The sequence below is a fragment of the Acanthochromis polyacanthus genome, chromosome 16 (assembly GCF_021347895.1).
Source record: "Acanthochromis polyacanthus isolate Apoly-LR-REF ecotype Palm Island chromosome 16, KAUST_Apoly_ChrSc, whole genome shotgun sequence".
NCBI classification, from domain to species: domain Eukaryota; kingdom Metazoa; phylum Chordata; class Actinopteri; family Pomacentridae; genus Acanthochromis; species Acanthochromis polyacanthus.
In genome coordinates, this window is record NC_067128.1 from 32,024,481 (window position 1) to 32,312,838 (window position 288,358).

Here is a 288,358-nt window from a genome sequence, read left to right on the forward strand (position 1 = left end):
CAGGTACAAAACTAAAGCTAAAAAAGTTAAAAAATACAAAAAGACAAAAACTAATTACAAAACTGTCAAAGCGACATTAAATAATTCATATGCAGATTTTTTGTGATATAACTTATTGCATCATCCTTATACATATTAATTTATTCATCATTTTTATGCTTTCAATACTTTACAATTGCAATGTGATGATTTTAAAGAAGAAATCTGATAAACAGGTGGATAAAACACCCCCCTCAGATTTATCTTGTCAGGTGTGTTTTACAGTCACACATTACCTCCAGTTGTTTGATGTAAAGTGCAAAACAAATTAAAGTGACAAACAGTTAGGATCTTTATGATGTTTTATTCCAGCACAAGTTTTTTGTGTTGTAAAATGGCTGTGTAGCTAGGAATTAAAGGAGAAGTACAAAATGGAAAATTACAGACAGTTCTAGTATAATTTAAATCCCTATTGTGTTTATTTCCTAAAACCACATCTAGGAAAACATTATTTCCCTGCCTTCTTTGGAAATATGGTCAAAAAAAAAAAAGAAATAGAAAAGGTGGAAAAAAAATATGAAGCTTCATTTCAAGTCACTCTCACAATGGAGGGGAATCTGAAAGGGCCGCGGGATGAAACACATTTACAGTCTGATTAAAATGTTTTAACCTACCTAGTCAGGTAGCCCTTTTTTATTTGCATTTCACACAGTTTTTACCAACAGAGGGCAGCCAGCACTACTAAAATGCACCTTTTATGCATTAGTTTATGACAATGATAATTACTGCTCCTCTATAATTTTCATAGTTAAAGCAGGCTAAGCAAATTACAGATAACCGACCTCAAAACCACGACACGAGTACATTCGAGAGACAACAGCTGCGCCACTGCAGGGCCCTGCCAGTTTCCCTCAGAAGTGACGAGTGATTCCCTCACATCCTTACAGCGAGAAGGGAATGCGAAGAAACAGCATCGTTTTGGGATTATGGTCAACCAGGATGTCCAGTAAGGCTTGATAGTTTTCTCCACTAAATCCCGCAGATTCAAAAAATAGAAAAAGGTACAAGTTTGAAACTGGGCCCGTGGTGTCGCCGTGCAGCGTGGACCGACAGCAGCTCATGAAGCACATGTTGAACCGGCTGGTCAAAACAAACACAGGGTAACACTGAGAAATGAAGGGAAAATCCGTTCTCTCTTCTTCTGTTTTTTTTTTTTGCTTTTTTTTTTTAAACATTCATATTTAAAATAAAATTCTCTGAAATTGTCACGGACCAAAAACACGCTGAAGTCATTTCCGACAACTCTTCCTCAGCTTATGTACAAGATTGAAAACGAACTGTGACATGAGGACAAGAACAGTTCATGTGACTTAAAATGAATTAAATTTGACCACTTGGAGGTGAAACTCTGACGTCACAGAGCAACACGACATGAATCGTATATATCAAAAATGGGAGAGGAGGAGGAGGGGAGAGACAACCACACACACTCACTTAGGCAGGTTATGCTGTAAATTACAGTAATGACACCTATAGTTCTGTAAGCCAAATCTCTATGTAGAATGCTGAACATTAGGGTAGCTTCCTATAAAATCATGTCTTTTTTTTCCCCCACCCCGACGACACTAAGCATATGGCTTAAATATTTGTAAAACTATGTAGTCCAATGGGGGAAGAAGAGTCTCTGCCTTCTCAGTCTGTCGTGTCGAGACGATCCTCCGGACAGATTCTGCCGTGTAGCTGCACATGGTTGTGTGTGTGCGCATGTTTGTGTTGGAGAGCAGAGGGTGAAAAAGGGGGAAAATCCACAAAGAAGTAGTTTTTTTTTCCTTTCTAGGTGATCAAACTGCAAATCTTGCCCTGCGTCGCCACATGATTTTTTTTCCTTTTAAATACGGCACATCTTCTCTTCCTCCTTTCAGTTCTGTCACGGAAAAAAAAACAACTAAAAATAAAAAAATAAATCCTTAATCAAGCGCCACGTCACAGTCGCCATCCCTTTAGGCTTTCAGCAGGGCCGCCAGTGTAAACATGATCCCCCTTTTCTCAGCGAGCTCACAATACTGACTCAACAGACAGGCGGACACTGGGAAAAGAAAAACAACAAAGAAGTCCCGACAACGACAGCAACAACAAAAAAAATGAGACGTCAACAACAAATACGATGGCCGTTGTTCTTGTGAAGATATGCGGGTTAAAGGGGGAGAGAAAGTAAAAGAAATCAAAACATCGACAGCTACCGTTCAGGAGTATTTCCTGGGGCAGGGGGCAGTTAGGGCAGTATGGATCCTTTAGTGCAATGAAGGCCAGAGGAGCGTCCGGCCTCAACGTTCATACGGCCGCTCGCTCTGGAAGGTGCAGCCGGCCGACGGGGCAGCAGGCTGAAAGAGAGGTCCAGTGGACTTCGACTCTCGCCAGGAAGAAGAATAAGGGCAGACATTATGCTTCTAGTCACGTATATTCGCTCACACGCACGCTCACATCCATACATACGTACTTTATACTCTGTAAAACTACTACGGCTAAAGCCTAGGAGGGGAGAGAGTCCGGTCCAGAGCATCTTCTGGAGGAGTCCTGAGCCTCGTTTCGTTAACTCCGAATAAAAACTCATGTACGTGTGAGTGTCTACGTGTATGAGGACGTGTAAACATCAAAATGTGAGTCGTGACGAGTGTGAAGAGATTATTCTGCTAGGCCGCTGCAGCGAGTGTGTGGCGTTAGGGTCGTGTGCGAGTTAACTATGCCTGTGACCAGTTCTGCTATTGTATGGGTTTCTCTGTAATTCTGTGTGTCGGTGTAGTTTGTCTTCATATGTTTTTTTCCTTTTTCATTTTTTTTGTTTCCTATTAAGTCTCTCCACGGTTGCAAATGTACATTCATCCATCATAAGGGGGGGCAAGTATGACGCTGGGCCACACACCAACTGATCCTGAGGCTTTTCCAGTGGTCCGATGAAGACCTCGTCAGCGGGCTCAAAATAAACAGCAGTAGAGGTACTGGAGGACGCTGTACCACATGTAGCCGGAGGCGAAAGCGAACGACTGGATGATGCACAGCCACAAGGGATCGAGGATCATCTGCCGGGAAGCTGCCTCCTTCTGTCCTTCCAGAGGAGGGAATGATTCTGTTAAGAGACGGACAAATACAGACTCGTCACAAAGATTGTCTTGGTTTGTTGCTGTAGATCATTTTAGTTCAGGTTCCACATTCAGCCCAATTTGAGCTCAAGTGACCAATAAAATCACAGCATCATAACTACAACTCCAAAGATGTTCCTTTGTTTCAGTGCAAAACAGTACATTTTAAAAATATTCAGAACTACTACTTTACAAAACATTATAACCAACCTGAATTTTTTAAAGAAAAATTAGTTCAATTTCAACATTATGATGCCTCAGTTTGTCATTTACACCTTATAGATCAGTGTCTCTACAAATACACAAAACATTTAGTCGCAGCTATCTGGAAATGAACAATATCGTATTTTACAACTCATCAAGATCTACAAATCATTTTCATTTTACACTCATTTCCACATCTGTGTAGTCATCCTGACACTACAGCACACAAACTAAAGTGGAAACTAATAAGGAGAAAGTGAAGTTGTCCGCCTGCCTTGTAAATGTATAAAATTTATACATACAAATGCATAAAAGTTGTGGCAGGGCATCAAACCAAACCAAACTCTGTCGTACTGAAGCTGCTGACTGACATTATATTGCACAACGTGTCTTTAAATATCTTCACAGTAAGCATTCAATTTCATCGCTGTAATTTTTACACTTTGCAAAGTCATGGGCCGGATTGGACCCTCTGGCTGTCTGGATGGTGCCAAACTCGGTTTCAAGTCAGTGTACGAGTACTTCATACTTGCCATATTTAACAGGTTTACTACAATATCTTCATAAATAACTTTCAATTTTTTTCTCAATTGTATATATAATATTTCGAAGATTTTTGGCCTGAAAACAGCAAAAATGTCAACTATGATACCTGTCAACTGCTACAAAAAGTCACAATTATATACTGACCCTTATGCTAATGTGAGTGAGCTAAGCTAACTATGCTATGACTTTTTTTTCCCCTCTTTCTATCACCAAGCAGCGTTCTGGTATTTGTTCCCCACCTAGTCACATTTTTATTCATTTTTCACCTCTTTGGAAACAACACAAGCATGGATGGAACTCAAAAATGTTTTAGCAAAGTTCTATAAATCATAAAAAATTAAAAAAAAAACTTAAGGTGAGTTTATGTGATTTTACAAAAATAGAAAAAAAAATGTGGAAACAGCATGTACATTTCTTATATTCCCACAGGTTTCACAAATACTGGAAAACCCTTATTTGTTTCTATACCTGTCTCTTATCTGCTCTGTTTGAACACAGCACAGCCACATGGATGCAGAATTTTGTCATATTTCTTTTAAGTTCAATATTGTGCCAAGAAGAATTTTATTTTTTTACTGGTTTCTGGCTACGGCATTGTTTTTATATGAGAAATGGAGAACGAAACGCTTTAGATGAAGCATTCTACTCCCAGAAACGGCACATCATTAGATCAAGGATCGCCTCAAACTTGAAAAATCCAATGATTCTTCACATTTTTTTTTGTTTCTGGCTCTGATAAATGGAGCAATTTTGGCTTTTTTAAAAATGATAACATACCTTTAAAGCCCACTGGTGGGTTTGGGGTGTGAACGGTTAATGCCGTAATGTGGCAGGTATTTTAAATGATTGGTGGTTTTTATAAACAACGCTGTGTGTGCTTGTTGAAAAAGGCTTAAAAACATTTAAAGGTTATACAGCATTATGTGTCTCCTAGCAACAAGTGCTCTCACATGTCAGTCAACTGTTGCCATGGGAAACATGCGAGGGCTTCGCTGGTTCTGTGTTTTTCGTTTTACCAATATCCTCAGTGTTGCTGAACACCCTTTGGGGCGATGTCACGATCACGTCAGCTTGTGTTCTGGCCACCGGCTTCAATTTTTCCAGCTTTGCTTCTGAGAAATCCTGTTTTCTCCGTCCTTTTGGCAGCTTTTAAAACTACAATGCCCATGAGCCTCTGTTGCGGTTTCCATGGAGAACAAGCCAGCCAGAGGTATGAATCTGAGCAGGAACTGAAAACACTTTAGGCGCGTCACCATTCAGAGGCTGCATCCTTTGAAGGCTGATTTAGACGAATGTGCTTTTCTTCACCACGGCTACGAAGGATGCATCAGGTGGATCCTTCGTAGTCCAACAATCTCCCAAGATTAATTGGTGACGATTCGATCAACAGCTGGAGTTTTAACTGCTCCCAGCCGACAAATGATGTGGAGGATTCCACTTTGAAATAATAAGCATTGTGCTGCAGCTCACCCAACAGCGAACATTTACATTTACAAATGTTAAAAGCCTGAAAATTTGCTTTAAATAATCGATTAAGTTACGTGACGTCATTTATGTGAGCCGCTGCATTTTACAACTTTCCAGTTGTACAGCTTCAGTGTTAATGTAGCATTTTATAGATATTTGTGCGTTGTATATTTAATCCTTATTTAACCCGTTGCGCTTCAGTGTTCTGCCTGCGGAACACTTTGAGATCTGCATAAGCATTTCCTTAAATGTCTGAAGCTGCAAATGCGATTAGATAAACACTATACGCCGATGGAAAGCTTAGATTCTCATGAATCCGCCGGTATAAACCACTTTCAGATGTGATTACCACAGCGGGTGAGAAAAACACATTTGTCCGACAAACAACGAATATCCATCCATCCGTTCTCTATACACGGCTTCAACGTACACAGCGCGACTCACATTTCCGGGTTCATTATTACACACAGATGAAAATATTCCACAAAAAACGGCCATAATCCAACCTTGGACATCCAGACGAAACAAGCCAGTAAACTATTTTGTCCAAAACATGTCTTGAAGTCGGTATATAATCTACGAATAGGTCGTTTTCAAGGAAATGCACCTCGCGATGCACGTCCAACATTCCCTGTATTTCTCGTCATATTTTTATTTACAAATAAAATATTAGCAATTTTTTGTACTGAAAATGGCTGGAATTGACTGCACCTTATAGGGCTATATTGTTCTATGGAGAAGAAGCAAAATGGTTACAAAATGCTGCTGGAGCTTTCACTGCTGGTAATTCTCATGCTTTCCTTAGTTTAGCTCCATCAAATCATCTGATAACATATTTAAAATGAACTATATTTGACTTCTGCTACGACTGCATGTATATTTTGAGCGTCAAACACATTTTTTTCCTCATCAGAAACACTCAACCCAAAGATTGTGGCAATTTATAATATCTGAAGCTCATATTAGCGTGAACAAATCTAAGCAAGCCATAAACACTTTTTCAGACAGTTTCGTTAAAACGGTACAAGCATCTCAAGTTTTACAAGTATACAAAAAACATTAAGAACCAAAAAAATAAATCACAATGTCGGGATCAATGTTAGTCAAAAAATTTGGTAAAATTACATCGTGTTATCCTTCTCTTTGGGATAAAAATTGAGCTGTAATCGGCTAAAGGGCGAGACGAGACTACAAAACGTCTGCTGTAGGTTTAGACCGCCTCATTTAATCAGGCCACGGCTTTTGTTTTTGGGGAAATCAGAATCATTATGTATATCTACAAGCATGTGCTTTGATATATTTAAATACAGTTTTGACATATACACGAAAGGCCAAAAGTTTGAAAACAAGATCAAACTTGTACAAAAAAGGATCATAGCTTCATTGACAAAAAAAATAAACGTGATTATTTTCTAAAGAGTCACTCATCAGAATAGATTTTTACTCTAATTATCAGGAATTTGTATCTGTACTCTTGTTTCTTTACTCAGCTGTTTCTTTCTACACATTTCTGTGGCAGCTGGACACAGGAAAATGGTGCATATCAATGAAAGCAAAGTCTGATCCTGTAGTAAGTACATCCCAGAATCCATCAAAATCCATACTGGTTTTTAAGACAGACATTGTGAACAAAAACTTGAAGCTGCTTCCAAACATTTGTCCTGCAGTGAAGAGAATTTTAAGCCGATGCAAGCCATAGACGTTCTCCACATATAATACATGAATCATTTCCTTTGGGGAAAAATGAATGGGACTTTTCCCTTCGAAGCACAGATACTAAAAATAGCTCCTACTGCTTTGCATCTGAATGTGTTTACAATCAAATACATCTTCAATCTCTTTTAAAAAGAAAAAAAAAATCATCACAGCATTTCAGTTTGACTTCATCAGACTGACACGGACCTGTCTTGTAGAAGTGGGCCAGCAGCTCTTCTTTCTCCACAAACCTCTGATACAGCCAGTCAGTCAGGGCCTCGGCCTCCACAGGAACCTCTTTTATTGGGTACATCCTGAAAAAGAAGAGAGAGACGGGCAGACAGGGAGAGAGATGAAACACAAAAAAGGATTACTGAAGTCTCACTCAGCCGAAAAGAAAAAAAAGAAAAACGTCGGCATTGATCTGTCGTGGAAGCTGCAGTCCAAACCCAGGGAGTCGGCCGCGGTCCCTGAGCGGAGCAGTCTATTTCAAACCGGAGTCTATTACAGCGGTCTGTGTTTGCTGTAGCTTCAGCCTGTTCTGGGGATTCATTAGCTGGCAGACTCATCAGAGTGTCACAGGGAGACAGAAGTGCTGAGGGGAGCTCTGACGGCAGACAGACGAGCTCCACAAAATGTCTCGTTTGGAAGCGAGTGGGAGGACAAAGTCAAACCGCACACTTTAAGTCAGTTTTAGCCATCAAGAAAGTGGGAAGCAGCGCTGTTGGATCTTTGTGTCATCCCAGACCTTGACACACAACTAATCTGCTATGTCAGAAACTAGTTGGGCTGGCGATAATTTATGTCTATTATCAATCAAACTATCTAGTCCAGGGGGGTCCTCGGTTTATGATGTCCTCGACCTACGGCGTTTCGTCAGAACTGGTTATGTGGAACTAGTTGGCGAGCAGAGCGGATGAATACGTCATCATGTGGCGCCATAAGACGGCTTTGTTTACATTCGCCGGTTGTACACCACCTTGAATTGTGCTACATTCACTAACTTTTTGCCCTTCAAGCACAAGTCAGACTCTTCTGATGGCAGTGCTTTGAAGAAAAGGAAAGCCATCTCCATGGAAGAGAAATTAGTTCCAATAAAACGCTCAAGTTGTAAGAACAATGCAACATATTCTATTATTTTCTTGTAAAATGATTCATACATGCATGAAAGTCAGGTATTCATGACTTTTCCAAAGAATTGATCGATGTCGTGATGCACGTAACGGCTTTGTTCACATTTTCACCGGAGTTACGACTTACGGCAAAAATCGACTTGCATGGATCGTAGGAAGGGAACTCCGACAAAGTCCAGGATGTCCTGCATTACGATTTTTTTTGGGTGAATTTTGTTTTATATCTATGTAAACCAGGAGTGTCAAACTCATCTTAGTTCAGGGGTCCCATTCAGCCCAATTTGATCTCAAGTGACCAGTAAAATCACTGCATAGTAGCCTATAAAAAACTAATGTTTCCCTTTGTTTTAGTGCAAAAATGTATATTCTGAAAATGTTCACATTTAGTGAACCACCTTTTTAAGATTTACTGTCATTAAACAAAGTGCACAATGAAATTCTGGATGACTTTCTCCCTTGTAAACATACAAGGTAAATAAGTTAAGAAAATAAATCATCTAAAAAATAACTTATTAGTGGAGTAAAGACAAAGAATAGAAATTTGTATATCAAAAACTGTGCAAGGGGCAGCATATATCTAAAGAACAGAGCATTGCAAAAGTGATACAGTAGAAAATATGACATTTTCTAAGAAAAGTAATTTTAAAAAGTTCAGTTTCAGTATCAGCTCATCATATTTGCATTTGGGTATTAAACGACTGCTAGACAACACAAGACATCTGATAATAGAGCTGCAATGATTAATTAATGGATGGATTAGTGGTCAATTATTAAACTATTTGATAAATAGACTAATCAGTTTGGGAAATAAATTATTCAATAGAGTTACAAATTATCTGATTCCACATTGTTACATATTCATATTTCTTGTTTCTTTATTCCTATGTGACTGTAAACTGAATATCTTTGGATTGAGGACACAGAACATTTTTTTTTAAACCTTTTTTTCGACATTTTACACAATCAATTGATCGAGGAAATAACCTGTCAGAATACTTGAGAGTAAAAATAGCTGTTTGTTGTAGCCCCTTATTGGTCATTTGTTTTGTTTTGGGATTTGATTATAACCACAGGTACTCGGTGAAATGTGATAAATCAATGATTAATTCAGGTATCGCTAAATAACACAACTAAGATATGGATTTCTATTGAAGCAGGCCTGAATCTTGCAACACTCCAAAATCCCTTAAAATATTACCGTTTCCCATCATAGAAGTTTTACATACTCAACTGGTTGTCATAGTTATTACTGATTATTCTGGCAGGACTAACATTTAGCTGTCAATCGTCTGGTTCATTTCCTCAATTATCCCCTTCTAGACTTTTTTTTTTTTTTGCAAAAAACTAACAAGAAATGCCTTCTTAAATGCAGCGCGGAGACTGAATCAGCGGCTGACACTGCAGAAACAGTAGGCGGCTGATGAAAAAGGGTCACTTCTACAAGGCAGGACGACAGCGCTGATGAAATCTTGTCTGTAGCCAGAAGGGGTCTCTAGTAGGCTGCACTCCCACACTGGCAGCTCCTGGTCACCTTCAAATAGAGGTTACAGTCTCCTCCCTCAGACCAGCATTTCCTCTGCACTCAACATTTGCTCAGTATTCCTAACCGGATAATAATGATCACAGCCAAAGTACACGTGTGGCAATAAGGAAAGCTTCTGCAGGAGGAGGGAAGTATGGATCGCTGCAGTGATCGATACATTATATATTAAAAAGCAATCTGCTGTCAGGAGGACGTCTGTCTTTTCTGTACAGTCTGAGACGACAGGCTTGATTCTCACGGTCTGCTGCAGGCATCATGACGATCATCTGTGCTTACAGTGACAGCAGCTAAAAACATCAATATTACAAAAACAGGAAATAATGAGAAGCGGGACTAATGTGTTAATTTATGACAGCAAGGCGTTTTTGTTCCAATTATTAGTCGTCAAACTGGACAAATTTATATAGAGAATGAATCTAATGCGCTGATCATTTCACAAGCAAAATGAGCCAAACAATCTTTGATTTCAGCCGCTTAAATTTGAGGTTTTGTGGCTTTTCTCGGTCATTAATGACAGGAACTCAATGGTGCCAGTTTGCCGAGATGTCTGCCTCAAATGAAGGGTTTGGAAGCACCACTTTCTGCAGTTGAGAAAAATGGCTTCAAAGTTGTGCATGTTCAAGAATAGTCTAATTTAGAGAACCATACACTATTCATATAGTCAAGTTATATTAGTTATATTACAAGAAATAGAATAAATAATTAAAATAGAAATATTTTAAATACTGCACTAATATTAAAAGCAGGCTAGTAAGTCAAGTTAGGTGTAAGTTGATAATTACATTATTTTACAAGTAAAAGAATACGCAAAACCTTGAAAAATGACTGAAAATGCTGAAAAATTAGCTCCATCAGGTTACATTTCAGCTTTGTGTTAATTTATGACAGCGAGGCGTTTTTGTTCCGATTATTAGCTGTCAAACTGTTCTAAAAGGGCAAATTTATGTAGAAAATTAATGTAAAGCGGTGATCATTTCTCAAGCAAAACGAACCAAATCTTTGATTTCAGCTGCTCAAATATGAGGTTTTGCTGCTTTTCTTAGTCATTATTGAGAGTAACTCCACAGTCATAGTCGGCCAAGGTGTCTGCCTCAAATGAAGGGTTTGGAAGCACCATTTTCTGTAGTTTTTAAGAAAAATGGCTTCATGGTGACAAATATTTCAAATATTGCACTAATATTAAAAGCAGGCTAGTAAGTTGAGTTAGGTGTAAGTTGATAATTACATTATTTTACGTTAAGTACAGCAAAACCTTGAAAAATTACCGTGAAAATGCTGGAAAATTAGCTCCATCAGTTTACATTTCAGCTTCACACAATAAAAATGAACACAAACTGTTTGTACCAACCAATGAAGGGTTTGAAAGCAGAGTGGTCTAACTCACTTTTTGTTGTTTTTGAAAAGAAAAAAAAAAGAAACGGCGTCAAAGTTTTGCGTTTTCAAGAATGTTCTAATATTGGAAGTGTCGCTGTAACACTGTATTTGGATTGTGGGTCACACCATTTTGCCACTAAAATATTGCAGAAATTGTGGATTTGACCAATTTCTCTTCTAATCCCCTCAATTTGTCCCCAAACTCATAAATCATTGAATCAAGAAAAAAAAGTGATTATTGATGAAGTAATTGTCAGTGGAGCCCTAATTTCCACAAAAGCTTGAACACGATGCTCTAAATTAAACTAAAAATGTAATAAAAATGAATCCTAATGAGCCTTCCTTGAGTTTAAATCATTTTGATTACACAGTAAGGAGTATAGTTGAAGCATTTTCTTCTTCTCGCTGACTTCGTACTCTGAGAATGATTGGTCGGAAAGCTTCAGGGTAAAAGACAGACTGATAGAAAGACGGACATTGATTGCAGGAAAGGCTTTGAACTGAAGAAGTCAGGAAAAGGCTGGACCTGCTCGTTCCACAGATCAGAAGAGCAGGAGCCAGTGATTCAGCACACACACCTCTTGATTCAGTTCCAATATTTTAGGTGCAAATCTACGGACACTTCTGCTCATTATCCAGCAGTTCACTGTCTGGGTGTTGCTCCGTGGCAAGTCTGAACGAGACCCGTCTAAGAAGAGCAAGTTCCATGTCCTTGGAATTAAATTTAAGATGGAGCCGACAAAAATCTACCACTTTCGGCTGTTAGAGGATCCCATAAAGCTGAAGTTTTGAAGATAAAAAGGCTTTTGACCAACAGTAACACAACACTGGGCTGCAAAGTTGAGCTAAGCTGCTGTGGCCGCCTGATGGAGTGATTAGAGGCTGAGGCAAGACGTGCCGTGAAGCTTCTCCTCTGTTTGCAGGTATCGGGTGTCTTTCCTGTTACATGCACACGAGATTCAAGATTCAAGACCTTTATTTGTCTCAAACGTAATTTCACACAGCAAAGGTGCAGTGAAATGTACTGAGCACCTACTCCAGACCAAAACAATAAGAATAAAGAATAAGAATAAAGAATAAAAACACACAATGAATAAATACATATATAGAAATAAGCAAAATAAGTCAAAGTGACAAACAACCAGGACATGACATGATGAAGGCTGTGCTAAAAGTTAAATAATAATTAAAAAAAAGCTTTAAGAGCTGGAGCAGGACGCAGAACGATGGACCCGAGCCTATAATCAATAAATTATATGGAGATTTTAAATTTGATGGGACACTTCCGTTTTAAAAGGTGCAGCTTTTCTAGTGTTTACAGTGTTGGTACAGCAGATCAGAGGCTGAACTATGAAGACAGTGTGATATAGTCAGACTTTCTTTGTGCGATTCAGATTGACAAAAACTAAAACCTCAGAGTTAACAGGTATGAAGGTGGTTTTCAACTTTCTTTGTGAGCTCAGACTTTCTGCTTCAAACTCGTCACACAAACAGGAGCGTTTAACCATCATTTGACTCATTTTCTGCACAAAATCAACAGATGGTGTTCAACTGTTTCAGTCAACAGGTTGTTACAATGGAGAGCAATGAGGAACATAAAAAATTCTGATGGTGAAAAGCTGCAACTGGATATTATGTAAGACAGGAATGCTGGCAGAAATGCAGCTGATTATTTCTAACAGACGGCTGCACAATAAAATGATCAAACTTCATATATTAAAAACATGATATTGTGTTGAAGTGCATGTAGGTCTGACACTGTCTCATAATGAAGGAAATCATTTTAATTTGTGGCCAAATCAAAGTGAAACTACTGTTACTGATTGACTAATAAACTGATCAGTTTTCTTATTTGTGTTCTATCAGCTGCAGTAGCAGAAGTGTAAACAGACCAAACATAAAAACAGATTTATGTGATTTCTGCATCACCAACTAATACATGTGGGGTTCCCATGGCTTTAGTTTTAGTTAAATACCCCTGTACTATACTATACATGTACAATACCCCTGTACTACACTACATATACTGTGTATTTTGTCTGCACCTGTAGCTCCATTAAAAGTCTATTTTTTGTGAGGTAAATTTAAATTGATTAACAGTGGTGTCCTTAAATGTAAGTGAATGAATGATTAAACGTGTGATCTAATGTAACACGTGTGAGAACACCTGCTCCACCACACTATGTCTTCCAAGGGCCCTCTTTGCGCCAAAATGTAAACCGATAGCGCCGTAAGAGGATAACCTAAGCCGACTCAGGCCACTTAACGGAGGTATCGAGCATTTAGGGTCTTCTGCCACGGCGCTTTGCCGCAGCTGAAATATTCATGCACAAAAATCAGGAACTCTTTTGGCGTTCAGAGCAGCTGCACAAGCCGTGGAGAACAGCTGAGGTTGAAGGAGGAGCTGCTGATTCGGCTCCAGAGAAACAACAACGATATGCTTAGATTCTTCTCCGTAGCAGCTGATTACGCTGCTTTATCAGTAAGATTTGTTTTGAGAACGCTGTCTGTAGCCACATGTGCAGACGTGGAGTCAGATTAGCCACTTAGCACCAAAATCAACCAAGAAGGGGGAAGGTCGCCGGGTTCAAATCAAGAACAACCGGTTCTGCATGTTAGGACATTTTAGGTAAGAAGTACTAAGAATAATTTAGAATGCTGCAACAAACATTTCTTTTCACTGTTTAAAAAATCTGTTATTTCCAGCTTGTCTGACTTTTAGTAATGGGGATTGAATGGAACATAGAATAAAGTTTAGGCTGAATTTGTAAGAGCGACTAAAAGTCCAGCAGCTTTTATCTCTAAACTTGGTGTTGCTCAGCTGTTTCTGAAAACCATTAAGGCTAACTTACCTAAAACTGAGTGCAAGATCTCCTTAAGATGTATATTTATCCAATAAAAAACCCAGAAACACTTTAAAATATACTATTAGTAGCTTGAAAGTACGCAAAAAGTGTGCAAAAGAGTGGAAGGTACTGTTATGACGTCGTCTTATATCGTAGCAACATCAATTACTAACCTAAAAAACAAACAATAAAAAAAAAAAACTAGATGTATAATAATTTGCTGGCTTAAACATTATGAAAACTAGACAAAGACACATGTCCCCAAATCATTCCAAAATAATTCATTCTTTCCATATAGAGCAGGGCTGTCAAACATACGATGACTTTTCCTGGTATTTTAAATTTGCCCGATGCACTGTTACAACTTTTATGAATTTAATATCTACACATTTAATATATTTACAAGTCAGGGGGACAACTTAATCTTTTCCTGAATAGTTCCCACTTCAGCATTGGTGTCAGGATTACTACACAGATGTGGAAATGAAGGTAAATTCAAAATATTTTCTAGATCTTGACAAGTTGTTTTGATCATAAAATAAAATACTAGATTGCTCAGATAATGTTTTGCTTGTTTTGTAGATACTGTTACTTGTAAATAATAAACTGAGGCATAATGTTGCCGAAATGTTACTTATTTTTTGCACTAAAAGAAAAAGTTGGAGTTGTTATTTATAGGTTATTATTCTCTTATTTTACTGGTCATTTTGCTCAGAAACTACGGAAAGTGAGTTAGACCATTCTGCTTCAAAACCCTTATTGTAAAAGAGGCTTAAAAATTATCCAAAATAAATCAAAATGTGTCCAAAATGACTTGAAAATATTTCCAGAAATGATCATAAGGGATGAAAATTTCTTTAGAACAACATGGAAATAGTCTAAAATGACTGGAAAATGATCCAGAATCAGTCAGAATATCTGATGATTAGAAGTGATGCAGAATGACTGAAACTTTGTGAATGACACAGAATTTGTCCAAGAAGCTTTAAAAAGCATCCAAAATGACTCAAAATTTGTCTAAAATGACTTGAATGATCCAAAACTGCAGTACAATTGTCCAGCATCACACAAAAGTTATCATATGACAAAAATCTTTCTAAATTGACTTCAAAATGTACAAAATGACTCAAAACGGTTAAAAATGACTTAAGACAAATTTAACATCCCAATGTCAGTTTGTTATTAGACCTTACACAAAAGTACAGGTGGCTGTGACCTCTGAAAGACCTTAAAATGTAGGTGAGAAGTTATTTGTCAGTGTGTCGCTGCCCTGGAGAGGAGGCACATCTGCCAGGACTCTATTGACTGCTGAAGTGCAACAGATCATGCTAAAGTTCAGGCTGCGGCCACCACCGGTGGTCTTGTTTTCCCTCAGACTCTGACCGGCATTGGAGCCTCGCGGTCTGCAACAATGCTCTGCTGTGATTTTGTTTGCTCTGGTGTGAGAAATGAAACGCTGCTCTACCGTGTCAATATTGTGCTGAGTGAGAAGCAGACTTTCAGCAGCATGTGTCACAGCGTACAATAGCGGTGGTGAGGAACTGGTGGTGGTGGTGTGCTGGCCCGGGGCCACGGCAGCGCTCTCATTTCCACCCTAACCCACTTGGCACCGGGCTGCTTGTTAACCTGACACCCTGGCGAACAGACAGATAGCTGGGGGAGAGCTGCAGTTTCTCCTGTCAATAACCTTCAGGGTTTTACCACGCGTCCACTGCCGCTAACACACGATGTACGTCTTCGCTTACAAATGACCAAGGACGCCCCGACTTCTGTGGACGACACGTGCATAGATGAAGATATATCTACTCCTTAGGATTGTTGGGCGATGTGTTTACTCATTTTAAAAAAAACACAAACGAGGCTGATAAACAGCATAAATAAGAAGCTTTATGTCAATTTATATTTACTGCCACGTTTGAGCCGTTTAGCTTCTGTGCAGCTCTTACTCTTGCGATATTGTTTCCACTCTGAACTGGTCTAAGGAAGCTAATTAAATTTGTATCGCGGCTGTAGAAGTCTGTCCACTCAACAAGCCTCTTTGGAGGGAAGCCAGTCATTGTTTGGGGACTCTGTAAGGTCCTAAATCTGTGGCTGTGAAATCTGGAGAAACAAAGAAGTGCCCTGGGAGACCTGCTCTCTGGCACGACGTTGAAAAAGGTGAATATTGAGATTAGTGGCCAGTGTGGCTCTGGGACTAAAGAGAAGTCTCCTGTCCGGCTCACTGTCTCTTTCTAGTTGAGATAAGAGTTTCCCCGAGTGCAACGAAGCTCCACACTGCTGTCTTTGAGTTCCTCCTATGGGTCAGTTGTATGAGAGGACAATCAACTGATGTAAATTCACACATAGATCTCCATTATACTTATATTGTGCTGCATCAACAGACACGTGACTTCCTGGAGGATGGAGATCCCTGAGCAAACCACACACTCTCCGTGACTCTTAAGGGCCCTCCCTTGCAGAATGCCAAGAAGCCCTTATCTGCAATCAGAGAGAAGTTGAGGGACGGCTGGAGTCCGCTCGTTAATTGCTCCATTTGGTCTTTAATCTGCTTCCTCTCTGTCTCGAGGCTGCCTGTGTTCCAGGAAATGGTGCGGTGTGGAACGGCAGAAACCAGCAACGGCAGAGAGGGCCGGACCAGCGAGAGGAAAGTTGAGAAAAATCCCAACATGCCACAATGAAAGTTTACTTTTTGTTCATGTATTTACAAAAGGGCAATACTTTTAATTTAGCTTCTTCTGACCATTAATTTTGTCAAGGTATTCTAGCGTCACAGATTGCTACCTCAAGAGAACTCCACACAGTGTTGCCAACTTCTCAGTAAGGAAAATAGCTTTTGGCTGTCCTAAAAGTCGCTAAATAACACCATCGTCTGATTTGCTTAATTCTCCATTTGCATGTAATGGACGCTGTAGGAGAGAGGAATAATGCTTTGTGAGAGACAGAAGGTGAATAAAAAAAAAAAAAAACACCCTTAATATGTCTGGGACTAAAAAATGAACTTTCTTCTGTTGATTCTTGGTTTGTTGTCATTAAATAGGCCATCGCTGCTCAAAATCACTTTATGACTAATACTTGGTCTACACTGACATTACACGAACCAATTTTGTCCTGTATTGTTAAATGTTAGAATATCAAATTTAATCAAAAGACTGTTACATGGGGTGGAATTGCTAGCTCTACATCCAACCGTCCTCCTTTATCAGGGCTTGAGATCAGCAAAGAGACACTCTGACATAGGTACTAAAGCTTTTTCTCAAGTTTTCTTAAGTTTGGTTTAGTTTTTAACCTCATACGTATTCGATGCAATAGAAAAACTGTCAATGGCAATGTGAGAAAGTTATGGTAACTATTCTTGATTAGACAGACAGTGGACGAGGTGAGGAAGTGAAAAGCAGCGATTTATTTCAGTGTGACAGTGAAGAAACATTTACATCCCGCTCTGCAAGTCAGGACGGGATCAGCAGCAGCTTTGAAACTATTCATTTGTCGTCTGGACGCGGAGTGGTGTGGGTCTCCTCCATAGACGGTATAATATGTAATATATGTAATTACATATTATACAGCCTATGGTCTCCTCTAATCTGACTGCAGCTGGGAATGCTGTGAGGTTACTGGGACCATCTGTGAGTGCTTCGGCTGCTCGTTGAGGACAGAAACTGCGGAACGATACGTGCTTTCATGTCAGTCTCCAAATCTACAGAAACAGTCACTAGATTTGTCGCTAGTGACTAAAAAAAAAAAAAAAAGCTGCCAGGAGGATTTGGAAAGTCGCCAGATTCAGCGAGAAAGTTGCCAAGATGAAGATGCAGGTTCAGTAAACTTCCAGTTAGCAGTCATCAGAATTTGATTTCCCCACCAAAACTGTCTCGTGTCTAATTAGTTTACACCTTTTGGAATTAAACACTGGTTGTGCTAATTTTTCTCCTCGTCTAGGCAAACTGAAGCCATAAATTCTGACCCGATTGCACGGCATTTTCTAGCACGTATTCACCCCCTCTTTGATCGTTGTGCCTACATGGCAGGAGCAAAGTTTCGCCTTGTATGACAGGGTGTTGCTGTTTTCAGCGTACAGCAGTGACGATGTAGAAGTGAATAACAGCCGAGAAGCGGAGCGTCGACCTGTTATCAGTGCAGAAGTCAGGGGCAAGGGGCAATAAAACCACCCCGCCACAGGTGTGTTGGAGCTATGTGGCCTGAACAGACTGATGTCAGAACATCCTGCTGCTTATTAGGGTTCATGGTCGAGGTTATTTAAAGCGGACGCTCCACCCAAAGACAAACAGCAGGAACATTTGCTCAAGTAATGTACTTTACCCTCCGGACACTGCTCTCTACTCCTGTCACTTCTCTTTACTCAGAGTATTCTCATTATTCACACGGCCATTACTAGAAGTACAAAAATGTCTTTTGTGCAAAAAGAATAAACACAAGTTGAATTTCTTCGATCATTAGTTTCACAAACAAAAAAGTGGCTCGGCATACCACAGATATTTCACATGGCTGATTTCTTTCTACGCTCGTCTCCGGTCAGCTTTATGTAAACACCGCCGTCAGTTCAGCTGGAAAATCTCTGCATTTTTGTCACATGAGTCACTAATGGCTTCACAGCTGTACCAAGGAGCTCAGGGTGTCTTGACTTTTACAGAATCTGGTTAATGCAAACAGATTACTTTTGGCCAACTTTTAAATGAGACACGTGGAATAAATTAATTCAGATGAAATTTCATGAGATCTGGTTAAAATTCACACAATTAGTTGAAAGACTGTTGGAAAGTCTGGCAACTCTTACTTTCACAGTTTTGGGCTCTGGTACATGTTGTAATTTCAGTGATTATTTTTCACCACATACCTGTCAAACCCACTGGTAAGTGTTATGATTAAAGGCGTTTTTACATTATACCACTTTATCTTTCTACTCCACTACATTTTAGATGACAATATTGTCCTTCATAAATGACAGCATCATCACTTCCATGTTTTATTTGGCATATAATGAGCCTCAAAAACATGTCTGCATTGGTTCTGGGGGAAAAAAATTCTTGGACTACTCGATAGGATGCAAAATCTTGGAGGTGATCTCAGTTTATGATGGCAACAGAATATAATAAAAGAAGATAATCAGTAATAAGCTGCATGGTCCTGCCTACAGGAGAACAGTTCAAAAGGCTGCACGGATTGTGGGTGTCTGACAGCAGAAGGGAGGAGTGACTGGTTTATTACTGACTGGTCAACAGTGCATTCTTAATTACAGGGAGCGACCGGCCTATCCCTCCCAAACTAATCAATCCGCTGACCCCTCCCCAAACAAAGTGACCTGGCGACTAACAGTGTTTACAACTGGCATACCAGATGAGCCGAGCTAACACTGTTTGACAGCATGAAACAGCCAGAGTACTGCACGATTACCAGACCGTCATTAATAAGGACATTAACACATCCACAAAGACTAGAAGTCACCAGTCTCTCTAATCTGGCAAACGGTAAAAAACACGACTCGGCCAAATAAGCAAGAACAAATGTCACAGATATATGCAGAACTCAGCTTTTACACAGCATATCATGGAGCTAAAATAGAGCAACAAACAACAGAAACACATGTGAGTCAGGTGCACTGTAGTCCACAGCATCTAGAGCAGCAGAGAGGAGGAATCAGACACAGCAACTCAGAGCAGATGGTCACCGACCTGCGATGATATGCAGAATTACACTACAAGCCATGAGTTTGGAGGCAAGATAAAATTTGTCAGATTACAGTTTCATTGGTGTACTTTGCAAAATGAACCTGATTATAATATACAGAGTCACTCATCTGAATAGATTTTTACTTTCTACACATTTCTGTGGTTGTTATAGAGATATGGACACACTTGAGATTCATTGGGATTTTGAATGCCAAGTCTCAAAAGTCAAACAGCTAAAGCGAATAATGCAAACAGATTTTTGTTTATTTTTTCCTGAAATCTTCTCAACCCTAAAACTAAGCACTTCTTTTCTTTTGTTAACATTTATTCAACAATTGTCTGGTAACATCAATGTATAGCTGAAGGGAAATGAAGGAAAATGGTGCATATTAATGAAAGCAAAGTCTGATCATACAGTAAATACATCTTAAAATTCACAGAATTCATACTGGTTTTTGTTATTTTTACCTTTTCAAGAAAGACACTTAAGCTTGAAGTTGCTTCCAAACTTTTGACCTGTAGTGTATGTGCGGGGAAAAAGCAAATCTACATCCATATATACTCCTGACAAACGCTACAGCCACCAATAACAATGTTTACTTGCACTTGACAAAACTATGGTTTCACTCTGGAGCCCTGTTGGGTATGAAAGTGAGGCCCTTAAACTTTAATTTTCATATAAAAAGCACAACTAAAATCTGCACCACTCCAACTTCTTCTGTCTTGACGTTGGGTCAGATAACTCTGTTGATACAGAGTACCGATTAAATACCATTGCACTCCTTTATGCAGATTTACAAGTTGTACTGCACAGCATGACACCAGAAATGACCTGCAGAAAAAGAAAGAATGCAACTGGCAGAGGAAACCTTGACTTTTTACACCGACGAAGACAAGAGATGCTGTATTTACTATGCATGTGTTTTATCAAACGGACACCTGGTGTGCTCATTAATGCCATTATTTGCCCTGATACTAATTCAGCGTATCGGATCTGTGTGTCCCTACAATAGGTTGAAATATTTCAACCTATTTTCAATGCAGCTTTTCAGAGAAATCTCTTTTTGCAGATTAAACAGTCAAACAACGAATTGAAAAGTTCAAATCAGCCTCATCTCGACAGACTGCATATACTAGCTTTGCAAAAGAGGTTTTATTACTTTATTTGTTGCATTATATTCATGCACTTAAGAGTGCTATTCCTCTTTGTTTTGAGTTAGCTCATCATCTGTTTTACTGTCTATTTTGATTCATATTTTTGTGTTCATTAGCCCCAAATTGTCTGATTAGCTTGTCAGTCAATCAACAAAGCTGAATCCTGCCTTTTGGCATAACAAGCACTTTTACTTTTGTTACTTCAAGTACATTTAGCTGGTATAAATATACATCTGTTACTGGGAAATGAGTACTTTTACATTAAAGATAGTTCTACTGAATTATCTAAATCTCTGGATGATGAGCTCTGGAGGAAGGTCCATCAAAAGAAGGGATGATGACGCCTATAATGGGTTTCTGCGGGGAACACACACAAAAAAAGAAGAAAAAAGCTTCCGCTCATTCATTATCTCGTCTCTAATCATCAAGACGGTCATTACAATCATGAGTAGGACAAGAGAGATATTGATCCAAGGTGAAATGTTGGGAACCTCAATTAGCAAAAAAAATGAGTCAAACAGGTAGGAAATGTAGTGTTTGATTTAAATCTCACCGAGTACAAATGTTTTTGTGCAGAGTGGTGTGAGAAGGAAAAAAAGCTGCCTCACATCTAACAAAGCAGCACACACGACCGCAAGCTCAACAATTCTGCGTGTACGGCCAACAGAAAGCCAGGTGTGCAGCTCAAAAGCATCCGTGTGATGACCAGGCAGACTCCATAAATCATGTCACCTCTCAGATATTTTCCAACAGCAGCTTTCAGAAACACACGCAGCAGCAAAATAATAATAAAAAAAAACAGAGGAGAAGGTGCATTTAAAAGAAAAGGATTTCAACGTATTTAACACCCACTACTGCCCTCGCTCGGCCTCTGTACACCCACCTAGCTCTCCCATCTGCCATTCACAGAGGGCTTATGATGCTGCAATCTGGGAGGCTGAGATTATATGGGGAGAGGGCAAAAGACAGCTAGGGAGGGAGGGGGGAAGCCAAGGGGTGAGGACTGGAGGAGGAAGGTGGAAGGATTTAAAAAAGTGCAGAGCGCTCAGCGTGGATTCATCTAGAATATTACTCAATACTCAGCTGCCTGTTGTGAAGCCGAGGCTCAGGCACAGTCGTAATCTATACAGCCTCATGAAACGATAACGTGGGAGGAGGAGGGTGGCCCGCTATCAAGGTCAGCGTACACAGAGCCGTCCGGTGTGGCGCCCTGACGCGACTTGAACGCACCACGACACGTAGATGAACAAACTAGTCAGCAGTCTGTAGTAATCATCCAAACAGACAGAGCATCCAAACAGTTTTTATGCTTTTGTAAATCTGCTGGACAGGTTTTCTTTTTGTAGGAACACAAAAGGTTACAACCACCGTAAACGGGTGAAATTATTCTTTTTTTTTTTACTAAGTAATAAACCAGTCAGCTCTCTCACTGACCGACTTCCTCCACTTATAGATTCAACATACTGAATCACCCATAGGGTCCATCAGCTTGGTGACGTTCGAGGAATGACTTTTTGGTATGTTTTCTAAACAGCACAACAACTTTATGAGTATTGTCGAAGAGGTTTCTGAGGCATTATAAAGCATTTTAACTTCACCGACAGCAGGAATTCTGGAAAAGACACAGAAGCCACGTCTCTGGTGCTGAGAATTTAAAATACCCAACCTTGACTGTACCGAACGCACCCTCGGACATTAAAATACCATGACCTACAACATCAATAATGTCTTTTTAATGATGGATTAGTTTTATATTATTTAAGTTATGTTGTTGATTTTATTTTTTTTTAAACTTTACTTCGGCTGTCAACTACGTTTTCGGAGCAAAGCGTACAGCACCGTGTATTTTCTTTAAAGTGCAGCGTACTTTTCTGTAAATCTTCAAAATGACATATGTAATTAATTTTTATTATTTATGGGAATGATGGTGAACTAACGGTGCACTCGCTGTAAGAATTGTCTTTAACTGACACAGCAGAAATACAGTTGTAGGGCGGCACACTTGTCTAGCCTCCTCTCCCATCTGCATCACCAAAGTGCATCGCGTTGCTCACTCCCCCACAGTGTTCCCTTGATCAGCAGGCAGATTAATCCTCTTGTTGACTCTGCACCTGTACTGGCATGGGTCTAACTTCTCTATGATCAGCACTGTCTACACGGCTTGACCTGAGCGTGCACGCTTGTAACGGGACCAGCTGTGGCCGGTGCCTCCCCGTCCGTCCCCAGGCTGCAGAGCTGCTGACCAAGCGAGGGAGGCCGACTGTATTGATGGCTGATTAGAGAGTCCCGGAGGTGGGCTGGGACTGGAGCATCTTCTGCTCGTCTAATTACAGACTTAATGAGTCCTTAGCTTTGGTCCAAGTAGGCAGAGAAGCCTCCGGAGAGGAGGCGGCAAGCCAGGGTTCATAAATCACCTTTTACTTTGCCGTATCCCACCCTGCACCCTGAGGTGCAAACGCACACATGAGCTGTGTCAGGAGGTCACTAAAGGTCACGATGTCTACTACCTGGTGACTACAACCTGGATTCATTCTTTTTGATTTACCCCATCAAGACAACACACACAGGATTACATTCATCTTGAACCGAATCTGCAGAACCTCTAATCCTGGCCCACTTTCACCAGTCTCAAGTGGATGGATATGAGGAGAATCTGGAGGGCAGAAACTATGGAGGGGCAACTGCCCCTGCTTTGTAGAACAGCAGTGATATTCTTAGATACAGAATATAAGGTAGTGATTGCTTACATTTATCATGTCGGATTTTTTTCAACCTGTTATACTACAAGACACTCAACATGTCTTTTGACCCCCAATAATCCTCTAATACTATATTCAGTTCAACTAAACCCTCTTGACTGTTTGATTTACACAAAACAACCACAAAAGCACCATCAAGAGTCATACCAAAAACAGGCTCAAAACGATGACAATCAGAAACAAAACAACCAAGAAGAACTACAAAGACAGGCAAAAGAACCCCCATGAATCACTAAAAAACACACAAGTCACAAAACCACCCCTAAGAAAAACAATACCATTAAAAAACAGACACAAAGTAACATAAAAAACACAAAAAAGAACCACTTTAGCCCTCTTTAGACAAGGAACATGGAACGTAGCCCGCTTTGAAAACACAAAGTCACCACAAAGGTGTAAAAAAGAAATACAAAAGTCTGCACGGTCTAGTATTTGCACACCAGCAGTCCAACCATCAAATCATCAGAGACACTTAAAAAAGTTTAAAACTCAGGTGGCAGTCTACAGTTCGACTGGTCCACCCGTTGGTCAATATGTTCTCACTCAACCAAAGTGCTATTTTTCATGAGTTTTTACAACTTTGAACTCGCAAAACCTACTAGAGACTGCTAGCTTCACCTTTTTTTTTAACAATTACTGAAGGTTTGCTCTTATTTGGCCCCAAACTAATTGACAGTACATCAAAACGGTTGTCAGTGTGGCTGCATTCTGTCAAAACAGGCGAAAAAAGTCCAGAGCAAACTTTGCCAACAGCAGTTTGCATAACCTGACTGTTATATTCCTCAATATTTTTTTGTAGTACTTCCTGTTTTGTTGATCACCACTCGACATAGTTCTTTTTTCACAAATCAACAGCGGCAAGCACACGCTGGTCTGCTCTAAGTCTGCTGTAGCATAAAATAAACAGATTAATTTAATTTAACACGCTGCAAATGCTATTTATGTTTATTTATAATTCATTTCAGCTGATAGAGCTAGCAGATGGAGTGCACTTTGTTCATCTAATGCCAAAGTGAAGATATTTTTTCCCTTTCCTCGGCCAATAAATTGATTACGAGTTGGTATGATATCAGTGGACCCAGATTTTCTGTGGTTAACTACAGATATAGCAACATAAATTGGTTGCAATTAACAAATGCAAGAGTTAGAAGCAGAGTGGTCAAACCCACAATAAAATGAGTTCTAAATAATTTTTATTATATTCTATGTCCAACCCACAACCCTGATATAGCGTTACAGTAGCATCACACCATTCTTGAAAACACAAAACTTTGAACTAATTTTTCTCAAAACTACAGAAAGTGGGTTAACCACTCTGCTTCCAAACCTTTTAAGTACTCCATCACTAAATGGTTTGTACAGTTTTACTAGTTGTTTCACTTGCTTGTAAAAAGGATGGCTGCCACGATTTCCCTGTGGCACAGATGACACCTTCAAATGACTTACTGCTCCAAATAACAGTTTGAAACACTAAAACATTTAGATAATCGTCATATAAGACAAAAAAGCCTAAGGTCTGTGGGTTGAGCACCATCATCTAAACAATATTCTCTTCATGTATCAACAGGAACTATAATGACCAAGTCTGTTTTTTGCCAAGTCAGTTAACTGTCAAAAAACTCCTTTGCAGGACTTACATCGGAGTTACATTCCTACAGTGCAACAGAAGTTGGTTTTCATCGTAAGTCGGAACTCCGGCGAAAATGTAAACAAAGCCATTATGTGCATCAAGACATCGATCAGTTATTCGGACGGAAAATTCATGAATACCAATAACTTTCACACATTTCTGAATCATTTTACAAGAAGACAAAACAATATCTTGCACTGTTTTTACAACTTGATCTAATAATGTCCCTTTGTGCGTTTTTCTGAAGCCGATGATCGTTGAGACAGTTGTGCAACTTAGGCCAGGCAAACGACTGATGTTTGTCGGTGTTTCGTCCTGTTTTGTGTGTTTAATTATATCTAATTTCACTTCCATGGAGATGGCTTTCCTTTTCTTTGAAGCACTGCCATCAGAAGAGTCTGACTTACGCTTGGGAGCCATAAAGGACAAAAAGTTGGCGAATGCAGCACAATCCAAGGTGGTGTACAATGAGAGAATGCAAACAAACCCGTCCTTAGCGCTGTGCGACGATGTATTCTTCCGCTTCGCTCACCAACTACTTTCACAGTTCTGACGTATGGATGAAACATTGCAGGTCTAGGATGTCGTAAACCGAGGACCCCCTGTACTTACTAGATCTGAAGTCTGCCATGAGCACGTTTCACGTTTCTATAATGTCAGGCGTGTTCTCTCCACTCACTGACTATGAAATGTGGCAAACTTTCTGCAGAGTCTGTGTTATTGGCGGCTGGACTTAAAAGTGAATTCTGAGGCCTCCCGGCACCACCATGATTAAAACGATGTGCTTCACTTTTCTGCTGCTTCAAACTTAAAGTTACAGAATTCTTAAAACGAGTTCAGCAACATCAGCACTTAATGATTAATTGTAATAAGGCTGCTATTTATTCTCTGATTTAGAGTTCTGATTGGGCTTAAGTTTTTGAAATCTCCTTTCTGGTGATAAAGATAAGGAGGCTTATTGCACCACAAAAATTCTCACAAGGGCTTTATCTTCAGAGGTTGTTTATTTTGGCTGTACAACCGAGAAGCTGCTACTAACTTAAGTTTGTTTTGCTTTTCTTCAGGTGTAAATTTAAAAAATAATGTGTGTACCAGACCTAAGTGACTTTAAATGTATAATTCTCTCTTGAGTGCTGGTAAGACACAAAAACAAAGAGGGCTACATGTACCAAGCCAGTCTTTCTATTTCAAAATTAACACCATTTATTACTTTTGCCATTTTTATTTATTGTGGTGCATTTTCACATGGCATAGGTTTTTGCATAGCACATTTGCATGGTAAAGTACTATGGCCCCAGCTTTTTTCTCATGCAGATGACAAACGATCCCTTGCACATGAGTTTGAACAAAAGTGAGAAGCAGAACGTCATGAACAACACCTGATTCTTACCTGTAGTGTACATGTGTGACTGTAGGAGGCCTGTATCCAAAGATCCAAGTCTGGATATCCATGGGTCTTGCTTTAGGGTACGCTATGGTCACATCTATTACCCACTGCAGGCCTTTACGTTTATTAGCTGTAACAGAAAAAATACAAACACAGGAAGTAAGTTTGCAAGAAGACGACACATGGACAAGTGGCTAAAATAAACTCAAGCGTTACGGTGTATTTTAGGCTTGCCATACAGAGCATGTGAGCATGTTCTCATTTGCATTCAACCAAAAAAAGATCAACCGCAGTCTCGCAGCTGACAGCGATTCAGTGATACTCCTATAGATCGGATCACCGTGGTCCTCCAGCTTTAGGACGGTGTCTCTAACCAGCAGGCGTTCCTGGAGAAATTTATATAACAACAAAGCAGGCTGGTTACCTGCCAAAATGACTGGTGGAATGTCAGCTGAAGTCTAAACTTAACAGAATTTGGCTGGAAGCTACATGTATGAGTCACGGTAAAGAAAGAAACATTTTCACTTTAGATCATCTTTTATAGCGTGTTATTCTACCGACAAATAACTGCAAACTCTCACCGTCTTGTCACCTTTAATTGAAAAAGAAAACTGGGGTGAATCAAGCAGTGAGATGGGAAGGGGAGGGATGACAGATGGGAGCGGGAATGCCACACGTGATTAAATTTGGAAGTCAGCTGCAGGGTGCATGTGTGCGAGCATTTAGCTGCATTTGGCAGGGTCAGCTCTGTACTCACCTGCACTTAATCACCAGTACATTAAAATGAATGTCTGATAAGAGTGATGCACCTCGTCTCCATGCTGTATCCTATTAACCCTCTGAACTTCAAGAAGTTTGAGTGTTTATTTTTGCTCCAGTCACATTTTTACTCACTGTGCACTCATTTTTCAAGGCAAAGTAAAATAATTTACCTCTATGGAAACAGTAGAACTAAAGTTAGAATAAAGAAAATTTTTAAAAAATGTCTTGTGAGTTTCAATGCCAGATATCCTAAAAAATGAATACAAAGATACATTTGTCTGAGTATATATCTTTAAAAAATTGAAAAAAAGCAAAATCAATATGTACAATTTTATTCAAAATGCCTTCAGGTGTTGGAGAATAATAAAACAATTTGTCTCTACTTCATACAGATATTTTATGACTTACATTTTTCACCTGTCCCTGAATTTTTCTCATGTGATTCACAGCTGAATCACAGATTTCTTATTACAGAATCTGTTCAAAGCATAAAGTGATTTTAACAAAATACTACAATTTCTTTCTGACAATTCTTTGTGTTTCTTCTGTTTGTATTGTAGCTATAATAAATGATAAATGGTGCCTTTCAGACCAACTGGTAGGTTTTGGAGTTCAGAGGGTTAAAGAACTAAATTTATCTCAAACATTACTCAAGTGTGAAGTATTCTGTGGCTTTAAAAAAAAAAAAAAAAAACACACTAGGGCTGTCGAAAGAATGCCACAGTGTGTCATTCCAAGAAGTGAGGTGCTATCACCAAACAATCTAGTCTCAACATGTTTTAGATCCGCCCTGCTTGTGGATGCACAAGAATGAAAGCTGGGACCAACCTGAACACCCGACTGAGGGCACTGACTAAATGCTGGACTGTGCCTTTAAGCTGAGCACTCTGCACACGCTTGTCAAATGTAAAACAGAGAACGCCAGCAACCTCCGTCAGCGCAGACAGCTCTGAAATGAGCCTGATGTGAAGCAGTGCAGCATATTTGACTGCCTGGCTAATGTCACAGCCCAATCTGCTGCGCTGTTGCTGTGCAGCGAGCACTTCCCTCTCCGACTACACTAGTTTCTTTATGCAAGCAAACCTGTTGTGTGACAAAGCGGAGCTCGATTTTACAACTGATGGGCCTCATCGCTTTACACTGTCAGCAGCAGTAAAACATGAAATGTCGCGAGTAAGTTACAATTTCAACCCGTTCACAGGCGTAAAATATAGACAACTGAGGGCAGAGGGTTGAAGAGACTTCGCCAGAGTAGTTCAGAGTCATTCAGATACATGAAGTACATTCCAGTTAGTACAGATCAATAAGGTGGCCTTGTCAGTTCATCTCAAAACAAAAAACTGCTGCATTTCATTTGAATAATTAAGTGATTTTTTAAGTTATATTTTTGTTCTTTTTGCCTTTTATTAGATAGGTGCAGTGGAAACGGACAGGAAAGGAGGGAGAAGAGCGGGAAGACATGCAGCAAAGGGCCATAGGTGGGAATCGAATCCAGGCCACCAGCTCCTGTACATGGGTCGCCCACTTTACTACAGGTTACAGAGTCTGGTTAATACAAACAGTTTACTTTTGGTGATATTTTTCAATGAGGCACGTAATATAAAGTGACTTTGATAAAGATTACAATTGTAAGCTCATGTTTGATCACTGTGTCCAGTGGAATGACACGTCACGCTTCAGATGAGTATTAAAATTAACAGCAGGGAGTACTGTCTCGGTCCTTTTTCCATTTCTTTAAATGATATTCCTCATGTTACTACAACACAAAAACATGAACCTCTCCCGAATCATTTGACATGCTTTAGGCTTACGGTTGTATCATTTTGTCTTTGTTTCTTAGAAACCATGTTTGTCTATGTCAGGTGGTTCTTATTCAACCATTACAATCGAGGAGTGTACAACTTGTCTTTTACTCCTTCCTCTTGAGAACTTCACTGAGGGCTTTAAGTTGATCTTTCTTTGGGATATTTATTTTCTTTCTGGCACGAGGAATAGAAATACAACAATTATTTGCCTTTTCAGCTACTTCCTTAATTGACAACTATTTTAATAATCAAGTAATTAGCTTTAGTAATAATAAATGAAAGAAAGTCTCTATTTACTTATTCCAGCTGCTTCAATGTGAATATTCTCTGGTTTCTTTCCTCCTCTGTGACAGTAAACTGAATGTTTTGGGCTTTGGATAAAACAAGACATTTGTCATCTTGGGTTTCTTGAGACACTGATCAACATTCTTCACACAATTATTCATATTTCATAGACCAAAAATTCAGTCGATCAATTGAGAAATGTTGAAAAACTGACGTGACAGCTGGTTTCTACTAGGCATGGGCCGGTTACCGGTTTTAAGGTATACCACGGTATGAAAAAGTCAAGGTTTCAAAACCACTAAAATTTTGCGTCATACCATTCCTGCGGTATGAGCGTTTTTTTTAATGTGACGTCTCATCAGGGAGAAAGTAGAGGTCCCTCACGCTGTGTGAAGCTGCAGCCTAAAGCGCCCCTCCGCCCGCTCACCTGCGTTTGTTGTGAGTGACAAGCAGGCAGCTCTGCAGGCTGTGTGATGGCTGAAGGAGGCGAGCCCCCGGAACTTTTTCCGCCGTCCAAGCGGACTAAGTCGGCTGTTTGGGAATACTTCGGCTACTGTAAAAAGCCAGACGGCCACGGCTTGGAGGAAGAAGGTCGCCCGACGTGCAAAACGTGCTTGAGGACAGTGGCAGCCCGAGGAGGCAATACATCGAATATGATAGCGCATCTACGGGAGCACCACCCATCGCTGTATGCTAAATTAAAGGTGCTGTCTTGAAATGAACGAGCGTATTAGCATCTGACATTAGTGAAATGAGCTTGTTACCGAGGCAGATATGGTAACTACCATATCTTATCTTTTCTTCATCTCTATCTTTTAGTAACTTTTTTTATATTTTAACTGAGGCAGATACGGTAACTAGCTTGCTAAGGATTTATCTTAGCATGCTAGTTACCATATCTGCCTTCGTAAAAAAAAAAAAAGATAAAGTTATCCACAACTTTTTTCTTTCATCAATCTTTATTGCTAAGATGGATAACAACAGCTAGTTTACGCTAACATTTTAGAGCTGCAATCATAATACCGTGAAACCGTGATATTTTTGCCTAAGGTTATCATACCGTCAGAATCTCATACCGGCCCATGCCTAGTTTCTACGGTCATGAATCTATTTTGCTTGTTAATCACCATCACTGGATTTGTTGTGCTCTGAGGTTTTTCACTGGCTGTAGCCGCCTCACCCACCACTGTGAACTGTATGCTAAAGCTGGCATGCCTTCCTTGAATGTAAGGCAATATACGCTTTGGATGACTCTGGTTTATCAGGCTCTTCTTGGCTTGGATCCTACTTGTTTATGCTTTCTTCTTCAGAGAACTGGAGGCCGTTATGCCCTACAATCACATGACATTTTGTATTTCTCTGCTCCTCGTATTCGACCTGAAAAGGGTAAAAAAGCTTTCAGTTACTCTGCCCGCTCTGCTTGTAATGCCCTCCAATCTGAACTAAAATTGTCAAAGTGTGTATCATTGTAAACCTTCCACTCTATATTAAGATATTGACAACGCAAATCCTTTGAACAGAATCTGTGTTCTTAAATTGCTACTGTACAAATAACTCGTGTATTCTATGTATGCAGGTGCTTGCATTTAATATTTTAATGTTTGTTGTTATTGTTATCCGTCTGTTTTTTGTATACTTTGATATTTACTGCTGCCTCTCTTGGCCAGGTCACCCTTGTGAAAAAGGTCTCCATCTCAATGGGTCTTTTATCTGGTTAAATAAAAGCCAAATAAATTTTTAAAAAAAGTTTCAGTTCAACAATTATTTCTACTTAAGACTCCAAAGGCCAACTTGCGTTCAACCTTTATTGGAAATGTGTTAAACTCACAGGATAGCTGTGTACTTGCATGCATAGTAATGTCTGACCTTTAAGAATGCACAGCTGTTTATCTAACATGTCTGTCTCCAAAGTCTCCACCTGAAAGAGACCATTCAGAAAGAAGCAGTGTAGGAACACGCAGGCTGATTTATACCAACGTCACAGTGACTTGATAGGAATATTTAGGTATTGATGTGAATGGCTAATGACAGTTATCCCTGTGTGGGTAACTGGATCCAGATCTCTGTCCAAGTGTGCTGAAAGGCACTCCTGTGAGTAGTCGGCCAAAGAACAGGGCTCTGAGCCAAGGTATCGCTGTGCCCTATACGTCGTGACAAACAATACCGTAACAGCAGCAGCCGTGGTAATTTAAAATGACATCAGATATGCCCTGCCCTTCTGTAAACGGTTAGAGGAAGGAAACACACTGGCAGATATCTGGCTCTCCATCAGGCCACTCTGCAGGCCAATTACAACACTTGAAGCCCACACCTGTCCCTCCTACTGACTGAAGCGTGGAGAAAAATTGCCTCCGATTGGCTGGTGTTATCAAACGCGTCTACCTGTGGGTCATATGGAGCTCCATTCCCACCCTAAATGACTCACAGCGGTGAACTTTGCTTACTCGACAACTGTAAATATGGTTTTATAACACATAAACCTTATCAGTCTTATCAGCCGCAGTGGTGACCAGTGACCCATGTGGTCTGCGTTTGCACTGAGCAGCGCATTTAGCCCGGGTGACATTGCATGGCTGATACACAGCGGCACACACATTTACATCAAATCCTATTTTCTCCAAGTGGCCCATTTGTCTCTGAGTGAGTCAGCAAGCTCTGGGCACCTCTGCAGAGCATCAGGGAGGGTCAGAGGGAGACGGAGCTGTGCCTTTGATCACGCACACACAGCAGACACACTGCAACAGCACAGGACAGTGAGGGACACAGCGCTCTGGTGGCTATGTGTGTTTTCTTGCCCTAGGTTTTAATGCCATTAGCGAGATTCAAGTGGAAGGACAAGCCCTACTGCAGCAACCAGCCTCCCCTCCTCCTGAGCTGCCGGAACAGAAGAAAGGACAGAAAGCGATAAGACAGAACTCGGATATGAACTGGATGCACAGCTTACAATAGCAGGGACAAATACAATTCCCATAATGTTTAAAAATCTCTTACATGCCAGGAGTTGTACACACACACTCTGCTATCGCTTTGTGTTTGTTGACATTGACAAGGTTGGATGAATACTGCAAAACAAAAGCCTGCGTATACACGGATCTGAGGTCATCTTCATTTAAATTTTATAATCATTATTTCCTCTTTGGTTTGACAGTCTGTCCTGCACAGAGATGAACAAACGGCATCTTGCTGTTAGAGACACAGAGCTGTGTTAGCAAAAGGCTAAAGTCTCTGATTCTTAATGATGCTGGACCAAAGTCTCTCCAATTTACTATTAACACAGCACAACCTCAAAATGGATTTTGAACGAAAGCCAAAAGAGTCCACTGGGCAAACCGAGTGTGCACAGGCATGGGGGACTCATCCAAACTGTGCGTTTATGGCCGTTTTAACGCTGCGCTTTTTGCTGAGCGCTGCTCCGAAGAGAAGGTTTCCCGAGTTATCTGGATCATTTTGCTGAGTTAAAAACCTAACATGTAATTTAGCATTAGTTCACAACTTAAGGAGGTACTAGCATCCCTCAGGAAAAAAAGGACTTGATCCAGGCTGCATGGAAAAAATGCACATTTTTGATCTACAATTTCAGCTAAAACTAATTACAAGCATCATCCATCCACATATCTTCTGGTCATGTCATTAGCGTATTCTAGGAGGACACATATTTAGGCTTCAATCACATTTTTGGTTTGATCACTGAGGCCAGGAAGACACTGCATCTTGGAGGGACTAAAGTAGAAGTAGTACGGTATTTGGAAAAAATGAAAACACCTGGGGTTAGAGAGGACACAGTCGTGAGTGCATTTGAGGTGAAAATCTGACATTTGTGGCGGAAAAACTGAGTCATTTCTTAGAAAATGGGAGAAATGGACTACATGCACTGCAAAAAAAGGATAACACCACCATGTGCATCTAGATATATTGAAATTTAATAAAGATATAAAGACTTTCAGCTTTGTTAATGCCGCTTTGTCTTTTTTTTTTTGCAAATTTGTTCAAATTGGACAAATTTTAAAAAGAAGTGGAAAAATTTTTTCTCACTGGAATCTCATTAATTGTGGCTTTACCTTCCTGACAATCGGCTGTATTTAGGGCTGGTCTCTAGACAGAAAAATTACTCTCCTGCAAATCACCGCTGGGGTTTTCAGGAACACTGATGCAATTTCTGGCACCTCTGCGCATGTCTCCCCTTTCCTCTCCCGGCAATCTTTACCACCAGTCGCTTTTCATTTAAAACAGGACTCCCAGAGGACGGTGAGACACAGAGGTGATGATTTAATGATTCATGTGTGAAGAATGCTTCAGTTTTTTTTTTTTTTTTTTTTAAATTCTGTCACTTCCCTGTCTCGCTCTCCCCTGTACACGGTTTACTGTAGCTCTTGATCAAACATGGTTTTATGTGTAACTACAGTACACAGCGTGCAGGGGAGGAGTTCACAGAGATTGCTAAGTAAAGAGGAAGATTTTTTTTTGTTAAGACTCCCCCAAAAATAGCTCGCTACTTTTTGAGACCCAGAAACAATCCTGAATCGTTCTTTGCAGTCGCTTCATTTGTGCTTAGTGAACGAAGCGTCGGTATACGAGGTCAAATTAGCTGCTTGATTTGTCTCTAACTTGAAGGCTGTGTGTGTTTTGGTCACCTGTCTGGTTCAGGGTCCCAGTGTCGCTGCCCACGCTGCCGTTCTCCTGCTGGGCTGACAGGGTTTTCAGGATAATGTGGGTGGCCCCGAGACGAGGCAGTGTGACATGGGTCAGGTGGGGGAGAGAGTTCTTCTTGGCAAACAACTGGCTGGTTTCCCGCCTCTTGCGAAGGAAGCCGCCCTCGGGGAACAGGACTATCCACTTCCTGTCACGGCTGTGGTAGTATTTGTCTAGGTGATCCTTCAGGTAGACCAGCTGCTTATCTCGGTGAGCTTTACCCTGAAAGAAAACAGAAAGCAGGGAGAAAATGAACACTGCAACGGGGTAACTGCAACGGAGTCAGAGAACGCAGTACTCCGCCAGGCTGCTCAGTCATTCGATTTCCGACGGATGAAATCTTTAAACAATTTGTGGTCTGCAGTAATCGATTTGTAGTAGGACCACAATCATGTGACGGTCAGCAGGCAGCTGATGTAGTGTTCACTTGTTGTCATAGTTACAGTGACGCCGTGCTGCTATCTCTCAATGATACAGAAATCTTTAACAAATCCTTGGATCCAGACTATAAGCTGCATGACTGCCAAAACCTCATCACTTGGTCCTTGTGTCATTTCTGACCTTCACTGAATATTTCATCCAAACCCGTTATTCCGGTTTTGAGTTATGTTGCTAACAGACAGACAGATAAACCAACGCTGATTGTCACATAACTCTGCTGCGTTTCTTGGCAGAGCAATAATGCAAGTTATGAATGGTGTACGAGAGGGTTCTAGTCAAGAAATTACTACATTTTTTTAAGTTTTCTTTAAAGAAATCACCGAAATTACACCATTTATCAGAATCTGAAACCATAGAATAGAAAGACTGTTGGGTTTTCAACTTTCAGAAGGTCCCTGACACACTGTTCCACTTGAAAACTTCACCAAATCTAAGCATAAGCGATATTTCATGAAAATCCCCCCAAAATAGACAATATATCCAGACCAGATTCAGTTAAAAACAAAAACTTCTGTGCTCCTCAGTGCAACCATGAAACCATTAGTGGCTCAGTGGCAACTAACAGACACGAGACATAAATTCAGGGACTTTTTAGGTAAACTGGGCTGAACTGCAGGCGGTGTTTACACAGAGCAGAGGTGACAAGTGTGACAATGAATCTAAAATGTTTATGATGAATTATCTACAGTGTGTAGAGCCATCACCCCACCCCCCCCCACCCCCAGTACTGGTTAAACATTGTAATTCTAATTTCTTTCTTAGGATTAATGATTTTTCTAATATATTCTAAGCTTGTTTTTCGGCACAAAAGATATTTAACTATACTTCTAGCCATGGTTGTGCCATTTTACTAGAAGTGAAGGACTTTAAGTTAAAAAATGAGCCCACAGTGAGGAAAAATGTAAGAAAAAAAATGCACAGATACTGCTTTGAAAGGTTAAAACAACTGCAATTATCTTGCCCTGAAGAAGCTAAACAATGAAGGATAAACGAATTAACTCGATAACATAGAGAGTACTGTGGTCAGTAAACAAACACAAATTATAAGATAGCTGCAGTAACGCCGTCAAGCACTCAGAGCTGCATTAACGGCACAACTGAAATGGATGCAAAAACATGACGGCCTTGACAACATTAAGTGCATTAGCAGGGATAGGATGAGGAGGAGCGGGATTGATTTTTAGTTAGGCCTGGTCAAAAGTCATTTTAAATGTATTAGTACAGTCAGGCTGGTCTCTGGGAGGGTCACGTGAGCACACGTGTTTATTCATGCAGCTGCTACACTTGAACAGGAACAGTTAAAACGAAACAATTACTTTGCCAAAATAAATATCGGTGAAGAACTATTTTTAGCCAAAGCGTCTTTGATTTGCAGATGTGAATCAGGAGCTTCAACACATCACAAACCCATACATGACCTTGAGAGTGTAGTTGCACTGCGGATATAAGAGCCTCGTGAACTAAAGAAAGTGTACTTCACATTGTCTGTGCAGTGGGGAGAAGGAGAGCACTTCTCCTGCTTTCCCAATGTCAAAGCTTTTTTTTTTAATTTTCTTTTTTAAAAAAAGAAAAACTTGGGATTTGATTTGACTGAATCATCAGCTGGTTTATCCACAGCTGAAGGTCTCTGATCTCAGGCCATCTGTCTCTGAAGTGAACAACCTGCTCAGCCCCGTTGCAGCCACGCTTCCACATGCTTTAGTCAGTCGGAACCGAGGATATTCACTCAGCCGTCAGCTCATTAGGTCCACCGAGGCAAAACTAATGCAGTCTAATAATACAGTCCTGTAATAAGGCCTATCTTTATGAAGTTTTTCTGTTGAAATTGTTGTTGAGAAGACTTGGTTCAACATGTTCTAACTAGGACTGGACTCGAACATCCGAATATTCCGTCGTGACAATTGATGCTGGAATCCGGTTATTTATTTTGAGCTCAGAATATTCGGATCTCAAAATAAATATTTGTATGAAAAACGAGTGAATGACACTCACTGAACTACGATCTGCTTGAGATAAAGAACACCATTATATTGACTCAATACTGACTGAAATGGTGTGTAATGGAGTTAATGAGATATAAATTTCTGAGGGGGATTATTTTTAAATTTCTGCCATTTTTAGATAATTAAACATCCATCCATTCTCTATATACCGCTTTACATGTTGCATGTAAAATTGACCCAGGAACATCAGTGCTGTTTCTGAGACATGAACCTAACGGAGGGTTAAAGGGACAATGCAACGTCGCCAGGAAAAATTTCACACAACATCCCTCTTGAAATTAAAGAAACACTGGCATTCTCTGTACTGAGTATGTCGAGAAAAATAAAAGGTTTTGCATAAGAGGAAATACTCCACTGATCAAGGGATCAGTTACTGTAGGCTGATACAGTTCTGAATTATCTGACACTGAAATGAACTGTAATGGTACTGCAACTGAATGAAATATTGACACAAGTTAAAGGAACACAACTCACCACCACCACAAACTGCAGCTTCTAAAATGACAACACCTTCCTTTAAAGTGTGATATAACTAAAAAGCTGTAGCACAGTGAGGCATAGCTAATAACCTGATAAATATATCTAGATACACACAAATAAAAGCTGCTCAAAGTACCTGCATTCGTGAATGATTGAAGGAGTAATCATTGTGAATATTTAAAGGATTTAAGGAAGGGTGCTCAATTTGTTAAGCAAATGACATGATGAGGTCAAGAGTTCACACGGCTGTAAAAGTACTGATCATGTACGGGAAATGTTTGTTAAAGTACGTCTACAAATAACCATCTGGGTGTGACTTTATATAAAAGTAACCTCTGGGGCGACCTTTTCTTTATCTACTGTGATTCTAGCCTGGCTGTTAATGCTAATTAAGATTAACCCTGGGCTCCTTTTGCCTCGTCTCGGTCACAGTTTTTACTCATCAGAACATCCTGCTCCTCTGTGGAAACAGCACAACCACGACTGTAAGTTGAGAAAACTCATAAAGGTCTCCAAAAAAACAACAACCCTGATGTCATAAATCATTAAAGCTTTAAATACAAAAGTTATATTTCTGCAATTATTTCACAGAAATTGGGGAAAAAAAAAAAACTTGCATCAACATGTACAGCCATTTACAAGAGTACACAGATTTGTTATGAATTTTGAAAAATAAAAAAGGCGACTCTAGACACTATAAATATTTAACTGCTTACATTTTCATTATTGTCTCCAATATGCTTGGTAAAAACACAGCCCAATGTAGCTGAAAAGTCCCAATTTTTTGCTACATGACTGTTGATAGTAGCAGGGCTTCTAACTGCTTCCCAGCTGCAACGAGAAGCTACAAACTATTTTAAAAAAACTTCAATTAAACCTCGTGAGTTTAAACTTAGATTTACTGAAGCTGTCATAGATGAGTAGTTCAAGGACCATCAGAAAGTTTAAAATTGAATGATTTTGCTCTGGTTTTACAGTTTCTGATAGTAAATTGGGGATTTAAAAAAAAAAAAAAACTAAGATAAGGTAATGATATATCATTTTCAAACCTGAAGCCATGTGTAGAAAAAAAAAATATTGGTGTCACCTTACTCATTAAATTCGCTGACAGAAAACACCAAATCTAACAGTGAGTGATGTGCGCTATCTGAGTGTATGCGGAACATATCTTTATATTAAAAACACGGAAAAACTGCTTTAACCTTTAGATGCAAAAGTGAGTCAAAAACAACCCGGTGAGGTCATTTTATTGCAAAATATTTGTAATGAATAGTTTTTATCATTTCATTTTCCAGCTATTCCTCAAAAAACATGTTTTGATACCATTCTATTAAAATTTCTAAGTTACCTATTATACTTTTAAAGACACTGTAATGTCTGTGTTACTGTCCAAGCTCTTTATCACTGAAAACATCGTATAAGAAGTGACAAACAAACTTGGAGTGATGGAGAGCAGCATGATGGAAGGAAGGAGTGGAAAAATGTCAAAATGGATGTTGACATTCTTCTACTGCTGTTCTGTGTAATATTCTTCTTTTTCAATTATCAAAACGTTCAAAGTCTGGGTGAAAATCAAACACATTTCAAACATGAAATCATTCTTGTGTGGACAAAAATAATACAAAATATTATTCTTAACCAAAATGAAAAAATGACAGATTGATTCATTTAACTGATAATTTTTGACCCACTTATGAAACAGTGTAGGGTCCAATCACTCGTGCATCGAAGGGTTAAGGCATGCTTCTCGTCTAAAAGTTGTCCTGATGACAAAACGAAGTAAAGAGACCTAACTGCCATCAAAACGTGGCGCACAGAGTTGTGCATAATGGTGCTGGACACATGGCTGCCAGCCTCACTGGACAGCAGATGCTTTGGTGGCCGGGGCAGCTGCTTGCAGCGCTGTGTGGATGTGTGAAGTATTTCTGAGGAGGGACGTCAAGAATGCACTCGCAAGAATGCCAGAGGGGATCACGGGGAAAGAGGAGGACGGCAGAAATGACCGAACCCACTCAGACTTTCCACTATAGCCCGTCTGTCTGTCAGTAGGCTCAGGGTGCTTCACCCTCGGCACAGTGCCTGATGCGAAATTCCATGGCAAACCATTTCCATGACCTAAAAAATTTCATTCCCTCTTGCCATGCTGCTTCAGCAACTAAAAAAAATTAAAAATAAAGTAAGAGATGGGTTTGCGGGCCTTTTCCCTTAATTTTCCTGACAAAACAAATGCAGACAAACACATTTTGTTATCAGCAGAGACAGCCCCACCCTTTCATTTCATTTGAAATTAAGCAATAACATTCTGAAGTTTTTGCCCAGTTGGAGCCACTGCCAGTGAGTCCTGTTTAGCATCACAGGGAAAGTATGGCTGATGGGAAAAACATCCATCCATTATCTGATGGATAACCTCAGCATGTTTTTGGACTGTGGGAGGAAGTGGGAGTACTCTGAGAAGCGGGGAAAACATGCAAACTCCATGCAGAAGGATCCCAGGTCCAGGTCGGGATGCAGACTGGGATCTTCTAGCTGCAAGGCAACAGTGCTGATCACTGACCCACTGTGCAGCCCCTGCGAAAAACATATCCACTCAATTCCAACATTTAAGGTAACGAATAAAACAGCATTTGAATAAAATACGGATTCTGATGTACAGAAGTAGGACTGGGTAATCGCTCAAAATTTTAATGTTTTGTTTCAGCGTTGGGCTATACAGTGGGTCAGTGGTTAGCACTGTCACCTCACAGCTAGAAGATCCCTGGTCTGCCCTTCTGGGATCTTTCTGCATGGAGTTTGCATGTTCTCCCTGTGCATACGTGGGTTTTCTCCAGGTACTCCAGCTTCCTCCTGCAGTCCAAAAACATGCTGAGGTTAACTGGTAACTCTGAATTGTCCCTAGGTGTGAATGTGAGTGTGATTGTTTGTTTCTGTGTGTAGTCCTGTGATAGACTGGTGACCTGTCCAAGTGTCCCTTGCTTTCACCTTAAGTCAGGTGGGATAGGCTCCAGCCTCCCTGCGACCCTAATGAGGATAAAGCAGTGCATAGATAATGTATAGATGGATGTTTCAGCACTACGTAAACAGCCTACATTTATCTTCAGTCAAAGAAACGCAGATACATTAGCCGTCTTGATTCACAGCAGTCTTCTAAACTGTGAGCAGTGACTGCACATTTGCACCTGCCAGACACTGTTGTGAGTCCCGGTGTTCCCGACTCCAGATGGCGGGGTGCATGTTGTCTTTGCGTTTCTCCCTTTTGTTAATTGTTTCCCTGTCCTACACATGTAAGTTGTGTGTTTGAGGGTTGTCCCTTGTGTGTGTCTGAAGTCTATCCTCTATGCGGGCCTTTACGGTGGTGAGGAAGTCATGTGGATCAAGTCCTGCATGTCTGACAAAACCTGGAAGTTGCTTGAAGTCCTCATTGATCATATTGTCCGTATGCATGGTGCATGTATTTTTAATTCTGGATGTCTATAGTGTAAATCTACGACTTAGTAGTTTGTAATACTAACGTCTATTAGACATCCATCTGTCCCCTTGCAAAGGGTCCCCTAATCAATAGCTCTTCTTGAGGTATTTTCTGTTCTTTTTAACTCACTTCACACAGTCAAACTTTTGTCACGTGAAATGCATCATTCATGGCTTCTCAAATACACCGAGGATTACAGAATCTGGTTTAAGCTGAGGTTTTATTTTTGGCACAGATATGTCGAATAAAGTGATTTTCAACACATATCATGATTATGAGCTTAGATTTGATTGTTTCTCCAAATGAAACTTAAAGCTTACTGGATTAGTTTAAGAACAGTTCAGCAATTCTTTTAGTTTTTAGACTTTCTTGCTATAATAAATGGCGTAATTTTGACCATTTTTGAAAGAAAAAAAAGTAGCATGCCTGTCAAGTTTAGATTGATTTGATCATACTTCTTTATTTAAATCAGGAATGTAAGGTGCTGTATATTGTACACATTGGAGGTGTATTTGTGATGTGTAATACTGTGGGACTTATTCTTGTGAGGCCTGTGCAGCTGAAGTCCAACAAAATATTGTTTCAATCACATTGGTAGGCAGTCTAGTTACAGAGGAGGTGTCACATTAGTTTCTTGTGAGTGCATCCACACAGCTTTGTAAATTTCTACAATGAATCCAACATGAATCAGCGATCTTGGCCTCTCATTAACCTCCAGAAACTTGCATGGTTCTTTCAGGAATTCCTCGACCAGCAGGAGCTCTGTTGGCTCCATGTGTAGGCCTGTCAGAGGTCAGCTTCAGCTGCTCCCACAACAAAAGGGCCTCAGTCTGACCCAGCGGGGACCAGTAGTCCTCCCACACTACTGTCCACTACAGTTAGCCTCCTCGGGATGCCGTGGCTGCAGGAAACCTAACGTATATCTGCTATCCAGCTGAGACAAGCAGATGGGTAGCAACCCCACTTTTGGAGAGCGCAGGAAAATCAGGCCACTAGTAGCTGGGGTTGAATGAGTTGGCTAATAGCCTGAAGGACTGTAGCTTTAATCCTCAGACCTTCAGGGAAAAAACAAAGTGTTGACAAGTGAGGGAAAATAGTCTTTTATCCTCCAGCGGGAAGTGCTGCTGTAGCCTTTGAGGCCAATATGTGGGCAAAAAAAGGGGCTGGGCAGCTTAGGAATGTGAAGGAGAGACATGCTAATGGCTAAATATGGCGTGTGTTAAGAAGCAAACGTACTAAACGATGCAAAAAGTAAACCTTTGGTGTCCACTCTGAGTCTCTTACCTGTCTGATGAAGAAGTCCCCATGGATCAGGGACACTAGGCCAAAGTTGGTGTATTTGAACACATGGTCCATTAACCACATCATTCTTTGTACCACCTGAAAAAAAGGCAGCAGAAAAACACAATAAACATCTGTTAAAAAACAAAACACACACCTCATAATTGTGCCCAGTTGCACGTTTTCCTCTGAGCACAAGCACAAGACTTTGGCTGTGGTGTCAGTGCCCCAAACTGATACCGCCCCTCTGAGCATTTCCACCCTCATGACCTGTGCCGATGCAGCTTTGGCTTACTGTCCTTTCAGTGCTAAGAGGATAAACTGGGCCAGGGATGCAGTTGTTGAGGCGGATCATGTCATCATGTTTGTGCACTGCAGCTCGGCAGCTCCGGTGCAGAGCCAGCCTCGGCCAAAAAAACCCCAAAACAAAAACAACAAACACACAACAACACAGCTGCCCCCTGATCTGTATTCACGTTCATGTTGCCAAACAGCTGTAGAAGTTCCTCAAGAACACATGGGGCATCTTTTCCTGTCAAATCTGTGTTGACCACCTTAACAAACACGCCACTGAAACAGAGCTGTGACGTTTGGACACGTTTCTCTTCCCTGCCTTTTCACAATGACCGGCGTCAAAGAATGCAAAGCAGCTGCCACTTGACTCTTTGCACAGACGCTGTTGGCTTCCCTAGAACTCGGCAGCAGAAAAGTCAAACTCACATTTTCAAATTTGAATGCAGCAAACCACAGCACTGTTTTGCGCTGGTGTACGTCTCTACTAGTGCCTCAGCTGTTTTGACTTGAAAAGCATCACCGCAGTGTCATCCCATCACTGAGGATCTTTCCTGAACTACACACCAAAAACACCACCAACAATAATAAAATAATAAAAAACAGACACACACACACACACTATGGACAGTCAGAAAATGAACATATTAAATGGACAAGGCAAACTGGACATCAACTGAGTGGAAGAGAGAATCATAAAAACACTGAATCCTGGAATTTAAACGTTATGTGATGACTAAAAACTGACCTTTTTGTGATCTATTCATCCAACACTTTTCTTTCTGTCCAGCTATCAATGGGATAAACAAACCGACAGCTTAAACACTGGCTGGCCTTTGACAAATAATTTAAAAGGATAATTAACCTGCTGTATTTATTTTTAATGTGGCTACTGTGGCTGTATGCATGAAGCTAACTCTTTACCTCCTTTACAAAGATTCAGTTAAACAATGATTTGCACAAAACAGCACGTGAACGGCGTATATTAGAGCGAGTTGCATGAGCTCCCTGCAGTAGCAGTTTTCAAAATGGGATTTAAAAGGCACCTAATTTCTGCGTTTGCTTTCGGTCAAAGTCAAAAACAAACTTGCTGTGGTCACCCTGACATATGCAATTTTGTGCAATTCACCTTTTCCCAGAATTTCTACAACAGAAGAGCAGAGTGCAAAGTTGGTACGACCCACAGAGGAACAAATCAACCAGAATTATCCTTTAAAACAAACATATTAACCTTAGGCGGAAACTGTTTTTAGAACAATGTTTGCAGTTCTACAGGAGCTCCTTATTTCCAGTGACAAAGCGACAAGTTTTGCTTCTACAGAGTGCAGCACAGTCTACAGGTTCAAACTTCTGCGCCGCTTTTTATTTACTCTGATGTCACCAGAGCAACCAGAACACTCCTACAAGAGGTAAACAAACATATTCCTGCCTCTTCTTACCGTGCCCTTGTCTTGCAGACACATCATGAGCGTGCACACGTCTCCTGTGGATTGGTGGTTGACGATGACCATGGCTTCTTCTTCAGAGATGGGCCGCACGTCGTCCCCCCACTCCGTTACTGCGAGGCAAAAACAAACACAGGGACACATTTTGATTAAACACGCCGTGAAAATAACTCGCTCCGAACGTGCTCTGCGCCGTTTCCATTTGCAAACAAGGTGTCTATTTGCATTCAGTGTTTGCTGCTAAAATTCATTATGTGTACGCTGAAGTTTGAAGCAAGCAGTTTCTGAGGGTTTGTTTTTCTTCTGCTGTCACAGTTTTAATCACCGTGGGATCATTTTTCATTGCAATATAAAACCCTGCATCTCTATGGAAACAGCACTACCACGGCTAGAAGGAGAAACAACTCAGAAATACCTTCTGTGGTATGTGACATGTCTATATTGCCACAAATCATAACAAAACAACTGAAGTTTATTTGATAAAAAAAATGTAAATAGCGGGAATCAACATGTACAACATTTTTCTGTGTGATTTTATGCTCATCCTGAAAAAAAAAAAAGGTGGCTCTACTCACAAGAGACATTTAACAAATTACATTTTTATTTTATTTTTTCAAACTTGTTTCCTGTCTGCTCTGTTCAGCCTGAATTTTGGTCACATGGCTCTTGGTCGCAACTGAGTTCTGGCTTCTCAGTTGCATCTTGTAAGGCAGAATTTTTGGGTTATGTACAGAATCTGGTTATTGTAAACCGTTTAATACTAATTATTTTTTAAATTAAGTGATTCTGATGAAATAAGCTTTTGGTAATAGGTAACAAAAGTTATTTTGGTTAATTTTTCACACAGACCCTTCAGTCACACATGATTATTTCAGTCTTTTTGTGTTTTTTCCCCTAATTTCTGGCTCTGATGAACTTTTTTTGTTTTTAATACAACATGCCTTTCAAACCCACCTATGGGTTTAGGGGTTCAAAGGGCATAACGACCATATTAAATATATTTTCCTACTGATTAAGGCCATGGCTTGCTGGTTTCACAGTGAAGTACATATTGAAGAATAATTAAACAACTTAATCTAATAATATAGACTGCTGCCACGGTTTTGACCTCTTCACACTTCTCTTATCTCTCTCTACAACTTGGAACTCTGAGTGGATTTTTTAGCTCCTGTAACATTGGCTGGGATGAGTTTTAAAAGATATGCCGTTTACATCAAATGTCCGTCATTAAATCTGTGTAAAACTATTAAAGGAACCCGCATGCTTCTCACTGCTCCATTGCGCTACCACTGGATCAAACAATATACACAGAACTACACAGAAACGTCTAAGACAACACATACTTCTGCCAAAGATGCAAACTTGAGAGTAGTTCTCTAACAGCTCTAATGTGCATTTATATCTGGATCACAACATTCAGCTTCTCGATACTTTAATTCAAGTGCAACTGTTTAAGGGATAATAAAAAATGCTCATAAACATCTTATGTTATGAAAGCCTTTCCATCAAAAATCCCTGAACAGTTAAGTGTGGTTTAAAAGGTATTACACTCAGAAAGAAGCATACAGCAGGACAGTTTTAAACAGAGAGACAGACAGGTGTGCCTCATTTTATCAACTGAATTAAAATGGAGTGAGCTACGGCGTCTCTAGGATACACAGTGAAATCCACTTTATCTCTGTCAACAGTTGCATCCCTGTAAACTGACAATATGGCCCTCGATGTTTCCTTTTCCTAATTCCACAAGTGTCCCGACACCCTGAAGACAAACTGCCAGAACCTGTCTGATCTGCATATCCTTCCTGCCTGGATCAGACAGTCTGTTTCCATGTGCCTACATCCTAAGTGGGTTGTATAAACAATCACACTTTGCTGCTCATGTGGCCAAATGAGTCTCAGATCACATCCAGAGGTGGTTGGGATGATTACATCATGTACAGTGGGATTTCATGCATTTTGCTGAACTGGATTAGTCATCACCAAACATGCATACTAATCCATGCTGAAAGTGAATGACAAAATGTTGGCCTGTGGTTTTAAATGAAAAAGGAGAAGTGAGTTTCAGGAAATGGTATCCTCATCACTTTCACTATTGACCAAAGCAGAGGAAATAGTTCAAGCAAAAAAAAAAAAAAAAAGATCTGTAACCGTAGACTTTCAAATTTTAATTTGCAGACTAAAATGTGTTCTGTGGATTATGTTACAGCCATGACGTATAGGAGAATTCTGTAAAGAAATACAGAAACTCCCAGTGCATTATAACCAACTTATTTACTGGTATTTTATTACATTCTGTCAATTATATCAGCTGCTGTTTCTGTTTCTATAGACTCACATTTTCCCCACAACAGTTAGAAAGTGTGCCAGACTTATTAATCTCACAGGATATAAAGCATTAGCATAATCACGTATATTTAGCATCAGAAGTCACACTTGTGCACAAATTTCTCTCTTTAAAAGAAAAACATTTTTGTAGGAAGCATTATTATATTTTTAGTGAAGAGCGCAGCAGGGCCTCAGACAGCACAGTCTGAACATCCTTCAGTTTGAAGCTGTAATCTTTAGGCTTTGTGTCAACACACAACGCTATTAGCAGACTTGTTGGTATGGGAGCTCCCTGACTGAAATAACATTTTTCATTTGGATATGCACAGCGCTAGGTCGACTTTCTGCGACAACAGGAGATGAGGCTTATTTGCATGTCCATAAATATTGTCTCCCTGCTCGGTGAAACCACACAGAGCATCCATGTTCGTCCGAGAACGGTGATAAAAATAATACGAAGCAAAATATAGCCGTGAGCTGCAGTTCTTTGGGCCCGGTACAGGCACATCAAGCTGGGTACACTGCACACAGGTACATCAAGGTCTTGTCTGCCCACAGAACAATTTTGATCATGATCCGACGAAATGCTGCCGAGATATGACTAATTTCCTGTTTTAGGACACTGCAGCCAGCTTCATTCAAATGTCACAGCCAGACAGTTTGCATTGATAAAATTACGGTGAAACAGTGATGCAGACACCAAATCAGCCAGGTATTGTTCATTCATGTGTATCAGAGCTTAAGATCTAGTGTACATAGCAGGAAGCATGCACTTGTAATGATTGAGCCGACAGCTCTACCAGGTGATTCAGTCACAGCATACAGCAGCAGCAAAACACAAGAAATGGGATATCCAAAGTGCTGCAGTCTTGTAAAGGATCTGGCTTAATATCAAGACTTAAATATTTACCACTAAAATGAGTGTACATAAAAATCATATCTTTCTTTTTTCTCAAATAATACCTGAACATATCTAACTATTTATGTCACTACAACAACAACAAGAACACGTGTTTGACACTAACGTGTCTATGTCCCCTGCCGAAGACATGGATTTGAAAGTACAGTCAACAAACACTTGGTGTGACCTTGAAAATTATGCGAAGGTTACCCAAATCCTAATACATGTTGACATCAAGTTTGACGAAGATCCGACAATTCCTTCATGAGATATCGCGCAGACAAGGATGCGGGATGTACGGACGGACGGACGGAGGCGAATACTCGGTCCCCCTCTTCGCGCGTTCGTGTGGCGGGGGACAACAACAAATAAAGTGTATAATATGCAATCTGCAGAAAGTCAGGCAATCAATCAATTCAGCTGTCATCAAATTAATTTTCCAAGAAACTGTGTGCTTGGTCCTGTGTGACAGACACCAATCATCAACCCTTTTTCACTGATCTGCATTCTGACTACACTTTCATGCTAAAACAATGCAAATGTCAAGACAAAGCCAATGCAATGTGCACAACTGTCTGAAATCTATATGTATATACTGCATCTATAACTGTTAGATACTCATTTAAGATAGAGAGGTTTTGATGGTAAAGTCACAGGTCAGAGCTTTTGCCACATAACACTGGAAAATTAAGATGAACCAAAAGAGAAAAAAAACAAGCTTCCCATCTGAATAGATCATTTAAACACAGTTCAGGAAATATGCACTTCGTTTAAGGGTGTAATAAATTATCAACACATACGAAAGTCACTAACCAAATCCAAATTATCAGCCACTGGGTTCAACAACTTTAACTGCAGTGGAGTAGCAGAAATCCACATAAGCACAAAAACAGACACGGGATATATCACAAAAGTACAACAAAAATCTTTACTCTTTTTTTAAGTAACAGCACACCTAAAACAAACACAAGATTGACTTTAAAGCATAACCAGAGCCACCGGACAGAATCTGAATGATAGGGGGTTCTTGGTTTACGACATCCTCGACCTACAGTGTTTTGTTTTTAAGTCGGAACTGGTTACGTGGAACTTGCCGGCGAGCGGAGCGGGCAAATTTGTCGTCATGCAGCGCTATAAGACGGCTTTGTTTACATTCGCTGGTGTACGCCTTCTTGGATTGTGCTACATTCACTAACTTTTTGCCCTTCATTATGACTCCCAAGCAAAAGTCAGACCCTTCCAATTACAGTGCTTTGAAGGAAATTAAAGCCATCTCCACGGAAGTGAAATTAGATAAGATAAACAAAACGTTCAAGTTGTAAAAACAGTGCAACATATTCCGTTATCTTCTTGTAAAATGACTCCTACATGCATGAAAGTCATTGGTATTCATGATTTTTTCCAAAGAACTGATTGATATCGTGACGCAGTAACAGCTTTTTCATTTTCGCAGGAGTTTCGACGTACAGCGAAAATGGACATACGTCTGAGTCCCGTTCCTACGGATCCCCTGTAGTTAATTATCCGTTTCAGTAAACGAAAGATTATTCGACTCATTAAAAGCAGCCCTGATTTTAGGCATTTTTATATAAATATATTGAAATTTAAGAACAAAAAAATGACAAAAACCTAAGAAATCATGACTTAGTCTTTTGATTTGCAGTCCTTCTGTATAAGATCATGTACGCCATCTCAGTAGGAGAAATTTATGCTTGTAATGATTAGGGATAATTGGCTTCTAATAGACCTTTACTATGTGGTAAATTAACAGACCTTTTCTACTGTTTGCAAGCGATACGGTGAGTGTACTTGACAAACGCTTTCAACATGACAATAACCAGTGTCTGTCCACCCCGACAGGAGTGGATCTCCTTTGCTTTCTTTCCCTGATTTACATTGTCAGGCGTCTATTCAGAGCATGCGGGCTTCTTCACCACCCCTTCACCTGTATCTGCTTGTTGACGGGATACACATGGGAGCTGCAACAAAGCAGGAAACACGGCTCATTTGAGACGAGGGGTGACAATGGCAACAATGGCCCTCCAGGGGAACAGCACGAGGCTCCTTTGCAAATCAAAACGCAGCACGATGGCCTTGTGTTTTAATGGAGAACCATGAAGTTGAAAAGATTCATCTCCATAGTTCTGGGCGGGTCGACTTCCAGTTCTGTGCAATGCAAATGTTGCATCAGTCAGGGCTTAAGGGTGCAGAGTGACTGAGCGCTTCTTCCCCACATTTAGCATGACAACTGTAAATCGTTTTCCTACACAGAGTTTAGCATCTTAATTAATCACGAGCATGACACCAGCGCAATAAAGCACAGCTGCAAGATACAGAACTGGCATATTTGGTGCATGACAAATTGTCAAAGGGACTAAATTGTTTTCCCAGCGACAGAATGAATTTTAAAACACCAACAGTGACTTTTAAAAAGCTCCAAGCATAAAACACGCCTTCTTTGGGGCTATTCTGTTCTTGGATGTTCCCTGTTAAATGGTGGATTTAATCTGTGGACACGACATGACGTCACCTTGTGATGCAAGATGATAACCGTCAGGTTTTCAATGTAAAGTTTACCAGCAGAGAGAAATTAAACATAACAGAAGCTGAGATCACAATTTCTCCGCAGACTGGAACGCTATGCAGTTCAAGAAGTGAAGCTTTTACCTTTCCTTGACCCTGAAAACTAGCAGTCTTGCTCTTACCACTGTTCTGTCTTAATACAGAAAAGTATCGAGGTCACGCACACTTTTCAGGGTTACAGTAAAACCATTCAGGGAAATGAAGCAAGTACAGAGAGTACACAAAAAAGGCAGTGTGAAACCAAAAGCACACATTGCAATATTCACCGAGTGTGCCCTTTTTTTTTTTTTTTTTTTTTTTAACCTTTCCTGTTTGCAGTTCTATGTGGTGTTGTGGGGTAATCTAGTGTACCAAATGCTCGGAGTCATTAGCAAGGCAGAATATGACAAGTGCACATTGAGAACACAGACTGAAACACTCCGTCCCAAATTAAGTGGAAGGAATCCGCCTGTATTCCTGGCAGCACAACACAAATGGGATGCTAAAGAGTCAAAGAACCCGAAAACTGATAAACAGCCTTAAGAGCATTATTCTGACCACACTGCTGTGGGAAATGCAGCCTTAAAGTTACACGAGTATGAGCAGAACGGTAATTTCTGAATAAAAATGTGTGGCGAGTGTCACTGCAAACATCTCCTCCTGAATATCATCGAGTCAGTTCTGTCCATATTTTTATACTTGTAAAGATCCATGAATACATGTAGCTAAAATAAAATAACAGAATTTATTTTTTGTCTATTCCTGTACTAAGTTTAATGTACTGTCAACTAAGACTATCTTCCCACTGTGGATGTTTTATTTGCCTTGTTACAAATGTCAGTGTAGTTATCTTACAAGACAATGCAAACTTTCCAGATTTACTTCAGCTTTCTATTGTCAGGTCTTTGCTGTCAGAATCTCAGGGGTCTTCAGCTTTGCCCAACACCAGATGATAAGCTAATGCTAGCCTTCACCGACTGCTCTAGTTTAATAAAATGATCAACAGGATATAAAAACATTCTTACTTGAGACGTACGATTCCAGCCTCAGTTTACTCCATCAAATAAGAAGGTTCCAGACATAGAACGGCTCATTGTGTCAATTACATACCAGGCAGATATCCAAAAACAGCAGGTCTTTTAGGTGAAAAAGTGAGCAATTATATGTTCATGTAGACTCTGAATGAAAAGTAAGATCTGCCGTCGTGACCCCAGGACAAAGCCAACCTGTCAGCATTAACCATATCTGCATGACTCACATTTAAAGGATAAATTATTTCCCTGACAGGATCATTTATGGTGAAGGTTGTTAGTTAGTCTCAGTGCACCTTGAAATCCAACCCACAGCTTACTATTTAGCAGTTTCTACGCCTGCAAACATGAACAACTGCAAGACGCATTCTCTTGGCTTTTTCTTGTACTACTCTTTAGCTTCTTAAATGTTTGCTATAAGCAACAACAATCGCCTTCTTCAACACACCGTGCAGCATTATTTTTAATTCTTTCATTATCAAACATCCCCACAAGGAGATCTCACTTACATTTATGTCAAAAAGAAGATTTTGATGAAAGAAGATGGATGGAGACAAGTTATTGGCGTTTTCAATTTAGGCCTCTGTCTCACCTCCTGTCGTCCAAAGAATAAAATCAATTCTCATGGGCGCAGGAATCAAGAGCACACTTGGGAGAAAAAAAACGACACATCTGTGACACTTGGACAGGGGTGTGTGGGGTGTTCGTACCCTGAAGGCAATGTCATTTCATAAGGAGCATGCCGTCGCGCTTGCTGAAGTCCCCATTGTTGCGGGAGAAGAGCGTAAATGATATCACAGAGATGGGTCATCTGTCAGATAGAATACATTAGGGAAATTGTCTTTGAGAGATGACACAGTTAGCGCAGCAGGATGACAGCCACGCTGCAGGCACAGTGTCTAATCCGGTATCTGTGGTCAGCTAAACGGTGTACCGCTGACCTTGCCGCCCATCTCTGTACTTCCTCGTGTTCCTCAAGAGGAGAGAGAATTGGCAAGACATCGTGACATCTCCTTCACAGAGGTGGACGTACACCCGAGAGTGGCCGAGGAGGAAACGGTCTCGCAGATGGAGTAATTTGACATTGGCAGTTTAAGGTTTTTGGTCTCAACTTGATGACAAGTGCTGATTCACATAGAGGTAAATTACTACAGTACACATCAGCAGCCACAGTTTAGAGGTTTTGCTGCTTTTGCAAAAAAAAAAAAAAAACCTGGTCTGTAGTAGTGAAACATCAGTAGTTACCAGAAAGCAGAAAAGGTTTGTCAGCAGGGGTGAAATAAAAGCATAGTCGAAGAAACTAAAGACACAGTCAAAAGTAATTATCACAGATGTATTTCTAATAAAGATAAATTTTATTTGGTTGCAACTGCCTGACAGAAATTCTAAAGAGCATCACAATCACAGGTCATCAGAGAGCATCTTAACTTAATGTCAAACCTTGGGCAGAATTCATGTAAATAAGGTGTGTGTGATGTATTTGTGAATTAATTCACACTAGTCAGCTCACTGTAAAGACAAATTATTGGTTGATCAGTGATCAAAAACAAGACAAACATCAACACCCAGCTGCATAGCAATTACAAGTGCAGCAAATAATGAGCGTAGGCCGACAAAAATCGATGACCAAATGTGCTGTCGGCCAATTCAATTGTCAATAAGTTGGTGATGTCATGGCGTGTGTTTTTGGGCTGACTCAGAATGGTTTTACATGCAGACATTACTGCTTACAGAAGTGAAGTGTATCACTACACGATGTGAGTCATTGTCTGAAGTGATTGTATTAAAGCATGGATAACCTTCTCACAGTCTGGGGACATATGGACCAAGTTCACTGCTGATCTCAGTGCAGGAGAACTGGGGGGCAAAACCAACACGCCAAAAATAAACAAAATCTGGGTTTTCACCACTGAATCACCACCCACTGATTTTACAATAGATGGGCCATAATGGTTGGAATCAACACGGGTCCACAGAGTGTAGCTTGCTACCACTTCATCCGCAGCAAGTCACAGAAGCTATACAAGAGAAACCCAATGCTGTCATCAATCTGTTGCTGGTACGTGCCACTCCCCCGAGTCAAAATGACACTTAGCTGCAGTAATGCATCAGCCACTGGATCATCAAGACATTCATTTATCCCCTCCATCTGTCTCTTTACCTGCCCTCTCCGTGAGCTGATCAGCAGGGTTGCCTGATGCCAGATGCACCAACTTTCAGCAAAATGTAGCCCGATAAAGCCAAATAAATTGTCCTTATTGTGACTGCGCACAATCTAAAGGGTTCATTTAAACTAGGGCAATCTAGTCCAAACTGGCAACCTGTTAGAGGAAGTCTCATTAAGCAACCAAGATCTTCAACTTTAACTTTGTAATTTGTCCCTTGAAGGGCGATTTGTTTTGCAGCAGTAACACAAGCGTTCACAATAAACAAACAACAGAAACAAGAAAAAAACGCAAGAAACGCACGAAGAGAGTACACAGTACTCTGCTAAGGCTACTCAGTTGCTGTATGATTTCCGATGCGTGAAATCCTTAAAAATTTGTGGTCCACAGCAGTCAATTTGTAGTAGGATCGCATTGTCATGTGATGGTCAGCAGGCAGCTGACGTAGTGTTCACGTGTTGTCATGGTTACAGTGATGTCATGCCGCTATCTTGCAATGATATAGAAATCTATAACAAATCCGTGGATCCAGACTATAAGCCACATGACTGCCAAACTCGAATCACTTGGTCTTTGTGTCATTTCTGGCCTTCCCTGAAAATCCCCCCCCACCCCCCAATCTGTTTTTGAGTAATGTTGGTAACGAACAGATGGATGGACAGACAAATCAACGTCACCTAACTCCGCTGCGTTCCTTGGCGGAATAACAATTAAACATCACAGAAAACATAAAATAGACAGGGGCATCTCATCTATTTTTTCTGCAGCATTCATCCCTCAAGGACTGTGAACGTCGGTACAAAATTAGCACCAATTAAGAGAACAGTTGTAAATGCTGCCAGCGGTTCTACATAGAAAGTCAGAGGGTCACCAAACCCTTGACGATTTATCCACTGGAAACCTCAAATCTGTCCAAAATGTCCTGGCTCTTCTGGTTGAAATAGAAAAGTCTGTCATCGAACAAGATTCAATTAACAACATCCATGTCTGCTCAGATTGATAATATACTGTTATGTAGTGACTTTGAAAGTGAAAACTAACAGAAAACAATAAAAAGACTTGAGTCAAAGTCCTTCTATAAGACTACAGTATCTGAATGGGCAATAAAGCTGACTGACTAGAGACAAAGATGTAGAAGAATAAAATTAAGAATAAAATGTATAACACAATGATCACAACCACAGTCAGACAATACAGGAGTAGATTACATTAGTACATTAAGTGTCGACCTTTAACAAACTACAGAATACGCTACTTAGTAGATCCAACTTGGTTTAGTTATTACATCTCATGAATTGCTGTTAATTTCTTACCCACACTGTGAGCTAAAAGCCAGTTTGATCTCATCCACTTGTTTTTAAAGTTTGCTGTATCAATTACATCTCGACACGTCAACATTAAAATATGGATTTACATAATGTGCTGTTCATCCACATCATTACCCCCACAGGCTTCCTGCACACCAGGGAATTAAACATCAGCCTCCACTTATGCAAACATGTTTCAGGGCTTCAGAACAAAAGAGATGTTAATTCCCATTCATGCTATCGCCCTCTCGAATGAACCTGAGCTGCCAGACCATTATTCCACTCTGGTTCACTCCTTCGCTTGTGCTATAAGACACAACTGCATCTATCTCAACCTACAGTATGTTCTCATGCGCTTTAAATACACATTAAACTTTAAAGTCTCTAGACAAGACACCAAAAGTATCCTTTCCCTAAATAAAAGCTTTCAAAAGTGCACACAGCTACTGCTTTTAGTGGATACTATTATAATATACACGTTTGCATCTTCTCCTTGAATTACACCATCACAAAGATCCTGCTAGCAAGCACTCAAATAACTAGTAGTGTTCTGGTCAAACAGGACACAAAATGGCAAAGATCCTAAATACATTAGGTTAAGTTGGCCATTTATAGGAAAGAATCAAGGCAGTAAAAACGATCACCCGAACAGGAGCAGCACAGATAATTCAGGACAGTCAGGGAAGCGTCAATCAAAACTGATCTGTACACACCCACACAGTCCAGAGAATAAGTCTAATCAGCCAAGTAACTGGTAGCACGTCTGTGGGTGTACGGAGCCTCTGACAAATGAAAAGCAGTTTCTGTTATAGCTTCAAAGTGAGTGAGATGATCCACAGTGAATTCACTTCAGCCCTGCACTACCTACTGCTTGGCTAATCTGAAATCTGATCGTCCTCATGCCGTAACAGTTACAGGAACACTGAAATCAAAGCTGTGATTAGGGTTTGTAATCTTATGTAAAGCAGATATACTCAGAGATGTCGACGAGACTTTCTCCAACCTCTCCTTGTTGTGAGTTAGTTGGCATATATAAAATAAAAAGGGACAGCATAGCACCTGATACCACACGCAAAATTCTCTGAATCGAGGCTCTGTTTAATCGAGTACATACTAGACTCCAGGTCACAAACTGGCAGACCGCGGTTCGAGTCCAGACCCACACTTCATCCTATACAAACTTATAATCAGTAAATTATAAGGCTTTTTCGAATTTGACAGGAGGCTTCTATTTTAACTGACACAGCTTTTCTAGAATTCACATCATTTAGCAGATCAGTTTGACATAGTCAGACTTTCTTTGTGTAATTTGCTCGACAAAAGCTAAAACCTCAGTCAGAGTCAACAGGTAGGAAAGTGATTATCAACTTTCTTTAAGTCAGACTTTCTGCTTCAAACTCGTCACACAAACAGGAGCGTGCAGCGCATCATTTGACTCATTTTCTGCATATGTTGAAGCGATGGTGTTCAGTCAACAGGACGTTTTAATGGAGAACAATGACAAACATAAAAATAAGCTGCAACTGGATATTATGCAAGACAGGGATGCTGGTAGAAAACTGGTAAACATGCATACTGTAATGTATTTATTTCTCAGAGAGTTGCACAAAAAACTATCAAACCTCATATATTCAAGCATGATATTGTATTGAACTGCATGTAGGTCTGATGCTGTCTTACAATGAAGGAAATCACTTTAATTTGTGACCAAATCAAAGTGAAACTGATGTTACTGATCAGATATTCGCTGTAACAAATACTAATAAACTGATCAGTTTTCTTATTTGTGTTCCATCAGGTGTAGTACCAGAAGTGTAAACAGACCAAACATAAAAACAGATTTATGTGATTTCTGCATCACCAATTAAATACATGTGGGGTTCCCGTGGCTTTGAGTTTTAGTTGAATACCCCTGTACTATACTATATATATATATATATATATATATATATATATATATATATATATATGTAAAATACACCACAGATGTCCACCCGTGCTCCACCACGATGGTTATTTCTGTTACACAGCGCGCTCACTTCCATGCCAACCGTGGAATCTGATTACTCAATCACCAGAATAAACAATAGAATACTCGATTACTAAAATATTCGGTAGCTGCAGCCCTAGTTAAAAGTAATAAGTTTTCTCCTTCACCGCCTCAGTCTTGTTGACAATCCATTTAGCTGTAACCGTCTTTCAGAAATGTAGCCGTCTGGAGCTGATTTTTTAAAAGAACAAAATAAGGAGATGGAGAGGAGGAGGCTGGTGCAGAGAAAGAGGTCTCGACTCAGACACACCTGATGATAAAGAAGGCAGGTGCAGGCAGAAAGACACCGGCTGAGTCAGTGAAGAAAAAGCACTGCACTCAATCACAGTGACTAAAGCAGCACAGGGACTGCAAAATTAAACCAGTACTAATCAGAATTTGGGCTTCCTACAATTAAATGAACATAATCAACTGTGATATCGATTATTAAAATGCTTTCCGCAAAGTGAAAACTGACATTACAACATTGTATTTTATTTATTTTAACATAATTTTTGGTCACCTGTCTGACTTTCTGCACTAAACTGGGTGGAGAAGATAATATGGTCAAATTGGACACGTCTTTTTGGTGTAAAAACTACATTCTACACCAAAAAAACTGCATTGCAATTAAAACAATGCACATTAATCATTTTGCAAAAATCATGAAAATATAACTACAGTCAGGGGTTTCCCACTTAGCTAGCTTGTGCCATAGCCTGCGCATGAGGCGTTTAGGAACATCGGTAAGTTGTAGTTAAAAATCAATAAGCAGATGTTTCGCAAGTGAGAAGTTTAGCCTGTTAGCAGTTTATAGAAGGGATATCAGATATTATTTAATGAAAACGAGGGGAAAACATGAAAAGTACTCCGTCAAGGCTGCTCAGTCATACCATTTCCAGTGGATGAAATCTTTAACAAAAAAATAATTACTTTCCGCTGAGCACAGGCGTGTGCTGTGCATCTGTACGTCACGTACGGATACCAAATCATGTGACCTAAATATTCAATTCAATATACTTTATTGTCCCACTTGGGGAAATTGTCTTTGACTCAAAAGCTGTGCCATCAAAGCAACTACAAAACAGTATTGCACATATCCCAAAGGTCACACATAACACAAACATACACCACAGTAAAAAAAAAGCTGTAAGAAATAATTGCACAATCTTTGGCCTAAGCAGCATTGTTCAGGAATTTGATGGAAGTGGGAAACAAATGAATTCTTAAAACAGTTGAGTCTGAAATTGGGGACTCTGTATCATCTGCCCGAGGGTATGTAGCAGGAATACAAAACATAGAAATTAAGAAACGTACCCAGATAAACTAAAAACAGTAGGGGAAAAATGAAATAAACACATTAAGAAAAAAGAAACATAACTTTCCATTTTTGTCATGTGCCTTCATTGTAGTGAGGGCTATTGTTTTATCACCTCAGCCTTGCTGAAGGGACTCATTTTTGTTCATCTACTAAATGATTAACTGAAGATTACTCAGTATAAAGACAAAAAAATGCTCAGACATCAAGGTGATGCGAGTGACAAAGATCAGAAGTCTGGATAATGTTATATTCTTATACACATGAAGGTAAATCACTCCAGTTACAGCGCTTCGTGTAAACATCACATTTCTAATATGATCAAAGACTAGAAAGTGCAACCTATAACTGAGAATCAAGTGTGCAATGTCTGCATGTTCAGCCAGTGGCTTTGATCTCTTCACAAGTCCGACAGACCACCCACTCATGCGACATGCAACGATAACTTAATCCTGCTGGCTTTAGAGCACCTGTTTGTGCCCACTGTTGTGTGTGTGACAGTCTCATCAGGCCAAATGCAGCCGCAATGCTTCTGACAACAACAGTGAAAAGGGGGTCAGGTTGACTGACAATACATCTTAGCACATAACAGTAATTCCACCAAACACAAGACTGCTTCCTGTGAAATGTTCATACGTTGGTGGTTTTCTGAGGTAACCTGGGTAACTAATTTTTTTTTTTTTTTTTTTAATATCAGGATGATTCATATTTGACGCAAGAAGCCGACAGTTCTTAGCAATATACTTTTCAAATATTCAAAAGATATGAAATGAATTACCGTTCTTTGTTGGACCGATGGCACAGAGCAGCACTGAATCAACATATTAAAAAAGGCTTAAGGTTCAAGTGTGAAACCGACAGGAGCATCAGTGTGACACAAAAACGTTCAATAAAAAAAAAACACAACACACGATGTCTGTTGATATTCAGCAACCTTTTTTCTATGTTTACATACAGATATAGGTCTTGATGTCACAGCAACATGTACTACTGTTCAAAAGTTTGGACTCATCCAGGCAATTTAAAGTTTTCCATGAAAACTCACACTTCGATTCATGTGCTAACATAACTCCACAAGGGTTTTCTAATCATCAATGAGCCTTTCAACACCATTAGCTAACACAATGTAGCATTAGAACACAGGAGTGATGGTTGCTGGAAATGTTCCTCTGCTATGGAGATATTCTGTTAAAAATCAGCCCTTTCCAGCTAGAATAGTCATTTACCACATTAATGTCTAGACCAGGGGTGTCAAACATGTGGCCCACAGGCCAAAACCGGCCCTCCAGAGGGTCCAATCCGGCCTGCAGGACGACTTTGTAAAGAGTAAAAATTAACTGCAAATTGTAAACTTGTAAAATTGTACATTTTGAATCATTCCTAGGACTTGACAAGTTGCTTTGATCATAAAGTAAAATACTATATAGCTCATTGTTCTTGTCATCGTCTCATTTTTGTAATATTTTGTCTTGTTTTTGTCATTTTGTTTCCTTTGTGTTTTTGTGCAATTGTTGCCATTTTGTGTTTTGCTTTACTCATTGTTTTGTGTCTTTTTGTGCCACACCTTTGTAATTTTTTGACTCGTTTGTGTCATTTGTTAATTTTTTTGTCGCTTTGTAGCCTTTTTGCTCTAAGTTTCAGCCTCTTTTTTGTTTTCCTTCTTGTCATATCTTGTCCTGTTTTTGTTATTTTATTGTCTTTTTTAAAGAAAAATACTAGATTACTGATTATTGATACCTGTGACTAAATGTTTTGTGCCTTTGTAGAAACACTCATCTATGAGTTCTAATGTGTAAATGATAAACCGAGACTGAATGTTGCTGAAATTAAATTCATTTTTCGTAACATATTTCAGGTTGTTCATGATGTTTTGCAAAAAGATAATTCCTTAAATGGGAACATTTTCAGAAGGCACTTTTTTGCACCAAAGCAAATGAAAAAATTAGAAGTTGTGGTTATTTATCGGTTATTTTGCTGCGATTTTACTGGTCCGGCCCACTTGAGATCAAATTGGGCTGAATGTGGCTCCTGAACTAAAATGAGTTTGATTCCCCTTGTCTAGACTGTATTTCTGATCTTTATTGAAAAGAATAAGGATTTCTTTCAAAAATAAGGACATTTCTAAGAGACCCCAAACTTTCGAACGGTAGTGTAGCTTTTCCATGAAACGCAGCATCAGGAATGACATGCGAGTATCTGTTAGCTGACATTACAATGCCATTAGCGTACATAATAAAATAAAATAAAACACACTGCGGGCCTGGGAAGGGGTTTACAATGCACTAAGTGGAGCCATGAAGTCAGCAGCAGCGGTTAAGCAATGTTTGCTTGGCAAGGGTCAGCCCGCTCCTCAGTAAAATGAGTATCTTCCAAAGGATGAGGCTCATTTGTTTTAGTTACGGATGAATGATTTAAACACATATCTCCGTGTAGAGCATCGACCTCACTTTCACTTCCAGCGTTGTCATTTTTACATTTCCAGAAGAATAATGGGATGAATATCAGAGCGTAGACGGCTTCTCAAAACCTCTGCGGCCAACATTTCTATTTTAATGTCTGCTACATGAAAACGGGTAATTACTTTTCACAAGTTAACAGTTTGCAAAGTGGCTGAGGCTCCTTTTCTTAAATACTGCAACCTGTCTTCTTTAAAAATCCACACCCAAAGAGCCGGCCTTGTCTCTTTGGTGCAACATAAAAACTTTCTTATTCCCACCACTGTGCATTTAATTAGGAGAAAGTGCAGGAGGCAGCTCTTGCTCGAAGTTAACAGTTCAGGAAACATTTAATGATAAACACGAGAGCCGAGGAGAGCGCCTTCACCTCCTGCAACCACAACTATCGAGCAACCTTCATCTTTTGCTTAATGAATCAAACTAATTCTCTGTGAAATGCTTGAGAAGATCTCCTGAAATAATGTGGCACGTATAAACTATCACGTTCACGAAGATTGTGCAGTTTATGGCAGCGTTTGGTGCTGATAAAATGATGTATGAGATCTACAAAGCACCACTGTTCTGCTTCTCCAGTGGAGGTGATGCAACATCCCTCACGTCTGATAGTTAACCAAAGCTCATCTTTCAGGCTGCAGAGTATCAAGCTGCGAGCGAGTATTCCCTGACACACATCTCGCATTTCTTGACTGCAAGTACAGCCTGAACAGGGCTCCGAAGTAAAACCTGTCACCAAAATGGCATATTTGTCTACATGCATGTCATAAATAAAACATACACGTTAGTAGGAAGAGTCTGTTCATCTTTAATCTATTTAGGACTGCAATTGAGTGATTTTTTTTAAAGCTTGATCAAAAATAAAATCATACAAATATGCAGCTGAAATACTAGAAATGTCTTGTTTTTGTGTGTTTTTCTGCTTCTCTTTGATTTTTAGACCAACTTCGACTGCAATATAAACTCCTGCACCTCTATGAAAACAGCAAAATCATGGCTAGAAGAGGAAATGAACTGGAAAAAAAAATACACATTCAGCCTCCAGGTGTTACCAACACTGGAAACACATTCTCTACATAGCTTTCATATTTAATCATCATTAAAGTATCTTTGAACTCTGTATTTTTCACACTATTCACTACACATTAACTTTAATAATAAAACAACAATTCAATATGCTGAACGCATATTCCAACACCTTGCTGACAACTTGCTCCTCTGTGTCTTGCTTTTGAGCCATGATGGTTTTATTTCATTGCTTAAGTATACAGGGGGTCCTCGGTTTATGACGTTCTCGACCTACGGCATTTTATTATGTCCGAACGTTGGAACTGGTTCAGGGCGGGTCCTCAGTTTACAACGTACGGAGTGTCTGCGCAACTGGTTACGTGGAATTAGCTGGTGATCGGAGCGGACAAATAAGTCATGACATCACCTTGTGCATCACTTTGGATTGTGTGACATTTGCTAAGATTTTGCCCTTCATTACGGCTCCCAAGCCTAAGTCAGACTCTTCTGATGGCAGTGCTTTGAAGAAAAGGAAAGCCATCCCAATGGAAGTGAAATAAGCTGTAACAAAACGCTCAAGTTGTAAAAACAGTGCAACATATTCTGTTATCTTCTTGTCAAATTATACATGCATGAAAGTGATTTGTATGCATAACTTTTCTAAAGAAGTGATCGATAACATGATGCACGTAATGGCTTTATTTACGTTTTCGCCAGAGTTTCGACTTTTACGTCGATCTGTTGGAACTGAACTTCCATGTAAGTCGAGGTCATCCTGTACTTTACTTTGCTCTGAATCTGTAATTACGCTTCGTACTCGTTCTTCCTCTCTTCCCGAGTAGAACAGCTCTTTATTTTATAGGATCTGGTGTTTACAGATTATTTTTGGCAATTTTTGTTAAATGAGAAATGTAGAATCAAGCGATTTTGCTGAAATATTACAATTTTAATTACTTAATTTTCCCAGTGGAACTACACATTACACACAATTGTTCTAGGAGTTTTTACAGTTACTGGTTCTGAGGAAGATGTCACAGTTTTGTTTTTTACAGTGTTAATAGGATAAAACCAAGAAAAGCAGAAGCACATGTTCCCATTTAAGAAGCAAAAAGTAAACAATTTCCATTCAACTCCCAGCAGAATTTTTGCAAACTGAAAAATGCACAAACATTTCAGGGAATATTAAATTGAGAGAATGAGTGCCGTACAACAAGGTCAATCTAAAATCTATGCGCTCCCTATCTAGCTTTAATCATGGGGAACTGTCTGCCTTTAAAGCAAATACAACAACCCCTACACGGTGCAAACATAATTTGCAAACGTTACTTAAAATATTTCAGAAAAATGATGCACCATAAATGTCACAGTAAAGCCGTGACCTTGGACGAAAACTGATGTGTTGGAGTAATAAGTGTCTTCTACACTGAAACGCCCTTCATACGGTGCAGGGGACTGGTGGTTACACAAGTCTGCCTCATGAAGGAAAGGTAACGGGGTTAATCGACCCATCCTCGTCCCAGTGCCCTTGAGCGCAGGTCACAACGCTGATAATCACACATACAAGAGGACAACCGCCACAGCGTGCTCACCTGTCAGCAGAAACAGTTTCTCTAATGTTATTTCCCAGCCGTGATGGTTTCATACTGATTTACTGCTCACATCTCTTCAGACGTACACTGCATCACAGCTGGACTCTCACAGGCCGACATTCATCTCATAACAATCACTGTGGCTTCTCTTCAGCTCATAACACGTCTAACTTTACAACTCTATGGCACCATTCAGAAATCACCTTATTTGCATACATCACATGACTTTTACTGCATAGAGCTGCTGTTCAAAATGATTACGTGGCATCATATCTTGCTGCTTTTCAAAAACTGATCAGAAAAGGTGAATATGCACCAATTATGACACAACTGTCCAGACTAAGGCCACATCAGCTCAGCAAATACGAGACATTAAAAGCAGCTTTTTCAGCTCGGACTGTAGCAAAAGTGGATTTCTGGCACTTTTTTAAAAAAAGAAATTTCAGGATTTTCATGATGTTTTGCAACAACGTGAACATTTTCAGAAAGCGCTTTTTTGCACTAAAACATCAGTTACTTACAGGTTATTATGCTGTGATTTTATTAGTCACTCGAGATCAAACTGGGCTACGTGTGGCCCCCGAACTAAAATGAGTTCGACAGCCCTGTAGCAAATGATCATGTAGGTTTTTTTGTTTGTTTTTTTTAACCCTCCTGTTACGCTAGTTTCTCAGGAACACCAACGACGTCAATTTAAGCCAATGTTTAATCATCCAAAAATGATTCATTATCAACTCATTATCAATCTCATTATCAACTCAATTACTAATAATATTATAATATTCGGATACCAATATTAATATCCGGATACCGCCGTAGCGAATGAATATTCGGGATACTCGGGTCCAGCCCTAGCTCTTTGCCTCTCACAGATCATGGTTCAGTGAAGATAATTCACTTGTTTTTCAAGAAAAATGCATGTTTGTAAATCTACATTGGAAAGACCAGCATATAAAATACAACAGTTTTACATGACACTGATTTAAAAAAAAAAAAAGTTTTTACATTTTGAAATAGGGCCACATTAGCTCAGCAAATAGGAGACATTAAAAGCAGCTTTTTCAGCTCACACTGCAACAAACGTAGATTCCTGTCATACATGTAGAAAAAAAAAACTAGAACCTTTTGATTTTATGCCTCCAACATTCAGTCAAGTTGCAGTTTGAACTTCACTGCTGAAGTGAGTGACAAAAGTACCAGCGCAGCACGAATGCTGCTATCAGGGTAATAAAGTTAGGAAACCTCGATTAGCAGAATAGTTGCTCAAAGTTGTGTCATGGAACAGAAAACAGAAATACAGTCTCTGTTCACAAAGTCTTCCTGTCTTCTTTACAGCAGCGATTCCAAAACTCCGCTTGTAAATGTTATCAGCAGAAACACGGAGTCGGATGAAGCAATACTAACAGTAGCGACAGTGGTTGCCTTTATGGTTTTTATTAAATTAAGGTGTTTCGTAATCAAGCAGCTCAGCAATGACCGAGCAGGATAACAGAACAAATGCTGGAGTCATGGTTTATTAGGATAAATGCATCAGGAGATAGAAAACACTGGTGTCGACAGAGAGCGGTAGATAACCAGTCCTGAAAGTACACTGTCTCAGCCTTTGCTCTGCTGTCTGGACTATAATTGGGGAGATGAAGAACTTCTCTCGAGCATTAGCTTTGGAGCTAATCTGTGAAGCTCACTCTGCTATGCTAACAACTGTTCATACACTAGCAGGAGAGTGATTTAGTTGGATTAGGTTCGTTTTGTCGTTGTATACTATACAACTCTTTTCGAATTGTCGGTTTAAATAAGTAAAACTATTGTATAGGAGAGTAATTTGTTTAGGAATCAATAACTACATAAACAAAACTATGGAGCCATCCATTCAATTTCATGTTTTCCATGAAAACTCACACTTTCATTCATGTGCTAACATAACTGCACAAGGGTTTTCTAATCATCAATGAGCCTTTCAACACCATTAGCTAACACAATGTAACATTAGAACACAGGAGTGATGGTTGCTGGAAATGTTCCTCTGTAGCCCTATGGAGATATTCCATTAAAAATCAGCCGTTTCTGGTTAGAATAGTCATTTAGCACATTAACAATGTCTAGACTGTAATGTTATCTTCATTGAAAAAAATGATTTTATTTCAAAAATAAGGGCATTTTTAAGTGACCCCTAACTTTTGAACAGCAGTGTATATAATTACATATTACAAACTTCACATTCTAAGCATTCGCTATATCTGTAAACTTATCTGCACCTTCCATGTCACTTGCACACTCATTTGTACATTTCTGTATCACTTTTGTATATGCTGTCAATTTTATTTTATTTCACCTCCACTTTCCTTGTGTTGTCACTTTTATTCTATTAGATATTGTGTCAAATCTGGTCATAATTAGCATAAGAATTCTTCAGGTCAACCCCCTTTGGCCTTTAACTTCATTGCTTTAATTCAAGTCAATGTTCGAGTCAAATACGAAGATACTCCCTCAGGCATTTGAGAGGAATAACGTGCGATGGATGGGCAACCCAATACATAATGCCACATTAGAGATATAAAAAGCAAAATTTGACCAAAAGTTTGGAAGCAGGATCAAACTGGTACACAAAAAGGATCATAGTCTGCAACAAAATAAACATGATTATGATAGAGTCACTCATCAGAATTGATTTCTACTATGATTATCAGGTATTTGTATGCTTTTCTCTTTATTCGGCTGTTTCCTTCGAGACATTTCTATGGACACAGTTGAGAATTATTGAGATTTTTGTCTGCAAACTGTCAAAAGCCAAAGGGCTAAAGCGGATAATGCAAACTGTGATGTGTTTTTTTAATATTTTTGCACTGAAGTTGTGACTCCTGCAACTCTTCCCAACTCTAAAACTAAGCCCTTCTTTTGTTAACATTTATTCAGCAATTGTCCGGTAACATCAATGGTGCACATCAATGAAGGCAAAGTCTGATCATGCAGCAAATACATCCCAAAATCCACAGAATTTATGCTGTTCTTTTGAAAAATTTCTCCCTTCTAAGAAAGACATTGTGAACAGAAACTTGAAGTTGCTTCCAAACTTTTGATCTGTAGCGCATGTGCAGTTTGATTGAAGCATAACGCAGCTAAATACAGCGTCTGAACCCAATATGAGGTGTGTTACATCTGATAGCTTCAATTAAACTTCAGCCTCCATTCACATGACACAGCTAAGTTGCATCGTACTTCCTAACAACGTCAATCAAAGTCTAGCAGCGCACATCGCTCGACGCAAGACCAGGTGTTCTATAGGCTGAAAGCTTTGAATTATTAATCGGAGCACCTTGTTGCTACCCACGTTCACCGCTTAGCAATTTGTAAGCATTTTGCTCGCAGCTCTGTGCAACCAAACACCGCTGTAGCCCGAGTCGCTTCAAGGTGTTCGACCAGCCGGCTGAGAGGAAGCAAACGAGCCCGAGTGACATCCTGCTGGTGTCAGGTGTTTGTTGTTCGATCTGTGTCCCGGTATTACACAACACCATTCCTGCGCTTAGTAAATCGCATACATGGGGACGCCACCGACAGTTACCTGCATTAGAAATTAATCTGTCAGTGAACTAAAATGTCAAAAAAAAAAAGCAGTAAATCCTCACATTTGAGAATCAAAAACTGGCAATTCTCTGGATTTTTCTGTTAAAAATCGGAACACATACACATTTATCAAATAATTACAGAATAAACACTCCCCGTCTGCAAATATTTACATGTGTGGCTGCACAAACAAGAACAGTCCAAGCAATGCATCTTTAAGATAAGGACGTTCTCATAGAATCACAGTTATAAAAGCAAGTAATTCGGATTTATTTTTTTTGCTCTACTACAAGTGGCACAACTTCAGATTGAAAACAAATATAAGCTTTCTTTTATTTATTTTTTTCCTTCAACTGTCTCATTTTTATTCAACTGTCTGCCCGAGGCCCATTAGTGACTTATTTCCAATTCAGGAGGAGACACTTTAATACTGTCGTGGTTATCGTCTGTAGAGAAACCAGTCCCAGTTTGTGCATCTCATCCCAGTTGCAGAGAGCGAGCGATAGTTTCTCTGAAGAAACATGCGTCTGATGTTAAAAGACTGGCTCAAGTTGCAAAGACGTGTCGTTTTTATGTTCTCCAGCGTCGCTCAAATTAGCTGGAAATTGAAAACGGACTCAGAAAACAGAAAATCAGGAGTGTCAAACATACGGCCATATTAAATGAAATTATAAATTTCTCCACTGCCACAACTTTTATGTATTTTTTACGGATAAATTTTATGCATTTACAAGGCGGGGGGGGGGGCAACTTAACCTTCCTCCTTAATAGTGTCAGTTCAGGTGGTCAGGATTACTACGCAGATGTGGAAATTTCTAGATCTCAGGTTGATTATAAAGTAAAACGTTAGATTGTTCAGTGAATGTTTTGTGCATTTGTAAATACTCTGATCTGTAAGTTGCAATGTGTAAATGATAAACTGAGGCATAATATCGCTGGAATTGCACTTATTTTTCTTAAGAAATTTCAGGTTGTTCATGACGTTTTGCAAAAACGTGAACATTTTCAGAATGTACTTTTTTTGCACTAAAACAAAGGGAAACACTAGTTATTTTGTAGGTTATTATGTTGCGATTTTACTGATCACTTGAGATCTAAATAAGGCCTGAAAACCATACTGTTCAGGGCAGCTTTCCGTTTTGTCTTTAACACTTTCATAATCTTAATGTCTACTTGTATGTTTTATTTCTATGATTTAATGTACGCTACCATTGAAAACCTTTGAATCACCCAGGCAATTTCATGTCTTCCATGAAAACTCACACTTATCCATGTACTAACATAACTGCACAAGGGTTTTCTAATCATCAATGAGCCTTTCAACACCATTAGCTAACACAATGTAGCATTAGAACACAGGAGTGATGGTTGCTGGAAATGTTCCTCTGTACCCCTATGGAGATATTCCATTAAAAATTTCCAGCTAGAATAGTCATTTAGCACATAAACAATGTCTAGACTGTATTTCTGATTCATTTACTGTTATCTTCATGGCGAAAAAAAAATGCTTTTCTTTCAAAAATAAGAACATTTCTAGCTGACTCCAAGCTGTTGAATGGTAGTGTCTGTCTACCTTGAAATCCCTTCTCTGAATACATTTCTTTGCCATTGTAAAGCACCTTAAATTGTCTTGCGTGTCAACTGTACTGTACAAATAAACTTGCCTCGCCTATTACAATTGCTCACCTTTCAGCAGAAACAGTTTATCTGATGTTATATCCCCAGCTGTGACGGTTTCATACTGATTTACTGCTCACATCTCTTCAGACATACACTGCATCACAGCTGGACTCTCACAGGCCGACATGCATCTCATAACAATCACTGCGGCTTCTCTTCAGCTCATTTGAACACACCTAACTTTGAAATTTATTCAGAAATCACCTTAATTTGTATTCAAATTCCAAATAATATTTTCAACATTGTTTATTTTTTCACTTCCTAAATGACAAGAACGAGAGGGTTAAACATCTCAAGTGATGTGCTTTGCAGCAAAAGAGGACACTGTGGGTGATATGGAAATACATGGAGCGCAAACAGGTTTTGGAGCAACGCCGTGCACCAGTAAGCGGTCACAAATATCCATCCATCCATTATCTATACACTATTTAATCCTCTGTAGGGTGAATAACTTTCCAAGTGATCATTTCCAGCAAATATTAAAGATGGATTTAGTGAAAAAAATGCCCCTGCAAGCTGCTCTTTAAGAACTCAGAGTCTTATTTAACCACTTTTATCAGAATTTATCAAACGGTTAAAATCATTTGCAGCTTTTTCCACAATCCTTCTACTACTCACCTGTCTTGTCAGAAAATGTAACCGAATCTAATCTTAAAATCGGGACATTTCATTTCAATTATTGTATTCTACATGTCTGGGTTAAAGGTTTGCTAACAATAAAGAGTTTGCTCTGTCTAGATTGTGTTAAAAAAGCCTAAACATTTCAGCCGTTAATGATTCAGCTGCAACCAACACTCACATCTCAAAACTTCAGGAGCTTTATGGGATAAACTGCATTCAAAATGTGCATTCATTGATTATCTACACACCGCCTAATCCTCTGTAGGGTCATGGGACAGGGGCTGGAGTCTATCTTAGTTGACTTAAGGGACACCTGGGCAGGTAACAGTCTATCACAGGGCTACACAGAGAGAAACACTCACATTCAAACCTACAGACAATTTAGAGTTATCAATTAGCACGTTTTTGGACTGTGGAAGCCGAAAAACTCAGAAAAGCCACACATGCACAGGAAGAACATGCAAACACCATGCAGAAAGATCCCGAGAAGACCAGACGTGAACCAGGGGTCTTCTAGCTGCACAAACATCTCCACAGCACTGAATGGCTCTCACCTGTGTAACCTGCGACCCAGCCCCATGAAGACACCATGGCCAGCAACCATTTGAACATGATTCCCTCGATGTGCCAGAAAGTGGTTCTGTCCCATATTCTCAGAGGCTGGAGCAGCAGCAAGTACAGGCAGTAGGATGGGATGGCTACACAGTTGTTGAGGAACATGAACGCGAAACGGAGCACAGACTTGAGGAGAACCCAGCCCAGTTTGCCGGCCCCGTCCAAGAGCCGTGCCATCCTGATACACGCCTTCTGCAACAGACACACACACACACAGCAGCTGTTAGCATCTTATTTGACGGGGAAACAAATGCATGTTACATAATCTTACTGTACACAAAACTATCTGACAAATCCGCAAAATGAGCCAACGCTGAGCCACACACCGAGGAAACCCTGGAGGAGGAGCGGGTCCGCCGCTAGCCAGCCGAGGGTGAGGCTATTACACGGAGTATAGATGCAACACGCTGTCTTCTGATAATTATTCAGGAGGATTTATTCCGGGATGTGGCCGTTTGTTATTCGTGACCGTCTGCTAGCTAGCTGCCAAGCCGTAACAGTAATACATGCAAAGACAGGACCATAAAAGGACCGAGCACTTCTTCATGACATGCTAGCTAGCAGAAGAGTGAGTTAGCACAACGGGGGGACAGATGTTAAGGAACATGTCAGCCGGGGTCAGTCGGGACATTATTGCGAAACGACCCGGCAGAGGCAGCTCATGGGGCTGTTTTATGAGACAATGCCAAACGTTAACTCGGAGGCTTACACGTCTGGAGGCTGGTGCAGAGCGCAGTGCCCGCTGTGTGGCTCATCCAGAATATAGCCCGACCCTAAAATGTAGTAGTAAAAGTCCGGTAGCTCGTGATACTCACCCAATTAACGTCACTGAAGCATCCAAGGACGGCCAGGGGTGTAGCTAATTGCTGGAGCGAGATAAATCGTGTCACGTGTGGCTAACCTAAACGGTTAAGTTAGCAATTTCTGCTAGTTGGCATGGTGGGTGTCTATGAAATCTGCGGGCAGAGGTGGAAACGTGTGGTAACGTTACAGCAAACCCTGCGCGACGACGCTGCACCCATTTAGCTAACGTTATCCGGCTGTGCTCCGGTACACGGAATCCCGGCGGGCACCGTCAGCTAGCTAGCTAGCTAGCAAGCAACTCCGGTCGAGCGTCGCTGGCTCCATCTCAGTTGGAGACGCCGGGATAATTCCTCTGATGCATCACTATCAGCGGCCAGTCAGCTAGCTACCGAGCTGCCGCCGGAGAACGGGGACGAGAGGCGGCTTGGCCGGGGCCCGGGATTCGGCGCTGCTCGTTAAGAAAACGCGACACAAAATACACACGACATGTGCGCATCAAATACGAAGAACAGCGATTTTTCGTTTGTGGCTGCAGGACCCGTTATCTGTCTCCAGATCCACACAGTCAAGCCAGCCGGTACACGAGCACGGCAACGACGCTTCCGCCGTGTCTCCACAATAAAAGCCTCGGTAGCAAATGAAATCACAGCAAGCATAGATAGATAGATAGATAGATAGATAGATAGATAGATTCTTTATTAATCCCCAAGGAAATTGAAGTATTCAGCAGCTTACATACATGCAACAACAAAAAACCCAAAAAGTCAAAACATTAAAGGTCAATACTACAAACAAAACACTTCTAATTTTAAAAACTTTTAGAAATACTAATTGTATTAAAAGTCATTATACAGTATTTACACATTTCGAGGCACAATAATTTAACGTGATTTTGACAGGTAATAAGAAATCAGTCATAGTAAACTACATGAGCGCTGAATGTTGACTTTATTTATTTACACAGCGCCTTATCACATACAGAGGTTAGTTTAACCCTCCTGTTATGTTGCGGGTCAAACTGATCCATTTTAAAGTAAATAAGTCTAAAAAAAAAGTTCAAAGTATTTTTTGGTGTAAAACTTCTGCTTGGTTTAAAAAGTGCAAACAACATACAAAATGAAAATGGTTCATATTTGCAAACCCACCCTGAACAGAAGAGGTGTCCATGAAAAGAAAAAAAATCAAAATGTGAAATAAATATTTAAAAAATCAATGTTGTGTTAAACTGTTGTATTTTATCTGTAGGTCATTCCAATGTACATCAAGTTGCATTTTTTGATGAAAAACAAGTGAATTATCCATAATCGTGAGAGGTAAAGAACACCACTGAAATAAATAGTGATGGAATGGCTAGTAACTGAGATAATAATGAGATACAGACAATGTTTATTGGGAGTTTTTGATTTTTGACATTTTTGGATAATTAAACACACACAGGAACATTACTGTTGTTCCTGAGAAACTAGCATAAACATGTAAAACATGTAAAACATTGCAATCTACAAAGGATGCAATTACATACATTTTACTAAATTTAAATAATGCAGACAACTTAAATAAAGTTCAGAAATTTATCACAGAATTCTTAAAACTGAGCTTCATGTTCAGTAGTTGCTGTGCTAAAGCTTAAAGCTTGATGTTTTATGAAAAAATTCTTTTCATTTCTATTTTTTTAACAAATCACCCTTTTTATTGTTAAATGTGAATAATAAAATGTTGTAAAGGATGATGCAAAGGTGAGAAAATTTTAAAGAAAAAAAAGCAGCTTATTTATAATAGAATAGAAAATATTTTACTCATCCCTGAGGGGAAATTTGGTTGTTACAGCAGAAAGAGTACAGTTCCTTCCACCATAAATGCAGATAATTAAGCAACAATGTACAGCAAATAGAAATTAAGAAAAAGAACTTTTGAAATGCAAAATGTTCGGTGTAAAGAACGTACAAATGTTCATGTGTCTTATGTGTAGTGCTAATAGTGTGCTAGAGTAAACTAAACAGTGTGCAATTTCAATTTTACATTTAAGACGTTCATTATTTGGTTCAATTTCAATAGTTCGATTAGCACTTGCTTTTGAATAACACATTCTCGAAGACATAATTGTTTAATCAAATGTATAAATAAGATTACCTTCAAGTCAACTAGGAATGTATAATTTGTGATGCAGCATTGGAAATCAAATGATAAATCAAAGCGTGTGAGCATAACCAGAAGAATTTATACTGTAGAATAAGAAATGTAGCTTTTAATATCAAACTAATGAAAGGACTGTTCCATTAGTAATTTACTTTATTTTGAAACCCACCAGCGGATGTCTTGTTGTATATTTCTGCTAACTTGACGCTTCTGTGCTGCCTGACGCCAATTTCTAGCCTGAGTGCGCATACTCTGATGTCAAGTAGCGATGGTTCCAGTGTCTAGGAACAAGAAACTGCTTTTTTCACATTTAAAAAAAAATAAAAAAAAAAATGTGACCAGATCTTATGTCTTCAGCTTCAGTCATGTGGGCCCATTCACAGCTGCAAAATATTTCCAGATTATATCATCATCAGTGTGGGAGCATCAGTGTATTTGCTTCACTTTATGTCCGAATTAAGGATTTTTAAGCAAAACTGTGGGTGCAAAGCTTTCATTCATATTTAAAAAGAATATATAATCTATTCATATATAGTTCAGATTCTAATTGTCTTAAATTTAGCTGAAAATGGCATAAAAATGTGTTTATGGTCTAAAAAGATTATTTAAAAAGTAAACTGTATCTAATCCAAAAGTCTTAAATGCAGATAATTTCGCAGTGACAGGTCTGGAATTGACCCCAGAGACATCTGAGGACCCCCTCAGATACACTGTTCAGTTAATGACTCTGGTCTGCCCCCTGATGGCTCTCTGAGTTACTGCATTCATGTAGAAACGATGACATGTAAATCCAAGGACACCGAGTTCTAAACTGTCCTACAGATTACTGCGTGCACGAAATAGTGCTGGATTGGGAATATTAATGGAAAATAAAACAGAATTTTGCATTTTCTGGTGACTGACGGCCAATAATGTGATTAAATGTGTTCATGAATTTAACTGTCGTGTTATATCTTCATAATGACAACACAGGATGAAGAGCGTTAAAATGAAATACAGTCTTTTAATCACTGGAAAAATATGTACACAATCAGTTTTTCTACAAACAAATCAAGCATACAAACTGTAAACAGAGGGGGAATTTGCTAGAAGCGAGCGTAGGCCCCCCTCTGTGGCGCCGCCTGAGCTCCACCCTGCTGCAGCTGGTGGCGGAGCTGCTGGGAATAAGGGTCCTCCAGAGATTTGACCGACACCGTCGTCTTGGGGCCCGTCTTCCACTCGATGCCGCTCTCGTCCACCACGGAGGCCTCCACGGTGACGGCGTGAGTTCCCAGGACGGAGAAGTTCAACACGAACTGGGTGCTGAAGTAGTCGTTGTGCGGCTCCACGCGCTGCTCGATCTCATTGGTTTTGGCATCGAGTGGAATCTGAAAGGCAAAAAGTAAAAATTTAGAGCTGCAGCTGTCGAATATTTTAGTAATCAAGTATTCTATCGATTATTCTGGTGATTAATCGAGTAACAGGATTCCCCACTTGGTGTTACAGCATCAAAAGTGGTACATACAGTATATAGTATAGCACAGGAGCATTGTACATATATAGTGTAGTACAGGTGTATTGTACATTAATAGCATAGTACAGGGGTATTGTACATATATAGTAGACAGTAGATGAAGTCTGGGTCAACCAGTTAGTGACCTGTTGTCTAGTACGTAGTGGAGTAAATGAAGCCCCAAATCAGAGAATTTTGCTTCGAGGAATTCTGGTAATTGATTGCTCCAATAACTCAATGACTTGTTTAAGCCCAAATCAGGTTAAATTCCTCCATTACAGTTACAATAAATGATAGAATGGATTAAATATATTCATAAGAGGACAGTAATTTTTGCAAATCATCTGATCAATAAATAAAGTCACCTTGTAGTCCGGCCCCGTCTTGCTCTGGAGGACTGACGTGACGTTGAGGCAGACGGATTGGATCTTTCTGAAGAGTCCTGGAGTGGAACCGTGTTGCACGACGCCCTCCACCTTCAGGGTCAGCTGCTGGGTGTTCTGCACTGGGATTGGCTCGCTCGGTGTCCGTGGCGACGGAGAGAGGGCGAGCTGGAAGGACACAACGCAGCCGGATAAACCTCACAAGCTGTGGCTCGTTTTATCTTCATAGGTGCGACTGCTCCGCTTTCCATCAGCTAAATACACCCAATACCAAAGTGTACACGGTGTTTTATATGTTTGCTGTTGTCAGTTAACGATGGATACTCACTCGTCTTAATGTCACTGAATTAGTTTGTATTGTGCTGAGGAGATCGTGACCAATAATGTGATAACTTGACATCTAAGAAATGCACATTTTTCACTGCATAGAAGAAGCTTGATAGCAGAAAAGATGTTTACTGATCTGAAGATTTTTATATTCTTTTGTGTTTGTTGGTTTTAAGGCCCAGCTTTTATCGGTTGTTCCAATATTGACGGGATAAAACTGAATATAATGATTTGACTGACTGAGGCCAATTTTCCAGGTGGCGCTATGGAGGCATTTTGAGACACATTTAAGCAATTCCCCCAAAATATCAAAATTTTCACTGGTTCTGAAGTAAAATAAAGCCTCGCGTTTCAAGAGGAACCGTTGGTGCTCGGACCCTAAATATTCAAATTTAAGAAGCTAGATTCAGAAAATGTGAGCTTTTTTTCTTAAAAATGACACCAATCAATCGATTATTAAATCAGCTGGTAATTATAATAACACCTGACAACTAATTGAGTCACTGATTGCTCGTTGCAGCTCTACATACCGGTTTTGTGTGCTTTTTTTAATATTTGCTGGACTATTTCTTGGCCCAGCACACTGACTTCCTTGATGTCCTGCCAAGAAACAGTCCAGTGCATCATCTCCATGAAACTAATAACAGTTATTTTTACATAAGCTGTTAATTAGCGAGCTTTAGAAGTGCCGGTATGTAAATCGTTCCTCGTTTCCTGTGTTTATGTTAAGCTGAACTCACCGTCTACCTGCATTAACTGGATACCTAACCATCAGTCTGCTCAGAATTAAATAACTCAATGTATAATAATAAAGTTGAAGTGGTCCTGTGAGCTCCACGACACATTGGTTGAGGTTGACCACTCTTTCTGTTGTGCTTTTCTATTCAAAGAGAGTAAAACGGTTACCTTGATGCTGGTTGACTGGAGCTTTTGGAAGAAATATCTCTGGAAAGACAGCGGCACCTTCAGCAAAGCTATGACGGCGTCACAGAGGCAACCAGTATGCTGAAAAATAAACAAAAAACAATACATTTATACCGCTGACATTCATTAGTCGCAACTTTTTTTGGTCAGTTTCCTTTATTAAACCATCTTACATTACTAGAGAGGGTAGCTTTAAAGTGTTACTACCAGCACTAACATGTACACCATTGTTCAAAAGTTTGGGGTCACTCAGACAATTTCATGTTTTAAATGAAAGCTCACACTTTTATTAATGTGCTAAAACAACTGCACAAGGGGTTTCTAATCATCAATTAGCATTTCAACACCATCAGCTAGCACAGTGTATTAATTAATACGTTAATAATAACTCGTTAACCATCCAGCCCTGGTTATTACACTAGTGATGACAAACTTAGTAGAAAACCACTGACATGAACACAACATCAATATTAGCATCACCATTTAGAGGAGTAGATAATGTCCAATTAAGCCTGAGGCAGAGTCAGTAACATCTTTTAAATCATCATTTATGTGCAGTTTACTTTTAGCTTCATTTAGCTTTAGGGTTTTATTCATCTCTCTAATTATTTAATTCTCTCTAATTATTCTTTAATTTTCAAACTGCCTAGTTCCCTTGTTTGATTTGCATGCTAATCTAATTATTCATTTAACTTGTCATTTTTACTATTTATTTTAACTGACTGCTCTGACTTGTCTCCTAATTCTTGCTTGAGTGTCTGTGTTGCATCTTTTGACTCTCAAAGCATTTTGTGAAAGCTGTTCTTAAGAGTGCTCTATAAATGAAGCTATTATTATTATATTATTATAAGATATATGCACAGGTTGCACAGTGGTTAGCACTGTTGCCTTGCAGCAAGAAGATTAACCGGTTCGCGTCCCGGCCTTCCTGTGATCTTTCTGCATGGAGTTTGCATGTCCTCCCTGCGCATGCGTGGTTCTCTGGCTTCCTCCAACAGTCCAAAAATATGCTGAGGTTAATTGGTAATTCTAAATTGTCCGTAGGTGTGAATGTGAGTGTGATTGTTTGTCTCCATATGTAGCCCTGTGACAGACTGGTGGCCTTCATCCTAAGTCAGCCGGGACAGACTTCAGCCACCAGCAAACCTAATGAGGATTAAGCGGTGTATAAATAACGGGTGGATAGAGTTTCCCCAAACAAGTTAAATTAAACTTAAATCTAAAAAGAGAAGGAGGATATCAAATTCAACCTCACCAGGTGTGACACAGGAGGGTGTTTCTTGGTGAGGCCCTCCACTTCCTCCAGGACACGATTGAAGACCGACATCATCCGTCGCTCGTATTCGCTCTCGGTCTGGACCGACCCCAGAGTGCCGTACTCCTGAAAACTAGATTAGAGAGACAGCGAGAGGCGATACGTTACGAACGTCTGCCAGGAGGATGCCTCCGGGGGATGTGTGTAATAGCGAGGCACTTTCAATAAAAAACATTCAAGTACACGGTACAGCGGAGAAGCTTTTTATCAAATTAAATAAGGCGCATTTATTTTCATTACAGTGTCATATCCCTAAAGGGCGCAGCGTACAAGAAGACACATGCACATGTCGACTTCTACTCATGAGAAGGTACTCTGAGCTGTTCTGCTGCACGGCCGTGTTCCCAGAGGTTAGGAAATAAAACAACAGAATTTAAGATAAACAACTCCTCCACCTTGGCTGACAGTGACAGCAGCTCTCACCTGGCTGCCTGTGGATCCAGTATCAGAGCTTCAATTACGTGGGAGACAAGCAGACAGCTCTGTTGCTGTCTGGACGGACGGTTAAAGAAAACTACATCACAGCAGAGAAAACAGTAAACGAGACAGGAAGTGTGATGGGACTGAGGCTGGTGTAAGGATACAGCTCCACATTGCGAAGGGTGGCGTAATCAGCGTCAAACGACGACTGGTGTAAGTCAGCGTAACGAGCGGCAAGGCTTCTGAACTCATCCATGCACACCTTCATCTGGGAAAAAGAGAAAATAAAGTAGGGTGCATTTATTCCTCAAGCAACAGTGAACTACAGGGTTTGTGAGTGGTTTTTAAAGAACGTTTGCTTTATAGAACACAGAATCATGTCTGAGAGGATGTGAAAAGCAAAAACTGACCTACTGCTGCCAGAATAAAAATAATGACATAACTAAATGGTTGTATTTATATAGCGCTTTTATCCAAAGCGGTTTACATGATATGTCACATTTACCCATTCATACACTGATGGCGGAAGCTGCCATGCAAGGCGCTGACCACGACCCACCAGGAGCAATTACGGGTTCGGTGTCTTGCTCAGGGACACCTCGACATGAGCACGATGGGCTGAGGATCGAACCGGCAACCTTCCAGTTACAAGACGGCCACTCTACCCACTGAGCCATGCCGCCCCCATGCTGTTTCACTCATTTCTAATCACAACTTGGTAGAATTTACATCATATGTGATGGGTTCGGCTAATCACGCTGCTTTTTCTTGTTCGATTGTGAATCAGCTGCTGTGTGTAACTCGACGGTTTTGTCGTTATAATGTTCATTACCGTTCAAAAGTTTAGGCTCACCCAGACAACTTCACGTTTTCCGTGAAAACTCACACTTTCATTCATGTGCAAACATAACTGCACAAGGGTTTTCTAATCATCAATGAGCCTTTCAACACCATTAGCTAACACAATGTAGCATTAGAACACAGGAGTGATGGTTGCTGGAAATGTTCCTCTGTACCCCATGGAGATATTCCATTAAAAATCAGCTGTTTCCGGCTAGAACAGTAATTTACCACATCAACAATATTGTTTGATTAATTTAACGCTATCTTCAATGAAAAAAATTCTTTTCTTTGAAAAATAAGGAGTTTTCTAATCAAACATTTTTGTTTCAAACCTGCAATCAGCGACAGAAGTAAAACATTTAATTCCTGCTAATGCATCACAGAATGTTTCCCTCAACAGTCCCTGATATTTATCTCTTTAAGTTCATCAATACCGAGTGACAAAACAGACTTCTGGCAGAGCATGATGATATTTTCTGTCTACACAGCTATAATAAGTTAAAAAAAATCTAAATATACCTATAATATCTGAAATAATCCATACAATGTAATGCTTCAATCTCTCTGTATGTTCTGTTATGTTGAGTGAACTCTGAAAGGGAAAAAAACGGCCTGTTAAGAAGCAGCAGTAGCTACTATCTAAAGTTCTGTATATAAACTCTAACACAAAGCTCTCGCCTGTACAAACACCTACGACATTAATTAATCCCTGTGGCAGAACTTCAGCATCTTACCTGCATCGAGATGCGTCCACAGCGCTGCAGGTCGTTGCCCGAGGTGAGGGCAATGGTGGTGGCGATGGCAGGAGGAGGGCTGGTCTTCAGGCTGTTGCAGGTACAGATGAGCTGTGATAAGGCTTGCAGGGTGTCGATCCGCAGCTTAATGAACTCACACTGGAATGTAAGTGGGCTGTGAGGGGTGCTGGCAGCCTGCAAGGGAGGTATTAATCAGATAAATCTACATAGACACTACAATGAAATGCTTACACGGGTTTTGTTGAGTTGACTTAATGAGATCGGTCGATGCTAGGTGAGTTAAATTAGTAGTCATTTGAGAGACTGTGATAGAAACTCTAGCGGCTTGATTGACATCCAGCAGCTCTAAGCGTCCTGTCACTGGTGGAAGAAGCACAGTATTAATGTTTTTTGACAAGCAGATGCCTGGCGGTAGACTGACCGTGAGGGAGGCGATGCCCTTTTGGTAGGAGCGCAGGGCCTCGGCGATGGCGGTCATGGCTCCGCTGTAGTCACCGTCCTCAACGTGACTCAGGCACTGCTCGGCTTGGGAAAACTCCTTCAGGCTGTTCAGCCAGAAGTAGAAGTGCTCCGATGCCACACGGGTCCGCAGACTCTGGTAGAGCTCGCTGGAGAACTCATGGCATCCCTGCAGACAGACAATATGAACGTTAGAATCTTGTTTTGGATGTGTCACGGTGAATTTTTTTCTTTTTTTATCTATTCCAGACGGGCAGCACACATAAAGCTTGGTGTTTAGCACTGTCGTCTTGCAGCCAGAAAATTCCCGGCCTTCCCGGAATCTTTCTGCATGGAGTTTGCATGTTCTCCCTGTGCATGTGTGGGTTTTCTCCGGGTACTCCGGCTTCCTCCCACAGTCCAAAAACACGCTCAGGCTAACTGGTAACTAAATTTTCCATAGGTGTGAATGTGAGTGTGATTGTTTGTCTGTATATGTAGCGCTGTGACAGACTGTTACCTGTCCAGGGTGTCCCCTACCTTTACCCTAAGTCAACTGGGATAGACTCTAGCCCTCCCACAACCCTAGAGAGGATTAAGCAGTGTATAGATAATGGATGGATCTATTCCAGATTTGACTACTGCAATGTACTTTATTCCAAACTCAGCAAATGAAACATCCACAAACTTAACTTAATCCAAAATGCTGCTGCCAGACTTTAAACACTCACTAAGGGAGGGGTCCACATCACACCAGTCACTGCTGCTCTTCATTGGCTGCCTCTGAGATTTGGAATTGATTCTAAGATTTTATTGCTTGTTTTAAGCTTTAAGAAACTATTAATTCCTGAATGCAGCCTGAGATTAACTGATGGGGCTTCCTGAAGGTTCCCAAGTCCTGCTCGGTCACTAGAGGTGACCAAGTGTTTGCAGTTTGGGACCCCAAGCTCTGGAAGTTTCTTCTTTTAAGCTCGTTTAGCCTTTTCTTAACTGCTGCTTTTATTTACTACTGTATTACAGTGTTCTTTTAGGCTCTTGATGTTTCTGAAATATTTCTTTTTGTTTTACTGTAAAGCTTTGGACCTGTGTGTTTTGAAAGGTTCTACACAAATAAAGTTATGATTACTATTAGAGCTGAAACGAGTCCTCAAGTTATTCGATTACTAGAATTTGTCAAAGCAAAATTCTCTGAATGGAGGCTTCGTTGAATCCACTACATAAGTAGATCACAGGTCACTAACTGGATCCAGACTTCATCCTACATGGTCTAGGACCTATAACCAATAGATCTAATATGCTATACATGTACACTACACTGCAGATGTTCCATCAGGACGGTTATTTCTGTTGCACAGCGCGTTCACTTCCGCTTTTGCTGCTGTAACACACACATGCTGAGCGTGGAATCCCATTACTTGATTAGTCACTAAGATAACTGACAGAATGCTCGATTACTAAAATAACTGATAGCCGCAGCCCTAATGATTATTACTTCATTACTTGTGACACAACTGACTGTGCTCACCATTCGTGAAGCCTGCCGTGCGATGCGATACACTGTCCAGCCATTTGCCACGTTCTCCAGCTGCTGTTTGATCACAGTCTTCACTTCGGCCGACAGAGACGACTGGCTGGCGACAAAAATCACTGTTGCCAAGGAAACCTGCAGCAATCAAAGCAGAGGGAGGGTCAAGAATGAAACCTCCAAAATCAGTGATGCACAAGGCACAAAGACGAGGCAGCGTGTAATCTATTCTGATCCATTTCTAATAAAATAAAAAAGAAGAAGAGCTTTTGCATATGCAGGCTGCTTTTCTGACAGAAAGTGGATATAATACGAGTACAATTTGTCAGATCTTCAAACACAAAAGACACATTCAACTGCTGTGAGCTCTAATTTACTGCCTGAACACCAGCTGACGTGTGACTCGTGCACGGTCTCTCACCAGAAGTTCCTGCTGCTTGTCAGTGGAGGAGTGGCTGGCCACTCGGTAGAGGTCCACCAGGTCCCCCAGCATCCCGTCTCCCAGCACGGGCAGGTGGGTGGCGATGGCTGCCAGGGCGTGGCACATGAGGACGCGAGAGGAGTCGCAGGAAAGGTGGAGCTGGCCGAGCAGGAATTCGACCGCTGGCTGGCTGAGATGGGGTCGACTTTTCAGGAGCTTGACCAAAGAGGTGAGGGCCGTCTGCAGCCGAAATAGAGGGGAAGTAGAAAGCTAGATGAGGGTGGTTTGATGGTGGAGAATAATCTGATCAGTAGGCATCATGACACACTTTTTCATGATACGGACAGCAGGGGAGTTGTGATAATTGAGCTTAAATGCACAATAAATTTGGCCTCCTCAGTTTATGTCATTGCTTTGGCTCAAATAACACGGCATGGTTTAACCCTTTAAGCTTCAGTCAATTCCAGCCATTTTCAGTACAAAAAATCGCTAATATTCTATTTTTAAATTAAAAAAATTACGAAAAATACGGGGAATATTGGACGCGCATCGGGAGGTGCATTTCCTTGAAAACGACCGATTCGGGGATTTTATACCGACTTCAGGACATGTTTTGGACAAAATAGTTTACTGGCTTGTGTCATCTGATGTAAAAGGTTGGATTATGGCCGTTTTTTGTGGAATCTTTTTTTTTGTGTGTAATAATAAACCCGGAAATGTGAGTCGCGCTGTGTGCTTTGAAGCCGTGTATAGAGAACGGATGGATGAATATTTGTTTTTGTCGGACAAATGTGTTTTTCTCACCCGCTGTGGTAATCGCATCTGAAAGTGTTTTATACCGGCGGATTCATGAGAATCTAAGCTTTCCATCGGTGTATAGTGTTTGTATAATCGCGTTTGCACCCGTCGGACATTCTTGAAATTCCTATGCAAATTAGTAGGTGTACCGCCGGCGGTACACTGAAGCTTAAAGGGTTAACTCGAATCTGTATTTTCAAAGCTATTATCAATTCAAAGCAGTTTCACGGACAAAATGCTCAGCCGTGATGTTGATTGCTTATTTTACTGATTAACTATTTATGTCAACAAGCAATTGAAGCGATCTGCCTAATAAAGTGGCTGCTGGGAGTACACCCTGAGTGTGAGCAGTTACTAACTTTGATTTCTATAAATTTTTTGATGGAAAAAAACAACAACATTTTAGCGTCTTTAATTCTGTAAATCACACAATTCATAGAACAACTTTGCTGAGATAAGCTACAATTGAAAAGTGTCTGAATTCTGATTGAAGCATAGACTGACAAACGATTTCCAAACAAAACAGTGTTTTATGCTGTATGCTAGAAATATTCCCCCATTTCCAAGCCGTGCTCTCCATTTTGTGTCAACGACGTCGTCTTACTTTGAGTGTGGCCTGTGAACTGGGGCTGCTGTCCTGACTGCAGAGCATCAGAAGGGACTCTACTCCCAAAACTGTGTCCTGCTCCAATTGTACGATATCTGAGGAAGGGAAAAACACACAGCAGCTCTCAGCGATGGCAAACGAGTGCAAATGAAAGGCATGAATCTGAAGTACAAGCACTGATTGACAAGTGGCACCACAAGGAGCCCAAAAACAGGCTGTTGTCCGCTGAAACTAACCTTTCTCTGGACAGGAAATGGAAATGTTGGAGAGCACGATGACCCCGTGTGCGGCCACTGCCAGGTTGCTGTGGTAACAGCATTCCTGTGCCAGTTTAACCAGGTCAGTGAGCCGTGGGGGAACCGCAGTGCCACCTGAGAAGAAAGTTTGACAGAATCCACATCAGTTTGAAGCTGTTTTCCTTTTCAGAAGTGGAAGTACACATAAAAAGCAGCAATTTAAAAGTAAGCATTACCTGCCATGTTACTGAAATACTGTTTGATCGCAATAGTTCCAGAGAGGGTGGAGAGAACAGCCAACATTCCCAGCTTTAAACTGTTATAAGGGACGGCCAACGCGCACTCACACAGAGTCTGCAGAGATAAAAAAAAAAACAACATTAAATTACACAGACTTTAAACCAACTTCAGACAATCCTGCAATGCAATGTTACCTGAGTGTTTTCTCTGATCCACAGGTGAGGAGCCTTTTTAGCTAGCAGCTTCAGGTCATTAACTGCGAGCCTCTTGACAGCTTTTCTTGGATCATCTTTCAGGTACTGAAGGAGGAGCTGTAACTACACGGAAACCAAAAGTCCATCATGTTGAGTTTTCTAAAGGTGCCAGAGTGTGAACCTCATTTCAAAGTCTCTTAACAGGACAAAACCCTACAGGTAGGGCTGCAGCTATCGATTATTTTAGTAATCGAGTATTCTATTGATTATTCTGCTGATTAATTGGATTCAGTAGTATAGTACAGGGGTATTGTACATATATAGTATAGTAGAGGGGTATTCAACTAAAACTAAAGCCATGGGAACCCCACATGTATTTAGTTGGTGATGCAGAAATCACATAAATCTGTTTTTATGTTTGGTCTGTTTACACTTTTACTACTACAGCTGATAGAACACAAATAGGAAAACTGATCAGTTTCTTAGTATTTACTACAGAGAATATTCAATAAGTAACTTCAGTTTCATTTTGATTTGGCCAAAAATTTAAGTGATTTCTTTCATTATGAGACAGTGTCAGACCTACATACACTTCAATACAATATCATGCTTGAATATATGAAGTTTGAAAGTTTTATTGTGCAGCCGTCTGTTAGAAATAATCAGCTGCATTGATCGGTAAAATAAATACATTACAAACGTTTAACAGTGTTCTACCAGCATTTCTGCCTTACATCATTTGCAGTTGTAGCTTTTTACCATCATAATTTTTATCTTCCTCATTGTTCTCCATTAAAACAACCTGTTGACTGAAGCAGTTGAACGAGTCAAATGATGGTTAAACGCTCCTGTTTGTGTGACGAGTTTAAAGCAGAAAGTCTGAGTTAACAAAGAAAGTTAAAAAATTATTTTTGTCGAGTCGACTTAAACAAAGAAAGTCTGACTTTATCAAACTAGCTTCATAGTTCAGCCTCTGATCTGATAAACGCCATAAACACTAGAAAAGCTGCGCCGGTTACAATAGAAGCGTCACGCTAAATTTAAAATCGTCTTGTATTTTATTGATTATAGGTCGGGGTCTGTCAGGGATGAAGTCTGGGTCCAGACCAGTTAGTGACCTGTGGTCTAGTATGTAGTGGATTAAACAAAGCCTCGATTCATAGAATTTCGAGGAAATTTAGTAATCGAATTACTCTAGGAATCGTTACAGCCCTACCTACAGCAAGTACTTATCACCACAAATCAATAACAATGGAGTACGGCTCTATGGGAGACACGGGGATACCTGCTTGGGGATATCGATGAGGGAGGAGGCAGCCAGCTGGGTGAAGGTGTGCAGCGAGACGATGACCATGGGGGTGGAGGGGTAAGAGTTGACCAGGTGCTGCAGGAGCTCTCTGCTGCTGGAGGCCAAGCTGGCGTCATGATGCATGTGCTGCAGCATCGGGATCAGCTTCAGCTTCAGCTCCACCGGAGTGTCCAAACCTGTGGTCGAAGTGGAGATCACACAGGAACGGAAACAAATGATGAATACTATCAAAATCACAGTTTGGTAATTGCAATGTTCAGTTCGCAGAAGTTGCACATTTTTGATAAAGGTCACATGTGTCATAACATCCCGTTATAAATGTGGTGCTACTAAGATGTCCTATCCAACAAATCATATTCTAAGGACTTTTAGGAACATGCTTTCTTGGTACAGCAAACATTGCATCACAATTTTAAAATTAGTTTTAGTGGTAAATAAGGCAGAAGTTACAATTCCCATTGGGGTAGTGGCTCATATTGAAACCACATAATATATCAAAATAATTTCATTATTAGTTTTTCTTTGCCCTAAAGCAAATTGCATGTAAACACTGATGTACAGATACCCAGATGTTCTGGGACAATGGTAAAGGAGGTGATAAAATGTGTATTTATGATGCTTGTTTTCTTCTTTCTTTCCTTTTCTTAATAATTTCAGTATTGCACATTTGATTAGCAACTTGAACAATGAACACATCTTAATGGCTACATTTAGCTCCTTAAGGAAACTAGCTAAATATGCAAACAAATGGACTCTGCAGACACATTGATCCGCTCAGCCATTTCAGGCCTTCTATTGTGTATTATTTACTGGATATTAACGTTAATAAGCTATGAAATCTGTTGTTATTTCTAAATTCGATTTGTGACATTTTTAATACAGAATAAAACATTTCACCTTGAATCATCTCGCTGACTTTGTTGCAAATTCCGGCTGCAAAGTCTCTGAAAATCAAAAACAAACATCAAATTTACATAATAATGCAAAAACATCATCTGATTATTATCCATTTTAGTGATAACCTTCCTTACTTTGACTGAGCAGAGAAGCTTGCAGCAGCAAAGATGGCAGCCTCCACTTCCACGTTGTCATGGGAATCGAGGCTCTGGCGAATGCTGTGGTGGGCGTTCTTCCTCTCTGGGATGATGGAGGCCAAACTACCGAGCATCCTGACCGGAAGAAACAACCAAATTTCAGAATCTCAGATGACTTACCAGAACTGGCAGCCACGTCTCCCTAATTTACTCTAATGTTGTAGCACAAATCCTGCAACATTTTTATTGCGTGTTGTTACCTGAGAGTGATGGCTCTGGCCACGGGGTCGTTGCTGTGGATGACGGAAAAAACCCGTTTAACAAACTCGTCTACGTTCAGAATCTTCTCCAAGTGTTTCTCACTCTGTTGGGTTACTTTCAGCACGCAGAGTCGCAGAAAGTTGTTGCTGAAAAAGAAGAGAAAGACTTCTATAAACAAAGATGTCCCTGGCACAGTGAAATTTATTTTAGAAAGTGCTCATCTGATAATTATCTAAGAAGCTTGAGCTATTGTTTATCATATATCACCAGAGTAGGACTGAAAAAATCATCTGTTTAAAATTAAAATCACAAGCTAAAGTAACACAATTAGTGAATCACAAAGGCTGTGTTTGTCATATATAAACATATATTTATGCTGCTCTTTCTCTTTTTTAATCAAATCTCTTCGGCAGAGAATATTAAACTTTGCTTTGCCTTTAAAAAAACATACATACTAAAATCAAATCACAATCATATTACAGTCAGAAAAAAAAGAGCTTCTTAGATATTTTATCCAGATTAGTCAGCTGTAATGTCTTCACCATAAAAAAATCTAATTATAATCAGATAAACTGCGCAAAAGCAAGCAGCTGTAACTGGTAAAAAGAATGTAGTTTTACCCACATAACCTCAGCAGACAGTTTATTAGGTAAACCTGGAGAAAAGCGATGTCTGGTGAACTTGCAACGCCAGTTTCATTTGTCTAACAGAAAGCATTATGGCTCATGTAAATGAAGAGACTTGACGTGATTAGCGGGCCAACAAACTGCGATTTTATTGTCATCTTGTCAAAGGCTACATCTGTGTTAGCTAACTGAGCCAGAACATGGGACAATTGGGGAAATGACAGTAACAAAAGCAGTTATTGAAGATTAAAAGCTGACAACCATACCCAAGTCTGAAAATGTCTGCTAGTTTGAGGAAGGCAGAGTTAATGAGGATGGGAAATGGGTACTTCTGGAAGAGTTTGGGGAACAACACCACAGCTTCACACTGCTCCCCCAGTTTCCCCGACCGGAGTCCTGAAAATAAAACAAATTTCATCAGTTACAACAAAGCAGCGAACTTCCATGCAATCACAAACATCCACCGAGTGTTTATTTACAGCCTGTCAATGGGAAATATCAACATTCAGAGGACAGAACAGAACACACAGATCAATTAGCCACATGCTAACTGGTTAGCCGGCTAGCTAACGCACCTTTGTCCAGCTCCATGAGAGCAGAATTAGCGTCCAGTTCTTGTTCGCCATAACAGGCCTCCGACAGGAAGGACCGAGCTGTTGAAAGCGACATTATTGTTTAGTTTTTTTTATATTACTATTTTTTAAAATTTAAACTTAATGCCTCCCATGAACCGTTAGCATTTCGCCGCTCGGACGACTTTAAACCAAACACACTGGATGATCAGTTATACTACTTCCTGACTTCATTTTTCAAAATAAAATGACACTTGTAATAGTGCACAACATATCTATGGTTTACAATTTCCATTGCCGTAACATCAAAATGTAAAAAAGAAAACACATCGAAGCAAACTTTTTTTGATGAAAAGTTAAGTGTATTTGCAGTGGTTTAAAATTATAGACGGATGTAAATGCACCAAAAATATTATTCATAAAACTATTGTATTTTTTTATTATTACTTGTTCTATAATTTACAGACAAACAGTTTTATGTATATTTTTGCACAGCACAGTTTGCATTTTAATGCACCAGTTGTAGAAAATATCCAGTATTACAATTATTTATCAATATCAGCGATCTTTCAGCATTAATTCTATTTTGAAAATTTTGTCTGTTTTGCTACAATACCTCTGTATTTTTACTTCAGTAAAATTTTTGTAATGCAGATCGTTTAATTAGTTAAATTATTAAATGTCCTTATAGTGCAATATTGCTATTTTCACATACAGGTTAGCCGAAAACATATAAAAATGCCACTAAGATACACACCTAAATAAAAGATTTTTCAATCCTCTTTTTTCATTGAAAAATAATTCATAATTTTGGAATATGCAAATATTTATCTTTTTAAATGTCTAATTGTATTTGGGTACTGGGTATTTGGGTACCCTCAATATGTGGTGTGTATTATTATATGTCATATTTTGCTTTGAAACATCACAGGAAAATTGGACTTATTTTTTCTTTAAATTAATGTAAAAATATTCCATTATCCAAATTATCTAAATGCACAGATGTTGTTTTTTTCTTTTCAAATGAGAATATTTATACATGATTATTTAGATAAGCTAGGTTTTGTTCATGACATGTGGCTCTAAAATGAACCCAATCAAGGGAAGTTAAAGGATTCTTTTCAGATTAAAAAAAGAAAAAAAAATGATAATAGGATAATTAAACTGCAACATCTCTTTTTACAAACACACTGGACATTGGTTTTGTGTACAATCAATCACCACCACCACTGCAACAACAACAACAACAACAACAACAATTATTATTATCAACTGTTATATTATTATTATTATTATTATAAACAATAATGATAATGTAACAGGAAGAAGAGTACTAAGAAAAAGAATTATTATTATTGTAAATTATTATATAAGCAATACCATAAGGGGAAAAATTAAAAAATTGTATGAAACATTAAAAAGCTAACTTTACGCAAGAAATTCAATGTGACGTGCATCTGAAAAGAGCATTTCCTATTTCAGTGACAGACATTTTGCGCAAATATTGACCAAGCTGTCAAAAATTAATCGTGTTTAAGGAGGTTATCCATCATATTGTGATTTCATCGGCAATCCGGATTCTTCCTAGTCTGACCCACAGAAAATCTACCCAGGAATTAGTTCGATTCTTCGACCCTGTGAGCATTTACAACCCTATTGTAATTGTCATTCCAAATCTGGACCAGACACAACACCTAACCTTTAACCTATGGATTAACTTACTATGCACAATGCAAGAACACAAAAACACAGAAAGCGGCATTCAATAACATTCAATTAAAAAAAAATATAAAGTTGTTATTGCTATTTTTATTTACTAAAGAAAAAACCGCCCTCATTTTTGCTGTCTAATGGCAAGGGTTTCGCACAAATCTAATTTGATCTCTTGCATTTGGTAATGACATTTTTTTAGGTCATTATTTTTGCGTCAGAGGAGGTTTTTCTGCTTTTTCCTGCCGAACTTTATAGAAACCGCGGCACAAAGAAACCGGAAGGGGAGGATCTATTGGGCGGAAGTGGCCGTTTCCACCAATAGCAGCAGCCTCCCCGGCTTTAGCGGGGGATTCGGTCCATCTGTGGGGAGACCTGTTCGCGGGAAAGAAGAAGAGCAGCAGAAACCGCCAGCTAAAGATCTGATAATTTCCTCAGAGGTACAAAGAGATATTTTCAACCTGCTGTAGAGTCGGGATGTTGTTCCGCTCGATCGTGGACAGAGGAGTGGGCCGACGGAGACAGAACGGTGAGGCCGGGGACTGTTCGATACTGGGGTGTGTTTTCTGGGGTATTGTGGTGCCTCTGCGGCCCTCCGGTGGGTTTCATTTCGGGTTCCATGGAGGAAAATATAACCTAACTTTTCTATTTTCTGCAAATCCTTCACGGTTACAGTGTGATCTTTGATTTTGATGCACTTCTGTTGACATGACAGTAGAATTTAAGGTTCCACATTAGCTTAAATTAAAGTTAGCTCGCGTCCTCCATGTTCTCTTCTTATTTTCCGCAACCTTTTTATATTTCCTGCTTTTGGTGGTGATGATAAAACTAGATCAGTACATAGAAGAATGTGATCTAATTATAAAAGTCTAATTCAATCATTAGAAGTTGAGATATGAACTTTTTTGCAGTAAAAACCCACCAGTGGCCACATTGCTTGATCAAGTTCATCATATTAGGGCTGCGACTAACGATAATTTCCATTGCCTGACTAATATATAAGTTGTTTGGTTTATAAAATGTCAAAAAATGAAAAGAAGAATGACGATTAGTGTTTCCCAAAGCGGACAAATGTCTTGTTTTGTCCACAACCCAAAGATATTAATTTCACTGTCAAAAAGAAAGCAGAAAAACTTCATATTTAAGAAGCTGGGGTTGGATAATTTAGAGTCTTTAAAATAACAAAACAATTAATCAATTATCAAGATAGTAGGGAATTCATTAAAGAGTTGACAGCTTTGACTAATAGACTAATTGTTTTGGTCTATAAAATGTTGATCAGTGTTCCCCAATGTCCAAGATGACAGATGAGTAGTTTTACATGAAGGGCTGAAATCAGAGAATTCAGACTTTTCACCTTAAAAAGATACTTAAACTGATTAATCAATTAATTATTGCTTCTAAAAGATATCAGAATATGGAGAGAAAAAGTCTAAAAAACTTAATATGACATTTTCAAATATGTGGTTTTGTCCAAAGATCTTCAGTTTAATGTCACAGAGAAGGAAAGAAACCAGAGAATATTGACATTTTAGAAGCTGAGATCAGAGAAAATAGATTCTCTTAAATAAAAAATAATACTCAGACAGATTCATTGATTAGTTGCTGGGTCTATGAAATATCAGAAAATCATGAAAAATGTTCCAAAAAAGCAAACATCATCTTTGAGTGTCTTGTAGTCAGGTAATATCTTAACTGAGAGCGCAGTGGAATAAAATCACAAGTGGTATCTCAGACTACAGAGTCTAAATGACTAAATGTGCCTCTTTCCTCTGATGCTTCTGTCATCCAGCCCTCCCTGCAGATCCGTGGTCCAGGTATCCTCTGAGCTCTCTGCTGGAGGGCTACCAGTGCGTCCGACATGATGAGCACATCTCCTACGGGAACCTTGGGACAACTGTGCCACCGTTTGGATTAGCGTTCTCCTCTGGTAATCCATTTGTGTATGTTGTTATATCTGCAGAGAGCAGAACCACGCTGACGTTCACCGTCCTGACTCTGTTCTCTCACCTCTTAAAAGCAGGAGCTCTACAGAACGTCCTCGCTGCAGCTAATGAAGAAGGCATTGTGAGGATCTACAACACAGAGAGCCGTGACAGCCCACTTCTGAAAGGTTTTTTTGGTTCAGATTTCTTTGTTCACAGTTCCATTGGTAGAAAATATAGAACAGAATATCCTTTTTAGAACTCGCACAAGGGGAATTTTGCAAAGTGACAGTGAGCAAAGCAAGAAGACACAGCTTTAAGTTAAAGAGGGGTGATATACACACTATATATGCAATATAAATAAGGAAAACAGAAGAACACAGATTTATGAATATTTACACGACCATTCAAAAGTTTGGGGTCATCCAGACAATTTCATGTTTTCCATGAAAACTCACACTTTTATTTACATGCTAACATAACTGCACAAGGGTTTTCTAATCATCAATGAGCCTTTCAACAGCATTAGCTAACACAATGTAGCATTAGAACACAGGAGTGATGGTTGCTGGAAATGTTCCTCTGTACCCCTATGGCGATATTCCATTAAAAATCAGCTGTTTCCAGCTAGAATAGTCATTTACCACATTAACAATGTCTAGACTGTATTTCTGATTCATTTAATGTTATTTTCATTGAAAAAGGCAGCTTTTCTTTCAAAAATAAGGAAATTTCTAAGTGACCCCAAACTTTTGAATGCTGGTGTACGTGAATTAATGTTGCTCTACATTACTTAAAGTTGCTCCATAATGAATTAAAGTTGCTCTATACTAGCTAAAGTTGCTCTTAATGAGTGAGAGTTGTTCCATATTATTTAAAGTTGCTCAAAATAAGTTAAAGTTGCTCAAAAATGAATTAAAATACCTATATATTAATTAAAGTTTAAAGTTGCTCTATATTAACCATTTCATATGCAACATGGATCAAAATTGACCCAAATCCAGTGGAAAATGGATATCTCCTGACTCACACAGCACATCAAAGGATTAAAATTGCTTTGCATTAGTTAAAGTTGCTCTAACTGAGTTAAAACTGGTCCATATTAGTTAAAGCTGCTCTTACTGAGTGGCTGATTTGTGTTTCAGAATGGCTGGCTCACGAGAACGCCGTCTTCGACATCGCCTGGGTTCCTGGGGAGCCTCAGTTAGTAAGTAAACAGAAAACTCCTCATGACCTCTTTATTTCTTTACAATTAAAGGCTTGTCTTACGATGCGTGTCGTCCTCAGGTGACTGCAGCAGGCGACCAAACCGCCAGGCTGTGGGACGTGAAGACCGGGGAGCTGCTGGGAAGCTTCAAGGGTCATCTCTGCAGCCTCAAGTCTGTCGCTTTCGCCCCACAGGAGAAAGGTAGAGTCAGACTGACTGAATGCTGTTTTTGTGCAGGTTTTGTGTTACAAGTAACAAGAAAACATTGTGTTGATGTCGGTGCTTTAGTGAAATGCTCTGGACTTGTTGAATCCTACTTTAAAAAGAGACAGCAGTAACTTTTAGCTGCTGTTTTTAAGACATTCGATGCTGGTTGATGAATTTTGTTTTGTTTTAACAGCTGTTTTCTCCACTGGGGCCAGAGATGGAAATATTATGGTCTGGGACACCAGGTGCAGCAAAAAAGGTATCAGTTATAGATTGTAATTACAAGATGTGTATTTTATCAGTGCATTTTATTTATTTTTTTGTCTTTATTGCTGATTTTTAAATTCTATTTAGCTATATTACCATTTTACTTGTTTGTGATATTCAATTTGATGTAAGTCTTTATAGCTTCTAATATGTGTTTCTGCGTATTTAATTCTTCTAAATGTAATCTGTTTACCTACAATCAATTTTGGACATTCTGTGTTTTTTTTATCCGATTATTTTACTAATATTAGATTAGGGATTGTATAATACTTGTTGAATGTATATGTCTGTTTGGGTGTGTCTGTAATGTGTGTTTTTTAAAAGTATATATTTTATATTCTGTGAGATTTATTGCGTTTTGTGTTTCCATCTTCCTGTCAGACGGTTGCTACAGACAGGTGAGACAGATCAGCGGTGCTCACAACAAAGCAGAGACAAACCCTCCCTCAAAGACAAAGAAGAAGCGCAGCAACATGCGTGGCATGGCTCCCAGCGTGGTGAGTTTTATCAACGACCGTCTGATGAAGTGAAGAGTCGTATGGTTCAGACTGAATAAATATGAAATAAAGCATCAGGACACAGTTTACATGTTAATGCACCAGTAGTAAAATATATCACTATCATGGATCATTCTGCATAAGGTCCTCAAACGACCACATGGTCTCTGCCCGGATCTCATCATGCCTTGCAGAGTTCTTGGCATGGATGAAAAAAACCATCTTCAGCTCAACTGCTCCAAGACTGAGCTCCTTGACATCCCAGCCAGTCTCTTTATACAAGAAGAAATAAACATCCAGCTTGAATCAACCCAACTCAAACCCACAAAGTCTGCCAGAAACTCGGGTGTCGTTATCAATGACTAACTAACCTTCAAGGTTCATTTGTCCTCTGTTGCTCGGTCGTGTCGTTTCGTCCTGTACAACATCAGGAAGATCAGACCCTTCCTGTGTGAACAAGCAGCACAACTCCAGATACAGGCTCTCGTAATATCATGCATCAACTACTGCAACTCCTTACTGGCAGGCCTCCCTTACATGCACGATCAAACCTCTGCAGATGATCCAGAATGCAGCAGCACGTCTGGTTTTCAACCAGCCAAAAACCGCTCATGTCACCACACTGTTCAGATCGCTTCACTGGCCTCCAGTTGCTGTCCGCACAACATTCAAAACTCTGACACTTGTGTTTAAAACTAAAATGAAAACGGCTCCTTCCTACCTGAACTCTCTCATTCAGATCTACTCTCCCGCCCTTTCACTCCGCTCGGCCAACAAAAGGCGCCTGATCCAAGCACCGGAACAGGGCAGGTCGATGACTAGACCTCTGTGGTTCCCCGCTGGTGGAACGAGTTACTAAACTCTGTTCCATCTGCAGAGTCCCTCCCTGTCTTTAGTCTTTTTCAGCTCTTCACTGAACACCTTTGCACTTGACAGAGTGCAAAAAACAAAACCAAAAAAGCCCTGTTACATCTGCATTGCCTGTTGGCACCACAGGCCTATTGTCACACTTGAACTTGTTTTATGGCGCTCATCCAGGTTGTTTTCTCCTGATTAGATCCTTGCTTGTGTTCCATCTACCGTCAGATGTATGTAGCTTTGGATAAAAATGTCTGTTAAATGAAACTGTAGAATTGTAAGTCCACTTTGGATGGGTTTTTTTTTTTTTACTTAAAAAGGTTTTTAATGTAGGGCTTTAACTTATAGTTGAGTCTCCTTAGTGTAATGTTGCTATTTTCACTTACAGGTCAGCTCAAAACATAAAAATGCCACTAAGATGCACACCTAAATGAAAAATAATCTTTAAAGACACTTGATTCCTCCTCTTTCATTGGAAAAACAACTCTGAATTTTGGAATATGCAAATATTTTTCATTTTAAATGTCTAACTGTTGCATTGAGGTATTTGGGTATTGGCCTTCAATATGTGGTGTGTCTTACTGGATGCAATATTTTCCTTTGAAACTTCACAGCAAAGTTATCTTCCTATATTGCTTCATTCAAATTACCAAAAGGCACATATTTAGATTTTTTTAATGAAATAATCGGTCTTGATTGTTGATACATTGATTGAAGGCTGATCTTTGGGTGTTTTTTCTGGTGTTTGTTTGCAGGACAACAAGCAGAGTGTCACGGTGGTTTTGTTCCGTGATGAGCAAACCCTCATCTCTTCGGGGGCCGTCGATGGGTAAAGACAACACCTCAGCTCATCAGTATAAAATGACTCCAACCAGAATTGCGTGCTCGTTTTCAATTAAATTATCATTTCAATTCCCCTCGTCAGAGTCGTCAAGATGTGGGATCTGAGGAAGACCTACACCGCCCACCATCAGGACCCTGCACCGCTGCAGACGTACCCGTACCCCGGCTCCTGCATGCGCATGCGACTGGGTTAGTCCTCTGCTGTTCTGACCGCCGTGTTTAACTGAGCTGTGTAAATGACCACAGGCGAGCTGAAGTGCTTCTGCATGTGTTGCAGGTTATTCCGGACTCGTTCTGGACTCGTCAAGATCCAACGTCATGTGTAACTGCACGGACGACAGCATCTACATGTTCAATGTCTGCGGAGTAAAAACCTCTCCAGGTGAACGAGCACTTTATTCTGGCTACACATGGGTCATTCCAGAAGTGGAGGACATTTGGGATTCAGCATTTTTGAAAAATAAACCTCTTTTACATTTTTCTGCTACATATTCATCAGTAATATGTAATAAACTATCAAAGGCTTGATTGGCTCAGCTTACACATCAATGGTACCATTTTTATTCCATGTTTTATGTGTTGTTTGCTAACCCTACTCTAATCACAGTAACAGGGTTGCTAATCCATGCTAATGTTAGCTTTTTCTCAGCAGTAGAAGCTAGATATTTAGCTGGCTGTTACTGCTGACCAAGAGGACAAACTGACTGATGGAAAAAAGTGGAAACAATTAGTCTGATCCTAATAAAATGAGGTAGAGTGAGATATTCAATCACAGCTCACAATGTTATGAAAATCTGAAAAATAGAAGCGAGGACATAGCTTTGCTCTACTCTTTCTTTTGGTGATGATGTTAATTCCAGTGTATCATGAGATTCACTGTTTTCTTCTTCTGCTACCAGCTAAAAAGGTTTTGCTGACAGGGCCGTTGTGGGACACGTGTTCCTTGTGTAATAACTGTTATTTGAAGTACTATGTTGATTAAACAATATTCCAACAATGATAAGAAAAACAAACTAACAATGAGATTTAAATTTCATTTTATCTCATCAGGGGGATGGCACAAGAGAAAAACTGCATTTTAGTGGGCAAACCAGAATTATTTGGTTGTTTTAGAAATATTTTCAAACATTCTTTTTTGCTATTCTAGATTTGGTCTCAGAATAAGTACATTTACAGAACAATTGCATGTTTCAGTAGTTCGTACTTGGGTTGTTTTAAGTGGGATGAGTGCAAAATGTCCTCCAATTCTGGAATGACCCACATGTTGTACACACCGATCAGGTATAACATTATGACTACCTGCCTAATATTGTGTTGGTCCCCTTTGTGCTGCTAAACTCCTCTGACCAGTGGGACATGGACACAGGACCTCTGGGGACGTCCTGTGATACTGGTGAATTCTGTTGGTCCTGTGGGTTGCAGGGTGGGACCGAGATGCTCAGTAAGATTTGGATCTGGGGGTGTGGAACCCCTGTGAACGCCTTAGCTCTGTCGTGTTCCCCGGGCCAATCCTGAGCAGTTTTTGTGGTGTGTCGGGGTGCATTGTCCTGCTGAGGGTGGAAACTGGCATCAAGGACTGCTGTTAGATAGATTATTAGGTTTGCAGTTTGTGCAAAGAAGCTGTTCTGCATCCTGCTACTCCTGCAGATGATGCTCCTGTACTTATTACCAGATGGTAGGAGGGAGAACAGGCCCTGAGAGGAGTGATGGGGGGTCTTTAATGATGGAGGTTGCTCTGCGTGTACAGCGCTGTTGGTAGATCTCTGCCAGAAATGGAAGAGGAGCACCAATAATTTTGCTGGCAGTCTTTACAATCCTCCAGAGCTGTCATTTGTCCTGGGCTCTGCAGCTGCCAAACCACGATGTGAAGCTGTGAGTCTAGGTGTTTTCAGTTGAGGTGAAGTGCAGGGAGTAATGCTTTTCTGAGTCTCCAGGGGGAGTAACGATGCTTTTGTGTCTCTTGTTGGTGAAGGACAGATCATTATGGAGGTGCACTCTTGAGCCGCTCCATGGTGGCACCGTTTGTTGCGAGTTTTCTGTGGGGATCGTTGTCAGACCTCCTGAAATCAGTCCCCATTTCTTGTTGCCGTGGGGTGTGGGGGTTTCTTGACCTGCAGTGTTTTAGTTGGTGGTACATGTCAAACATCCACATGAATATCAGAACTCAAGGTTTCCCAGCAGAACGTTGCATTAGAACAACATGATCGATGTGATTCACTTCACCTGTCAGTGGTCATAAGGTTGTGGCTGTTCGGTGTGTTGAAGTCAAAATGGGCCTTTCCCAGCTTATCACTAATACATCACTAGATGGGGCTAATGTCATCTGTCTCAACTGTAGGAGGGAGGAGAGCGTGAAGCAACAGGGCCCTGTTAAAACAAATGAAAAGTACTGTGGAGATGTTCTGTGTGCTTGTTTAAGTTTAATCTAAACTGATTCGGACTCCAAATGTGCTGTTCTTGACCTGACGTCCCAAATAGCAGCGAATCATGTGGTTAATGACGACACCCTGCAGGACAGGCAGCCATTTTGGAACACATCATGACACATCACAGTACAAAAAGGAAAGATGGTGTCACCAGAGTTACCGACTGATTCACTAAATGCCCTGGAACTAAAGGAAAGTTTTGGTCCTACATATGATGCATGTCTGTGGTTCGTATGGCAGCTGTTTGTTACCCTGTTCCTTTTCCTTATTTAAGTGTCTTGACTTTTCATGTCCTCCACATTGAGGCTTAATTTAGTGACCTTATGATATGTTTTCTTCAACAGTGGCAGTCTTCAGTGGCCACCAGAACTCCTCGTTTTATGTCAAGTCTACTATCAGCCCTGATGAGCAATTCTTAGCCAGTGGATCAAGCGACAACCACACATACATCTGGAAGGTACGTTTTCTATTGAGTGTTGCCTTTATATAATATCTAATGGAAAAAAAGTTGCATTTATGTTTGCTTGTTTTACACAAATAGTTTTGGGTTTTTTTCATATTTTAGATCTCCGATCCTCAACATCCTCCCATGATGCTTCAGGGCCACAGTGAGGAGGTCACATCTGTTGTGTGGTGTCCAACAGACTTCACTAAGGTAGGACCGCAAATCTTCTTCTTTCCTTCATCTTCTGCACTTTTTATCAGGTGTAGTAGTCTCACTGTCAATATCATCATTGTCAAGTGCAAAATTGCTGTTTACTTTCAATTCACTTTGTTTATGTGTTGTTATTTAGTTTACAGTTTATATTTTGTACTTCTGTTTTTTTAATTTATTTTTTTGACACTATTCCTTAGCATCAACTTGGATACTTTGCACACTTTGCCTTTTGTACACTGTGTTCTTTTTTTCTCTTTAATTACTAACTCTCTGTAATTGTGTGTATTTCATCAACTTATTAATTCCTTTCCTCTGGAATGAATAATATTCTATCCTATCTCCATCTTTTCCTATCTCCTCTCCTCTCCTCTCCTCTCCTCTCCTCTCCTCTCCTCTCCTCTCCTCTCCTCTCCTCTCCTCTCCTACCCTGTCTCCTATCCCCTATCCTATCATATCTCCTCTCCTATCCTGTCTGAGTTTACCAACTCCTGCCATAAAACAGTTTCTCAATTTTCTGTCTACCAGGTTGAAAAACTCCTTTGCTTACAGTTTATTCTGCAGGATAAACAGGATCATTGTGTTCTCAAATGAGATTTTTGTGTTGTAAAATTTTGCTCATATGTTTGTTAATGCAGTTTGTGGTATGATGTTTCTACATGAGCATGGCTGGACAAGGGTCACGTGTGAATTATGGTAGAAACTGTTAAACTCGGAGTTGGCTCTGAGGATGCAAAATCATTCCAGTATAAGGTGACAGTAAAGTAGCATCATATCATGTTGGATACAGAGGGGTTTTTTCTTTCTTTTCCCTGCTGTGAAGCTGAGCAGTTTTAATGAGCCTCTGTGTATAAACCCCACTGCTCTGTTGGCAGATCGCTTCCTGTTCTGATGATCACACTATACGGATCTGGCGGCTTCACCGGGACATAGATGGAGCAGAATCATCAGTGGGAGAAGCTAACAGAGTAGGATGGGCTCATCCAGTGTCTGCCTCAAGTGAGTATTTCACGGAACATAGCTTACATAGATTACCTTTCAGCTGCACTGTAAAATATTAGTGCTTTACAGCAGGTTTTACCTGTTTTGTTTTCACAGCTTACTGTTTTACAGAATTTTCTCTGCTTGTTTTAAAATTACAGATAGTAAATAGTGAAATCACACAAAAAATATTCATTTAGATGTTGACTGTAAAAAAAACAAACAGGCCAAATCTATATTTTTTCTAATGGTAATTGGTTCTCTTATAATGTCTGACCATGAAATTACACTGTTTTTTACTGTATTAAAATCAGCAAAAATATAAAAATTGAAGAGCTGTTTGCAGTTGCTTGAAAGAAACGCTGTGTATATTGAGCATTTATAAATCCTAAGTCAATTATTTTCCAGATTCTCTGTGTTGGTGAAAGTTACAAGTAATAGCGAGTTAAATTGAAGAGAAAAATATTTATTTACACTACCAGTCAAATGTTTGGACACACCTTTTAATTCAGTGTTTTTTATTCAGTTATGTCTTATACTGAAGACATCAAAACTATGAAAGAATACACATGGACTTATGTTGTAATAAAAGTGTTAATCTTCAGTATTAATCTGCAATTTAGAAAATAATGCAAAAAATAAATAAAAAGCATTGAATGAGAAGGCGTGTCCAAACTTTTGACTGGTAGTGTACATGTTGACTTTAAAAACTGCAAAAAAACAAGCCAAACCTGTACATAACGCCCATATCAAGAATTAGATTTTTACAAAATAATTTAGCAAAATTTACTGTATTTAAAATCTAAATGTAATTATTGTACTTCCAGTATTTTCCATGTTTTTAAAATAACTTTTCACCCTTTTCTGTTGCAGATTTTGTTTTTACAGTGTACTTTTTAGCCACATAAACACATATTCTACTCACATTATTAAAACTAACATTCTGGGTGTGTTTCACGCCATGTGGCTACCTAAGAATGTGAAATAAGGAAGTGCTCCTTAAATCACTGCTGCCCTCCAGAATTTGTCGCCACGTACGATGTCACATCTGATTAATGTTGACTTGTTCTTTTCAGGGCCTTCAGTCAGGGCTGAGACGACCCCCGCTAAGACCCAGAGGACGGAGGGTTTTGGTGGCTTATCCTCACCCCAGCTTGCTGCCTGCCCTCCCAGTGGAGCTGCCCTGCCTTTTCCTTCCAGCACCTCGTCGCCCGTCCACTCTAAGGATGCCAAGGCGGCCGCTGCTCAGCAGAGAACACCTCTGTCCATCAAACAGTGGTTATCCCCGATCCACGGATCTCCCAGTCAGCACCGCCGGGTGCCGACCCTGTGTCCCCAGAGCCCAGCGAGCAGCACCTCTCCCACAGAACGACGGGCCAAACGGAGGCTGGAAACCAGCGACAGTTCGTCTGCAAGCTGCGAGGGCACCCAACAGTGTCGCTGCGTCGCTGAACTTTACCCTGAAGCCAAGAGAAGCTGCCTCCTGGCTGGTGTCTGCTGCCCTGCCCAGGAGAGCTCAGGACAAACAGACTGCCACACGGAGGACAGCAAACAGGCTTCCTCTGCATGGACTGGCAAGGAGAACTGTTCTCCCAGAGGAGTCAACTGGTTGTCAGAGATGGGCCAAAAGATGAAGAAATGTCATGGAAGCCCCAGTACCTCCAGAAGCCCCAGCAGCTCGAAGAAGCAAGAAAGGAAGACACCAGCTTCACCAGTAAGTACACAACTCCTATTTTTGGCAGTGACCTCTACCTTTTCTCAGTTATCAGCCGTCACCGTTTAACCCTCATGTCATGTGCGGGTCAAATTGACCTGTTTTAAAGTTTGAAAATGTGAAAAAAATATATTTTCACACTGAAACTTCTGATGTCCACATTTGAAATATTTTTGGGAAATTTTTGAACATTTTTTTGGTGGAAAAAAGAAATGCTAAAAAATTTTTTCTTAAGAACATTCACAAAAAAAACAACCGAAATCCAGCGAAATGTTCTTAAAGAAAATATTAGACATTTTACTCATATATATTTATAATCACTTTAGATATTTTTAGGATTTTTTTGGGAAGATTTTTACTTTTTTTAAAAAAATATTTGCAATAATTGTCTTGCCAAATTTGGGGGATTTTTTTTAAAAATTAAACTTTTAAGAGAAACTTTTTTCTTCCTGAAGGTTTTGCAAATTTCCTGAAATTTTGGGAAATCTTTTGCTGAATTTTTGGATATTCTTAGACAAGGAAACAATATTTTTGGTGCCTGTAAATGAGGACAACACGAGGGTTCACTGGTGGCTTTGTTTTTACCGTACAAGTCGAAAACTGCTCTTGAAGCAAACTTCAACTTTATCTTGGAAGCACCAATAATATTTCTGTCCTTCATTGGTGTCTCTCCTTATCAGTGCTGATGTTTCCATATGTGCATGTTTTTAAGAAAGAAGATTATTGCCTTCGACTCATCATTTTTCCTTTTTGTTTTCCAGACCATCCACTCAGCACAAACCATGAAGAAAATCTCCATGTATTTTACAAAAAGGCCTCTGGAGTGAGTCACTTGAATCAATTAAATGCTTCTGTTTAAGATGCTGTGTTTTTATTTGGGATATTTTTAAGTGGGACCCTCAGACGATAAGCCTCTAAGAGCTGATTTATAACCAAATGACAGGCGCACATGAACCTCAGCTGCATCAAGAAGGACTTAACAGCCATTCTGAATATTTGATGCTGTAGTTTTGACATTTAATGACCACATTTTTTTTTTTGTTAAATAATTGCCTCATAGGTTTTGCAGTCACCTTCTGCACAATTTTCTGGTGCTGTGCACAATTTCTATCTGAGAGGAAATCTTTCAATTTATTTCTCAGAACTTTATAAAATGCTTCAGCATTTAACACAAAAGCACTCATTATATACATTGTTCATGAGGCTGACTTGCTGTAAATCCTCCAGTGTAAAGAAAAATATTCTGCTAAAAAATGATTTGGTGAACATGTTTGAACCCTTTTATGAACGTCACTAATATGAAACGGGGAGCCACTCAGACCATTTCATTTTGTAAGCAAAGTCATTTATATCTTTATCTCTTTATCTGTTTGGGGGCTTTTTTATGTCAGTGTTACACAAACAATTTGTCTGTTTTTTTGTTTGTTTTTTACTTTTTTTTTTCTTGAGGAGATGCTTAAATTGTTTATATGTCCAAAATAACCACTGAATGATTTATTTGTATTTAAATGGCACACCTTTGTTGTGGTCAAATGCTATTAAATTTAACATAGTTTTCAGTCTGTGTGACTTATTAATGACTGCATCCTGTCAGTGTGATCCTTGTGTTTGCGTGATAAAGACGGTGGGGAGTGAGACACAAGCGGTAGTAATGCATTCATACAACATCAAACCCTTCTAGGTTTTTGCAGAAAACTACTTTGTCATAGCAACTAAAATTGCAATCAAGAACCCACATGTACCACTGAGCATGCAATCTTTTGAGCACAAGACTATTTTCTCAGTGAGGAATTGAAAGTATTTGTAACATAATGTGCAGAACGAAAAGACGTAGAAAAATCTACAATGTAAAAACGGTGTGAAAATAACTTGCCAGTGAGCATATCAAAAACCTTAACAGCAGAGAAATATCTATATAAATATGTGGAACAGTACTGGAAGATATGACATGAACAGAAATAAGCATTTGAACCTACACATGCATTAAGAGGTAGAATGATCCAGCAGCTCAGGAAGAGAATTTTAAGATTGGAAAAGGATGTACAGTATACACTTAATTTGGTGTAGCTGGAATATATTTACTCTGCTTCTTTCTGCCCAAGGTGAGAGCTATATTCTTCAATTCTCTGCAGATTTAAGTTGAAGTTGGTAGAATGTTGTTGTATTGTCCCAGTTATTTTACTCTATATTTCCAATTCTCTACCACAGGTTGGACAAAACATGAAGGTTTTGTTCAAATTACTTCTGATTTTATTGAACTCGATGTGTGACAGCAGATGTTTGGTGTCCCCCAAGAGATGCACAGAAGAGGCAGAAGTTACCAACCAAAAATACACTACCTGTCAGACGTTTTAGAACGGCACAATTTTTCCATTGTATTTATTGAAATTTAAGTAGTTCAAGTCCAATGAAAAGCTTAAAATGGTATAAAGGTATGCCGTAGAGTAGGACAAAGGATGGTTCCTCAGTGTGTGACATCAACATGGAGGAGGAAGTGTGATTGTTCCGGGGCTGTTTTGCTGGATCCAGTGTCGGTGACTTGAACGGCGTGAGAGGAATCCTGAAACTAAATGACTGCCACAGCATTCTGCAGCTCCATGCAGTACCCTCTGGTATGTTTGTAGTTGGGCAGGGGTTCATCCTACAGCAAGATAATGACCCAAAACATAAGTCCAAACTCTGCCAGAACTACCTTAGGAAAAAAGAACAAGATGGTAAGCTTGAAAGCATGGAGTGGCAGCACAGTCTCCAGACGTGGTTTGGGATGAACTGGACAGAAGAGTGAAAGCAAAGCAACCTAGAAGTGTCCTAAATTTATGGTAATTTCCATTGTGGAAAGAATGCCACGAGTGTGTTCATGTGTGTGTTATATCTGCCAAAGGTAGCTACTTTGATGAGTCAAAAGTTTAGAATACTTTTTAAACTTAATTTGTTTATTTGTTCTACGCTTTCATTCATTTCAGAGTACAATGAGACATTAACATGCATAATTTCCAATAAAAAGCAGGAACAATTGGGGTGTCCTCAAACTTTTGACCGGTAGTGTATGCTGTATGTATTATATCTGAAGAGACAACTATGTGAGATGTGCAAAACAGCAGTAAAAACATGCTTAGAAGCTGTGGACTTCGAGTGGAGATCATAAATACCCAGTACAGCTGCCTGCCAGCCCTCATTCAACTCTACAACGTCACCTATTTGTTTTCACATGTCACATGGTCAGGACCCGCCTTCTCCGCGTCTCGATTGGCTAAAAAAGTTTCCATTTTAAAAATCTCCTATCGTGATTGGTTGTTAGGAACGTCCATCCGTGACGCACACCTGTCAGCGCTCCGCAGTCCACACAGCAGCGCACAGACGGACAGCGACGGAAAGGCTGCTGCGCTGGGAGTGTTTATGGCTGCCTGCTCCGCTCGACGGCCACCAGTTTGTTGTATTTCAGAAAACTCGGTCTTTTTTTAGAGGCCTGCCGCACTGTTTTCCGGAGAGAAAAGCGGCTGAGACGAGGTCACCGTTGCGTCGACGCGGCTAACTTTTCAGCGCCGCTGAAGCGAAATTTAACTTCGTCGCTCGCGGAGTTCTTGACACATTCAACGGAAGAAGTCTAACTGGGATTAAAAACGCAACCTGAAGACGCAGACCTGGTGTTTTAACGAGGGACGACGTGAATTTCATGGGGCGACCGTCTTCTGCAACTTTTTTCCACCTTTCAAAGGCGATGCAAGTTGTTGTAGAGCTGTAAATTAACGGTGGCTAATTTTAGCAGGCTAGCTAGGTGCGTTAGCTGTCAGCCTCGCCGTGTAATTCAGGGAACTTTTTTTTAATGACAATGTCCTTCGTACCTTTTGCAACAGGTAGACCTCTTTCAAACACGAAGAAGCAGCAAAAACAGCCCGAATTGTAGAAACTTGATCACTATTCGTCTTATGGTGTAAACTCCGGGTTGTAAGTGCGGGCGGCGTCGTGAGCGTTAGTTTGGTTTTATGATTTTGAACATTGTTCTCGGAAAAAAGAAAAAAACAAGCTAATGATGCAGCGTTTGGACACGGTCTAACCCCTCGAAACCGACCCACCGACCATGTTGGATCATACAGAATAGGACCCGGACAGGAGACGACCTCCAGCGCAAGCAGTTTTGCTCCGTAATTAAGCGCTGATGTGAAACGGTAGGAACCACAGGAGGAGGAAACCTTTCATTTGACCCAGGGATACAACCACCCGTCTGATACACTTAGTCAGTTTGTGCACCAAAATGTCGGCCATCTCCGCATGCGAGAAAGTGGACGGGTTTACGAGGAAGTCCATGAGGAAGGCGCAGAAACAGAGGAAATCCCAAGGCTCGTCTCAGTACCGCACTCAGAGCGCTCCGGTCGAGCTCTCCCCGCTGCCGCAGCTCAAAGGTACGGTAAGAGGATGAAGGGGTCTGCCGCTTAAAATAGTCTCTCATAACCACTGTGTTGTTTGCACGGCTGGATTTGTAGCAGATACACTCCACATGCAACCCATGACCAGAATTACAGTCGACACAATTGAAGTGACAAATATTTTGTGCAGTGCTGTTCTTTGCAGTGGTCCAAACTTTCCCTTCACTTATTTGCTTTTTCCTCTATGCAAGCAGCTTGTAAGACTTGACCACGGGGCATTGGAAAAGATTACAGGACTGTCTGCCAAAGTGCATTACATTGGAGAGTTTTGTCAGCAGTGCTCTTCGTGTTCCTCCCGGTGTTTTATAAAAGCCCATCATAGCCTCACCTAATGTTTGCTCCTAATTTATTTGACATGCAGGGCACAATTGCAGAGGGATGTATGCTTAGACATCATGATGTTGGTGAGGGTACACTCAGAGCCTCAATATCTCCACCATCTCCACACCTCCACGAAGAGATGACTGCAGGTTGGAGGTGTCCAGATATGATGTCTTAAGCCGCAAGACCTGCGACAGTCAGAATGAGCCGTGTTGTTGTTTTGTCTGTCCCTTGTGTGTTGATGCTGGTGGAGGCTGTTGATAGTGATGACAAGTTTTAGAAAGTTGAAGAACAGCTCTGTAATCATCTTTTGTCCGCAGCTTTGCAAGTTGAGGTATTGCGAGGATTTAAAGAAATTTTCCAGCGCAAACATGCAGACTTAGAGACAGAATTGCTGAAACTCAGGCGTAGTTCATTTTCATTCACGAGCCAAATCTGATGCTAACACTCACTGTACTCAATTGTGCATTCCATGATATTTCACAAGAATGAAAGGAACAGAGAATATGAGAACCACCTGTTGCATACTAGGTAGTTGTTTTTTGACTTTATTAGTTTTTCAGTCCTGAAATGATGTGTGTACCCTTCTAATGTCAATGGAAACTAGCACTGTGCAGTAGAGAATGCAGGACTGCAGAAATGCGACACTGTGGGTTCATGTGGGTGGCCGGTATCGAACCTTGCACAGTCTGTTGTCAGTTGATGCACAACTGTGTGTTTTAGGAAGAGACAGGCATGTGGGGTGGAGGCCTGGTGAGGTTTGGTATGTGACCTGCTTGTAGCACGAGGAAGTCTGTAATTAAATAATTATCTGTTAAATTGTGTTTTTTAAAATGGTTTTGTAACCACAAATAATGTCTATAAACGAGATGCGCAGTGATATTGGTATGTGACCTGCTTGTAGCACTAGAAAGTCTGTAATTAAATAATTATCTGTTAAACTGCGTTTTTCTAAATGTTTTTGTAGCCACAAATAACGTCTATGAACAACCTACGATAAACATCAACATGTAGGTAATGCCTGTCACATGAAAAGTTTACAGTTGTGCTTACAAATGTTATACAAAAGTAGATATGGCACGTTTTATGTGTACATATGAATAGCATTGCACTTTATGCCTGCCACTGGGAGATCATTTAGCATCATAATGTTAATTTCTTTCCAGGAGAGAGTTCTCATTCTGTGCAATTAAGTGGAAAAATATGAGCATTTATCAGTATCGGCAATCAGCTCTATAGAGTTCCAAAAAAGTCCAGTAGCATGTGTTTAATATTTATTACAATTGAGAAGTAAAGTCTGTGTATACTTTACGAACTTTCCAGTGTTTTCTGCAAGTTTGCCATTTGTTTCTCTGGTGTGGAGTTATGCTTGTGTCCTGCTTGTTTCAACACACCATGATATGTGTCAACTCAAATGCTGTTTTTCCTAGACACAGTCATGTGTGCTCACTGTCATCCCACACTTTTGCTAGTGAGCAGCAGTTAAAGGACTACCAGATTCATGCATTTTGTAATGAATTTAGACCAAAATTGGACTCACATGGACCAACTGTTGCCGTTTTGGATGTCATACACAACAACAGTCTTGTATCTTTTTCTGACAAAAAACTGCTAACGTGATCTAAGTAAGCCTGCACCCAGCTAGATATCTGTCAGTTGTCTTCCTTTAGCCTGCGGTCAAATCTAATCCTGCTGAGCCTGCTAACAACTGAGTGTGCAGTTTCACTGTCACTCCAACGTGCTTTCACAAATGACTTTGCTATAGTGAAACATGCGTCTTGTATTGTTTACATTAAATAAGCATTGTACAGAAGTATGGAAATTATCTACAGTATATTTGAGATATAACACAATGAAGCTAATATCACAAATACATACAGTGTGACAGTACATTATATATATGTTGCATAATGTTAAATATGCCAATACTGTGAGAAATATTGAACATTATTGTGACCTACAGTAAAATTAAGAATAGAACAACTTGATTAAATCGGATGAACGGACTTTAATTTCCAAAATTCTCTCACGTATAACTAAGACAAGTCTCAACAGCTTAACAGCTGCGTTGATGTCACAGCGAATAGCAGCGCTGAAGTAAAGACTTGCCTGGTCAGGTAGTCAGAACATGATGCAACTTCTCCAAGCCTGAAGACGAGATGTGTCACAAATGAGTGTCAACAGTGACTGCTATCGCGTAACTGGAGAGGGCTGTAGAAATCCTGTCCTTTCATATTATATTGGGAACCTTGTATGATGCATAGAGAGTTTGGATATTTAAAAGTGGCACAGCTTTTTGGCATTTGAAACACTGATTGGCATGATTTTCCCAAACTAGAGCACTGCACCACAGCAACGGCCAAAACTGACTTGAAACAGCATGGCAGCTCCTTTCTTGACAAGGATGAATGTGACAGGCAAATTATCCCACTTTCTTTCACTGAAAGCTTGAGGGTGATTTGTGTTTCGTCTTGGTGGCTGAAATTGCTGGTAGAGACGGATTCAAAGCTGTATATGTATTAGTTATTATTGTTAGTAGTAGTATGGAATAGTGTGTCTCAGCACAGATTGATGAAGGCAATTTGGCTGTTCTTCTGTAGCAGTGGAACAGATTTGTGAATGATCATCTCAAGGCCTTGAAGATTGAGTTCAGTTGTCCTTCTCAGTGTGAACTTTATGTAGAGAAATGCTCACTCACCTTGTAAAGACAGCCGACTGCAATCAGGATGTCCTTATGTGATTTTATAAATTATACTAGAATAAGAGCATACACAGATCAGACACAACATTAAAACCACCCACCTGATATTATGTAGGTCCCCTTCATGCAGCCAAAAGGATTTTGAATCATTGGGGCATGGACACCAGACCTAAGGTGTATCACTGTGATATTTAGTGCCAGGATGCTGGCAGCAGATTATTTTGGTCTTATGGGTTACAGGGTGGTGCCTCTCGAGATCAGGCATGTTTTGGCACATCAGGCAGATGCCCGATTAGAGTGGGATCATACAGGGTGTGCTTGGTCTGCAGTAATTAGGTGGGTGGTATAACATCCACATGAAATCCAGGACCTGAGATTTTCCAGCAGAGCACTGGGTTGCAACAAGATGATCAGTGGGTGTAATGTTTGGCGCTAAATTTGATATCTAAATGTTTGATAAGTAGAGTTTGTGTCTGATGTTAATTTGTTTAATGAAATTCAGTACGACATGTTCTCTGGTTAACCAAGTGTGTATGAGCCACTCTCACAAATGTATGTTAAGGTAGCACAGGTGACAAAATAGTCTTGACTCACCTGATGGTATCAGAGGGGTGTTTTCTCAGTTCACACTAAACTCAAACTTTCTGTTATTCTGAGAATTTCAAGTAAATCTCATTAATGATTAAGTCAGTGTAATGGATACCAGTTTAAAAATAAAAAATCCAAAATAAATTTCTCTTTTTATACCTAGATTTTTACCTTATCTTCAGGTTTGCAGAATTAGTCACAAATGCTAATGACTAGTACCACACAGTTGTCTGAGTCACGACATTAGTCTGGTGTCACAAGCAAGCAACATGCACAGGTCTTGGTGTCCATATTTACTGTATATTTAGGTGTTAATTTTTTGAAATGATTCAAATTGTTGTCTATATATGTTTGTACAGCAACTTGCACCATATCTAAGAATCTCTGCAAACATGCAGCAGTCTCAAGTATACTTGAGATACGTGGTAGACTGAGATAACTGGTAGAACTGTTTCTGTCAGTTGCTCCAATGCAAAAAGTAATGAGAGTGAAATGCTAACATGCAACAATAGCCCTTTTATTAACTTAAATTAATAACTCTAATGTGATTTTTCCAAATTTGAGACCATGCCTAACTTGCTTACTTTAACTGAGTTACAACCTGTAATTCATCTGCACTGTTCCTGCCTCCTAGAATAGCCAGACTAAGAATGGAAATATCTGCAGCCAGCTTTTTCAGGTGCTAAAAGATAGTAGCCAGCAAAACGCTTCTTCCCTCCTGCAGTGGAGAGGCTGAAGTGCTTACAGCTCCTGTTGTGTGATAGACACTGAAAAGATGAGTCATTCAGAGACCAACATTGTTGCCATGGCAGCCAGAAGCCTTGAGAGCAAGCCAGGGAAATGTTTTACTTTCCAAATACAGACAGGCTTCATTTGGGTTGATATTTCTGTCACTGGAGCGAAATTTTCGGCTCAGCCATTCCTAACTGATCAGAGCTCACGTTTGGGTGGTGTTGTGGTTTATTGTCGGTAGCTTAAATACAGCACAACCACAGTGTCCGTCAAGGAGTGCATTGATTTTATTTTCCAAGACTTGTTCCTACACAGAAAATCTGTTGTGCATTGTATCTTTTCTCTTCTTTTTGCTGTTCTTCTTGAATCTGTTGCTTGACAGCTGCCTCATTCCCTCCAATAACACCGTCAGGTTCAAGATGGACGAAATATGTTAAACCAAGAGGGGGTTGCTCCAATTTTTAGCAGCCAAAGTAAATAGCATTTTGACAGTGCACATGTCATTAAAAACTTAGCAGAAGTCACATTCCAGCTCTAAAATCCAGCTGTGCTGTCGTCATTAGCTCTATTGACAGTGTGCTATTTTTGCCATTCTTTTCAACTTTTCTGTATCGTCATCATCATGGATCATGCATAAAATTAGGCTGTTATTGATGTGTGATTCATGCACGGGGGTGATTAATCACTGATTCACTTAACGATGCTGGCATACATGGTGGCATAGTATCATAAGCTTTTCACTCATAACTCAAAGATGAGAAGAAAGAACTGTTTTTGTAAAACTACTGCTGGAAAATTAAAACAGATGAACACATCTGAACCTCCGTGGGAGTAAGAACGAGTGGTAGCTGCTGCTTTTTTGTTTTCTCATTATTAATCCTTTTAATAGTAGGGGAAAATGTAAAAGCTAAATCTATTGCTTTCTAAAAAGTCTGTCATTTCCGATTTTGAAAAGGTAAAAAAGAATGTGCATCTGTTTCTGCTTACTTTGCATGCTTCATCCTGTTGTTGTGCCTTATGAATGTTTAAAGTTTGCAAACCTAATTTTCCCAGCAAACTCTTGGACACACCAAGAGCAGTACATTCAACTCAGGACATTCCTGTTTTTCGCAATATTTCATCCATGTGAACTGCGTGAGTCATTCCTATTGAAAGGAGTAGGTCTGCTGATTCCATGTTTGAGTTGTCCTTATCAGAAATTTGGGACTATAGCGCCACAGGAGGGTCTGAATGATCTTTTATTTTTTTTAAAAATGAATGGCTAGTTTGTGTCATTGTCACTAAAGGGCCAAGTGAGAGTGCTTACAGACCGGGCATAGGTAGATGACATCCCGTGCAGAATTGTTCCCGTCCCACATTGTGATAACGAGAGCCTTGTGTTAGCTCTCCACTCCAATCAATCACCCTCATTCTCTCTCCCTCCTGGTGGTGATACACTGATGATCAAGCAGAGATGAGGAGTGGCCTACAGAGGACCAGCAAGCTCAACAAGAATCTCCGCTGTGTGACGTCTTTATCACACTTCACACAGCTTTCTCTGGGGCCACAGACAGTTTTGTACATTATTCACATCTGCAACAGGACTCCCCAACTCATGTAAACACTCTTTAATGTGTAAAATTAATACACTTCCCCTTTCAGCCACCTTCTCGGCTGAATTAGTGTTTTATCAGTTCACTCTAAAATCTAAGTAGCTGCTGAACTTTTAACTAACCCTTACTTAAAGCTCTAACCTACACTTAATAAAGGTAATCAATTTTCACCATCCCTGTTGCAATCGGATTCGCTGCACCTGTATGGTTGGCTTTCCACCTCCAGACACTGATGCCAACATCTCATTACAGTCTTTTCCATCATCAAATCTGATATCCATCTAGATTTGGAGCAGTTATGAATAGAAGGCTCACTAGTTTTACTGCTTATTGGCTACTGATGACCAGATGCACTATAGGCTAACCCTGAATGAATTATATCTGTAACCGAGAACAGTATTGTACATAAGTAGGTTTTCATTTCATTTTGGTCTTGCTCATATTTGGTCCCTTTTGCCCTACAATGCAATGCAAATTATACATAAATTTGGAACCTGAGCCTGTGCACTAAAACATAGCTGATTAAATGATTACTCAATGGATGGAAATTATATTGACAAAAATATAAATGTCTGAGTAATCACTTATGTAAATGTTTAGATCAACACCAAGCTTCCCATGGTTCACACTCAAATGTAAGAATTTGCTGCTTTTCTCCGTTTATAACTATGTTATTGTAAATGGAATATCTTTGGATGTCTGGACTTCTGCTCGAACCAAGCAAGTAAAGACATCATTTGGAAATTTGGGATTATGATAAATGTTTAGCATGTTTTGTGGCATAAATAAAAAATATAATCAGGTGATCAATTAAAAATTAATATAGTTGTTTGTGGCACAACAAGTAGCCGAGTTTGACAGTTTTGAGGACAGAATCCTTTAGATATGTTTCATCAGTGCCCGGTAATGAAAAACATGTTCCCTCTATTGGCCTATTGATTGACAATCGTGTCCCACACAGGCTGTTTCCATCGTGTCTGCCAGCAGCTAGCAAATCGATAAATAATTTTCTAGGAAACAGAAGACCACATCTTTTCTGTGTGTGTTGTTATGTCTGTGTGATCTTTAAAATCTGTTTAAAAAAAACAAAACTTTATTTTTTAAAGGCGATCTGCTGGTTAACGATTTTCAATGGTTGCGCTTCTGTGCCTAACATCGTTATTTCAATATACGAACATGCGCCTTACACATTGGTAATTTCTTACATGTAATGTAAATGATTGTGAAGGGAAATAAGTGCAGATATATTCTGTACATGTAACCTAATCTTATTCATAAAGATGAACTATGACTGCACAGGTAAACAGAGGAAACTCTGCTTTGACTGTACAGTGGTCCATAACCACGTCACGGTTCATTTTTCACGATCTCACTGTATTGCAGATTTTTGAATTGCATTTGGTATTGCGGATTTTTTGCTATATTGCGGGATTTTGCCTTATGTAATTATATATATTTTTATATATTATTGTGGCGAGCTGCGTTGCAGAACAACACCGAGCAAAAATATACTTTAATGCACTATTTAACTGGCAGCTGTTTATATTTTGACACACACAGACACCGCAATGTAGAAAATGTGGCAGGAAATCATCAAACACACTGCACTTTTTAAAAAAAAAAATTTCATTATCTTTACTGCTTTCAATTTGCAATGTCAATGCTTCGACAGCAAAAGCATTGCTCCTTGCTATGCTTTGGACGTACTCTTTGAAATGAACACTACAAAATGATGAGTTATTTAATAAATCTACTGTGTTTCCCACAAGTTGAAATTTTACCTGTGGTGGTTAGTGGTATGGCGTGACTGATGTGCATGTAGGGACAGATGTAGTTTATGGGGAATAGTGTAACCCAGGTTGCTCTCTGATGTTAGCTGGCTTTACAAATTCCCCTGTAACGCCTCACGTGAATTTTCAGCAGACACTGCAGTTTACCTGTGGTTTCCTCAACACATCACGTGCATCAGTAGATGCTGCCTTTAATCATACGATGATTAAAATAAACAAGCAGTGCTAAATTATAGTTGTGAACACTTGACATAAAGTCTTGCAGCACATAAGAACTCCTTATGAACACCAACCACCAACCTCTCTGGCTACAGCTACATAAAATAGGGTTTGGCTCATTGAGAAAGTTTATTTACGCTGTCTCTACTAGAAACATCACCCTCTCCAGCACCTGTTATCCATTCACCTTGTGGCTGTTCTCCATTTCCTTAAATACAACAGTAACTGCTGTGCTGGCAGCTTGAACAGAGGAATAGTGTGAACGTGCCCTTATGGGACCATTTGAAATTGACGATCCAGTGACGTGAAAGCAGACCGCGATGTGTTGAAATCTACTAGCCGAGGCAGAAATTGGAATGTGCTCGGCATCCGGCCCGCTAGTTTTGTTCATCCGTTCTCCATGCACAGCCCTGACCTCTTTCAGCCGGATCATCTGACATTCATCATTCTCAGCAACCATAACACATGCTCAAGTTTCAGGGTAACCCACAGATGTAGTGAAGAGGTAGTAAAGCAGCACTTGTAGATTGGATTACTGCTCATAGTAAGTACAGTGTAAAGACTGAAATAGAACCAAACTTGTCATGCATGGATTGAGAAGAGTTTTGGCTTCGAACGCTGGATGCTGTCGATGGTGTTGGATGTACCTGTAATGAGAAACTGTTACTCAGTGAACCTAAGAAGTGGACACTTTGTTTTCACTGGCTTGGTCTTGAAGTCAACACCTTATAAAACATGCTTTCTGAATAACTAAAATTGGGTAAGAGTCCTGAGTCTTACCAGCCAGTTTTCACTCTTGTCTAGTTAATCAAGATTTAGAAACACCCCTGAATGATGGCTGATTTAAGTGCTGAAGTTGGGTAAACAAAACCATTAGCTTCAGCTGTTACTTATTACTGTTCTGCTGGTGGCTTATTGGCTGACGACAGCATTCAGTATCCTGTCTTGATTGCCTGCCTGTCTAATGTTCCATACTGTGTGCTTTGATTACACTTCAGCAATTGACCATTCATGCAAGTGTTGAGCTCAGGGTTGGGTGCATAATTATTACTGCTTGCCGTGTTACTCCCCAACCGTTCACCCTAGATAGGAGTCGATATTGGAGGGATTGATAGTTTTCAAACATAATTTTCTCATTTTGTTTCACTAATAACCACTTTAATCAGAGATAATCATTGCTATATCTGTACTCTCATTTCTGAGCAGCAACTTTCATACGCGTCGCTATAGATGCTTGAGATCATGTTGGAGAAACTCTTAATAGCCCTCAGTGCTTTAGCTGCTTTCCATCGGGCATAATAAATAATAGCTGCCTAGCTTGGCTGTGGTGACAGCTACAAGCGTTTCAGTTTGTCAGCTGCATGTGTAATTGATTGGTTAGAGCTGATTCATGTTTCCAGTAAAGATGTTCAAGGTAGTGTAGAGTTTATTTTAATAGGCAGTGTTTAGATTACCTGTGTCTGTCTTATCTCAGCTATTGGGACTCGGTATTGTCATCTGTTGCAGCTTTCCCTGAAATTGCCCGTTGTGTTCAAGTTTTACAAAGTTCTGCTGATCAAATTAATATTTACTAGTAAATTGGAGTAAAAACTAACTAAATGAAAATGCTATTTAACAAAGTAGTTGAATGGCAAAAAATTAATTTGAAAGCTTCAGCTAAATATTTAATTTACTTTCAAGCAGAAATGTTCAGACATTTTCTGGCTCCACCTCCTTAAATGGAAATATCTGCAGGTTTTTTTTTTGTTTGTTTCATATAATTGTAAATTAAATCTCTCTGAGTTCAGGACTGTTATTTCTAAAACACAAATCATTGTAAGACATCACTTTGAGCTCTGGGAAACTGAGATAGACATTTTACACAATTATAAAGCGTTTTATAGACAAATCAAGAAGTCATCAACAGATTAATTGTAGGATGAATGAGAATAATTATTTGCAACCCAGCTGCACAACAGTAAATGCAGACCAGTCATTGCATTGAATATAATTTAGAATCATCACCAGGATGGCTGTCTCAGTTAAATGTCTGATGTTCATCAGTGCAAAATCTATTTTTTAATTATATTTTTTAGCTCGTACTCTTCACACTTTTATTAATGTGGCTTAGTAGTGTTTTAGGACATGTTTTGACCACATGTACTTATATACACACTTCTTGTAAGCTAAAAGAAAAAGCAAACTATTTTTTTATTGGGAATGACAAGTTAGAAAAATATTGGTGTCTAGTGTGAAATCAATGTAGAACAGTTGTGCTTTTACTTTTTCATTGCATTGTTTTAATGTCTCGCTTCAGTGATCTACTCTTGCTCTCCAAGGGAAGAAATATTTTAATAATTATTAACTTGTCGGACAGATACAGTACCTGTTTAAAATTAATTGCTCTCGTGTAACATATTACCTTGTTGAACTTGTATAAAGCCTTTTACATTATAGTGAAATGCTGATTTATTGCACTTTCTGTGTATTTGTTTCTTTGTCTTTTCTCAGTATGAGTCCTCATGTGGATTCTTTGCATTCAGCCTGCATTGTGTAGCTTTGTGGTTACACAGCAGCTCATGTTAAACTGCCAGTTACATTTCTTTACCGCTGATGTTTTCATTTTATATTGAAACTGTTTTGAAGACTCTTTAAACTATCTTTTGGTTACATATGGCGCTAGCATTATTTTAACATGCAGTCTAAACAAATGTGGAGTCTCTAATTCATATTGTACATGTGGTTTCGTCCTACCCAACCAGTTCAGCAGCTGCTGTGTGACCTGCAAGGCATCACTCCTGTCATACATTAACAACCACATTTAGCCTGCAGTAGACAGTCACACTACTTTTTTTTCTCCATAGCTCATGTTCTGTACACATTGAGGCACTTGATAATAATATATATTTTCTTGTGCTGTGATACAAAGATGACTGAGTTTTTTTTCCTTCTGTCTTTTGCTTTGCTGTAACAGACAGGAATGCAGTCAAGTGAAGTCAGTACTCTGCTCATTACAGGAGCACCTGCAGATGTGCAAACTCAAGGGTTTTTACTGTCACCTCCTACTGTGAATTGTTTGCTGACTCTCTGAAAGGTACAGCCAAATATGAGACTATTAGTTGGAATTTACTATGTTTTTCACATGAAATGTATAAAATATTTCGGCCTAGATAGTTTTAAATCTCCTGGGTTTCCATGCGTCAGTATGCAGCATGCCAAAACTGTTTTATATTTTGTTTTAAAAACAGTCTCAATGTCTCTATTTGCAGGATTGGCAGACAACTTTTAAAAAATCAGTTAATATTATGTAATTATTTGACAATTTTACTTAGACAGTATACATAAGTAATTCTAAACAGCTTTTTCTTTCTGGCTTTAACTCTGTTTTAGTAGATGTTGAGCTATAGCTATAGAGATGTTGAATAGTTTGTATCTTAAAAGCAGTCTACACTTTATTGTTATTGCATAGCAGCTGTTTTTTAACTTTTGATGGAGTGCAGGTAAATATAAGGTCCCATGTCATAACTGCAGGATTAGTCTGCTGCTGTTCAGAGGTCACCTGACCTGCATACTTTCCCTCAGTTTGTTTTGGTCTCTTTCAGCTTGACTGTAGTTCTGTGAACTGTTGATGGCCACCAAAAGGCCAGGCATTAGTGTAAGTTGTCTAGGGTTTCTGAGATATGGTATAAATATGTTTGTTGTATATTTAGCAGTGAGTAGGTCAAGACCCCCAGTGTTTCTACCATCATGTTGATTAATGTTCCCTGTTCATGCTGAAAATGTGTCCTTATATTTTTTCTAAAGCACTGGAGCCAAAATGCAACTTAAAAGGCTTAATACATTTCAAAATTTTAATCTAAAAGCAGAGATTTGATATGTTCACCTACAGTTTCCAGTAGGATTATATTTGAGGTAGTAGGATCTGTTTAACCACAATTTGGATTTTAAAGGAGATACCAAGTGCTCCTGCTGCAAAACGGTGGTTTAAAATGCAAATGGAGGTCAAATTCTTGAATCTACATGCCTATGTTCAAACTATCATTGCTCTGAAAAATATCTCTGAAGCACGTTGTTGATGGAAAATATTTTGTTATTGCAAATGTATGTCTCAGCTTTATATTTGATGCAAATCTAGCACTGATCTTGCAATACGTTGTGTTCAGTGAAAATTGCTAGTAGTCAGACACTGCATTGTCCGAACACTCCCTTTGAATACTGCATGTCTGTTTTCCTGTTGGACTGTTGCCCTCTGCTGCAGTTGAAAGCAGCAGAACACCATTCATCAAGGGCACAACACATCAGTCACTGGGGCAATGAAACATGGGATACTAAAATGGAAACTGATTGTGTCACTGCAACATCATCATATAAAATGCTGCTACTTGTCCCAACAATGATAATATTATCATTTATTTAAACATTCTGTTTAGAAAAGTGACCATTGTTTCAACGCTACGACATTTCTGAACAAATAGAGTAGTGGCCAAGTTATATTCATAAATCATCAATGCATGTTACATTCAGCATCTAGATTTGTGCACAGTCTTCTATGTCTTTCTAATATTAGAGACGTCGGCCTATGTGGGACTGAGTTTGGCTGATGAACAGGAAAAGCGTTGGTTCCAAAATGTTTCTGTCTGGCATTGATTGATCCTGGGAAATAAAAGCAGTTTTTTATATTCCTAGATCCTTTCCTATGTACTTTATGACCCTACTTAGGAAGAGTTGTCCTTTCTACCTTTTACCACTTTTCTAGAAATACAGTCGTTCTTCCTTTATGACTTGCAACGACAACTATACGCGGTATATTGTGATATGTAAACAGCCTGTTTAATATAGCATTGATTCGCCACAACTAATATCTATACTATTCCTACTACAAGATGCAGTCTGTGGCAAAAGTATTGCAGCCTAGTCCACTTACTGTGTTCTCTGTTGTTTTAAAAGCTTGAGATCTCTCATCGAGGTCCCAAGCAATCAACACTTCGCTCGTGATGCTCTTATTTGTGCAATCATTCGGGAAGAATACTGTTTACAAACACTGAATTTTCAGTAGTAGGAAGTTCTCAATGAAACAATAGTAAGACGGTCAAACTTATGTAGCGCTGCACTGTCCGACTGTTGTATTTTGTTTTTCATACAGCTCTTGGATGGCAACTAGAGGAAAATATGTGCATGGTAGTGTCACATATTGCTTGTCAAGTGACCAGATAATGTCTTTCGCAAGATGAAAAGGGCACCAGTGATTTCTGTCATTAGAAAGCTTTCTCATGTGGTTTAACATTGCTAAAGGCATCCAGCATGTTTTGATTTAGATAACACTCAGATCTGGCTTTGCACTGACTACGATGAGCTTTGTGGTGACAATTTAAATGGTGAAACAAAATTAAACATATTGTCTCATGTAGACAGACAGACTTCTCTCATAGATTTGTCATGGAAAACAGAAAAAAAAAGTTGTACTTGGGTAAATTTGCATTACTTCAAATTGTGCTTCCTATGATATGACTGCTTCATATGTGCACAAGGCAGTGTTAACGTTGAAACAGTACATTATATATCTGTACTTTCTGCATCTTGATAGACAATTAGACTCCATCCAAACTAGTAGCAGTAATAATGCTCATCTTTCGTATTGCACAAATAAACCAGTCCTCAGTCTCACGATTCCTGACTTCCCAGCGTGCACATTAGGTGTTAACATATTGCATTAACCGTCTGATATAACACAAGTAAGTTGAGAAATTCTTTGTTTGGAGCAGGCTGCTGGAGTTTTTGTGCATATGAAAGAATATAAGATTGATGCCCAGCGTGTATATTAATGAGCATGCTTATAAAACACAGGATAATTATGTAGTTTTAGCTGGAGGGGATGTGTCTCTCATGGAATACTAAACTTGGTCACCCATCACTTGCAGTAATTTGTGCAATTTTAGGCACAATACTTCCTCTTTAACCTCTGTCATTGTAGTTCCTGTGCATTACATATGCAGCACTGTGCACAACATTTAGGCAACTGAAATTAAATGAAGATAATGTGGACCATTAAAACCGTTCAGTGACCCCTCATGCCCCGTGTGGCAGCATGTCTATTCAAATAACCATGCCTGCCATCGAAGAGCTAAGATCATGCAGTGTTTCCTCTTTTACCATCAAATCTGTCTGGTCTGGTTGTTGACAGGAAATCTAAATTGTTCAGGCAAAACCTGATTTATTCCAGTTTTTCTGGTCCTGTACTTGTGTACAGTTTAAAGGTGTAAAATATAAAGAAAATAAATTAAATTGATCTGTAAATATAAAATATAACGGCACAAAACTGCAGTTCTAAGCCCAGGCAGTATAAAGTGGCATTTCATTTGCAGTAAAAAATAATTCCCTCATTGGTTCAGTTTTGCAAATCTTCTGGATAATAGGATTTGTAAATAACAGCATAGTACATTGTGCTGCACTCTAAACTTGCTTTGTTCTGTAAGGGTGGTACTCAACAGTCCTCAACATGGTATTTGCCTCAGAGTGACAACTCAATGCGGCATTCACCCATTTACAGTAGGCAGAAAACATTAAATGGAACCCAGAAAATATTATTACTAAATAGCTTGTGCAACATGCGGTTGCTTCATGACAGCGGTTGGCAACATTTAAAATCTGTTGTTGCTAAATTTGGTGCAGATGAGCCGCTGTGTTTCTCTAGTTTCCGGGTTTTTCAACAGAACGAGCTGCAGTAAATTGTAGTACTTGCTGTAGTGTGATTCTTCCTAGAAATGGTGCGTGACAGACTTGATTTGAGTGATTGTTTGTCACAAAACTGTGCAGGAAACGTTAAGTGTTTTGTTAAAATTTACTAGTACTGTTATCTGATCACATCTGGTCTTGTGGTGTTTGAATGTAATGATGCTCCCTGTGTCTGTGATTTGAGCTTATACCATTATTATTTGGCAATTGTAAAGGTCAGTAATGAATCTCAAAATGTTTTATCAGGTGTTTTTGTTTTAAAGCCTCACCGTAGAGGCATTTATAGTCAGATATAGCAGTTCATCTCCAGGACACCAATGCCTGCTGAGATCAGCAGACACTTTTAAGACAATCTGTGAATTATTCACTGGGCAACTAAAATGATTCTGAGGCGTAATTATATATCTTGTGCTGTATCTGTCTTTCCTTTTAACCCTGAGCCGCTTTCTGACTCATGTCCATGTGTGGTTATAAAATTGCATGTTATTGCATCCAGATAGTAGTGTAAGTGATTCCTGGAGCTTTCTGTGAGATTCAGCCTTCAGAATATACTGCACAGGGAGATTTCTTTGGTTAAATGTGGTGTCTCATCTTACTTCCAATGTTGGCTCCACTGTAGTTGTGATTTCAAGATGAAACATTTCTCTCGGGAGTAATACATACTTCAGATTACCAGCAAGATTTGTTGCTCAGGTGGAAAAATCCGTGTGCTTCTTTATTTTGATTAATTCGGAATTTCTATCTGATGTCTTGGATGCTTTCTTGTTCTTTGTTCTTGTTTATAGCTTCTTGGTTCTAATGGAAATATTTCCCTTTTTTTCCTGAGCACCCTGAGGAATTTGTGCACTAATGCATCTGTATGCGAAAGGCAAAAATAGCCTCACAATGGGGAAAGCATCTACATGTCAGACTGTATCTAACAGACCCTGCTATTTTTCCTCTCAGGGTATAAAGACAATCCTCATGAAGAAATAAAAGGAATTTTACATACTGTACTTGCCAAGGAAGCTTACAGAAAATATATTCTGAAAGTGTGAAAACCCACTTAAAATGTTTCCCTTGTTTCCATGAAGCAGAGACAAGAGGTTTGTCATGTTATGCATGAATTATCATAAAGGAATTGTAAGGCATGCTTCAGGCAGAAAAATATTAAAGATTTGCATTTTTAACTTTCCAACAGTCCTCCAACTCGTCAGGTGACTTTCAGTTTTGCCTGGAAAAATGACCAAATCTAAACTAATCATTGGGATATAATTTTTAATTCATTTCATGCTATGTGCCCCATTCGAAGATTAGCCAAAAATTTAAAAAATTGTGTAGTAGCCAGATTTTGTAAAAGACTGACAATTCTGTGCTTCTCTGCATATCCATAACAAAAAAAATAATAATTGTTTTTTATGATTGTACTGAAGATATTTTTTATTTCTCTTGGCTTCTAGCCTGTGTAGGACTTTGTTGCAATGAAAAATGAGCCCACAGTAAGTAAGATTTTGACAGGAGTAAAAAAAATGCCTAGAAACTGCTCGATGTTCAGATGGTTAAATAAATTAAATTCAATGTATAAATTAATGGGACTTGGATATGCTAGTAAGTGAATTTTTTGTTACCTTTGGACAATGCTCTTTCCTTGTTTCCAGTCTTTGTGCTAAGCTAACTGTCTGCTAGCTGCAGTTTCATATTTACCATTAATTCAGGAATGAGCATCAGTCTTCTCATCTCACTCTCAGCAAAAAACCAAACAAGTGTAATTCACATACTGTCAAACTGTTCCTGTAGGGTGCAGTCACACGGCTATATTGCTGTGTCTGAGAAAACACTGAATGCTTGACTGTAGCATTCCTGTCCACAATGATGGCACCCAGCCCTATGCATGTCTACCACATACCACTTACAGGGAAGAAATGTGAGCTATCCGTGTGTCACGTTAGCAACAGCACATTCAGGCTGCAGGGGCATCTCGGCCCTTTTATGTGTCTTGCTCCAGTTCGGTATTCAGTCTGCCCTTTTCAGTATGGAATCCTTTGAGATTCGATACTTTGGAAAATTGGCATTAAGGCAAAGTAGTGCGTTAACAAGTCGGCTTGGTACACTGACACTCCCATATTGAGTTCACTCTGAACAGCAGCCAGTGGTCTGACCTGCAGAGTTCAGTTGCATAAGTACTTCGTCAGCTGTCAACGCCACTGGAACATTTCACTACGTGTGAAGCTCATTGTAAATTTTCTTTCTGTGCCTGACTGTGAGATCTCCTCTGTCCATTTTATAGGGTAATGCCTGTTCAGTCCAGTTCACGCTTGTCACTCTGACTCCTCTCTTGGTTAAAAACACTCCCTGTGTGTTTTAGCAGTGCAATAAACTGTTAATGTCGTGATTAAGTACGTAGTCTATTATCCAAACATTTTTTCCTGAAAAATGGCAGAAAATTTCAAATACCAGATCCCAAAGTGACAAGCAGCTAATTCTAACAGTAAATGTCTGGCTTTAAAATAACTCATGGCATTAATTAATCACCGATTCATATATTTAATTAATCATTTAATTGTTTTAGCTTCTGTGTATTGAGATAGTAATTCATATAAATAGGCATTTAAAGACTGTGACTAGTTACTGTCAGTATATTGATTAATCTAATGCATCTAACCCAGATTCTGTTAGAGATGAGCTAGAGTAGGAACTGACAAGATAACTCATAATGTGTTTAATTTTATGTAACTTTATAAAATAACTTTTTTTAAACTTAATGCTAGTTTGGATTAGACATTTATTTTAATGAAGACATATGCATATACCTCACTGTCAACTGTTGTCATGGACAGGATCTGGATTTGCATAACCCCCCAAACCTTTAGGGTATCCAGTTGTTGAGCAGTTGTAAATCAGATCTACAGTGTGGCTCCACTGATGCTGGAACATGCTTCTGCTGTTACAGAATAAGTGCAGTGTCTGCAGCGATGAGATGCCGCTGTGCTGGAACAGAACATCACTGTACAGTGTGTCACTGCATGTCTGGACAGCTGCCAAATGCTGTTTATAGCTTAGCTGGGGTCAAGTTTGACAGCTCTAATAACCCTGCAGGCACTCACCGCCTAATCCATAAAAGGCTTTGCAATCAAAGCCGAGAATGACTGGGTTGCCTCTGTGTGGCAAATACATAAGGTGTATTGTATGTGTCTGGATGTTTGTCTTCTTACAGTTTAGTTAGTACTATTATGCAATAAAAAAGATCATTAGAAGTTTTTTTTGTTATGACTACATATCTTCAGACCTGCTCAGACAGGTTTAGAATTAGCCACTGATGCCAAAAACTAAAATCCACTTGACAGCAGGGAACTTGTTGTTCATAACTAGGCTTCTTCATTAATGTGGGTGACTATGACTGAATATGGAAAATACAAATAGGAGTGAGTAAATTATCTCCTCTGTGTATGTGGGATCGACTGAGATTAGTCAGTTTGTCTCCTGCACTACTTCTGTTTTCTTAATCTTTTACTGCTCTGTAACTTTTATTGCCCACTAAGGTCCATGTCCTAAAGCATTATTCATTATTTTTTTCTTGTTCAGTTGTTGCAGTCTCTGCCTGAGACATTTCTGAGACCAGAGTGACTACAGACACAGAGAGGTTGCTGCATTAGACCTGAAGCAGTGCATTTAATTTATCAATTAGTGGTCCATCAAAAATACTGATACAGATGATCGGAAAAATGCCAAATGTTGTATACGGTAATTGTCCTGTCCCTAAATGTCAGAATGCACAATCCCATTTTTTGTTCTGTACAAGCAAGTCACACACACCAGAGAACTGCAGCTACCATCCCTGCCTGTCTCATCTGTAATCTGTTACATTAGATCATGTTTTCCGGTGTAGATCAGTAGTAAATCAGTGTTTTGTTTTTTTTTTCTCCTCCTGTGTGATTCCAGATGCCCCCTCCACGGAGCAGCAGGAACTGTTCGCTCAGAAGCTCCAGCAGTGCTGCGTGCTCTTCGACTTTGACGACTCAGTGACAGACCTGAAAAGCAAGGAGATCAAGAGGGCCACGCTGAATGAGCTGGTGGACTTTGTCTCCACGAACAGAGGTGTGCTGGTGGAGTCGGCATACCCAGAGATCACTAACATGGTGAGGATGCAGTCATTTAAGTTAATTTGTCCTTCTCTAAATGTCTTTGGCCTTTATAGAGAATAAACTCATGCAGTGCCCAGAGCAACGACCGGAGCAATTAGTTCCCAAGTGTTAAATTATGTACTGTTAGCAGTGTGTATTATTTAACAGCTAAGAGGGGATTCTCTCTGTGTCACTGTGTAAGATTCTGTGCACTTGAGCAGGATTAAAAAATGGAGGCTGATTGTGCGTCTAGACAGGTCATGTCAGCGACACGTGAGGTACACTTTACTGTCCTCGTGCAAAATCTGTTACCGAACTGATTCCATTTTAACCACAAAGAGCACATTGTAATCACAGGAAGAGCCTAATAATCTTGGATTCATTTAATGGGTTGGATTTTTGTTCATCCCTTCCTCTACTTCTCCTTTGCTCTCCAGTGAAATGCATGTTGAGCTCAGTTTTAATGAAACTACAAATTATACTGAAACACTGAATGTTGTTTGTCATTATTTTGGTTCTATTCTCCCTCTTTCTCTCAGTATTCTTTAATAATATATTCAAGTCTAAGAGTGATATGTGTTTTCTGTCGGTTTTTCTTCCATTGTCAGCTAGTGGCAGCTGCTGTTGAAAGTTTGAATGATTACGCACGCACATACAATTCCAATAATCCAGGCAACAGTACAGATAAGATGGTGCTGCCCGTTGTGTTTGTTCGAGGATTATTACAGCAAATGTCTGAAGCTTCACCAAACAAATTCACTGTGTGCAATTTGTCCACTGACTTAAGATTCTGACAAACTTGTTCTCTCAGTTAAAACCAAATTGACCTTTACTAAGCTAATGACAGTGAATATCACACAAGACTTCTGTGAACAGGAGTGATTTACTCAGATTAGTCCTAATGCATTTTCCGAAACTACAGGTTGCACGAAATTCAGGGTAATACCTGTACTGTTTTCATTTTCCATCATTTTTTTATCCGGTATTATAGCGGAAATAGTAGAATGAAGAAGAACACACCTAGTTGTTGAGTTTGTGAGTCACGGTCACACTAGGCAGTGAATCAACAGAATACCTAAATATAAAGCTACACTTTCAATGCTTTATTTCAATTATTAAGGTCTGTAAAGAAAGGACAAAATTATTTAATGTCTTTTTAATCAATGTGTGAAAAACAAATGCGCAAAATGAAGTTGACAGTAGTTAAAAGTCCTAAGTATTCTAAGAAATTGTTCAGCCTAAATAAATCGGACTAAGGAAACTTTGTTGACAGCCATCTTTTTCATTTCAGCATTAATTTGAGAATTTTCAAGTCATAAATGTGCTTTTCATCCTCGTGTGATGTGATTGCTATGAGAGTTCTGACGGTATGAATCATATGATTTCAGAAATGTTGGAAAAGATTAAATCAAATTAGTGAATCCTCTTCGAGAAATACTTGAACTGTCATACAAAAGTATAATTGTCAGAGTGTGGCACCGGCTGAGCAGAGGTCTTGGTCCAGCGATTAGCACACTGACTGTCGCAAGAGGCGTTACACAATAATGTGTTCAACAGCCAATCCAAAGTAAGAATCTTTCCCAACATGGTATAGATTTGTGTCCATAGCAGGTGCCCTGAGCAGCCTAGTTTCCTCCCACAGTACGATAATGACTCATGTGCAGCAGTTATAACACAACAGTCAGTCCTGTTGTCAGTCCTGCAGTGATTCACTCCACACTGCAGATTATCATGATGGATACCAGTGAGCACATTCACAGCTGAGTCAAGGAGTCTTCAGATTACTAATGGACTGTAGGCTGTAATTCATGTCATGCCGTACAGCTATTGATTTAGGATTTGCCTTGTCTCTTGAATTTCGGGTGTTGCGTAGTTCAATGTAATTAACTTATTAGAGCAAAGACGAGAGCAAAATTAGATTGATTGGAGGAATTTTGACGTTGTTAGTCGGTGGAAATGGAGTCCGATATCTCAGTTGGATGATATTTTTGGTGAATATTGGTTGCCACAAAGAAATAGCCGTCAGCATATTGGTTGTCGAATATGCATCCATATGAAAACACAATGCAGAAAAAAGATGCTTAGGGTAATTTAGAAAGAGTGCCGTCACGTTGATTGTTCACCCACAAAGAGATTTAAGGCAGCCCTCTCTATAAAGAGCTTACTCGGTGGCAAATGAGAAGAATTGAAAATGTAAAAAACAACAACATCAAATATTTAATTGGGGTTTCATTTGAAGAGTTTGGAAGCAGAGTGGTCTAACTCACTTTCTGTAGTTTTTGTAGTTTTTTTTCAAGAATGATATATATTTGGATGTGGGTTGGACCACTTCACCCCTGAAATCTAGACCACAATATATTACAGAACTTGTATAGAACTTGGTTGAGATTTTTTGTGGGATAGACCATTCTGCTTCTAACTCCTCATTTAATCAGGCATATTAGACACTTTTGCATATCAAATGGTTAGAAATAACAGGAAAACGCACAAGTTTTTGATAAATAAGGGATCACAGGCTCACATTGCTTTACATGCGTGCAAGGCTGATCATGCTTACTGTCATGCAAAGTCTTCCCCAAAGGCTCTGTCTGAACCAGAAAACAACATGACATGTAGCAGACAGTGGTGTGGAGTCAAATGGTGTCTCTGCAGTGTAGTTAAATGGTTTGTGAAATACATTGCTGCAACGTTACGAAGCAATGGGCCCCAGTACTTTAGCTTTACAGCTAGTATGCTCTTTGTATATGTACTCCCTTGGCATTTGCTTCAGAAATCCAGCTTTAGTTAGCGACTCGGCAAAAAACAGAAACTTTGAGCTGTTTTTCTATGTATCATTTAGAGATGAGATGCGTTGTTTAAGTTCATGCTCATTCATGCACTATCATTTGTACTAGAAAAAGGAGGAAGTTAATCATGTTTATGCCTTGAATTTCTTTTAAATGTGATTGACATGACTCCTAAAGATGCATCTTTGTGTTTCAAATTGCGTATTTCTGAGTTTTTTTACTGTTAAAATTATATTTTCCTAACTTAGTATGGCCCAGATATAAATCTAAAGTTCACCAGCTCACCTACAGCTTTGCTTAAGCACTGTAGAACTACTTCCATGTCGGAGTAATTTAGCTAATTGGTTTCCATTTCGAACTGGAAACCAATTCTGAATACGAATAATGATATGGAGGTCCCATCCTGCAAGTTTTAAAGGATTGGTTCCTGAAGTTTGTTTTGTATGAAACACTGGAAATCTGAGTCTGTGTTTTTGAGGCTGTCATCAGTGCACTGCATTTTCAAGGTAGACATCCACAGCTGTGACTGCTCATCTATGTTTCTAAGCATGCACAAAAACACCAAAGATAAAAGGGATTTTTTTTTTCACCTGAGGGAGTCTTTAATGCAATTTGTGCTACACTTTTGCATTTTAGACAGATTTAGTGAGCTGTTAGATTTAGAAGACAGCGGCTGTCATGGACTAAATTATCTTTTCTGGCATAATTTTTTGTATTAAAACTACACATTGCGTGTTGTGTGGTGCAGATGTTGAACTGGAAAAAAACAACAGATATCATGTTCAAACACATTTTGTCTGGCAGTGTGTGCTAGATTTGGATTTTGCTGCCATGGTTTTGAAACTGTTAGTAGCGTGAAGGCGGTTGTTTAACTGGAGGGTAAACATGGGGTTGACAGTTAACAGTTGACTGTATTTGTGCCAGAGCCACCCCTACAGCAATCAAAAACTCGGATGGAAACTGACCAGACTGTTGGTTACGACAACTAATAATACAAAAACTTAAATAAATACCAGCTCTGTAATATTACAAAAGCTGTGAAGTTATCCCAACTCACTGAGCAAATTGTGCATCAGCCCTTATGTTTGAGAAACGGATGTATGACAATCAAAACTTCTGTGTTCAAATGTAAAGAAAAGGAACAAACATATTTTTTAAGCTTTTTTCTCTCAACCTTGTCTGTCATGTTGTGATCTCATTATTCATTCATTATTTTTCTGTCTGTAAATGCAAACATTGCTTTTTATCCCAAAAATAAACAGACTATAAGACATGATGGAAGAATAGATGACGTAGCAGACATAGCACTGAATCCTTCGATGTCAGCAACCCGAAGTAATTGAAATTATTCAGCAATATTTTTTTGCAAACTTTTTCAGTCATTACACAACAGAAAACCAGCAGCCAGAAATGTATGCAAATGAAAGTGTGGGAGCAGTTTTATAAAATACAACACAAATTCAAGCTAAAACGTAGAGATGACAACTAAATATAGACACCAAATACTGATAATACTGCAAATTAATCACTTTTACATTTGTTATTTGTTGTGATTACATGACATTTTTAATCAGGATCAACTCAAGCTACGTTAAAGTTGCTTTTACTTTTACTACCAGAGACAAAGCCACAGGTCACGCTCTGGATGAGGAGCCATTCTTGGGCTGCCACAACAGCAGGCTAGCAGGTTTGCTACCTGCAGTAGTGCGAATGTGTGACTCCTACTGGTGTGCAGACATTGTTGATTTTCTTTCCTCATAACCTTTGCAGCGTATAGTACATCAACAAGGGTTGAGCTTAAGAGAAAGCCCAGTTCAGAGGCAAGTGTCTGCACTACAGACGGGCTTCTGAATGAGGTTAGACAAATAGCAGCTGCACTTTCAGAAAGCTGGGTTGATAATAGCTCTCCCGAATACTCCATGCTTGGCATCACATGATAATGAAGAGGTGAGTGTTTAAAGTGCTGCCTATTATTCTGCTGCAGTGAGGACGGCTTTGATCACTGAGGTTGTTAGGAGTACAAACAGCAAGGTTTCTCATCTACGTGAAAGGAGATTTTGCCTCCAGCTCTATAATTGTTACTTGTATATTATCGAAGATTTGATAGAATTCGTCCTGTTCTGTGCCAGGGATAAGGGTGGAAAGCCTGAACGAACAAGCATGAGATATAATTACCATCTTTTTTTTTTTTGTTCATTTAGCTCTCATCTTTTTCATTCTTTTTATTACTGCTTCACTCGTTTCCATGCTAAGTGTTGCTAGGCGCTGGTTGCTGTTGCCCGAAGACTGACTCCTCACAGATCTCCAGCCTCCCTTGTCTTCAGTGAACCTACACCGGTTTCACCTCCTGCGGCTCTTGTCGCTTCAGAACAGCCCATTTTGAATCCACCTACATTACTTACACACACACACACACACACACACACACACACACACACACACACACACACACACACACACACACACACACACACACACACACAAATATAACTGTTTCCTTTTTCCCCTCCATGAAAATTTCTCACATGCCTCCCATGTTTGCCATCCTCCCACAGTATTTTGTCTTGTTTTGTCCAACTGTAGTTATTTTTCAATATGCGAAGTGACTGGGGGAATTAAAGAAGCATGTCTGACGCTTGTGTGGTGCATTATGTAACCTATTATGCTTCACAGACAGTTTAAATCAGAGCCAAATGAATGCCCTCAATAGCGCTGGAGCTGTCCTGTGATGTCACTAGGAAATTAAAAGTTTACATAAATTATTCTCCATCCTCAGCATGCTCTGCGGATGATAATGTAAAGCAATTACTGTGATCTAGAAAGTTGCTGTGTCTTACTGAGGACTTGTGCTGCATCCTCACATCACATCAGGCTCGTCGGACGTCAGAATTATGTCACAAGAGACGGCCTTGCCCCATTGTCTGCCCACTATGCCTTTGCTAAATCAGTGGAGACTGATAGCTGTATTCATAACGAGAGGTTGCACTGGCACGGTGTGCTGTTTGAAATACCAGCAAGTTAATGAAATATGATGCAGGAATTTGTTGGAGTAGCGGGATTATATGTTTGAATGCTAAATTAGTGGGGAAAAACATGGCATGGCAACTGTAATTCTGACCTTCCATTGCAACAATAACAAACTAAACAGTAGAAAAATGGTGCCCTTGGTACAAAGTAATCAGGCAGGAAAGTGTGCTTGTGTGTATTTGATTATCCAGCGATGCATTTTGTTGCTGCAAAGGGTTGTGTGTTTAAACTTTGTTGCCAAATGGCGCTGTACTGGCAAGTCACCAGCATTTTCCTGCCATTTCTATCCATTTGATATGCGAAATTGCTAATATGCCTGATTAAATGAGGGGGTTAGAAGCAGAGTGGTCTAACCCACAATAAATCCCAACTGAGTTTTATATATTTTCTGTAATATTTTTAGATCTAGATTTTATTTCTGTAACTCAACTGCCAATTTCTGCTGTTGCATAAACAAAGACTTCATAGTGCTGGTTTCACAGTTTTGTTGTAGCATTTGCAAAGCTGCAAAAAAGTGTCTTTATTTTGTGTATTAATCTGCTTAACTTGTCAGAGTTATAGTATGTGTCTACAGGATCCATCTTTCCCATGCTTCCATTGTCTATGTAAGCAGCGGTGCAATGCATCCTAATAGTGTCGCGTTGTGTGTTGGCAAATGTGGCATCACAGCTGAGGCGGTGAGAAACAGAGTGGTCTAACTCACAAAAAATCTCCACTGAGTTTATATAATTTCTGTAATATTTTATGGTCTAAATTTTAGTGACAAAGTGGTCTAACCCACAACCCAAATATAGCGTTACAGTGGCGCTTTCTATGTTCGACCGTTCTTGAAAACACAAAACTTTGAAGCCATTTTTCTCAAATACTACAGAAAGTGGTTGAGACCACTCTGCTTCCAAACTCTTTTGGTCTGAATGTTACGTAAATCTCTTTCTTCTCCTTCTGAACCCCAAGCTTATTTTTATTAACTGTGGGCTTATTTTTCACTGGAATATGAAATTCTGCACCTCAGTGGAAGCAGCACGACCACAGCTCGAAATAGAGAGATCTCAAAAATGTCTACTGTGCGGTGTAACAAAGTTAGAAAACTGCAAGTCATCACAAAAGTAGAAACTGAAGTTAGAGTTCTTCATTTATATTACAGAACATGTAGAAGACCTGGAATCGATATGTGCAGTGTTTTTCCAAATTTCACAACTTACACCTTTGATTTGTTTCTATCCTCGTCTCTTATCCGTTCTGTGAAAGCAAAATCAAACAGTCAGAATGTTTGTCACGACTGTTCAGAGATGAGTCACAGATGACTTCTTGATTGCCAAAGACTCCAGACTTGACTTTTTTCTTTCCTCAATCAAGTGAGAAAAAGTGGTAATTAAAAAAAAAAAAAAGTTGTGATATGCAGAATATAGTCATTTTAATGTAAAAATCTCAGTTTTAGGTTTAGTTTTGGCTTGTTTTCCCGACAGAATGACAGATGAGTAGTTCAAGGACTATCGAGAAGAGGAAAATTCAAAGATTTTTTTTTTTTTTAACAGTGGCTCTGGTAAATCGTGTCATTTTGGTTTTTGGTTTTCAATTTTTAAAGCTAACACTGACTGCAAACACAGAGGACAAATAAATTATTTTGCATATGCTTTTATTGAACAAATTGCACATGAATACTAAACTAATTAAGCCAAAAATTAATTGAATAATACTCTCTAATTTCCCCTGCTTGTTAAAATGTTTTCTCCTGAACTCAACAAAGCAAATCCCTTGACATTTACTTCACTCTTCATTCTCCTTCCTCAGTCTCTGTGCTTGCTAACCTCACAGTTTCCACCTAATTTCCACCAATTAATCTGAGAGGGCTCCATTTGATATGTCAGAGGTTTGCATGCTGAGTGGAAATATCAGTATTTTTCTTGTTCAGTGTATTTAGGCAGTCTTTTGTGATGTGTTTAGTGGCCACGTGTGTCATATTGATGATGAAATTTTCTTGGTGAGCTTCAGCTGCAGCTTCGAAACAGTAAACTAAAAAACAAGGAAATGCTATTGCCATTTTCTTTTAACTGCTTTCTGAGTAATGCCTCAGTAAATTGAAGTATCTTGGCTTGTTTCTTTTAGATCATGGCTAGTCAATTTGCTAGCACAGAGTGTGTTGTAACTTTCAGCTGGACAGTATTTGTGTTTTGTGAATGCTTAAATGACTAACTTTATAGCACAGTTATCACAAAGTGCTCCTTAAAGCAAACAGCCTGGAATTTAAGAGGGAATTGCTCTGGTACGAGCCACTGCAGGCAGTCAACAGGTTGTTTTACTGTCTTACTGGCTAAAGAATGGATGAGATGCTCGATGTAAATGAGTTTGAATGCTGCACGATCATTATTGCCAGATGGTGTTTTCATCAGCTCACAAACAGCTGCAGTACAGTGTCAGACTTCTCCAAAGTAACAGGAAGACCACAAGCAGGCAAATAACAGCTCAGCGCAGCAGCAGTGGTTGGCTTAAGGGCTCATTCATCCTTGAAACCAAGCTTCCTTGCCATTCTTTGCAGCCAGTAGTGAAATTATACTAAAATAGTCGCGTTGAAATCAAAAAGTGGTTCATGTGAATGTTATAGCAACCTAAGCATTGTTACCGTGTTTACCTCTTTTCAGCAGACATTTCCAGCAGAGCGATGTGTAATGTCACAAAGCCCTCATCAACCGTGGATGGTTCCAGGAAAATCACAGTGACTTTGGTTAGTGAGCTGCAGCCAAAACAAGTCCTGCTGTACCTGCAGTAACACGAATGATTGTGTTCATCTAAAATGTAAAAGAGCATTAGCAGCATTTTTAATCGACTTCCTTAACAGTCCAGGCTACATAGGAAGCAAAAATCAAAAGAACTGAGTGTCAGTTGAGTTTGAATTTGTGAACTGTATGTGTGTATTTTAATGTTACTTGGAAGCTTTGTTATATGACCCAGCTGTGCACACTAAAACAGCTGTAAAAGCCATAGAGAAGAGCTTTGCACACATTTTTGCAAAAAGTTGTGTGCCCAAAATGTGTTTCAGCTTTGACCCCCAAATAGGCAGACCTCCAAAACATGCACCTGTTGAGATTTTGTCATTGACGGGAAGTTCTTAAAGCAATAATTTGACTGTTGAGAAAACCTGTGATGTCGAGTCAATGACCAGAGCTCTGTATCTCAGTAGTTCTCAACCTGGGGGTCAGGATCCCTTCAAGGGTCACAGTAAAAATCTAAAGGGTCGGAAGAAATTTAAATTGACAGGAAATGTAAAAAAAATAAAATAAATCTCTGCATCTCTAAATTAACTTTCTTTATCTTTTAATCTTTGCTTATTTTCCTTGCTTATCAATAACAAAACAATCAAAAAACATGTGTAGCCAGTTTGGAGAGGTTCCTAACAGAAAAAGCTTTGTTTTAAGAGGTCACTGAACTGAAAGCTGGGAACTGCTCCTGTTTCTCAACCTTCCTGTCCTGAAGATAGGCACACAAGGTTAGCTAATTTACATTGTTGTGTAGCTGTTTTGTATGATAATGTGCGACTCTGCACACACTGTTTGCTCTTCCATGTTTGCTTTGAAGCCACCATCACACCGTTGCCTGACGACGAACGCTGGAGGCTTTAGATCATACTCTTGGATCCATCTAGACTCTAGTTTGCTTACAGTCGCTGTCAGCGTTGTGTAACAGCCTCAGTGAGTTATATGTTTGAGGAGGACATCAATTAATGTTTTTACCTTTTTCATGTGCACCAATGCTGCCAGCTAGGACACAAGCTGCACTCAGATTTTAAGTTTTTCTTTGGATTTGTCAGGATGTCAGAGTTTGGACCAGTGTCAGGTTTAAAATTTCTTTGCCGCCTTCCCTCTCCCATTAGTGTCAGTTGGATTTTCTAGCTGCCAATAGTTAATTTGATGTTGTCTCTATCACTTCAGCATGGGAGTGTGCATCCAATCACATAATGCTGGCTTTTCCAGCTCCACCGCTGCTGTGTGTGTCACTCTCAAATTCACCCTTACTAAAAATAACAAGGTGGGATAGAGGTGGCACTGACCTGTCTACAGTGATTGTCTTGGGTGCAGAATTTTAATAGGAGGGGGCTGTGACAGATGCGGAATTGGTAATGGTTTTATTAAGCTGCTTTCTGTTTTGGAAACAGTGTTAAACATGCTTAGCTGAATTAAGCATGCTCAAAAATAGTCCAGAAAAAGTTTGCTTTCCACTCCAATTAGCAAGCTGCCAGTGATGTTAATGCACGCAGGCTTATATTGGGTCTCTCCTGGGTTTTACGACAAGTTATTTAATCTTTAACAGCTGCTTATCACAAAAACCTGGCTGTGCAGCTCGTGACGTGTAGCCTGATTTAGTGTGTTGTTTCTGAGTTGTTTGACGTATATACAAATTAACTTTAACCACGGTATGAACACTACAACTCCATATATGTTTGCTTTTAAAAGAGACATGGGGCACTGTAGGGCTAACAATATTAGCAGCTAATTATAGTGACAGGTTTTGGATAATGCTATAGGTACTTCTTCTGTTAGTGATGCAAAAACCTGCATAGTTGGTTAAACTGAAGATCATTTTGTAGAAAAACACAAACTAATGAACTTTTTACGAATACAGTAGTCATAATAATATATCAAATGGCCATTTTTATGCACATACGAAGTTATCAGTTTACCCCATCAAATATTATTATGTTAAAGGAAAACTTGTTTACTATCTGTAAATATGTATTTTCCAACTATATCTCCTACGCTCTCATTGATTGGTTTTGTTTTGTTTTGTTTTTTTATTAACAAGACACTTTCTTTTCTCTGCAGATCAGCACCAACATTTTCCGGGCTCTTCCGCCAAGTGAAAATCCAGATTTTGACCCAGAAGAGGATGAACCCACCCTTGAGGCCTCATGGCCTCACATGCAAGTAAGGGTCAGATATTTGAGCCTGTGTCTCGTTTCACAATTGTGTGTGGTAGTCGTTACAAAGTGCGTATTCCTATTTGTGTTTTTACTTTCTTTTTCTTCCAGCTGGTCTACGAGTTCCTGCTGCGTTTCTTAGAAAATCCAGACTTCCAGCCCAGCATTGCAAAGCGATATATTGATCAGAAGTTTGTTCTGCAGGTAGGTGTTTTTCAGAACGTTTAGCATGACTCAGCTGTGTCGTAATGATGACTGTGTAACTGTATCAACAGCTTCAGAACTAGCATAGTACATCAAAGATTGATTGAGGAATGTCACAATACCAGAATACGATTTAAAAAGGTACATTCTTTGTACCTCAGTCAGTTAAATCCAATCTATTCCTGCATTAACCTGTATGAAGTAACATTACCCTTTGTGAACATTGTGTGTGGAGCATTGCTACAGAAGATGAAAATCTCGCAAAGTGCAAATAGTTACCATAAAATTTCAGAATGTGAATATTTTCAGTTTGAGCTGTTTCTTCCATTTGTTCAAAATGCTGTGATACCATTCACATGCTGGTTTTTGTTTATCTATAGCTGATTATCTGACTCAAAATGCAAAATATCTCCTTGCACGATGCTCTGTTTTTATTCCAGCACTTAATGTTGCCTTTACACCTGTTGCTGTTGTTTGGTGCCTTTGAAATCTGTGGTGCCATAACAAAACAAGTTTTATGTCATTTTCAGATATTTGCATCGACTTGTCACTGAAATATTAGTATCTAGACAAAAATACTCCTTTGATAGAAGACTTTCTCGGAGGAGATCGCATTAGAGACACACTGTCACCAGTGGTTTACTTAATTGCACATGGATCAGAGTGTGTTTGTAGGCCGACAAACCTCATGTCACAGTAGTGATGGCTAACAAAAAATAGATTTTAGTAGGTCACAGTGCCTTCACCCATTGTTAATTCATAATTAATAAAGCTACAGTCTTTAGTTTTGGGGTCATTTAAGTTAGAGTCCAGTGTCTGGTTTTGTCTGAACAGCAGTGCCTTTCTGTATTGAGTACCGTAGAAAGGAAACTATTCACATTTAAGAGGTTGTGACCTTACATTTTTACCCTTTTCGCTTAATCACAGCTGTGTACAGATCGAATGATTAGAGTTTGTGAATGTGCTAAGTTCTGCAGTAATTACCGGCACGTTGTGATGTGTTTTGGGAGTTTACCAGCCCACTGTATGCTTTGTTGGATGAGTCAAACCGTTAATACTCTGTAGCTCGTCTCATCAGTCCTGGTTTAGTACCCACCTACTGCAGGAATGCCTCACTTCTTGTGAAGCAGCAGCTAACGTGGACCGCAAGGCCTGGAATGTTGGCTGGGCCACATCCGAGGTGCCTGGTCCGACTTTCCATGATGTGAGTGTGTCGTTGGGAAGTTTTAAATAGCTGCCTGTTGTTTACTCTTCAGGGGTAGAGAAGCAGAGTGTGGTTGCAGCCAAGAGAAAGAAGTGGAGGTTTGGGTGGCAATAAAAGCAGGGAAAGAAGGCCTGTGGCTTGATTAACTTCAGTTATAACACAGGCAGCATAGGAGTAGGTCCTCAAAGATCCCTCTGAGATGTTCACATTGGACAGGGACATCAGGAGAAGAATTACCAGAAGAGACCAAGGTTCAGTGGTTTGTTTTCAAAAAACATTTTGGCATTGGATGAAATATCTTTGAGGTATCCATGCAAAGCCACAACAACAGAGAACAATCCTTGTTAGGTGTGCCATACTTTTTTTTATTTTTGCTTTTTACTTTGCCTCCATAAATACATGCCTACCTAAGACAAACCCAGCAGTGACTTTGCTTACTATCATTTTTAGTTTTTTTTTTTTTTTTATCTCATCGCTATCTTGTAGACTCACCCTTAGAAATTCGTGTGACATAAAACAATAATGAAACATAGCAGCTGGTAGTACAAAGTGTAATTGCAAATGGATTTTAGAAATGCATGTATTAGCTAACTGTTAGCATGTGGAGAGCAAATGAACCACACAGGAGCAGTGACAAGTATCTTGAAGTGGCAAAAACTTGCTCCATGGAACCGAGATTATTCAAGCGTGTTTTTCTATTCTAAGAGTAAGTCGTTGGTTTTAAAGAGAGTGCTGCTCAGTCGCTACTGGATCAACTAGTGCTAGCACAGCTGCTGCAGCAAACAGCCTCCAACATGGGAAAACAACCATATGTGGAGCTAAGAGCAGAACATGTGGTCGGACACATGGTCAGGTTGTATTTTAGGCTTTTTTTTTGCCAGGGATCACTGGTAAAAATGTGTGTTGTGTTGACATGTGGGATCTATTTGTTATCAGTTTATGGTTTAGTATTAATCAGATGTTTTCAGGAGCTTGTGGTCATGTGATGCATTTGATCCATACCTAAATCAGTTTCATTAGTAAATCTGTGAAGCCCCTCAGAACGGGCTGTTTTAGTGTCTGTAGCTTAAATTGGAGCTTAGCTGCTGCTGTCCCTTAAGGAAGAAGACTCTCTCTGCCTCTGTGATTGACAGCGTGGAGCAAAACGGTAGACCTCACGGCAGACGACACAAATGTGAATGAGTGTGTGAGACCAGGACATTTTAACGCTTCTTTCACCAAATTCACAGCGCAGCCGTCGTTTCAAAGTCATGTGTTTGTTGAGTTTGTCAGATGACGCTGTGGTTATTAAATAAAAGCTAAAGTAGTTTAGCAGTGCAGAGCCACAGCTTGTAAATGGCTATAAGGCTATGAAGTCACTGGTGGTTAACATGTAGTCCTACTAGGCGGTGATTCAGTCACTGTTTCATGCCATGACACAGTAACTGCAAACAGTGTGGAGGAACTTTGTCTTGTTGTTGTGGTTGTGTTATCTTGTGAATTTCCGCGATGAGGGATCACTAAAGTTTCTTACCTTAAAGCCATAGAGAACTCTTTCAAACATTTCTTTTACATTTGCAAGCACATTTAAGATGTTAAATGTGTGATGCAAAACTGCATCACTGTCTGATCGTGCGATATGATCAGATTTCAGTGGGTTTTCAGTGAATCAAACTCATTGCTAACACCATTTCAAGATGTTTTCTCGCCTGTACGTAGCGCTGTACACCTGCAATAATCGACCAGAGGACACATGTATGCAGGCAGAGTGTGCAATAATCTGGTATCCCTGTTAGCAGCTCCTTGAGGCTGTACTGACAACCAGTAAAGACATTTATTGACCAAACGAAATAAAATTGCACAAAGGTCAGAGGTTACACAGCAGTACTTGTCAGCTATGTGCTTGCACCCTTGTTTTGCATCGTGCTTGGAGCAGTGTATCTGACCCAATGGCTTTAACGTGACATTGTCCAGCCAGGGTCAGTGAGAGCCTGAGGTTTTATACACAAATAGAAAGCTGCTGTTTCACTTGAAAGTTATTCCACACTGAATTTTAACAGTCTTATATTCTGTATACAGGGTTTCTTTAGTGTTGTTGTTGTCGAATGGCAACACAGGGGGCTTGTTGTCAAGTGTTTCACTCCAATTGGGTCCATCAGTTTTTATACCAGGAATTTATTTTCAGTAGTACTCTAATTATTCTCATGTTGAGCTATTTTAGACTATTTTACTGTTAGAACTGTTAAAGCCAGTTCAACCAACCTGCTCTCCCTGGTTTTGCTTTTGTGTTTTCCTCTATATCTCCTCACAGTCTGTAAAAAGCAGCTGTGCCTTACAGCTTAATACAGATGGATGTCACTACATGTTATAATTACTATAACATGTAGTCATACTAATTACTTTATGTCTTGACTCGGAGTGAAAAATGATTCTGTGGCTACTGTGTTATCCAGGGACATGTGCTGGTACTATTTGCAAAATTCAGGTGCTAGTGTGACCTATTGTGATTGAATATTGACTTCACCTCAGGCACTAGCATCATGTCTGAATTATTCTCGGACAGCTTTTGTTTCATAATAGTCAGGTGCAATGTCCAAATCCCATTTTGTCATCATTGATTAACTTCAGTGCAGCTGAGAGATCAGAAGCAAATGATGATTAATTTTCTGCCAATCAAATAATTGCTTCAGCCCTAATGTTGATTTAACCCTTTAGGGTTCTTTCATGGGCACTGCAAATGTTGTTGATATTTAGATTTTCATGTATTTATAACATCTTCTATCACTGTTAGATCAATTTGCCTTAGTGCTGTGCGTTAGATGGGATAACTGATGGTAATATTCCTTAACACATCAACTTACTTTATTACATTGAGCCAAAATTACAGGCTGTAAACCAGTCAGTGTTAGTTTACAGCACTGCACACAATGTCCTGAATCCTTCGGAGGGATTATCAATAGCTGTTGGTGTCGGTATGTCAGAGTCTCAGACAGCTATTTAAATCACACAAATGTTCAGAGGTTTTTAATGCCGCAATGACTTGACTGCTCCTGTTCTATGAGCTTAGTGGACTCACTGATGGCAGCATCCTCTGTCTGTTGTAGTGGGCGAATAAAATAATTCAATGAACCAATAAATGAATAATTGTCATGCAGCCCACTTAATTTCCTCTCAGCTGAAGACAGTTTGACTGCTTTCAGCTCCTCGGAGATGCTGAAGTCATAGAACTGAGCGTAGTGCTTATGCGTCCATCACAACTCTAGTTCATTGTGGATTCTGAGAAACCGGTTATAGTTCTCTGACAAACTGTGAAAGTAGGTATGGGAATAAGGAAAAGCAGCAGTGTGACGCCCTTGAGCAGACCTATAGTGTCGGCTTGAGCGGCTCATTTACAACAAAGAAAGACTGGTTGCGCCTCTTAACTGCATGGATGTGGATGAATATAAATCGGCAGTGCAGGGGAAGAACATGTGTGAATCAACATGATGAAAGCCCTTTCCTGGATATACGCAGAGTTAAAAATAGACTGTCGACCCTGTCACCACGGTGCTGATGGCATGCTGGTGGAAGATGAGCAACGTACCCTGAAGCTGATCGGAGCCTGAAAGCACTCCTTTTGAACTCGGTGGCATTGGATTTGCTGCCCTCGCCAGTATTGTGATAATGACTCATCAAATGTTGCTGCAAATAGCTGCTTTAATGCCAGAGGTTTCAGATCTGTTTACATTATAGAGCATTACTGTGTGACTGTTAGATAAGATATTGGCAGCCGGTAAATCTAGATGTTTTTAATACGTGTTTGTACATAGTACTGCCTCACAGCTATCACAATAAATTTAGATTACTTTTTATTAGAATTATAATAGTAATGTCTTAAATGTTGCATAGTGATGAACCTTAAGAGTTATCACTTAAGTCTACTGCACCCTTCAGCTTTTTTTTTAGTCAAGTGTCAGATTATTGTTTACATGATCGGCCTGCGACTTCACTGTGACTTCCCTTTTCAGTGTAAAACCTCTGAACACCCACCACACTGTTAGACACCATTGGCAAGTGAACAGAACACACTAGAGCAGTTACACGAGTTCTTCAGAAAGTTCTCTGCCTCACCAGAAAACATCTCAAGCGAAAGATTTTGCTTGTATTATTTATCAACACAGCCTATGTTCAAACCTCACTATTCTTTCACCGAGAACGGTCGCATCTTCACCTTCAAATACTCCTTAATAACATGGATGTCTTCGTCAACACAACAAGTGGGATTTCAGGTTGGGAAACGGTTAGAAATCAGATGGTGCCATGCTGTGCAACTAAAGACGCTTTTCAACTAGCACCTACTTGACGTGGTTTAGGTCGTTTTCCGTTACAATTGAGTTCCACCTCATCGTGGGTGGAGACATCATAGTATGGCGGCGCGGAAGTCCAGTCTCATGTGTCGTCACTCCCTGTCCAATCAGTGGCCAGAACTCTGTGGATGTCACATTATCGGCTCAACTCAGCTTGTTTGGAACCCCGGCTGAGTAGGTACTAAAGTCCTAATGGAAAACCTCACAAACCGAGTAGAGTCGAGTAGGTGCTAGTCTAAAGGCGCCATGTGTTTGGGGTAACAGTTCTGCCACCTGTGTTGTGTAGATAGATGCATTGTCCTGGAACAACAGCACACCGGCTTGAAGCTTTGTTTTGACTTTGACCACCTCAAACATTTGAATTTTTGTGAACAATTATATGAGGCTTTATTGAGTACAGTTGGGAGTTTGACCCCTTGTCTTAAAGAGGAACTTCATTTTTTTTTTTTCAACCTGGGGTCTGTTTTCATGTCATTTCATGCATGTGAGTGATGGAGAAATGAATTTTCGACATAGCTCCAGTATTTAGCCAGGCAGGCAGCTTAGCAGCTCAGCTAGCAGCTCAGCTAGTGAAAAGTATGGGGCAACTTGCCCCCTGCGTCAAAGTCCGCCCTAACGTGCTTTTTTTCCCCACACTGACCGGCTCGAATAGTCTCAACGAGTGTCCCACAAAATACTGGAGATGAGAAGTGAACGAAAACCTCCACATTACTTGGCGATCGCTCTTTGTTGTGGTCTGTATCCAAATCTCAGGACGCTAAAAAGCAAATCTCGTTCTGAAATTGCGCGATAGCTCGCGCTATCACCGGTGTTTTTCGTTCACTTCTCATCTCTAGTATGGTGTGGGACACTCGTTGAGACAATTCAAGCCGGTCAGTGTGGGGGAAAAAAAGCACGTTAGGGGCGGACTTAGACGTGGTGGGGCAAGTTGCCCCATACTGTTGGCTAGCTGAGCTGCTAAGCTGCCTGCCTGGCTAAATACTGGAGCTATGTTGAAAATTCATTTCTCCATCACTCGCATGTATGAAAAGACATATGAAAACAGACCCCAGGTTGAAAAAAAACGAAGTTCCCCTTTAAGGTGAGACTGAGACCATTTTTATCTTCATTAAGAAGATAACATATTTGTGTTTGCATTTTATTTAGCTGCTCTGAAGTTGCCAAGTAAATCAGCAATTGCAAGATTTGTAGAAAAAGCCCATCGCTGGTGTTTATGGTTTAGTATTTTTCACTGTTGACCAGAGCATGGGGATAATTCAGCGTTTCATGTCATGTGTGCCCACCACTAGCTGAAATAAAGATGACCCATCACTGGAATTAATACATTTTTCTGAACCTTAACATTGGGCTCAGTAAGCCACAGCATACACCAGAGGCAGGAAGCTGAATGAGTCATGTAATAACTGCGTTGGCAGAGGGGTGAAATACGTCAGAATCTGTCTTGAGCTCAACAGGTGGTTGATTGATCGATTTTGTTGCACTTCGACTTCTCAATTATTAATGAAAGCAGCGTGCCACACTGGTTGAAAAAAAGAGAACTGGGTCACATAACCGGCATTGAACACCAAAACCCCAGCAGTGTGTTCCAGTCTGTCAAAACGAATATAAAATCACAGGGTACAAAGTTAAATTCTAGACGTGCTAATTTTCTTTACGTTGAATACAGTGTCAATGAAAAGATAGTTTTATCAGCAATAATAATTTCCATTTACAGGAATCAAGGTTAAGAAACTATCATTTTCTGTCTCGGCAGCTGCTGGAGCTGTTCGACAGCGAGGACCCGAGAGAGAGGGACTTCCTGAAGACCATCCTGCATCGGATTTATGGAAAGTTCCTGGGCCTGCGAGCCTTCATCAGGAAGCAGATCAACAATATTTTCTTGCGGTGAGTTAATAGCAGTCAGGAAACGTGATGTCTTATTCCTTAATCACACTGAGGGATTTTGTGTCTTATTTCCATGTGGCTTTTTCCTTTGACTGGGTAGAACTTTAATTGAGATTAAAATGACTTTCAATGGAGACTTAGCTGCAATAAAACATTTTTACAACAAGAAGTGTAAATCACTGCATCAAGCACAGACTGAGACTGAAACAGTACGAAATATGTGTGGTCAGATTAAGAATGTAAAAATAGAAAATCAAAAAAAAATGAATCACTGGATCCAAGCACCTGTTCACTGTTTCTTTTTACCTTCCGTGAGCCAGTTGTTCTGAAGTTTGGTAACAGGTTTGGCCTTCGGGGGACAACACCTTGGAGCCGACAACTTCACTGTGAAATGCACAATCTTCCACGGAAACCTTCCCAGGGAGCTCAGGAGCTAAATCTGTGAACCCGTGACTAAAATTAGCTCAGGCGCTAAAAACCCTTTTTCTTTGGGGGGGTAGTTCTTCCAAAGCCAGGCTGATATTGCTGAGCTGAATCTGTCCGACTGGTGAAATGTAGAGCCCAGAACAACTGCAGCTTGAGGACTGCTTCATTAATGAGGGTGGCTGTTTCATGTAATGTTTATTGATGCTAAACAAACAAATGTTGTCGGCTTCTTGAGTTGTTGCTCCAAGCAGTTTGCGGGCCGTTTTCACTCCTTGCACATTTTTAATCACTCATTTTTCACTGCCCCTCTATGGATACTGCACTATCATTCTTGGACATAGAAATAACTCTAAACTGGCATTAGTCACAGAAAAGAAGAATACTAAATTGATTTTATTTGAATGTTTATTTTGCAAAACTTTTAGTGAAAAAAATGAATTAATGTGTACAATATTCTTCTGAATGTCTACATGTCACACACACTGAAATGTGATAATTCTCCATCCTATAGATGTTTTACTACTTATGTTTTAATTCATTTCTGTCTGATCTTGCAGTTTAATTTAAAAAGTCTCTGATTTTGTTTTTATTATGTGGCTCTTGGTCTTCGCTTAGTCATTTAGTTTTTTTCCCCCAGAATTCAGTTACAGTGATAAGTTTAATTTTGGCCTTTTTTTCTGTGGAGTCATTTAAAATAAAGCCATTCTGATGGATGACTGAGATCATCATTCATTTATTTACTTTTTTGTAGAAGGACATATCACAGAAGAGTATTCAAGGACCTTGAAAAAGCTGAAAATCTGATAATTCTGCATGTCTTTCTGGCTCTGATAAATGGTGTCATTGTGACATTTCTGAGAAAGACTACGTTACTTTCCAACCCAGTGTGGATATGAAAGAGCTGAGACCACAAACGAACAAGAAAGATGAAGAGAATGATGGAGGAGAAAGAAGAGAACAAGGAGTTCAGCTTTATTTGCTGATTGTTTCCTAGGAGCTGAAAAACAGAACTATTAGACTTTGAGCAGGTCATTGAGTTTCTTTTTTGAGCCTCTGCTTGTCTCCTTTTCTTTCATTCATTATTCAAAACATCAGAGTCATGCAACATTAAGTCCAAGACTGTACCACTGTTCTAATTTGTATAAATTTAATGGTTTTTCTACTGTTGTCTAAGCACAAACGTGGGACTTTTTGCTTCCTACATTTGTTCCTTAGTTTTGCCCCTTTGGTACCGCAGTTCCTAGAAGTTAGGATAAACCACCTTATTGTGATTTGGAAAAGGATTTTTCCTCTAAGACTGTCCTCCGTCAACATTAAGCTTTGGTTTCTCCTCTTGGTTTTCAGTTGATGCCCATAATGCAAATTCCAGGGCAAAATTTTAACCATCAAAGACGCAATTTTCAGACGAGTGAGAATCACCGCTCTCCTTGAAATCAGCGAAGGAGTAAAAATGTTCAATTCCATGTGCCACTCACTCGCAGCAGCAGTGTGTTGCATCTTTACTGCTCCTGTTGCTGCGTGACAATGAGCTTTTGATGATTGAAACAGGGGACACTTGATGTCGTTTCCAACAGGCAAGGTGGCAAAACGGGTGCACCCACTTTGACCATCTGCCACTGAGGATAAAAATAGTGCCACAGTTGTCAGGCTCTGTCTGTACATACCAGGGCTGCACAGCAAGATGGAAATGTGTTACCAAACAGAGGAGGTAAATGATGTGTGGATCATTAAGTTATGTAACGGTCTTTAATTATCCTGCTAAATATTTCTCATTTTTTCCACATATTCCTTCTCAGTGATAGAATTTTCAGATTCCAGGCTTTGGTGATCCTGTTTTCCTGAAGGCTTTTAGACAGGTTCAAGTTTTCTACACCTCGATATAAAGAATATTATTTTGTGTTTTAAGAATCACAAGATGTCAGTGAAACTGTATTTACACAAACCCAGATTGGCGTGACAATATTTAAAAGGAACACAGTGTTGGGAATCAATATTTCTGATCAGAGTGCTCTGCTTTTAGAGTTGTGTTTTGTAATTTCTCTCGTCAATGTGTTTGTTGCTTTGCAGGTTCATATATGAAACTGAACACTTCAATGGAGTCGCTGAGCTGCTAGAGATTCTCGGAAGGTGAGCAAGAAAATAGCTGTTAAATGACATCAGCATGTAATAGTTTAGTTTATTCATCTTTTGTTCCAAACAAACATTTAGGTTGCAACCTCTCCAGTGTGAGAATTTGAAGCTTTTCTTTGACATGTATCATAATAAATGTTGTTTTGAGGCAAGTTATCAAAAACAAATTTTCTCAATAATGCTATATAATCAGTGAAAGTAAACACATTTGGATCTCTCTTCTGTGAGTTTTACTGCAGATAGTCCTAAGATTTATTTTTTTAGGGGCTTTTCCAGAAAATCACCTGTGTCTGGTGTAATGGAGGACTTATGCTCTCTCTTGGCCCAAAACTTAAAAGGCCCCTCAGGCTTCTACTCTTCCGAAATTTCAGGAATCCACATCTCTTTTCCTCAACACAAACCATAAATTCACAGCCATTCTCTGCTCTGATCTCACAGTTATTTGCCTCATGCTGCTCCTTTGTCTGTTGCCTAACGTTGCTGTGTTGTCCCTCTGCTTACAGTATCATCAACGGGTTTGCGTTGCCTCTGAAGGCAGAGCACAAGCAGTTCTTGATGAGGGTGCTCATCCCGTTACATACAGCTAAAGGACTGGCCCTTTTCCATGCACAGGTAGAGGAAGCTCTTGATTTTTCAGTTTGCAAGCATGTCCTGTAACATGAATATTTTTTCCTTTGTTTAAACACATTGATTTGAAATAATATGTGTCAATGTAAGGCTGAATTATACAGCTGTTCTTAAGATGTATGAGTATAGTTATGGTGTAATCTCTGTGCTGTAGCACCTTCTAGTGGCTTGGAAATGAAAATACGTGGTTCATAGAATTTAATGTGTTACAGTGTATTTTCAGTTACCACAGTGTGAAATGCTGAGGAATAAATAAACTGATCACACATTTTCACACCGGATACATATTTAACGAGATGTCGTTTCAGATGAGGTTTGTGTGATGCTGTCTTCATCTGCCTTTTGTGTTCATTTGCATATTTATCTTCTCTCAGCTGGCCTATTGTGTGGTCCAGTTCTTGGAGAAGGATCCTACGCTCACAGAGCCGGTACTTTATTTTATCATTCCTCCCACTCAAAGCACAAAGCCTTGAGCACCAAAATAGTCTACACTGCAGAGAAATTTGTAGTGGGTGCTTGAAGCCACCCACTCAAACAGGCATGAGAGAGAAATTCTCAAGAAATATTCTGTTATTGCTGCAGGTGATTCGTGGTCTGTTGAAGTTCTGGCCTAAAACCTGCAGCCAGAAAGAGGTGGGATGCATTTCTATAAATACACCGCACACTTATGACCAAGTCTAACAGCGTTTTAATGTTCTGCGCCTCTTGTGCAATCAGGTGATGTTCCTGGGGGAAATCGAAGAGATTCTGGATGTCATTGAACCAACGCAGTTCAAAAAAATCCAGGAGCCGCTGTTCAAACAGATCTCCAAATGTGTGGCCAATCCACATTTTCAGGTACGCTCAGAACAGACATGCCGTTTGTTTCAAGCCTCAGATATTCTACAGTTGTTGCCCATATCACTGAACGGAGGCTAAACTGCACGCTTCAACTCCAGCCTTCAAATTGAAGTTGAACCAGCAGCTCTCTAAAATACTAAACACTTTAACCTTCATGAAGGTCAAGCAGGTTGTTGCAGGACCGCATCAAGTTTAGCCAAGTGTGTCTGATAGGCAAACCACTGAGTGTGTTTTCTCTGCATAGTGGAGATTGATTGGTGTGTGGCTCCCTTCACTATACCTATGTCTATATCATCAGTAGGGCTGCAGCTATCGATTATGTTTGTAATTGAGTGATCTATCTATTATTCTGGCGAATAATCGAGTAATCGGGTTCCACAACATCTGTGATGTATTTTACATATATATTATAGTACAGGAGTATTGTACATATAGTATATAGTATAGTAGAGGGGTATTCAGCTAAAACTCAAAGCCACGGGAACCCCACATGTCTTTAGTTGGTGAAGCAGTAATCTCATAAATCAGTTTTTATGTTTGGCCTGTTAAAAGTGCTGCTACTACATCTAATAGAACACAAATAAGAAAACTGATCAGTTTATGAGTATTTATTACAGAGAATATTCAATCAGTAACTTTAATTTGTGACCAAATCAAAGTGATTTCCTTCATTATTTCCTTCATTATGAGACAGTGTCAGACCAACATATACTTCAATACAATATCATGTTTGAATATGTGAAGTTTGATAGTTTTATTGTGCAGCTGTTTGTTAGAAATAATCAGCTGCATTGATCAGTAAAATACATACATTACACACGTTTAACAGTTTTTGGGTTATTTTTCTACCAGTATTCCTGTCTTACATCATTTCCAGTTGCAGCTGTTTACCATCATACATTTTTATGTTTCTCATTGTTCTCCATTAAAACAACCTGTTTGCAATCGGGTCATTTGTGTGGAAAATGAATCGAATGATGCATTAAACGCTCCTGTTTGTGGAGCTCTGACTGAGGTTCTAGTTTTTGTCGACTCGACTCACACAAAGAAAGTCTGACTATGTTGAACTGCCTTCATAGTTCAGCCTCTGATCTGCTAAATGTCTTAAACACTCGAAAAACTGTGCCGGTTAAAACAGAAGTGTCCTGTCAAATTTAAAATCCCCTTATAATTTATTGATTATAGGTCTAGGTCTGTATAGGATGTTGTCTGGGTCCGACAGTTAATGACCTGGGGTCTAGCATGTAGTGGATTAAATGAAGCCTTGATTCAGAGAATTTTACCTCAAGGAATTTTACTACTCGAATTACTCGAATAACTTGAGGAATCGTTTCAGCCCTCATCATCAGCCACTACAATCACAGTTCCTGGTTGGCTTTTATTGTAGATTTTTAAGCTGTTGTTATTCTGTCTTTGTTCTTGCAGGTAGCAGAGCGAGCGCTGTACTTCTGGAATAACGAGTACATCCTCAGCCTCATCGAGGAGAACATCGACAAGGTCCTTCCCATCATGTTCAGCAGCCTGTACAGAATCTCCAAAGAGCACTGGAACCCGTACGTACTGTCACTACCGAAGCCGCTGTTTTCACTAAATTTCCATAGTAACTGCAGAGGTATTCAGGTCAGGAGCTGAATATACAAACCTGTCATATTATGAAGAGATCGTTAAGGTCAGAGACCAGCTTGCTTTTAAATTAGCGCTTTTAATCACAGCGTTGAATTCTTAGCAAGAGGACTTTTTCAATTTGGATTCTCTACAAAGGTCCCAAATGAACAGAAGCGTGTTGCGGTCATGTGCTGTTCCTAAGATTGTGTTTACATGTACACATTGCAGACAGACAAATGGACGCCGTCACAGTGACACGTCTCTCACATCACTTAACGTAGATCCTGGAGGTTAAAGTAGCACAAACGTCTGTGTGCATTTTTCTGCTTCAGTCCAAAAAAATGGATCTTTTTGGGATTGCAGACATTCCTTTTCTGTTCTTTCCTTTGCGGTGTTCTGGTGTACTTAAAGAGTTACTTCACCTTAATTACAACATTTTCCAGTAATGCAGACAGTTTTTTTTTTTTTTAAATTTGTTTTTGTTTTGACGTTTCTGAAGCCACCGTTAAACAATTTAAACTGAAGAATGAATAAATTGTCTTCCTCATAAAACATTTGTGAGGCTTATTTTACAAGGTTTCGAATAGGTTTTGTTTACATTTACTTCCTTCTTGCTCACTGTCTTTACTTTGCACCAAAAAAAACACTCCAGAGCGTTAATAGTCTTCACCGAGAACCAATTGACTTCAAAGTCCATTGTTAGTAAGTTCAGCGAGTTTTATTTGTTGAGCAGCTTTCAAGAGTAAACACGGTTAAAGACTTCACAATAACAAATTTAAAAGCAATTAAGAGATGGGGCAACAGGCAATAAATGCAGATGAGACATTAAGTACGAGGCAAGACAATAACAAAAGAAAATAAATTGAAGGAAAACAAATGTAATGTTTTGGAGTTATTTGGTTGCAGTTGCTCTTTGACCAGGCAACACTCTAAACATAATCAAAAGTCTTGAAGTGGATTCTGAATTTAATGTGAAGAAATTAGGAATAATGTTACTTCAGGATGATTTTATCAGCAGCATTTTGTAAGCTGTTAAAAGATGCATTGCTAAGACATGAATGTGTTTTGTTTTTACAATTTTTTGTGTCTCTTGTGTTGCAGGACAATCGTAGCTCTGGTCTACAATGTGCTGAAGACGCTGATGGAGATGAACTGCACGCTGTTCGACGAGTTGACGTCCTCCTATAAAGCAGACAGGCAACGGTGAGCAACAGACGTTTTTTTTTTTTTTCTTGTAATGTTTGTCATCTGAGGGTCTAACTATGAAGTAAGATTAGTGGGTTTGCGAGGAAAGTCTGAGTTTTCAGTGTCACGAAGGCAGCTCTCTTTTTACCAGGCTAGATCTCCATAGTTAATACTGTGGAGCTAGGTCTCCATGGTAACAGATTATGTGGACTGGAGCTAGGTCTCCATGGTAACAGATGATGTGGAGCTAGGTCTCCATGGTAACAGATGATGTGGAGCTAGGTCTCCATGGTAACAGATTATGTGGAGCTAGATCTCCATAGTTAATACTGTGGAGCTAGGTCTCCATGGTAACAGATTATGTGGAGCTAGGTCTCCATGGTAACAGATGATGTGGAGCTAGGTCTCCATGGCAACAGATGATGTGGAGCTAGGTCTCCATGGCAACAGATGATGTGGAGCTCGGTCTCCATGGTAACAGATGATGTGGAGCTCGGTCTCCATGGTAACAGATGATGTGGAGCTAGGTCTCCATGGTAACAGATGATGTGGAGCTAGGTCTCCATGGTAACAGATGATGTGGAGCTAGGTCTCCATGGTAACAGATGATGTGGAGCTAGGTCTCCATGGTAACAGATGATGTGGAGCTAGGTCTCCATGGTAACAGATGATGTGGAGCTAGGTCTCCATGGTAACAGATGATGTGGAGCTAGGTCTCCATGGTAACAGATGATGTGGAGCTAGGTCTCCATGGTAACACGCTGCAGAGCTTACCTGGTGCAGAGCAGGTTTTGCTCAGAGATTAGGATTTAAATCGTCTGTCAGAAGCATCTCCCTTTTAAACAAGGACGTTTATTTACAGCGATACAGATACAGATTCTCAGCAAACGTAAAAGGTTTTTCTGCAAACCTGTTGAGCTGAAACCACTGAATGAAGCTGCATAGTATTGTACACTGGATGCATCACGTTTTTCGCTATTTTTTTCTGCTTTTTTTGTAAAAGGGTGAATTTGAAAATTCATGGATTACAAGAATTATATTTTAGCATTAAAGATATCACTTTGATTAAAAAGCTTGCCTACACTGTTGGATTAGTCATTACAGAAACATAAAAAAATATGTTGGTAATCAGCAATGCTGTTAATTTAATGCAGCGGTGGTAAACACTTTACACTGGGTGATGGTCGAATACATTTATTAAGCCCTGTATATGGAATCTGATGTTAAACAGCTCTAATGTGCATCTGTTAGTTATCAATAATCGGCTGCATTTATCTGTAAATTAAATATATTTTGCACGTTTAACAGTTTTCTACCAGCATTCTTGTTGCATCATTTCCAGTTGCAGCACTTTTCCTGCCATAATTTTCATATTCCTCATTGTTCTCAAGCCCTGCTGTTTTTTTTTTTTGTTCTGACAGGTACAACAAGCGACAACATTGTCATCAGTTCTTATGTGATTTATAGTTAAGAGCAAAATATTTTGTCCAGAGACAACTACAGCATATGATATAGTTTAGTATTAAGTATTGCTGGCCTTCAAATTTGAATCTACTGAACATATCTACACATATTGATCCTGAAAAGTAATTTTAAGGGTCTTGGTGTGGTTAATGAAGATATTAACATTCCTACAGCTAAAGCCAATTTTGATATTCTTCCTGCAGGAGGATTCGACTTTTTTTCATGTATTTCACAGCTTGAGCCTGTGTTAAGTGACTGTCGCACGCTTTGAGTGGATCATATGCATACAGATGACTTTCTGTAGGAGGAAATTACACAACACCTAACATTGCCAAATTAGTGTTTCTACTTCATGCTCTGTTTGTGGCTTTAAACGTTTCAGCCAACAAACCTCATGTTGTTTTCAAAAATGAGAGCAGAAGCCAAGTGTCAGGTCAAAACAAAATTCACACCTCCTCATGCAAACTGAGATAATGTTTATCAACCAGAAGCAGGATCAAGGAAAAGTTGCAACGAAAATTTATCAAACAGACTGTTTGTTGAAATAATGACAGCATGACTGCCAAATAATAAAATATAGTATAGACATTTGTTGATATTTATCAGTAGTTGTTTCCATCATTTGAATGAATAATGGTGAATGATGATGACTTTCGACTTTACTTTGGAGCTATTTATTCTGTAAAACTGCAGGTCATAGCTTCAACGTAGACGAGCCAGTGTTATTGTTACTTCAGAGGGTTAGAAACGGAGTGGTCTAACCACAACCCAAATATAGCGTTACAGTGGCGCTAGGAATGTTAGACCATTCTTCAAAACACAAAACTTTGAACCCATTTTTCTCAAAAACTACAGAAAGTGGGTCACCAAACCCTTCTTGTTCTGCTTTATGGTAACACTTCATCACTAACTAGTTCCTTTGTAAGCTATTACAAGCTACTACTTGCAAAATAATGCAAAAAAAGCTATTTTAATGTAAGATAAGATAACACTTTATTAATCCTGAAGGAAATCGTAGGAATTCTGTCAGATTGTAAAATAGATTTTGAAGGATACAATGACTGGTTAGACTAAGGATGAGTGTCAGTAAGATTTTAATGATACAAATACTAATACTGCTTGACGGCACTCTAATAGATTATTTTCAGGGGTTTTTTGGATTCTGAAGTTGGTGTATTTTGTCTTTTTTAATTTCCTCTCTTTCATTTTTCACTTTTCATTTAATAACAAAACTGACTTCTTAATTTTTCCAGTATTTTTACTCTGCAGTGATCATTGTTTTTTGCTTAAGGAAAAGGTTTTGAGTACTTCGACCACCTCCAGTGACAAAATTCAGCTAGAAAAAGGCTTAAAATAAAACAAGACGGTTTGTCTGCATCCCCAAAATTACTTACCCCCCATGAAGCTGAATTTCTTAACACCAGTTCACATGATGCTCTGACCATTTCAGATTAAGTTTATGAATGCACCATAGCAAAACAATCAGCCAGCTAATGGTTCCTTGTAATCATAAACTCATGCTTGTTTAACTGAGTTAATTCCATGTAAAATCTCCCAAGTAGCTGCTTTCTGTCTGCAGAGGAGGACTTCATAGACTTGTTTTTGAGTGACTTGAATGAACCAAACATCAGCTCTGATCACATGATTGTAAATTAGGATCACTGGAGGGAAAAAAATATCCAAGTTAGAATATTAGTAACTTAGTAAAAGATGTAAATTACTGAATGGCAAATGCTTTTTTTAGCTACAGAATGTTTTGCTGCTGATGCAGAAGGTGAAAATAGGACTTTTAGTTATTCCTGTAAGTCTTTAAAGGGTAAATCAGTAACCTTAGAGGATATTGCATTGGTTGTTTGAGTGTTATTTTTATTTTTCTAATCTTTCAGAGTTCAGCTGTTCATTCATTGGTGGTGAATTGAGAGACTTTTCAGACTGGGCCTCTTTTTGGAAATACATTTTTAATTTAATTTTTGTCTGGTCCTAGGATGTTATGCAGGAATCCATTTTTGATCACATTCAATGCGAACTGTTGCCGGGTTTAGACAAGATGTTTCTTCTTGTTTCCTTAATTACGAACACTCAAGTTACTCATTTACAGTAATGTTTCTGCTATCTTTGTTTTAATTCCAATCGGAGTAATTGCATAAAAATGTTGTTTTTCCAGGGAGAAAAAGAAGGAACAGGAGAGGGACGAGCTGTGGAAGAAGCTGGACGAGCTGAGGCTCAGCAACACCGCTCTGGTGCAGAACAACAGCCACGGGCTCCCAAGTGTCCAAAACAACAACAACAACAATAGTAATAACAATAATAATGTCAACGAGGACAGCAGCGCCGATGAAGCCGCCGACAACGTAGACGGCAAAGATCCTGTGGAGGCCAGCGAGAGCACCCCATGTGCCAAATGACAGCGGATGTCAGTTTTTTATTCCGTGACGGTGTGACACCGGGTTCAGGACTGTCAGGGGAGGATTGACAGAGACGTAAAAACACAAATTACACCTCAGCAGTATATTAAATCTACTTAGTGACTTAGAATGCCAGCGTTTCTTTGGCAGAAAAAACAAAAAACAAAAACATATTTCAACTTAAGCCTATTTTTGGATGTTACAGTGTGGCTGCAGTATATTTGTTTATATATATATATATATTATTTGTCTGATCAAAGATTTATCCTTTCACATTTAGTTTCTTAACTGAAAATGATTTTTTTTCATTATATTCATTGTATGATACTTGGGACGGGAGAAAATATTAAATGACTTGAATTTACACATCAGTCACAATGTTAAAACCACGGTTTCCTCTCATATGTTAGCAATAGAACATTTATGTCCTGTAAATCGCACGGTGGGGCTTGAGATCTGGTTAATTTGGAGACAAAGTGAAGACCTTAAACTCTGAAACTATTCCTGAATGCTATTTACAGTGCTGTCCACCTGAAAGAGGCCAATCTTGGAATATCGCTGCCATTAAGGAGGGCAGGTGGTCTGCAGGCAGTGATGTTTAGGTAACATCCACCTTAAGTTAATACCAGAAGTCACGATGATGTCCAAGCAGAACTTTGCCCACTTGCTTGGCTTCTTCCCATCTAGCTGCCATCTCTTTCCAGGGTAGAAACGATGCGCACACTCACGGCTGTCCTCGTGAGGCTCAGAGAAATGCAATTCATCAGACCAGGTCGACTTTTTCCATTGCTTCATGGTCCAGTTGGGACGTTTATGTTCCCACTGTGGGAGGTTTCTGCTTTGCACCGTCTTGCTGCGCCTCATTTTGACATCTTCTTTATTAAGATTTCCACCAATCCGTGCTGTAGACCAAACAGGACAGCCTGCTGGTTCACCCGCTGACTCTCGTTGGACCACTTTTGGTAGATCCTAACCACTGAATACAGGAACGCCCCACAATACCGGCTGTTTGGAAGCTGCTCTGACCCAGACGTCGCTGCCATTAGTTGCTCTGATTGTCACTCTGCCCATTTTTTCTTTCTTCCAATCCTTCACCTTCAGGAACTGTTTGCTCACTGCCTAATGCATCCCACCTCCTGACAGGTGCCATCGTAACGAGAGGATCAGTGTTGCTCACCTCGCCTGTCAGTGGTTTTAATGTTGTGGCTGATCAGTGTAATGTTTCCAATTGTGCTGCACTCAGAAAAGCTACATAGTTATTTAAAGATGTCTATTTTTAATGTGCTTTTCCTCGTCGCTGCCAACACTTGGGTGCAAACCTTAAGCAGGAAGGGAGCGACAGACATTGGGAGTGTTTTGGGGCAGATGGGACCAGACTCAAAAATCAGACGTTTAACATCCATTAATAAACAAAAGGACCGTTATCGGGAGCAGAAGAAGCAAGCAGATGTTCGCCTCGTGTTTGTGATAAATGGGAGACGCGCGGCCCAAAACAAGAAGAGCAGCGGCTGCGAGAGTGGCTCTACTTGAGACTATGAATTTAAAAACTGATTAACAGTTAGGGGAAATGATATATTTGTGAGATTGTTTTTGTGTTTCAGGTGTTGGTGAATATTTTTTTCATCTGGGTGAAAATACAAAGCTAACAGTGATAATAACACAACACCTGCATTTATAGAAATGATTTACACTAAAGTGTTGAGGGAGGGCTTTCGAAAAATGAAATGTTTCTCAAAATCACCGGAATTAATGGAATAGTTTGGCCGTTTTATAAAATGAGATGAATATATACGGTAAATATGAAGCTGTTTCCAGTTAGCTTAGCATTGTGTAAACACTTGAGAGGGAAGCCTCACTAATTCACACATTAGATATTGTTCAATTCGCACAAACACGGTTGTGTTAGAGGGTGACAGTCCAGGAAACCCCAAAGTAATGTTTAATATGAGCTTTAGAGGCGCTAGTTGTTCACCCCTATTTCCAGACTTTATGCTAAGCTAATAAGCTACTAGCTTAATATTTACCACACAGATGTGACTGTGATCTCAGTTTTCGCTTTTAATTCTTTGCAAGAAAGCAGATATTTCACAAAACGTCAAACTATTCCTTGAAAAAAGCATGTTTAGAAAAAGCTATCTGAGACCTAGAGTACTATATTTTTCCAGAGTTGACGAGGCTAATATTTTTAAGTGTTTCATTTTGCAGTTGAATTATGACGGGATGCAGGATATGCTTGAGTGTATATTTGTTGCGTATGTGTATATGTTAGTTTGGAGGCTACTTAAAGGGAAATGCCACTCAGTTTCAGATTTTATGTACAGTGTGATGTTTCTGTGGTCCAGGAAAGTGCAGTCAGTGGTTATAGAAACATACGTGGCTCTCTCTCAAAGCTGAAGCGCAAACACTTCTACTTGTCTTAGCACTTATCTGGCCTTTGATAGTGCACAGGAGGCTTCTTGTGTATCCATGAGTTCTTATAAACGTTTTTATAACCGTCATGCTGTCGTCACACCAGAAAACTCTACAGGATTTGTTTTTACAGGAAGTCTTTGCTGTCATCACCTGTTCTGCGTTTCTTTTGTACAAACTCTACAAAGCCACTTTTGCTTTTGTTCTCATCTCACTGATGTTGGGAGCCGATAAAAATTGTGTTCATTAACTAAATCTGACTGCCGTAGATCATAGGAAGGACTTGTGAGAGTTTTTTAGAATTGAATGGTGTTCCCTCTGAACCTCAGCGTCTGCTCTTTTACTTTTAAGTTCACGTTTTAGGTCCAGTCTTCTCTGATGCCTTTCTGTCAGTACAGCATTCCAGCCTCTGTGACATTTAAAGAAATAATGTGGGGAACCTGTTTTGTAATCACAGATCTTATTTAGGTTTCACCATCAAATAAAGTCTACTTTATCTTTCTACTCAAAGTGTATCCTCCTTGTTGTTTTTTCCCCGGGCGTGAACTAACCGTGACGTCACCCGTTTGTTTCAACGCTGAGAAAATGAAGCCCGGATTTTGCTACTTCCTGGTCGCCATTTTTGATTTTTTGGAGCCAGTGACGTAAAAAGCGTCATCAAACAGGCTGGACCGGAGAGCAACTCGGGGCAGGACCAGTCAATGGGACTGTCAATCAAGTATAGCCACGCCCCCTGGCTCCGCCAACTTTAGCGATTTATTTAAAATTCAGTATTGATTTATTTTAAGATCGGCCACCTGATCTCTCATTTTGACCATGAAAACTAACAGGGAAAAAGTCCTGAGCTGTAGAAAATCAGTCTATCACATTTTATTTTTTCCAAAAATGAATTGGGGTCTATGGAGCAAAAGCTTTTTGGAGCCAACCCTAGCGGACGGCGTGATATTGCAAGTTTTTGACACTTCCGGGTTGACTTCAATTTTGGAGCCAGATGCTACGTCCATCTTTATATACAGTCTGTTTTTCCCTTCAGAGTGCTGAGCTGCAGTACAGGAAGGAGGTCAGCAGATGGTGCAGCATTATTTATTCCTCAAGGTATTTCTGTCAATAGATATAATTTTATAATGTAAATACAGTAAAATTAATGTCAAGAACAGTTGTTATTTTTAATTCATACAAAGTGCATTAAAATACACTCAGTTTTTCAGGTTCTGTTTCAGTATCTTCTCTTTTATATGAAGGGTTTGGAAACTCAAGATAGTCAATGGTGCAGTGAGAAAACTTTCATTCAAGAACCATTGTGTTGACAGTAAAGCACCAATTTCTTATCACTAGGCATTTTTAATTAAAAAATTCAGTATACACTGCATTTAAATTCAGCAGTTCACCTACATCAGTTATTCAGAATTTCTTTTTCAAACCAGATAAGACTTTTTAAAAAAACTTTTCCGTTCATTTTGCTCAACAATTAGACACTCTTCCCTCTATGTAGAGACTTAATTACTTACATGCTGTGACAAGTTACTTTATTTTCTACTGTAAAATACCACTTTAACTTCTAGTTCTGTCATTTTTTTAAATTCAGCTGCATTTTAATCAAAAAAAAGTTTTCATAGTAAGATATTGCAAAATACAGACAAGTTGTATTCTGCATCTCTTTCATTTGGTTCATATTTTACATAGATGTCTATGTTGAATTCTCTATTAGGAGAGGTCGAATTTAAATATCATTACTGTGGCTGGTGAATTTTTCCTCTCTGCATTGCAAATTTTCGCTTAAAGCTGTATGTTACATCTACCTACTGTCTCCTCTGACAGTGGATTGAGACTTCCGGTTTTGAAGTCCGTTAAATTAAATCATTCTCTGGTCTTTTTAGCCATAGTTATCATGTAGATATGAATGTTTCCAGCGTCTCTACGAGAATAAACTACAATTACCGTGATTCAATGCGGCAAAGCGGCCGGAAGTCATTTCAGGAAACGGAAACGACTCAGGAGCAAAGATGTTTACAGTGGAGTCAAGCTAATCCTCTCGTCCTGCAGCACCAGCAGCATATCCTGGAGGAACAGTAGGCTTTCACAATAAAACTACTATAAATGCTGTAAGGTTGTATTTTGGCTAGTTTTACTAATGCCAATGAAATACAGACTCGGATCACGATTAGATGCAAAAAAAAAAAAAAAACACTTTAGAGTGATGACGATGGAGATGTCATAAATAGGTTGGCTGCTGAAAGATTATTTCTTTTAAACACAAATTTATTATTACAAAGTAATAGCAATATAGGAAAAACAAAGCAAAAAACATGGTATCTCATTTGAGATGATTAAACCTTGTGTCTTATAATCAAGCCAGAAGATATGGTAGAAAAATAAATACTTTTTTTCTTAATCCCTTTTTAGACCACTTAAACACAAAATACAAAGTTAAGTAACGCACAGTTCAATTATCTTGCATAATTGTTACCCTTATACATTATAGGGGTATATTTGTTGTTTTTTTTTTGTTTGTTTGTTTTTAAAGATCTAACAGAAATCAAATTTACCTTGAATAAATGGGCTTTAAATCAGAAGCTATCTTTTACATAAATATTGAACTGAATAAATGGTACATATAAAATGATTCAACTGGCAATACAATTATTTTATATATATATATATATATATATATATATATATATATATATATATATTTGAATTTAATTTCATTCAAGTTCAAGACCTTTATTTGTCATAAACACAATTATACACAGTATAACACACAATGAAATGTATTGAGCATCTTTCCCAGACCAAAACAACAATGATAATAAAGAATCAAATAGTGCAATTAATATATCTGTACATATATATATATATATATATATATATATATATATATATATATACACACGGCAAAAATGAATCATTTGATACAAGAGTAGAATTTTCTGGTCGTATATCTATACCCTTATCAATATTTATATATCTATTTTAAACATAATAGTTAAGAGCTTAAAAATAAAGCACGAATTAAAACATAAAATCTAATCTAATTTACCATATTAAGGTTGCATGGTTTTGTGATGAATTTGTTTCAGTGGCGCTTTTATTGTGAAGGAGCCGAACCGGCGGTGTTGTCGTCGTCGCTGCAGATTTGCGTTCGAATCAGAAAATCAATTAAGTTATGAAAAATACCATTAATTGCCTTTCTTTGTCGCCGCAACTCATGAAGAAATGGCGGATCTCCAGACGTCGGTCGTTTGAGGAAGAACACTTCACCTCCAGTGTAGTGTTCACCGACGATAAGAGGCGCCTGAGTCGACAGGAATATTTACGTTTTGTGGGTGAGTTAGCTCGACGGCTAACTAGTGAAGTTGACATTAGCTGCTCGGCTAATTTAGCCGCAGGTTAACATTGTTTAGCTTCGGCTAACATCCCCTGAAGACTGTCAATCATTATGACGTGCAGACGGGGACGTGTCGTGATTAACCGCTCGTAAATCCACGCACCGTCACTTTTCTCCGATATTGTTGACATCTGTGGTCGTGTGGTGACATTAAGCAGCTGCAGGCTACAGGAGGGCACGTTTCGGGTTAATTTTCTGCCCAGATTTCTCCCATCAACGCCGGAGCTAACGTGTTAGCATGTGGCTAAAGCAGCTGGATGTTTTGTTGACAGTGCAAATACAACAGTTCACCTCTACATAATACACACGTGTCCTGTAAGGTTAGCTTCCTGTCGGAGTTATTATTCGTGCAACAGCTGCTAGTTTATGCTAATAACACAGTTTTACCCTCAGAAAGGCTTCATTAAGACATAACAGTTTCCACATACACAGCAGTGAGGCACTGATTTACTGGCTTTAATGGGTTCATAGCATGTATAGCGTAATAGTACTGAGGAAAACAGGTATGAAACAGCTAGATAACCTGCTAGTAATGCAATAAAATAGCTGATATAGCTACTTAATGTTTGTCTGCATGAGAAACACCATCATTTGTTTAGATTAAACCATCACTGAACTTAACAGCACCTTAATTAGAGCAGCAATGATTAACCTTCCTGTTGTCTTCATTTACAGGAACCAAAAAATATTGTTTCCTTGTCTGAAAAAAATTCAAAAATTCAGCAAAAAAAACTCCTCAAATTTCTAAAACCTCGCAAAACCTTCAGGAAGAAAAATCCAATAATTCCTTAAAATTTTCCCTTAAAAGTTTTATTTTTAAATAAAATCCCCCAAATTTGGCAAGAAAATTCTTGTAAATATTTTCAAAAAATGAGCAAAAATCTTTCAACAAAATCATAAAAATATCTAAAGTGATTGTAAATATATATTAGTAAAACTTCTAATATTTTCTTTAAGAACATAAAAAAAATCAACCGAAATCCAGTGAATTTCACTGGATTTTGGTTGATTTTTATGTGATTGTTCTTAAAAAAGCAATTTTAACAATTTTTTTCCCACCAATAAATGTTCAAAGATTTCCCAAAAATGTTGAAAATGTGGACATCAGAAGTTTCACAGTGAAAATATTTTTTTTTTCCAAATTTTCAAACTTTAAAACAAATCAATTTTGACCTGCAGGATGACATGAGGGTTAATCATCAACTACTAAATGGACTTCCAACTATTCTGATAATCACTTAACTGCTTTTAAATTATTTTTTAAATGAAAAGAAAGTCTAAATTCTCTTAAATTAGAATACTGTTTGTTTTTTCTTTGCTCCTCTATGACAATAAACTGAACATCTTTGGGTCAATCATTTGAGAAAATAATGACCTACCAACTATTCTCATAATCAATTAATAGATTTCAGTTTTTTTTTTATTGAAAAGACAATCTGAATTCACTTATTCTAGCCTCTTAAATTAGAATACAGTTTGTTTTTTCTTTGCTCCTCTATGACAATAAACTGAACATCTTTGGGTCGTGGACGAAGCAAAATATTTGAGGACTTTAGAGAAATATTGACCAACGTTTTTCACAATTTTCCGCTGCCAGACAACGAATTAATCAATCGATTATTTGAGAAAATAATCCACAAATTAATCAACAATGAAAATAGCTTGCCTATGTGAGCAGTAGCATCATTTATTTTGATTAAATTATCATTGATCGCAACACGCCAGTCACTGTTGGTCACCTCAAGGAGAACCTTGATCAGAGCTGTAATCATTAATCATTAACTATTAAATGAACTGCCAACTGTCCTGGTAATCAATCAGCTGCTTTGAGTTATTTTTTAATGAAAAGAAAGCCTAATGTCACTGATTCAAGCTTCATAAATCTGTTTTTTTTTTTACTCCTCCATGTCAGTAAACAGAAATATCTTTGGATTGTGGACAAAACATGACATTTGACTTTTGATTATTTCAGCCCGACTCGTCACTTTTTTGTTCACATGAATAAATATTTGAATAGAGAAACCTGATTACTGATTAAACTGATTAAAGCTGACTATCAGTTTGAGTCATTTTTTAAGGGAAAAAGGTCACATTTTTCTGATTCCAGCTTGTTGAATTTGATTATATTCTTGTTTCTGGCCTCTTCTGTGACAGTAGACTCAAAATATTTGGGTTGTAGACAGAACAAGTGTTTTTTTTTTTTTTTTACACTTTATAGAACAAACAACAAATTAATTAATCGAGAAAATAATGGAGAGATTAACCATAAATGGAAATAGTCCAAAGTTTTTAGTCTGCATGATAAAGCAATCCTTGTTCATTAGTCGTTTTTCACTCAGTCGTTCATCTCAAAGAGTCCTTTGACCAAATCCAGAATCAGAATTTACTGAACTCTTGATGAATATTTGCTGATCAGTTTGCTATTTTAGCTGTCATTTTATTAATAAAGGTATGTTTAAATTAAAACACCGAAAATACTGTGCTTCGTAGGGCTGAACGATTACAAAAATCTAGGTTACATTTTGAAATAATGCAGTTAGGAAATTGCAAAAACTGACATTTGCAATATATGTTAAGTAGCGAGTCTGACCCAGGTCACACTGAGTTTAAACTGTTGTGTCAATACTTGCACAAATATTTGCCATCTTTGTTGTGTGACAGTTACAGTTTAGATCTGTTAGACAGAAAATATTTAACTGAAACTCTGAAATCTGCCAGAAAAATCACAGTTTGATATTTTCTCCACGTTGCTTAGTCGTCTATGAAAGTTAAATCGTTCTGTGTGGGTTTTTTTCCCTGGTATTCCCGGAATATTTTATATATTTTTCTCATTTTAATTTTTTAAACCAAAAGGTTAAGCTAATAAATGGAAAAATAATCTATACAGTAGTTAGTTGCAGCCTCAGTAGATTTAACCTGACCTGTTTTATTCGTTTGTCGCCTGATGTTAAACCTCAATGTGTCTTCTGTTTTGAGTTTGTAGAAACACTGACATATATCTTCCAAACAGATGACAATGAGCTGATGGTTGCGGAAGTCTGTGAGACGACGATACAAACAAGAGAGAGGCTGACTGGAAGATGCCCAGAAAAAAACAACAGAATCCACAGCCAGTCAAGTGTAGGTATCCAAAGACCTTTTGGTTATTATTGCGTCCCTAAACGGCTCAAGCTACTTCTCACATCTGTATTTTAACACACACTGTGCTAACAGATTAAACCTCAGCGGCTGGGTTGTTTACAAAATGTCTTCTGTTTCTTTGCTCACATCTGGACGCCAGGCGCTGTTGTTTAAGATCTGGAAGTGGTCTACAGAAATCATTCTGACCAACAGAACTGTAATAACTGGTCTTGCAGTTACATCTGAAGTCACATTCTGTGTTTATTAGAGTGAATCTGCACAGTTGCTTAGTTTTTAACTGTTTAGTTTTTTTTTGAAGACATTTAAAGAGAAAACTTTTACTTTTCTTCAATGTGTAATATTCTATTTAGTACATTTAGTGCCTGATATATGCTCACTGGCCACTTTATTAGGTACACCTGTTCAACTGCTTGTTAACACAAATATCTAATCAGCCAATCACATGACTGCAACTCAATGCATTTATTCATGTAGATGTGGTCAAGACAACTTGCTGAAGTTTAAAGTGAGCATCAGAGTGGTGAAGAAAGGGGATTTAATTAACTTTGAACATAGCATGGCTGTTGGTCTGAGTGTTTCACAAACTGCTGATCTACTGAGATTTCCACACACAACCATCTCTAGGGTTTACAGAGAATGGTCCAAAAAGAGAAAATATCCAGTGAGCAGCAGTTGTGTGGACCAACATGCCTTGTTGATGTGAGAGATCAGAGGATAATGGGCAGACTGGTTGGAGATGATAGAAAGACAACAGGAACTCAAATAACCACTGGTTACAACCAAGGAATGCAGAATACCATCTCTGAACACACAACACGTCCAACCTTGAAGAAGAAGGACTACAGCAGCAGAAGACCACACCGAGTGTCACTGCTGTCAGCTAAGAACAGGAAACTGAGGATACAGTTGGCACAGGTTCACCAAAACTGGATAATAGAAGATTGGAAAAACGTTGCCTGGTCTAATGAGTCTCCATTTCAACTTCAGATGGTCAGAATTTGGTGTAAACATCATGAAAACATGGATCCATCCTGCCTTGTATCAACGGTTCAGGCTGCTGGTGGTGTAATGGTTTCCTTTGGGCCCCTTGGTACCAACTGATCATGGTTTAAACTCCACAGACTACCTGAGTATTGTTGCTAACCATGTCCATCCCTTTATGACCACAGTGGACCATCTTCTGATGGATACTTCCAGCAGGATAATTTCATGTCACAAAGCTCACATCATCTCAAACTGGTTTCTTGAACATGACAATGAGTTCTCTGTACTCCAATGTCCTCCACAGTCACCAGATCTCAACCCAATAGAACCTTTGGGATGTGGTGGAACAGGAGATTGGCATCATGGATGTTCAGCCAACAAATCTGCAGCAACTGCATGATGCTATCATGTCAATATGGAGCAAAATCTCTGAGGAATGTTTTTAACACCTTGTTGAAAGTATGACACCAAGAATTAAGGCAGTTCTGAAGGTTAAAGGGGGTCCAACCTTTTACTAGCAAGGTGGACCTAATAAAGTGGCCACTGAGTGTATAATAAAATAACTTCTGTGTTAATAAATGGCTTCTTCAGGCAGGGTTTAAACTGTTGGCCGTGGATTTGTGGAGATTATAAAAAAATTTGCCGCTAAAGAAAGATCGATGCCCCTAGTTTTTCTGTAAAGCCTAAAAGAGGTCAGAAATTTGTGTTGTTTGAAATTTGAATATTTAAGTAATGGTTGATATAACTTCACAACCTGGAAAATGCTCATTATGTTTATAAAAACACCGAAGTGTTACCATGCAACAATGACACATCCAGACTCATACTTCCATTCATATGACGAACATATGGCAACAAGATGTGTTTTGTTTGCATCGATTTAATAGCCGTCCATTAATCTAATTTGAGGATAAACATCCTAGACAGCCCTAACAGATTACTGTCATTATATCAGATACTTAAATGACCAGTAGATGGAAGCATGATGCTGGGGCTGCTGAGCACGATGTCCTTGAGTCGGCCTGAACGTAGTTTTGTGAAGAGTGACAGCTGTGCGATCGCTGTTTGGATTCCATCAAGCTCGAGAGACCAACGTACAATTTCAGGCGTCATTAGCCGTAACTGCAGTGAAAGGGCTCCATCTGTCAGCTGCCGGCAGCTCATTTTTATGTTTATTAAATGTTGTAGGACAGCAAATTATAAATTTGTTCATCTAACTTTAATAGCCAATGTGAACAAATGTCAAATATGAAGCTTTCTTAAATTCTCAAACCCAACACTGGAACAATCAACCACCCGGAAAAACTAATATTTCAGCAGTGAAATGTCCTTTATACCACTTGGCAGGTGGTTTATTATGGACATAAACCTTGTTCAGCCAACCTTCATTTTTATAGTGAGATGTTTCTCTGCACTAATTTGTCTGCATTTATAAAGAGACGTCAACATTTTTAGGGTTAGGGTTAAGTAGATGCGTCCATAACAACTGCAGGTGCAGTGAATATGAAAAGTGCACACACCCCTGTTAAAACGCCAGGTTTTTGTGATGTAAAGATAAATCATTTCGGAACTTTTTCCACCTTTAATGTGCCTATAACCTTCACCAGTCAATTGAAAGACAAACTCAAATCCTTTGATTTTATTACAGTACTCTTACAGCGTCTTTTTGCACACTCTTCTTTGTAAAAATGCTTCAAATCTGTCAGATTGCGCAGTCCTTTTCAGATCACCTCACAGACTCAGGTCTGGGCTCTGGCAGGGCCTTTCCAAAACTTTCATCTTCTTCTGGTGAAGCCGTTCTTTCGTAGCCTAGCTGCGCTAGACAACCCACGGCAACGAATTTAATTCTCTTCCAGGGTGGGTCTAGTTACCCTCGGTAAGCTTCGAGGTTGGATGCGCCTAAAACTGGCCGAAGAATCACCATGAAGTGTAGAGTCAGAAGGCGGGCGTAACTAAGTGACGACAGAGGCGCGACGATTCTGACAGAAACAACCGGAAACAACTAGCCTAGCCGCGCTAGACACCCCACGGCAATGAATTTAATTCTCTGCCAGGGTACAACAAAAACAACAACAGTCGTTGAGCTCCATTAGCACCGACTCTGAATAATCTTTCTGTTAACATGTCTGTAATATACTTGAGCTTCACCCATTGACTATATAAATAAGGCTTCACCGAATTCCCGCATCCTCTGATTTCTGGGGCTCTAGGAACTACGTCAGCCTATTCATTGCGCTGATTGGTTGTATACCTACCCAACTGCTGCAGAGTGATTTGAAAGACAACCTTTTAGCCCACCTCCCTCCCTGTCAAGAGTTCCTAGACCCTTGTGTCTTCAGACCCTTGTGTCTTCAGACCTGGGTCTAGCGCGGCTAGGCTAGTTCTTTCGTTGATTTGGATGTATGCTTTGGGTCATTGCAATTTGTCTTCATGTTCAGCTTTCTAGCAGAATCCTGAAGATTTTGTGCCAAAATTGGCTGGTATTTGGAACTGGTATTTCTTCAGCTGGAACCCTTAACTAAGGTACTGGTTCCAGCTGAAGAAAAACAGCCTCAAAGCACGATTGCTGCCACCACCATGCTTCACTGTAGTGTTCTCTTGAAGATGTGTAGTGTTACACTACCGTTTAAATTTTTAGGTCACCCAGATAGTTTCATGTTGTTTTTATTCATGTGCTATCATCACTGCACAAGGGTTTTCTAACCATCAATGAGCCTTTCAACACCATTAGCTAACACAATGTAGCATTAGAACACAGGAGTGATGGTTGCTGGAAATGTTCCTCTGTACCCCTATGGAGATATTCCATTAAAAATCAGACATTTCCAGTTAGAATAGTCATTTACCACATTAATAATGTCTGGACTGTATTTCTGATTCATTTAATGTTATCTTCATTGAAAAAAGCTGCTGTTCCTTCAAAAATAATAACATTTTTAAGTGACCCCAAACTTTTGGATGGTAGTGTATGTTTGCGCCAAACATATCTTCTGAAACTTTGGCCTGAAATTTCAAGAGATTGCTGTTGGCCTCTTGTCAGCCTCCCTGACAAGTTTTCTTTTCGTCTTTTCATCAATTTTGGAGGGACATCCATTTCCTGGTGATGTCATTGCTGCACCATATTTTCTCCACTGGATAAAGACTGTCTTCACTGTGTTCTGTGGTCTGTCTGATGACTTGGAAGTCCTCTTGTACCCTTCTCTTGACTGATACCTTTTAACCATGAGATCCCTCTGATGCTTTGGAAGCTCTCTACAGACCCAATGGATGACTTTTGCTGTAAGATGCGGCAAATAAAATTTCAGGAAAAGCTGACTAGAACAGCTGAACTTCATTTGGGGTTAATCAGAGGCACTTTAAATGGTTAACATGAATGTGATTGGTTAATTCTGCACACTGATGCAGCCACATTGTTTTAGTTTTGTATTTTTAACGCACCCCTCTAAGAGTTTTCAGTTTGGTTTTTAATTGAATTGTGTAGATTATAGGTCACATTAAAGGTGAAAAAGTTAGAAAATGATTTATCTTGGTCTCGTTTTAACAGCAGTATGTGGACTTTTTATATCCACCGTACATCAGGTTTTTGCTGGTTTGCTGGTTTGGCACGTCTGTGACTGAATATTAATGTTTGTAAATCACAACAAAGTGATGCTGGTCACTGAGTGTTTGATTCTCTGTGGCTGTAGTGGATTCTGAAGATGGTGTAATCGTTGAAGCTCCAGGAAACCTCCCCTTAGACACAGACTTCCTTCTTGGACAAGACCTCGAGTTCAGTGATCCGGATCATGACAACAAGATTCTAGGCCTGGCGAAGTTCTCAGGTTCGTAATCCTGTTTTTGTTAAAATTCACGTTTGTCAAGGTTTCAGTCCTGGTTGATTTAGAGCGGAAACCCCATGGTTGCCACGGTAACAAAAAACACATCTGGGATCAGTGTAACCAAAACAAAACTAGTGTTGCTTTAACAGAGAATCGGTCAAAAATAAGAAGAACAACAGGCTGATTTGAAGCAGCTGGACAGAAGCTGACGACCATGTGTTGATTTGTAGATTCAGCTTTTTTTAAAGATTATTTTTCTAAGACAGACAACGACATTCAGTAAAGTTCTGGGGATGATGTGAATCAAACCCACTGCTGGAAGGCTTTTAGGCCCACGTGATATAGGATCCAATCACTTCATAATCAGAACGCCCTCAGACGCATTTTTAATTGATTTCATTTAGTTGTAACCTGCGACAGACACAAAATAAAAGACTCCCTGTGTTCAACGCATAGCAGAGACATTAAGAAAAGTTAGAAACTAAACAAAAGCTCTGAGAATGAGCAGTTACTTTGGATTTTATGAATACTTTAATTTTAAAATCCAATTAAAAACAAGTAAAAGCAGACAAAAGGATTATAAAATACAATACACAAGAAGAATTCTTTAACCTTCGGACATTTCTGTCACATTTTTATTCCCTACGGGTCCATTTTTCATGTTTTCAAGTCCTTCACCTCTATAATACACCACAAGCATGATTTGAGGAAGAGAGGGGACTTCATTTTGTGCATTTTGTTTACTAAAATATTAATGCTGTAAATCATAAGAAGGAATGACTCTTTCATCATACAAAAAAAAAGTTCCCACTAGTGTTACCAATTGACTGGACATACACACGTGGACAAAATTGTTGGTACCCCTCAGTTAAAGAAGGAAAAACCCACAATTCTCACTGAAATCACTTGAAACTCACAAAAGTAACAATAAATAAAAATTTATTGAAAATTAAATAATCAAAATCAGCCATTACTTTTGAATTGTTGATTAACATAATTATTTAAAAAAACAAACTAATGAAATAGGGCTGGACAAAAATGATGGTACCCATAACTTAATATTTTGTTGCACAACCTTTTGAGGCAATCACTGCAATTAAACGATTTCTGTATTTGTCAATGAGCGTTCTGCAGCTGTCAACAGGTATTTTGGCCCACTCCTCATGAGCAAACAGCTCCAGTTGTCTCAGGTTTGATGGGTGTCTTCTCCAAATGGCATGTTTCAGCTCCTTCCACATATGTTCAATGGGATTCAGATCTGGGCTCATAGAAGGCCACTTTAGAATAGTCCAACGCTTTTCTCTCAGCCATTCTTGGGTGTTTTTGGCTGTGTGTTTTGGATCGTTGTCCTGTTGGAAGACCCATGACCTGCGACTGAGACCAAGCTTTCTGACACTAGGCAGCACATTTCTCTCCAGAATGCCTTGATAGTCTTCAGATTTCATCGTACCTTGCACACTTTCAAGACACCCTGTGCCAGATGCAGCAAAGCAGCCCCAAAACATTACTGAGCCTCCTCCATGTTTCACCGTAGGGACAGTGTTCTTTTCTTCGTATGCTTGGTTTTTGAGTCTATGAACATAGAGTTGATGTGCCTTACCAAAAAGCTCCAGTTTGGTCTCATCTGTCCAAAGGACATTCTCCCAGAAGCTTTGTGGCTTGTCAACATGCATTTTTGCAAATTCCAGTCTGGCTTTTTTATGAGTTTTTTTCAGCAGTGGTGTCCTCCTTGGTCGTCTCCCATGAAGTCCACTTTGGCTCAAACAACGACGAATGGTGCGATCTGACACTGATGTACCTTGGCCTTGGAGTTCACCTTTAATTTCTTTGGAGGTTGCGCTGGGCTCTTTGGATACAATTCCAACGATCCGTCTCTTCAATTTGTCATCAATTTTCCTCTTGCGGCCACGTCCAGTGAGGTTGGCTACTGTCCCGTGGGTCTTGAACTTCTGAATAATATGAGCCACTGTTGTCACAGGAACTTCAAGCTGTTTAGAGATGGTCTTATAGCCTTTACCTTTAAGATGTTTGTCTATCATTTTTTTTCGGATGTCCTGGGACAATTCTCTCCTTCGCTTTCTGTTGTCCATGTTCAGTGTGGTACACACCTTTTCACCAAACAGCAGGGTGACTACTTGTCTCCCTTTAAATAGGCAGACTGACTGATTATGAGTTTGGAAACACCTGTGATGTCAATTAAATGACACACCTGAGTTAATCATGTCACTCTGGTCAAATAGTTTTCAATCTTTTATAGAGGTACCATCATTTTTGTCCAGGCCCGTTTCATTAGTTTGTTTTTTTAAATAATTATGTTAATCAACAATTCAAAAGTAATGGCTGTTTTTGATTATTTAATTTTCAATAAATTTTTATTTATTGTTACTTTTGTGAGTTTCAAGTGATTTCAGTGAGAATTGTGGGTTTTTCCTTCTTTAACTGAGGGGTACCAACAATTTTGTCCACGTGTGTAATACAGATATTTAGCTGTTTACCTTTTATTTTGACACAACCTGCAGTTCAGCCAAAAAGTCCCACAATCTCTGGGATATTTTTAGCGTAACTGTATATTTTAGCTAATTTTAATAATGACTTTCATAAAATATATCCTCATTTTTAGCTTAAATTTGGTTGTTTTTCCCAGCAAACCCAGTCAAACAAGAAATCATTGTGACTGGGTTTGCTGGGTTTGCTCCATGTTGTTGCAGTTTTTTTGTTGGTGTAAATGGTCTCATTTTGGCTATTTACATGTGATATGATTTTTCTTTTTAAAAACAACTAAACAAAACGCCTGCAGGTGAGCTAACCTGAACCCTTAGGTAGAGATTTGAAAGAATCCAGCCATAACATCTTCTTAAGTATTAGAAACGGTTAGTTAACGCGCTTCACGGATGATGAAAACCTCTTTTGCAAGCGGAATAAAAGAAATGTCTATTAGAAAAGTTATGAAAACAAATGCAGACAAACTAAAAAGATCCTAAACATTCAATATAACAAGAAAAAATCTTTGTTTCTTTTATTAAATTTCAGACAATGATTGTTGTTTTGAGTGCAGAGAATTAACCTAACAAGTGTAAATAATAGCGTTTAGACCATCTACCTTAATTTATGTTTTGATTTTATACAAATAATTAAACAAATAGCCACCAGCAGAGCCCCGTCCACACTCTGGGAGTCGATAAATCCTAGTTATAATTTGCAGCGAGGCCACGCAGTGCCTGAAAACGAATTAATTTATTCTGAACATAACAAGCGGCTGCTTCTAGTTGGTTAGTGTAAGAGTAATGTTTTCATACCTCTCAGTGTGAGCAGCTTTCTGTAGCAGCCTGTGTTGTTTATATCTGATACTGAGTCTGTCCATTTAGCTGGAAGTGGGTCAGGTCATCTCTTATTATTATTATTATTATTATTATTATTATTATTATTATTATTGTATTAAGTTTTCCTCTTTCACCGTCTCTAAGTTCAGTTGTTCACCTTTCTGTTTGGTGTTTCATGATAATCTTATCCTACCTACAAGACAGGCCAAAGGTTTGGAAGAAAGATCAGATATGTACAGAAGGAGATCTTAGTTTCATTGGCAACTAAATAAACATGATTATTATATAAACAGTCATTGATTACAATGGATTTTTATGATGATTATCAGGTATTTGTGTCTTGCTTCAGCTATTTCTTTCAAGTCATAGTTGATATTTATTTGGATTTTTGTATCCAAACTGTCAAAAGCCAAAGAGCTAAAGTAAATAATGCAAACTATGATTTGTTCTTTTTTACTTTTATACTGAACTGTGACTCCTGTAAACTTTCTCAGCCCTAAAACTAAGCCCTTCTTTTCTTTAGTTAACATGTATTCAGCAATTGCGTGGTAACATCAATGTATACCAAAAGCTAAATGGAGGAAAATGGTGCATAATGGTGTAAATACATCCAGAAATCCATAGAAGTCACACTGGTTTGTGAACAGAAACTTGAAGTTGCTTCCAAACGTTTGGCCTGTAGTGTCAATAGAATGTGTGTATTGATTATACAGTAAAGGAAATGGGAAGATCACTCAGTTGGTTCATAGTTTCAGCTACGTTTGCTCGACAAAACCGTCGTTTAAGATGTGTAAAAGATGTAACGTTACTCGGCCACGTCTCAGGTTTCTACAGTTCGTAGCTCCTCGATGCAACAGTGGGAGGAAGTGAAGGAGCGGCTCGTATTTCCCAGCGTGGCTCTCCGTCAGACGATGTGTTCTGAAAAATGGGAAAGTAGAGAAAGGAACTGAGACGCCATTATTATATAAGGGTCATAAAAATAGGACTATTACCATCAAGGACACCATTATAAGAGGGCATTTATTCATCATCATCATCATCTGCTGCTGCCTCCTCTGCTCCCACTACCCCACCACCATTATCGTTTCCCCCTCATCATCATCATCATCATCATCATCATCTACCCTCATCATCATTATCATCATCATCAGAAGCAGCAGCCTCACCATTACAGTCATCATCATTATCATTAGGCTCAGTAATCATCCGCCAGGGGTTTCCATCGGCCGGGATAAAAGGCCGGTCTCTGCTCGCCTTCCTCACTTTGTGCTCCAGCATCTCCTTCTCCTGCTTCACGGGCTGCACGCCGAAGCTTTCCTTCTTCTTCCACCTTCTCGGAGGGGAAAAAAACAAACATCTTTCTCTCTTTGTCCTCGGAAAATCTCAAATAACAGCAGCTCAGAATGAAACTTGACCTCTCTGACAGCGATGTGAGTATGCTTCTCTGAAATTTTCTTTTTTTTTTTCCGAGAAAAAGAGCTTCTCTGTCCCAAAGTTACCTCACTGCCGGGTATCGCTGGTTGTTTTCTACAGTTTCGAGTCGAGTTTCAGTGAGATTAAGCCTAAAATGCCCTTTATTATTATTACTTTTTATAGAAGTCTTTTGTTTGAGTTAATTTTTGTTTGATTTATTGTTCTTTTTCATATCTCAGTTTTGAACTCGTGGATTCAGGTGACTCTACTGTTTCTTTACCCCTACACATAACTTCACTGCCATCTTTAATCGTGATTGGATGACACTGCAGGTGTTGGATGTTTTTGCTCATCTCGGAAAAACCCTGTGTAATAATCTGCAAAACAGTCTAAAGCTGGATTAATGTTTTCTCCAGCAAGATTTAGGTTTTTGTTTCAGTCTTCTTTGAACTCCAGCTCTTCTTGTTTTAGTCCATTTATTTGTTTTTACAATTTTAAATGCTCTAAACTTTTATTGCCATTCTTATCCATGTTTCTAATGCATGTGCCTACCTTATCCATATCCTAAATCTTCTGTTTAAAGGTTGAATGAATGAATGAATGAAAGTTCTCCTCATCTCTTCACCTCGCAATCAGAAAATCCCTGCTTTTCTTGTGTAAAAAATAAGAGATGGAATCATATTGCACAGTAGTACATTAATTTGTTGAATTATTCCTCAATTTCTTGCTTCATTTATACTTTCATTTGTATGTATTTGTTGCATTTTCATTTATATGTGCTGCACATTCCATTATAGCTGCGGTTTTACTCAGTGAGGCTAAATAATGTTCATTATTTTAATGCTACAGTGTGACTGATGCTTTTGATTACTTTCCTTTGCTGTTTTTCCTGCACTCTTTCACAAGATTTCTTGATTTGAACAAGAGCGCCTGTTTAATCAGAGTTACAGACTGAATGATAAAGGAAAGAGAAGGAAGTGTTGCAACATTAAAACTTGAACACAAAGAAGGCAGACTGTAATGATTTCACCACAGCTTAAAACTCATTCAGTGTGACAAGGGCTTGAAGTTGAAGTTTAGATTGTAATTTATTCCAAGCTTTAAGTGCAGAAAACCTAAATACTTTCTTCCCAGTTCAGATCATACTTAAGTGACGACAAATTGCAGAGTATCCATAGATTGGGGATTGTGACTTCCACATTTCTTTGTTAAAAGACAAGACAAATAGGAAGGAGCAGTACCCAGAATGGTTCTGTAAATAAACACAAATCAGTGACTGAGATGTCAGACTTAATCCTTTGATGCACAACATGGTTAAAAGTGACACATATTCAATGGAAAATAGGTATCTCTTGACCCACATTGTGCATCAAAGGGTGAAAGATGTCCGGTTAACTTTACAACTGATTGTTGTAGGTTGAAGTACCGCACTGAGGAACAGTCTTGGTATTGAAAACCTGTGCACTCCCTGAATAATAAACATCTCCGTTGTGTTTCCTTCACAGAAGTAGCTGCTGAGATCGGTTTCTCTGTGTATCCTCTGGGTGATGAGGAGAGTTCTGCCTACAGCCAGCTCAGTATGGAAAGTGAAACAGACAACTCGCGTAGCACGACCGACAACGGGAGGGAAGACGAGGGCCGAGCGTCTCAGTCTGAACCCAGTTTTCCTCCCTACCTGTCCTGCCGGGGCTGCGGTCAGCTCCGTGACGAACCTCTAGGACCGGGCATCGACCTGGTTGGTCCTTACTGCCTTAGGTGTTGCAAAGCTTCCAGGGAAGCCAAAACTACGGACTTCTGTTCCCCTTTTGGAAGCATCGGCGGGATCCGCACCGGTTCCCATCCGCAGCTTGACTGTGACGGAGTGGGGAACGGGATGGGTGACAAGGCGGAGGACAAATCAGCCAAACTGCACTCGTGTCACCTGTGTGGCTTCTCCTCGCGCTACGCCAACCACGTCAAGCGTCACATGAAGACGCACAACGGCGAGAAGCCCTTTAACTGCCCTCTGTGCACTTACGCCTCGGCTCAGCTGGTGAACCTGCAGAGACACCTGCGCATTCACACAGGGGAGAAACCCTACAAATGCGACAGCTGCACTTTTGCCTGCAGTTCACTCGGCAACCTCAAGAGGCACCAGCGCATGCACGTGCCCAACGCGGGGGCGGGACAGGAGCCACCACCGCCCCGACATGCCGCTGGCCAAAACGTCCTGAAGAGACACGTGACTGGACAGAGACCAGCTGAGGAAGGGTCTGGTGCTTCAGGCAAGGGTGTGTGTCCTTTCTTTCCGTTTTTTTTTTTAGTCTTTGAGAAAAATGGGTGCAGAGTTTTGTGTTTTAGTTTCTACTTTTGTGATGATTTGTAGTATTTTAACTTTGTTATACTGCATGGAGTTCTCTCTATTTCTAGCCGTGGTTGTGCTGCTTCCATTGAGGTGCAGAACTTCACGTTAAAAAATTAAAAATGAGCCCACAGTTAATGAAACTGTTTGGCATTCAGAGAGTTAAGAAAGAGACTTATTTCACATTCAGACCAAAAGGGTTTGGAAGCAGAATGGTCTAACCCACTTTCTGTAGTTTTTGAGAAAAAGTTATGTGTTTTCAAGAATGGTCTAACACTGGAAGCGCCACTGTAACGCTATAGTTGGGTTGTGGGTTAGACCGGTCTGTCACTAAAATCTACAATTCTATAATCTGACTTAGCAGACGCTTTAATCCAAACAGACATATATCTGAGAGTAGATACAATGCAAGCAAGGATCGAGTCAGGAGAAAACAAGCTAAGAGCCATAAAACAAGCTAAAATGTAGACCATAAAATCCATTTGTCCATTATCTGCACACTGTTTAATCCTCATTAGGGTCGTGGGGGGCTGAAGTCTATCTCAGCTGACTTAAAGTGAAGGTGGGAGACACTTGGACAGGTCAGCAGTCTATCACAGGGCTACATATAGAGACAAACAATCACGCTCACATTCATACCTATGGACAATTTAGAATCACCAGTTAACCTCAGCATATTTTTGGACTGTGAGAGGAAGCAGGAGTACCCGGAGAAAACCCACGCATGCACAGGGAGAACATGCAAACTCCACACCGAAAGATCCCAGGAAGGCCGGAACACGAACCCAAGATCTTCTAGCTGTGAGGCGACAGTGCTAACCTCCAAGCCGCTGAGCAGCCCAGACCATAAAATAATACAGAAATTATATAAAATTAAGTTGGGCCTTTTTTTGGGTCAGACCACTCTGCTTCTGACCCCCTTAACTGTCTTCATACACGGTGTTGATGCATGAAAGACTCTTTTAGTAGCTTTGATTTGCCATTTTGATGATATTATTTCACTTTCTGTTCTTATTGTGAAGTTTCAGAAGTTGCCAGGCCGACGTCCAACCTAAGCTTGGGAGCCCAGAACAGCGACTACCTGTCAGCCTTCGATGGCTTAAAAGGAGCGTCGCCACCACCAATCCCAGCCTCTAATCCAGCCCCCGGCCACCATCCTCCACCGCTGCTGGAGACGACGGGCAGCAGCGGCAGCAGGGCGGCCAGAGGGGGCGTAGCAGACAACCCCACCCTCCCACCATCGCTCTTCCCTTTTACTTGCAGATTGTGCGGCATTGTGCTGGAAGACGAGGATGGTTCATCAGCGCAGATCTGCGCCAAATGCACCCTGGAAATGCTGACTAAAGACTCGTCGTCGTCGCCCAACAGCCCCGGCGAGCGTAGTGACAAAGTGTACACCTGCGCTGCCTGCCCCTTCCTCACCCACTACCCCAACCACTTGGCGCGCCACATGAAGACTCACAGCGGAGAGAAACCGTACAAGTGCCCGCAGTGCGACTACGCCTCAGCCCACTTTGACAACCTCAAGCGGCACCACAGAGTGCACACGGGCGAGAAACCTTACAAGTGCCATTTGTGCGATTACGCGTGCGGGAACCTGGCCAACCTGAAGCGCCACCAGCGGGTGCACTCGGGCGCCAAACCCTTCCAGTGCGCTGTGTGCAGTTACAGCTGCAACCAGAGCATGAACCTGAAGCGCCACATGCTGCGGCACACCGGGGAGAAACCCTACAAATGTCAGGAGTGCGGCTACACGACCGGCCACTGGGACAACTACAAGAGGCACCAGAAGAAGCATGGCCTGGCAACGGACGGCTGGGTCAAAGTTCCCATGACGGGAAACGATGAGGCGGAGGACAGGAGGAAGGGGATGGGGGGCGGGGTTCAGACTCACAGGAAGGAAGCAGGCGTCGATATGCAGTACATGCCAAGGGAGGGCGGTCAGACGATACACTCGTGCTACAAACTTGAGATTGTCTAAATTATAACTCAGCAAAACTAAGCTACCAGCAACTAGATTTTCGGGAGGGGGGGATTTTCACAGAGCCTTTATATCGTCTCAGTGTGTGCGTCGGTCTTTTAGTGTTTTCGTCTTCTGAGGCTGCTAATTGTCTGTTTGTAGAATCTCGCACAACATTGAGAAACTTGTTTCTGAGTATTTTGATGCCTTTATGGATTACGTGAGTCTGTTCAGAGTGTTTTTTATGTCAAGACAAATGGACTCTACCTTGTAAGTTCGCTGTCTGTCTCCGTCTGTACGTTGAACCATGTTAGGCTAATGATAGCATCTCCCTCTCACAGTTCAATACATATCTTCATTCTAGGACGCTACCAAATACTCCTTATTACACGGAACTGATGCACATGTTTGCCTGGACTGTTAAAGCTGCACTGTGTGTGTCTTTCTTCTGCATAGAAACTCAAATTAAGCCACTTGAATGATTCTGTTTTCTCGTCTTCCCATGAGTGTCGTTTGGTTTGTGAATATTTACTAATTTTACATTTCATCCTGGACGACACGGTGCAGCTTTAAGCGAAGACGGGTCCTTCTGAAGGGCCTCGTTCTGCTTCGTTTGCTTTAGGATTCAAGCTCTGGTAACGGCATGCCTTCAGATTAATGTATGTACTACTATCAAAGTGCTATTTAATAGTACTGGAATTGTTTTAGACTTGACAAAATGTATCGGTAAATTAATTTGTGTTGTCCTCACTAAATAAAACCTGTGTTGTTGTCACTTTTGCCAAATAAAAATCTAATTTGGTGTAAGAAAATGTTGGCAAATGGTAAAAAAAAAAGCTGCATTTTAGACTTTAAAATTCCACGGGAAAGCATTTGGAAAGTCTTATTGTGGTTGTACGGTTAAATAAAAAGCACAATCACACTCACACAGCAGCAATTTGTCAGGTTTAGGATTAAGATTGAGGAGCAAGAAGTAGATTCATCTCTTATTTGTGATTCAGGAGCGCCCCACAAACTGCTACATATCAGTGATTTTTAAAGTCTTTCTGGAAAGTCTTAGAGGGATGCTGTTTAATCACCTCTGTTTTGATTACTGTTTACTATTTACTGTGAAATTAGCCCATTCTCGTGTTGTTTTTTTTTAATATATATAAATATATATATATACTTGAAAAAAGATGACACTATTAGTAAGCATGTGAGTGTGTAATGGTTGTTTTATTTTTCTAATGTGGCTGTAATACACTGCTAGAAGTGCATACTTTAATATAGAGAGTTTTTTTATTATTATTTTGGATGTGTGATGTGTCATTTAGTTGCCATGGGGAAAATAAGAACTGTGATTTCAATTTACTCTTTGTGAATGAATTCTTATATGCAAGTGAGATATTTTCCAGGTTGCCAACTTGCCGATGGAACATGGAAGCCGTAGACTAGAAGCGACATCCCACAAGTTTGTGTCTTTATGCAGTGTCTCATAAATGCCTTAAGTGAGGATTTTGAAATAAATACATGGAATTCATTTCATTGAATGTCGGACATCAGACTGCTTCTGATTTTTCTGTAAATCTCAGACTTTTTAAAAAAATTTTGCATACCGGGGCAATAGGCCAGATTAACCCTGTCAAACCTGTAATATTTATTTTTTATTACAATTTTCTAATATTTTTTGCATATATATGTGTGTGTGTGTGTGTGTGTGTGTGTGTGTGTGTACCCAAATATAGAAAAAATGATCCAAAATACAAAATTAAATAAATCATAAAAATTACACACACATGTATGTGTATATATATGTCAGGGTAGAGACTGCGATTTGGTAGAGTTGGAGTTTCTACCAGTAGAGATTGCGATCGCAACCTCTACCAGTAGAATTGGACTTTCTACCAGTAGAGATTGCGATTGGAGTTTCTACTGGCAGAGATTGCAATCGCAATCTCTACCAGTAGAAACTCCAATCCTACCAGTAGAGATTTGTCAGGGCTAAGGTTAGACTTTTAAGGTTAGGGTCAGGGGTCAGGGCAGGGGTCAGATTTAAAGTTGCATCTCTACTGGTAGGATTGGAGTTTCTACTGGTAGAGATTACAATCACAATCTCTACTGGTAGAGACTCCAATCGCAATCTCTACTGGTAGAAACTCCAACTCTACCAAATCGCAGTCTCTACCCTGACATATATATATATATAATTTTATTTTTGCTAATTTTTTTCTATATTTAAGTACATATATAATTAAAACTTAAAAAATAATTTGTATAAACATAAAATATATCTAATGTAAAACATAATATTTAAAATACTATAAATATATAAAATCCATGATTTTAAATAATAGATCTCATATATTTATTAGATTTTAAACATTTTTATAGAAATATATACATATATATATATATTAAGGGTTATTTTTCGCTCATTTTTTCTATATTTAAGTACATATATTTATATACACACTGCCAATTTAAAAAAAAGTCATTTTTTTGTTTCATTTATTATGTTTTTTTTTTTTTGCTAATTTTTTTTTTAATATTTGGGTCTTACAGTGTTAAATCTCCTGCCAAAGTACCCGGAAGTGTCAAAAACTTGCAATATCACGCCGTCCGCTAGGGTTGGCTCCAAGAAGCTTTTTCTCCATAGACCCCAATTCATTTTTGGAGAAAATAAAATTTGATTTTTTACAGCTCAGGTTTTTTTTCCCGTTAGTTTTCATGGTCAAAATGAGAGATCAGGTGGCCGATCTTAAAATAAATCAATAGACTCTTTATTTGTTTACAAACATTGTGACGTTTTTTTGTGGGCGGGGCTTATGCTGGAGGCAAAAACGGAGCGAGAAGTCAAGCGGGACTGGGAGTATATAGTTTGCGCTGCAAAGTCGAGCATTTTTAACCCATTAAACTTCAGTGTACCGTCGGCGGTACACCTGCTAATTTGCATAGGAATTTAAAGAATGTCCGACGGCTGCAAATGCGATTATATAAACACTATACGCCGATGGAAAGCTTAGATTCTCATGAATCCGCCGGTATAAACCACTTTCAGATGTGATTACCACAGCGGGTAATATAAACACATTTGTCCGACAAACAACGAATATCCATCCATCCTTTCTCTGTACACGGCTTTAACGTACACAGCGCGACTCACATTTCCGGGTTCATTATTACACACAGATGAAAATATTCCACAAAAAACGGCCATAATCCAACCTTGGACATCCAGACGACACAAGCCAGTAAACTATTTTGTCCAAAACATGTCCTGAAGTCGGTATATAATCCATGAATCCGTCGTTTTCAAGGAAATGCACCTCATGATGCGCGTCCAATATTCTCTGTATTTCTCGTCATATTTAACGGGTTATTGTTTTTGATTGTATTTTTTTCTGTGTCTTGTTGTGTCCTTGTTCTTATGGTGTGTGTATTTGGACCCAGTGTCTGGAATAAAGCTGAACTGAATTGAATATTTTTTTTATTTACAAATAGAATATTAGCGATGTTTTGTACTGAAAATGGCTGGAATTAACTGCAGCTGATCGTCTCTGTCCAGTCTTTTCGCCTCAGTGCATTTAACCACAACTGTCTTTGTTCCCTCTGAGCACGAGTGTTCGGTGGAATCCTATAAAACTTTAATTTGCGTTCGCCAATGTCATTCCTCCTATTCTGGCATCCAAAAACACAGCAGGACGACATTTTAGAAAAGTTGATAGAGCCTAGTCCCTCAGTCTTTCGCCTTTGGGTCACGGCCGCGGGCTTCCTCTTTTGCCTCCAGCTAAAGCTGTGGCGTCATTCGTGACGTGGGTCATTAAAGGGTCTATACTGAATTTTAAATAAATCGTTAAAGTTGGCGGAGCCAGGGGGCGTGGCTATACTTGATGGACAGCAACAGAAGTCTCTGTGGTAAAACGTGGGCGGGATAAGAGAGTCTTCAGCCAATCCTGCCCCTAGTTGCTCTCCGTCCAGTCTGTTTGATGACGCTTTTTACGTCACTGGCTCCAAAAAAATCCAAAACGGCGACCAGGAAGTAGCAAAATCCGGGCTTCATTTTCTCGCCGTTGAAACCAACGGGTGACGTCACGGTTAGTTTACGCCTGGTTCAGAGCCAAAGTAGCGCCATTTTTTATGAGCAGTATACTCTGGCGGGGTGGTTAATCTGGCCTGTTACCCCAACACGTACTGCACATCAGTCATGACTCCACACTAAAATAAACAGAGTTGGGTTGTTACAATGCCAGATAATTAGGGCAAAAATAATTAATTATAGCTAAATTATTGTGATATTTGCAAAAACACTGGGGGGGAAAGGTGCCATCTCCTTTTGTAACTTTCCTGTGTGTTTTGTCCTTTTTTGCCAAATTAACTCCATGGATACAGTGTTTAAACACAACTGTACTGCTTGTTCTTGTGTGCTTTTCACATGATGTCAGCATTTTGCATTTTTAAATATCACGGCACGGAGCAACTTCAAGTTCCTCATGTTGTCGGTCAGCCACACAAACGTCACTGCTCTCACATCTCGTTTTTGGCCACAGCAGGCGGCAGATTCTAGCAACAAAATAACACAAAAGATGCTCATAATGACTTTTGTTTTTCTGCTTCTAAAGTCACAGAAATTACACTGTAGTAGAAATTATACTGCAGTACAAAGTTACACAGCTGGATAAACTGTCTACATGAGTATACTGGTATCAAAGTATATTTAATATCTTAATTTATTAGTAACCAGAAGCTGCTGGAGAAATATAGCTGGTGCAATTTCAAAGTTTGTCCACAAAGGGGCAGTAATGAAATATATACACTCAGCGGCCACTTCATTAGGTACACCTGTTCAACTGCTTAACACAAATAGCTAATCAGTCAATCACTTGGAAGTAACTTAAAGCTTTTATTCATGTAGATGTGGTCAAGAAAACTTGCTGAAGTTCAAACCGAGCATCAGAATGGGGAAGAAAGGGGATTTAATAGACAATAGAAAATTGGAAAAACATTGGGTGGTCTAATGTGTGCAGTGAACTTATTCTCATGTTCAAGAAACCAGTTTGAGATGATGTGAGCTTTGTGACATGGAGCATTATCCTGCTGGAAGTATCCATCAGAAGATGGTCCACTGTGGTCATAAAGGGATGGACATGGTTAGGAACAACACTCAGGTAGTCTGTGGAGTTTAAACCATGATCAGTTGGTACTAAGGGGCCCAAAGTGTGCCGAGAAAATATCCCCCACACCATTACACTACCAGCAGCCTGAACTGTTGATACAAGACAGGATGGATCCATGCTTTCACGTTGTTTACGTTAAATTCTGACCATCTGAATGTTGCAGCTGAAATGGAGACTCATCAGACCAGGCAATATTTTTCCAATGTGCCAACTATATCCTCAGTTTCCTGTTCTTAGCTGACAGCAGTGACACTCGGTGTGGTCTCCTGCTGCTGTAGTCCATCTTCAAGGCTGGAGGTGTTGTGTGTTCAGAGATGGTATTCTGCATTCCTTGGTTGTAATCACTGGATATTTTCTCTTTTTTGGACCATTCTCTGTAAACCCTAGAGATGGTTGTGTGTGAAAATCCCAGTAGATCAGCAGTTTGTGAAATACTCAGACCAACAACCATGCCATGTTCAAAGTCACTTAGATCCCCTTTCTTCCCCATTCTGATGCTCGCTTTGAAATTCAGCAAGTTGTCTTGACCACGTCTACATACATAAATGACCACATGATTGGCTGATTAGCCATTTGTGTTAACAAGTTATTGAACAGGCACCTAATAAAGTGGCTGATGAGTGTAATAACACAGAAGTATTAATTCTTCAAAAGTTGGGTATGAAGATATCAGCACAATACCAGTACTCTTAACAGAACCCCTCATCATTAAAGTTAGTTGTGCTTTTCTTATTCTACTCTGGCAAAATGTCTTGAATAAAAAAGTCCACTAATGTTGAAACTCTACTTTTCACCGACTGCAGCACTCTTTGCTCATTACAGGGCAGAGAATCAAAGCTGCTGCAAATAAACATGAGAGTTCTTCTCGGCAACAACTGAAGACGATCATTAACCGACAACCACAAGATGACTGAATTTCAGAGTTTATTTTAGCATCATGACAAACAGAGCAGACAGCTGTCACTGATCTGAACCACTAAAATCAACGAGGACGTTAGTGGAACTAACAGAGTCAGTACAACGCTCATGAAATTTGACAATTACTTTAAAAGTGGAATTTGGCACCTACACACTTAACATCCAGGACCTTGTAGCTTTGTGTACTTGGTTTTGACAGGAACAAGAGAAAATAAAATAAAAAAGGCTGGTGGTGTCCACATCCTCCTCCCTACTCTAAAAGAATCACAGCAGTGAAAGAACAAGATAGAGAACATTTTGTTTGCTACCAGCGAGAGTAAAGCTGTTGCTAGGTTGGCACTGATTTACATTTAGAGGCTTCATAATGTGCTGAGATGCAGCTTTTTGTTTTTTGAAATAAGAGCAAGAAAACTGGAATGCCATGTGCTATAAAACAGTGGGATATGTTCATTTTGTTGCCTGCCGTCTACAAACTAAACTCACTCCAGCAATTGTGATCACATTTCACCAAAGCACCGTGTTCGACTAAATCCTCTGAGATGATTGGCACAACGTACGTACGAATTACACCGAGCTGAAGCCCCGCAAGAGTAGTGCTCCCCAAAAACAAGACGAAGAAAATCAGATGCAAAAAACAATTTGTAAACACTTTCCATTTTAACTAAAAAAAAGTCCCCTAAAACATTATGTAAACATGATAAATGTTGATCCATTTCGACTTTGTTCCGTACGGCTTAGATTACATTTGATCTATTCGATTACAAGCTATGCTGATAAAAGATATTAGTAAATGTTCAGAATACTTAATTGAATGTACATAATATAAAAAGTGACATTGTCATAATTTTTTGTTTATTTTGTGCAAAATGCTTTAGTAAACTATAATTTGGCATTTATGAGAAACCTTAAAAAATTGGTTAAAAATAAATCAGAGATGGATTTACAGAGCCGCCCCCCAAACATTCACCTCCACCTGTAATACTGTGCAAAATGATGGGTTCAGCGAGTGCAAGCGGCTCAGCCAAATCGACCATCAATCAAGTTCTGCAAGATTCTAGTTAACGCCGGAAGATGCAAATGTTTAGTTCGAACCCGCGTTGTGTCGAGTGGCGATGCAACCCATGTCGAGAACTAAGGAAAGGTTAAGGCATCGGACTACTCCTGAAGGCAATGTGAGTGGCTCGAAGCTGAAAAACACCGCGAGGACATTTGCTAACTTAGCGAACAAACAGCGCAGCACACGGAGGACGTTATTAAAACATTGCGTTTTGGTATCTAGCCAAGCCGAACGTCGATCATACGTAAGCAGTTGCTCTGTACCGTCTACAGTTTTGTGATAAATTTCAACACATTCGCTGGAATTTCGCCGGCTCACGTCGAGAACTGTCTCCAGTTCCGTTATGTCGTCACTAGTGCCAGGTCTGACTAAACTATTTGGCTCTCTGCTTGGGAAAGAACATGCAAGCCACTGAGGAGAGAATCCGGAGAGATCTTTCGGGTTTTCTTCATGTAGTTTCCACGACTTTGATAAACACAATGAGGGGAGGACAAAGTCTGAATGTGGCGATTGGAACTAAAAATCGAGACGAGCCTTCAGAGTCTAAAAGAAAACGGCGACGGTCGAAGGTTAAACGAGAGCTTAAGGCAGCGATTTCTCCAGGAAGAAGCTACAATCTTGCAGAAGTGGACGCCTGTGCAGACCGCTCGGCTCGGCTCCGAATCTTTGTCGTCCCGGTTGTCAACAGTTGGAATGAAACGGGGATGAATGTGGGCGAAGGGTTACAGGTCGTCGTCCCCGATCCCTTCGAAAGCGTAGTTGCCATGGAAGTCGTTGCCGCTGATGTCGTTTGCAGAGTTGGAGGCGCTGATCCCTCTGAGAGACACCGAGCTCAGCTTGGTCTAAACGGAATCGACAGGAGGATTATTACGACACCGAAGATTAGATTATTGTTGAAGAAGAAGAAAAAAAAAGATTTACTCACTGAGAGTTTGACAATTTGTTCACGGTTTGGGTCTGGGGAGTCCTGCAGCCAAACAAAAACAGAGTAATTTAACCCCCAGAGCTGAGATCTGTACACAGACTTGGCGTGTTTTCTTGTGTCTCACCAGTAGAGGGGGAGATTTCACAGCTTGCTGACTGTCGGGCCGGTGGATGGAGCCGTTGTGTCGTTTCCTCAGCAGCTGAAATGTGACAGAAGGCGGCGAAATAAGTGAAAACGTGACAAAAAATAAGCTGTAATGTCTGCAGCTGCAATGCAAAAAGTCACGGTTAAGGTGGAAAAGCTTAGTTAACCTTTACAAATCTGAGTATTAAACACCTTTTCTGAGTACAAACCTTTTTTATGCTGCCACCAGACTTCTTCACCATTAATTCGTCCACCATAGACTGAAGGCAGATACTCATCATGATAGCCTAAAATGAAATGGTCAATTAAAGGACAATAAGGACACTTGGAATCTTTCTTGGTCAGTCCTAAAGTGCATATGAGGCACGATCAAAATGTTCTGGGACTGTTTATTGTAAGCAGCAGTAGCTGCCATGAGTCAAAGTCGTGGAAACCTGTGGATGTTTCTGTGAGCAGGTCAGTGTCCATTTGCGATTTCTCCAAGGGTCGTTAACTGGAGCAAAGAAGAAAACATCACACTCTGTGGCGAGCAGCAGCCAGGATGATTTGACCTCTAAGGGGAGGTCTGCGGCTATCAGTTTTCACAGCAGAAGAACCACAGTTTCCCCCCCAATTAATGCAAAAGATGCATCAGATCAGGACATTCCAGGAGCATGCTGCTGTTTTCTTCACAATGTATGGTGGTTGCACAGCAGGAATGAGTCCCAAAGACTTGTGCAGTAACATCCAGAGGTACCTGAGATCAGTCAGTGCAAACGACCTGAACTGTGGCGTGATGCAAAGTGAGTGCTCCAATGTTCATAGTGTGGCGATTAAACACTATTTTTTTTTTCAGCCCTGACATCACAAGCATCACTTTCAAACTGCCCCTCGCACTAAACTTTGCTCCCTGTGACGACTTCTTCTTGGCCACAATGATATGCAGGTAAACGGGTCAGAGCTTTGGCACCGATAAGGAGATCTACCCATCAGGCACAACATTATGACCACCTGCTTAATATTCTATTGATCCCTTTTATGTGGTCCAAAATGCCCTGAACCATTGGGTTTGGACCAGAGGACCTCTCAGGGTGTGCTATGGGGTCTGGCACAAGGACGCTGCCAGTGGATCCTTTGGGTGCTCTGGGTTGTGCAGTGGAGCTTCTGGGAATCAAACTTGTTCCACTGCATCCTGTGTTTGATCAGAATGGGGTCTAGGAAGTTTGGAGGTCAAATCAACATCTTGGTGATTGTAATGTTCCTTAAGATGTCACTGATTAATGTTTTTTTGCGATGTGGTGGGGTGCATTCAGGATTTCCATTTCGATGAAGGACTGTGCTTGCTCTGGGACAATGTTTATTTTGGTGTCTAACTCTCATCAACACCGATGCCAAAGTCCAAGGTTTTCCAGCAGAACACCACATAGCACCAATATGATCACTGTTGTTCACTTCACCTGTCAGTGGTTTTAATGTTGTGGCTGATTGGTGTTTGTACATAACTGGACTTCCAGGGAACATTACAGATTTTGCATGAACACTGGGAGCTGCACATAGAAACTTTACTTTAATGGGGACAGCAGCCACATTTAAATGAAGTATGGTTTTTAATTCTTATAGGCACATTCTCTGAACTTTTTGAACACACCTCATCTGGTTACAGTGTGAAGGACAACAATGGAAGTGTAACGCTCCAAAACCTCCGTTTTCATGTCAGACAACGCATTTTGAATGGGCCAGATTTTGTCAACACGCACAAAGAGCTTTCCTCTTTTATCCAAAAAATTTCAAAATGTCAAAATCATGTTATAGAAGCAGATTAGCAAATGCAGGTAATTATTTTGGTGCCAGTGGGTTTCATTCCTTTATGGGTAAATTGTCATTTTTACCTGTATAAAGGTAGAAATCTTTGAGTCTAGGGAGGGTTTTCCAACCAGAAGGGCACAAATCAGTTTTTGACTGCTGAACGGCAACTTGTGGATGTATAAATTGATGTACTTTGGAGATTTAAGGGCAAAAAAATAAAGACACTGTGTGCAGCACAAGTTAAATGGAGGTGGATTTTCAATCATCTGTTACAGTAGTGTGTCAATTAAGTTTCTCTGTTTCCCGGATGGATCCTCTCAGTGGCTTAAAGCATTGGCTTAGCCTTTTTAACACATGTACATACACAAATACACGTTTTTCCCTGAATGTGATGCTTGCCGAGCATGTAAATGACCTCCTACCTGTTGACTGGTGATGGTGACCCACTGCAGACGGTCTTTGCTCATCAGATACTCAAAGGCCAGCTCCAGTTTGACCTCGCATTTGGCCGAGCTGCAGGGGTTGGTTGTACCGTTGGCTATTGGGACTTGCTGCAACATGAAACAAAAACAAAGCGAGTCTTATAATTTGGTGTTTGGCAGGCGTCATCGTCATTGTTATCTTCATCACCATCTTCTAAATGAACAATATGCTGCAGCTGTCTGAGCCGTTATCACCAACCGCTTATGATTTATGTTTATTCTCTTGTGGGCCTTTTCCTTCCTTCGACCTTCTATCTTCTTGTGTGTGAATAACAAAGAAACAGATTTCCAAAGCCACGTCCAACTTCTTAAGGGGAGGATAAGCTCACTATTCTTCTGTATGACCGGAGGTCCGTGTAAGCAGCTCAAACACATTTCCTATCCTACATCTCTGCGCCTTAAGCCTCCATTCTCCAGCTGCTGCATCACACATGACAGGCGGCCAAATCCCAAGGAGACACTCACTGAAAGATTAACACGGGCGCAGAGAAAGAAAATACATACAAAATAGAGAATTTCAAATGCATTCAAAACGTGTTAAGCTCAGAGACACACATGGAGCTCCCTGGAAGTTAGCTGCACCTCCAATGCTAACTGCACACACACACACAAAGATAACGATATATATAAAGGTAAAACAGAAATACAGGCCAAAACAAAGGTCTGACACACATGCTAACTGTTTATACGGGTCCTTCCGTGTGCAATTTGAGCTCCAGCTACGAGGGGGTTTGCAGCGCGGCACCAAATGAGATGTTTTCAATATTTTGTTGGACAGGAAAGGGCTCATTAAAATGACTTTGACCTCAGAGAGTGAGCGGAGAGGAATTAATCACCCAGCTGGGCAGCATGGGGCCTCAGTCTGTAATCAAGACGAGCTAAGATGCATTTTAATTTTCCGTGTGTTGCCATGTGTCCTGTGCAAATTAACTTTGGGAGACTCACAAAAGCTCCTGTGATACACGAAATAATTGCGCTGCTCCAACATTAATGCAACACAAACGTGAACCGCTGTGCCCATCTCCGTTTAAACGAGGTCTCGTGTCTCTAAACGCTCATCTTTTAAATGTCAGATGGAATTATGTGGTTAGAGCTTCATGTAATGTTTCTCTCAGCAAAGCAGATTGTTCAGGTTTTCACAGAAGCCGCCGTCTCTTTTCAACACAATTGGAAGCGGGAATAAAAGCATCGAGGCAGAGCTAGTGTGTGCTGCAAAATACTTTGAACTGATTCAGACTTTTTTCTGGAGCCATTTGAAGTGCTGAGATGGATTTTTTCTGGGTTTTGGCCAACAAAAAAATGGCTTAATTGCATTTAAATCAGTAAAGTCAATTTAACACTCGGTTCAGACATTTATTATTCCACTTGCAGAAATACAGAGGAATTCTTTTGGAGATAAATGGACAAAATCCATGTACCAGAAGCTGAAAATTCTAACTATCGATCTGTCCAAAGTTCTCCAGACTAATGAAACAAACAAAAAATCTATCAAAATAATAGGAAGAGGCAAGAGTGCTGAAAAATAAGAGTCGGTCATGACCCACAGCACCACCTCATTGGTTAAACATTGCTGTGGTTCCACCAGGGGAACTGGCACGCTGGAATTTATTGATGATTTCACTGCTCAAGGATGTAGCAGGAGTTAATAAATCACAACAAAAGACCCCGAAGGAAAATTCTTTTGTAGCAGCTGCCAAAGAATGTGGACTTCTTACAATGAAATTATAATAAATATAAAGATTAGACAAGTGGATGGTTACAAGAGGGAAAGAATTTCTGACATTCAGTCAAGGATTTTGCCATTTTTAGTCTCTTGCTGAACAACACTTTCAGAGAGTTGATGGAGAGGCATTTTTGACATCTTCCTCTCTACTACACCAGACTATCCAGCTCCATTTTGGTTTCATCCATCCTCTCAGCAGTCACTGCAGACTCAAAACATCCTCAGTAAAGTGGCACAAATATTGCATGATGCAGCTGAGGTGTTTTCTGTTCAATGGGAGTATTTTTTGTTAACTTCTACTGCTTGCTCAATAGGAATCAGTGGGTTGCTTTCTATAATTTAATACAGTAAGAGCTTCACCTTATAGGCACTTTTCCACTAGCACCTACTCGGCTCGACCGTACTCGACTAGGTTTAGGTTGTTTTTACAACCTAAATTACAACTGAGTACCACCTCATTGTGGGTGGAGTCATCATAGCACGGTGGCACGGAAGTCCCTTAATGCCATTTGTGTGCGACACAAATGCAACACAACAATGGAGGGCATCGAGGTGATGGTATACCTGCTGCTCAGTCTGTGGCTTTCAAGTTACATGAAGATAAATGTGCGCTGTTGCCAGTTTGTTTGGGGGTTTTTTTGTTTTTTTAAATGGCAGGTTTTGTTTTCATGAAGGAGTTGCTCTTGTGTGTCGTCACTCCCTGTCCAATCAGTGGCCTGCAATCTGTAGACGTCACATTATCGGCTCGACTCAGCTCGCTTGGAACCCCGGGCTTGTAGATACTAAAATAGTACCTGTTACCGGGTACTACGCCCTAATGGAAAACCTCACCAAGTCGAGCCGAGTAGGTGCTAGTGGAAAAGCGCCATATGTGTAGCTGACTTATGTTGTGAATTGACGCTATAGAAATAGAATGACTTTATTGATCCTCGAAGGGAAATTCAATATATTCAGATAAAACTGAACTGAATAGTAACCCTGGCCCTTTCTGGAAAGGCCTGCAGAGTGTCTGGTCTGATGTAAAGAGGAGCAATAGCAATCTCATATCTTCTGATATCACTAAGTCCTTGTTTGGCTGACCTACAGATTGCTCAACTCAGTTCATACCAGACCACAAATCTCTAGCTGGGACGTCTTCATGTCACACATGAGGTTTGGAGTGTGAAAAGACTAGGAGCATAGAAAAAGTGGTGACATAGTCCTCATATGATGCTCATAGTGAATCATCATTACCCAGAACGGGAAAAAAAAGTATCAACTAGCAATGGAGTAGGTGTATAATATCACCACCTCCTATAACTAGCTGGTAGATGAACTAAAGGCAGCGTGGAGGTATACGGGAGCATTCTGTGTGCTCAGATTCAGTTTAGCATCAGCCTTAGCAAACATCCTCATCTGGCCAAGTCTGATGTCAATCCATTTTAGCTACATTCCACTGGCTGAAGACTAAACTAAAAGCAGAGAGACTCACAAGCTACATCTGAAGGCCTGGAGATGGTTATCAGAGAAGACAAAAAGCATCTGTGGGTCCAAGATGTGCATCTGTTTGATCTCTGTTGCCTTTTCCAACACAGAATTTTACTATACTGAAGCAAACCTGCACAAATTAAAGGTGAGCTCTTTATGAAATATCCTTTCTGCTGAAGCACAGAGCCAGAAATAACACCAGCGTCCAAATGGTCTGGCAGTTTGGGTGTTTCCCCTTAACAGATGCCATCACAGTCCCTCCTTGCCAAGAGACAATTATGAGTTCAAATAAAAGATGCTGCTGTATGTGTTAACCTGGTGGATCAATACAGCGCCGTCCTTGTGTGGGCGGTGTGTTTGGGTAATTGGACAGATGAAGATAAATGGTGTGGAGGTCAGCACTTTGAGCAAGCGGTTGGTGTAAAAACTACTGCTTGGCAAGACTAGAGACGTTTTGTTTCTGGTGCTGCAGTGATCTGAGGCCACTTTAGAAGCACAGGAGGCCTCGTTGGCAGCTCACAGTCTCCTAATATTAGTATTATTTGAAAATCAAGGCAAGTTTGAAGGTGAATTTACTCATCCTCACTCTCCTCTTGCACACTGTTTCACTTACAGAAGAAGTGACTCGCCAACACCTCATGCGCGTGACCTTGAAGCTTCCCTCTTTCATCTGCTCGTTGGGCAGCTTGACGTGGAAGTTGAGCTCGTTGTTGCCGGCGCTGACGATGACCTGGCAGCCCTTCTCGGGGAAGTCGGTGATACAAGGGTCGAACTTGATGTAGCCGTAATATTTGAGCGTCTGACCTAGATGAATGAACTGGGGGAAAGAGCGGGAAAAAAAGAAATGAAGAAAAAACTGTTTTCATGTAACCCCAGAAGAAAATAATTTTGAATTCTCTCCTGGACTGATGTGATTAAAAATTCATATCATGGGAAAAACTGGGCTAATTGAATAACAGAATGCACCGGAGGCAATATTCCCTGTACTCTACAGATTTATCCTTGGACAAAGACATTTCTGAGTATCAGCTGGATTCATTGTACTGGCAGAACCGTCTAGAAGAGAAGCTTTTGCTCACTTCTTTCTTGGAGCCTTTCTCCTGCAGGGATTTCAGCTGCCTGTGCTGGTCTTTGTTGACGAGTATCCAGCCCCGCTCGATGTCAGACACTGTCTGGTGAAGCAAAAACAGGAGGTGAAGTTCATCCTTCTACACAGCCAGACAGAATAAAAGCAGGTTATTGCATCTACTTTGGTAGGAGAAATCTCCCTCTTGGGATTTCATGTAAACAGTGCAGGTCAGCACATTAATTACAGAAATATGCATTAATGCGGATGCTTTTGCAAACACTGTTCTGCAACACTGAGGCAGCACTCGGCAGCTCCAGATTTTAATCAAACTCGCAGCCTGAAAAGTGCTTAATAAAACAGATCGCGACTGTCGCAGCGAAGGGAATTCACTATTAATAGGATCAAAGAGGTACACAAAGAGATTCAAGGTGTTGCAAAGTCAAAACAAGCTGACAACACTATCAGATAATGGAGGGACCCGGGGGATGGACCAAAGAATTTGGCAGCCAAAGCATGGAGCACTTGCTTGATTCAGTTTTCTTGATGTGTTGCTGGCACCGTGCGAGCTCAGTAAAACACAACAGATGCGAGACGCACACCGACACAATCGGCTCCAATTTGGATTTTCTGATTGGGTGCACATCTCAAGGGGAATTTAATTTAAAAGGTGTTTGAGACCACTTTTGCAAATGGAAACAAGAAAAGCACTCAGTGAGCACAGTACTCCTCCAAGGCTGCTCAGTAGTCGTATCATTTCCAACAGATGAAATTTTAATAAACAATAACCATGTGCTGAGCACAGGTGTGTGTTATGCATGTGTATGTTATGTACGGATATCACATGACCTAAATATGTAGCGAGTGGTGGGAATTGATGGGAATTGGAAACACTTCCACAATTTAATCAATTGTTCCTTGTATAATTTCCAATGGCTAAGTCCCGATATGTTTGAAAAGGGCAGCTGACGTAGTATTCATTTGTTGCCATGGTTACAGTGATGCTAACCCTATCTCACAATGATACCGAAATCTTTAACAAATGCGTGGATCCAGACTATAAACCACATCACTGTCAAAATCTAATCAGGTGGTCCTTGTGTCATTTCTGACCTTCCCTGAAAACGTCATCCAAATGTGCCTTTCCATTTTTGAGTAATGTTGCCAACAGACAGACAAACAGACGGACAAACGCACACCGCCCGTTACATAACTCCCTTGACGGGGTAATAAACGACACTGTCTGGTCGGCTGAAGTAATGAAATCTCTTACCTGGGCGTAGAGCAAATTCAGCCCAACTCTGTTGTCCATGACATCACTGTCATACGCCATGTCCCAGTAGCTGAAGGAACAGAAAGCACAAGCAGAAAATTATTTATAGAAATGAGATTTACCACAGCAGTCCAGTTAAAATAACATACAAACTTGTCCATTGGTATATTGTTATGATTCTGCACACTGCAATCAGTGGTGTCCTGTAGAAACTGTGTATTTCATCATCAGCATTTTTCAATTAATTTGATATGTTAAATGGTTTATTTAGCTTCAAAAGAAGTAGAACTGCCTAATGCCGCAGGTCATATGTTCACATTTTCCTCACAACTTTAGAATTTGTACCTTTTGTCACAAAAACACCTTGTGGCAAACGTGGTGGCCATTTTATTCTCTGCTAAACCAGGACAAATAAACAGAAGGAATCAACTTTTAAAACTTCAACATTCTAGCCACAGACATGATGTGATCAAGTCTAGCCTTTGTTTTCAGATACTTGTAAATTTACTGATAACCACTGACTCAAATAGTTTATGATCATTAAAATATACGGGTAGACATCAACTGACCATGACCACCGTAAGACGTGGCTGAGATGGCTCCACTTCAGAAAAATATTCATGCACCAAACTGTTTAATTGTCAGAGTTGCTTGTTTTTATGAAATGGTGAACATTATTTTTCCTTATGACCTGGACTATTGACCTATAAAGGAATTTAATGCCTCTCTGTATCTAAAAAATGCAAATCACAAAAGAAGGAAACAAATGTTTTATACTCTTGGACTCCTGGACACTATTTGCATAATAAAACATTTAAACATTTGTACATCCCTTATATAGCACATTTTGCTTTTTGTATTATTATTGTTCATTTTTATTTACAGCACATTTTTACTTGTTTATCTGTACCTGTGGCAGTGGGAACTATACTCTCTGCTGTAGCAAACAGAAGTGTAGTGCAATAATGATAGTCTCAAAGGTTCGACAAATTGCCTGGCCAGTGTACATTTGAGAGGGTTAGAAGAAGAGTGGTCTAACCCACAAAAAATCCGAACTGAGTTTTATATAATTGTAATATTTTAATTACATTTAATTATCCAGTGGCTGAGTGATCCAACCCACAACCCAAATATAGTCAGACCATTCTTGAAAGCACAAAACCTTGAACCCATTTTTTCTCCAAAACTACAGAAAGTGGGGTAGACTGCTCTGCTTCCAAATCCTTCATTTAAATTAGAAATACATTTATAAATGGAATTAACAGTTTATCAATTCCGTAAAACGACAGGGACTCCTAGACAAATTCCTCAGCTCGCAGCCTGTGGTGCAAACATTCATCTCCAGGATTATTTGTCGTCGAGGTTGAAGGACGGTTGGTGGTGATGTGAGTGAAACGATACAAAGATCCAGAGGCAGCACTGTAGTTCTATTTAAAGCACTGCTAGTGTGTGGGTGCCAGAGGGCAGTCTGAAGAGTGGAGCGTGACGTTAAAAAAGAAATGCACGAATTCCTCTCTGCCCATTTACAGAGACGGATGAAAACTGGGACCACACGAATCCGATTACAAGAAAATAAAGAACAGGAGAGCGCAGAGCTCAGTGTGATTTAGATATTTCCCTCCCAACTGTATTATCTCTCAGAATCTGGATATGAATTTCTTCAGCTGATACCAGATTATTATTGTCTGAGTTAACAGAGCTCAGACTATTATTTTTTTATTTTATCCACTAACAAAATCCTCATTGTATTCATGTCTCCCAACGCAGGCGTGAAATTTAACATGTTGTAATTGCACGGCACAAGAGGGTGTCAGTAAATGGAGAACTTGTTCAAAGGAGATGTGAAGCATGCTGCCCGGCCACATCAGCATTTCAAAACAGGCGACGAGAGAGAAAAGGAAGGAGAGAGGGGGAAAAGGAGGAGGAAAGAAAGGGAGTACCAGTGTACGAGTGTTGGAATCTGTAGTGCAGTGTTTCTGTGTGCAAGTGCTTTTAATTTGCTGCACCAGATTCATCTGAAAGACTCCGCTGAGACGCAGTATTTGTTGGAAAATTGCCCTGAAAACTCCAAACAGCCAGACATTTGCATATTAAAAAGTTCAAATTGCTTCCAACATAAACAGCCTGACTAAATTACATGAATGCTTTGAATAACTTTGTGATGCACGGCAATGAAAAATGATTGACGTTTTGTAAATTCTATTTTCAGTGGACTGAAAGCTTGCCAAAAAGAGCTGTTTCATTCGCTCTGACCTCATCTTCCCCTGGATCTCATACACTGGGGGTCTGTTTTTCCTCCACCTCCACTTGTTAGTTCTACATTCATTCTTCCCTCGCTCCTCCACACTCCACAGTGAAACTAGGTCAGGAGGACTGAGACTTTCCTTGAGGCAGAAAGAAAGTAAACATCCTGTGTACCTCTAGAGTCGGCGGGAGGCAGGGTGACGAAAGAACAGACACAAGAGGGACGAGGAAAACGTCGACGAGGGAAGAAATCGCAAAGTTCGGACTAAATGAAAAGTCGCCATCTTCCATGAATTGAGTGTTTGGGTGTCCCGGACAGACAGATCTGCTCCCACCCAAGAAGATTTTTGAGATTTTTGTAGTTTTTGTGGCATGCTTCATTGCACATATAAAGCAAAACAGACAACAATCTGAGGATTTATCAATGGAACCAAAACAAATAAAGACATTTAAAGATATTCTGTTGGTTACTGTCTTTTTTAACCAGTCCTTATGTTTTGATGGAGCCACCAGCCTCCTCCATCTAGTGCTGACCATCAAATCAAAGAACCAGGAATGTGAGAACCACACAGTTCAACACAACTGTGACTTCTAATGAGAAACTTCTAATCTTTAGTTTGAGTTAAAGAGGTGAAGATTTTATTGGATGGGAATTTTTGAGGCCAAATTTTCTCCTTAAGCTGTCAAACTTTGTCAAGAAAAACGTTAAAGCCAGTAATCAATCAATAATCACTAAAGACATAATCAAAGCTCCGAAACCCTGAAACCCGCTAGCAGGTTCTCTTAAACTGTAAAGACAGAAACAATCTGATAGTCCTTGAACTAATCACATATGACGTGCCATTCTGGTGCAAAACCTAACCAAATCTAAGCTTTAAATAACGGCATTTCATCAAAATCACTTTATCAAACAGGTCTCACTTTCAAAAATGCCAACTATAAACAGTTTGCTCTAACCAGAGTCTGCAAAAACATACAATCTGCATTCCTCTGTGCAACTATGAAGCCATTAGTGGAAAAAAAAAATCTGATTTTTCAACTAAACGGGTCCAAACTGCAGACCGTGTTTAAACAAAGACCAAAAAAAAACTATTTAAGTAGCAGAATATCTATAGTACAGGGTTATTCAAAAAGAATCAACCGATTTCATTACACAATATTTTAAAACGGAAAAGCAATAGAAAACTCCAGCCAAGTCACAAATATTCTACTCACAATCGACTTATTTCCTGTTGAACGTGGCCACCACCTACAGCTCGGACATCATCAGTGTGATAAGAGAATTCCTCCCAGATGTATATCAGCCTATCACGATCCACTGAGCTGATGCCGTTGTTATTTGATGTCATTCGATGGCCATAAACACCAAATAAAACTTGATTGTGAGTAGAATACTTGTGACTTGGCTGGAGTTTTCCATTGCTTGTCCTTACTGAAACATTGCGCAATGAAATCAGTTCATTCTTTTTGAATAAACCTGTATGTAATTTCTAATCTTCCCTATTACTGGCAACAGCTGCAAAAAAGGTCTCTTCAATTTTTTTCAACTTTTACTCTGCATTACAACTGTGATCTACTGCAAAATGGACACTTTTTTTAAAGTTCTCTCTACTTGTAGCTGTGCTGTTTCTATGGAGGTGCAGTAATTTTACACTGCAGTGAAAGATGAGTCCACAGTGAGTGAAAATGCCCAGAACCTACTTGGAGTTCAGGGGATTAAACATCACGAAAGGATCTCTCTGATTCCGTGGTTTCCAGTTAATTAGTGAAATATAATTCTTACTACAGTTGAAGATGCTCTAAATTAAAAAGAGCAGTGTGGAGAATTCTGCAAGAGGGCTGAAAGATATGACATAAAATCTATAGAAAGATCAATTAGCATGTATTTACTAAATGCAACCTCAGTTATTTCTTATCTTTCTTCCCTGTTTGTGTTTGTCTAGTTTAACTACAGCATGACCAGTTAAACATACACAACTGTACATTTATAGCATTTAAATGTAAACTGTAATATGACTAAATGTAGTTAAACTGGGAGCCGTTTGGTGCAGCAATATCAAATTCACGTCAGGGTTGAATCTTTGACTTCTCAACAGTTCTACTCATGATAAGCACTGTGTTTGGCTCATTTTCTAATATTCTACCTCTTTACAGAGAATGGGAGCATCAGATAAGCAGTCTACGGTTAACCTAACCGTCTCTCTGACGCATCAAGAACAAATGTTTACCACAGTTAAGAAGTTTGTTGAGCAACACCCAGAAAAAAACAGAAGAGAACTGAATTTAATTACACCAAGAACAGCAGGTGTATTATGAGCTGCAAAGACAAGCATCTTTGTGCTTTATAGGTTTAGATGAGCAATAAAATCAGAGATGTTTGGGAATTCAATGTCATGATGTGAGCAGGTGGTTCGTACCTTTTCCGTAACACTATGTGAAACTCGGAGCTCCGCAAGCTGGTAATGGAAACGTAAGGCAGCTCAAACTCCTGTAGCTTCCGGACAACTGAGGGAGAGACACGAAAAAGACAAAGAGTTAGACTCAAGTGCAGCTCAAGTCCCAAGGACATGGATAATGATGGCAACAACAAACAATGACGGATAGGAACATGCCATCTGGACAGGTCCCAGCAGAGTAAAACGTAGTGTGTTTGAGTATCTTCAAAAAAGATAATGGCTCCGGTGTGTGTGTCCATAACGTGCAGCTGTTGTACTCCCTAAGGAAGCAGATCTCAGGTCCTTCCTGCTGCTGCTCATTTTTAGGCACCAATAAATGTGTTCAACGCCACAAATCAGAAGACTGAACAGCATCTTAGTTTGCTGTTAGGTTTATAAAAGTGCTGTGAAATGCTGTGTACAGGAAACACACGTCAGTTACTTTAATCTCAGCTGTAATAAAAATACAAACTGAAAAACAAACCGAGCGCCTAAAATGTTTTGGAACATTTTTAGACTGAGTGAATCATCAGTGGGAGACTGGATGTAAAAACGCAAATAAGATCAGAATAATCACGCACTGGCTCTTCCTGACACGTCTTTGCATATTTTACAGCGTGTATTGATTTACAAACAGGCCTCTGGGAAGTTGAATTGAATTTTTCTAGCAATCCCGTTATGCCAACCCTCCCACTATCGGTCTTGTTTGATCCACGGGCTCCGGATTCTAACAGTCGAGTCATGTTCACCACATGGCCCTGCTCTTTCATGGCACTCACATCTTGAGATTCTAATGGTGGAATATAAAAAAAAAATGCCTGCGATATTTCCAGAAGTTCACCTGGCACCAATTTCAGCCTGGAATGGATTTGGAGTGTGTGAGGGAAGCATTTGGCAGGTGGAAGAGAAGAGAATAGTTGGGACAGTGGGAGGGCTTTATGCTGCTACAAACTGCTCCCCTGTGTTACCGACGTTTTCACGAATTCAGGTGCAAATATTCTGCAAAGACGTGCTCTGACACAGAAGCAAACAGAGACTGCAGCATTTCTGTTTTCAAAAGGGTCATGTATGTAATTTAAAATCCACTTGTTTGACACTGAATTTGTGTTGATAGCACAGTGTTGTGGGTAGTAAGAGAAAGTATGAAAAAATATCCATACACATTCTAAATTTCAAATCTAATACATTCTATATTGATGAATTGATGTGAATGATTAACTTTCAGTACAACTAATAATGTCATGTCCCAAAATATCCCAATTCGAAAATAAAACTGTCATATTTTTGATAAAAATGAAGCTTTTACATCATTCCAAATGTTCCCAGTAATCTGTCAAATATTTTTGAGCATTCTAATACACTAAATTAGGTAGTTTTTAACTAATTCGCTTCCATTGACGTCTATAGACGTCAATTAAAATCCAAACGTTCACTGCCAATGACGTCTATAGACGTCAATCATGTTTTTTGACTGGGGGGGCTGCAGGATAGTCTGTCGGAGCTTGTCGGTGAAAATCCTGGAGTTTTGGAACGTGAGAGTGTTGCGGTGGGCCAAACGAATGACAAAGACAGTGGCCATGGTGGGGCGACAGCAAAAAGTGCCGTTGCCAACAGTCGCTGGCGATCAAAGCCGCGCCAGTTTTCGGTTTCGCCACCACCGCTCTCTTGAGCTCATCTGACGAAGCCGAGTCAGATGAGTTTAGAGCGAGCACACATACACACACAGACACACACACACACCTAAAAATAGATTGTTTATATTTTGTAAGATGTACTGCTCTGAACCAAAATGTTGACTTGTGTTGTTTGTTTGTAAATAAATGATTTAGCTAACAAAAGGTTAAAAAGTTGACCTCAAAATGCTTTTTCCGAGTTGTTTTTGTTGTTTCATATAAGTAAACAACTGTTCAGTTGTGTGGGATGTCACTAAACCAAAAAATATTGGCATCAAAGTGACTGATGTGCCTCTCTGTACAAAAAGCTCGTTATCTCTGTTTTTTGGTCAAAAACAGGTGTTTTTGCTGAAACGACCCAATGTTCTGCTGCCGATAACTTTAGAACCGAAAATGCTAGAAACAAACTTTTTTCCTGATGAAAGAAGAGAATCTACACTTTCTTTTGATAGTTTCAATATTTATGTAGTCTTAAAAGTTGATATTCTGTAGATCTTGAAAAATCTGTCAAAATTCTTAAAAACTCTGGCAGTAGGGGGCTCTTTGCTCTGAAAACAGCGGGCAGCCAATGAGTTAATTGCAAGTCATGGCGAAAAGCAAAGAGTCTAGGAAGCGGAATCCATGTGTTTAGAGTGACAGTGACCACAGTGCAAAGTCTCATCAAAAAGTACAATTGTGAAAAATCTCAAATGGAGGTAATCCCTGCCCTGGCCAGAATGTAGTGAGAAAAGCCAGGAAGAGTCCATTGATGACCACCAAACTGTCCTGATGAATCTGAGTGATTCTGGCATTAACATGTTAAGGTGGTCTGGATAGATGCCAGACAAAAAAGGACTCCATTTCTCCAAGATCAGCACATAAATCTCAATTGTAAAAAAAACTACCCATGACCAAGAAGACTGATTTGATGATTTGATGGTAAGTTCTGTGGTCAGATAAAGACAAAAACTGAAGCATCAAGTCCCAAGAACGTAATCCCCGCGGTCAAGCATGGTAGCAGGGAAGCAAAGTTCTGGAGGTGTTTTTCCAGCTAATGGCGAAGGCAATCATGTCAACGTGAACAGCATCGGGAGAAAATAGGACTGGATAGTCCGAGACTTGTCTTTGAGAAGTATGTAACCTAATGACCAAAAATCCAAAAAGTAAAACCAAAGCGGTGAAGAAACAGTTAACAGAAAACAATGTTTGAGCTGCCCGGCCAGATTAATTCAACACCAGAGTGACAATGAGGAAACCTTTGGACCTCTAAAACCTGGACAACGTCACAAAGAGGAGTGGTTCAAAATCCCAAAGCAGACATTTGAAAGGCAATTACAAGAAGATTGCTGTGTGAGAGAGGGTATTGATAGTTTTGGACAGGACAGTAAAAATGGTAGTAAATGGAGTAAAAAACACCTCTGACGCAGTGTCTTAATTTTTAAAGTTATTTCCAGCCAGAAGAAACCTGTTTTTCAAATAATTCATTACAAATCTAAATTGCCCCTAACTGCAAACAGTGAATGGGGAAAACAAAGTCAACTGAGACAAATGTAAATGGACAACAAACACAATTTCTTCCACCCAAAACATTATCAGTGAATTTTTATATTTGAGAAGCAGTTCAAAGAGCAGGTCAACTGTGTGGTCTGCTGAAATTGTGCGCTGTTCTTACAGTCCAAGTGAAACAAATCCCGTATTAATCAGAAGCTGGTGAGTGAGTGTGACTGTATTGTGCAAGAAACCCAAGTGTCAGGTATCAGAATTTCAACCACAGCAACATCCTTGACCTGAAATCATGCAGATAGCGGTATGTGCAAGCTGTAAACACTGCAGCTATTTTGCATGGAGCAGATAACAAACAACTGGCTCTCACCGAGCACCTAATAAATTAATTATGCATTCTAGCAAGAGATGCAGCAGCAACTCAAGCACTAGATAACAACTCTCATGGGGCGATGCTGTCCTTCTTTTTGAAACTAACTACTGCAAATAAAGCGAGCTGCTGGTTTGTGGCTAGAATAGATCCTTGTGCTTCACTGCAGGGAATTTAAAGTAAAAGACAGACAGACATTACATCACATTCTTAAGTGAAGCTTAATATTCTTTTTCATTATGCTTTTTATCCCAAATCCTACAATCCTCTGTTCCTGTCCCTTTCTCTAAAATGAATTTGTCCTTTGAGCTCTGTATGATTTGCGTGTCTTTTGAGAACACTTCTTGGCTGACCTCATAAAATAATGGAAATATAAACCCCGTTATCAAAGAACTGGATGTGTTGCACACTTGGCTTGCCTTAATAAACATTCGTTATCTAATGGTTTCTCGTTTTAGTGCTTCAAAAAAAAAAAAACTGATAACACTAAGAGAACGTTCAGAAGTTTCTGATAAAAGCTTTCCAGGGACCTAAATAATCAGCAGTAACGGCTCATGGAAGTGTTTTATGGATCCTTTTAATGGAAAAATAATGCTTAATATTTGTTGGCAGATTAATTCAAACTTTCAGCTAAAATGGATTTTTGTTACCATTTACTTTGCTTCATTGCTGCATGTATAATTAACCAGTATTCACCATTTCATTTAAGACGCTGCAGGGAAACCTTTCCAACAGAGATGGATGATTAATTAGTCCAAATTGCTTTACTCACTCTGTTTCGTATTTGGAACTTACATGTTAAACTTCCATCGACGCCTTCACGGACCAGGTACAGACTGAAGTAACCGACAAGCTCGTCTGGGAGGTCAAGCTTCGTTGCAACAGCCTGCACAAAAAGCGAGAGTTACGTTTCATTAATGCATTGTGTGAGCTTCATTTTTCTGTAAACTTTAAAAAAAAAAAAAAGATTAAAAACAGCTCCGTTTGAAGTAATGTGTGTATCAAAGTCATACTTCACCATCTCACTTATTACAACTCAGCAAACAATGTGTTTCAGTGGTTTGTATTGATTTCTGTTGGGAAGATGGATGTACCGTCTTGCGTTACCGAGCCTCATGATTCAATTTATCAGAATAATTTACAGGGAAAACTATCAAAACGAAAAAATAAACTGCCTTCTTACAAAATACTGCAACATGTAGGATCAAAATGACTGCCTTTATTAGTGATAGTGTTGCAAGGAAAAATAATAGAAAGAAGAGTCAGTGACATGGGATATCTAACATTTCTGGATTCATCAGAGCAACATTCTACCATTTATTTAGACAGAAGTCTCTTTTTCATCATGTCTGTCATGGTTTTGTTCAGACAAATCCAGTATAATAATGGAGAGAGCTGCAGTACACACATGGCATTTGGTAAAAAAAAAACAAACAAACAAACATGAAATTTGCCTGTACATGAAGTGACCTAATGCTTAATAGTGCACGAATAAGCAAAGGACTAAATGCAAATTTGCATAAACACATGATTTAACAGCTGAAGGGCCAGTAGGAGTGAGAGAAACAGTAAATCATATGTATGTTAACTATCTAAATATGGTAAAAAACAACAATCTTTCTCCAGCATGACAGAGACCACCTGTAACTCCTATGATTTAAATAGAAACTGAACCAAATGCTGCAAACAACTGTTGAACTGCTGAACTGAACAAAAAAGTCTGGCATTTCTGGTGTAACACAAGTTAACTGTGGTTAAACTTTGATAAGGGCGTTTTAGAGGCGTTATAACAAGTTTGATTTTAAGCCAAGATCGATCAAAAAGACATCATGATGAAACAGTAACGTGTACTGTGTGTGGGTGTTTTAGTGTGTGCTGTTATGTATTTTTATGGCCACTGAAGATTAAAGGTTACATAACTATTTGACACAGATTTGAAAAACAGAAGTTAAATATTACAGAAATGTACATTTTCTTACTTCATCATCTCACTATAATTACTACTTTGGGGGTTTTGTATGTTGTGTATGATTAAATAGACCTTTGAAGCATTTTCAACATGCTACTCAGTGTGCTGTGTTTAAGTTTGTTCACTTCTTCTCATTTTCTTTGATCGGATCGAAGTCGCCCAGACTTCATAAGTACAGCTCTGGTGAGGAGGGTCTAAATAAATAAACACGACTTAATTAGGGGCTCGGGGCTGCAGCATGCAGCCCGAGCCACTATTGTTCTCCTGCTGCGTTTATTATATTTTCTTCAACTTCCGCCGTTTTTCGATTCGTAACTCGTCCTAGGCCTTTGAGAAAACCAAAATAAATTATATATCAAAACGTGCGGCTTCATCGGGAATAGTGTGCTATGACTTTTCTAAGAAATTCGTCATTTTTTCGCAGAATTATTCGCAAAAAACAGCGCAAAAAATCCCATAGAAATGAATGGGGACCAAAAAAAATCGGCTTGAAAAATCCACTGTTTTCCAAACGCCACTGCTTCGCCATACGTTCACCTAGAAACTTCATTTAACCATCAAAACGTAGTGATTTTTCTTGTCTCCGCAGGAATGTAGTTTATGTCAGGCTGAGATTTACAGTTTTTGATCAGTGAGTCCTCAAAAAGTGAAAATTCTCAAAATCTGCTCTGGTTAGAGTGCGGCATGTCAGTTGGTAGAGTGGAGGAGAGGTGAAAAATCCGCCTGAAAATTTCCCGATCGCATCGCCCCCACGACCAAACGATAAATGTTAGGGGAATGAAATTTGGTCAGATTGTAGACAAATTTCCTGTGATTCAAATGAATCCAAGTTTGAAGACCTCGCTCTTTCTGAAGTGAAATGGCAGGCAGCAGTTTAGAGCAAAGTCGCACCGTTCTCTCCATAGGAACCAATGTAAACTGAATCATCTGGCTCATGGAGGGACAGTGGTTTTTAAATCGCTGTAACTCGGTCATTTCTCACAATATTTGGAAAATAATCATATGATTGAATAGCCACAGCCTTCCTCTCGCTCACGGTCATTTTAGTTTTCAGCTAGCATTCACGGTTAGCCCACAATTAGCGCCAGAACGGGAGGTTGCACGCTGCTGCTGAGAAGCACTTTTCTGCTGTCTGTGGCAGGCACCGTTGCTATGGGGCCCATAGCAACCGCCCTTACACACGCGCAGGCATGGTCCCACGCACACACACAGACTCATTGGAGTGCCACACCCACCTTCACACCCAATACCTCCACAGGAGCTGCATTTCAGCCTGAAAATCAGTTCAACCTCTCAGCTTCACACAGCCATTTTTGCAGGGGTGTCAAACTCAGTTCCAACACACCTGATTCAAATGATCAGGCTCGTTATCAGGCTTCTGCTGTGCTTGATGATGAGCTGATCATTTGAATCAGGTGTGTTGGAAGAGGGAAACATCTAGAACATAGAGGATAGTGGACCTCCAGGAACAGAGTTTGACACCCCTGCTTTAGAGTAACTCCAATCCAAATGTTGACCAGGTGAGATCTTCCTGTCTTTCCCTTTCAAAATAAAAGCACAGCACAATTTCAAAAATAAAAGCCTGTGACGGACTGGAAACGCCAGTTAAACCTCTCAGCTTCACACAGCCTTTACAATAACTCCAGTCCAAATTTTGACCAGGTGAGATCTTCCCATCTCTGCCTTTCAAAATAAAAGCACAGCACAATTTTAAAATGAAAGCCTGTGACGGACTGGAAACGCCAGTTAAACCTCTCAGCTTCACTCAGCCTTTAGAGTAACTCCAATCCTCTATGTTTTAGATGTTTCCCTGTTCCAAATCACCTGATTCAAATGATCAGGCTTGTTATAATGCTTCTGCAGAGCTTCATGATAAGCTGATCATTTGAATCAGGTGTGTTGGAAGAGGTAAACATCTAAAACACAGAGGATAGTGGACCTCCAGGAACTGAGTTTGACACCCCTGGTTTGGGGTAACTCCAATCCAAATTTTGACAGGGTGAAATCTACCTGTCTTTGCCTTTCAAAATAAAAGCAGAGCACAATTTCAAAATAAAAGCCTGCGACAGACTGGAAATGCCAGTTAAACCTCTCAGCTTCACACAGCATTTCGAGTAACTCCAATCCAAATTTTCACCAGGTGAAATCTTCCTGTCTCTGCCTTTCAAAATTAAAGCACAGCACAATTTGCCAGTTAAACCTCTCAGCTTCACACAGCCTTTACAGTAACTCCAATCCAAATGTTGACCAGGTGAGATCTTCCTGTCTCTGCCTTTCAAAATTACTTTACAGCACAATTTGCCAGTTAAACCTCTCAGCTTCACACAGCCTTTACAGTAACTCCAATCCAAATTTTGACCAGGTGAGATCTTCCCGTCTTTGCCTTTCAAAATAAAAGCACAGTACAATTTCAAAATAAAAGCCTTCGACGGACTGAAAACGCCAGTTAAACCTCTCAGCTTCACACAGCCTTTACAGTAACTCCAATCCAAATTTTGACCAGGTGAGATCTTCCCGTCTTTGCCTTTCAAAATAAAAGCACAGCACAATTTCAAAATAAAAGCCTTCGACGGACTGAAAACGTCAGTTAAACCTCTCAGCTTCACACAGCCTTTTGAGTAACTCCAATCCAAATTTTGACCAGGTGAGATCTTCCTGTCTCTTCCTTTCAAAATAAAAGCACAGCACAATTTCAAAATAAAAGCCTGTGACGGACCAAAAAACACCCCTCTCCTGCCCAGCTCCGGACATGCACACATCCCGAGCCCCTCCCACGATTTCCGCGAGCGGGAATTGTCTAGTTTGATTTACTGTATGTAGTGTCTCGGAGCTCACAGGAGAGTTTGCAGCAATATTGCTTGCCTGGAGAAATCCCAGGTTTCTGCCAGATCTGTTATGAAGAGCTGCACTCAAATGCCTCTAGTTAAACAGACAAATACTGCAGAGGCTGCAGAAAAAACACAAACTCCGATAATGTTAACCTTGTCAAGGCAACTGGCCACATGCAGAGTCAGTCAGGTGTAATTATAACATGATTACTTCTATTCACTATGGAGGAATTAATTCTTATATGTCCTTAAACTCTGTATTTGTGCATCGGCTTCAAGTGGTGGCACATTCAACGGCACTGAGATTGAAAAATGCAATTATTATTCTTAAAATGTAAAGTTGGAGACTGTGTGAAAATGTGTCTCTGCTCTCTGCAACTGAGTGCACTTACATCAAGGACATCCTCCGTCTGATCCGAGGTCAGAATGTTGACTGTAACCTTCTGACCGTTGGAGAGGCAGATGTCTAGAGCAACCTCTTCTGTGGGAATCTGCTGGGTCTCCTGTGGGAATGACACAAAACAGAGCGTGCTTCAATTCAGCTTCATGGGTAAGAGACGTGTTTTCATTCCTATCGGTCATCAACAAAATCGCACCAGGACACAAAGATGGAAAAAATACGGGCTGAAGTATAAATACTGGCAGTGTAGAATTCCTTCAAACAAAACCGAATGGCTGCACTTTAATGCAATGAGTCTGATCAACTGTTGACACAAAAGATATTATAGTGCAGCTGTATTGCTTCAAAAGTTGAGCATGGAATCTATTTTTTTCCTCAAAGAATAACCCAAACATGCCTAACAATGTGTTGCAAGCATGTTAGGTTTGGATTCAGACGGAGAAGATACAAAAAATTGGCTATTATTATGCAATAAATACAATAAAGTCTGCAACAAACAGATTATGAGGACTGATTAAGGGCAAAAAAAACCATAAGCTCCATATAAAGTGTTTGACAACAAATCAATTTTTAGCCATTTATAAATAAAACTTTTATAATCATTCACTTGTATTGTAGTCCATTGGACTGTTATGTTATTTATTGTTTCCATTATCAATTATTTTGTACATATTATTATCTTAGCATCTTTTCTCAATTTTCCAGATCTGATGTCTTGTTTTGTCGAACCAATATCATGAAACCCCCAAGTATTCAGTTCACAATAAGAAAATGAGAATACACCTACACATGAAAAGCAGATCACATCATTTTCAACTAAATCTTGCAGTATAATCAACTTATTTTTTTTTATCAAATTCATCAATAGACTGACGATTAAAGCACACTATTATAGCTACATCCTTCTCATCTACCCATTTTACTTTTGTCAGCTCACACAGAAACAGCAATTTCAATCATTTCAGTTTAACTCTGCTGTTTATGCTTGAGTTCATTCCTTAACTGAATAAGACAGACGACCCACAAAATCAATGAATAACAATTCAGACTCCAAATAAAAGCTTCAAAGCTGATATTAACAAAAAAAAACATGAAATCTTGGAGTGGATAGCTCCAGTCTGTCCTGTCCTCAGGCAGTCCATCATCATCGCTTGTCTTTTCTGTTCCCACAGTGGGGATCTTCAGGAACAGCCCCACCACTACAGGTGCAGATGAAACAACAACACTGGGTGGTAAGTCATCTCCTATTCAGCACCTGCCGTCCTCACAGTGGGCTGTGGATGGGGAATCCATGAACATTGACTCTAATGTGCTAATGTGAGAGCAGAGGAGGGCAGAGGAAAAGAAGCAGAATGGGTGTGACGTGGCTGCAGATGGATGAATCTGTCCGTTAGGGTGATTTACAGCGCTGCAGGTCACAACCTATAAGATGACAAGTCAACTCTGCATCCTGGCCTGAATAAATCATCGACATATCATCCATTTGAAATTACTGTGTTCTTACAGCATCCAACATGTTTGCCTGGTACTGCAGAAAAGAGCTTTTTGGGAAATCTCATGGGGATGAATCATCAGGTGTGTCAGTCTTTGCTCTTTTTTAATAATGTAATTGTTCAAAAGGATCCAGTGCCCACACACAATGCAACTATGCTGGCAAAAGGTTGCTTTCCTCCCAGTTCCACGTTTGATCTCATCATTCCTCACGTTTCAGCTGGCAAGCCAGACATAATCTGACACATCCAACCAGGAGCTTACAAGAAAAGATGACACAGTCCTAGATAACAGTATGTGCTGCCACAAATTGCGACAAACGGCGAGAACACTTCTACCTCACGCCACCGTGATGCCAAAACTAATTACTAGTGGAACAGAAATTCCTGCATCAGCATCTTGGTTTGAACATTCCCCACCTCCTGACAGGTCTGTTGATCATGTCGGTGCAACAAATAATATTCTTTTTCAGTTAAAAGGTGAAAAGTTACCAACCTGCTGTGCTTTCCTTAAGAAGCTGTTGAACATCTCGCTGGCTCCAAGCAAAGGATCCTGACGGACTGTTAGGAAATACACAAGAGACCAATGAGCGAAAGCCAACCAGCAACATGAATCCAATATTAGTCCTATCTCAGTGTTCTGTGGTTTTAAAGGAGTGATGGAAGTCTAAAAGAAATGTTCAGTTCTGAACTGATAACTCAGCAACTTGTTGTAAACACTTGTTTAAGGGGAACCATTTCCTATTACTTCTTCTTATCACGCAATTTAATTGTTTTCTTGTGAAATGGTTTGGACCTTTCCAGACATTTGCTGAAGCAGTTGTCTAAATAGTGTCTTTCTCTGGGTTTTGGGGAGAGTTCCATCAAAAGAGACATCTTCTCCTGCAGCAATATCTTAATATGTAACTGCTGTTGTATGACTGGACTAGCAATTGTCACTTTGCTTTTTATGACCTGCTTGTTATTGTCAGGCAACCGTCTCCGTCTGACATAATACACAGACTAGGCTAGATCAAGCTTCTTCTCCATTTTCTTGGTTACCATGGCTGACAGTTTCCACCCATATGACTAGTAGCCTGAAAAGTAGCAACTGTGACGACACCAGCGGAGATTTTCAACAAAAATGCTATGTGGACACCTGGGCTTAGCTAAACTTTAAAAATATATAACGTGTTCTCTGGCAATGGCTTAACTGTAAATTCTTTGGAACTAAACTTGAACAATTCTCTTGTTTGTCTCGTTTTCTACTGAGGCCTTGCATTCAGTCAGTTACATGATGAGCTTGTACCACACCATGACAGAGAGTACGTCTATCATTCTGTCCACTATCATCCTTTTACAAATTAGTCTAATCGTTTGTCAAAATGTGAAAGTCCTGATCCATCTGCGTCAGAGCAGATTGTGTTGGTGGCAGTTCATTTTCCATAACTATGTAAAAAGCCATGATGTAACCAAGTGAAGTCGTCGCCAAGAACACCCTGTGTGCGTATGCTACCAGACTATGAGCAAATACGCACTCAAACAACGCTTCCTTGTTCTGCTGTAACCGCCAGTGCTTGAAAGGATTAAAACAAACCCTCCGCATTGCTGCCAGTTCCACTAATTCATGTGTGCATGCAGAAAACGCACCCTTGACCTGTTTACAAAATTGGGTAATCTGATGACAACCACCCAAATTGAGCAAGTTTATTTATTTGTTTATTATTTTTTTAAAGCGTGCCTCTCCTAGTGCAGTCCTGATCTTTATGGCATTCAGTTTAGAATTCAGACAGCAGCGTCATCACTGGAGAATTCAAATCCGTCAGACTTTTTAAACCCCTGCCACGGCTGAGATCCTGACTTTTTCACCATCAGGTGTGCCAGCGTATCTCTGTCAAGTGAAGCTTTGTATCCCGGCTCGCTCTCTGTTCAGATCATCAGTTATTCGGTGCAACACTTGTGCTTTTATGTGGCATGAAGAGACTAGCGTATGGCTGGACTCCCCACAGACACCAAAGCCAACTCATTCTTGTGATTGTTGTGGAGATGCATTTAAAGGAAATTATGTTTGAGCTGCAATGTTACAGTTTCAAAAAGAAACTCTGGCCATGCAATTTTTCCCCCCTTCTCGTGGCATGAAAAACACCCCTACTCTCCACACTTAAAAGGGGGTATAAACTATGTGAATTGCATTTCAAAGAAGAATTTAAACACTGACAAAAACAACCACAACGTAGCTAGGATTTAAATTCATCCCAACGAAGTGAAATGCAATACAAGCCATCTGTAAAAGGTCCATTCAGCACGAATAACTTACCAGCCTGCATGTATTTCTCCAGCTGTTCTCGTCTCTGTTCGACCTCGGCAGGGGTCAGTGTGAAGATCTTCTTTGGGGGGAAGGCAGGCACCACATTGCTGCCATATTCTTTCTTTATCTGTTAATGCAAAGCACAAGCTGTGAAGCCAACAAAACCTGCATAGCTCTGATTTAAACAGTTAAAAGAGGCTATTTCAGAAGAGTCTGTGCTTTTTAATAAGATAATCACATCTCTGAGACCACATACGGGTTTATATGATTAAACCTGTTGCTTTCAGTATAGAGTAGTAGCCTCTTGAATTTAAGAGTTCATTTTTCTAAGAGGTACATTCAGACGGTCTGAGATGAATCACAGGTTTATTTTTAAGCCCTTTTTCAACAGCTAGCTGGTGGAGTTTCCGTGCATAACACACACACACCCCAGACACACATCTGGAACCTTGAATGTCTAGTCAGTCCAAGTTCACTTTGTCTTCCAGTTTCTTGACTCATTTCTTTCCATTTTCTATCATCTGAGGGCTGGTCGCTTTGAACTGTGGAAGTCTTAAACTAAAGAGCGAACAAATTAAGAATCACACGTGAAATGTGGTTTAATTTTAACCTCCGTGTTGCTGCAGGCTAAAGCAATTCTTCACACTCATCATTAGGAATTCACTGGAACATTTTTTTCTCCTTAGGAAACACACAGGTCCGGCACATGTGGAATGATGTAGGTAGGCCACAGTGGGTGCTTGAGGAAGGGAGGTAATTTTCACCTCGACATAGTGCCCTTTGGTATTTTCAGTACGTCAGAGGCAACACTGGTTACACAGACAAATTAGATGTCACAGCCACAGAGCACAGAATACAGATTCATCAGAGTCCCTTAGTCTGACATAAATGCAAGCTTGTGCAGCATCTTTACAACAGGGCTGGCCGTGTTTTTACTGTGGACTTTAAACAGGCTCCAGCTGCAGCAGAGGTATGGACTTGTTATGAAACTATACAAGCGAGGAAACAAAAGAAACAATTAACATTCATATTTTCTCTGCAGTAGAGTGTGTGCCCCATAATCAGAGTGTTTCGGGGTCATGCGTACGCCACAGGAGGCCCTTTGGGGTTGTTGCTTAAAGATTCAAGTGTGTCTTTCACACACCCTGTTGCCAGGCAACGGCAACTGTCAGACTGGATAACACAGACTTGAGGATGCAGACTGCAAAGTTTGGCCCTTGCTTGATTATTTATTAATGTGTAAAAGCAGGAGACTGGCCATTTCTATAAGGCTGTATAGTGTGGGCTTCAATGTGCTGCATTATACCATTAACATCCCTCATCTCTCACAGACAATGCATTTAACTTGTTGACATGATCAGTGAAGCACTGACACAAGTGGGTTAATTTTGAAGCCCGGCACTGCAGAAAACAAGCAGACGCTGAATACACTAATTGCCTAATAACAGCTCTGAAAACTAGCTTTGGCTCTGTGTAAAGCTTTCACTGAGGCAGAGGCTGAAAAATGCTTAAGACCAGGCAACTCAACACTTTCCAACAACATTTCTTTTTCAGATTAAGTTCCTTTTCCCAGCAGGTGAAGTGTAAGAAAGGCCAAGAACATTCCTTCCATGTCACCCACCCCCTCCAGCCTCCTCCATAATACTGCATATTTACAGGCAATAGTCGGAATGCTCTGAACGACGAGAACACAGGACTTTTCAAGCCACCGTGGTCGTGATTGGAAGCGATGGGAGGGCTGATGTATCGACCGAGAGACACAAAGACGAGTGAAAGGTCACACTGGGTGGGCGCGGTGGCATTTACACAGCATCCAGAGCAGCACACATGCAGACCTGTGCAACGGGTACATCATGAAACCTCACCTGTTCGTGGAGGCCAAGAAGTTGACTGTAGCGTACCCGACAGTGAAGCACACCGTTGACGTGGATGTTGTAGGCCTGCGGGAAAGAGTGGGAGCAAATTAAAATGTGCACGGAAAGATTGCTCCAACATGGTGCAGAGACTAAAAATCAGACAGTGCATTAAAAAAAAAAAAATCAGCATATCGTGTAAAGCATATATATCGAGATGTAAAGCATAAACAAGTAGATGCAGCAAATAAATAATTAATAACAACCTCTATTGAAATGCAAACTCCATATTTTTCAATGCGTCATATATCTTTAGATGCATTGCCCAAAGCACCAAGTTAAATAAGTTCAGTACAAAACTGGTGAAAGACGTTTAGGGAAACTACTTCTTAATCCTAAAACTGCAGGTTAGAATTGTATTTTGTCTTTAAAAACAAAAAACAAAGAAACAACACTGCCAGATTTATAATATTTACCAGAGCCAGAAATTGTAAAAACTGAAAAAATAGTCCAACTTTCAACTTTCCAAAAGCCAAGTGGTTAAACATGTTGTTGAAATCTATTTCCAGGGTAAAATTAAATACATAAAAGTAAATTTTTAAACTAGCTTGGAAATATCCACATCTCATTTAAAAATCTGTCATAAAATAAGCCATTTGCACTGAGCCTTGTCTGTTAAAAAACTAAAAGTTGTACTCTTTTGTGCAACACAGAAGCGAAGGAAAATTTGACCAACAGCCACACTAAAAAATTCAATCAAGCATTTGCCAATTTCAATAAAACAAACAGTCAAAGAAATTCAACTGCAGTGAAAAATTAGCCCACAGTGAACAAAAATATGACATGAGCAAAAAACAAACACAAAAACACCCAGAAACTGTTGTGGTTTAGAAGATCATCAGCTCCTCAAGCCAACCTCCATCCATCTTATCTTGTCTCATCATTGTGCGTTCCTTCACTCTTTGTTTTTATTGGGCTGACCAAACAAATTCAACGTGAACTGGATTCCGTTGCACCCTACCGACTTCTACTCATGAAAAAAAACGCACAGTTTCAAATCAGTTTCTCCTTTGACCTTTCGGACATTAACAACTACAGAAAGCAGAGATCACAACTTTTAATCCTTTCTGTGTGGGACACTTTGCTTGTTTTGACAGGAGCCATCACTGAACACTCCCCCGCAAAAACCACCGCTTGGAATTAGCGATCCAAAAATTCTACTGGCCTTCATGTTTGGAAGCAGTCGCAGAAAATAAATCTATTTTTCATGTCAAATGCCTCATTAAGTCTAATAGTGAATCACATGAATAAAAAAAATAATCCCTTCATTATGCCATCTGGAAAATAATACTTGAAAGGTTTTTCTAAATGTAGGCTCGCTTACAGAATAATGTCCTTGGCAAAAAAACTGGAAAGTCTACCTAATTAGCCACAGATAGTTTTAAGATTTATATTTTTGGTAATTCCTATTATGATTTTGTTATTTACACACCATCTAGTTCTTGACAATAATACATGCTTCTGCTTTTTTAAGACATATTAGGCTCCTCCAGTCTGTGCACAAGTCTAACCATGGATAAGACAAGGTATTCTGTATGCTTGCTGAGGAGTTTCCCAGTCTGAATGTCAAAGCACAAACAGTCTAATCTGCTTCCCTTTCTGTCTCAATTAGTATTTATATTCAACATGGGGGGGGTCATCGGTCAAAACAAAAGGACTCCTGACAACACTGCAGAGCTTTTGGAGAACCACACAACTGATCGATGGGGAACAGAAAAAGCACCAACCAAATCTTCTACAGAGACAGTGGAAGCTTGAAGAATTTGAATGCAGGCCAGAAAATGAACTAAAATATGTGTATGTAAGCAGTATCCAGGCAGGAAGGAAGAATGAGTGTGCAGAAACTCGTGGCTCTGTTTGACAATGCAGAAAAAAATGTACCCTACATTTTTTTGGGTGAGCTGCAAGCAGTTCAACTTAGGGACAGCTGGACAGGCTGCATGCGTTTCCTCGTCTGATAGTACAATGATGTGTTTTTCCTGCTCAGCATCTGCAAACTAAAAATATAATTAAATGCTGTATATTTCATTACAGCTCACCGAGTGAGACACATTTTTACCAGATGATGACATGACTGGGATCTAAAGGTCATTTAAAAGGTTTTGAGTGGACGAGGAACCAACTGGGGCGGGAAAAATCTTACAGTTTTGACCCAAAGCAGATACAGTTGGGACTTAAATGTCATCTAAATGTTATTGCTGTGAAGAAGATCCAAGTGGGATCAAAACATTTCAAAATGTTTTCAGCGTGACAAAAATCTGATTGCAACTGAGATTCTGTTTTTTTTTTTTTAAATGCCACTGTGTAGGCTTTATTCTTTCATCATTGTCCAGTTCCAGCCCTGCACCTACGTGTGACAGGCATATTTATGACATTTATAATATTATGACATAAGATGAAATCAAACGTTTCAGAGAATTTCTAAGACAGCAAACACAATTAAAGAACCCTCTTTGTATCTGTAAGTTTAGAGATATTACTCACTGCCTGGCTCCGGCTGATACAGGCATGTTGTTGAGTACAACTACCATGGTTTGCTTAACTATAAACAGAAGCAGATGAGCTAGTTTACATCCAACTCTGAATGTGTTCCTCATCTTTAGTAAATGAGTCACTATCATCTGCAGCAGCACCGAAGTTTGTCTCTTTTCACACATCCACAAACGCTCACAAACACGCTGAGAAACATAACGTGAAAGAAATGGGAAGATACAAGCCTACTAGAAAACAGGAAGTTTGAGCATTAAAAAAAAACGTCTGCGTTTGCACAGGAATACCGCCATATTTGAGAAAAAAAAAAAGCATCCTTTGTTATTCTAAAAAGCTCTGTGCAAACTCTGCAGATTCTGTGGCCTACTGGTTCCAAGGTACACAGCCCATCTCTCAGCATTATAATCAAGCAAAGTCCCTTCCTGTGGGCCGCTAACAGGAAGGTCACAATGACAGTCATAGGACTGCCAGCTGAGAGGTGAAAAGCTGTTGCTGAAGTTCCCACTGCAGTGCAGGATAAAAATGTGCTCAGCCAGGTACAATCAAGCCAAAGATGGCACCTGAAGATGCGAGATTAGGTGCTGAAGACAGGGGAAATAACTGAGATTAGATTAAATGCCATTTCTAAATTACTGTACTTCTCCACCAGCTCTTCAATAAAGGTTTCCAAGTCTGGACATTCTGTGCAGCAAGAACAATGAAAACACAGATATATTCAAATGAGAATAAGCTCATTCCAAGATGTTTTTTCTCCTTGGAGCACATGGAGTCAAGATGGAAAATAGTTATTCACAGGTGTGTGACATTGAGAACAGCCAGTGTGATATCACGTAGAAATCAGATGCTGCAGCCGGAATTTCACAGCATCTGGTAAGTATATATATATATATATATATATATATATATATATATATATATATGAAGGCATCTGATAGGAAATTATTTTAATATAAACTACAGACCTAATATTCCATAAGGGTCCACAATGATCTGCTGCTGTCGTGTGTATCAAATCTATAATGAACTTGAAGTCAAACTGTTCCCAAATTACTTCATCAACATGTTGTCTAAATCTGCAAACCATTTAAGGAAGAAATCTTTTGAGTCTAACAGACATTACTACAATTTAGTCTGAGTCTGTCTGTGTCACCAGCTAGAAAAACACCATGAAACTTCCTCAAAAGCTGAAAATATTTTATATCCGAAATGCTTGACTTCATCTGTCCTTGACCAACCTTCATGAACGATACTCTCAGAATAACAGAGTGCATGTTTGCCAGTGCGTCGAGGCAACACAAAACACAGTGTTTCTCAAACACAATAGCAATTCATAGTGCTTTAGATAGGGCATAAAAAAAACACTGAAACGACAATGAGGAAAAGAAAAGAAAAGAAAAGACGGAAAGAAAATAAACTCAAAAGCTAAGGGACTTCTCTGTGCAACAACAACTATAGGAAGAAATTACTGCTGCTCTTGATGTGCTCTCAACGCTGCTATATTTTACACCAATATATCTAACTGTTAGTTAAGGGACTGAGCTAAAGCAACGCCGGCTGTATTTTTCTCTAAATAACAAGGAGAGCTGCAGTACCATGGTGGCAAACCTCAAATCTCAGTAAGAATTTAAGTGCTGACTCAAACCTTTAAAACAAAAGGGACTCTGTGTGTGGCTAATGTGAGGAATCAGACTGGGACACATTCAGGTTTCCTCAGGTGGGTTTGACAGTAAATGGCAACGTGCTAATAATGCTGCCGACTTCAGACATCTCACAACAATGCAACATTTCACAGCCACTTCATCACATCTAGCAGGTAATATTAAACGCCAAGAATAATGTTGAATCACGATCAAAACAAGATTCCAAGTTAGAGTCACAGTGAGGCTTTAACTCAGACTCTTCTCCAAATCAATTTTAGTCATTAATCTAGACTTAATATGAAACACATTCATTTCATACAGAGAAATGGCAACACATGCGACAATGAGCAAATCATCAAATAGGAATTTAATGTTGCTTTCACTGTCTGTTGGAAATGTGGAAAAATAAATTTGAAGCAGGACCTGTTAAAACCACAACAGCATTAGAGAATAAGAGTAGAAATATACAAATATGTGTGGAAAAACAAACAGCATATAACTCAAAAATAAACTACTGCAGAATAAATGTTTCCTTCTTTCCTGTAATAATTCATTGTACGAATTTACTCACTCGTATTTAGTGTGGCACCAGTGAGCTGTTTTTTTAGCATGCAGACCACATTAAACCAGGTCCAGATCTAAAATCACTCTAGCAAGACGGATTAAATCTGGACTAGACTGTCCTGCAGAGGCGAAGGACCCTAAAAAGTAAACATACAGTGTAGTATTTGTGAGATCTTTATTCTATTTGTCAAAAGACATGACATTTTACTGTTTCTGGACCACACTGGACCAGATCCTGATCTAAAACCACAATATATTAACAGATTAAATCAAGATTAGATTGTCCCAGAGAGGGCCAAAAGTCTTTAAAACTTACTATCAGGTTTGCAAAACATTTATTCTATTTGTGAAAGTGCACAAATATGCGATTTAATAGCTTTTTGCATGCATGTACCACATTAGAACAGGTTCGGATTTAAAATCACTCGGCCAAGACTGATCAAATCTGGACTAGATTGTCCTGCAGAGGCCAAAAACTATTTGTTAAAATGCAAATAATAGAAATTTTACTGCAGTTTTTGCATCTGGACCACACTGGACCAGGTCCTGATCTTAAACCACAACATATTAACACATTAAATCCAGATTAGCTTGCCCCAGAGAGGGCCAAAGGTGTTTAAAGCACACTATCTGATTGGTAAAACATTTATTCTATTCATGAAAATGCACAAATATGTCATTTGATTGGGTTTTTTGCATGTAAACCACATCATATCAGGTCCAGATTTAAAATCGCTCTAAGACTGCTCAAATCTGATCCGACTGTCCTACAATTGCCAAAAATAATTTGTTGAAATGCAACACTTTTACATTGTGCTACATTTTTTTTTGCATATGGACCACACTGGACCAGGTCCTGATCTTAAACCACAACATATTAACACATTAAATCCAGATTAGCTTGCCCCAGAGAGGGCCAAAGGTGTTTAAAGCACACCATCTGATTGGTAAAACATTTATTCTATTCATGAAAATGCACAAATATGTGATTTAATAGCTTTTTGGATGCATGTACCACATTAGACCAGGTTCAGATCTACCAAGACTGATCCTACAGAGGCCAAACCTAAGTGTTAAAATGCAAATAATACAGATTTTACTGCATTTTTTGCATCTGAATCACATTGGACCAGGTCCTGATCTAAAACCCCAAACTATTAACAGATCAAATCTAGACTACATTATCCCAGAGAGGCTAAAATGTCTTTGAAACACACAGTTTATTTATTAAAAAGCAAAAAAGGGAGATTTCACTGCTTTTTTGCATTAGACCAGATCCAGATCTAATTACAAACAACTCTGACAACAAAAAGAAGCAATTTCAGAATAAATGTTTGCTTCTGCCCTGTCATTCTGAGCAGTATTCAGCACTGCAAAAAACACATAACACATTGCTTCTGTATATTCCAAATATCTCAGACTCCTTGAATGTCACACTGACATTTGGCAGGTTGCAGCTGTTTTTTTATTGTATTTATCTGTCAATAAACTGCCCCACAGCAGTGAACAGTGAAACTCCTGCTGCATTGACATTAGCCCGACCTGTGGCCAGCTGAAGGGAGATAGAAAGCAATAAAAAAAAACACACATTATCATGCTCACCACATAGGTCGAACCGTTTTCCCCCGAACGAACCTCCGTTTCGGGTATGGAGAAATGCATTTTAGCCCGGAACACTGGGTGCTGCTAGACGACGGGTCCTTAAACGCCACCGCAGCCCGCGATGGAGAGGAAGAAGACACCACAGTTTGCTCACGAAGTCCTCTGCAGTGACTGACGGCGGAGGAGGAGGCGGCTCTCACACGGTTCATCCACCGGTTTGGAAGTCCGGGGGAAAGACTTATATCACACGGACAACTAAACTTTCTCCCACGTCAGTGTTTAAACTTTTCTCTCTGCCGTTCCCGCAGCAGCCATGTTTGCAAGTGCTAAGTAATTACACCTTCACTGTTGGCATTAGAAACAACCCTTTCGCTCACTTTTGTTTTTAATGTTCAATTTTTATTTTTGGCGCAATTCGTACAAAACTTAAAAACCACCTACTGTTATAAGCTGACTCTCAGAAGCTAATTCGGCTCATTAGCAGACGAAGTTTCTAGATTCAAGGTGCAGTTTGGTTGGTCGGTTGGTTTGTTGCTACGAAGCGTCGTACAACCGTAGCTTCGATGTATGAGTGGCCAGTTGCACTTGTTTGTGGTTTTCCGGACCCCTACGTTCGCCGAAGAAAATTCCACACCGCAACAGGAGGTTAACGCAGATAAAATGTGGGCTTTGTGGCAGGAAAAAAGCGCAGATATACCGTTGCCGTCAAGGCATTCTGCGTTCAGCGTACCTACTGGCCCGTCAAGAGGCATTGCAACAATCCTGCTGGGCCGAACCATCTCGTCCCCAACGAGGGGTGGCGTTTACTCCTCACTAAACACGTAGTTTGTTGTGCGGAGTAACACAACGGCTGCACGGCTTCCTAACACAATTAAATATTGTATAAAAACATTTTGTTAACAAATCGCAAACATGTTTAGCTCCGTATTCAAATCCTACAGAATTCCTTCATTTGAAGACCCCACTTCTTTTGGTGCAGCCCAAAGTGACAGTAAAATCGCAGTCAACAGTCTTTACAGTCCAAAAAAAAGAAAATAAATAAAATATACTTATTTTGTTGCAATAACTACGTGCTGATGCAATATTTTAATGAGAAAAAATCCTCTCTGGAAAATCGAATTGCTTGTCTTTAACATTAAAATGATTTTTTCCTACTAACTACAAAATTAAAAAAAATATTTGGGCTGTTCATCTAACATTATTTTTGTTATACTTGCTAAAAATGACGGATATGTTAGAATAAATCTTCCTTATGCGTAATTGCGGCGCAAAATTAACGCAAAATGTTGGCACAGCTTCCTGTCACGTGTCCGCTCCAGTGCGATCATATGACCCACAGTCGATGAAAATGAAAGCTGTCTACAGCTGGCTGCGACCTGTAGCGCTTGTTTTGATCTTTAATTTATGTTTCAGGACAAGTTTTCAGCTTACCGAGCTGCAGGTAAGACTGATATTTGAATCTAGACTCGACTATAACAAGATATCAGCTCACTACATCCACATTATCATTGATAAACATCACGTTTGGATGGATGATCAGGACGAGTCATGTTGTTTACAAGAGTGTTTTTTTTTTTTTTCTGTAGGTATGTAGGATCTGTTCCGGGACAGTCCTAAATGGTACCGCTGTGGGTCAGTTTTGCTCTGAATCCGCTGGACGGATAGACGGGCGGTGCTGCTGGAGGAACGACACCGCAACTGACTCTGAACGCATCATAGGGTAAGACTCTAATGCTGCTTTCAAGGTCCGGGCAGTACCAGTCCCAAGTTTGGACACACATTCAGTGGTTTTTATTTATTTTTAATTATTTTCTACATTGGCACATTAATACTGAAGACATCAAAACTATGAAAGAACACACGTGGAATTATGTAGTAAACAAAACAAACCAGAATCTATTTTAGATTATTTGATGGCAGCTTTGCACACTCTTGGTATTCTCTCAGTAAGATTCATGAGGTCATGTCCTGGATGGATAGGTGTCCAGATAGCTCAGCTGGTTAAGAAAGTGATTTGTAAACAGAACTGTGTCAGAGATGCAGGTTCGATTCCAGCTCATGATCCTTTAATGCATGGGTTTCCTGTTTTCCTCTCTATCCTTGGCAGAGGTCTGCAGTGCTTTTCTAGTTACTTTAAGACATGAAGGTCAGTCGACACAGAAAATTTCAGCAACTTTGAATGTATCCTCAAGTGCAGTCGCAAAGTCCATCAAACTCTGATGAAACTGAATCTCATTTATTTATTGATTTATGTAAACCTTTATTTAACCAGGTAGGCCAATTGAGAACCAGTTCTCATCTACAATCACATGTTCATTGCAGAATAATCAATAATACTAATAACTGACAGGAATTATGAATAAATAGACATACAACTCAGTGGAGTTTTCTAATCACTATGAAACTACAAATAAAAAGCAGGAAAAGGGCGACTCTGGGCTCTAATCTTACAGTTCAGACTACAAAGTAGATCTGCTCCGTGCTTTAAATTTTAATTTTATCCTCCTTTTCTTTCAGTAAATGTTGTTTATTCTGATCTGTCTGTGCCTACGTTGTTGCCAAATTAAAACTGACTTTCTGCTGCAGTTTTTCTAATGTTATTTCTGCATAATTAACTCTTTTTGTCATTTTCAGGTTGGATCTGTCCAATTGTTCACTGACTCACGTGGATGATCTTCAGGAAGCGTCAACGGCGGTAATAATGTGAGTACAGTAAACACAATTAGCTGTACTATTCCTGTAACTATTCCTCAGTGACTGCACGGTTATTTTCAGAGCAAAGTGTAAAAACAGCTGCACATTATGAGTTTTTTTTCTACAAGAGAAAGAACTTTTGCTCTCAGGAAACATACCTCACGTATACAGGAGATTCAGCATGATCGCAATGTAGATAAGAACATTCTTAGGCGGTTTCTATTTTAAGCAGCACATGAAATCTGTCATCTCCTTTACTGGCAGAACTAAAAGTGTAAAGAAAATGAAATAAACAGACCTTAAAAAATATCCCCACTCACGTCCTTAATTATGACCATTTCTTATTATTTTTTCCTTATTATTTTCTATGTGGTACCATGTGTTGTTGTCCTTCTAGGAGCATTTTACCCAATAAATGTTTCTATTACAGGGACCTGTCACTCAACCCCATAATCAACATGAGTGACACAGCATTTCAAGGATTTCGTAAGTTAAATCGCATGTAAGTATCCTGCTATTAAAATCTTAAAACTACAACAGAATCTCACCAGCATTGGTTTTATTTGTCTATTTTTTTGTTAATAGATTTTAATGTCTCCTTAGGGTTTTGCCTCAAGACACCGTCTGTCCGGGAGGAAACACTTCCTGGGAAAAAGTGGAGGTCAAAGAGGGGAACCGATTTTGTGAAGGTCAAATAAACATGTGCAACCAGACTGGACACATGTGTAAGTTCCCTCTTCGTAATCTTTCATAATAACATCCAAAACTGGTAATATAGGACGTCTGCGAATGATTTTTTGACATCCACAGCCATCAATTGTCCGGAGAACTCCCTCTGTGCCCCCTTTGGTCCCGGATTCTTTGAGTGCAGTTGTGCTGATCGCCACCACGGATACAAGTGTCTTCGAGAGGTCGGTCGTCTGCTCTGTCATTATCTAGCTCATTACACGTATGCATGTGTTGAATATTTTGATAATCGAAGCTATCATTTGCTAACAGGGGCAGTTCCCAGCTCTCCAGGTGTTCGGACCTCTTGCAGCGTCTACACTTGTGATGTCGTTCCTTCTGTGGGTCACTCAGAGACGTAAAGCCAAATCGCTGTGAGGCGAAACTCCAGTCGACTGACTTTATTCTGATGAAAATTTGCTCCTTTTGAAAGGGAAGATGCTGACAGGGAAGTGCTGGCAAAGTCTGCTGTTTTATGAATTTTACGCCTTCTGTACACAGCTATGTTTTATTTAAGGACATTTTTAACACTGACATTTTTTGTTGTTGCTCAATCAGAGCAATTTTAGACCAACTATTTGCTCCAAGTTTTAAAATGAGTTCTTATTTTTGTTAGAACTGACCGCTTTTAACACTTCAATGCACATAAGGTGATAGCAAAGGTGGTTAATGGAAGTCTTTGCTTGGTGCCAACAAATGGTGAATGTGTCACACCAATACTGACTTTATGTCTTGAACCTTGTAATTATAGAGTTTATTGCATGTTGAATATGAACTTCAGTTCAAAAAAAAACTTGTAGGTTTTAATTTACTGTGAGCCCATGAGACTGCAGAGCTGCATTTTTTAAAATTCAATTGAACTTTTTAGTTGTAACTTTTATAGGTCATGGTACTGGAACACAAAATCTCAGTATTTCCAGCTTTTGGGTAAAACGAGACACAAAATGTGAGATCTGTTTGCATTTTAGCTTTTGTTCATGGGTTCCATGTGGTAAAATGTCTTGAAGTTTACAAGCAAGATGCTTTGATGTTACTTCCCAATTAGAATTCAGGGCTTTAATAAAGATTTTAAAACTGTACATCTGTTTCTTTTGCTTGAGGTGCCACCATTACAGTATTCCGGCACTGTATTAATCATGTATAAAAGCAGTTTTCTACTATTTGTCTAAAAAAATTCACCTAATTGGAACATTTATTTATGAACATCAGTCCTGGCTACTCCACAAGGCCAGATAACAACCTCAAGATTACTCATTTTGTTGGATATTACAAAAATTAATCAGTAATCCCTGTAAAGAAAAACAGTTTACATCTATAGAATGTGTTTTGCTGTTATAAGTATCATCTACCAACTGTAAGACCATGAACACATTAGTTCTTTTGCCAAAAACTGCTTTACTGCCCGGTTTCACCCTTTTGTGTTCAATTGATCAGAGCATTAAAACAAGTCTGAGCAATTTATGAGAGCCATAAAATTCCTCTGAGATAGCTCAGCTCCAGCTGTAATTAGAAAACCATTTCTGGCTAGTTTAAAATTGCATGCGGTGGTTGACAGCCGGAGCGTGTTGTGAACCACAGTGGGACTGCTCTGCTCTAACTACGGGCAATTAAATGTTCTGTTGTTAAGAAACAGTGAATCTATTAACATCTGAACACTAAAATTTTCCTTTTACCAATGTTAAAAAAATGAATAACTAACCCTCTCGGCACACCGGCCTGAAAAACAAATCTGTGTAATTATCCACTTGTACCATAAAAACACACATGGACGCCGTTTAAAAAGCATATGCCATTTCAGATAGATATTTATTGCATGCTAAAAGCACGATATTTTGTGTTGTGTGCTAGCACTCATGCACACAAACTCAGAGATCCAGCCTCTTGGCTCAGACTGATGTGAGATGGCGGCCGCTCACTGGTCCACGTTTTTGACTCGCAGCACCACGGGGACCGAAGTGCACGGGATCATTCCCAGACCCAGATCCGTGATGACAAGATCCACGAAATCAGGCGGCGTCACGTCATAGACCAGGTTGAGCAGGCCGAGAGAGGGCACTTCCTGCCAGTCCTTCAGGTGGGTCTTACCTTTACGCGTCACGATAAGGTCATCTGGGTCATCTGGAGGGGAAAAGATGAAGATCAGATGACAGTTTAGCATAAACACCGATCAGGCATAACATTATGACCACCTGCATTACATTGTGGTAGTCCCTCTATAGCCTACTGTTAAAATGTTTAGGGTCACTGAGAAATGTACTTATTTTTGAAAGAAGAGCTGTTCTTTTCAATGAAGATAACATTAAATGAATCAGAAATCCAGTCTAGACATTGTTAATGTGGTAAATGACTATTCTAGCTGGAAACAGCTGATTTTTAATGGAATATCTCCATAGGGGTACAGAGGAACATTTCCAGCAACCATCACTCCTGTGTTCTAATGCTACATTGTGTTAGCTAATGCTGTTGAAATGCTAACTGATGATTAGAAAACCTGTGTGCAGTTATGTTAGCACATGAATAAAAGTGTGAAATTGTCTTGGTGACCCCAAACTTTTGAATGGTGGTGTAGGTCATCAAAAATGCTCTGAACCATTGGGTCTGGACCAGAGGACCTCTCAGGGTGTCCTATGGGGTCTAGTACAGGGACATTTGCAGTGGATCCTTCAGGTGCTCTGGGTTGTGCAGTGGGGCTTCTGGGAATCAAACCTGTTCCTCTGCATCCTGTTGATGTTTGATCAGAATGGGGTCCAGGAAGTTTGGAGGTCAAATCAACATTTTGGATGGCTGTCATGTTCCTCAAGATGTTCCTAATTGATGTTTTTGCAATAGGACGAGGTGCATTTTCATACAGTGACATTTAGGATTTGCATTAGCCTGAAGGAGTGTGCTTGCTCTGTTACTATGTTTCTTTTGGTGTCGAAATCTCACCAACATGGACTCCAAAATCCAAGGCACCAATATGATCAATGTCATTCACTTCACCTGACAGTGGTTTTAATGTAGCTGATTGGTGAACATGTAAAACTGAGGGTTTTGGAAATCAAATCAGTCATTGTGGAGTGGCTTCCATACCAAGTTCATTGGATACGAAGGAGTCCGTCTGCACCCTCTCGCAGAACTTGTAGGTCTCACAACACACCAGAACAGGCACATTAAAGGCTTTGGCCACCAGAGCTATCTGCGATGTCCCCACTCGAGACATGACGTAACCATTGGCCAGCAGGGCGTGAGCACCAAGGAACACCTTCGATACCTAGAAAACAACAAAGAACGTTAATCTGAAGCTCTTACAATATCGGCGCCTTACTCATCTACTTCATGATCACCTCTGGAAGGACGTAGGAAACGGCCGAGATAAGAACGTAAGTGCAGCTGATGCCTTTCTGCACCAGGCGCCTCAGAGCCTCCCTGCCCTCCAGCCGAGGCCTGCTGTCCACCACGATAACGCGGAACTTCCTGCTTTTCTCGAAGGCCTCGCACAGGATGTGGTTGACTAGTGACGAGCTAGGAGAGAAGATGGAAGGAAAGATAAACATTAGATGGCGTAATACTCGGGGGAAATGTGGAAAGCGAAAACAGGGAATAGAAAGTGTTAAGAGTGGTTTAAAAAAAGAATGTGTGTCTGGATACACAAGTGTTGCACTTGTGTACCAGGAAAAACAATTGAGCAATGCTTAGTAACGAGAAACCACAGATTTAGCAGCTGACAGTAATCACCAACACAGCACGTAACCTGTTTTTTTGTCTTGTACAGTATGTCTGCAAAAGGCGACTTACCATCCGTAGATTAGGATGACGTCTCCATCACTGATCTTCTCTATGGCAGACTTGGCAATAGCTTTAGCAGCAAGAATGATCTTCTCATTAATGTAGCACTCGATACAGTTCAGCAGTTTGCTCTTTGCCTAAACAGAGACGAGCAGATGCATTAATTGTTGAGTGTTTTGAGTGTGGATTCATGTGAATTTTGCATACAATTTCTAAAATTTCATACTAACCTCTTCTTCTTTGCACTGACTAGGAATATTAGAGATCTCTTTCTTAATGTATTTAATTGCGTTTCCCATACTGGCTGACAGAGGGCGACATTGATTCAAAAAACTGAAAAGAAAAAAAAAAAGGCAAATTATTTTGTGTGTTCAACCAAAAATGAAAACATTCAATTTAGGGACAGTTAAATTATTCTGGTTAGGATCCAGAAAAGCTAAAACACACAGTGACGGTACATGACTAGAACAAGAACATTTTTTTTAAATACCTGATATAAGGTTTCAGCTTGTTCACCAAGTCTCTTGATAGCTCCTCATTTGGAGGTGTCGTATAGTCCCTTATTACCTGAGGTGGAAAAAATACATTGTTTTCATTAAGTTACTTGAAATCTGACACCAATAAAAAAAATAAGATAATGTTAACCTAACATTATTACAACGGTTTTGACACAAACCAACATGAAAACTGACTACTTATTCTCAAAATAGGAACGTTTCAGCAACATTTATGTAATTTATGAGGACTCTGTGTATAAATGAATGGAAGTGTGGAGGGTTATTTGAGTAATTCAATTACTAAAATTCCTCGAGGCAAAATTCTCTGAATCGAGGCTTCATTTAATCCACTACATACTAGACCCCAGGTCACTGATTAGTCCGGACCCAGACTTCATCCTGTACAGACCTGGACCTATGATTACCTTAGAATTATAAGGTGATTTTAAATTCGACGGGACGCTTCTATTTTAATAGGTGCAGCTTTTCTAGCGTTTACAGCTTTTAGCAGATCAGAGGCTGAACTATGAAGGTAGTTTGACATAGTCAGATTTCCTTAGAGTCAGCTCGACAAAAATTAAAACCTCATTCAAAGTTAACAGGTATGAAGGTGGTTTTCAACTTTCTTTGTTAACTCAGAGTTTCGGCGTCAAACTCGTCTCAGCAGTTTAAACAGACCAAACATAAAAACAGATTTATGAGATTTCTGCATAACCAACTAAATACATGTGGGGTTCCCATGGCTTTGAGTTTTAATAGAATACCCCTGTACTATAGTATATATGTACAATACACTGTAGATGCCGGCCCATGTTCTGCTAGGACAGTTATTTCTGTTGCAAAACACGCTCACTTCTGCTTTTGATGCTGTAACATGCATCATGCTAAGTGTGGAATCAGATTACTCGATTAATCACCAGATTAATCAATAGAGTACTCGATTAGTAAAACAATTGATAGCTGCAGCCCTAGATGTGTGACCAAAACCCCAGAATGAATGGTTTGTGCTCTGTGGGACTCCACCTGTTTGAAGGCGTGAAGCAGGGCAACAGAGCGAGCGTTAGATCCTGTCACAATGCCCTGCGAATACTGGAGACCCAGTCGAACAACAGCAGGATGAATCACCGTGGAAGGAATGCTGCAAACGACAAAAACAGTCAATAACAATCAGCGAGACTTAAGTTAATCTCACGACTAATGACTGGCAATGCATGAATCAAACTCTGTTGTACTCTACTGTGTCGTACGGTCCGTTTACCTGACTTGCTGCGTTAGAGGCGCTTTGCGACTGTATTGGTGGAGATGAGAAAACAGGCTGACTTTGTAGCCGTAGTCCATGCGGAGTGGGATCTGAAATACAAACAGGCAACATTTCAAAGATTAAAACTGAGACCCATGAGAGAAATAAATACTACAAAACTGTTAGCTACTACACGACTAATGAAAGGCTGCTCTACATTAAAACTAGGCAACAAACAAAGCCAGAATTTTACAATGTCTGATTCTGTGGACTGTCCAAACTGATTTGTAAGGACAGCAGAGTCAATAATAAGATAACCCAAGGCCCGCACAGCAAACAGCTCAGTGTTGGAGGTGAGAGCGGCATACAAAACACAAACACATCCTACCGACACACCACCTCCACTTTCATCAAGTTAAAATCCTTCTCAGTGGCTTTCTACTGAGCAAGCGGCGATGGTGATGTTTTACAAAAATATTTTATGGGTTAGCAAACAAACCAGAGTTTTAAAAAAAAGAAGTTAACGGCACACATTTTGTCAAGCCTGACTTCGATGGCTTATACCTGTTTATCAGCAATGTGCCCTGGTATCTGAAAGAAATGTTAGGCACAAACACATGCAGTTATAAATGTTTGAGAGGCGGCAACGTTCTATTTGGGGGGTAAATTACAAGAATCATGCTAAGTAAATAGCAATAAGTTGTAATAAGTTGATAAAATTCTTTAATAAATCACTGGAAGTTTGTTTTTTAGTAGAAGTGGCCCATGTGTAATTGGTCCGGTAATTGTTTAGGCATCCAGACGACTGTCGTGAAATAAATAAAAAACATTTCTCATTAAATTGTACCTCATTCCTCTAACTTAACAGAGTATGTACAATGCCAATGTCTGTTCTGTATATACTAGCCATATATCTTGAGTCAAACAGATCATGCTTTAAGTGTTAAAACATAATGCATCCAACCTGTTGCCTTTCCAGCTTCTTGGCCAGCTTCTTTAAAACGTCTGGGTTGTCCACCTGAATGTGTTCTGGGAGCCTCTTCACCACTGAAAAGACAAAGAGTGTGACGTTCTCCACAGTGTGCCAACAAGCCAAAACAGTACGAGCACCCTTAATCAGTCTTTGGGTGCAAAACAAAAAAACAAAAAACAGCTCTCAGGGCTCCAAAATGGTCACATTTTCGACCTTTTCCCGAGAGTGTGCAAGTTGATATTTCAACTGGTTGCATTTGTGCGAGTGAATGATGATCATTAAGCTGTACTGGTGTCACTGTATTATTTTTATAACTTTGGTGTTGATGTGTGTTACGCAAAGTGACCTGCAGCTGATTATTTTTTAAAAAAAAGCAGTCGGACAAAGAAAGGTCCGACACAGATACCTGATGATCAGAGATCAGGTGGAGGCAGGAAGATACTGAACAAGTGAAGGAATAAAAGGAACTCATTCTCTTGCGATGGCTAACACAGAAGTAGGGCCACAAAATTAAACTAACATTAATCATAATAATGATTTTTAGCTTCATACCATTACAGGAACAGTACCTACTGTAGGCAACTACTTATGTTTGTGTTCATTATGCTACCTGGCTGCAGCTCATTAGGTGGTGCTTTCGGTTTGCTCGTGGCAGCCTGTTGCCCCGTCTCTCCCTTCTTGCCCTGTTTGGACGCCCTCTCAGCCTCTTGCCGAGCTCTCCTCTCAGCTTTCAGCTCCGCTTTACTCTTAGCCGGCTTATCTGCCAGCACAGGAGCCTCTGAGGCAGGCACGGAAACCGGTGCAGGAGCAGGCACTGCTGAAGGAGCTGCAAAAGATCCAGACGTCAACGTAAGAAGGTTAATCACAGAGGTGGTTACAGAACATATTCTTCACAAAAATCACAGATGAAACACAATGACAGATGCAAGGACTTGATTCTCACTGTGAAAATGTGGTTCCGACCGGCGCTGTTCAAACATTACGCACCTTTCTGTGTGGTGGACTGTGTTGGAGGCTGGGATGCTGGAGCAGCCGAACCGAGAGGCTTCTTTTCTTTCTCACTTTCCTGTGAAGCCTTGTCATCTTTTTTCTCTTTGTTCTTCTTCTGCTGTTTCTTCTCTTTCCTCAGCCTCTGCTTCTCCTCTTTGGTCAGCTCTTTGCCTTCACTCTGTCAAGACAAAGACAAAAAGGGAGTCAATAATAAGGAAATCATTTCACCTCAAACAAGACTACTGTGGTAAAGTTCAAGCAAAAACAAACACTAACCTTTGCACGATCAAATTGCATATCATCTTTCTTGTCAGGTCCCTCTGTAGGACAAATAATGGATGGATACATGATTATACTGTTTAACACTATAATACAGTACTTTTTTTTAGATAAATGACAGTGATAGTAGGGAAAGCCAGCACTATGGGTGATGCTGCTAGCTGCTATCGCTGAACTTCATCGGTTTTCATGACACTAACACAACAACACAACTGGTTTGCTCGAGTTATTTTCAGAGCCTATTTGGCTTTAAACACTCCCATTATTAATTAATTTAAAAAACACAAGTAAAGATGATGCAATACCATCACAATGTCTGCCGTTAAACTACTCTCTCCACCGCTGACTGGCTTACGATGCTAACGTTAGCATCTGGAAATTAACTTCGCCACGACCCACAACTAAAGACCCTAAAAGCGGTAAAAAGACACCAGCTATTTCTCCACGTTACAACCACCGCACAGGTGTTAAATTACCTGGAAAGCGACATAAAGTTCAGCTGTTAGAGACTCTCAAACTCACCTGTCACTCCACTGTCAGCCATGTTTACGCTGCTGCTTCACTTCCTCTGCTGCTGCTCAAACTGCAGCTGTGAAAAAGTCACAGCGACCCCTGCTGGACACAGGAGGAGCCACTGAGGAGTTTACTGTTAGTGGGTAGAAATTAAATAAAGTTACATCTAATTGTATTACTCATCATTACCTGTTTTGTTAGAAGTAATTATTTGTATGTTATATCTCAGTCTGGAAAACTGAGCAAATAGTTGAAGGAATCTAAAGCTTTTCTTCCTGTTTTCTGGGTCACTTATACACTACCATGGAAAAGTTTGGGGTCATCCAGGCAATTTCATGTTTTCCACGAAAACTCACACTTTCATTCATGTGCTAACATAACTGCACAAGGGTTTTCTAATCATCAATTAACATTTCAACAGCATTGGCTAACACAATGTAGCATTAGAACACAGGAGTGATGGTTGCTGGAAATTTAGTTCAGGGGCCACAGATGGGCCAGTTTGATCTCAAGTGGGCTGGACTGGTGAAATCAGAGCAAAAAAATATATAAATAACCACGACTCCAAAATGTCCCCTTTGTTTTAGCGCAACAAAGTGCATTCTTTTCACACTTAATGAAATGGATCATTCCAGAATTGGAGGACATTTAATTTCCCACCCATCAAATTTCAAAAAATCCATGTACATAATACTAAAACATGCAGTTGTTGTGTAAATTTACTTGTCCCGACATCAAATCTAAAAAAAAGACACACAAAACAAACAAACAAAAAACCTAGGAGAAGAGTGTTTGAAAAATATTTTTTAAAGTAAAATGTCATTTTCTCTTGTCCCACCCCCTTGATGACCAAATTTAATTTCAAATGAAACAGATAAAATGAAATTTAAATCCTTTTTAGGTATTATTTTTTTCATTGATGTCTCTTGTAATTGTTGGAACATTTTTTTAAATCAACATAATATTTGAGCAGAGCAAAGCTATGTCCTCTCTTCTATTTTTCATGTTTTCCTAACATTGTCAGCCTTGATTGAATGTCTCACTCTACCTCATACTATCAGAATAAGATAAATTCTTTTTACTGTTTTACGGTTTGTCCTCTTGGTCAGCAGTAACAGCTAGCTAAATATCTAGCTTCTACTGCTGAGAAAAGGCTAACATTAGCATGGATTAGCAACCCTGCTACTGTGACTAGAGTAGGGTTAGCAAACAGATAAAACGTGGAATAAAAATGGTCTCATTGATGTGTAAGCTGAGCCAATCAAGCCTTTGATAGTTTATTACCTATTATTGATGAATATGTAGCAGAAAACCGTAGAAGAGAAAGTTTATTTTTCAAAAAATTTTGAAGCCCAAATGTCCTCTAATTAACATCATAACCTGAAATATCTCAAGAAAAGTAAGTGCAATTTCAACAATATTATGCCTCATTTTTTTTTATTATTGAAACATCACAACTTAGAGTTCACAGAGAGTCTAGAACTCAACAATATAGTATGCTTAATGATCAAAAAACAACTTGTCAAGATCTAGAAATCATTTGAAATTTATAGATTTACAAATTTGTAGTTAACCCTTAGATGCATAAGTGGGTCAATATCTTTGAAATGCAAAGTTTTTATCGTTGCACTTTCCAGCTATTCTTCAAAAACATGTTTTTTTGATGTCATTCCATTTTAATTTTTAAGTTACCTTTTAAAGTTTTAAATAATTTGTATAAGAGGTGATGAAGTTCACAAATTTGGAGGGACAGAGAGCAGCAACATAAAACAGAAAAGAGTGGAAAAATGTCAACAAAATGGATGTTAACTTTCTTCTATTGCTGTTCTGTGTAATATTCTTCTTTTTCAATTATCAAAGGGTAGAAAATGTGTTATAAAGTGAAAAATAAACATGCTTCAAGCATGAAATCATTCGTATGTGGACAAAAATATAATATAAACAATAATAGAAATTATTATTCTCAACCAAAAGTGGCATTAAAAACACATTGATTCTTATGTGAGTAATTTTTGACCTACTTATGGAAGAGTGTAGGGTCAAATCCCCTAGGGGCATCTAGGGGCTAATGTCGTCTCTGTAGTTAGTTTAGTTTAGTTTATTAGTTTAGTTAACAGGGACAATGTACAAACACATTAATCTTAAAAAGAAAAGACGCTTTGCACCAGATTATAGCTATTGCTAATTTCCATCTGCAGTCCCTGGGTAGATACAACATATATAATGAATATAAAACATTATATTAAACAAATTCTAAAAATTAACCTTAGCTCGTCAATAAAATACATCAGATTACACATACATTTATATATAACTTATTCAAGATAAAATCATCGAAATATATAAAACAAAAGTAACAACAACAATAAAATCAAAACATTACGTTATTTGAATAAAAAGAAACACTTTAAAACGGACTAGTGCTGACATGTCTGATTATTGAGAATACATGTTTTTAAATTTTTGGAGAAAGTGTGAAGATCTACAGATGTCTTCAGACTAACTGGGAGGTAGTGTAATGTTTACCCTTTGCAAAGTCATCCGTATGTTTGACACCCCTGCTAAAGACATTGTTCTATCGTCTTCAGATTCAGTCGTTGTTCACTGACTGGAAAAATGAGACAAGACACATATTTTGCTTTTTTTTAAATAATTTGCTTGCTCATTTTAAAGCAGAAGGACATAAATTCAACACTTTACGTTTTCGGTAGTCTTTTATTAGCTTTTTAAACACACATTGCCGCAGTGGAAGCAACCAAATCCAAGACGCTACAGAAATCTGTGTTTAAATCATTGTAACAAAAACCTCTAGACTTTCCCCCCTACAACAGAGAGCAGCTTTTCGCCACAACGCCACCGTGTCTGTGACTCCACGCTGGTGTCTGCTGACTGAATTCACGACGCAGTAGCTGGTTGAAGGGGACCAAACCTCACAGAAACACCTGACTTGGTTCCGTTTGACCAGCCACAGCAAGGCGTGTTGCTTCAGCTGCAAGAGGAGAGGGGCAATAGGTGGAGGCATGCAGAGGGTCGGGGGAGGCAGGAGGGGAGGAGAAAGGAGAGGGAAGAAATAGAAGGCCATCTGCCAGCTGTCAAGTCCTCTTCAGTCTTACCTGATGAAACACAGAGAAAGAGAGAAAGAGAGAGAGAGAGGGAGGGAGAGAGAGAGAGAGAGAAAGAGAGAGAGAGAGAGAGAGAGGGAGAGAGAGAGAGAGAGAGAGAGAGAAAGAAGAATATTAATGAGGGGGCACAGAAACATGTTCCTCCTTGTTACCGAGCAGAGAGTTCCTATTTAGAGGTTTGGGAAGCCTGACAGCCGCTGACATGTCCCTACTTCCTTCCAGAGCCAGCGAACTTTCACCCTCAGTGACAGTGCCTCCCCGCTTCCTTTTTTGAGAGCTCTGTGGTTGCTATAATGGGTGACAGCTGTGGTCTGTCAATCCTCCTTGACTGGGGCAGGGCAGGAATTTTTCAAGAAGTCCCCGAGACCCGATCGGCGGGCCCGGGGAGTAACGCTAACCGTCCACGTGCCGTCCCGAGCTGAAGGAGAAGGGCCTTTTTCACCTGTTGTCCTGCCACACATGCTCGTGAACCCTGACATCCCCCACCCCGCCCCCCTCCCATCCCATAAAACACACAAAGACACACTCTATAGAGGCCATACTGCTGAATGAGAGCTGGAAAGAAGAAAAAAAAAGAAGAAACAAAAAATTCCTCCGGTGTCCTCGGTGCTCAGGTCCCCTTGAAACCACACACTTCCTTACATTCCATAAGTGGTGTATTAATATGGGGATATAAGGAAGCATGTCCTCGCAAGGGGCAACAACTGGATCGGCTGCTCGGCGGACACAAAGCGCCCTTTCACACATGAAGAGGAGCAGGAACAACCGGCTTAACAACGGTTAACTGTGACAGAGGGACTGCAGATGAATGGAGCTAAACATACGGAGACGTCACTGCTAGTTGTAAAAAATTAGAAAGGATACATGTTTTTGCTTTATTGTCATGCTGTGGATGCAAAACTAGAATAAAGACTGTTGATTGAAGTTATGCCAGTCCATTGAGCTCTGTGATGCCGATGCAAAGATGCTGAACGGTGTTTGAATAACTGTGGAGGGTGAGGCAGACACTGACTTCCAGCACATAGAGGTCACACTTCTAAACATCATGCCATGCTGAGTCACTTCAGCTGTCTAATACTCCTTTAAGAGCACCATTAACTCAAAAGGACACCAAATTCTAAAGTAAAATAGACTTGATGAGACTTTAAATATGCTCTACTCACCTTCGTTGAGTTCCTCTCGTGGTTTTCTTGCGCCAGGAAGCTGAGGTTGACATGGAGGCCGCAGTTTCTCCTTCACATTTACTCCCCTGATAAACCTAACCGCTGACAGGTCAACCGGCTCCCAACCAAGAGACCATCTGGAAGGCTGCTCTGACTCATGTCAGGACCCCACATTTCCTGATTCTTTCTTGAATCAGGAAATGTGGATGGAGGTGAGAGAAGCTGCGAGAAAACATCTAACTGCTCTGACACTTGATTGAAATCTAAGAAGCTGTTCAGATCTCTACAAGACAGATTTAAATGAAAAACTCTAACCAAGTCTTACCCCTCATCCCTGATGCTGCCTTCTATCCACCCAAACTCATCTCAAACTGACCCTCCAGCTTCCCCCTGCTCCTCTCTGCCCTCCTGAGATCAACCATCCTTCCTCTGGATCTGGCCGGTGGATTGTGCCCACGGCAGGCCTTGCAGATCGGCCTTTTCTATCCCGCCAGGAGCGCGCCCCCCTCCAATGCGGCCTCCCACCTGTTGGTGTCCTTTAGAAGCCCGGGCCTCTCCTGCGCCTCCTGTCCGGCCCAATCAGGGCCCTGACAGGGGGGAGCCAGCCTGTGAAATCACACCTCTCAGCTGTTCACACTGGGCTTGAGACACCCTACACCCCTGCCGTTCCTCTCTGCGTCCAGCCCCCCGCCAACCCCACTCTGCCTCTATTTTACACCGAATGTCAATGGCTCCTTTTTGGAAGAAAAAAAAGAAACAGGAGAAAGAGAAGGGATACAGAGAAACAAGGAAGCAACTGCGAGATGGGCGTGTTTTTTGTTGTTTTTTTTTAAACCGGGTTTGAGGGCAGAACAGCAGTTACAGCAGGCCGTGAGTCACAGCTGAAGCCAAGGTTGAGTTTCATCCCGCTTTGGGCTTCACTTTGGCTTCATTGTATCGTTTACAGCCGCAGGAAAAAGTGACGTTCACTGTCATCGAGCGCCTGAGGGCGGCTTAACCGTTTTCAAAGCATTTTATGTGACGACATGATGATTTAGATGTCGAGCCGCGGCCTGCTTCCCCGTCAACCGAGCTCTCTGATTAAACAGTAATATAAACTTCTGTCCATGAAGCACGGCCGCTGATATGTGAGCAGTGTGAATAAGTTATACGGGTGTTCCTGTGGCACCATAAAAACAAGCAATAAATTCTCCAGTGGCTGCAAGGTGACCATTCAGCCACCTCAGAAAACAACGCTGGATGTAGAATGAGCTGCTTTCATGAGGAGAAACACCCAAAGAATTGTTGGTAATGGTTTAATTATCAACCATTTAACCAGCATATGCTCTCCTCAGTGATCATACTGAGTGACGGTTTTGAATGTATGTCGGTTTTGAAGCATCTGTGCGGCCATACGGTGATGGCCAGAGCTGCAGCGGGTTCATTTTCCTCTGCAGCAAGCACAAGCCGCTCCGCTAAGGTCAACACCTGTGTTCTAAAATCAGCGCTGGGGTTGGGTGTGATAGGAACCCGGGCCTCATTCACAGAAAGCTCGAGCTCAGAGAGGGGGGCTTATATTGAAACCCAACGCTCTCGCTATTTTCGAGGCACTCGCCGTCCACAAATAGCAACCTCCAGCCGCATCTTTGTAGCTCCCGTTTTTTTTTTTTTTTTTTGAGGGCCACAGGATGTTGTCTAAATTCGACAGTTGTTCAATATTTCCCATGGCCCTCGGCCAGGGTGTATCACAAATGCAACATTTCCACTAATGTCAGCTATGCGACCGAGGCCCCGGCCAGTTATATCGCGGTGCTGGGAATATCAGATGACTTTTGTCGCTGAGTGGATTCTTGGTCGCTCACACCGGACACAATGGTAAAGACGCGAGTCATAATCCTGCTGTTCCTCTTAGCAGGGACAGCTGATGACTGCCACATACTCGCTCAAAGGCCGGGGATTTGCCAACAAACAGTGGCCAAAGACTGTCATCTAATCATCTGTTTCTCCTTCATCATGTGTCATGAATCATGTAAAAGAGCTCATCTTACTCCGTAATTTTATTTTTTTTATTCGTCTGTCAACCCCTCTTCTGTTTTAGGCAACTCAAGGTGCTTTACAGTGGCACAGAAATGCATTTAAATCACGATGATCTAAAAGTAAGACATTAAAATCATAGAAATAAAGCATAAAAACGCATTAAAAGTCAAGAAAATAGACAGAGCATCTAAGAGAAAGCTGCAGTAAACAATGTGGTTTTCAGACCTCATTTAAAAGAGCCGACAGTTTGAGTCGACCTCAGGTGTTCAGGGAGTTTATTCTACAGGTGAAGGGCATAATACCTGAATGCTGCTTCACTGTTTTTGGTTTTTGGTTCTGGGAACACTCAGTAAACCTGTCCCTGATGACCTGAGGGCTCGAGATGCTTCATATGGAGCTAATACGTCCAAAACCATTCAGTGCTTTAAAGACCAGGAGTAAGATTTTGAACTCTGTCCTTTGACTAACAGGAAGCCAGTGTAGTGAGTGGAGGACTGGTGTATTGTGGTCCAGTTTCATGGTGATTCTTGGTCTTAGTTGGGACTCTGGCTTGATTGATTTCTTGTTATGACCTGTAAAGACACCATTACAATAACCTACTGAAAATAAATGCATGAACAAGTTTCTCTGTGTCTTCTGTAGACAAAAAACAATATTCCACTGTACATATTGGACACTTTACATTCTAAATGTTATTCATTACATCAGCACCTATTTATGTCATTTGCACATTTTGTCCATTTGCACATTTCTGTATCCCTCTTGTATATTCTTGTAAAGTTTGTTAATTTTTTCTTTCTATATCATATTTTCCAAATTCCTATCGGTTTTATTATATTTTTATTATATCTTATTTTGTTTTATTTTATACTACGTTTACTTTATACTTGACCCTATTATTCTGCGTCATCTTGTTTACCCCCTTGTTGAATATCCAGCTGCTGTAATAACAGGATTCCCCCCTGTGGATTAATAAAATCTGTCAAAGTCTATATTAGAATTTAAATTGGATTCTTATTTATTACCCTGGTGGCAAATTTATGTGGGTTTTTTTTGTTATTTTTTTTAACACAGTACTTCCTTTACACTTACTCTTACATAGTACTTGTTTTACTTACAGCATTTTTTATTTAGAATTTCCCAGATTTAGATTTGTATATTTCTTCTTTTAACATCTGTTATTGTTGCTGAGTACTGCAACTCTATACATCATGTTAAATTCCTCGTGTGTGCGAACTCACTTGGCATTAAAGGATTTTTTCAATCTGATTCTGATTCTGAAACCCTTGATTCTTGCAGTGTTCTTCAGGTGCTAACAGGGCGACTTAGTGACGGCTTTCAAGTGGTTGAGTCATTAATGATGCTGAGGTTTCTGCCTTGATTTGTTTTACCTCCAGTCATCAGCCTGGTGATCGCTTCTGCATCTAAATTTATCAATAAAAACCCATACAGCATTTGAGCTCATTCAGAAATCCACCTTTCGGATCAAACACAGCGTCGCATGCGAGCGACTGAGCTGCGAGTTATCCATAAATCGGGGCCAGCGAGGTTATTTTTAACCCGTGTTCGCATACCGGGGCCCCCGTTTGCTAATCACTTTGTTCCCCCTCTGTCATACCCATCTGCCCTCGCTGCCAACGTCCTGATGCTGCTTCTGAGGAGGTCACAGCACACTTTACGGGGCATGAGGAAATAATTTCCCTCTGGGACGGCAGGTAGGAGTTAGAACCGGCTAACCCTCACAGCAGCTTCTTCTCTAGCACTGGATTCTATTGGTATAAATAAACTGGCAGCTGACACCAGACCAGGTCTTGCACATGCACAGTGTAGGACAACCTGGCAGATTAACCCCCCTCTACTCGAAGGAAAATCCCTACAGGAGGCGGAGAGTTAACCTTACAAATGACCGCAAATTATGATTTAAAATTAGGATTTGAGATGCTAGAGTGAAGTTCTGCTCATAAATAATGCCTCTAGAGGTGGTATTATTATTAAATCTAATCTAAACTGACCTGATCTGTGTATTTCTGATCAGTTTTTGAAAGAAACCACAACATAAGGAAGAGAAAACGACTGAACAACACTGCCAAAAAAATAAAAGTGAGCCGTTTAATCCTAACAAAGAGGGTGCAGTACCGTGCTGCTGACTCGCTATGAGGTCTGACATTAATGCCACTCTCTGTCCTTCCCTGGGCACAGCAGTTGCCAGGCCTGAGGTTGACACAGCTGTCGACGGGAGCCCGGTCCCGTGTGGTGAAGCAACCGAGCAGAAAAGGTCAGAGGTCACCAGCATTTAGGCTGAAAGAGAGAACAGGTGACGGAGAGGTGAAGGCGACTCGCTCACGTGATTCACCGAGAGGACAGGAGGATCTAGATGCTTCGAGGTCGTTACATTTCGGACTGCAACGGCTAAAAAAAAGGCGCTCGGTCATATCTTCCGCTACAATCCGGTAAACAAAAAGCCACTCGGTTTTGGGTTATGTTTCATCTCCAGAGGTTTTGTTAATGGGGCTCCAGTGTGTTTCTGAAGCCCCCAAAAGGTGTTAAAACAGGAAACACGTTGCTGGGTTTTCTCACCAGTGAAGCAATTAGGACATAAAAGGGGCTCTGGGTGTCGCACTGGGGCCCGAGGAGCCCTAAATGGTCCCTTTGTAATGCTCAGGGGTGACAGGTGAGCTGCAGTGTGTTGGATCAGTGCACAGAGGAGTCTGCAGGCCACAGCACAAGTTATTCTTTAACCAATAATATTCTGAAAAGACCTGACAACCTGCACTAGATGCTGGCGTCTGTTTAAAACACAGTATAGAATACAAACATGTTGACTTGGTTAATGAATGTCTTGCATCAAAGTGGAAGTGAAATCTTTTAATACAGGGGTGTCAAACATGCGGCCTGTGGGCCAAAACTGGCACACCAGGGTCCAGTCTGGCCCAAGACTTTGTAAAGTGTAAAAATTACAGAGAAGACATTAAGTGCAAATTGTAAATTTGTAAAAGTATAAATTTAAAATAATTTCCGGACCATGACAAGCTGTTTTGATCATAAAATAAAATATTAGATTGATCATTGTTGCTTTGTGTCTCATTTTTGCAATATTTTGTCTTTTTTTGTTGTTTTGTCTGACTTTTGTTGCTTATCTCAGGTTTTTGTCACCTTGTTTCTCATCTTTGCCATTTTGTGTTTTCTTTTTGTCTTGGTTGCATCGTTTGTCTATTTTTTTTTTGTCATTTTGTCTCATTTGTGTCACTTGTGTAATTTTTTGGTCAAATTTTTGCTGCTTTGAAATTTTTTGTCTAATTTTTTGTCTCTTGTTTGTTTTGTTTCAGGTCGGTCTATTTTTTGTCATTTTATTTCTCATTTTGTCATTTTGTGTGTCATTTTTGTAATATTTAGTCTTGTGTTTGTTGTCTGACTTTTGTCGTTTATCTCATGTTTTTGTCGTTTTTTTGTTTTTTTTTCTGGCCCACTTGAAATCAAATGAGGCTGAATGTGGCCCCTGAACTAAAATGAGTTTGACACCCCTGCTTTACCATAAAACAAGGTTCACCAAAACTGACTAGTTCTAATAGAAATGCTGATAAAAATGATGGAACATATCTCAACGTACATTGTGCATGTATCAATATACATGCATGTGTTGTAAAATATGGATATCTGTATCAAGATACTGTTTACTGCATGCAGGCAATTAGCAGCAAGGTTCAGTTACATTTTCAGTGCAATACATCCGGTAATAAACGGACAGTGCTTCTAATTATTACTACAGAATGTTGTTTGCATATTACATGTTGAGAATAATTTGAGTAAAGGGAGTAGAAAAATATTCTCACTGTAACACATAATATATAAGAATATATTTCTATACATAGAACACAATAAATATATAGTTTCTTTTCTGGTCATGTTCATCATTTTGCCATAAAATATCAAAAAAAGAGCTTGGTAATATTGCTGTGTAATTTTAGGTGAAATAGGGACAAAGTTTGAAGAGTTTTTTGAGTTCTGCTGAACTTATAATAGAAGAAAACAGAAATACTTTATTAATCCCCGAGGGGAAACTTGTTCGCTACAGCAGAAAGAATACAGCTCCCACCACCATAAATACTGATAAATAAGCTAAAACGTGCAGTAAATAAACATAAACAAGAAGAAAAAAATAAAATGAAAAATGTCAGATGCAAAGAAAGTACAAACGTTAATGTGTTTTAGTGTTAATAGCGTGGAAACTTTTCAGAAATTTCACATTTTTGAATATTCAGCTACCTTACAATAATGCATTTGAAAAGGGGTGAGATTATGTGAAAAGTGGTTTATTCTTAATGAAACAAAGGGACTCACAAAGTGTATATATGTAAATAATCTAATGATATTTATAAGGTTTAACAGCAATAAACACATTTTTACACTGCTATTCAAAAGTTTAGGGTCTCTTAGAAATGTCCTTGATTTTGAAAGAAAAGCAGTTTTTTGAATGAAGATAACATTAAATGAATCAGAAATACAGCGTAGACATTGTTAATGTGGTAAATGACTATTCTAGCTGGAAATCTTTAATGGAATATCTCCATAGGGGTACAGAGGAACATTTCCAGCAACCATCACTCCTGTGTTCTAATGCTACATTGTGTTAGCTAATGGTGTTGAAAGGCTCATTGATGATTAGAAAACCCTTATGCAGTTATGTTATCACATGGATAAAAGTGTGAGTTTTAATAGAAAACATGAAATTGCCTGGATGACCCAACACTTTTGAATGGTATTGTAAATAATTCCACACAGTATTTCCACTGTACTTCGGTCAGAACCTGTACTGCAGTGAACTTTCCTCCCTGCTGATGTGTGTAACATGTTTTAACACGATCCTATACTGTGTCTCCTGGCTGAAGAAAGAGCAGCCTATGGACACCCAAGAGCCTGTGGGGGTCGTGAGTCAGTCAGCTGCCCGACTCCCACCAAAAGGGAACGACAACTGCAGGAGAGGCAGCAGCAGCAACAGCAGCAGTCAGTGGATCACAGCTAGAACAGAGTCAGGGTTTATTTTGGTCAGAGAGCCGAGGACACCCCGAATCTGCCATCCAGGTGAGGATGTTATAAAATTGTCAGTAAACATCAATGGCTTCAGTTTGGTCCAACGTATCTGGTGTCCCTTTATAGGAAACACACTTTCATGAAAAAGTTTGGGGTCACTTAGAAATGTCCTCATTTTTTAAATAAATGCAATTTTTTCCAATGAAGATAACATTAAATGAATCAGAAATCCAGTCTAGACATTGTTAATGTGGTAAATGACTATTCTAGCTGCAAACGGCTGATTTTTAATGGAATATCTCCATAGGGGTACAGAGGAACATTTCCAGCAGCCATCACTCCTGTGTTCTAATGCTACATTGTGTTAGCTAATGGTGTTGAAAGGCTCATTGATGATTAGAAAACCCTTGTGCAGTTATGTTAGCACATGAATAAAAGTGTGAGTTTTCATGGAAAACACAAAATTGCCTGGGTGACCCCAAACTTTTGAACTGTAATGTAGATATTTGAAGACCTTAGGCAACTAAAACCAACATTTTTGGTTCCTGTAGAGTCACAAAACACAAAGCTAGATTGCATTTACTAATTTAGGTGGAGTTATTTTTTTTATTTTTAGAGGCTTCTGACACTTGTTGCAATAAATTTCTCGAGGCGCCTCGGTTGCAGAAGTTGGATTTCTGTGAAAAAGGATTAAAATGCCCCTGAGAGGTTTACGATGTTAACTACAGCTCATGTTACCTCCTCAAAAATCTCTTGAACTTGGAATACAGTGATGCCTATTTGTCCTGTACAGCTCATAATACTGTAGAATAACACTCTGATATGGCTGAACCACATACAGGACCTGTGAAATCATGATTAGGCCACATTCCTCCCAGTCATACCTGTTGTTGGAGGAACTGTAGTTGCCATCTTTACCACCACCATTTGCTCATCTCCATCAGTCATGGGCAGCAGTTTGTTTACAGAAGGGGTGATAATAAAACGAAACACACCCTCACGTCACCCTCATCACCCATTTTCCCCCCTCCTAGCTCTTCTAAATTAATATTTCAGTACTTGCAAACTTGATATTCCATCTAAGTATGGAGGTTTTTGTGCTGTATTCTGACAAACGTGTCCCGTTTAAGCCACCCAACACCTCCTCTCATCCTCTCCATCCCCCTCATGGGAGGCAACAGCTGTGGTGTCACCCTGAGTCACATGACGTGGGCAGGTGGGAGAAACCTATGTGGGACATGCATCCCCCCTTTTCTTCCCTCCTATTCTCTCTCTGAATGTCAAATTCTGCACACACACACACACACACACACACACACACACACACACACACACACACACACACACACACACACACACACACACACACACACACACACACACACACACACACACACACACACACACACACACACACACACACACACACACACACGCACAAGTACAATCTCTCAAACTTTTCAAGGGTGTGGCCATTTTGCGTTGCAGGAATGCGCTCCGTGTTTGTAACCCACACTGGACGTCTGATCTGCCACAGGGATGAAATTCCACGGACCGAGTTCTCCCTGCTGCTAGCTGCTGTGTGGCTGTCGCTCCCCAGAGACTCTCAGCTGCTAAACTGAACAGCATCCCCCCTCATCTTAAGGTTCTGCAATGGAAAGATCTGGATTTTACAGTAGGACAGCTTTACTTCGGTGTATTTATGTTAAAGATTAATTAACTGCATTAAGAGAGCGTAGACCTCCACCAAGGCTGTTCATTCCCCCATGTGGCATCATCAGAAATGCAGCATTTGTTTATTAGCTACTGATGATCAGAAATCACAGCACCATAGAATGTGGTCATTTAATACAGATGTACACACAAACAAAATGACCTTCCACTGAGCACAGGCGTGTGTTATGCATGTGTACTTTATGTGCGGATACCAAATCACGTCACCTAAATATGTAGCGGGCGGCAGGAATTGATGGGACTCAGAAACACCCCCACAATTTAATCAATTGTTCCTTGAATCATTTCTGACGGATAAGTTCAGAGAAGTCTGCAATATTCGATTTGTAATAGGATCACAATTATGTGATCATCAGCAGGCAGCTGATGTAGCGTTCACTTGTTGTCATGGTTACAGTGACGCTGTGCCGCTATCTCACAATGATACAGAAATCTTTAACAAATCCGTGAATCCAGATTTTAAGCCACATCATTGCCAAAATCTAATCACATGGTCCTTCTGTCATTTCTGACCTTCCCTGAAAATTTCATCCAAATCAGTCATTCTGTTTTTGAGTAATGTTGTGAACAGACACACTGACAGACGGACAAACCAACGGCCAATGTCACATAACTCCACCGCGTTCCTTGACAGAGTAATAAGAAGCCACATAAAGAGAGAATTTGACAGAAAAATTTTGACTAATTTAAGGCCAAATCTAAGAAAAACCTCAAAAACTATTTGGGGTACCACCTCATAGCATGGAAGAAGAACTAATAGTACAAACTAATGACAAGTATAAGGTCTATATGCAGGCAGATGGGCTGGTTTGGAAACAAATACTGGTCTAGTAGGAAATTTAGAAAATTAAGTGTGATGTGTAAACTTAGATTGGACATGCACAGAAACTGGTCTCTTTGTTATCCATTAGAAATTAAAAATAATAATTCTTGATTTTTCAGTGAGGCGTAGATGTTGTTCTATGAATTCATTAAGTGTTTCATTTTTTAAAAATCCTATCAGATGCAGATTCTGATTCAAAGAAGAACTTTCTGATTTATCCTCAAACATGTCTGAAGGACATAGGATAGATAGGATTACTGAGTGGATCAGAGGAGCTAAAAGTGAAAAAAGTGATTATATAAATGGCAACGATTCTAAGAAAAAAGTAAGAAAAATAAATAATACAAAAATTGATGAGTTCGATTTTTTTACTCTTTTTTGGCCTCTGTTTTGTTACGCCAGTATTTACCTGAAGCTGTTTTTGCTGTCAGAGGGTTGTGAAAGATGAAAGCACTAACTAGCTAATCGATTTACATTGTACAATTTAAAACAATCTAAGCTGAGTGAAGTTCAGTACAAGTTATAAGGCAGGCAACAACAACAAAAAATTAACTAGAAGTTTAACCAAACTTGGACCACCCGGCGACAAAGATGACCCCTGTGACCTTGAAAATGAGGTCACGGTCACCAAATGCGAACTTGACCTGTGTCTTATTATGGTACACCTGTGTACCAAATATGGTGAGGCTACATCAATATTTTATCGAGTTATCGCACGAACACCAAATTGTTACAGACAAACAAGCAACCAACCAACCAACCAACCAAGACCATGCAGCTCAAAACAATACCTTCCGGAAAACGCAGTTTTGCCGGGCGGTAATAAAAACAAGAAAGATAACTTGGTGAAGCTTTTAAAATTTTTTGTAAAACAGATTTTAAAAAGAATACTATCAACAACAGAAAACAAGATCACAGCTTATAAGATGGAATCTTAAAACAAATAAATAAATTAATAAGAACAAGAAAAATAAATAAACAAGCGAGTAAATAAACAAATAAGCAAATAAATATTTTTTAAAAAAATGAAAAATAGTGACACGTACTGGTGTAAAATGTAAGGCAGTACATAATTATTTCAGTAAATACACAACTTAATTTTAGTTAAATCTCTGCCTGTATGTTGATTGAGAAGAAAATTTTGAGTAACATTAATTAGTATTCTACTTTTGGGATTTTGTACAATTATTCTTTATTTATTTATTCCTTTCTTTTATCACTCTCGCCGGGGGAACTGATGTTCTGGTTCAGTTCCTGGGGACCGTTTATACAGACGGACCAACCCGGGCGAGAAGTCATTCAGCTATAATATCATATTTTCACGTTATTATTTCTTTATTTCTTACATAGTTTGTCGTAAGTTAACAATTCTGGGGTAAAACTGAAACTACACGTTACATTTGTAGAGAATACAGTAGAACCGACTGATTAAATAATAAAATAACGTTTTGCTGCAGTTATGGCGGCGGTTCTGTTTCTCACTGACTGATATTTTGGAAACAAGCCACGATACAGGTCAGTATTATTAACTACTATCACTACTGACGGTTAGACAATATTGTGCCAGGTCGGGAAAAGTTCATTTTCTGGAACATTAGCTGCATTTTACGATTCAAATGCTACATTAGCAAACGGGCTAGCATCTTTGTTGTTTAAGCTCATTATCCAGCCTTGTTTTAACTGCATTCTCTGTTTGTTGGGGCAATTTTAAACGTTTTAACTCACTGTTTACGGTGTGTTTTGTGTCCGTTCTGCAGACAATGTTACTAACAGCTGGTCGCCTGTCCAAAGTGCTGCAGCTCACCCTGGCGGTCATCAAACCAGATGCTGTGGCTCATCCTCTAATGATGGAGGTCAGCTTCTCTCACTAAGATCTTGTACTTATTTTAGAAATCATCCTGACAACTAAAGCAGTCTCACCTCTGGCTTTTACTATAAAGTAGATTTGCACAGTATTGGAAATGACACTGGGATATAGTATTCTTTTCAGTTTTATTGAGTTTTTCTTTAACTTCACTATAACACGTTGTTTGTGGCACTCATTGCAGGTAGGAGAATACAATACTATTTTGATTAATTGATCAACATGCCAATTGCACACGCCCTCAAATCTTGCGACATCTGTGTGATAAAGCTGCGTCTTTCAGAGTGGCCTTTTATTGTGGGCAGTCTAAGGCACACCTGTGCACTAATCATGGTGTCTAATCAGCATCTTGATATGGCACACCTGTGAGGTGGGACAGATTATCTCAGCAAAGGAGGAGTGCTCACTATCACAGATTTAGACAGATTTGTGAACAATATTTGAGATAAATGGTGATATTGTGTATGTGGAAAAAGTTTTAGAGCTTTGAGTTCATCTCATAAAAAATGTTAGCAAACACAAGTGTTGCCTTTATATTTTTATTGAGTGTAGTTTGGTATTTGTCCACTTTTCTTTAATTAAATTGTAATATCCTTGTTGAGCTTAGCTTCTGGCTACTGCAGAAGTTAGAAATCAATGATTTTCAATCTGTCATGACTCAAACAAGCTGTTTTTTTTTCCCTTTCAGGCTCTTCACCAGAGAATCCTGGACAATAACTTTGTAGTTGTTCGATGCAAAGATCTGGTGTGGAGAAAACAAGACTCTGAGAGGTTTTATGCTGAACATTCAGGTGTGAACACGACTCAGACGAGTTTAGATCTTCTACTGTAGTATCTCCGTGTGGCTGAATAAATGAGTCAGCGGCCCATTTTAGCCGACGCATCATGCAGTCAAGTGAATCATTCTTTACTGTGCTGTTCAAGCACCCACTCACTTAGAGGAAAGAAACTTTCTGTCAATAAGAAGAATAACTGAAGATTATTTTCTATGTATGACAGTGAGAAGGTGTTAACGTGTTCACCTCTTTTTTTATTCTCAGGGCGATTCTTCTATCAAAGACTTGTTGAATTCATGTCAAGGTAAACCTGCGTGCTAACACCACAAACCATGACACTGTTGGTTGCTTGCTTGCTGCTACTTGTTGTGTTCTGCATGATCACTCTGAAATGGAGAAATTTCCAGACTACATAACCCACTGAGCCTGACATAAAAAAGGGCTGATGCTGCTCTTATTTCATGCTCAGCAAGTCCTCAGTAAATAGTTTTGTGAAACTTCGCAACAGGAGTTTCAATTATCAGCCATGTTTAGCACAACATCCCCAGAGCAATTGTCTGAAAATTGCCATGTCGCCTGCTCACAATAGCTCCTCATGCGGCGAGCCCCCACTGAATTGGAAAAGGTGTTTGTAATTACGTTGTCATTTTTCTCCAGTCACAGCAGTGAATCGGTAGTTGCTACGGCAACCTTTCTCTGGCTGCCGCTTTTGTCATCGGGAAGCATCTTCCGCGCATCGGCCGGTCGAGCTTGAAGCGGATCCAGTTGGCATTATTTCGCTGAAACTGATAGACTGATAGCTGCATCGGCTGGATGTGCATTTGTAGCTGAGCTCTTTCCTCACGAGACCCTGCAGGGAAAAAGAGTAGATTTGTATGAAAAGTTAGTTCAAGTGTAGCAGCAACACACACTTCTACAGCCACTTCAGCCTCCATGGGATAATGTTAAGATAAGATAAACCTTTATTACTCCCACAGTGAGGAAATTTACAGTATTACAGCAGCAAAGATGGTGCAAACATTTAGGAAATGAAGTACAAAATTAAAAAAATGTGTCCAAAATAAACCAAGATTTACACTGCAGGTAAAAAATTTGCAAGAAAGATTGAATTTGTACAAAAAAAGATCATAGTTCGCAACAAAATAAACATGATTATATGAATAGTTACTCATCCCAAAGCACGGTGGTGGCAGCATCATGATATGAAGCATGGTGGTGGCGGTATCATGATGTGAAGCATGGTGGTGGTAGCATCATGTGTAGCATGGTGGAGGCAGCATCATGATGTGAAGCATGGTGGTGGCAGCATCATGATGTGGAGCATGGTGGTGGTAGCATCATGATGTGGAGCATGGTGGAGGCAGCATCATGATGTGAAGCATGGTGGTGGCAGCATCATGATGTGGAGCATGGTGGAGGCAGCATCATGATGTGAAGCATGGTGGTGGTAGCATCATGATGTGAAGCATGGTGGTGGCAGCATCATGATGTGAAGCATGGTGGTGGTAGCATCATGATGTGGAGCATGGTGGAGGCAGCATCATGATGTGAAGCATGGTGGAGGCAGCATCATGATGTGAAGCATGGTGGTGGTAGCATCATGATGTGGAGCATGGTGGAGGCAGCATCATGATGTGGAGCATGGTGGTGGTAGCATCATGATGTGGAGCATGGTGGAGGCAGCATCATGATGTGAAGCATGGTGGTGGCAGCATCATGATGTGGAGCATGGTGGAGGCAGCATCATGATGTGAAGCATGGTGGTGGTAGCATCATGATGTGAAGCATGGTGGTGGCAGCATCATGATGTGAAGCATGGTGGTGGTAGCATCATGATGTGGAGCATGGTGGAGGCAGCATCATGATGTGAAGCATGGTGGAGGCAGCATCATGATGTGAAGCATGGTGGTGGTAGCATCATGATGTGGAGCATGGTGGAGGCAGCATCATGATGTGGAGCATGGTGGAGGCAGTATCATGATGTGAAGCATGGTGGTGGCGGTATCATGATGTGGAGCATGGTGGTGGTAGCATCATGTGAAGCATGGTGGAGGCAGCATCATGATGTGAAGCATGGTGGTGGTAGCATCATGATGTGGAGCATGGTGGAGGCAGCATCATGATGTGAAGCATGGTGGCAGTATCATGATGTGGTTGTTATGTTTATTCTTATAGACTAAAACCTCTTTGTGGGACCATAAGTGTAGTATGTAGTAAGATTTGTCAGTGAGTCATCTGCTGGGAGCAGAGCATTTACAATTTACCATTTTGGTTGGTTTTTTTAGCGGAATTTACAATTTAATATAGCAGATGCTTTTATTTGTTATATATATATATATATATATAGCTAAATATAACTAACTGGACATCTCAGTTCGTTACTGAACTATTCAGCTGCATTTAACTTTGATTCACGACTGCTTAAACTTCCACTGAATTGTTCCCACAGTGGTCCAATGCGAGCGTACATTTTAGCCAGGGAGGACGCCATACGGCACTGGAGAGACCTGATGGGACCCACCAAGGTGTTTAGAGCCCAATATACCTCCCCTGAGTCCATCAGGGCCCAGTTTGGGCTCACAGACACAAGAAATACAACTCATGGATCAGGTAGGAAAGGTCGGCTCGACAAAAACTAAAACCTCAGAGATAACCGGTGTATAGCCAGGTGATGGCAGTCAAAAGTTTGGAGTCACCCAGACAATTTCATGTTTTCCATGAAGACTCACACTTTTACTCCTGTGCTAGCATAACTGCACAAGGGTTTTCTAATCATCAATGAGCCTTTCAGCACCATGAGCTAACACAATGTAGCATTAGAACACAGGAGTGATGGTTGCTGGAAATGTTCCTCTGTACCCCTATGGAGATATTCTATTAAAAATCAGCCGTTTACAGCTAGAGTAGTCATTTACCACATTAACAATGTCTAGTGTCACTTCAGTGGATAAAAACTGCAAATTTAGGTATAAATGGAGAAATTTGGACTCATTTGCTGACTTATGCTTCGGCTGGTTGAAGAATTAGCGCTAATGATTCAAACTAAAGACAGAGAAAAGCCATTTAAAGACATTTTAGTGTCACTTTAGTGGATAAAAACTTCAGTTTTTTGGTATAAATAGATGAATTTGAACTCATTTACTTATTCATACTGTAGTTAGTTGAAGAATTAGAGGTGATAATACCAACAAAAAAGCTTATAAAAGATATTTTAGTCCCACTTCAGTGGATATAAACTTCAATTTTTGGCATATTTGGACCCATGTACTTGTACTTCAGCTGATTGTAGAATTAGAGCTAATAATTCAAACTTAACACAGAAAAGCAAAAAAAAAAAAAGGCATTTTAGTGTCACTTGAGTGGATAAAAACTTATTTTTTGGTACAAATAGATGTATTTGGACTCATTTACTTATTCATACTTCAGTTAGCTGCAGAATTAGGGGTGATAATACACAAAAAGCCAAGAAAAGACAGTTTAGTCCCACTTTTGTGGATAAAAACTGCGAATTTTGGCATAAATGTAGAAATTTGGACTCATTTACATACTTATACTTTAGCTGGATGCAGAATTAGAGCTAGTAATTCAAACACTCAGTCATGATATCGAAATTATAATATTTAAAATGTGTGACTTCTGCAGATTCGGTGGAGTCGGCTCAAAGAGAAATCGGCTTCTTCTTCCCAGATTTCAGCGTGGACAAGTGGATGGAGAAAGAAGAGCCTTCGTTCAGATCGGGACGGATACATTACGACCATCAGAACCAGATTCACACGCTTTCCAGCTGACCTTCAGCTCTGTTCTTCACCGTGAGGACGTTAAGCATAAAGACTCAATCCTTTAAAAGCTCGCTGTTTAAAGTGCCGCCGTGTTCATACTGTATTAAAGCAGATTATCCTCGAAGTCATTTAAAACAAGGACCACACATGTTTAGTTTAATTTATTGTCATTAGAAAACACAATCCACCTGATTAAAAAAGTGAACACTGTATTGTACAAAACAACACGATGCAGTGAGACAGTTTCCACCAACTGCTGTCCAGGCTTCACTGTAATTAGTGCAATCATCTCCAGTTTCCTGAGCCAAACACACAGCAGCGACGACATGTTGTTTCAAAGCCAAATAACAAAACTATGAAATATTGATCATATTCAGCAGTGTGAGATAATACTCTGGCAACAGATTTACACACAGATTTACTCTCAGAAGCATCTTAATATAGATTCAAATGATTGGTTGTTTCATGTGATACTGTGTCTACTGTATGTCATTTGTTTGTATTTTCTCCAACCAAACTACCATTTTAGATGTCTCCAATGTGTCAAAGTACAGTAAAAACACACATACAGTTTAAAATACTACACAGCCTAGTTACACATGATCCCTGTTTTTCCGTTCTTGTGCTTCACTCAGCTGTCGGACCTTAAAGCTTCCTGCACAAAAGCATGTTCAGTGTTTTTATTTCACAATCGTATCTGTTTTTTGGCTTCTTCTCGTCTCTCCTGCACTCAAGTGTTTTGCGTGGCCGCCTGTTTGAGAGCCTCCACGGGCTTCATAACCTCGTAGGTGGTGAGGGACTTCTTCACCTTCCCGTTCTTGTCCACCTGGTGGATGCTCTGCGTCACCGTGATGGTCACCTGCTTGGTCGACATGCGATTGTCCTGCCATTTGGTCTGTGGGTGGAGGAGAATTAAAGATTGGACAATAAAATGGAAAAGCACTGATGCTGTGGTGAAGTTTGTTCTAAGTGCAGGTTGTGAGAAAGGAGGTGTTGCTCTGCAGAAATGGTTTTTCCACAACAAGAGGACAAGGCCTCAATGTGGTTATTTTAACCCTTGTGTTGTCTGAGTGCAGTGGTGTCAAACTCATTTTAGTTCGGGGGTTACATGTAGCCCAATTTGTTCTCAAGTGACCAGTAAAATCACAGCATGACCTTTAAATTAGAAAAGCACTCAGAGAGCACAGTACTCCTCCAAGGCTGTTCATTTCCACATATGGCATTGTCAGACGTGTGTTATGTATGTGAATCACATGACCTAAATATGTAGCTGGCGGCGGTAATTGATGGGACTTGGAAACACCCCCAGAATGCAGAATTACAACTAATAATTCAAAGAATATACAGAGAAAAGCCAATAAAAGACAGTTTAGTGTCACTTTAAGTGGATAAAAACTGCAGGTTTGGGGATAAATAGATGAATTTGGACTCCTTTACTTATTTCTACTTCAGTTAGTTGCAGAATTTAAGGTGATAATACAGTCAGAAAAGCCAAGAAAGACAGTTTAGTCCGACTTTAGTGGAAATAAACCCCAGCAGACAGAAATGGAGAAATCTGGACTCATTTACTTACTTATACTTTCCTGGTTGCAGAATTATTGCTTATAAGCCAAACTAAATACAGAGAAAAGTCAATAAAAGACAGTTCAGTGTCACTCAAGTGGATAAAAAACACAATTTTTGGTATAAGTAGATGAATTTAGACTCATTTGCTTATTTATACTTCAGTTAGTTGCAGAATTAGAAGTGGCAATGCAAAGAAAAAGCCAAGAAAAAGACATTTTAGTCCCACTGTAGTGGGAAAAAAATGCATTTCTTTGATATTAACAGATGAATTTGGACTCATTTACATACTTACAGTTCAGCTGGTTGCAGAATTAGAGTTCAGATACCTTGGCAAAATTTTTGAAATATTCTCACGTGTGTTTGTGTAAAAACTTTTGCTTTATTTTGGCAAAGTTATTTACCATCATGCAATTTGCACTGATCATTCATGTTTTCTTTAAAGAATGGTAAATATCTTACAAATTCTGCCAGGGAAGGCAAACTTATGAGCACAACTGTATACACTGTACTCACTATTTCCATGAGTTAACTGACTACATGGTTCCAAGACTGAAAGTAATTAAGATTTTTAGCTTGTAAACATTATTTCTGATGAGATGGGTTAACATAATGTTGGTCAGTTTAATACTTTGTGTGATGTCAACTCAAACGTTGGCATTAGTTGATTAAAAACTACATGAAAGTTCAGATAATTTAATGAAATTGGGTTGATAACTTGATTTTTCTTCTTCTGGAGTTCAGGATTTTGTCCCCGTCCATATCTTGACACGTTTGGAATATTTTAAATGGTAAATAAAAGAAGCTTTGATTGTAGAAGATGAGCTAATTCTGCTAACTCAGTTTAGTTTGTTGGCTGAACGGAATTTCATTAGAAGATGCAAACATTGTTTACTCAGTGAGGCAGTTTAAAAGAAAAGACTGGAAGCATGACAAGAAAAGCGGACTCGAGTTACTTACAATCTCCTCGGTGTGCAGAACACTCCGGCGCTGCACCGTGGTGCCGGATGAAGGCGGCACCGACTCCTGCTGTGGAGAGGCCTGTATAGCAGGCGGGCTGCTGGGCTTCACGTCGTTCAGGCTGGCTTCAGATACAGCTGAGCAGACCTTCAGGTAAGCCTGAGCAGGAGGAGGGATGCCGTCTTCAAAGAAATCTGGAACTGTAACAGAGCAAAGACTCAGCTTTGTCCTCTTGATCCACTCAGACCTCGAACAAATAAAAGCTCTTTTTTATTTCTGGTCTGAACAAAAAGCACACAGCCAATCTGGTTTAAAGGAAAGAAATTTATTAGGGAACCTGAGATACTATCTCGATATAGTCCAATCAGGGGAAACCAAGGTTTTGCACCAGGGAAAGCAGATGCTGCATTTCGAAAATGGGCATTGAAAGGGACAGAAAAGAATGACATTTGTATTCACTGTGTTATGTTCTTTGAGGAAATAAAAATATAACAGACAAAAACAATTCTTTAAACTTTTCTTCAGCTTAGAAGCTATATTTTAATCTAACTTAGAAAAAAATATGCCTAAAAACAGCCTAAGTAACGGGGCAGCATCAGAACTATATAATCTGTTAGTGCCAAGTTCACCTGAGACGTAAAGATCTAAAAATGGGCATAACAGAAGACTGGGAACTGACTTGCACCAAAGCCCACATCCAATCTATTCCCGATTTAAATGATTACAATACAAATCGTTAATGAGAACATACATTCATTGACCACTTTATTAGATGCACCATGCTAGTAAAAGGTTGAACCCATTTTGCCTGCAGGAGGTGTACCTAATAAAGTGGACAGTGAGTGGATGTTGTTAACGGGGTGGAATCTCAACTCACAAAATTAAGACTTTCTAATGGATATATTGTACAGGTACATGCATGTCACGTTAATGTGGAACAACTAATAAAGAAAACCTTTGTGATTGCCAGCTGCTGATTAATTTGTCCAGTTCTAGACCTGTTTTATGTGTTCATGGTGCAGCTTAACCCAGTTTATGTTCACAATTACATCAAGGCTCCTCGGCCTGCATTCACAAACAGCTGTATCTGTTGCCATGAAAGCTGAGTCCTTTTGATGCAGCCTCAGCCTGTTATGCCTCATTCAACTCCCCGTGGCTTCAAAGAAAACACACGCGCGATTCAGTGCAAAAGACAAACAACAATAGAAGACGCATCAAGAAGATCCGTCTGACCTGTCAGTAGCAGCGCTGGTTACGAACTGGAGGAACAAAGGTTTTTGAAGCTGATGCTTTGTTAAGTTATTCTTGGTCCTTAGCTATAGCATTACAGCACCTGAACTGTTTTTCACCTTTATTTCAGTTTCACTCGCACAGAATGGATTGTTCTTAAATGCCACATTCAAATAACCTCTTAAAATGTGTGGATTTTGTTACCAGATGTCACCCCCAGCTTTGATGTCATGACTGAACAGGTGATAGAGAGTCCATTTCAGTGTTCAAAGCAGTATGAATCTTAGCCTACACTCTACTAGTCTGGTGTGAATTAAATCTAATTATATACCAGTTTAAAGCAGTTCCAATATGTCAAAACACAGGTCATTTCAACAAGTGTTCCACTAGTGATCGATATCAGGCTGCAAGAGCTGAAGAGAAATTTTGTTATGGGCATTTAAGGACGCATGTGATAAGAAACCATTTTAATTGTGTCTTGTGTGTCCTTAAAACTTGGGGAAATAAAATAAAAGCTGTGACAATGCAAGGACATTTACTCCTGACATATACCTGTACCTCAGTCTCAACTGGACAGCCTCGTAGCCAGTGAAATTTTTTTTTTTTTGCATTTCTATGTTGAAACTTAGACAACAACAGCTGTTAAGCTAAAAATTTGACACATTCTGCCTCCTCACCGCCTGCTGCAGTGATTCAGAATGAGCAGCTGCTTTATACTGCTCATGATTTATTCACTTTCAAGAGATGCTTCTGCTAATTCTAAAATATTTTAGCCACAAACAAGGCTGCAAGACTGAACATAAGAGTCTTCAAGTACTTCCAGCATCTGAAGAACTGAGGACTTCCATCCATCCATCCATCCATCCATCCATCCATCCATCCATCCATCCATCCATTTGCAAGAGTGAACACAAGAGTCCTCTTGCACTTCCAGCATCTGAAGAACTGAGGACCCAGAGGATTACTTTTATATATATGATGGCTAACATAGCCAACGTTATCAAACACTCACTAACATAGCTAATGTTATCATTAACTCTGATAGTATGCCTACAGCACAGAGCTCTGTGGACATTCAGAGGTGGTGGAACTTTAAGAGTGATGTAGAATCATTGAACAAGGACAGGTAGGTTTTAAGCTCTCTGTGCTCACAAAAAAGAAGCTGTTCTCATTTACACATTATTTTGAATCTGTCATCAGACAACAGAGCAGCAATGGAAGTACCAGAGACTGAAACGCAGCCAATTCAGACACCAGTTAACCAGCAGTCACTTCACAAACAAACTCAAAAAAACCCTGATTTTATAGCTGCAAGGCTGACTGAAACACTCACCAGACGATTTTTAATTCTACGTCAAACGATACCTCAGAGAGAAAGCTACAAGCTATTTTGCTTTATGCCCTCAACCACAGATACAGAGAGAGTCTTCTTCCTGAACGGGGCGTGGCCAGCAGCAGCTAGTGGTACTGAAATCAGTCATGTTATGGTGAAAAGAACCATTTTTGTTAGATTGTGAGTTGAAGAATGGAAAGACCCATGTGAGACTTTCATTAATCTGCTGAAAGAATCACAATGTGGGACCTTAAAAAGAGAACAACTAAGCATGTCATTCTGCAGTGGGATCCTAATTAACTACCAATTCATCCAGCTGTAAATGATTTATTAAATCCTGTTTCCTTGTGTGATTAATTTAGCTTTCAGCCACCCATCCTCTCAAACATAATTCATGACTCATCTCACCAGGGCTGATTGTTTTCTCAGAAGCGTAGCCGGCCTCGGAGTTCTCGGAGGGGATGCTCTGGATGGACGACAGGGGGATATCGGCGTCTGTGCTGGTCAGCCATGTCGACTCCGTCTCTTTAGTCCAGCTCTCCAGGTATCGAGGCTCCAGAGCATCAGTCCTGCTCCCTCCACAGCCCATAGCTCTGCTTCTGGGCACTTTCACTTCACAACTTTTCTTCAAAACAGGCAAAAAAAAACAAAACACCCAAAATGTCATTAGAAAGATGCAAGTTAAATGCTGTACAGAACGCTAGCCGATAAGAATGTTACTACCTCTTCTGAACACTGAGAAATGAAATCCAGATGCGCTCATTTTAAGCTTAAATCTAGATCGAGATAGATAATACTTACAGCACAGCGCACAGCTGTGGGAGACACTCAGGGCCCTCATAATGCTAGTCTGCTGCATCCTCCAAAGAAAGAGGTCTGGTCTCCGTGAACTCAGTTTATGTTTCTCCAGGAGCATTTAAAGGCAACATCTTCTGAGGGTCAAGAAGGTCAGCGGGAATGTATTATAGAGGAGCCGGTCGATCAAGACATCATCAGGTCACCTTAAATGAAGAGCGAAAGAAATAACAGAGGATTGATTTGTGTCGTTTTAAATTGTTTTATTAGACAGATCTATCTATCTATATATCTGTTTAAAAAAAACAACAACTGTTAATGGTGAAATCACAGTGAAATAAAGTGGGGAAAAACAGTCCCATAAAAATATTGACATTTTCTAGAATATGAATACATTTTCCAGTCTTATCCAAAGTTGTTTAAATCAATCCACTGGACTTTAAAAAAGTTCCTTGAAGACGTTTCACCTCTCATCCAAGAGGCTTCTTCAGTTCTGGTGGTTGGTGTTGCCGCAGTGAATATTATTACAATTTTCAATTTCCTTTTTTACTGACAGGTTTTTAATACTGTTTTACATTAGACAACATAGATTGCACAAATACACGTGTGTGTTTAAAATGCATTAAAAATGGCAAAATAATTTTTTTTAAATGCGTCTTTTTGCCAGTCAGTCAATCAATCCACCCATCTGGAGACCTGCTTCATTGGGTTTCATCTGTTCAAACCATTAAAATGCAACTAAATCGATCCCATAACGCGGTTTAATCAGGCTCGGTGTGGTTAATTGAACCAGGCTGGTCCGGGTTAAACCACTCATCAGGCCTCTATGGATCAATACATCCTCTGCTTTACGTCTGTCTCTCATCCAGATGTGCAACATCATTAACCACCACCTACTGATACGATATTTCTCCTCTCTGTCATCAGAATATATCTGCCACGGAGGCAAATCACAATTAAAATCACAATCTTCCCTGCAGATGAGCAACAGAAGCGACGCTGTCTGGGGATGAAGAAAAAAAAAGACGCTAAAGGCTTACGGATGATGGAGAGCCGCTGCTTCGGTTCCTCCTGCGCGTCGTCTGTCGCTCACACCGGGATCATTGTCGGTAAAAGTCACACTTCCGGTCGGCAACGGACTGATCGTCTGTCCGCAGCGGCTTCATTCATCCCCCCGAACCGGATCAGAGCCGCAAACAGGAGAAATGAAAGCGTCCACGTTCCCCCCATGGAGGAGAGCAGTGGGAATTACCTCAGCTGTTACCAGGTAAACTTCAGATAATGTGATGCTCCTCCTGTGACTGACATAGTCCGATAAAAGAAATAAAATAAATAGAAAATTAATTAAAAAAAAAAAAAAAACACACACACTGATAAAAAAAAAATAAAAAAACACATTGTCTGATCAATATATATTAATCATATATATAATTAATTCACCTATTAATCTATCCGTCCATCCATTTGTCAACCATCCATCCACCCACCCATCCATCCATCTATCCGTCTGTCATCCATTCGTTAATCTATCCATCCGTCCATCCATCCGCCCATCCCTCATCTGTCATCCATCCATCCATCCAGCATCCATCCATTCGTTATTCTATCCGTCCGTCCATCCATCCATCTGTCCCTCCATCTGTTATCCATCCATCCGTCTGTCATCATCTGTCATCCATCCATCATCCATTCGTCCATCCATCTGTCATCCATCCATCCGTCATCCATCCATCTGTCCCAGATGTCTCTCTGCCATCCTTTCCAATTCTTCCTGTGAAATCCCATTGTGTTCACAGGCCAGATGAGATATACAACCGCTCCAGAGAGTTTGTTTGTGTGTTCCTATGTTGTTGGAGGCAGCACTCCCTGGTATAGCTCAAAGCAAATTTAATACCAGAGAAGGACTGAATAATATGACAGAATGAACAGTAATATTTTTCAGATCTCTAAATTAAATAAACAGTATTATTTTATGTGAGAAAGTCACACATAAAACAATAATGCATTACTATTCTTTTTGCTGTGTTCCCAGTGAACAATAACAGAGAGCAAACACAAACCCAGGGACCTGAAACAGAAGCAGCCAAATGGAATTAATTATATTTTATCACATCCTCCTGTGCTGTCCTACTGTGACGTCAACAAATCAGAAAAGCCCCATAAACAGGTCCAAATACTACTGGAGTACCGCCATCCTGTGGTAAAAGTCACTTCACCACAAAGCAGCTGCTCCATTCTCCAAACTGCACTTGGCCGATTGCTCGTCAAACTTCTCACTTGGCAGCCGTGCGCACATTCATCACGGCCGGCGTGATCTCCACAATGAACCGGAGGAACAATAAACAGCTTCCCTCTTTGTGCTTTATTGCAGAGGCAGCGTTTGAAAACTCGGGCTGCTTTGAAGGAGAGGTCTGCTCACGTAAATCAAGGTCATTTATTTCTGACACGTCCGCTGCCAATAAAACACATTAACAAAAAAACAGAGAAAGGATGGAGCTTTCGGCTGGGAGATCAATCCACTGCTTTCTGTCAGACTTAATGTGCAACAGTGTGCTGCAGACGCCCTTTAGAGACGGCCACTTTCAATAACTTTGAGGCTTTTCAAATCGCCAAAGCTTGACTCGATGCACAAAACACCTAAAAAATCCAGGTGTAAACTGTCAGGCCAAGAAGAAGAGTGAACGCCTGCACCACTGAGCCATCCTCCTATACAGAGCTGGATGTCTTTCCACTGAAGAGCAAAGCTGACATTTAATCTCTGAGGCTAATTACCAAAAAAACGAACTGCCAATTGCCCTTAAACACACATTCAACGGTTGTTTGATGCAGGTCTGACAGGGTCTGAGCTGAATCTAATCCCTGCGACTTCCTGCGTCCGGCCTTCGCCTCGTTTCCCCGTCACCCGGCTAATGAATCCTGCTTCCTGTGGACAGTCTGGTCAATATGAGGCCGGACAGCTGTGATTTGTATGTTCTGCCGCTCTGTTCTATTGCACCTCTGGTCAATAGGCCCGTCTTCCCATTACCCCTGCGATTAATGTGGCGCTCTGCCAAACACTGCACTGGAGTGATTCATGGTCTGTCGCTGAACTCTGAGCAGTTTGAGCTGCACACAAAGACACATGCATTCCACTGAAAGTTTGGTCAAATACATGAAGAAAGCCTCTTCTAACTCTTGGTAAGTCTGTGATGCACTTTAAAGGAGAGTCAAACTCATTTTAGTTCATCGGCCACATTCAGTTGAATTGGATCTCAAGTGACCATCAGAGCATAAATAACGATGACAATATTTCCCTTTGTATTAGTGCAGGGGTGTCAAACTCATTTTAGTTCAGGCTCCACATGTAGCCCAATTTGACCTCAAATGGGCAAGACCAGTAAAATCACAGCATAAGAACCTATAAATAACCACAACTACTATGTTTTTCTTATTTTTAGTGCAAACATTTTCACATTTAAGGAGTTATCTTTTTACAAAACATTATGAACAACCTGAAATTTCTCCAGAAAAATTAATCACAGGTATCTGGAACAGAATCAAAACGACAAAAAAGACAAAAAATACCAAAAATACCAAAAACGAGACAAAATATTACAAAAACGAGACACAAAACGACAAAAGCAAGACACAAAATATCAGAAACATGGAACAAATGACACGAAACAAAACAAAAAGGCGACAAAAAATTAGTCAAAGAAGCTACAAAGTGACAAAAAAGGGACAAAGGACAAAAAATGACATTTATGACACAAACGAGACAAGAAATGATAAAAGCGAGAAAGAAAATGACAAAAATAAGAAAAACAAACGAGACAAAAAGGAAACACAAAATGACAAAGTCAGACAAAAAACAATGCAAAATGTGAGAGAAATGAGACAATGTAAAAAAAAATTAAGTTTGAAATAAACAGAATCAGTCCGTTTTTGTGTTTGCTAATTTTACCATCATAGTTTGACAGTTTATCGTAAAAAATTTTTTTACAGTGTAATCCCACAATTTTAGGTCTAAGGGTTTACTAACTGGAGACTAATTTAGTTAGAAAAGACAACAGACCTCAAAATTCTTGCTTCAAACATTAAAAATGCATTTGATCCACATGTTCAAGAATCATCATTCAGATCATTTACACTGATCATTTCTGCAGTATGTCTCAGCAGAATATCAATAAAATTATAATGTCTACAGATTTCCTGGAATTTTCAGTCTCACTTTTACCATGTCAACAGCTTCAGTTCTTCATCATTTATGCTACAGATAAGAAATGTTTTCCTGTTCTCTTCAAATTTGTATTCAGTCTGCACATGGTAAAGGTCGATAACAGATAACATGCTCTCCACTGATTTGCAAAGTTTATTTTTTTGCATCAGAAAAGAACTTATTTCTGGCCATGTACTCACTTGGAACGAGGAAGAGGATGAGCCGATGTGCAGCAGCCAAATCCAAACTTTCACTGGGAATTCAGCGAGACAGCCACCGAGTTACAGCGTTGGAAAACTAATTAGGGTTCTCTGGGAGAAGTCACGAAAGGATCGCTGGTTTAGCAGTCAAATGAACATTCCAGCACAATAGAGAAAAAGTCCTTGTGTTTCCGAAACTTACTGCCAATTCAATCAAAACAACTCTGACACTTATCATCACGCCCGTTTGCCTGGACGCCATCAGCAGATTTGTTGATCCTGGAGCAGCTTATCCAGATTGAGCTTTGCCTGGAGGTTGGGGTTCAGCGGCATCAATCACATCTCGGGGCCTTTTTCTGGCAGAGGAGCAGCTCTTCTCCTCGGACTGCAATCTCCCCCCTCCGGTGTGGAGCGGAGCCAGAGATCTTTCCAGAGGTTGTGTTCTTTCAATCCATCACGGCCTCCGCTAACATGACACCTTTTCATTAGTGCAAAGTGCTGCAGAGGAAAGGAGCTACTTCTGGCATAAATAAGCACACAGGGCTGAGATAACCGTGTTTACTCTGTCAATGTGGTAACAAGACGTGGATGGATTTATTTAGCTCAAAAATATCATTTTTCAGAATAGTTTTAGGCTCTCTTGTTCAGTTTTTTGCAGATAACCACTCTGTGATTATACCATTCTTAGAAATATTAACAAATGTGCTTGCAGCTAAATATTTCATGTTAAAAGTCTGGGGTGCAGAGCCTTAATGGAAGCTGGGAAAGGAAACTGCACAGCACAGCATCATTAACTTTATATATATTGTCCATCTAGTTAAAGAGCTTTAATTTGGAAACCTATAAATTCACATGTTTCATCAAATCTTGATGAAACAGCCTTTCTTTTCTCGTTTAATTACATAAGTAGGCCGCTAAAAAAATCTGTCCAAAAACTTGTGCAGCACTAAAAAACCATGTTTGACCTAAAAATGATTAATACTGGCCCCATAACGAAGTCATTCTCCATGACTGATTTATGTAATTCCCCTTACTGTCATTTACACTATCAGGGGAAGTGCTAAAATCGATCCTGAGCCACTCCTCTGGCCTCAATTGATATTTCCGCCTTTTAAATTCTGGTGAAGGCTGGCCTGTAAATGCAGCCTTTGCACTTTATGTGCTTCATTCGTTTTATCCCACTAAACACACAACTCTAATCCCATCAGAGGCTAGGAATATTCCAGAAAGGCCACCAGTGGAGGGGTTTAAGAGGCGAGAGCGCAGAGCATTAGTATTCATGGAATTTTCTTGGGGGGAGATTCTTAGTTTTAGGGAAATTACCTCGAGAGACTGACAGACGGAGCTCACATCTGCCAGCTGCAGCTAAAACAAATATGATTTCAGGATGTATTGAAGTCTGAAGGGTCTTTAAGGCCAACAAGATGACAGTTGAATTAAAACTATAAAGTGGAGATAAAAGTGAAAGATCTGGAGGTGTAATCCTTTATTATCTTATTGTCCTTCGTTTTGGCCTCTCACCTCCTTTTTGGTCGGTTAAACTGATAAATGTGAACGAGTACAAGTGTCTGATTGCCCGTTAATAAGATCCACAGCTCAAGCAGTCATCCACAAAGTGAAATCGAGGAAAGTAGTGACAGTCCAGCCGCTATTTTGTGATTTAAATCTTTATTTGAATGACTTTTGGTTCCACCATGAATAATAACCGCTCAGGGATGTCATTCAGGTGGCTAGATTTTCAGAATTTCTTGAAATAATTGGACTGAATCCTGAACCACTGATCTGAATGCTGATGTAGTATAAAATGACTATTTTACCAGTTTTAACGTCGCTGCATTTGTACACTATCATTCAAAAGTTTTTAGTCACTTACAAATGTCCTTATTTTTGAAAGAAAAGCAGTTTTTTTCCCAATGAAGATAACATTTTCATCAAATTTGAGGTCTGCTGTCCTTTCCAACTAAATTAATCTCCAGTTAGTAAACCCTTAGAGCCTAAAATTGTGGGATTGCACTGTTCAAAAACACATTTTACGATGAAAAACTGTCAAATCATGACGGTAAATATCTGAAAGCTCAAAAACAGCTTGACACTGTTTATTTAACACTGACAGAAAACTATTTTATTTACATTTTTTCCTCTTGAAAAAAAAAGTTCCCAACTGTTGCAGTAATTTAATATCATCTGTATTTTTCACAGTTGTGCTGATAATGTGTGTTTGTAACAAGTAACATGACTTTTTTTGCATTTCTTTCATGTAAAAAATGTAGTTTGTACTCATCAAATTGATGTCCTGTTGTGTTAATAACAAACATATCATTTAATATGAATGATTTTCGTATACATGTCATTGCAAAAACATACATACACTACCACTCAAAAGTACGGAGTCACTTAAAAATGTTCTGATTTTTGAAACAAAAGCCTTTTTTTCAATGAAAATAACATTGAATTAATCAGAAATCCAGTCTAGACATTGTTAATGTGGTAAATGACTATTTTAGCTGGAAACGGACGATTGTTAATGGCATATCTCCATAGGGGTTGTTGCAGCCTGGCTCGAAGGCTGCAACAAAACAGGGGGCAGACACAGTGTGGTGACTAAAAATTATTTTATTGCAACCAAACCGTCCAAATGTGCACAACAAACCTCACACAGAAAGCCCAAAGCACACAGAGAGCCGCTCCTATCAGAGAGAGCTGCAGCAGAAGTGAGGGAGGCTAAACAGAGTTGAGCCACTTGATCCCAGGTGTGGCTCATCAGATGACGACCCTCAGATCAAGCAAGACAAGAACACCTGTCCAGGTGGAGGGTCATCACAGGGTACAGAGGAACATTTCCAGCAACCATCACTCCTGTGTTCTAATGCTACACTGTGTTAGCTAATGGTGTTGAAAGGCTCATTGATGATTAGAAAACCGTTGTGCAGTTATGTTAGCACATGGATAAAAGTGTGAGTTTTCATGGAAAACCTGAAATTGCCTGGGTGACTCCAAACTTACTGTTCAAATTGCTTGTTTTTCACTTAACAACATGCCAGCAATCATTAAATAACAAGATAAGTGATTTTCCGTCTGTGTTGAAGCTGCAGCCCTACTTATTTTCTTGACCCACTCCTCCATAAGTGATCAACCATGTACTTTCACTGCATCAAAACATGTTATTTCATCAAGCCAGTATGTGAATCTACCTTCTGTGTCATATTAGTCATTCTTGTTGTGAAAACTGTGCTGCTGGATTCACTTTTCCTGTTGCTAACAGAGACAAAAAGGTGATATTTGATATAAGCTTGATCAAATATATGAGTGTTTCCACAGTTGGAGGACATTTTGCATCCCACCCATTAAATTTCAAATAATCCATGTAAAAAATATTGAAACATGCAGTTGCTGTGTAAATGTACTTGTTAGCATAACCTTTTTAGCGGCAGAAGAAGAAAACAGCGAATCACATGATACACTGGAATTTACATCAGTTTTCCAAAAGAATGGGCAGAGCAAAGCTATGTCCTCTCCTCTATTTTTCATTTTTTCATAACATTGTCAGCTTGTTTCACTCCAGCTAAATATCTAGCTTCTACTCCTGAGAAAAAGCTAACATTAGCATGGATTAGCAACCCTATTGCTGTGATTAGAGTAACGTTAGCAAACAACAAATAAAACATGCAATAAAAATGGTGCCATTGATGTGTAAGCTGAGCCAGTAAAGCCTTTGATAGTTTATTATCTAATGAATATGTAGCTGAAAATTGTAAAAGAGAATGTTTATTTTTCCAAAACTTTGAATGACCCATGAGTTTCTGTTAAGACACAAATGCGTTTGTGTATCTTAGAAATACTATATCATATATACGAATACTTTAGTGTATATGTGATGTAAAAGGTGGATTAAGTTTGCTGCATTTGGAAATCAAGAAGCTTCGATTAACCAGAAACTAGTTCTGAGATTTGCACGAGAAGGATGAAGAATTAGTGCGGTGTTAAAGGCGATGCAGACATGAAGAAAAAAATATACCATACAATGAAAATGTTTTGCTGCCATACGAGAAAAACAGCTTTATTTTATAAGATGGAAAGCTTATTGTCAGAACAAGATGCATTTTTATGCTGTAACAAGATATTTTGATGTTATTGTGACAGACAAACTTGCCATGTCACACAACTTTATACATTTCACCAACAGATAACTGGAAAAGGCATTGCTTATGTGATTGAAGGCCATTCAGCCGTTACTGAGCACAATGGATGATAGTGTGGCAGGTTGGGTCTCCATGGAGCCTTCAGTGCTTCCACAGTGAGTCAATGAAATGAAGAAGAAATTATATGAATAGGGTTTACTTGCAGCAAAATGCAGCTGCAGCATGTGTCAGAGAGTCTTCATTCACAGGCTTTTATTGTGGAAGGATTGAGACAAATTTCTTAGCAAAGGTTTCCATATCACTGCCAGATAGCGTCATGGCGTCACTGCAACTGTGACAACAAGTGAGTGCTACATCAGCTGCCTGCTGATGATCACATGAGTGCGATCTACTACAAATCCACTGCTGTGGACCTATCAGGAATTATCCATCCAAAATGACACAAGGACAAACTGATTAAATTGTGGGGGTGTTTCTGAGTCCCATCAATTCCCACCGCCCGCTACATGTTTAGGTCACACGATTCGGTATCCGTACATAACGTACACGTGCATAACACACGCCTGTGCTCAGCACGAGGTCATCTTGTTTGTGGGTACATCGATGTTAAATGGACACATTGTATGGTGCTGTGATTTCTGATCGTCAATAGCTAATAAACAAATGCTGCATTTCTAAAAAATAAAAATGAACAGGCTGCATTTCTGACAATGCCCTATGGGGGAATGAATAGCCTTGGCGGAGTACTGCGCTCTCTGAGTGCTTTACTATTTTTTACAATGTGCTTCAACCAGGCTGAAAGTAGAACTTAATTGAATTGTGCAAATGAGACATATTCTTCAGTTTATCTGTTCTTCTCACACCATTTTCTCATTCAACTATGAGTCATGTTACAACAAGATAAATATTCTATTGTTGTAACAAAAAAGCCTATTGCTATAGCATGACAATAATGTGAGAATATCTTATTAAAACATAAAATTAATCTCATAATTATCTCAATGTTTTTATGTGATAATGATGCAGTTTCTTTTTCTGGTGACGCAGCAATGTGCATCTGAAATGATCTTTTGTTTTATGTCAAAGTGACACAAAATAAGTTATATAACCTAAAATTAAAAAGCTCTTTCTCTAAGGAGCAATTATGCACTCAGAAAATGTCACAGCAATCACCGTATGATACTGCAATATGCAATATCTTTCTGAAAAGGCCACGGAACACGGAAATCAATAGACGTGATTATCTGGAGGCTGTGAATACTCACAGCAGCTCGGCAGCAATCTTGTCTTTAGCTGTATGGCCCCAAAGCTGATCATTTAATTGGCCTAAGAATTACACTAAAACTCCTGTAACTGGAAACGAGATCCTCGGGGGAACATGAAACTGTTCAGTAAATGTCACTTTTATCCCAATTTCAGCTTTTTAGTTCTGTGCAGGTGGAAATACGAGCCTGTGGGTGGCAATAAGAGAAAGGTGAACGGGATCCACAATCAGTGGGGTTCATTTTCTGGGTGCTAAATATATCTGCTGCAAATTTATATCAGATATCTGACGCTGTCAGCAACCCAACTGTGCAGCTGCAGAGAAGTCCGATGAATTTCTCTGCGACTTTTTCCTCCAAAACATCAACAAGATATACCACTGTTCTCTTACAGATCATGTCTTGCCCCCAATAATATTTTTGACTGCAATACCAGAATTGTAGGTACATTATCCTTCATGTATCTGTACATACACTACTGTTCAAAAGTTTGGGGACACTTAGAAATGTCCTTATTTTTGAAAGACAAGCAGTTATTTCCCGCAAGGATAACAATAAATGAATCAAATACAGTCTAGACATTAATGCACTAAATGACTATTCTAGCTGGAAATGGCTGATTTTTAATGGAATATCTCTAGGGGTACAGAGGAACATTTCCAGCAACCATCACTCAACAAACCTCACACAGAAAACCCAAAGCACACAGAGAGCCACTCCTGTCAGAGAGAGCTGCAGCAGAAGTGAGGGAGGCTAAACAGAGTTGAGCCACTTGATCACAGGTGTGGCTCATCAGCTGACGACCCTCAGCTCCAGCAAGACAAGAACACCTGCCCAGGTGGAGGCTAGTCACAGGGTACAGAGGAACATTTCCAGCAATCATCGCTCCTGCGTTCTAATGCTACATTGTGTTAGCTAATGCTGTTGAAAGGCTCATTGATGATTAGAAAACCGTTGTGCAGTTATGTTAGCACATGAATAAAAGTGAGTTATGGAAAACATGAAATTGCCGGGGTGATACCAAACTTTTGAACAGTAATGTATGTAAATTCATCAGGTCAAATACTGTATGTACTTACCCACAGATTCATCATGCCTGGTATAGGTTCTCTATCTATCTAATGTCCACTTCATTAGGTATACCTTCCTTTTAAAATAGAGTAATAGTGTCTGCAATGAATGAGTTTTGATTTGATATTCTCTGTGTGAATAGCCGCTCAGATATTTCACAGCACAATGACATTTTTAACCTTTTTTTTACAGTATAATTCTGGCATTGTTTGAAAAGCACCTTAGCACTGTCAGCAGCCTTTACAAGCTAATGAGCCGGTGAGAAATTTAAGGTAATTAGTCGCTCTTTACCCTCTCTATAGATTCATTTCAGATTTTTTTCTTTAATCTGTAAAATGAGTGATGGATTCCTATTGTGACTTTAACTGGAATTTAATGATTGAAATGTAAAGATATGCCTATGTAAAAACTGTAGCACACTGGGCCTATTGGGATATTTATCAAGCTGAATTGTTTCCATTGAAAATCTTTGATTCATTTGTTTAATTTTACACGTGAATAATAGAATTTAGAATACAATAAACAGAGCATGTGTTCGTGAGCCAAACATTTCAACAGCAACTGAATTAAATTTGTGTATTTATTTCTTCGTGCTGTCGACATAAAAACTGTACTTCTATTAAATTATTCAGAAAAAAAATCACACGAGTGCACTAAAGAAGATTACCATCTGACTCTGCCATTCACTATCTTGTCCCTCTAATTAAAAGAGTGGTATTGTTGCTAGGTTACAGTGATGATTAGATGCCGACCCAGGGGACTATCCAGCAATGGTCGTGTGCGTCAAGTCATCTCAGGCCACTGTTTATTCCCACCAGTTCTCTCCAGATGTGCACCAGCTAACCAGCAGCCTCGTACAGAATCAATACGCACATAAATGAATCGACATTACAGGGGCAGGAGTGTGTATAACAATGAAAAGGAAGCAGGCGGAGCAGCAGATGGGACAGTTTCATGTGCTGTTGATTCACTGCGATGCAAACAGCTTTTAGCCTGATGCATGCTTCTCACAACTCAAACTGACAAGAAGGGTGAGGACAGCAAGTGAACCGAATTCTGAAAACAAAGCTGGATTATTACAACCAGCTCTTATGCTTAACTCCTTCTGTTACGTTGCGGATCACATTGGGCTTCTGTACTCCTATGTCGATATTCCATTAAAAATCGGTCATTTCCAGCTAGAATAGTGATTTAAAACATTGACAATGTCTAGACTGGATTTCTGAATAATCTGATGTTATCTTCATTGAACAAAACTGCTTTTCTTTCAGAAATAACATTTCTAAGTGACCTCAAACTTTTTGAACTGCTTTGAGTTCATCTCATAAAAAATGGGAGCAAAAACAAAAGTGTTGCGTTTATATTTTCGTTGAGTGTATTTTTGTCTGTCAATGTTAGTGTCAGTCATGCTGCAAAGCTAGTATGATGTTGTGTGATCTGCTGGATGCAAAAATATAGTAGCTTGTTTATGGTATTGACAAAATATTTAGAAAATTATGGTTAAAAACAGCCACTTGTGACTTACAATAATGCAAACAATAGAATATATGGTGTGACGACCCTCCACTTGGACACCAGGTGTGTCTGATCAGGAGCTGAGGGTCGTCAGCTGATTGAGCCACACCTGGGATCAAGTGGCTCAGACTGCATAAAACCTCCCTCACTTCCAGCATCTGACTCTCTTTGATAGGAGCTGCTTCCTTCTTTAGCTCCAGAAGCCTGGTTTTGGTTTGTTGTCTATAGTGCACCTTGTTGGCTTGGATTGTGTGACACTAGTGATGGTGAGATGAAGCCTCATGAGGCGCTGAACCACTTCAGCCAATTGGTTAGAGAAAGGGTTCATTTCTTGAAGCTTCATGAGCACATGAAACCATCTACTGGCCAAATGTATAATCACAGGCAGCTATATCTGAACCACATGCCTGATGTGTTGAGTTTTTGTCTGTTATGGCTGTTGGGAATGACTATGAATTACAAAAAACATGGCTAAATACTTTCTATGCACAAATGATCACATATATGTATAATAAAATATTTGTTGAATGTATTCTGTGTGTAAAAAATTTTCCCAAAATGGTAGTATCATAATGTGGCAGGTTTTGTAATAATGTTTTCTGTCGCTTTGGGAAAATGGCATGGCCTTAAGCAGGGAGAAGACAGTGAGTGCTTATGGAACTAGAAAGAGGGCACTGAATATGCTTGTGTAACTTGGAGAATGATGTATAGGACAGGGGAGATTTTATCCATTTTTATTCAGAAACAACAATTTTAAGTTTTAAACGATTCCATTTCTTTAACAATTTCTCCGGCCTTGGAGAACACTCTTTCACGTGGTACCAATGATGCTGGTGTGCACAAAAACGCGAGAGCTCGTCTATATAAATTTGGGTACAGTAACTTCTGTCTCTCCCAGTATTACAGGGGGTTTTCTAGCCTGCTTAGGTTTGGCTCTGACAGGTAGCGCTGGACTTCCAGTGGCATCTGCCGTTACGTTTTGAGTCTTTCTTGCTTCCATGAAACTGGTGTCCAGACGATGCTACAGTTTGCTACCTAAGAGGAAACCGCAGATCACATTAGCAAGTGTTGTCATAGGAATAACTGATCTGAAAATGTAAAACAATAGATTACCTCCAGTGGCATCATGAGAGGTGGAAGCCTGAGGGATTTCCTCTCTGCTTTGTTCTGCCGTATAATGGTGGCACACTCAACGGTCAGTCGCTTTACTGCTTCGGTGGCTTTCGTCTGGCTAAAAAATCCTATTGTTTGAAATCTGGGGTCCAGGAGTGTAGCAAGGGTCATGATGCTCATTGATTGCAAAGTGTACAGCTTCTCTTGGAGTTGCCTGATGAGCTGGTCTCCCATTTCTAATGCCACTGCAGGTGCCGGCTTTATTTCCTCCTGAAGGGTTTGCTCAAGCATTTTCACGAGGGGGACTAATTTGGAGGCAGACACATTTTTCTCTGCCGACAGCTCTACAGTGACATCACAGCAGAGGAAGGCATCCTCCAACAATGCAGAACTCATCTGGTGTCAAGAAGGCGATGTCATGCTGCAGCCCAGCTAATGTAGCTCCTACTGGCTCCCTTAGCTCCACCAAACGTTGCAGCAAATATGTACTGTTCCACCTGGTTTCCACTTCTTGCATTAGCTTCATTTTGGCCATTCCCAGATGAAGCTGCACATTCACCAGTCGAATGAGTAATTGATTGTCAGTTTGGCCACATAAAGGCTGACATGAATTTGATGATAAACTCTCGTTGTGTAGTTTGCGTGTCTTCGGTTTTCACATATACGCCAGTAGCCAAGAGAAGCAGACTCTAAATGCAAAATGAAAGTGAAAAACTCAGTTTTTATGGATAATGTGGTTAATTTGAACTCATTAGCAGCATTTTCTAGAATCCTAGCCCTCCCCCAGGTTTAGCGTTGTGCATCTAATTCCATGAAGCTCACGTTTCTGTAACTTTTTCTGCTGCAACTCAAAAGTTCAAGAAAGGTGGTAGGCCTTCACCCCAAGTCAGCTGGGTTCATTTCCTTTATGGAAGAAAATTAATCATTTCAATCACTAATACAGTGGATAGATTAAGTGACAGAAAAATCTTGATGATGCACCGTGACATATTCTGTCTCTTTTGAGGCCTTCTGTCTGATTTAAAAGACTTTCCACTGTTAATGCAAGTCCCCATCTGTGTGTTCCTGCAATGGGAACACAGAGACAATGAGAACAAATATTTTTGCATATTCTGGGCACAGCTTGGGTCTTAATGAACAATAAAAGTGAATTACAAGCAGCCCTCTGATTGAGCCGACTCTCCTCGGCTGTTTGCGCTCCACATTCATCTGATGTGACACAAGTGTCAACCTTCAGCCGCTGTCACTGTGTTACTGAGTGACTTTGTCAGTCATTTTGGCAGCTGCTTCTGCTGATTCATGTCTCTCTCTCGACAGAGCGCTTCACACCTGCTGACAAAATCAAGATTCACACATCAGCTCAGCGTCAGCTACCACTGCCTTGACGCTTTGTCTTAATGACGATCCTAATTGCAGGTGATGATGATGATGATAATCGACCTGATGCTGACACGTAGTTAGTCACCTGTGATGAATGGCACCCCATGTAAAGGATAATGACTTTATTATGATGTTGGAGAATCTGCACTTTTGATCTGTTTTTAATGTACAATTAGGAATAACTACGCAGGTAGACTTCTGTGCACATGACATGTTTTTGTGACTAAATTATAAGGTCAGATGATCAGATGACGGCATTATTAGTGCGCCTTCACATTCCCCTTTTCAGACTTAATTGCCAGACTTTTGAAATCATATTTGAGTACAAATACAAGTTAATTATGTAAATAATGTTAAATTTGGACCATATATCCTGTATTGTTGCCAAATAACAAGCAGAACAGTGTGACATTGACACAATTTTTGGGTTCTGTACACCACCACAATGGATTTGAAATGAAACAATCAAGATGGGCTTTAAGTGCAGACTTTCAGCTTTAATCTGAGGGTATTTGCATCCAAATCAGGTGAATGATTGAGGAACACCTTTTATACACATTCTCCTACTTTTTAAGGGACAAAAAGTAGTTGGACAATCAACTGCTTAGCTGTTCCATGGCCAAGTGTTTTATTCCTGATTTATTTCATTTACAAGGAAAAGATCAAAGGTCTGGAGTTCATTTCAAGTTTGGAATCTGGTGAGGTCAACTCTCAGTGTTCAGTCCAAAGAGCATCACTATCGGTGAAGCAAGCTATCATTAGGCTGTAAAATCAAACCAAGTTGTTTGGTACATTGTTTAAAAAAAAAAAAGAAGAATGACCTAGAAGACCAATAAAACAAGTGGCTACCAGAATAATCCTTTCCCTGGTCAAGAAAAACCCCTTCACAGCAGCTGGCCAGAAGGGGTCCAGGAGGTAAAAGTCAACAGTTAAGAGAATACTTAACCAGAGTGAATACAGAGGATTCGCCACAAGGTGGAAATCATTGGCGAGCCTCAAAAACAGGAAGGCCAGATTAATGTTTGCCAAAAAGAAAAACATCTCAGAGCCTGTGAAGCTCTGGAGCAACATCCTATGGACAGATGAGACAAAGATCAACTTCTACCAGAATGGTAGGAAGAGAAGCGTCTGGAGATGGGAAGGAACAGCTCAAGATCCAAAGCAGACCATGTCCAAACATTTATGGACATGACTGTACCTAATTTATTTTCCATGCAGTTACGTTTATTTGCAGTGTATATAGTTAAATAGGCCAAGTGAGAGACTGGTCACGTGTCCAGGGCGTCCTTCCTCTGGAAAAGAATTTGCTTTCTTTAAGAGCTGTACTTTGGGAAATGAACTGAAAATGACAATGAATCAGTGACACAACTACAGGCAGAGTTCTTCTAAGTTTCATCCCACTCAGCACACTAATCCTCGGAGCAGTCGTGTAATATCTCACACTTGTTGCTCTTAGGCTGGACATGACTTGACTAAATTTCACTGCATGTCAGACCTAACAAAGGACCAGCAGTAACTGGGAACACTGTGAAAGGTCATTTGAGGATGCTGAGGTATTGAGTGAGTCAGTCTCTTTGCGCTGATTAGAAATCCATCCTGCTCTGCAATCTGCAGCATTAATCATCGCCGTCAGTGTTGATTAAGACTCTTTTGATCCTCTTAAAGGAAGGACATAGTAACAGAAATTTATTTTTTTTTTTTAAATTTTCTGAGTAGCTGTTCAGGAGTTTAAGAGCATCTTTCATAAGCTGATTACAATGATACAAGAAATTAATGTGATGCAGCTCTGCTTTATGGATCAGGCTAATAAGGTGAGGTGTGTTTTGAGCCTGTTAAAAGCTGCACAAAAGGACTCCTGAAGCTAACTGTTTACTGGCTAATTATCACACATACATGGTGCAGTTTTCCGTTGTCTTCATGGCTAACTTGCAACCTCATGGCCTCCTCGGGAAACAAAGACAGAGGAGGAGGAAGAAATGGAGAAAAGACGGATGATCTGCCAGGTCTGAGGATGCGATTAGTGCGAGCGTGAAACGCAGACCTGGAATAGTGTTCACAACCTTCAGACCTCACCCTGGAATCAGCTGTCCATCATTCTTCTAAAACCATGGAAACGCTTCAGTGACTCGGTCACTGCTCCCTGATGTCTCTGAACAAACCTGTGTGAATGAACCGAACGACACCTTATAGAGCTGAACTGATTGCATGAGTGACAGAAAAAGGGTCTGCAACTATTTTCAAAGGCTGTAGTTTTCAGGTATGCAAAGTCTCTGCTGTTCTTTGTTTTACCTGTAAGCTTGGATGAGCTGAATTCAATTTCTGGGGAAACCGGTCGCCCTAAAAGATTAAACTGTGTGTAATGCCAAGCTGATTTAATTTAAAAAATAAGTCAACATTGACTTTTGGTTTCACATAAGACACAAACCTCAGTCTCCTGGGAGAAGGTCTTGATTCATTCATTCACCACAGCCTCCTCCAATGTGGACTTTGTTGCTATATTTACCTTCCTACAGCTTTTCTGCTCGATTTCCTGGCAGAAATCCCCAAAGGAACACCACTGCTGCCATTAGACCCACAGAACTGATTGAAGATTGTAATTTCTTAGGAAATATAACTGAAATATTTAGAAACTAATAACATTATTGTGCAATATTGTATTTACCCACAACACACTGCAATGCTAGGTTCAATAATAGTCATTCAAGCAAAATTACAAAGGGGACTCCTTTGCAGCTGTATTATTTCTATCAGTAAAATGATTAATTATTAATGACTGAATTTAAGACATTCCATTTCAAATCATTCACACATCCGAATATGTCTACAACTTAATTAGTATAATATATTCTGATAGTAATGCAATTCATGGTACTGAAATTGAATTTTTAAATTATATTTGAAATTTGGCAAACAATACAACAATAGATATGTTAGATACCTTTGGGCTCTGCAGGAAAGTGGGTATTTTTTTTAAATAATTCTGACATAATCCTGAGTTGAGACAATAACTGGTAGACAAATCAGTAATAAAAATGATTGTTAGTTGTAGCTCATTTAATTCAACTGTGGTCAGCATTTTGTAGTTTAAAAGAGAACCTCAGAACCTACTCGACAACATTGTGGGGAAAAAAAACAAAACAGTTTCAGCTTGTTTCTCAACATCTAACCTGTACCTGTGGCTGTTTTCTCACTTCTTTCCTCACATTTTCCCAAGCAAGAGGTGGTTGTTTTCAGCAAATAAGCTCCAAGACCCATCACTTGATCAGCAGCAAATGACAAACGGACACAGTTAGCAACTAGCTGGTGAACACACAGAAATATTTGGCAGCTCAAGGATTACTTATTCCTCTCGGGAGTTCGTAGAGACCAAAAACGGAGCTAAAAAAGTTTGCATATTGATGTAATGTAACATTAGTCTGACTTACTGGATGTAGACTTCAGCTATAAACCTTGCACCTCCACATCCACTATCTATGTATTACTATGGGAAACGACAACGACAGCGACCTCTGGCCTAGCAGTCTACCACACTGAAAAATCCAAGTTTTCCAAAGATGAATCGCACAGCGAGGCAGCCTTGCTAGTTGTTTTGGTAAATTTGCCACTTTAAAGACAGCACTTGCCTCCCTGCATGCAAACATTCCACTAAAACAATTCAAATGTGTAATTTTAGGGGCCAACATCACTGCATCCTGGGCTTACCACCACCCAAGATGACTGTAATTGTAATTGTTGTTACGCTTTTCTTTAACTTTATTTTAACCCCACTGGCAGAATAATAATGAGGTGCAGTCAGACCATTCTACATGGTTCTGTCAGCACTTGAGATTGGTCTATCTATGTGACATTAATAAAATATTGACTTACATTCACTCTAACTGCTGAATGAGTAAATAAAGAATTGTTTATCATGTTTGCAATATTAATTTTAAATCGTGTACTTCTCTACAACAACAAATGAGGGGGTCAGAAGCAGAGTGGTCTAACCCACAAAAATTCCAAACTGAGTTTTACATAATTTCTGTAATTTTTTATGGTCTACATTTTAGTCGCAAAGTGGTCTAACCCACAATCCAAATATAGCGTTACAGTGGCGCTTTCAATGTTAGACCATTCTTAAAAACACAAAACTTTGAACCTATTTGCCTCAAAGATTACTCTCCTTCCAAACCCTTCAAATATTCATGACAAAGTGAGTAACGTGAAACTTTAACAAGCATCTTCAGCCTTTATAACACTCAAAAACTCAAGTCAAAAGCTCCGTCAAGGTAGTTCAATCCAATTTCCCATCACAGATTAAAAAAAAACAACAACCTAGAAATCTATCACGTGAAATAAATAAATAAAGATTGCAGAATGTAGTGTCTTCATTAAGGATTCCCATCACATGGTGTGAGAAGGTAATTGAGAAAATGTGCTAGGAAGTCTTTTAAATTTAGTTTTATTGTCATCCTATTGTATTTATCATTTTTATACTGCAGAGTGAAGCTTTTGCAAGCAGATGGTCGAAATGCATCAAGTACGAGTTGTAAATTTTAACAGCATCCCGAGAGCTGTGGACTCTTGATGAGAGAGCTTTGCTTTCTCTTCGGTCTGATTTGAAGTAGTTGCAGACACACAACTCTGACCTTGAATTTACCTTTGAAACCTCTGAGATTTTAACCTTCTCTGAATTTTTTTCCTTTTTTTTCTGCACCAGACCTGACAGTGTGGGGAAAACCCTCCTTGCATTTTGCTAATCTGTTCTCTAAAACGGCAAATTACACGACCAATCCAGACAATTTTGTCCACAAGAGACACTCAGGCAGACAGTCTGGTGCATTTCCTTCCCAGTTTTCTTTTTTAGCTCTCACACATTATTTTTCTCCACCACTTGGTGGCAACAGTGTCTCATCTTGTTAGGACTTGACTTTATCACAAAAAGAATTAAATGGAAGTAACCAAATAAGACAACACACGGTACTTGCCACAAAAAATGTCACTTCTAGTGTTACTACTGAGGATGGCTGAGATTTTAGAGCCACAGCAGTGTAAAATTTCAGCTTTAAGATGGCTATATTGTCATCATACACCACTCCTTCATGCATGATTCATGCTACTAGCAGCATTTATGAGGTGAGAGAGTAAAACTAAAGACAAGAGATAAAAGTGAAGGGGGCATCACTTTTTCCTTCTGCTTTGTGTTTATAATTTCTGACAAGGAAATGCACTGAAGGAACACACTGTTGTTGTGTTGATTGGTTTCCAATTTCAGTTTCCTGTGTTTGTTTTGGAAACCAGTTAGCCTTAAAAGATAAAAAAAAAAAATCTGGCAAAGGCACAGATTCTACATTGTTGACTTTGCTGCTTCATTTATTTCAAACCTGGAGTGAAGATGGTATGATTTTTGAGTTTTGGTAGCTACGCTGAAACATTTAATGCTGTGATTGAACTCTGCTAACATTTATTTAAATTTAAAGGTCGCATATGGTGATGGCTTTTTTAAATTTAAACCCTTTTATAAGTGTTTTCTGGTTGTTGTAAACTTGAAGGTATAAAATAAATGCTGTTAAGACAAGAAGATGTTTACTTCCACCATTCCATAAGCCCCTCCACAACTACCTAGCCTTACAGTGTTAAAAGCCAGTAAGAATTTTACTGAACTACGTACCGGCAAATGTCTTGCTCAAACTTTATATAATTTTGCCCCCTCACTGCTTCCAGATTTCAGAATGAGAAACAACCTCAACAACAGCTGCTTCTTTAAATGGTAAAAAGTCTCAGTAAGTAAGCAAAAAACACCAAAAGTTCTGCTGCTGCTGCCAGAGTGAACACAAGAGTCTTCATGCACTTTAAGCACCTGAGAAACAGGAAATCCAGTGAATTACTGTCACCACAACAATAGGAAAATCCTTAGTGTTAGCTTAGTGTGTGTGGCTAATTTGGCTAAGGTCAGTGTTAGGTTTGCTGGTATGTCGACAGCTAAGAAATGTTCAGAGATAACTTTTAGACCGATTTAAAAGCAAAAAGCAAGGACTGCGTGGGCTACAGTGTTTTTACGTCTCCTGTTGTGCTTTAGTGTTTACTTCTCTCCTGCTCTCTGTGCTCACGCTAATAAAGCTGTTGTCATTTAAACATTTTTCTATTGTCAGTCAACAGAACGAGTATGAAATAGTGACTGAAATGCAGCGTATTAAGACTAGATTTCTGAATTGTTGCTCTAAATTGCTAAATTACTGATTTTATAACCACTGTATAGTCTCATAAACATAGACATGAGCTAAAAAGAGATGTGCTGTGAGTTCAGCGATATTTCCTTGACAAATGATCGCTCGGAGAGAAAGGTAAAACCAACTTAAAAATTCTTGCCTCTTTAATTCTGTTGCTGTAAGCTGCAATCTGCAGAGAGAGTCTTCTTCCTGAAGGAGGCGAGGATAGCAGCAACTCGGCTGCATTTAAGGCTACAGACACTAAAACTGTTTTATTAGAACAGGGCTAAAACTAGGCATTAGTTAGTCAAGGTGAAATGAAACATTTTTGCAGTATTTTGAGCTAAAACATTTCAACACTTTCTCAAGACAAGTATTACTGAACCTTTGATTTAACCTTTAATATTATTGTAATTAGGGAGAAATGCTCATGAAAAAGGGAAAATAAATTAATAAAACCAGAAGTAAGAAAACACTCACTAAAGTTTCTGAGCAAATTGTGTCCCAGAATGTGTGAACTAATTTAAAGGCCTTTTCATTCACTTCTTGTCTGTTCACACTGAGAAACTCAAGCTAATAATAGAACTGATACAAGCATTAGGCTTTCACAAAGTCAGTAATTAACAGCCTGTGGATGCAAACAGTTGAATTATCCCCAGTTCTTTGCAGATTAATGCTTACTTTACCTAGTTTAACCTCTGACTTTGTTTCCAGGAGCATCACCGCCGTTTAATTTAGCTGACTCAAATGTCAGTTTGTGACATTTATTTACACTCAAGTCTATGAAAGATGATGTCCAAATTCTTTACATGGTGAGTGTAAATCTAATGTCGTGGTCCTTGTTTTCTATCCATCACTAGCTTTCCTCTCCTTTGACATTTCTCCCTTTTCATCCTGTTGATCTTCAGGTCTCTTGCCATGTGACATTTTGGTTTCTAATTATGCTGCATTGTCAAAGTCCTCCAGAGATGGCAACACACAGTTTGGTTTGTTTTTAAGCAGCTGTTGCCTGATGAGATGTGATGCGTGTCAGATCAGACTCATTATTGCTGTCAGAGCTCAACGCCAGCCATTTGGTTTCCATATCGCCGACATGGTGCTAATTAATTAGAGATACTATTTATAAATAATAGTTCAGACTCTCTTATTGAAGCAGCTTTCCTTGCAGTGTTTTTCATGTTCGAAAATTCACTTGAAACTTGTTACAATATTTGAAAAAATAGACAAAAATCAAGCTATTAATCGTGATTAGTGATCATTGATTATGTAAGGGTAAACACTTTTTGTATCTGGTCAAAAGAATAGTTTCAGATTGTGTGAGGTCCACTAATTTGCTTTCTTGAACGATTCCACTTTCGTATTTGTTAAATACGAGGCTTAAATCATCTTTTTAGCTGTAGGTTAGCCTACAAACAGCCCTAAAGCTCCTTAGTCCAGCTCCAACGTTATACTTTGTTTGTGTACGCCACTCAAAAAAAAAAAAAAACCTCCAAGGTGTAAAAAGCACTTTAAGTCTCTGGAGAATTATCGGGACTGTGAGGATGTCAGGCAACCAGTGGAGAATCCAGGAAGTCACTGCCCTCAGCCAAAGAAACAGTCCTGCACATAACGCACCGTAAAACCACTTTGATTTTGTTCGGATCTTTTTGTACAGCTTTAGAGGTGCTGCCAGGCAGAGGGGGGGTCGGCTCTTTCACCCCGTTTCCAGTTTATATGCTAAGCGAAGCTAACGGGCTTCAGCTTCATGTTTACTGCTCTGATCTTCTTTGTAACTTGTCTTGGAAAGTATAAACATCTTAGCATGTTTAGGCAGGTTACTTGCAGGAACCAAAGTCCAGGGAAGGAATAACAAGCCTAATTTCAACTTCAAGGGATAGAATCTTCCTTCATTAAAACCTCCTTTTCAACAACATTAACTTGTTGACAGTATTGTTATTGACAGTCCTGGTGCAGATAATGACAAACTCCATTGACCAGACTCCCTTTTGTTTAGCCAATATGTAAAACTGAGCCATTTTTCAGCTGTGTTAGACACACGAGCCAACTACAGAGAGGATGTGGGAAAGTGGACGTGATAAAGGAGAGAATGGCATGAGGTATTAAACAACACCCAGATCTATTACAATCTGCTAACTTGGCATCAGTCTCAGCCCCCCTCATGTCGATAAACCATTCACTGAAGATGGTTTCTTGGCATTTATGAACGCAAATGCAGGAAGATCGCTGCAGACTTCTGTACTCTGTCTAAACTTTAGACGGCAGCAGTTCTGTTTTACTGCAGTGCTTTTTCTGAACCCTTCAGCAGTTCCTCTTCATCGGTATTTGCGATGTGAAGAGTGCAGCAGATGAGACTTGAAAGGAAGAGCAGCTGATTACAAAAGATCTTGGTGCTTGTTAAAGTTCACTCGCCTCGCTGGAGATTATAACTTCCTCAAAGCTGTGCTTGTGAATCCAAAACTTGTGAGGGGGAACTGCCTCTTGTTTATTCAAACCCTGTTGTTTGAGATTCTCTCACTTAGTCAGCTGTATTGATTAAAACTTAAATCAAGCAGCGGGAACACCCAGATCATTCTGATTGGGGTGGCAAAGGTAGGGCACATACTTAAACAAAGATCGGAATGCAGAGTCACAATATGTAAGTTGGCTGGAGGCTTGCATGGGTAGCAGCAGGTAAATATCCAGATCCTGTACGTAAGGAACATTAAATTATCAGACAATATAGATAGATGATCAGATCATCAGCACTTTACTGGTACAGCTGCTGACCTTGTTTTAAAGTAAACCTTAACTTCAGGGTTCACTGTGTAATAGATTTAAAACGTGGCAGAGTATTACCACATGGAATACCATCAAAAGCATGTCTATCACAATTCATAAAACCACTGACACGACAGTTTAAAGCCTGGGTCAGATGCGCTGCTTAACTAAATGGCAGTTTTTGCAGTTTGCTAATTACACAGTTTCAAAGTGGGATTAAGAATTTAAATCAATAAACTCTTCAGCACTACTTTATGCACAGCAGTCTGGTGGATACCAACCGGCAGTTGGGTTATGGACAGAAGAATGTAAAACCGATCAGGCAGAACATTATGACCACTTGCTGAACACTGTGTTGGTCTTCCTTATGTGGTCAACCATCGGGTGTGGACCAGAGGACCTCTCAGGGTGTCCTATGGGGTCTGGAGCAGGGCGTTGGCAGTGGATCCTTTGGGTTCTCTGGGTTGTCCAGTGGGGCCTCTGGGAATCAAACCTGTTCCTCTGCATCCTGTTGATGTTTGGTCAGAATGGAGTCTGGGAAGTTTGGAGGTCAAATCAACATCTCGGGTGATCGTCGTGTTCCCCAAGATGTTGAGGAACATGACATATTTTGCCAGAGTATATAAACTCATGACCACAAATGTAGATAATTCAAATTCAGCTTGTAGTACTTCTGTCTATATCTAACTTCCATATAAGTGTCACATGACAACTCAGAAAAATCAGGGTCATGGGATGATTAGTAGGAGACAACAGAAGTTGTGTTGTACAAATCCATTCAATTTTCCAAACTTTTGTCTATAATCTTTGCTTTTGTGTCGTATATATGTATGTGTCATTTTAAAACTTTTTTTTTTTTTTTTTTTTTACATGAAGCAGAAAGAGAAGCACTTCTTGGTGGAAATGCTGATAAATGCGATGAGATGCTCACACTGCATCGTTTAATCTGTGCAAAACCATTGTCAGAAAAGCAACAACTGTACCATATACTGTGGTTATCTGCCAGGTGAATGTAGTCAAGTAAAAAGGCGAATAACTCTCCATGAAATATGGCGGTAGAAGTATGAAGCGGCATAAAATGGAAATATAGTGGCACAAAACTAAAGTGCAGTACTTAAATCGTGAATGCACTTAATGGACACATTATCATGTTAGGGAAGATAACCAGAGAGACATGATTTCAATCCATCACTGTCTTCAGTCATTTTATAAATTAAAATGTTACTTCCCTTTACGATGACGATTAGACATTTTACTTTAAGGATACATTTTCATATAAGTTCAACATTTCTTTTTGGACTCACACTTGTAAATACTCTCATGAGCCACCATTCATACAAAGTGCACCAGAAGGGCTTTTGTAATTTATTTGTTTTTAACCGACTTGCGCTTTTCTACACAACCTGCTTTGACTGTCTTGGGAAAGAGGCTGCAGTGACAACCATTATCTCATCATATTGGCCACGAATAACTTAGAACTAATTACAGACTCATAAAACAGGACAGAAATACTGCTAACTGAGGGGACAGGAAGATTTGGGATGTTGTGGGAGGAATTTTTCAAAGCATACTAATTTCTCCTGAGTGTGATAAATGTTTAATCTCTCCTTTAAGATGAGCCGATACCGTCTGATGTCCGACACGTTGCTCTTACGGTTTAATGAGGCTGCTTCAGATGGCTGTGAAGATAATTCACTTTAACACCTTGCTGCTATTGATTCTAATAAGGATGAATTATGGGCCAGACTTGCTACAGCATTTCTTTTTGTCATAGATGTCGGCAGATGAAAACAACAAGGCTTTTTCCTGCACACACAAAGCAGCAGCAGCAGCTTCACCTCCTGACACAACAACCGCTGTGACTGAGGGGCCGTTTACACGAGGACCATCCTAACAGAAAACGCAAAAGTGGCGTCTTGTCATTTCACGTTTAGACGAGCGGTTTTGAAGGAAATCTGCGTATATACGGTGACTCTATAGTGTGTGGAATTCGATTGGATATGCATGCCAGGCAGCTGGGTGGCGCTGTGATAAAACTCTGCCATGTCTACGCGCATGCTTACTATCTCCCTTTTCGGCTCTCCGCTGCGGTAAATGTTCATGAATGGACTCTGTACAGATTCTGTACGTTTGTTGGTACGACTCCTGTAGTGTACATAGAGCTGCCAGAGTTGCTTGAAGGTAGGAAGGATGGAAATAATCACACATCTTTGTTTACGTCCTTGTACCGGCCGGCAAACAAAAGCACGTATGTGACGTAATCGCGTGCGCGACATGGTCAGATCTCGGCAAAGTTTTGCGTTTTGCTGTTTAGACGGAAACGTAACGGCGGAGCGTTTTCTACTTTTCCACTCTGGAGGCCGGTTTCAAATTTTTGCGTTTTCAAGCCCCCAAAACACCGTCCTTGTATAAACGGTAGGGTGTTTTGTTGAAATAGTTTGCCGTTTTCACCTGCAAGCATCCTCGTGTAAACGGCCCCTAAGATCACGCGTCACATCTAATCAGCATGCCAAAAAATAACATCACGGATCACTTCAGAGGCCAATTACAAGAGAAATATGTCATTATCATTTCTGGATCAAAAGCATTTGTATACCGAACATGATAATAGTCCTTAAAATTTAACTGTTTTATAGAAGATGAAGAATTTTGGACTCTATTATAATAATCTGATGATTAGCATGAGTCTGAAAGACAATTTAACCCTGAAAGTGTTATGGACTTGGAAAGTTCACAGCCTGGCTCTCGGATCAGGCTCAGTCTGCAGCAGCTGTGAGATTGAGCTCAGCTGTGTGCTGTTACCAATCAGCTGGGTGAGGATATAAGGAGGGATCTCCCAACTGCTCAGATGGCTGTGGGTAGGAGACCTGGGAGGTTTGACACCATCAGTCAGCCTTCTTATGGAAACCTAAGTGTCTTTGTGTTGTCAGTGCACAGAACCCAGCACGTCCTTTTGTTTTGGGGAATGTTTTTCTTTTAAGGGGTTTTAGTTTTTGTTTGGTCTACCACCTTAGTAGATTTAGTGGGGGATAGTGGTATTCAACCACAGAACCCAGTTTTCTGTTTCTTTGTACAGGGTTTTTTTTTTTTTTTTTTTGGGTAATTTCACCCGTGAACAACCTTAGTTCATTTAATCAGGGGTGGGGTGAAATGTAACATTAGGTACACCTTGCTAATAAAAGGTTGGGTCCCCTTTTACCTTCAGAACTGCCTTAATTCTTGGTGGCATACTTTTAATAAAGTGTTGGAAACATTCCTCACAGATTTTGCTCCATATTGATGCAGTTGCTGCAGATTTGTCGGCTGAACATCCATGATGCCAATCTCTTGTTTCACCACATCCCAAAGGTTCTATTGGATTGAAATCTAGTGATTGTGGAGGACCTTGAAGTACAGAGAACTTCAGTTTGAGATGGTTTGAGCTTTGTGACAGAGAGCATTATCCTGCTGGAAGTATCCATCAGAAGACAACAATCCTGCCACATTCAAAGTCACTTAAATTCTACAGTTCAGTTTGAAGTTCTGAAAGTTGTCTTGACCACATCTACATGCCTAAATGCATTGCGTTGCGGCCATGTGACTGGCTGATTAGATTCTACAGTTTCACTTGGCAGACGTACAACACAAGCAAGAATTCAGACATAAGGAAAAACCTGTAGAAAGTGCTTCAAGTGCGATTGGTCAAAGGTGTTGCCATCAAGTTGCAGAAGGATTGCCAACCACCCCCCCACCCCCCCCTTTTTTTTTTTTTTTTTTTTTTTTTTTTTAAATCTTTGTCAGCGCTAAATAAATGCTGGGTTTTGGACCACCTGACTTATTCTATTTCTAAGGTGGAGTCAGATTAAGTGCCATGGTGTTCTCTAAACAATTGAGTCTTCAATTGTCTTTTAAAAGTAGAAAGGGACTCAGCAGAATCCACAGAGTTTGGTAATTTGTTCCACCATTTGGAAACAACAGAGGAGAAGAGTCTGGCTAGAGATATCGAGGGTTTTGGACCACCTGACTTATTCTACCCCTAAGGTGGAGTCAGATTAAGTGCCTAGGTGTTCTCGGAACAATTGAGTCTTCAATTGTCTCTTAAAAGTAGAAAGGGACTCAGCAGAACGCACAGAGTTTGGTAGATTGTTCCACCATTTGGGAACAACAGAGGAAAAGAGTCTGGCTAGAGATATCGAGCCGTGCTGGGCTGGAAGCACCAGGCGTCTCTCACATGCAGAGCGAAGTGGGCGTGAAGGGGAGTAGACCTGGATCAGGGAATCCAGGTAGGCTGGGGCCGTTCTTGTTGTTTTGTAAGCCAGGAGGAGAGTTTTGAATTTGATTCTGGCTGCAACTGGAAGCCAGTGAAGAGAGATGAACAGGGGAGTGACATGAGCTCTTTTGGGCTGGTTGAAGACCAGACGTGCTGCTGCATTCTGGATCATCTGTAGAGGTTTGACTGTACATGCAGGGAGGCCTGCCAGAAGAGAGTTGCAGTAGTCAATGCGTGACATCACAAGAGCCTGAACCAGAAGTTGTGTGGCCTGTTGGGTCAGGAAGGGTCTGATCTTCCTGATGTTGTAGAGGGCATAACGACAAGATCGAGAAACTGAGGCCACGTGAACCCTAAAGGTCAGCTGGTCATCAATCATGACACCCAGGTTTCTGGCTGAGTTTGTGGGCACAAGTAGGCTCGAGTGAAGTTGGACACTGATCTGAGGCTGAACAGATGGACAAGCTGGAAAGACCATGAGTTCAGTCTTAGACAGATTCAGCTGAAGGTGCCGTTCCTTCATCCATGTGGAGATATCAGCCAGACATGCTGATATCCGAGCTGAAACTGTTGTGTCGTCAGGTGGAAAAGAGAGGAAAAGCTGAGTGTCGTCAGCATAACAGTGGTAGGAGAAGCCATGGGAGCGGATCACTGTACCAAGTGAGGTGGTGTACAGAGAGAAGAGTAAGGAACCATGCACTGACCCCTGTGGGACTCCTGTTGATAGGTCATGTGACCTTGACACCTCCCCTTGCCATGACACTCTGAAGGATCTGCCTGTGAGGTAGGACTTGAACCACAACAGGACAGAACCTGAGATGCCAAGCTCAGAGTGTGGAGAGGAGGATTTGATGGTTCACGGTGTCAAAGGCAGCAGATAAGTCTAGCAGCAGTAGGACAGAGGACTGACCAGCAGCTCTCGCCAGCCGCAGAGATTCTGTGACTGATAGGAGTGCAGTCTCAGTGGAGTGGTCGCACCTGAAGCCTGACTGAAAAGGGTCAAGTTGGTTGTTGTTCCGCAGATGTTCAGAGACTTGGTTAAATACTGAGCGCTCCAGTATTTTTGACATGAATGGTAGAAGTGAGACTGGTCTGTAGTTTTCAACCTGGGCTGGGTTGAGATGAGGCTTTTTGAGCAGTGGGGTGACGCGGGCTTGTTTAAAAGTAGCAGGAAAAATGCCAGTTTCCAGGGAAGAGTTGACAATGTGCGTGACTGCAGGTTTGATTGTGGGCAAGATGGTCTGCAGGCTGCTAGTGGGTATTGGATCAAGAGAACAAGTTGTAGGTTTTGAGCTCAGAAGAAGCCTGGAGACCTCATCCTCGCTCAGAGGAGCAAAAGAGCAAAGTGAAGGAGCAGTAGTGGGTTTGAGCTGACTGGACTGGTCAGGCTCAGAGAACTGGTTGCTGATTGCAGCCACCTTTTCAGTGAAAAAGGAGGCAAACATGTCTGGAGTCAGCTCAGTGGATGGTTGAGCAGCTGGAGGAGAAAGCAAGGACTTGAACGCCATAAACGGTTTTCTGGAATCGGAAGCCGCACAGATCTTGTTCTGATAAAAAGTTTTCTTTGCGGACTGTAAGCAGGAGGTAAAGGAAGCAAGTTTCTGTTTGTATGATTAACAAGCAATTGAACAGGGTTACCAAATAAAGTGACTGATGAGTGTAAATCAATACTCTGAAAAGGGGGAAGCATTTGTTTTTCTCTCCCATTATTCTGAAACCAAAGTAATTGTTGACAGTCAGGAAGAATCTCCTGATATTTGTCTCCGCAGACATAAAACTCCAACTCATCTTTATTACTGACTATATAGCATAATATTTATTTATAAATTAAGGAGACATAATCACACATTCAGTTCATCAAACAGCAATTCCTCCTCTTTTTTTTTTTAAGCGAAAGAAAAGTGACTTAAAACCTTCATCATTTGAACTGTGCTTTACTTACTTTGCTTTTGTCAGCCCTACCCCCAGCAGTGCCCTTCTGAACGTATTATCTTTAGCCATGAAAAAAACAAATGAGTCATATGGCAGACGGAAGACGTTCACCTTAACCCTGTTACAGATTTTACAGTCTAAATGGTTTTGCTTTGAGGCCGATTAGTGCCGTAGATTCAGGATGAAAGCAAAGAACGAACTGAATTATAGAAGGACATTTTTAGTTTTATTAAATTTCTGAAGTAAAACAAAAATAAAATGACATTTAGGAAAGTGATATATTGCAGATGTACTTTTAATCTTTTTTTTTTTTTTTTAAAGCAGCTGTTGTCAACAAAATGCTATTTATCCGACAGATATTTAGGAAGTTGTGATTGTACGTTTTATTTTAGGTTTGCTCTTGCTTTTCAAAACAATTTGCTGTTAAAGCTTCATGAGAAATTATTTTAGATGTAGTTTTGTTGATCATGTCCAGAGTAAAAAAGGATTAAATAAGTAAATTCCTGACATTGTTTGGATTCTTGACTAAACTATGTGCAGCCAAAATGAAGTCCGACAATCCTTGAAAAGTTTCAGGGAATAAACAAACATACGTGATATCAACTTGTAGTGCTGCTGTATGATGTGCATCCAGTTGTACCCGCTCATAGATTATAGCTCCATCTCCTGTCACGGCACATTTTTCTGCGTCAGTGCTGTAATATATAATCTCGAATATCTGTGGCAGAGTCAGTCGGCCGTCAGCTGTGAATTATACACTCTTCAGAAGTACATGATGCTGACAGGTGAATATTTACCGTCTTGCTCCGGCTGCTACTTTAGAAGGATGCGATTCACACAACAAGGGGAGGATATTTCATCTTGGAGGTGTTTTCTCAAGTGGGCAGCTTGATGCATACACTGATCAAGCATAACATTATGACCACCTCCTATTATTGTGCTGGCCCCCTTTTGCTGTCTAAACAGTCCTGACCCATCGAGGCACGGACTCCACTAGACCCCTGAAGGTGTGCTGTGGAATCTGGCACCAAGATGTTAGCAGCAGATCCTTTAAGTCCTGGAAGTTGTGAGGTGGGGCCTCCATGGATCACACTTGTTTGTGCAGAACATCCCATAGATGCTTCATTGGATTGAGATCTGGGGAATTTAGAGGCCAAGTCAACACCTCAAACTGGTTGTTGTGCTCCTCAAACCATTCCTGAACCATTTTTGCTTTTTGGCATGGAGCATTATCCTGCTGAAAGAGTCTACAATCATCGGGGAACACCGTTTCCATGAAAGGGTGTACATGGTCTGCAACAATGCTTAGGTAGGAGGTCTGTGTCAAAGTAACATCCAAGGCTTCCCATCAGAACATTGCCCAAAGCATCATACTGCCTCCACCAACTTGCCTTGTTCCCAAAATGCATTCTGGTGCCATGTGTTCCTCAGTTAAGCGATACACCCGGTCGTCCACGTGATGTTATAGAAAATGCAATTCATCAGACCAGGGGCCTCATTTATAAAACATTGCGTAGGATCCATACTAAAAGTTTGCATACGCCGAAAATCCGAAATGGGCGTATGCCCTTCGCCCCTGATTTATAAAACTGTGCGCAAGCACAGCTGCACGCAATTTCTTGATAAATCACACACCAGCTGGAAGATTGCACAGGTGGATCCACCTCACATTCCGCCCACAACACACCCACATTTTACCATGAATGGTCAATGCAAAGTAACTCGTGAATGTATCTGTATATAAGTAAGCTGCTGATCCGGCCTGCAGTCTTTTCCCCACACTGCTGTGCGTCAGGATGAATGAGTCATGTGTTGACCCAGACCACCCTGCCACTAAATTTGTTATGATCATGTCCGATGTACAAATAATTTGTACACTGATTGAATGTACATTTTTTCGGTTCACATAGACAAATTCATTTTCACTCGGAGCCCTTACAGCAACATGAGTGCAGTCAGTTACGCCGATTACATTTGGGAAACCGGACATCGCTGCAAATTGCCGTTTAATGTTGGCCTGTTCACCCACAGTGTAAGGAAACCTGATGTATTGACTGGTCATGTTTATGTCATCCAAAACAGCTGGCATTATTGCGCTGAGGGATGGTTGTGATATTCCAGACCTAAAGGACATCATTTAACTGTATATCAGACCCAGATAGGATTTAGACAACAAATGTAACCTCATATATTCTTCATATAAAACACATACCTGTCAGCCAATTCCCGCTGGAAGGAGCCGGTGTTGCAAGAAACCCCCGAGTCGTCAGCTCCTGTGTCGGTACCTGGTCAACTCGTGCGTATGCAAACTCGTGCGTATGCAAACTTGTGTGTATGTAAAACCAATAAATAAAAATGCAATTTGTGCGTATGCAAACTTTTGCGTATGAAAACTTGTGTGTATGTAAAACCAATAAATAAAAATGCAATTTGTGCATAGCTAATATTAATGTACATAATAAAATAAAAATGCAATTTGTGCGTAGCTACTATTAATGTACATAATAAAATAAAAATGCAATTTGTGCATATGCAACCTTGTGCGTATGAAAACTTGTGTATGTAAAACCAATACATTACATCTCCGTAGCTACTACTAATGTACATAACAAAAAAAATGCAATTATTTTCTTGTCATGACAAGTACAAAGTACAAAAAATGACACAAGAATGAAATTGTCATAAAAATACATAGCTTTATTGTAAGACAATCAAGCTATGCATTACGCTCAATCTTGCATGCATAGCTCACAGAAACAAAGTATATTCCTTTGCAGTATATATTCTGTCCATATGCTTTATTGTCAATGTGCAATTGATAGTAGTGTCTCTTAGTCCTCCTGAGGCCTATTTAGGCGGCTGATTTCACGCAGGAGGTGTCCAGTAGCAATCTCTTTATTTGCATACCGCTCCCACAACTTGAAAATGTTTGCTTGCACAGTCTTGATCTTGGTCTTCTGGTGGCGAGTGAGTTTGTTCATGTTTTGTGCCAGAGCCTCGAAAGTTTGGCAGATATGCTCTGATGGCAAAAAAGGTAGAGCAAGCAGCTGCCGGATGTAGGTATGGATAGCTCCAGAGGTCTGGTATGCCACCTTTAGTCCACATTCAACGGCACATCTGAACACAGCCTGAGTCCAGTGAAATGAACAACCTTGAAGAGAGACTCCAGGAAACACTTCTCGAAGTGCAGACCACATGGCAGCTTCAAAGTCCAGGATAAATTTAGTCACACCCATCTCCGGAAGCAGAAACTTCACAATTTGAAATATATCAACATAATCTTGGCGCTGTCGTCGGGACATGATGACCAAAGCTAGTGGCACTTGCTTAACAGCATCATCCTTAGTTATGATGGTATGCAGAGAAAACATCTGTTTGAATGGTTCCTTGACGATCTTGAAAGTAGCATCAATGAAGACAGTTTTTGCTTTGGACAACAACTCTTGCTGGGCAGTTGTTGTGAAAAGCAAGTGGCGGGCATCCTGTATGTTCACATCATCCAGTAGAAAATCTTGCAGGATGTGGTTTTCCTGAAGAATGAAATTCAAATCCTTGGGGTGGCTGGGCCTGTTCTTCTGTCTATTGGCTGTCCTTGTCATAGTCGATCTTGGGCATGCTGGCTGGGAGGGGGTCTTGTGTAGACTTCTTCACTAGTACATCCTCAACAATAGCTGTGGCTGAAGTGAAAACCTGGTCCTCTGCTGCTTTCTTTTACTTCAGCTATAATCTCCAGGCAGGCGTCTCTTCCAGGATCTTCACTGTGGCTATGTGGCTGTCCACCCCATGTGAAAGAATCTCCATCTTGATAGACCTTTGCCAGGCAGGAAGATCCTTTCTGATGGATGCGGCATGTCCATGTAGTCCTTTGGTTGGTACACCTTTTGTCCCTTGCTTTTTTATTGTAACTATGTCCTTTATTGTCGACTAGCAAGGGCTTTCCACGCTGTGACCCATTTGGGATAATGCGGAATGTAAGGCTGTCTTCTGTAATAGAGTGGAGCACAATAACTATAATTAACATTTTCACTTAACTTTTTAAAAACAAATGTTCAACTTCTTACCATCTTGTGATGCAGATGGCCCAGGAACATTAGCTTCGGTCTCGGTGTTAACATCTGGGGGAGCCTCCATCGTGTTTTCATGTGACTCCACTTTGTCCACAGGATCCACATCAGGTTTCGTGCCAAGGATTTTGTCCAATGCGTCGTACCACTCGAACCTTTCTCTCGCTGTTGAAGTGCTGTCTGTTTTTTTCAGAGCATCTTGAACTTTGATATATTGCTGTCGAAGTTTTTTTGTTTTGATGCGGCATTGTTCAACTGACCGCTGAAAACTGCGTGCTCTCATCTGTTTGCTGAAAATTCCGAAAATTTCAGCATTTTTGTGGGTGCTCGACAGTTGAGCACTAATGTGCTCATCTGCCCATATTTCTATGAGGCACTGTACCTCCTCTTTAGACAAAGTCTGTCCCCTGTTCATCGTAAATGCAGGCTCCCGGTCAAACTTGTGTGGAGAATATGGTTCAGCTAGCGC

The 288,358-nt window shown here is 39.8% G+C and overlaps 10 protein-coding genes across 19 annotated transcripts; 5 read left to right on the plus strand and 5 right to left on the minus strand.

Annotated features, from left to right (window-relative positions):
- Nucleotides 1–323: 323 nt before the first annotated feature.
- On the minus strand, nt 324–70,048 carry lpgat1 (lysophosphatidylglycerol acyltransferase 1). Of its 2 annotated transcripts, none has more exons than XM_022211864.2 (8): nt 69,462–70,048; nt 68,586–68,838; nt 43,479–43,597; nt 41,752–41,847; nt 34,020–34,299; nt 26,540–26,666; nt 7,236–7,342; nt 324–3,103 (listed from the first exon to the last, which is right to left on the minus strand). In XM_022211864.2, the coding sequence occupies exons 2-8, from the start codon at nt 68,821–68,823 to the stop codon at nt 2,952–2,954; spliced, it is 1,119 nt and encodes a 372-aa protein (XP_022067556.1). In that variant the 5' UTR covers nt 68,824–68,838; nt 69,462–70,048; the 3' UTR covers nt 324–2,951. The 2 variants fall into 2 exon arrangements, with proteins under 2 accessions (XP_022067556.1, XP_022067565.1); XM_022211873.2 differs by lacking the exon at nt 69,462–70,048 and adding an exon at nt 68,973–69,167.
- Nucleotides 70,049–72,569: 2,521 nt separating this feature from the next.
- ints7 (integrator complex subunit 7) lies at nt 72,570–86,525 on the minus strand. 2 transcript variants are annotated; one of them, XM_022211853.2, is made up of 20 exons: nt 86,310–86,522; nt 86,001–86,130; nt 85,108–85,254; nt 84,845–84,982; nt 84,711–84,757; nt 83,790–83,989; nt 82,505–82,627; nt 82,307–82,424; nt 82,071–82,205; nt 81,832–81,929; nt 80,430–80,669; nt 80,009–80,146; nt 78,467–78,673; nt 78,025–78,219; nt 76,612–76,715; nt 76,451–76,519; nt 75,968–76,100; nt 74,695–74,793; nt 73,444–73,629; nt 72,570–72,953 (listed from the first exon to the last, which is right to left on the minus strand). In XM_022211853.2, exons 1-20 carry the CDS (start codon nt 86,401–86,403, stop codon nt 72,672–72,674), a joined length of 2,883 nt encoding a protein of 960 aa, XP_022067545.1. In that variant the 5' UTR covers nt 86,404–86,522; the 3' UTR covers nt 72,570–72,671. The 2 variants fall into 2 exon arrangements, with proteins under 2 accessions (XP_022067545.1, XP_051816647.1); XM_051960687.1 differs by lacking the exons at nt 72,570–72,953; nt 73,444–73,629; nt 74,695–74,793 and adding an exon at nt 74,814–75,858 and having other exon boundaries at nt 86,310–86,525.
- A 1,721-nt stretch (nt 86,526–88,246) lies between these two features.
- dtl (denticleless E3 ubiquitin protein ligase homolog (Drosophila)) lies at nt 88,247–101,155 on the plus strand. 2 transcript variants are annotated; one of them, XM_051936777.1, is made up of 15 exons: nt 88,247–88,545; nt 89,809–89,946; nt 90,037–90,129; nt 91,087–91,148; nt 91,229–91,349; nt 91,549–91,614; nt 92,004–92,119; nt 93,733–93,806; nt 93,903–94,009; nt 94,098–94,202; nt 96,591–96,703; nt 96,812–96,901; nt 97,777–97,900; nt 98,959–99,596; nt 100,358–101,155. In XM_051936777.1, the coding sequence occupies exons 1-15, from the start codon at nt 88,494–88,496 to the stop codon at nt 100,421–100,423; spliced, it is 1,965 nt and encodes a 654-aa protein (XP_051792737.1). In that variant the 5' UTR covers nt 88,247–88,493; the 3' UTR covers nt 100,424–101,155. The 2 variants fall into 2 exon arrangements, with proteins under 2 accessions (XP_051792737.1, XP_022067421.1); XM_022211729.2 differs by having other exon boundaries at nt 88,248–88,545; nt 90,040–90,129.
- Nucleotides 101,156–102,919: 1,764 nt separating this feature from the next.
- Nucleotides 102,920–154,717, plus strand: LOC110963458 (serine/threonine-protein phosphatase 2A 56 kDa regulatory subunit alpha isoform). The gene is made up of 13 exons (XM_022211841.2): nt 102,920–103,996; nt 122,593–122,789; nt 133,405–133,506; nt 133,611–133,703; nt 140,986–141,116; nt 143,610–143,669; nt 144,176–144,284; nt 144,674–144,727; nt 144,882–144,932; nt 145,017–145,136; nt 146,565–146,692; nt 147,846–147,947; nt 151,558–154,717. The coding sequence occupies exons 1-13, from the start codon at nt 103,849–103,851 to the stop codon at nt 151,796–151,798; spliced, it is 1,536 nt and encodes a 511-aa protein (XP_022067533.1). The 5' UTR covers nt 102,920–103,848; the 3' UTR covers nt 151,799–154,717.
- A 2,599-nt stretch (nt 154,718–157,316) lies between these two features.
- znf513a (zinc finger protein 513a) lies at nt 157,317–176,111 on the plus strand. Of its 4 annotated transcripts, none has more exons than XM_022211821.2 (5): nt 157,317–157,533; nt 160,606–160,715; nt 165,407–165,541; nt 171,777–172,541; nt 173,641–176,111. In XM_022211821.2, the coding sequence occupies exons 2-5, from the start codon at nt 160,676–160,678 to the stop codon at nt 174,591–174,593; spliced, it is 1,893 nt and encodes a 630-aa protein (XP_022067513.1). In that variant the 5' UTR covers nt 157,317–157,533; nt 160,606–160,675; the 3' UTR covers nt 174,594–176,111. The 4 variants fall into 4 exon arrangements, with proteins under 4 accessions (XP_022067513.1, XP_022067506.1, XP_022067522.1 ...); XM_022211814.2 differs by having other exon boundaries at nt 157,318–157,533; nt 173,635–176,111; XM_022211830.2 differs by lacking the exons at nt 157,317–157,533; nt 165,407–165,541 and having other exon boundaries at nt 160,605–160,715; nt 173,635–176,111.
- Nucleotides 176,112–180,639: 4,528 nt separating this feature from the next.
- On the minus strand, nt 180,640–216,722 carry snx17 (sorting nexin 17). 2 transcript variants are annotated; one of them, XM_051960529.1, is made up of 15 exons: nt 216,397–216,722; nt 209,612–209,686; nt 207,756–207,873; nt 205,956–206,020; nt 203,962–204,072; nt 199,568–199,658; nt 195,230–195,317; nt 190,569–190,638; nt 189,309–189,401; nt 188,843–189,046; nt 184,980–185,108; nt 182,982–183,059; nt 182,753–182,827; nt 182,629–182,670; nt 180,640–182,545 (listed from the first exon to the last, which is right to left on the minus strand). In XM_051960529.1, exons 3-15 carry the CDS (start codon nt 207,763–207,765, stop codon nt 182,426–182,428), a joined length of 1,176 nt encoding a protein of 391 aa, XP_051816489.1. In that variant the 5' UTR covers nt 207,766–207,873; nt 209,612–209,686; nt 216,397–216,722; the 3' UTR covers nt 180,640–182,425. The 2 variants fall into 2 exon arrangements, with proteins under 2 accessions (XP_051816489.1, XP_022067484.1); XM_022211792.2 differs by lacking the exon at nt 216,397–216,722 and adding an exon at nt 215,956–216,105.
- Nucleotides 216,027–220,454, plus strand: atraid (all-trans retinoic acid-induced differentiation factor; the record flags this gene model as incomplete). The annotated part of the gene is made up of 8 exons (XM_022211803.2): nt 216,027–216,226; nt 217,369–217,396; nt 217,542–217,675; nt 218,590–218,658; nt 219,080–219,151; nt 219,253–219,374; nt 219,460–219,560; nt 219,649–220,454. Coding segments are annotated over 8 exons (831 nt in total), but the record flags the coding sequence as incomplete, so codon positions are not given.
- A 695-nt stretch (nt 220,455–221,149) lies between these two features.
- eif2b4 (eukaryotic translation initiation factor 2B, subunit 4 delta) lies at nt 221,150–227,732 on the minus strand. 2 transcript variants are annotated; one of them, XM_022211771.2, is made up of 14 exons: nt 227,645–227,732; nt 227,120–227,163; nt 226,841–227,021; nt 226,464–226,679; nt 225,845–225,927; nt 225,445–225,471; nt 224,899–224,990; nt 224,664–224,778; nt 223,634–223,710; nt 223,374–223,476; nt 223,153–223,280; nt 222,702–222,879; nt 222,448–222,628; nt 221,150–221,493 (listed from the first exon to the last, which is right to left on the minus strand). In XM_022211771.2, exons 1-14 carry the CDS (start codon nt 227,664–227,666, stop codon nt 221,288–221,290), a joined length of 1,653 nt encoding a protein of 550 aa, XP_022067463.1. In that variant the 5' UTR covers nt 227,667–227,732; the 3' UTR covers nt 221,150–221,287. The 2 variants fall into 2 exon arrangements, with proteins under 2 accessions (XP_022067463.1, XP_022067472.1); XM_022211780.2 differs by lacking the exon at nt 225,445–225,471.
- A 15,031-nt stretch (nt 227,733–242,763) lies between these two features.
- nme6 (NME/NM23 nucleoside diphosphate kinase 6) lies at nt 242,764–248,886 on the plus strand. The gene is made up of 6 exons (XM_051960881.1): nt 242,764–243,036; nt 243,279–243,374; nt 244,074–244,176; nt 244,426–244,465; nt 246,611–246,771; nt 247,804–248,886. The coding sequence occupies exons 2-6, from the start codon at nt 243,282–243,284 to the stop codon at nt 247,947–247,949; spliced, it is 543 nt and encodes a 180-aa protein (XP_051816841.1). The 5' UTR covers nt 242,764–243,036; nt 243,279–243,281; the 3' UTR covers nt 247,950–248,886.
- baalcb (BAALC binder of MAP3K1 and KLF4 b) lies at nt 248,087–255,094 on the minus strand. Of its 2 annotated transcripts, none has more exons than XM_022211741.2 (5): nt 254,862–255,094; nt 253,828–254,027; nt 253,435–253,651; nt 250,464–250,663; nt 248,087–248,835 (listed from the first exon to the last, which is right to left on the minus strand). In XM_022211741.2, the coding sequence occupies exons 3-5, from the start codon at nt 253,613–253,615 to the stop codon at nt 248,671–248,673; spliced, it is 546 nt and encodes a 181-aa protein (XP_022067433.1). In that variant the 5' UTR covers nt 253,616–253,651; nt 253,828–254,027; nt 254,862–255,094; the 3' UTR covers nt 248,087–248,670. The 2 variants fall into 2 exon arrangements, with proteins under 2 accessions (XP_022067433.1, XP_022067443.1); XM_022211751.2 differs by having other exon boundaries at nt 253,435–253,646; nt 254,862–255,093.
- Between the last annotated feature and the right edge of the window lie 33,264 nt (nt 255,095–288,358).

Coding starts and splice junctions, on each gene's coding strand:
- lpgat1 (XM_022211864.2), bottom strand. CDS start 68,823: ATGGCACGGCTCTTGGACGGGGCCGGCAAACTGGGCTGGGTTCTCCTC. Junction 43,598..68,585: donor CTGGGTCGCAGGTTACACAG/GTGAGAGCCATT, acceptor TTTGCCTCGCAG/TAACGGAGTGGGGGGACGAC. Junction 26,667..34,019: donor TGGGACCCTGAACCAGACAG/GTGACCAAAACA, acceptor TTTCTGTTACAG/CTAATAAACGTAAAGGCCTG.
- ints7 (XM_022211853.2), bottom strand. CDS start 86,403: ATGTCGCTTTCAACAGCTCGGTCCTTCCTGTCGGAGGCCTGTTATGGC. Junction 82,425..82,504: donor GGATCAGAGAAAACACTCAG/GTAACATTGCAT, acceptor TTATCTCTGCAG/ACTCTGTGTGAGTGCGCGTT. Junction 76,101..76,450: donor CTGGATCCACAGGCAGCCAG/GTGAGAGCTGCT, acceptor TCTCTAATCTAG/TTTTCAGGAGTACGGCACTC.
- dtl (XM_051936777.1), top strand. CDS start 88,494: ATGTTGTTCCGCTCGATCGTGGACAGAGGAGTGGGCCGACGGAGACAG. Junction 88,546..89,808: donor GGGCCGACGGAGACAGAACG/GTGAGGCCGGGG, acceptor TCTGTCATCCAG/CCCTCCCTGCAGATCCGTGG. Junction 91,149..91,228: donor TTCCTGGGGAGCCTCAGTTA/GTAAGTAAACAG, acceptor TGTCGTCCTCAG/GTGACTGCAGCAGGCGACCA.
- LOC110963458 (XM_022211841.2), top strand. CDS start 103,849: ATGTCGGCCATCTCCGCATGCGAGAAAGTGGACGGGTTTACGAGGAAG. Junction 143,670..144,175: donor CTGCTAGAGATTCTCGGAAG/GTGAGCAAGAAA, acceptor CTCTGCTTACAG/TATCATCAACGGGTTTGCGT. Junction 147,948..151,557: donor TATAAAGCAGACAGGCAACG/GTGAGCAACAGA, acceptor TTGTTTTTCCAG/GGAGAAAAAGAAGGAACAGG.
- znf513a (XM_022211814.2), top strand. CDS start 160,676: ATGCCCAGAAAAAAACAACAGAATCCACAGCCAGTCAAGT. Junction 160,716..165,406: donor GAATCCACAGCCAGTCAAGT/GTAGGTATCCAA, acceptor CTGTGGCTGTAG/TGGATTCTGAAGATGGTGTA. Junction 165,542..171,776: donor AGGCCTGGCGAAGTTCTCAG/GTTCGTAATCCT, acceptor TTTCCTTCACAG/AAGTAGCTGCTGAGATCGGT.
- snx17 (XM_022211792.2), bottom strand. CDS start 216,015: ATGCATTTCTCCATACCCGAAACGGAGGTTCGTTCGGGGGAAAACGGT. Junction 189,047..189,308: donor AGAAAGGCTCCAAGAAAGAA/GTGAGCAAAAGC, acceptor TCTTTCCCCCAG/TTCATTCATCTAGGTCAGAC. Junction 182,546..182,628: donor AACAAATTGTCAAACTCTCA/GTGAGTAAATCT, acceptor GATTCCGTTTAG/ACCAAGCTGAGCTCGGTGTC.
- eif2b4 (XM_022211771.2), bottom strand. CDS start 227,666: ATGGCTGACAGTGGAGTGACAG. Junction 225,472..225,844: donor AGAAGCTGGAAAGGCAACAG/GTTGGATGCATT, acceptor CATTTCTTTCAG/ATACCAGGGCACATTGCTGA. Junction 223,711..224,663: donor TGCTTCACGCCTTCAAACAG/GTGGAGTCCCAC, acceptor TTTCCACCTCAG/GTAATAAGGGACTATACGAC.
- nme6 (XM_051960881.1), top strand. CDS start 243,282: ATGTTACTAACAGCTGGTCGCCTGTCCAAAGTGCTGCAGCTCACCCTG. Junction 244,177..244,425: donor GTTTTATGCTGAACATTCAG/GTGTGAACACGA, acceptor TTTTATTCTCAG/GGCGATTCTTCTATCAAAGA. Junction 246,772..247,803: donor AAATACAACTCATGGATCAG/GTAGGAAAGGTC, acceptor TGACTTCTGCAG/ATTCGGTGGAGTCGGCTCAA.
- baalcb (XM_022211741.2), bottom strand. CDS start 253,615: ATGGGCTGTGGAGGGAGCAGGACTGATGCTCTGGAGCCTCGATACCTG. Junction 250,664..253,434: donor TGAGAAAACAATCAGCCCTG/GTGAGATGAGTC, acceptor GCTCTGTTACAG/TTCCAGATTTCTTTGAAGAC. Junction 248,836..250,463: donor TTCTGCACACCGAGGAGATT/GTAAGTAACTCG, acceptor CTCCACCCACAG/ACCAAATGGCAGGACAATCG.